General features: G+C 49.7%; 8 protein-coding genes and 3 long non-coding RNA genes across 26 annotated transcripts; 6 read left to right on the top strand and 5 right to left on the bottom strand.

Moving 5' to 3' along the window:
- Nucleotides 1-84862: 84862 nt before the first annotated feature.
- LOC135983048 (kinesin-like protein KIF21B) lies at nt 84863-135732 on the bottom strand. 7 transcript variants are annotated; one of them, XR_010600534.1, is made up of 6 exons: nt 120680-120804; nt 116987-120253; nt 91175-91290; nt 89939-90109; nt 88234-88423; nt 84863-86863 (listed from the first exon to the last, which is right to left on the bottom strand). XR_010600534.1 is itself a non-coding variant. In XM_065592366.1 (6 exons), the coding sequence occupies exons 4-5, from the start codon at nt 90107-90109 to the stop codon at nt 88340-88342; spliced, it is 255 nt and encodes an 84-aa protein (XP_065448438.1). In that variant the 5' UTR covers nt 91175-91290; nt 93368-93406; nt 116987-117174; the 3' UTR covers nt 84863-86863; nt 88234-88339. The 7 variants fall into 7 exon arrangements, 6 of the variants coding, with proteins under 6 accessions (XP_065448438.1, XP_065448439.1, XP_065448437.1 ...); XM_065592366.1 differs by lacking the exon at nt 120680-120804 and adding an exon at nt 93368-93406 and having other exon boundaries at nt 116987-117174; XM_065592367.1 differs by lacking the exons at nt 116987-120253; nt 120680-120804 and adding an exon at nt 134894-135732.
- Nucleotides 121015-124310, top strand: LOC135983049 (uncharacterized). The gene is made up of 2 exons (XR_010600535.1): nt 121015-121155; nt 121299-124310. It is a non-coding gene; the product is annotated as an uncharacterized LOC135983049 (long non-coding RNA).
- A 13269-nt stretch (nt 135733-149001) lies between the features above and the next one.
- Nucleotides 149002-151678, top strand: LOC135983047 (myb/SANT-like DNA-binding domain-containing protein 2). Its single transcript, XM_065592363.1, has 2 exons — nt 149002-149931; nt 151058-151678. The coding sequence occupies exons 1-2, from the start codon at nt 149382-149384 to the stop codon at nt 151570-151572; spliced, it is 1065 nt and encodes a 354-aa protein (XP_065448435.1). The 5' UTR covers nt 149002-149381; the 3' UTR covers nt 151573-151678.
- LOC135983046 (uncharacterized) lies at nt 149959-153493 on the bottom strand. Its single transcript, XM_065592362.1, has 2 exons — nt 150844-153493; nt 149959-150339 (listed from the first exon to the last, which is right to left on the bottom strand). Exon 1 carries the CDS (start codon nt 153179-153181, stop codon nt 151796-151798), a length of 1386 nt encoding a protein of 461 aa, XP_065448434.1. The 5' UTR covers nt 153182-153493; the 3' UTR covers nt 149959-150339; nt 150844-151795.
- A 12933-nt stretch (nt 153494-166426) lies between these two features.
- On the top strand, nt 166427-185706 carry LOC103307467 (adhesion G protein-coupled receptor E2-like). The gene is made up of 15 exons (XM_065592361.1): nt 166427-166623; nt 168670-168855; nt 169093-169169; nt 169705-169812; nt 170420-170597; nt 171128-171247; nt 173182-173378; nt 175459-175629; nt 179249-179446; nt 180188-180423; nt 181507-181573; nt 182504-182595; nt 183989-184157; nt 184627-184731; nt 185505-185706. Exons 1-15 carry the CDS (start codon nt 166554-166556, stop codon nt 185556-185558), a joined length of 2028 nt encoding a protein of 675 aa, XP_065448433.1. The 5' UTR covers nt 166427-166553; the 3' UTR covers nt 185559-185706.
- An 11263-nt stretch (nt 185707-196969) lies between these two features.
- On the bottom strand, nt 196970-214276 carry PROK1 (prokineticin 1). The gene is made up of 3 exons (XM_065595013.1): nt 213988-214276; nt 210655-210780; nt 196970-198658 (listed from the first exon to the last, which is right to left on the bottom strand). Exons 1-3 carry the CDS (start codon nt 214057-214059, stop codon nt 198539-198541), a joined length of 318 nt encoding a protein of 105 aa, XP_065451085.1. The 5' UTR covers nt 214060-214276; the 3' UTR covers nt 196970-198538.
- Nucleotides 199967-206178, top strand: LOC135983395 (uncharacterized). The gene is made up of 2 exons (XR_010600995.1): nt 199967-201406; nt 204310-206178. It is a non-coding gene; the product is annotated as an uncharacterized LOC135983395 (long non-coding RNA).
- On the bottom strand, nt 201283-204311 carry LOC135983396 (uncharacterized). Its single transcript, XR_010600996.1, has 2 exons — nt 201475-204311; nt 201283-201443 (listed from the first exon to the last, which is right to left on the bottom strand). It is a non-coding gene; the product is annotated as an uncharacterized LOC135983396 (long non-coding RNA).
- A 25979-nt stretch (nt 214277-240255) lies between the features above and the next one.
- On the top strand, nt 240256-244006 carry LAMTOR5 (late endosomal/lysosomal adaptor, MAPK and MTOR activator 5). Its single transcript, XM_005311563.5, has 4 exons — nt 240256-240394; nt 241146-241207; nt 242149-242266; nt 243638-244006. The coding sequence occupies exons 1-4, from the start codon at nt 240360-240362 to the stop codon at nt 243696-243698; spliced, it is 276 nt and encodes a 91-aa protein (XP_005311620.1). The 5' UTR covers nt 240256-240359; the 3' UTR covers nt 243699-244006.
- Nucleotides 244007-244151: 145 nt separating this feature from the next.
- On the top strand, nt 244152-261710 carry SLC16A4 (solute carrier family 16 member 4). 5 transcript variants are annotated; one of them, XM_005311565.5, is made up of 9 exons: nt 244152-246730; nt 247377-247495; nt 249394-249526; nt 250355-250498; nt 251219-251380; nt 252058-252645; nt 255910-256121; nt 256897-256990; nt 261198-261710. In XM_005311565.5, exons 1-9 carry the CDS (start codon nt 246715-246717, stop codon nt 261347-261349), a joined length of 1620 nt encoding a protein of 539 aa, XP_005311622.1. In that variant the 5' UTR covers nt 244152-246714; the 3' UTR covers nt 261350-261710. The 5 variants fall into 5 exon arrangements, with proteins under 5 accessions (XP_005311622.1, XP_042704879.1, XP_065448431.1 ...); XM_042848945.2 differs by lacking the exon at nt 249394-249526; XM_065592359.1 differs by lacking the exon at nt 244152-246730 and having other exon boundaries at nt 246737-247495.
- Nucleotides 249393-284259, bottom strand: RBM15 (RNA binding motif protein 15). 6 transcript variants are annotated; one of them, XM_065592355.1, is made up of 5 exons: nt 275214-284259; nt 273605-273653; nt 262637-268396; nt 259624-259743; nt 249393-259088 (listed from the first exon to the last, which is right to left on the bottom strand). In XM_065592355.1, the coding sequence occupies exon 1, from the start codon at nt 283873-283875 to the stop codon at nt 281014-281016; it is 2862 nt and encodes a 953-aa protein (XP_065448427.1). In that variant the 5' UTR covers nt 283876-284259; the 3' UTR covers nt 249393-259088; nt 259624-259743; nt 262637-268396; nt 273605-273653; nt 275214-281013. The 6 variants fall into 6 exon arrangements, with proteins under 6 accessions (XP_065448427.1, XP_065448428.1, XP_065448426.1 ...); XM_065592356.1 differs by having other exon boundaries at nt 268280-268396; XM_065592354.1 differs by having other exon boundaries at nt 259624-268396.
- Between the last annotated feature and the right edge of the window lie 336 nt (nt 284260-284595).

The raw sequence follows: 284595 nt of genomic DNA, 5'->3' as shown, positions 1-284595 counted from the left end.
TACACTTGGCCACCTCCGTCCCTCCCCAGACAGCTCCCTTCCTTAGCTCCTGCCACTTCCTAACACTCATTTTTCCGAGGGAGTTGCCAAAGCCATGCATCCCACAGAACATACCCCAGGAGGAGATGACAATATACAGCATGCTAGGCAGAGGACGTACACTGGGGCCAGCATGGGCTGGAGCAGAGCTCTGTTAATTTTCCCCATGAGCCTTCCTTTTTCCCACTCAAACAGAGCCTTTTTACGTCCCCTTGGCCACCCCCAGCTGCTCTTCCCTTCTTTCTTGTCCTGTTAACGCATCTGCTGATCCATGAAAAGCCCTGCAGCTCAGTGCTCCAGCAAGCATCTTACCACGTTTAGCATTTGCACCATGCGTTCTCTGTGCGTCCTATTTGTCATCCGCTACCCAATTCACACCCTTTTCAGGTACGGGCCTGCAGTGACTCGATCCGCAACCCACTGCCCTGCTGTTGTTAACCTTTGGCTGCCACGTGCATCACGCAACCAGTCCCCGCTATTCATTCTGCAGGGGGATTGCTCTAGCTTTAAATCTGGCCAGGCCCATGCAGAAGGACAAGAATGTGGGGAGGCCTCTTGGCTCTAGAGCGACGTTACTGTACTGCTGTTAAAGCCACCTTCACTGTTTGAGCCCCTCTCTCCATCTGAATCCTGCAATTGGAGTCACGCTGGCAGGCTCTTGTGCCAACCCCGCTGGCTTCAATACACAAAGGTCCATCTGCACGGCAGGATCGGAGCCCTAGCTGGCCACCGCAGGGGAGTGACTGGGCTCGGTTTATATCCATCCTAAAGAAGAGGAAGTATCATGATCAAAGCCACGTGCTATGAACTTTTTGAATCCAGATGCTTCCTCAAACCAATTAGCGTTTAAAATAATCTGTCCAAATTAGTCATAATCAAGAGAGTAATTCGTTAAATTTTTTCCCCTCAAGCAAAATACACTGACTCGGAGGTGGCCAAAAATGAGGAAATGCTGCAATAAGGCCAGATTTGACCCTTGGAAGTGAGATCTCGGGCCTAACGGGCCCTGGATTTCCATGCTCCTTGGGCAGCTGGGAAGCAAAATGGAAATACTTTCCATTTCTCAAAGTCCTTCCATTTGAATTTAATCCAAGCACTAAAAGATTGAGCCACATAGCCCCTTCCTGTGAGGATGGGAAGGGTCATGCTTATTTACAGATGGGGAAACTGAGTCATAGAGAGCTGGAGTGACTTGGCTGATGATATGCGTCCAATCTCTACCAAAGCTTGGAGTAAACCCCAGATCTCCAGCGTCCTAAGATGCTGCCTCGACCACAGGATCACCTTTCCCCACTGAGCAAGGGTCATAGAAAAGTTCCTTTCGCACAGATGAGCGAAGGCTCTTTCACTTTTTTTCCAGTGGCTTCAGCTCAGCTTGTGGGAGGAGTTGCCCTGGGTTTCCTCCTTTGAGCAGCAGGCAAGATCCTTTTTAGGGCCCCATTCTGGTTGGGAATAACCCAGACAGGAGAGAGTTTCAGTTTCTGGAGCTTCCTCCACTGGTGTGTGGACCTGTATATGGTGGTGATGGGAGGGGGTTGTCCCATTTCAGAAGAAGCCAAGGGCTGCATTCTCTTAACTTGTAGCTCTTGGGAGTTCCCAGTACTGTCAACCCCAGGTGTTCAAAAATCATGATGCGGGCCTGAAAAGATCATGAGATTGACTTAAACATCATGAGATTTCTTTCATTTTAAATGAATAAATTTGCCTACTAGTTTCAGTGCCTTTAGCTCACACTTGGGTCATGTTTCAAGCTTTTCTACACAACCATGAGAGCTAGAAACTTACTTTTTCTTATTAAATGAAAGCTGTGGGTCTCACATAATCATAAAATCATGAGAGTCAACAACGCTGGGATCCACAAGTGGCAAGGGTCACAATAAATTATTGTTTGCCATTTTATAGAAAGAGAAAAATTATTTTGCTTGTCCAGGAAAGGGGTCCATTAGCAAAAGAGTTCTCAGATACTATGCTGATGAGTACTGTATCAGTACTTTGCTGACTGATAGCATGCTTGGATCAAGGGATGTTGTAGATAGAACAAGAAAAGGAGAATGAAGAGAACAAAGGATGGGGAGAAAGTGTCACAGAAAGCTGCATAGGGCTAATCCCTGATATTTCTCACCATCCCATGGCAGCCCATATTACCCATACATAAGGGTTAGAAAGGTTAGATTTTTATCAGTAAATGTCTGTTTCACCATCCACATACAAACTGACAAAAAAAAAATCCCACCGATAATCATCTAAATTTACAGGCTGGCAAAGTTTAAAAAAAAAATGCTGCTCAAGAATGTATTAGTTTGATTTAAGGATATTTACTTTGTATATCCTGACGTGTGATGTTGACAGTTTGTGTCTTAATGGTTACAAAGGTTGAATCTCAATAATTATTTAACGTCAGTCGATGTTCTCTGACCCCCCCCCATAACTGCGTGCAACTGTGAAAACTGAAATCAGTAAAAATCTTTCAACGGCTTAAAAATCAGCATTGATATTATCTGTCAACATTTATAGATCATATATAGCAAAATCAAATTCGGCCCAGCCTACCCACCATGCAGTCCGGAGCTATGCTGTCATTCTCTGTTTCTGAACTTTCCTGTTCCAGGGCTAGAAATAGCTGGGTTATTAATAGTTAGAGGCTTGTTGCTAGTTTTCAGCCTACGGTCTCTTCCTCTTTATTGCCCAGGAAGTCTGCTGGTCTCCAAGGATGAACGGGGCTCCTAGAACAAGCCCACGACTACATTTGATTAATTCATGGGGCTGATTCCTTGACAAATGAGGGAGCAACAGTCTGGGTTTTTCACTTAAAGGCAGACCTGTGTGTCAGGAGGGAAAGTCGAGGGCCTGGCTGCCCAGACGATCACCTCATGACCAAACCAAAGCAGGAATTCCTCTAATTTCTTTCCCTTTTTCACATAAAACACATTTGTTTGTGGTCTGAAATGTGCTGACACCATCTGTTGAGGAAGCATGTGAAGAGCTGAAAGTATCTACGCTTTAAGACTCTCTCCCCACACGCATTTTCCGCGCACTTCCACCAAACCAATATTAATGGTGTCAGGGTATGTCTACACTGCACTCTAACCTTGGGTCGGCTGATCGGCGGGGCCCATCGGCGGGCGGGAAGCGCTGGGGAAAGGATGGGGGCTGATAGGGGGGCTGCCGGTGGGTGCTCATCCCCGGAGCACCCACAGAGTCGGCACCTATGCCCTCAGATTCAGTGACTTTCATGCTCAGGCCTGAATGAAGTGCACTCTGTGCAGGACCCAAACTGGGGAGGCAGTTGCTATCTTGGCATGCCCCTGATCCCTGGAGTTCCTGGGGACAGCTCTAAACTGCAGGGTAAGTTAGAGCAGCCTCAGGCCTGCTCTAACTTCCACCCATGTTAATAGGCTCATGGGGGGTTCTTAAAGTATCTGGAGGCCACCAGACTCCAGCCATCCTCTGGCCACATCTCTGCCTCCAAACACACCTCCGATACAGAGGGAGGGGAGGCCAGGCAGGGAGGGCATGACACCAGCTATATGCCACCTATGGATTTCCCCATGCCAAAGGCATAGTAAGATGTCCAGTTAGGGCCTCTTTACAGGCTCCAAAACAGTACCAAGAAGTTACAGGTTGCAAAGTGAAGTGCTTACAACTCTGGAAAGCCAAAGTTAAGGCTGCTCACATAACCTTGGCCCTGCCCTTTTGAGTCTGTGCATTACAATAGCTTTTATGGACACAAATGCACATTATTAGAACTGATTCCACCGAAATGCTTTTCCGTGGAAAAGTACATTCCATTGAAATCAAAATACCTTGTGAAAACACAAATCTGTTAGTCTTTAAGGTGCCACCAGACTCCTTGTTGTTTTTGTAGATACAGACTAACACGGCTACCCCCTGATACTTGAGTTTTCATCTGTCCTTAGTGTTTCCTTTGTTGCTGTTTTGTTAACAGTGCTTATACGACGGACACTGCACAAGACTGTACATAGATAGAGATCTACTGTAGATAGACAGATCCTGAATTTGGTTTCTATAATCCCAGTGTACAAAGAATGGCCCGTATGGACCACTGGACTGCTTTTCAGAGCTGCTGAGTGCAGGCAGTTTCTGTCAACCACAATACAAGTTGCAGGTGCTCAGCATTTCCTGAAAATCGGGCCACATGACTCCTCAATTGATCAGTACAGGGAAAAATACTTTATATAGCGCTTTTCATCCACAAGCCTCAAAGCATTTTACAAAGGGGCTTGAATAGGGATTGGGAGTGGCTGGCTCACTACAGAAGCAGCTTTTCCTCTCCTGGAATTGACACCTCCTCATCTATTATTGGGAGTGGACTACATCCACCCTGATTGAATTGGCCTTGTCAACACTGGTTCGCCACTTGTGAAGTAACTCCCTGCTCTCCATGTGTCTGTATATAATGCCTGCATCTGTAGCTTTCACTCTATGCATCCGAAGAAGTGAGGTTTTTACTCACGAAAGCTTATGCCCAAATAAATCTGTTAGTCTTTAAGGTGCCACCAGACTCTTTGTTGTTTTTACAAAGGGGAAGTTTCACTATTCCCATTTTACAGATGGGGAAACTGAGGCACCGAGCCTACAGACATTTTCAAAAAAGTGGCCTCTGAACTTGGGTTCTCAACCTCAGACCCTGTGACCGGATTTTCAGCATTATTGAGCATTCATAGCTCTAAATGAAGTCAGCGGGAGTTCTGGGTGCTCAGCTGCTTTGAAAATAAGTTGATTAAAATGTGGTTTTGGGTTACACTGATTTGTCCCCTTCATCAACTCCCTTTCTTCACCCCCATGCTCCCTCTTTATCATAGAATCATAGAACATCAGGGTTGGAAGGGACCTCAGGAGGTCATCTAGTCCAACCCCCTGCTCAAAGCAGGGCCAATCCCCAACTAAATTATGTACACCTGCCTCTCAGTCCAGCTACATATCTCCAATTGCTTCAGGCCAAAGCACTGCTACATTCAGGACCAGATTTTCACAAAACTCTCAGCCCCCCTCCTCCCCTCCGTAGCTCCCATTGTTCTCAGGGGAACTGCTGAATGCACTTTCAAAAAGGTGGCCATTCACTGAGGTTCCTAAATGGGGGGCTGAGCTCTGCTTAAAATCTGACCCAAATTGCTGGGGCCAGGGCAACCCAGTTAAACCTTGTCTTTATGAGATGTGCAGGCTAGGAGTGAGCTTTTGTCTTCTAAGCTTTTCCCAATGTGCCCTTGTTCACTCCCACATCACCTGTCATGAACGGCTGCTGCCATCTGCTGGTGAACATAACAGAGTCCTGCAGCCTCCCAAATAATCGGATACTCCTGGCAAGATGTACAAGTGTCAACTGTACTGTATTTCTGGTAGGCAATGGCTCAATGCAGCCGTTATCTGCCTAGGAGAGGGCTTCTCAAACAAGGGAATTGTATCCCTGTGCAGAGAGCCAGCACAATACCTGTGCACAACCTAAGTCCTCAATATAGGGCTACAGAGATGCACAGACCCTGTGTGAACCCTCTGCACAAGAGAAAAGTACATCCAGAGCAAACGGAAGGTTTAACCTTTGTGCCCATTTACTCTCCTCTGACCTCTGAAACAGTAGCAGCCATATTTAGTATTGGCCTAGAGGCCCCAACCCATATCAGAGCCCCACCATTCTGGGTGCTGTCCACACAAAGTAAAAACCAGTCTCTGTCCCAAAGAGCTTACGACCTAGACCAGGCCTACACAACTCGTAAAGCGGCGAGGGCCATATTACTCCAAAGAAAACAACTGAGGGCCGAACCCCCCCAAGCGCCGCCGAACCCCCCCAAGCGCCGCCAACCCCCCCCCCCCAGCGCCACCCAGCCCCCCCCCGAAACACAACACCCCCCCCCAGCACCGTCCACCCCACGGAAACAACCTCCCCAGCGCCGCCGAACCCCCTCCCCGCCCCGCGCGCCATCTGCTCCACGGAATTAAACCCTCTTCCCCAGCGCCGCCCCACCGAAACAGCAGTATTGAACCTCGGTAACATGTTATAGCGGCCCCTAAGGTAGTATAATTAAGGTAAAAGAAAAATGTCTTTTTGCTAGAAGTAGAATAAGATCTTCCCCCCCCACTTTGTAATCGATTGCCCTGTTGAATGAATGAGGTGTGAATGAGGAAGGCCTGGAAGGCAGGCACCTCTGGACAGCTGCAACGCTTGGAGAGGGCAGGGACAGCTCTAGGATTTTTGCCGCCCCAAGCAAAAAATTTTTTGGCCACCTCCCCTTTCTTTTTCGTGCCCCCGGCCCCACCCCAACTCCACCCCTTCCGAACGCCTTCCCCAAATCCCCAGCACCGCCTCCTCCCCTGGCGTGCCGCATTTCTCGCCCCCATTGCTTCCTACGGGCCCCCCGTGACGTCCCACCCTAGCTCACCTCCACTCCGCCTGCTCCCCCGGGCATGCCGCCGCTCCGCTTCTCCCCCGTCCCTCTCAGGCGAGGGAGGGCGGAGAAGCGGAGCAGCAGCGCGTTCAGGGGAGCAGGTGGAGCAGAGGTGAGCTAGGGTAGGGGGGCGCAGGAAGTAATGGGGGGGGTTAGAGGAACCGCTCCCCACTCCAGCTCACCTCCGCTCCACCACCACCGCCTCCCCCGAGCGCCCGCCGCTCAGCTTCTCCTCCCTCCCAGCCTTGCTGCGCGAAATAGCGGTTTCGCACGTGGCAAGCCTGGGAGGGAGGGGGGAAGAAGCGGAGCAGCGGCACATTTAGGGGAGTAGGCGGAGCGGAGGTGAGCTAAGGTGGGGGGGTGCAGGAAGTAACGGGGGGGTAGAGGAACCACTCCCTGCTCCAGCTCACCTCCGCCGCCTCCCCCGAGCGCCCCGCCGCTTGGCTTCTCCTCCCTCCCAGCCTTGCTGCGCAAAACAGCTGTTTCGCGCGCAGCAAGCCAGAGTCACACAGCAAGTCTTCAGCAGAACGGCAGTTGGAAAGCGGGTCTCCTGATGCCCAGGCCACTAGACCATGTAGCACCTCATTAATTTCATTTAGACACATTACAGCATTTTTATAACATTTACATTTAAATAATTGCCACAGCAGGGTAGGTGCATGAAGGCAACAGAGTCCCCCTGAGAAAGGAAAACACCTCCTGCATCATTATCCCTACCCCAAATGTCACCCACCCTAGCCTCCCATGACCCCACCGTTCAGCCTGGCCTGAAAGTCTTCAAACCCAGGCTTTTCTCACTTGAACAACTAAACTTTGGCCCCAGTTTATGGCTACACAATCCAGGTGGAAAGCACCTGAGGTTATGAAGATTCACAAGGAGGTGATGGTGGGAGAGAGGGTTTTTTTGCCAGAGCCTGAGGCAGGGAGATCACAGATAGGCTGGAGATGATCAAGGGTGTTATAGAAGTTGGGGGATCATGCTATAAAGGGGTTCCCGTAGGCAGATGGGGCTCACGCCTGTGTTACTTCCTAGAGAGTCCTGCAAAATCTCTGGCTACTTTCACTCCTAAGGGAAGAAAAGTAGAATGGGAAGCAGCCCCTAGAGCAGCAGTTTTCAAACTGGGCATCAAAACCCCCTTTTAATGGGGTCACCAGGGTTGGCATTAGAGTTGCTGGGGTCTGGGGCCGAAGCCCGAGCCCTGTCACCCAGGGCCAAAGCCTGAGGTCTTCAACCCTGGGCGGTGGGACTCAGGCTTCAGCTTCAGCCCTAGGCTCAGGTTACAGGCCCCCCACCCAGGGCTGAAGCCCTTGGCTTTGGCCCCCCTGCATGGAGTGGTGGAGCTCAGGCTTTGCCCCCCCCTGCCTGGGGCAGGGGGGTCGTGCGAGCTCAGGCTTAGGTCCCTCCCCCACGGTCATGTAGTAATTTTTGTTGTCAGAAGGGGGTCTCAGTGCCATGAAGTTTGAGAACCGTTGCCCTAGAGCAGGGGTAGGCAACCTGCGGCACGCAAGCTGATTTTCAGTGGCACTCACACTGCCGCTCACACTGCCCGGGTCCTGGCCACCAGTCTGGGGGGCTCTGCATTTTAATTTAATTTTAAATGAAACTTCTTAAACATTTTAAAAACCTTATTTACTTTACATACAACAATAGTTTAGTTATATATTATAGACTTATAGAAAGAGACCTAGAAATGTTAAAATGTATTACTGGCACGCGAAACCTTAAATTAGAGTGAATAAATGAAGACTCGGCACACCACTTCTGAAAGGTTGCTGACCCCTGCCTTAGAGCATGAGGGTTGGAGCTCTATCCACCTGATTTCCACCTCATACTCAGCCTGGCACCCTGAAGTGTTTAACCAGAGGGCTCTATCCTAAAGGAAAGACTTGCACAGCTCTTGAGGGGAAATTCATCAGAGAGATGTCAGAGGCTAAAGGTCCAGGAAAGGAGCTGCTGAGGTCTCTGGTACTACAGAATCAACACTCTGAATATCCAGAGACGATTTGAGCCAACAGCATACGTCTCACAGCAGAAATGAGATTGATACAGCCCTGTCTTCTAGCACTGATGTCTCTTTGAACAATAAAAATACCAGATACCGGCTCTCCCCTTGGTCCAGCAGGATGCAGATTTGTTAACTTTTAGGCCTGTGGCAAAACCCACCCATTTTCCTGAGGGTATGGGGAGCGAGCAGATTGATGGGACAAGGGCAAAGTTGTGTAGTTGTTATGGAGGTTAGTTTTCACATTGCTTACCCATACAGTACACAGGGAAGGCAGTACAGTTTTAATTTTTGTATGGAACAGTTTGTACTGAGTTTTATAAACTGCTCGGAGATCAGGATAGTGCTCAAACAATCACAATAAATATAGTTTGGAAGGAAAAGGGAAGAAAGCGCAGGCACCAACATAATTTAACAACATTGTTCCTCTCCAGTAAGCCATCAAGTGAACAATGGACAAATCTGTGCACCTTCCTTCCTCCCCCCACCCCTCTTCTGCAAAAGAAAAGAAAAAGGATTTACTTTGATTGCAGGCTCTTCAGGGCAAGAGTCATCTTTTTCACTCTGCTTGTACAACACCTGGTATCCTGGTTCATGACTGGGGCTCCCAGACACCACTACACTGTAAATAATAATTTAAAAATCTTTATCCTCCCATAGGTTTCCAACATGCTTATTGCTCTAGTTCTGTACCACTCCACATACAATTCATCCCACCTCCACTTTTCACAAGAACCAGAACCCAGGATTCTTCACTCGCCTAGAAATCTCCAATGGTAGGAACAGAACCCAAGTATCCTAACTCCCCTGAAGCCCCCGCCCCCTTTACCAGCTAGGAGGCCTAGTTCAGTCAGCCCCTGCTCTGATCACTAAACATTACTACCGCCCATGTGCCTGACTTACTTTGCAATCAGCCCTATGCCTCCCCTAGGATCACAACACCTTCTGGGGTGTGAACAACCACACGTGCTGCCAACCTACAGCTATTAATTTGCATGGTCCATCCAGACAGAAGGGCTCCTACCAGGCACTATTTAAAATAAATTACTATGAAGGCGCCTATAAATATAGCAGGCCCTACAATAAACAAATCCTCAAAGCGTCATGTTTCAGAGAAGCAGCTGTGTTAGTCTGTATCCGCAAAAAGAAGAACAGGAGTACTTGTGGAGTACTTGTGGCACCTTAGAGACCTAAGGTCTCTAAGGTGCCACAAGTACTCCTGTTCTTCTCAAAGCGTCATGTAACTCTACAGCTAAATTCCTAGGGATGCCCCCCTGGCTTTGCTCTAGTTGACTATTCCCTTCATCTGTCTACCTCCTCGTCTATTGGATGGTAGAGTCCAAGTAGGCCGTGGGCCGAGCCACTCTTTGGAGCATTCCATTTGGCTAGAGGGGGGATTATTTTATAAGAAAAATATAATTCCAACGGGAGCGTAGTGCTGGATTAATTATCGCGCCACAATACAAGGGTAATTCATACTTTATCTCTTAGCATGGAAGCTGGCTCCCCTAGGCGGCTTTTAAATGGAGGCGAGTTTGTGTGGTAGTCCCATCCCCATTTCTCTGGGGTTGGTTCAGTCCTGAAAAGAGTTTGTTATGGGTCAAGATGCGGAGCAGCCCATTTCTAACAGAGAAGCGGGGGTGGGCGGATTATAAAACCTCATTCAGAACAGGGCCCCAAAGACGTAAAACACGGTGGCTTAGGTCTCGTCGGCGCCACGAGAGGGAGGAATCTCCCTGGGAACCGTCTGTAGCCCCCCACGGGTGTAAAGCGGTCGAGCCTTTCACCCCTCCGACGCGCGGGCAGTTGGTTCGGTCCTGTTTGAAGCTGGGCGCGAACGCTCAGTGAACCAACAGCAGCAGTAGTTCCGTGAGGGGGCTCGAGAGCGGCCGGTGTATCACCACAAAGTGCTCTCGCGCCCGTTTCGCTACTTTGGGTGTACTGAGCATGCTCAGTCGAACTGAGCATGCCCAGTAACCTTCGTTGTAGCCACTGCCCTCTCTCTGCCCTTACTTCTGCTAACGATTTGCTGCCTCCTCTTTGGGGGTGTTTAAAAGGATTAAGGGGGGCAAATCGCAGCGGGGGGCTGTCAGGGTCTGAGCAGGGGGCAGAATTTTACTGGCCTGGGGGGTTCAAGCTACTGTAGCTAGCGGCAGAAGAGGGGCTGAAGGGCAAAAATCGGTGGTGGGGGGTGAGAGCCGGGGTTAAGCCGGGGGGGGGGGGGGAGACACTGCCAGACCCCGTGCGGGTACAAAACCCCCGTTTAGGGAGGGGGGGGAACAGTGACCCCGTGGCATGAGCCACACACTGTGCTTGCTAATCTACGGGTGTGGGGGGGCAGAGGCTGTTTTTGTTGTTCTCACAGGGACGCTGCATGTCAGCCTCGGAGCAGGGGGCGGGTTCCTGGGACTGGGGTCTTAAAGGCACAGGCCTCCAATTCCTAGCCTGTCAAAGCTTAATCAACGCAGCTCCTCTCTATCCTATACAAGTGTTGCAGGGCCAGGGCCGCCCAGACGGGGGGGCCAAGTGGGGCAATTTTCCGCAGGGGCCCCCACGAATATGTCGGAGGCTGCCCCCGCCTCCGTCTTCCCCCGGTGTCTCAGCGTGCCGCGTCCGGGAGCGGCCCTGGCGCACTGCAGCGCCGTGGCTCCAACGTTGTCCGGGGCCGCTCCTGGTCGCAGCACGCTGAGGCTCCAGGAGTGGGGGTAAGCGCCATGGTAAGGGGTGGGGCACCCCCCCGACCCCATCCTAACCATCACCATCACCCAGCAACAGCCCATTATGTCTGCACCCCCTCCTGTACCCCAATCCCATGCCCCAGGTCAGAGCCTGCACCCCTCACTCAAACTACCTATAGCCTGCAACCCTCCTGCACCCCAACTCCATCCCAGAGCCTGCACCCCAAAAAGGGATGGATTAACTTTTTGTGGGCCTGGTGCTAAACATATTTGTGGTCCCCCAGGGGGGAAATGGGGACATGGGGCATGGGGGGCAGAGTCCTCAGAGCGACGGGCTGGCCGGGGGCAATGGGAAATGGGTCATGGCACGGCAGGAACAATCCTGCTCCACCCAGCCCAGTACAATGGCACTGTTTACAAAGCAGGAGCTGCCAGACGCACACTGGCCAGCCCGGCCCTGTGCTCCCATCATGCTTCTTCCCCTTTGGGGCGGGCCCATGACCCCAAGGGTGATACCAGAGTGGCCCCTTTGGTCGATCTGCTTCCTCCTGGCTAATGTGACAAATTGATCTATTGTACGATTGAGGCGCGCTGTTTCACGTATTTGTGTGTGAGTCCGTGAAAAGGGAGGTAAGCTTTGGGGGTACGGAGCATGCCCCTGAGCCCAAGGTGAGACCAGAGTGGCCCCTTTCATCGATCTGCTTCCTCCTGGCTAGCATGCCCCTGAGCCGAAGGTCATACCAGAGTGACCCCTTTCATTTTTTCCACTGGCTTCCGCCTTCCTTATTTCCAATGACTTGTCTGCTCATGCACCTATCACTGGTCCATGGGGTTGCGAATCAGGAGAGATGGGGTTTGTGGTCAAAAACACTCACGGTCTGCTTCCTCCTGGCTAATGTGCCAAATTGATCTATTGGTCAATTGAGGCGCACTGTTTCACGTTTTTGTGTGTGAATACGTGAAAAGACCCCCACAAACCCCTATGCCCAGTGCCCTCCCACAGACCACTCTGAACCCCCCTCCAGATCCTCTCACTGCCCAGTGCCCCTAGCTGTAGACCCCCCACAGCCCTCCGACAACTGCACAGTGCCCTGCCCCTCCCCGCCCAGAGCCCCCCCACAGATTCCCTCACTGCCCAGTGCCCCCCACCGCCCCACTGCCACAACTGCACAGTGCCCCACCCAGACCCCTGCACACTTCCCAGTGCCCCAACACACACAGATCTCCCCACCCCCCACTGCACAGCACCCCCCCAGACCCACTAGAGACCTACTCTCCCACACCCTAACCCCCAGCCACAATACCCGGCCCTGATGGGAGGTGACTGTGTCTGCCAGGCTGAGCCGGCAGCGCAGCCAGAGCTTGTCCTGGGGCAGGATAACTCCGGCCCTTGGGGGTCCAATCAGCCAGGCTGGAGCAGGAGCAGGGCCTACCCGGGCCAGGCTCCCTCAGGACCCACATGCCTGGCAGGACCCAGCTGAGCCTCCCACACTGTCCCCCTCCCCCAGCCGTCCTCTGGGACTGGCTGAGACTGGCCCAGCCTCTGCACCAATCCCAGGTGGCTCTTTCCCTGGGGAGGCAGGTGGGACCCCACAGGTCCCAGGCAGTGGAGACAGCTCAGAGCTGGAGCAGTGCTGGGGAGTGGGGCATATCCCTGGGACATGACTCCTGAGATCCCACCCACAGCCATTGGCCCCGTGGCCAGCAGCCCTGCCGAGCCCACATGGTGGCCCCCAGCTGCTGGGTGATGAGCCCCCTACAGCAGCGGCATAGCCAGGTTCTAACATCAGGGATTTCTTGTATTATGTATAGTGAGTGTATTATATAAAAAACAGGTAGTAGGGTTTACAATGTTCTAATAAGAAATTATGCTATTATCATTATCCAGTCAACTTGCACACCACTATTTTGAATTAGTGATAATTCACAGAGAGAGAAAGAAGAAAGCTGAATTTAGAGAATAATTATTAAACAGATTCTTTGTTATTCACTCCAGTCCATAGCACACATCACCATAAACCCAGTAGAATCTGGCCAAGAGAATATTCACCTCAAATTGTCATCTGCTACACTACCCCCCCCCCCCCCGGCCCATTCCCAGTCATGACTATTCAGCAGGTCCGCCCAGAGGGGGGGGCAAGTGGGGCAATTTGCCCCAGGCCCAGAGTATGTCGGAGACTCCCCACACTTCCGTCTTCCCCCATCCCATCCCCCAGCGTCCTGGATGTGGCACGCTGAGGCTCCGGTAGAGGGGGTAAGCGGCATGGTAAGGGAGGGGCCGGACAACCCCCTGACCCCATCCCCCCACAGCCATCACCCCCAGCTCCAAGCCCAGCCCCTCTGAGCCGGACACCCCCCTGACCCCATCTCCCCACATCCCTGAGCCCAGCACCTGTGAGCCGGGCGCCCCCCAACCCAGAGCCCAGCTCCCCCCTGGAGCCCTGGGCAAGCAGCACCACCCCCAGGCAGCGACAGCCCATTTGCACCAACCATCACCATCACCCAGTGAGAGCCCATTATGTAACTGCAAATGTCTACATCCCATTAAAGCATTTAACGTTTTCAAATGTTGGATTTAGTGTATTTTCAAATTATTACAAATTATTTTTTGAATGTATTTCACTGGTTATTTTTTACATTTCCAAATACATGTTACTAGAGTATTGCAACTTTTTTTTATGGAAGGAGCCCCAAAAATTGCTTTGTATATGATGCAAATTGGAAGAGTAAAGTCAAAAAAATCCCTTTTCACGGATTCACAAAAAAAAAAGTGAAACAGCATGCCTCAATCATGCAATAGATCAATTTGGCACATTAGCCAGGAGGAAGCAGACCGGGAGTGTTTTCCACCACAACCCCATCCCTCCCGTTTCGCAACCATCCCCCCAGAGGAAGCAGACCGGGAGTGTTTTCCACCACAACCCCATCCCTCCCGTTTCGCAACCATCCCCCCAGAGGAAGCAGACCGGGAGTGTTTTCCACCACAACCCCATCCCTCCCATTTTGCAACCATCCCCCCAGAGGAAGCAGACCGGGAGTGTTTTCCACCACAACCCCATCCCTCCCGTTTTGCAACCATCCCTGGACCAGTGACAGGTGCATGAGCAGCCCAGTCATTGGAACTAAGCAAGGAGAAGCCAGTGGAAAAAATGAAAAGGGGCCACTGTGGTCTCAACTTGGGCTCAGGGGCACGCTCTATACCTACAAACCCTACCTCCCCTTTCACGAATTCAATGAAAGCGGCCACTCCGGTCAGGAAGCAGATCGGGATCGTTTTTGACCACATACCCCATCCCCTCCTGATTCGCAACCCCATGGACAGGCGGTAGCAAGTTAACAAACAGTTTACCAAACTGCTACGCTGCGTGGCAGAAACCGCTCCCAGTAGCAAAAGGGGAGGGCAGCACTTTGTGCTGATACACCTGGCAGCCCCCTGTCTCGTCACCACCGCCCGGCCCCGGCCGCTGTCCCTTCCCCACCGCCCGGTCCGGTCCGGCCCTGGCCGCTGCCCCTTCCCCACCGCCCGGTCTGGCCCCAGCCTCTAAACCACCGCCCGGACCCTCCGGGGAAGGTGAGGGGCCACTTCTCCACCCTTCACTGACTCCCGCTGACAGGGCCGGCTTTAGCAAGAGCGGGGCCGATTCCAGAACCCGAGCCGCGCCGCGGGGGGGGACGGGACGGGGGGACCCGACCCGAGCCGCGGGGACCGGGCCGGAGCCGCTGGGGCCTGCGGGAACGGGCCGCACCTCCCCAGAGCCCTTCTCCCACCCCCACCCCCGCCCCTGCTTCCTCTCAGACTTCAGCAAGAAGCAGGGGAGGGGGCGGGGCGTGCAGGGGAGGAGAGGAGGGGGAAGTGAGCTGGGGGCGGGGCGGACAGCTGCAGCGCGGGGCCCTCTTGGCGCGGGGCCCGATTCAGCCGAATCGGCTGAATCGGCCTAAAGCCGGCCCTGCCCGCTGCTGAGGCAAGGAGCCGTTGGACGGTCCCGTCCCCGCCTCGCCCTGGGGTCTTCCTCCGCCCCCCCCCCCTTGGTCTCTCCCCCACCTTGTCTCGTGCCCAGGCTCCCCCCAGGCCCGGCCTGACTCAGTTCACGGCCCCATCCCTTGATTAGAGAAGTGGCTGTCTTGGGCCCGTGGTGCCTGAGTTGATGCCTTTTCTGCGCCCGCCCTTTCTAACCCTCTGTCTCCCCTCGACCTGCAGGAGGAACAAGATGCCTAACCCCGGAGAGGAGACACCCCCCAGTGACTGCAGTGATCCAGAGAGTGTGCCCTGTAGGCCCAGGAAAGCGAGGCAGGCCCAGGAGAGCCATGATGGGGACGTGCCCAGCCTCTGCCCACCACAGCTGCCAACGTGTACGTCTGCCTCCGATTAAGCTAGAAAAGTCCAGTCTCTACCATCCTCACAGGGTTCAGTGCAAACAGTGGTTTAACCAGGGATGACAGGGCTTCGTGGAGAGATTTGACAGAGAGCCCTTGGGTTTGGAAAGGGACCGGTAGTGGGGTCATGCCATCCTGCTGCTTCCAGGCAGGGTTGATTTTTACTAAACTAGCGCTGAGAGATGTATAGCCTCCACATTTGAGGCAGAGACTGGACAAATGCTCTTGGCAGCTTGAACCATTGCTGACCAGTTTTTAGACTAAGTTCTGCAATGGCTCTTTTTCTACATTTAATAATGTTATGACTGGGCCTCGTGCATAGTGTGCTGAAGTGGCGCTATGGGGCAAAAAACATACAAATCTTTAACTAAAACGAACAGGAGTACTCGTGGCACCTTAGAGACTAACAAATTTATTAGAGCATAAGCTTTCGTGGACTACAGCCCACTTCTTCGGATGCATATAGAATGGAACATATATTGAGGAGATATATATACACACATACAGAGAGCATAAACAGGTGGGAGTTGTCTTACCAACTCTGAGAGGCCAATTAAAAAGAGAAAAAAAACTTTTGAAGTGATAATCAAGCTAGCCCAGTACAGACAGTTTGATAAGAAGTGTGAGAATACTTACAAGGGGAGATAGATTCAATGTTTGTAATGGCTCAGCCATTTCCGCAGGTCTGTCATCAGAGATCTACAACCTATCCTGAAAGATGATCCTTTACTCTCACAGATCTTGTGAGACAGACCTGTCCTCGCTTACAGACAACCCTCCAACCTAAAGCAAATACTCACCAGCAACCACACATCACTGAACAAAACCACTAACCCAGGAACCTATCCTTGTAACAAACCCCGATGCCAACTCTGTCCACATATCTATTCAAGTGACATCATCATAGGACCTAATCACATCAGCCATACCATCAGGGGCTCGTTCACCTGCACATCTACCAATGTGATATATGCCATCATGTGCCAGCAATGGTATTGCCATGTACATTGGCCAAACCGGACAGTCTCTACGCAAAAGAATTAATGGACACAAATCTGACATCAGGAATCAAAATACTCAAAAACCAGTGGCAGAACACTTTAACCTGTCTGGTCATTCAGTGACAGACCTGCAGGTGGCTATATTACAACAGAAAAACTTCAAAAACAGACTCCAACGAGAGACTGCTGAGCTGGAATTGATATGCAAACTAGACACAATCAACTCCGGTTTGAATAAGGACTGGGAATGGCTGAGCCATCACAAACATTGAATCTATCTCCCCTTGTAAGTATTCTCACACTTCTTATCAAACTGTCTGTACTGGGCTAGCTTGATTATCACTTCAAAAGTTTTTTTTCTCTTAATTAATTGGCCTCTCAGAGTTGGTAAGACAACTCCCACCTGTTTATGCTCTCTGTATGTGTGTATATATATCTTCTCAATATATGTTCCATTCTATATGCATCCGAAGAAGTGGGCTGTAGTCCACGAAAGCTTATCCTCTAATAAATTTGTTAGTCTCTAAGGTGCCACAAGTACTCCTGTTCTTCTTTTATTAAGAACAGTCCCACTTTGTCACAGTGAGGGAGTTGGAGAGTCTGTGGGAAGCCCCCTCTCTTGTGAAATCAACCACCTCCACACGATGTGGGCTGCTCCAGATCGGGGGAAGGGGCCAGCTGTGAATTTGGAGCCAGATCCTGGTTTGGATCTGAATCCACCGGCGCTGCGGAGCGTTCAGATGTGGGGAGCTAGCTCCCGCCCGTGCCAGATCACAAAGTGCCACTTCAGCCAGCCGCCTGCCAGGCTCTGGCAGCGCCCTGTGTGGAGCTGCAGCTGGGCCCTCCAGAGCCGAGCTGCTGCTCCTCCTCTCTGCTGGCCAGCCAGCCGCAGCTCCTCAGCACCTGCCCGCTCAGCCCCACCTCAGTGCTCCTGCCTCCCCAATCTCCTCCCTGGCGCTGCACCTCGCCCCCTGCACCTGGCATGTCAATACCCAGAGGGCCGGGAGCCAAGCGTCCCGGGAGCCATCTGTAAGGTGCTGATTCCCTCCTGTGCTGGGCTCCAGCTAATCCACAAGCCAGGAACTGGCCTTGTGTCTCCCAGAGCAGGTATATCAGTCTCACAGCAGCAGCTCAGTCTGCTCAACATCACTCCAGGGCCAGGAACTCGCTCCTGCCTGACATAGGCAACAGGCTGAGCCTGCTCCAGCCCTGTTCCTAGTCCTACTCCAGCGCTGGTCTCGCTCCGGCCTTGCTCCACCCATGCCCTGCCCCGCCCCCTGAGTCTAGCTCCAACCACTAGGCCTGACCACCTCCATCACCTTTGCTGACACCATCACTTCCATAGGAAATGGCACTGAGGTTGCCGTGGGAACAGGCATTCTCAGGGTGCCAGGAGCCATTGTTCTATTTACCAGGACAGTCCGATGCCAGGACAGTGCCCCTGAGCACTGGAGAGGACTAGGGCTGCATTAGGACACCGGAAGTGCAGCTGCTGGAGAGTCAGCAGAACCGCCCAGAGACAGCCACGCTTGCCTCCCAGCCCGGGAAGCCCAGAGACCCAGAGCGTAGATGTCTCTCAGAGCATCTCTGCCAGCAGGAGACATTGGGTGAGGAATAGAGCCGTCCCGCCTTCGGGCAGGAGCCATTCAGGAGACCCAGCGTGGGGGGAATCGGGCTGTGTGTGTACAATGTCTAGCACTGCAGGGCCGTGATCCGGGACTGAGCCCTCTGGGCACTGCCGAAATACAAAGGAGAACAGCAGGGCTGGAGGATTTACAGGCTCTGTGAGGAGGGCTGGTTGGGTTGAGCCAGCAGTGAGTCCCCAGTAACACAGAGCTGTGCTAGTGATGGAAGATCTATTTTGTCTTCCCTACTTAGCACAGTTCACAACTTAGCACTGACCAGCTGCAAGGATCCTGGCAGGCCCTGGTATGGTTGTAGCAGCAGACTCAATGTTCGGGAAAAGCGAGATACGTGCAATAGGCAATGTAGTTCCATCTGGGCACCAGCCAGCTCCTGTGCCCCAGAGAGCTCTCACAGCTCACACTGAACCAGGGACAAAGGGAGCAGGAGGTTGGAAGAGAAGGTGCCAGCCTGGGACCCAGGAGACCCATAGTCAATTCCCAGCTCTGCCACAGATGCTCTGCGTGGCCTCGGGCAAATCCCTTATTCCCTCTGTGCTGCAGTTCCCTGTCTGTTCAGTGGAGGTAGCAGCCAGGCCCTGCCCTGCAGGGGGCAGTTAGAATAAATGCAATCTAGGTTGGACAGTGCTCTGATGCCACGGGGATGAGGGCGAGGATGGTGCCTAAGACAGACCAAAAGCAAGGGGGAGCTACAGAACTGGTGGTGAGAGGGGTTTGGCCTTTGACTGTCTGCTCTGGGTGCCTGGGCTGTCAGACCCCAGCCAGCCACTGGCATTGCCAGACCTCCCTGATCTATGGTGCTGCTGCTCTCCCTGCTTCTAGGAGTCACTGCCTCCCCCTGGGCCGAGACTCCCGCAGCAATCATCTCCTGGGGCTGCCATGGCACTGAGCGGCTAGCAAGGCCTGAGACTCAGTTGGGCGGGGGGGGGGGGGTGCTATGAAAGCAGTTTCTGTGTTGTTGCTGCGGTGGGAGGGGAAGCAGAGATGGGGCCATTTTACATCCTACGGCCAAGGCGCCCAGCAGCTTGGGCAGGCGCAAAGACCCACCTGCGTGGGCTGGGAGCTGGGGGAGGGGAGCATTCGGGAACCCCTGTTCTGCGCTGTCACAAGGAGGAGGAACCGGGATGGAACTGATTCTCCCACTCGGGGATCTGGAGACCCCCCCCACCCCCGGCTCCAGCTGTATGGACGCGGGGAGGGGCTCTGGCCTGGGGTCTGCAGTAGCTGGGACTAGATGAGCCCAGCGGTCCCTTCCGGCCTAAAGTCTGTGACTGTGGGGAGCGGAAGGTCCCTCCCATGACCCCCGTGGGGAAGGAGAGGTTCTAAAGCCCCGGCGAGGCCAGAACTAGTCTGGGCTGGGGCAGCCCATGGCTGGGCAGTCACACATTGACTGGCTTGTGACTCGCCTGCCCATTGTGACATGCCCCCTGCTGGCTGGCACAGCCTCATCCCCTCACTGCCAGGCTTGGCTCTGGCAGAGCGAGAGCTGGCACGTGCCGCTGGGAAAGCTGAGCCAGCCATTTCAGCTCCGCCACCGGCAGCAGAAAGTGGGTGGCCCATATACACGCCAGCTTCTGCCCACTCCTGACTCCAGGCAGGAGAATCTTCTATTGCCCGCCTCTGCTTTTCCATTGCATCGCCAGCCACACCGAGGTTGGATGAGAAGATACCAGCCTCCCTGCCGCTCTCCTGCCTTCTGCTCCTGCCCCTTCACGGGTGTGTCTGAGCAACTCCTGCTGCTCACGAGCCCGCCCTACCTCCCCCACCCCGCTGGCCTCGCCCTGCGAACTGCCACGGCCCCAATATTCCTTGGGGAAGGGATCAGTGTCATTCCATGGGGCAGGAAGAATCCTGAGTGGTTGGATCCAGCCTGTCTGCTGTGCAGCTTGTGAACCAGGAGAAGGAGAGGTGGGAGTGACCCAGAGGAGGCCGTTTGGCCTGTGGGATGGGCTGCTGGCCTGGGAGTTCAGACACCTGGGTTCTAATCCTGGGTGACTTTGAGCACATCCCTTCCCTTGTTTCCCTGCTGGCTGCCTTGGCTAGTTAGAGTCTGAGCCCTCCAGCCCAGCGATTGTCTGCAGCACCTGGTGCAACAGGGCCCTGAGCTCAGCTGGCATCTGTAGGTGCTGGTGGGACAGAAATAACTGGGCTGGCCCTGATGCTGAACGGGGCAATCGCCTCTCGTCACTCACAAGCAATGCCTTGTCCTGGCTTCTTGTAGGATGGCTGAGGAGGGCCACCCAGAGCCCAGGCGCGCCTGGGAGGAGACAAAACCTCCCCCAGGGAAGAGTCGGCAGAAGAGGCTATGGCAGCAGCAGCAGTGTGTGCACCATCCCGGTGAGTGGGCGCCTTCTGGGTGGGTGGAGGGGGCTGCAAAAATGGCTGGGGCCTGGCCCTGCATTGGGGTGGGGGTGGGGGGCAAGACTAGGGTGTCATTGTGGGGAGAAGACTCCATAGACCTTGTACTGCTCTGGGTTGCCACGAGATGGAGAGACAGGAAAACCCAGGCAGGGGGGAATGGCCCCTCCTGCTGGCAGCAGCTGCAGCCACTAAAGCTGATCGGGGCATAGCGGCAGAAGCATCAGGTGGAGACTGACTGAATCGCCCACCCCGATCTGTCACACTGCAGGGTCGGAGGATGTTTTCCACCAGTCGAAGGGGATGCTTGGTGCACGATGGGTTGTTAAAGCCTAGGATTGCAGGGCACCGGCCAGAGCATAAGATGCTCCCTGATGTTGTAGCCCCATCTGCTGGCTCCTTTGTCGCATGTCGCAGCACAGGGCATTTGGGGGGAGTGTTGACAATGGGAGCCCAGTGCCTGCCCAGGTTACACCCAGTGGCTCTGGTTGGCTGTTGGTGGCAGGAGAGGCAGTCAGAACAAGCAGAACGGGCAGGCCCTGGGTCCCCATATCCCATGCAGACTGGGCAGCTGTTCCCTCTCCTGCTGCAAGAACCAGACCCATTCACTCCCAGTCCCTCTGCCCCCTCCAGCAATGGGCCGGAGAGTGGGGACACCCCTCATGGCCTGACATCGTCCCTCCTTCCAGGTGTGGCGCTCCCCAAATCCCCAGACTGAGCCTGCATGCTGGGCGGGGAAGTGGGGTGGCCGCTGGGAACCAGGGCTCTGACTGGGTCTTTGCTGGGCTGGGCAGCAAAGAGGTGGGGAAGCCAGGGATCGCTGTGCCAGACCCTGCCGTGCATCGGGGCTGCTCCCCTGCTGGGGCGGGAGTGGAGGCAAGGGTTTTCTCTAAGATCTCTGTCACCCAGACTGCAGCTTGGCAGACCCAGGTATTACCACTGCTCTGTCTTTGATCAGATTCACGATGGCCATGTAGCACCGCCTGCTTTAAGGGGCCAAACTGGAAGGAGAAAGAGGCCCTGGACTGCATAGACGCCTTTCTGAAGGGCAATGACCAGGTACCAAGAGCCCTCCTCTGACCTGTCAGCTAGTGCCCTGTCCACATGCACATCTGCCCTTCTCCAGATGATGCATGGATTCTAAGGCCAGACGGAACCACTGTGACCTCCTGTATAACACAGGCCAGGGACCTGCCCCCAAATAATTCCTGTTTAAACTACAGCATTTTAAAAAGTCCCGTCTTGAGTTACAAAAGGTCACCCACCATGCCCCTTGCTCAGTTGTTCCAATGGTCTATTACTTTCTCTGTTAAAAACGTACATTTCCAGTCTGAATTTGTCTAGCTTCAATTTCCGTGGACTTGTGCCCACTGGATTTGGTCAGTCCCTAGTGTGACGGGTTGCCCCCCTTTGAGGTGCCACCTGCTGTACCGGGCTACCACCAAGCCCACCTGTTCTGCCAGCCTGGGCCCCCTTTACCTCGTCTTGCTGGGCTAGGCTCACAAGCCTCTTCCAGCCATACACTCAGGCAGGGCCACGCCCAGCTAAAGAAAGACACAGACACTGAGATCAGCTCTGGGAAGACTCAGGTGAAAGGGCTTGTCCCAGTACTCTGGTGCCCACCTTCTTTGGAGTACAGACCCAAAGGTTTTATGAAATTCGCCCCCTCCCTCCATGTGGAGAGAGGTATGCACAACTCTTTGCCCCTCTCCCCTGTTACTAATTGCACAAACTGGGTTATGGTATAAACAAGCAATAAGATTATTAACTACAAGAGGTAGCTTGTAAGTGGTTATAAGAGATAGCAAACGGTACAAAGCAGATTGCATTAGTAAATAAACACAACACGCAAACTAAGCTTTCCACACTGGATAGATAGGCTCTACATGAGCAAATTCTCACCCTGAGTGATAAACAGGTGGGCAGATTCTTAAGGCACAAGCTGCCTTGGCTTTGCAGCTTGGATTTCCCAGGTTTTCTTACACAGGCTAGGAATCTCTCTCCAGCCTGGCACCATCACTTCTCATAGTTCAATCTTTGTCCCTCAGGTGTTTCCAGGTGTCTTATTGCAGGGAGCGTGAGGTCCCCCCTGATGTCATTGTTCCCCTTTTATCTCCTCTTCCCACCCGCTGGAAAACTCTTTTGCTGTGACCTGGGTCCAACAGTTCCCATTGTGTAGCGTTCTCTCGGAGAGGTTTCTATTGTGGACAGTTCCTGGGGTAACCCTGCTGCTTATGTGCATTTCCTCAATAAGCCATTGTTTGGCGTTTTTACTGTTGTACCTGAAAGGCTGTTTTGAACCTCACAACGTGTTTCAGGAACACAGACGTAGCTGAACTTCATAATTTCACATACAACGATAGCACATACAATCCAATGAGACATTGATGTCTAGCAGATAAAGACTTTTAGAATGATACCTTACAATATGTACTTTGTACAAAACATATCCTAATGACATGACAGTGGCGAATATTGGGGTGTCAGGGTGTCCCACCCAGCTGTTCCTCCCACTCTGTCAAGCCCCCAGTAACACTGTCTGGCTGCCTAGCCCTCATGTTGCAGTTCCTCTTTGGACACCTGCCCCGTGAGAGCTGCTCCCTCTCTGGTCCGGTTTCACACAGAGCTGCCCTGCCCTCCCCAGATAGTCACTCCTGTTACCAGATGAATGGCCTTCTGCCATTCGGCATATCAAAGCCTGAGCAGCACTGGGGGGAAGCTTTCTAACATCTCTCCCACTGGCAGCGCCTTTCCACGCTAACCTTCCTGTTTGTGTCTAATCTCTGCGGGGCATAGGACGAGGCCCAGAAAATGAATTTTTTGAATTCCATCCTCAACCTCGTCATAGACATCGTGGCATGGAGCCCAGAAATAAATATGGACCGCAAAGCCCTGCTAGTGGAGAAGATAAAGGTGAGTAAAACACACACTGGGGCTGTGTTACCTGGCGGGTTTAGTGATTGGCCTGGAGATCTCTGCAGATTTGTCTAACTTGAGCTGCCAATCATTGGATCGTGTTAGACGTTTGTCTGTTAGACTGAAGAGCCCATTATCAAATATTTGCTCCCCGTGTAGGTACTTACAGACTGTCATCAAGTCACCCTGTAACCTTCCCTTCATTCAGCTGAACTAATTGAGCTCCTTGAGTCTCTCACTGTCAGGCATGTTTCCCCAATCCTCCAATCACTCTTGTGGCTCTTCTCTGACCCCTCTCCAATTTATCAACATTCTCCTTGAATTGTGGGCACCGGACCTGGACACAGGATCCCAGCAGCGGTCGCACCAGTGCCAAATACAGAGGGAAAATAACCTCTCTAACAACTGGAGTTTGCCCTGTTTCTACATCCCAGGATGGCATTAGCCCTTTTGGCCCCAGCATCGCACTGGGCGCTCATGGGCAGCTGATTACCCTGACTGCCAAGTCTTTTCCAGAGTCACCGCTTCCCAGGTTAGAGCCCCCCATGCTGTGAGTGTGGCCTGCATTCTTTGTTCCTAAACATAGAACTGTATGGAAATGTAGATTGTTCCCTTGCACCCAGCTTCCCTAGTCACCGGGTCGCTCTGTATACGCCAGTCTCCCTGCCCAGAGCCCCAACACTCTGCAGTCAGTGCCCACTAGGGAACTAGCAATAAATCTGCTCCGTAGATTTGGCAAGTCTTTGCTCTCCAGCACTGCAGAAAGCTTTCCAGAGCTCACCTCCCTTCCCTGAACGTGGGACAGCGTGGGCTGGTGGGTGGTCCAGTGGGCTGGGGCTCAGCACACCTGGGTTCTACTCCCAGTTCTGCAGTAAGACTTTGGGCAAGTCACGTCCCCCTCTGTGCCTCAGTTTCCCTTCCATGCCTTGTCTCTTCTAGTTAGCTCGTGAGTTCTCTGGGGCAGGGACTGGCTCTCACTGTGTGTGTGCAGCACCGGGCACAAGGGGGCCTGATCTCAGGTGGTGTCCCTGGGTGCTAATGCTGATGGAGCCTTTCAGTGCACTGGCGCGTGACACTGGGACACTGACCAGAGGCCCTGCACTGTGCTCCCCGGCTGGAGCCCTGCACACCATCAAGTCCGCAGTAGGACGACCTGGCTGCCGAGCACACATGTTGCAGGCCCTGCGCTTTGCTCCCCAGTCGGAGCCTTGCAGGAGCTTGGAGCCCGGCTGGCATTTCCCCACATTGTCTCCCCAGGAGCTGCTTCAGCATGAGCCCGTCGACTCCCTGACCGACATGGTGCGTCAGCAAGCGATGCTCGCCATCATGGAGCTGAGGTACCCAGCCTGCCCGGCCCAGCCCCAGCCAGTGCTGTGTGCAGCCAGACACGCCAGCCTCTTGGCATGGCCAGTTCTCCAGGGCATTCCCCCCTCTGCTCCTCCCCCATCTTCTGATTCCGCCGGGCACGTGGCAGCAGGTGATGGTGATGGTGCATGTGGGCTGGCACCAGTGGGTAGATGGTGGAGGATTCTTCGGTGCCTGGCGACCTCTCCACGTGGCCTTATGAAGATGTTGGGGAGGGAGTGAGGGGGTTAGGACTGGGACCCCGCAGGAGATGGCTCTGGGGGGAGAGGGGCAGTTGGGTGCTGCTGGAGCGGAGCAACCAAAGTCACTGCCAGCTGTGCCAGCTGCGTCACACCGGCAGCTCAGCGACCCCCTGTGGCTGAGAAGTTGAGCAGGCTGAGCCCTGGCCTGTGGCACTGCCTGTGCCATGGGGGGCTCTCTCTCAGCGCCGCTGGTGCCCTGCTCTGAGCTTCCCAGAAGCCTGCCCATCAGGCATCCGGAGGTGGCAGATGCTGCGGGCTGGAGCTGGGCTCTCGCTGTTGGCTCAATAGGTTCCCCAGGAATGGGAGGGGGAGGCAGGGCAGGCGCTGGAGCGGCTCTCCCCACTGGGCACTGGCTTCCTGACAGCGGGGCAGGCGACGGCATTGGCCACGATCCCATCTCTGCTGGGGCGGAGGGGGGTGATTTGCGTCAGCAGTGGGCGTAGCTGTTCCTCACTGGCTGTTGCCTGCCACGAGGGGCGCGGCTCTGTCCTGCAGGGGGCAAGTAGTCACCTGGCACCTCATTGCATGTGCTGGGGCCATGCTCTGGCAGTGGGGGTGAAGGGGTTAATGCTGTCTGGGCTGTCTCCACCTTCCTCCCCCCCTGCACACAGCTGGGTGCCCTGTCCAGCAGGCTGAGAGCCCTGGGCAAGGGGCAGGGCTTGGATTCCTGCCTGGATTCTGCCCTGCTGCGGGCTGATGCAGCATCTCTCTGCTGGCCCGGACTGTGCAGCCGCAGTGCAGACGGCTGTGGTGGGAGGGTCTCTTTGCCCCCAGCGGGACAGGACTGGCAGGCTCCTTTGCACTGTGGCCACTTGGTTCAGAGGCACTTTGGTGCCAGCAGGCTCTAGGCTCCCGTCCGTGCCGTTTGCGGGATGTCATTTCTCGGCGAAGCGCAGCGCTCTCTGCCCCAGCTGGTGAGTCCTGGTGGGGTCACAGCAGACAGCTGCAGACTACACTAAGTCCCAGCCTGTTGGTATGAGAGAAGGCAGCACCAGCTCCCTCCACCGCCCCCTGACCTGTTCTCATCTGCCACCCCCCAGTTGGAGCCCCCTCAGGTGTTTCCATGTCCTGGGAGCCTGACGCCAACATTAGCGCATCAGTCCCGCCTCAGCCCTCCAATCCACACGTGTCTCTTCTCTTAGCAGAGTGAAGCCACCGCTGCAGAGCCTGGAATGATCCAGCCTGCTCGCAGCCTGCTTCTCCAGCGTCTTCTCCCTGCCTCCAGCAGAGACCATGCAGGGCAAGGAGGCTGCTCTCTACACCAAGGTAAGCCCCAAACCGGCCACGCAGAGCCACCCGAAACCAAGTGGGAATCCTGCCGGTCGCTCGTGTACCTGTCCCCTGGGTAACCTGGCACTGGCACATGAGTGTAATAATCACAGCTCCTCGGCAGGACTTCAGCTCAGGACCTGCAGCACCAAAGCACAGGCCCCACCACTGCAGATAAAGGAGTAACTCCCTCATAGGGTAGCAGTAGTAGGCATTTCTCCTTCACATGCACCGACAATTAGTGGGGAACAGACACTCCCTTCACAAGCACATTCATCCCCAGTGCGTGGCTGGGGGCACAGGCCTGCGATTGGCTGCTTCAGACGCACACAGGCCAGAGGATCCGAAGCTTGGCTGGAAATCTCCCCTCCAAATGTGCAGTCCTTTCTGACTCTTCCAGTGGGTTAGACTGCATGCAGTGGCCTTTCTGGGGACAGCAAAGGCAGGTGGTGTCCTGTTGCCAGGAGGAGTTTGCAGTAGGTCCCCTGTGGGTACAAGTGAGTGGGTGAGCTGGAATACCAGGGGCTGCCGTGGCCTGGGGGGTGTCACATGCCAGGGGATTGGTTCATCTCCTGGCTGGGTAACGCCACTTGCTCTGGTGTCTCCTCTGCTCTGCACACAGACTCTGAGAGCCATGGATCAGATGCTGAAGGCCTTGGTGTGTGAGGATCAGGAGCCCAAACTTCTGGTGGTGGAGAAGATCTTGGAGGCGTGGGGGCAGGAAGGGGACTAGTCCTGTAGCTGGGGTGGGGCTCAGGGACCAAGACTCCATTTAATCACAAGCATGGGACACTCCCTCCCCGCCCCCCCCCGGTGCCTTTGGCTCCTCAAAGTACGCTCTATACAAAGGTTCTTGGGCTGGAGGGCCAAGTGCCCCCACTATATCTGAAAAACGTCTGCACGGGGTGGGGGTGGAGGAGTGCAGGATCTGCCGTGTTCTCCACTGAGCCCCCATCTGACCCTGGCATTCATTTGTGTTCACCATGGGCCCCACCAACCTGGCCAGAGCCCAGAGCGAGATTCCCCCAACGTTCTAGTTCTGGGGCCACAGGAAGTAGATTCTGTGGGTGGTTTGTGCTCCAAAAAGAGGGAAATGTCCTTGACAGAGATTCGGTCTCCTCGATTCCAGAGCCTGGGAAGAGGGAACACAAGTGCAGGGCTGGAAGGGATCTCAAGAGGTCATCTACTCCACCCCCTGCACTGAGGCAGGGCCAAGCATTCCTAGACCGTCCCTGATGAGTGTTTGTCCAGCCTGTTTTTTAAAACCTCCGTGATGGGGAGTCCACCACTTCCCTAGGTCACCTGTTCCAGTGCTTAGCCACCCTTAGACTTTTTCCTAATATTTAACCTAAATCTCCCTTGCTGCAGATTAAGCCCATTACTACTTCTTGTCCTACCTTCAGGGGACATGGAGAACAATTTGTCACCATCCTCTGTATAACAGCCCTTAATGTATTTGAACACTGTTACCAGGTGCCCCCTCCATCATCTCAAGACGAAAATGCCCAGTTTGTTCAACCTTTCTTCACAGGTCAGGTTTTCTAAACCACTGAGCACTTTTGTCGCTGTCCTCTGGACTGGCCCCAGTTTGTTCACATCTTTCTTAAAGCGTGGTGCCCAGAACTGGACACAGTGCTACAAGCTAATACACCTCAGAATGACATTTCCCTTTTTCACAACAGCATCACACTGTTGATTCCTATTCAGTGTGAGACCCATGATAACCCCCAGATCCTTTTCTGCAGTACTGCCACCTAGCCGGTTATCCCTCACTTTGTTTTTATGCATTTGATTTTTCCTTCCTAAGTGCGTTACGTCACATTTGTTTTGACTGAATTTCATCTTGTTGACTTGAGACCAACTCTCCAATTTAGCAAGCTCATTTTGAATTCTAATCTGTCTTCCAAAGTGCTTGCAACCCTTCCCAGTTTGGTGTCATCCGCAAACTTTACAAGCATACTCTCCTCTCCGTTAACCAAGTTCTTAATGAAAATATTGACTAGTACTGGACCCAGGCACACCCCTGGGGGACCCCACTTGAGACACCCTCCCACTTTGCCAGCGAGTCAGTGATAACTCCTCTTTGAGTATGGTCTTTCCATCAGTTGTGCACCCACTTTATAGTAATCTCATCTGGATCATACTGGCTTAGTTGGCTTCTGAGAATGTCTTGTGGAACTGTGTCAAAAGCCTTACTAAACTTCATATACATCATCATATACTGCCTCCTTCCATCCACTAGGCAAGTAACCCTGTCAAAGAAGGAAATTAGATTTGTTTGGCATGGTTTGTTCTGGACAAATCCATGGTGCTCTTCCTTATCACCCTATTATCTCCTCTAGGTTCTTACAAACTGTTTAATAAGTTGTTCAGTATCTTTCTGGGTACCAAAGTTAGGCTGACAGGTCTATAATTCCTTGGGGCCTCCTCGTTCCCCTTTCTGAAGATAGGTTCTGTGTCTGCCCTTCTCCAGTCCTCTGGGACCTCAGCCCTCCTAACGGTTCAGAGATTGCTTTGCCTAGCTCCATCTAGGGTGAATATCATGTGGCTCTGCCAGCTTGAATTCATCTAACTGACCTAAATTGTCTTTTACCTGTTCTCTCCCGAGTCTGGTCTGTATTCCTTCCCCCTCGTTGTTAATATTGTGTTAAGCATCTAGTCGCCATTAACCTTTTTAGTGAAAACTGAAGCAAAAAAGGCATTAAACACCTTGGCTTTGTCTGTGTCATCCATTATTTGCTCTCCTTCCCTGCTGAGTAGTGGCCCCTCACTTTCCTTTGTCTTTCTCTTGCTCCGAATGCATTTATAGAGCTGCTTCTGATTGTCTTTTATGTCCCTTGCCAGTTAGAACTCATTTTTGCCTTAAGCTTTCTGATCTTCTCCCTATGTGCTTGTGCTATTTTTTGGTACTTCTCCTCAGCAATTTGTCCCAATTTGTTTCTCTCAGGCCCTGCTCCCCTGGACCGCATCCAAGGAGGTGCATGGGCGGCTGAGGGCAGTGGAAAGGATCACCTTCCTGATGAAATTCATGGCTTCTCAACCTAAATGCAAGGTGAGCAGCCTGTGACCCTGGCCGCCTCCTAACTGCACTGAGCAGCCTCGCGGTGCAGCGCTCCCTGGCAGGGAAAACCCGGGCCTAGAATAGTAACTCAGCAAAATCCTCGGTAGGAGTCCAATCTACCGAGCACTGATGTCGATGGGTCTGTCCTCTGACTCCAGTGGGCTTTGGGTCGAGCCCCATAATTCTGTCTCCAAGGACTCTCCCCGCTGTTCCCCTAGCACCAAAGTCTGCTCCGCAGGGTCAGTGCATTTACACAGGATGGCCCTGAGAGCAGCCTCTGAACCCAGGTGTCTGTTCACCCGCTTTGTCAGTTGCCCGTGGGATGCTTTGGCATCAGCTCCTGCCAGGCTGCCAGAAGAACGCCCCCTGCTCTGGGTGCTCAGGGCCATTTAGCTGCTCCAGCTGCTCCATCCCCCCTGTGTCAGGGCCTCCCCTCCGGCAGCTGGAGGGGGGCGTTTGGATGATGTGCCCCCAGAGGCTGGGGCAGCAGAACAGAAGGAGGGAGGTGGGAGGGGACACCGAAAGGGATGGGAGGGGCCAAAGGAGCCAGAGCACTGGGGAGTGGGTGTGGGGAGGCTGTGCAGACCCCTGGAGAGGAGGGCAAGGGGTTTGGTGCGAGGTGGGGAAGAGCAGGGAGCCAGCGCAGGTGCTGCAGGAGGGGCAAGGGAAGGTCTGGCAGGAGGGGGAGATGAGAGGACAAGGCTGCAGGAGAGAGCCGGCGGGAGAGAGCCGGCAGGCTGGGGATGGCGCAGGAAGGGAGGGCTCTGGGGAGCTCCAGGATGGAGTGAGAGAGGCAGGATGCAGAGCAGAGGAGTCCAAGGTGACCCCAAGCTCCTGGGCCTGAGGTCAATGGAGGGCGGGGGATGGGAGAAGGGGCTGGGATTAGGCGCTTGCCCTTGAGATGGAGACTGGACGTTAGTTCATTTGTTACCCGGGTCCCCACTCGGGAGCAAGGTTTGCTGACTTTGCTGACCAGATTTCCCCGTCCCTGCTGAGCTTTCCTCAGCCCCTGGTGATGGGCCCCATGGCTCCTCCTGCTCTCATTGTCCCCAGTCTCTCTGCACTGGGCTCTACCTCCCCCAGTTCTAACCCATTGCTAGGGCAATGCCAGGGGGACACGCTGCACTAGGCCTGCAGGGGCGAGTGACTCCCTTTGCGCCCTCTCTCCATCAGGAAGCGGAGGAGTTCAGAGTCCTGGGCCAGCTGGTGGCGTGTGTCACTCTGTGCCATCCGAAGCAGGAGATCTGCCGATCGTCTATGGAGGCATTTTACCACCTCTACTCCTTCATGCTGCAGCTAAAATGTAAGAGCCCTGGAGACCCTTGTCCTTCCTAAATACACTGACATGGGATTTCCAAACACGGAAAACATATTTCTTGAACACTTTTGCCTTTTCTGCAACCTTTTAAACAGTCTCCATCTAGTAATGAGCCTACACCACTGCTAAGATTTCTTTTGTTCCTAAATCACTTTTTTAAAAAAACCTAATTATCCTTAGTCCTGCAAGCCATGGAGTTTCCCCTGATGTCTTTAGCTTCCCCTATCTATATTCTACTCTTCATAACTCACATAAGAATGGACATACTGGTTCATCTAGCCCAGTATTGTGTCTTCTGATAGTGGCCAGTACCTCATGCTTCAGAGGGAATGAACTGAACAGGGAAATGTTGAGTGAGCCATCCCCTGACATCTAGTCCCAGCTTCTGGTAGTCAGAGGTTTAGGAACATGCAGAGTATGGGTTTGCATGCTCTGATTATCTTGAACCCAATTATACTTTTAGCCTTCACAACATCCCACGGCAACAATTTCCACAGGTTGCCTGTGCATTGTGTGCAGAGATACCTTCTTTTGTTTGTTTTTAACTTGCTGCCTATTCATTTCATAAAGTGACCTGTAGTTCTCGTGTTATGTGCAGGGGTAAATAACACTTTCCTATTCACTTTCTTCACACCAGTCATGATTTTATAGACCTCTATCATATTCCCCGTTAGTCATCTCTTATCTAAACTAAATGGTCCCAGGTCTATACTACAGACCTATATTGTTATAACGACATTGCTCAGGGGTGTGAAAAATCCACACCCCTGTCGCAGGAGCACCTCTCCCACTGACCTAGCTAGCTCCTCTCCGGGAGGTGGATTAAGAGCTTGTTGGCATAGGAGCATCTTCACTTAAATGCTACAGCACCAGTGCAGCTACGGCGTATGCTGTACCCAACCAAAAGAGTGAGAACTCTGTTATTCTCCGACAGGCGATACAGTGTTTGAAGTGTAGACTTGCCCCCAGTCTTTTTCATCCTTCCTGATATGGAAGCTGTTCCATCCCCCTAATCATTTTTGTCGCCCTTCTCTGCACCTTTTACAGTTCTGGTATATCTGTTTTGAGATGGGGCGACCAGAACTGCACGCAGTATTCAAGGTGTGGGCGCACCATGGATTTATATAGAGACATTATGATATTTTTCTGTTTTATTATCTATCCCTTTCCTAATGGTTCCCAACATTCTGTTTGCTTTTTTAACTGCCACTGCACGTTGAGTGGATGTTTTCAGAGAACTATTTACGATGACTCCAAAATCTCTTTCTTGAGTGGTAATTTAAACCCCATAATTTTGTATATATAGTTGGGATTATTTCCAATGATTTCCAATGTGCATTACTTTGCATTTATCAACATTGAATTTCATCTGCCATTTTGTTGCCCAGTCCCCCAGTTTTGTGACATCCCTTTGTAGCTCTTCGCAGTCTGCTTTGGATTTAACTATTTTGAGTCATTTTGTATCATCTGCAAATTTTGCCACCACACTGGTTACCCCTTTTTCTGGATCATTTATGATTATGTTGAACTACACTGGTCTCAACACAGATCCTTGGGGGGGACCCTGCTATTTACCTCTCTCCACTGCGAAAACTGACCATTTATTCCTGTCCTTTGCTTCCTATCTTTTAACCACTGACCCGTGAGAGAACCTTCCCTCTTATCCCATGACAGCTTCCTTTGGTTAAGAGCCTTTGGTGAGGGACCCTGTCAAAGGAGTCCAAGAACACTATATCCACTGGATCACCCTTCTCCACATTCTTATTGACCCCTTCAAAGAATTCTAGTAGATTGGTGAAGCATGATTTCCTTTTACAAAAGCCATGTTGACTCTGCCCCAACAAATTGTGTTCACCGACGTGTCTGATAATTCTGTTCTTTCCTATAGTTTCAACAATTTGCCTGGTACTGAAGTCAGGCTTACCAGGGATCACATCTGGAGACTTTTTTAAAATTCACTGTCACATTAGCTATCTCATACAGAGGCCGATTTAAACGCTAGGTTACATACCACAGGGCACATAAGTCTGTCTGGATGTCTCGTGAGAGCTGCAACCTTTGCACCAGGCAGGCAATTTACCATGTGGTTCTCCCAGCCATCACAAACCAAACTGCTTATATGTCTATTGATTGAATCCCCCATTATTATTACCAGGCTTTTCTTTGTAACTGGGGTTCCTACCTCAATTTGAGAGGACATCATGACTTCATCTGGAAGGTGGGTCCCAATTATGGGATCGTCTCCCTCTGCTCTAGCTCGATGTTCTCCTTCCCTGAAACTTTCACCCTCCTCAGCAGCACAGAGGCTGTCAGACTGGGGGTGGGACTATTCTACTGTGTCCCTAAAAGTCTCCTCTATGTACCTCGCTGTCTCCCTTGGCTCCACCAGTTCAGCCCCTCTGGTCTCCGAGGGCCAGTAGCTCCTTGGGCCAAATGCCCACATATGCTACCTGCCCATAGGGCTGGTAATCATACATGCTGCATTCAGTGCAATCAACTGGCGAGCCCCATGCTGCTGCTGCCCTTCTGCCTGGTTTATTTTTACTCTTCCAGGGGGGTTAGTTTGTTTAGTTTTGGTTCTGGGGCGGGGGTTATTGGCCTGAGTTTACAGTATGGTTGTTAGATGTACTTGTCTCTCACACACCCTCTCTAAACTTTCTTGCAAAACTCCCGTTTGCTAACCGAACATCTGATTTATATTGCCTGCTGTCTGTTTCCCCTCCCTGGTTCAGCCTCAATGATGGTGGCTGTCAAGGCTGCTTCCCCACTCTGAACTTTAGGGTACAAATGTGGGGGCCTGCAGGAAAACTTCTAAGCTTAACTACCAGCTTAGGTCTGGTCCGCTGCCACCATCTTCCCTGGATAGCCTTGAGAGACCTTCACCAATTCCCTGGTGAATACAGATCCAAACCCCTTGGATCTTAAAACAAGGAGAAATTAACCATTCCCCTCCTTCCTCCCACCAACTCCTGGTGGATCAAGATCCAAACCCCTTGGATCTTAAAACAAGGAAAAATCAATCAGGTTCTTAAAAAGAAGGCTTTTAATTAAATAAAAAAGGTAAAAATCATCTCTGTAAAATCAGTATGGAAAATAACTTTACAGGGTAATCAAACTTAAAGAGCTCAGAGGACCTCCCTCTAGCCTCAGGTTCAAAGCATAGCAACAAAGATAAACACTCTAGTAAAAGGTACATTTACAAGTTGAGAAAACAAAGTAAAACTAAGACGCCTTGCCTGGCTTTTTACTTACAAGTTTGAAATATGAGAGACTTGTTTAGAAAGATGGGGAGAACCTGGATTGATGTCTGGTCCCTCTCAGTCCCAAGAGCGAACGAACTCCCAAACAAAGAGCACAAACAAAAGCCTTCCCCCCGCCAAGATTTGAAAGTATCTTGTCCCCTTATTGGTCCTTTGGGTCAGATGCCAGCCAGGTTACCTGAGCTTCTTAACCCTTTACAGGGAAAAGGATTTTGGAGGCTCTGGCCAGGAGGGATTTTATAGTACTGTACACAGGACAGCTGTTACACCCTTCCCTTTATAGCTATGACACTGGCGAACAGTGAAGAGTATGGGCAGCTCCTTGAGGACAGGCAAACCCTGTACGGCTCCTGGGACACCTTGTTCACCAACACCAGCGATATCACATGGGTAAGTACAGTCAGTGCTTCACGGGATTGTTGTGCGCAGAGTTATCAGGAGTCAGAAATTAACACCCTAGGAGTCGGGGGAAGGGATAGACCCAGGCGTGTGACTGAGCCCATTCATCTGGGCCAGAGCCCTGCCTATGGCCCACTCCACCTCATAGAATCGTAGACCTCAGGAGATCATCTAATCCAACGCCCTGCTCAAAGCAGGACCAACCCCAACTAAATCATCACAGCCAGGTCTTTGTCAAGAAGAACGCCCCCTTAACGCCCCGGGCCTTAAAAACCTCTAAGGATGGAGATTCCACCACCTCCCCAGATAACCCATTCCAGTGCTTCACCCCCCTCCTAGTGAAATCGTTTTTCCTAATATCCAACCTAGACCTTCCCCACTGCAACTTGAGACCATTGCTCCTTGTTCTCTCATCTGCCACCACTGAGAACAGCCTAGCTCCATCCTTTTTGGAACCCCCCACCCCCTGCAGGTAGTTGAAGGCTGCTGTCAAATCCCCCCTCACTCTTCTCTTCTGCAGACTAAATAAGCCCAGTTCCCTCAGTCTCTCCTCATAAGTCATGTGCCCCAGGCCCCTAATCATTTTCGTTGCCCTCTGCTGGACTCTCTCCGATTTGTCCACATCCTTTCTCTTGTGGGGGGCCCAAAACTGGATGCAATACTCCGGATGTGAACTCACCAGTGCCGAATAGAGGGGAATAATCACTTCCCTCAATCTGCTGGCAATGCTTCTACTAATGCAGCCCAATATGCCTCCCTACATGCCACATCCCAAGATGCACTGGGGCTCATCCAAACCTGATCCCAGCTCCTTGTCAGGCGTGGTGGGAGCTTCCCCAGAGATTAATGCATCTGTGCACCAGCGCCAACCCCTGCTGAGAACTAGAGAGTGTATCCGTGCTGTGCAGTATTGTGCCCCCGTGCACTGCCCGGCTGGCCTCTGCCATGCACGGCAGTTCCTGATTGCTGACTGGATACTGTGCTGCCCAGGTGCAGTAACCCAGCCCTGTACCGGCAGAGTGGGGTTTGCCTGCACTCCTGGCTGGGCCAGGATATCGACCATGGGGTCTTCCTGTTCTACGGTCTCCTCCGCTTGCAGGCCCAGGTTGAGGGCTACCCTGCGAAGCAGGTCTTGGTGTGCCCGATGGTCAATCGGGGGAGGGCCGGACACCATCGTGCCCGCTACTGCCTCGTCTGGCGAGGAGGAAGAGGTCGGGGCCTTTTGCCCATCCTCATTGTCCTGCAACCCGGCATCTACCAGTTGCTCCTCTGGGGCCTGACCCGCCGTGTGGGACTGGGACGGTACCGTACTCGGTGCCGAGTCCACTCCTTCCCGCTCCGGTGGTCTAGAGATTGTTGCCTCCTTATGCGATGGCGGGCGGTGCCGCGGGGAGCGGGATCGGTACCCCGATGGCCCGGATCTTGAGGCCCTCGATGGGGGCCCTTGCTGGTGGTAGGCCCAGGGCGTCCAGAATGGCCACTGGCTCGGCTGGCCCCACTGAGAATGGCCATAGTCCCTGCTGGCCTGCGACCTATGGGCATACCCGCCGTACCGGTCAGAGTCAGTCCCCGAGACCACGGACGGTGACCTGGAAGGCCACGGCGGAGCCGTAGGATGGTGCCGGTCCGGGTTTGGGGAGTAGCGCCTCCTCGACCAGGACCTGGAATAGCGTCTCGCTGACCTGGACCTGGAACGGTACCGGCGATCATGGGACCGGGAACGGCTATGGCTGGTCGGCCTCGGGTAACGTACCGCCGACACTTCGCGGTGCCGACTCGTGCTGGATTGCTGAGTCGGTGCCGACCGCTTGTTGAAGCCCGACTGCTGCGGTGCTTCCTGCGCCGAGGGTAACCGGGAGTCCGCCAAGGCGGAGCTCGACCGGGACCGGTTCCCGGAACGGTGCCGAGACGGCGACCGTGATGGGCGCACCATCCCCGGCTTGCCTCTGTGTGGCAGCTTCGGCGGAGCGACCTCAGCGCGTGTAGGGGCCTCGACAGACAATGCAATGAGGTCCTTAGCTGCCTCAAACGTGTCCGGAGTGGAGGGCTGTTCCAAGAGCTCCTCCAGCCCTTCATCCTCACTCGACGCGCCCATCCCGGGGCTCGACGGGCCTTTCGGCGCCGGAGCCACTACCGGGGTCTGTGCTGGGGCCGTACAGGCCTTAGGGGCACTCGAGGTTTTTGCTGGTGCCGCCCTTTTGTGCGGGGAGCGTCCTCGGGCCTTAGGTTGGCCCTTCACTTTCGCCGGTGAAGACGACCGGCGTCGTATATGTCCCCGTTGGGTCGGTGCCGTGGGCTTCGGGTGACCCGCCGGCGCCGGTTCCCGCACCGATGCCGGGGCGCTTCGCACGGAGGCAGACGGTGCCGTCAAAGTGGAGGGCTGTAATGCCGTCTCCATGAGCAGCTGCTTAAGACAAAAGTCTCTTTCTTTCTTAGTTCTAGGCTTGAAGGCCTTGCAGATCTTGCAGCGCTCTTTCTGGTGAGCCTCCCCCAGGCAGCGGAGACACGAGGCGTGTGGGTCGCTTAATGGCATAGGCTTGCGGCACGTGGCACAAGCCTTGAAGCCTTGGGCGTGCGGCATGCCCCGCCGCCCAGGCCGGTGCCGGGATTGAACAAACAACCACGGCAGGGACTTTAAGTACCCTAATGAGCTGTTAACTACTGGCTCAATACTACTACAAACTAACTGATAACTGCTAATAACACTAATGACTATTGCTAAGGGACACTCTCTGACGAGAGACAGAGTTGTTCCAACGCCGCCACGGACGGTAAGAAGGAACTGGAGGGGTCGGGTCGGCAGGGATATATATACCCTGGAGCGGGGCGCCGCTCTGGCGGGAAGGAGGGGGCTCTGCCGGCCCAACGGGAGCCGCTAAGGGAAAAAGTTTCCGACGTCCGTGCACGCGGCGCGCGTACACCTCATGTGTAATGGACGTGAACAACACATCTCGAAGAACAACAGTTACAGAAGGTAAGTAACCGTTCTTTTTTGTAGTGACCCATTATTCTTAGATAAAGTGAAAAGGAGGTAGGGCAGCTGTGCAACCGATTTGGTCTACCAGTGACAGGAATAGTCAATGCCTAGCGTGGCTTTCTTGACTATACTGGTCAGAAGTGCCAGCTCAGCTGAAACCTCTGTTCAGCTCCACGCGTGTGATTTCATGCAGCACGGCTGAGTGTGAGCGTGGATTTAGCCACATGACTATGATTGTGAATGGCAAATGTAGCAAGCGGCTTATTCCGCATATGTCATTGCTCATGTTTAGCAAGCTACGTGGCCCTTCATTTTCCATGTGGCATCCTCTCAGCTGTGCCAGAACTTGGCTCAGACATCCTTGTTCTCCCTCTGATTCACAGACACATAAATTACAAGATGGAGAAAGACACTTTGTGGAAATACTTGTAGAAATTAGATAAATGCATTACAGCAGGCCTTTGCTACTACAGCCCCTGTTATGCCTTGATGTATTTTGTGTTACTTGTGTAACCTACTAGCTAGTTTCAATTTAAAATAAACTTTTATTATTTCCGCCTGATAGAGTAATGTCTATAGTGCAGCAGCATGATTTATTTTGTATTTTCATTAGCCTATAGGCTAAAGTAAAAAGAAAACGTGCTACGCATTCATTGGGTTTTTCTCACTGTACTGTCTAGATTTATATCTTTTACATAGTGTGCTGTGTACACATTAATGGCATTTCAGCACAATGATTTCAACAGTTAAAATGAATTGAATAGCTACTATAGGTGTGTGTGTGTGTGCGCGCGTGTATACCAGGGGTCGGCAACGTTTGGCACGCGGCTCGCCAGGGTAAGCACCCTGGCGGGCCGGGCCAGTTTATTTACCTGCTGACGCGGCGCGGGCGAGGGATGTGCTGGCCACGTTTTCTCGCCGCCTCCAGTGGCCCGGGACGGCGAACCGCAGCGAGTGGGGGCCGCAATCGGCTGAACCTGCTGCGTCAGCAGGTAAATAAACTTGCCTGGCCTGCCAGGGTGCATACCCTGGCGAGCCGCGTGCCAAATGTTGCCGACCCCTGGTGTATACAATTAAAAAAAAGAAAATCCAATACCTTGTTATTTTGGACAGCCAGCCTGTCTCCAGCCATGCCTGGTTTAGCCAAGTATTACTGTACCAGAAATTCAGTAGACAAATAAAATGTGAATTTGTATAATTCATGTTTATGAAAATCAATATTTTAGTGGCATTCCAGTACCTTCAGATTTTGGACTATACCACTGTCTCTAGCCGAGTGGTTAGGGCACCCAACTGGGAGACCCGGGGTCTAAACTCTGCTCCAATGACTATTTAAGTGTTCCCAAGTAGAGATAGATACCGAATTCCCTTTGGGGGTGGGGCTTAGGCCACACCCCTCTCCTCAGCATTTCCTATTGGCTGGTTTAGGCAGCTCCCCACTCTTAGCTTCATAGATTTCAAGGCCAGAAGGGACCTCTGTGATCATCTAGTCAGATCCCCTGCATGACACAGGCCAGAGAACTGCCCCCAGATCATTCCTAGAGCAGGTCTTTGAAGAAAAACATCCCATCGTGATTCAAAAATGGTCAGTGATGGAGAATCTATCACCACCCTGGGTAAATTGTTCCAATGATTAATTACTCTCACTGTGACGTATATGCCTTATTTCCAATCTGAATGTCTACCTTCAACTTCCAGCCACTGGATCATGTTAGACCTTTCTCTGCTAGACTGAAAAGCCAATTACTAAATATTTGTTCCCCAGGGAAATACCTATAGACAGTAATCAAGTCATCCCTCAACCTTCTCTTTGTTAAGCTGAATAGATCGAGCTTCTTGAGTCTCTCACTGTGTAGGATGACCAGATTTTATAGGGACAGTCCTGATTTTAGGGTCTTTTTCTTATATAGGCTCCTATTACCCCCCCAACCCCCGTCCTGATTTTTCACACTTGCTGTCTGGTCACCCTATCACTAAAGCCCTGGCTGGGATGATTTAGCTGGGAATTGGTCCTGCTTTGAGCAGGGGGTTGGACTAGATGACCTCTTGAGGTTCCTTCCAACTCTGATATTCTATGATTCTATGATTCTATGATTCTAAGACATGGTTTCTAATCCTTTAATCATTCTCACGACTCTTCTCTGAACCCTCTGCAATTTATCAACATTCTTCTTGCATTGTGGGCACTGGAACAGGACCCAGGATCCCAGCAGTGGGTCACACCAGTGCCAAATACTCCCACTCGAGATTCTTCTGTTTATTTATCCCAGGATCACATGAGCTCTTTTGGCCACAGCGCCACACTGGGAGCTCCTGTTCAGCTGATTATCCACCAGGACTCCCAGGTCCTTTTCAGAGTCTCTGCTTCCCAGGAGAGAATTCCCCGTCCTGTTCCTAGATGTATTCATTTACAATGAGCCATAGTAAAACACATACTGTTTGATTGCCCCCCAGTTTACCAAGCGATTCAGATCGCTCTGTATCAGTGACTTGTCCTCTTCATTATTTACCACTCACCCAATTCTTGTGTCATCTGCAAATTTTATCAGTGATGATTTTATGTTTTCTTCCAGGTCATTGATAAAAATGTTAAATCGCGTAGGGCCAAGACCCGATCCCTGCGGGGACCACACTGGAAACACACCAGTGCAATGCTGATTCCCAGTTTACAATTACATTTTGAGACCTGTCAGCCAGTTTATAACCAATTCATGTGTGCCACGTTACTTTTGTATCCTTCTAGGATTCCGATCAAACTGGAGTGCGACGCCAACTCAAGCGCCTTACAGAAGTCTACATACATTATGCCAATGCTATTTCCTTTCTCTACCAAACTTGTAATCTCATCGAAAAACAGATCGCAATTATCTTGGCGGGAAATATTTTCCATACACCCATGTTGATTTGCATTAATTAAATTATCTTCTTTAATTCTTTATTAATTTAATCTTGTACCAGCCGCTCCATTATCTTGCCTGGGATCGAATTACCCAGGCCATCCCGTTTACCCTCTTTAACAATTGGCCCAACTGACTCTCCCTCTGGAGCGTATATGGAGCCTGGGCACTTAACTCAGGGCTGTGAGTCCACTGGGCAGCAGGGCACATGAAGCTAGGCATGGCAACGCTGAGCCGAAGTCCCTTCTGTAGTTCTAGCCAAGGCCACACAGGCTAGGAATTGAACCCAGCATCCCAGGCCTTAGCCCCCAGCCCACCCCTCCTCTCTAGGTGCCTCGGGGGAGCGTGGGAAGGACGAAGGCCCTGCAGTGACATCTGTCTCCTGTTCTTGGCTGCAGGCCACCAGAGCCCTGTACGAGATCTTCAAGGAGCAGGCCTCTGCAGGCAGCAGGTGAAGGAGCTCTTCCCTCAGCTCTCCATCGCCCTGCTATTCCATATCACATACACGGTGGAGCTGTCCATGCATAACAAGAGGGTGCATAACCAGGAGGACACGCCCGCACCCCTCAGCCCTGTCAGGTACCACCAGCCCGACATCCCGCCTCGGTTCTGAACTGTCGCCCGCAGCCACGCGGCAGAGCCTGGCCTGGGCTCGCTCAGTAACAAGAGGCTCGCTCTGCATGCAGATGTGTGGTGAATGCCATGCAAGCCTTGCTCCAATGTGCTGGCTACAGGGACCAGACCACGTTCATCCACAAGCAGGGTGGCTGGGGCATGCTCATGAACGCCGACATGCACCACAAAGGCGTCTTGCTGCTTGCCCGGTGAGTGTCTTGTCCCTGGGGCTGCTGCCCAGAACTGACCGCAGCAGCATCTCCCCTCCCTGGGCCCAGGACACGGCCACATCGCCTTCCCCGCTGGGTGAGACGCGGCTCCCAATCGCCTGCGTGGAAGAGGCCACAGCCTCTGTGCCGTTGGCCGAGGGGTCAGTCGGCTACTTCTCCACCCTGCGCTGCCTGGCATAAACCGCTTCCTGCGTAGCTCTGGCAGGCGTGGCTGGGCAAAGACAGCCTCCGTCATGTCTGTCTGCAGCGTTGGTGTAGCCCTGTCAGGCCCAGCACATGAGAGAGACAAGGTGGGGGAGGGAATGTCTTTGGCTGGCCCAGCATCTGTGTGTGAGAGAGAGAAGCTAACACAGAAAGCTCTAACACTTGTCTTAGACCAATCTAAGATATTCCCTAACCCACCTTCTGTCTCTCATCACCCAATATCTGGGCACATGAGAAAGGCCACCGAGCCCACCGACACCCTTCTTTGTCTGCAGTTCTCTTGCAGCCTATCACGGAGTCCCCGGGCAATGCTCTGGAACTGCTCCCCACAAAGCCAGTCAGGACTTTGGGGAGCCTCCTCTCCCTCGGAGCAGACTGTCTTCAGGGCAAGAAGCTCACACGGCTTCACCTTCCTGGGTCTCTCCTTGGAGCATTCAGCATATGCCCCTCCGTGCGCTTCCCACAGCGAGTCCCCCCAGGTGGGGTCCTGAGGAAGCCAGAGGATCCTGCACGCACCCCCACTTCGCAGTCAGACGTGACTCTTAGCCAGCCAGTAAAACAGAGGTTTATTAGATGACAGGAACACAGTCTAAAACAGAGCTTGTAGGTACAGCAAACGGGACCCCTCAGCCGGGTCCGTTCTGGGGCCCAGCGAGGCAGACAACTCCGTCCGCACTCACTTCCCGTCCCCAGCCAGCTCCCAACTGAAACCCCCCTCCAGCCCCTCCTTTCTGGCCTTTGTCTCTTTCCTGGGCCAGGAGGTCACCTGATCTTTGTTCACCTTTAGCTATCCCCTTGCAAGGGGGGGAAGGGCCCTGGCCATTTGTTGCTAGGAGACAGATTGTCAGCCATTTATGCACACTGGAGACTTAAGAAATGCATAGGGGAAACTGAGGCAGCCACACAGTATTCAGAGGAAACATTAAGAACGGTCCCACTTGGTCACACAGCCCAGCGCTGCGTGCTCGGAGCTGGCCTCGTGGAAGGGCTCCCTGTAGAGTGATTAAGGGCAGGACCGGCTTTAGGAAGTGCGGGGCCCAATTCGAACATTTTCGGCGGGGCCCCGACAGGGATTACTTAAAAAAAAAAAAATGTAAAAAACACCTTTCATTTCTTCCATGTATTATTTACTTTCCATAACTATATAAATAATAAAATTATATATTACATACATTGCGTAATGTATGTGGATGCATGCTAAGCCTACCTAAAGTTATTGACACACACCCCGGTACCCCTGCCCCATCCACCCCCCTTCCCTGTCCCCTACTGTCCCCTGCCACCCCATCCAACCCTTCCTCTCATTCCTGATGGCCCACTGGGACCCCTGCCCCATCCAACCACCCCTTCTCTCTGTCCCCGACTGCCCCTGGAACCCCTGCCCCTGACTGCCCCCCACCACCCAACCCAACCCCTGCTCCTTCCTGACTGCCCCCCCAGGACCCTTGCCCCCATTCAATCCCCCTGTTCCCTGCCCTCTGACCGCCCCAACCCCATCCACCCCCCCCCACAACCCTCCGAACTCCCCTGTCCTCTTCCAACACCTGCTCCCTGCCCCCTAACCGCGCTGCCTGGAGCCGCTCGGCCAGGTCCGGGTCTGGGCCGGGTCTGCTCGGTCCGGGCTGGGTCCAGGGCCGGGTCCGGGCCGGGTCCGCTCGGCCCGGGCCTGGGTCCGGGCCTGGGCCGGGTCCACTCGGTCTGGGCCTGGGCCGGAGCCGCTGGGCCAGGGCCAGGCCGGAGCCTCTCGGTCCACGCTAGCGCCGGTGCCGCAGGGCCCGAGCTGAGCCGGGCCAGAGCCACTCGGCCAGGTCCACGTCCGGGCCGGGGCCGGGCCGGCGCCATTCAGGACTGACCCACATGAGCCCCACTAACACAAGTGGGAGTGGCACAGCCACACCCTGCAGCAGGGGATGCTGCGCAGAGTCGGGGGAGCTCCAGCCTCCCCTGATTATGTTGAGGGGGGGCTGACTGCCACAGGGCCCTGGGGCTGAAGGCGTCTCTGGGAGGGGCAGGGTGGGGCCCTCCCTAGTGCCATGGGGCTCCTTGCAGAGGAGGGGGAACTTTAAGCCTTCTCTCTCCACTGCATCCCCCTAGCAGCAGGGGGAATTATCCTTTCTCCTTCTTTCCCTGGTGCAGAGCCCCCCAGTGCCCAGCTGGGGGGGTGGAGGAGGAGGAGGATGTGCCCCCAGAACAAGCCACCATCAGGGTCATCCAGCAGCACCTCCAGGGCAGAGATGAGGTACAAAAATCCCCCAGCTGCGCTGCCACCGAGTCTGTCCTGCCCATTGTTCCATCGCCACCCATGCAGGGGGGACTTGTCCCAGAGAATCCATCACCCCTAATGAGGGGCACTTCTCCTCTGTTATCTGGCACCCCAAAGTGGGGGTGTTTGTCCCACACAGGCCAAAGTGTCCTCTCCCCACAGACACTGTCCCAGTTACAACCTGTGTCTGTGCAGGGCGACACTCTGGTTTCAGGAAGTGGGGGGAGGCTTTCCCTGCCCAGCCCCATGAAGGTCCTGAGCCCTGGAGCTGTTTGGGTGGGGCAGGGAGGTCCCTACCTAACAGGCTCTCTCTTTCTCTTCCCCAACCCCCCTCCTAGTGGGTGGAGGACAGGGCCAAACAGCTCTGCTTCCTCCATGCTGTCCCGAGTCTGTGCTTCTCGGCACAGCAGCAGGGGCGGGACACCCTGGAGCCCCACTTCTCCAAAGCAGCCCTCGTGGAGATCATTGCGGTGAGTGGGACCATTTATGCCACTGGAGACTTAAGAAATGCATAGGGGAAACTGAGGCAGCCACACAGTATTCAGAGGAAACATTAAGAACGGTCCCACTTGGTCACACAGCCCAGCGCTGCGTGCTCGGAGCTGGCCTCGTGGAAGGGCTCCCTGTAGAGTGATTAAGGGTCTGGGTCTCTAGCAGTTAGGCTGCTGGGCATTTTAAGCCAGCAGGAACTAGTCCATGCCAGCTGCACGTGACTAGTCACCCGGGATCCCCTGTCCTGTGGCACTGGTCTGGTTAGATTTGTAAATGGAGAACCAGTCCTTGCCCACCTCAATGATGTGGTGTTTGTGTTTCCCATGCCAGGGCCATGGTTTCGGTCAGTTTCCAGGAGCGTTGCTGGATTTTCCAGGAGCTGATGGCCATCCTCAACTGCAGGGATGATAGGCGGTACATCCCGGCCATGGCGTTCTTCATTCAGGTGAGCCTCACCGGCGGGTGAGGGTCGTGAGAACAGCCCTAGCCCAGCGGTGACTGTGGCATGGGACTGACCTATGGCCAGGGGCGGCAGGTTTGTAGAAATTTTGGTGGTGACCAGCAGAGCCCGCCCCTCCAAACTCTGCCTCCCACCTGTCTAAGTCTCTGGGAGGGAGTTTGGGTGGGGGGAGGAGGTCTGGGGTACAGGCACTGGGCTGGGGTAGGGGATTGGGGTGCAGGAGGGGTGAGAGGTTGGGCCCTGGGAGGGAGTTTGGGTGGGGGAAGGGGCCTGCGGTGCAGGCTCTGGGATGGAGTTTGGGTGCTGGGTGCAGGCTCCAGGCTGGGGCAGAAGGTGGGGGTGCAGGAGGGGGTGAGGGGTGCAGGCTCTGGGAGGAGTTTGGGGGCCGGAGTGGGGTGTGGGAAAGGGGTGGGGGTGCAGGCTCTGGGAGGAGTTGGGAGGGTGCGGCGCTTACCTGGGGCTCCTAGGCAGGGCGGGCCTGGGGGCCTCCATGTGCTGCTACCCCCAGGTACTGCCCGCGCAGCTTCCTACTGGCTGCAGGGGTGCTTGGGGTGGGTGTGACGCAGTAGGGAGCGGGGTGGATTGACCTGGGTATGTCGGTTAGTTTTACTGGACTGTCTGCATGGGGGATGGGAGAGCAGGGGATGACTTTAGGTGAGGGACAGTACCTGAGCTTGTAACCTGAGTCAGGAAGGGGGGTGGGGCAAGTCGACATCTTTGCCCTGGAAACTGGACAAAGGGAGAGGGGGAGAGGAGGAGGAGGAGAGAGCCTGCGGGAGGGGTTTTGGTTTCAGTTTTGAGCAGGGTGGGAAGAGGCAGGGAACCCCAAGTCTGGGGTCTAAGATCCTTGCCCCCCAGAGGGACCTGGCTGAAGGGGTCCTGGTTGTACTTGCAAGCCCTGCTTGGGACTGTGTTCCTGTCATCTAATAAACCTTCTGTTTTACTGGCTGGTGAGAGTTACGGTGAATCACAGGAAGTGGGGGGTGCGGGGCCCTGACTCCCCCACACTCCGTGACAGTGGGACACAGACCCACCCCACTCAGGGGCCGCAGGGAGGGGCCGGCAGCCATGTGGAGCAAGCAGGCAGGAAGCCGCTCAGCTCTGCTGCACTGCGGGTGGTGAGTGGGGGCCCCGGGCTCTTTTAAATGGCCCGGGAGACGTGGGGGCGGAAGGCGGGGCCGAGGCCCATGGTGCCCAGGCACCGGGGGCCCATAGAACTCGCCGCCCATGCCTATGGCCAGGAGAGGGGTAGGTGGCTCTGGGGGTGGTGGGTGATCAGGGGCAGGGAAATCTCCTAAAGCCCTAGGGGTGGAGTCACTGACTCTGGACATTGTTACCGGCACCAGCTGGTGTTGCGGGGCTGGAGCAAAGCCCAGGGTCGGGTGTCTCTTGTTCCCCAAGGCTCAGCTCCATAGAATGGTCCCTTGTGTGACCTCGGCCCTCAAGCCCCCTCTGACGTCCGTATGCCATGCGCAGGCCGGGCCCATCCATGGCCAATTCACCTGCCCCCCGCAGACCGGGCGGCCCTTTGGAACACAAGGCTGCAGCCCCCTCCCTCCCTGCTCCGCATGCAGCTGAGCCTTAGTGAGGGAGCAGGGTAGGCCTTAGGGTGACCAGATGTCCCAATTTTATAGGGACAGTTCCGATTTTGGGGTCTTTTTCTTATATAGGCTCCTATTACCCCCCCACCCCGTCCCGATTTTTCACATTTGCTGTCTGGTCACCCTAGTAGGCCTTGATCTCGGCTGGAGCCTCGAGGGGCCGTTGCGCTAGCAGCGTTTCAGTGGGGCACACACGGTGACCAATTGTGGTGCCCGGCGTACAGCGCATGCTGTGCCCGTGGCAGGTGGAGCTAAGGGCCCCTTGGCAGAGATGAGTCGTGAGGGTCCAGCCCCGTTCTCTAGCTTGTTTCGCTGTTGATGTGTTAGCTCCTCCAGTGCCCTGACCTTGGCAATAAGCAGGAAGACGCCATCCTGGATCAGTTGAGTGGGCAGCTGAGAGACCCCAACACTGTGGTGCGCTGGCTGGCGCTCAAAGGCCTCCTGAACCTGTCCCTGTGCCCAGAGAAGGTGAGAGGGGAGGAGGGCTGGGGGATAAACCCAGAACCGCAGGGAGCTGCTGCAGGGCTGGGGTCATTGAAACCTTCCATGGGGACATGGCCCTGGCCTCGAGTCAGGAGCCCTGGCTTCTATTCCTGGCTCTGTCACTGACCTGCTTGGTGACCTTGGTCAAGTTTCCAAGCCTGGCTCCTGCGGGATGTGTCTCTGGGTGTGTGCAGTACCTGGCACTGCCGGGCCTGATTGTGTCTGGGGTCTCTGTGATCCAAAGAACCCTAGCACTAGATTAGCAGCAGAGCTGTGGACTCTAGACCCCAGGGAATGCTGGCGACACCCGTGATCAGGGACGCCCGGACAGAGCCATTTCGCTTCAATTAGGAACCATTTTTTTCCTACAAATCCCATTTAAAGCCTCATAGGTTTTAACTGTTGACGTCACAGCTCTGTCCCGCAGCACTTGCTCCTCTGAAGAGCTCTACAGGGGCCTTTTGCTGTGGAATCTCCATCTCTTGAGATATTTAAGAGTAGGTTAGATAAATGTCTATCAGGGATGGTCTAGATGGTATTTGGTCCTGCCATGCGGGCAGGGGACTGGACTCGATGACCTCTCGAGGTCCCTTCCAGTCCTAGAATCTATGAATCTATGAAAAAAAAGATCTCATAACAAGTTTGATACACACAATATAGTGAAGGCAGAGAAAACCCTTGGGGCTTAAATACACAGATCTGGCAGCCTGGTAAAGAGACAATCTGAAGGCAACTCTCACTAATGATAATTTACTTACCCTGAGAATAGCGGGTCAGTCCGGTTTATTAAACCCGGACTACGATTCTATCAGACATGGAGAGGGCGTGACTGTAATTCTTTGTCATACACCCTTCCCACCGTTCCATGCGCCTCAGCCTGGTTTTCACTTGCTTGTGGTTCATTTTTTCTTCTGGAACCGGTTAGCCTGTATTTGACACATTTTTTCCCTGATGCCGGCTGAGATTTTCATAGATTCATAGATTCTAGGACTGGAAGGAACCTCGAGAGGTCATCGAGTCCAGTTCCCTGCCCTCATGGCAGGACCAAATATTGTCTAGACCACCCCTACTCTTAAATACCTCCAGAGATGGAGATTCCACAACCTCCCTAGGCAATTTATTCCAGTGTTTAACCACCCTGACAGTTAGGAATTTTTTCCTAATGTCCAACCTAAACCTCCCTTGCTGCAGTTTAAGCCCATTGCTTCTTGTTCTATCCTTAGAGACTAAGGTGAACAAGTTTTCTCCCTCCTCCTTATGACACCCTTTTAGATACCTGAAAACTGCTATCATGTCCCCTCTCAGTCTTCTCTTTTTCAAACTAAACAAACACAGTTCTTTCAGCCTTCCTTCATAGGTCATGTTCTTCTTCGAGTGCTTGCTCATATCGATTCCAATTAGGGGTGTGCGCGCGCCGCGTGCACGATCGTCGGAGAATTTTCTACCCTAGCAACACCGGCGGGTCGGCTGTGGAGCCCCCTAGAGTGGCGCCTTCATGGCGCTGGATATATACCCCAGCCGACCCGGCGCCCCCTCAGTTCCTTCTTACCGCCCCTGACGGTCGTTGGAACTGTGGAGCACGGCATAGCTGTTCTCCACTCTCCCTAGCATCTTCCGTTGAAGATAGTTGTAGTTATAGTTGTAGTTGTATATAGTTAGATAGTTGTTTAGTTCACTAGTAATAGTTGTTATATAGTTAAAGGGGATTAAGGGGGTTGTTCTTCCCCCTTTTTCCCCCAGCGTGTAGCCGGGCTCATGCCCAAGGCTCCCGGCTTTAAGCAGTGCGCGTCCTGTGCTAAGCCTATGCCCACAAGCGACCCGCACGACTCGTGTCTGAGGTGCCTGGGAGAGTCCCATCAAACAGATAAGTGCAAGATCTGTAAGGCCTTCAGACCGAGAACCAAAAAGGAGCGGGACTTTAGGCTTTGTCAACTCCTCATGGAGGCGGCACTTAGCCCAGACGCTCCATCGGCGCGTCAAGCCCCAGCGCCAAGCGCCTCGGTGCGCAGCGCCCCTGCGGCACCGACTGCTCCGGCACCGCGAGTGGCGTCGGACAAGCCTCCACGGCACCGGACCCCTTCGGCACCGCACCCACCGCAAGTGCCTCGGCGCCGTTCGTTATCGCCGGGACATAAAAAATCCCGTAAGGCGCAGGAGACTGTCGTCCTGAAGACGCTGGCCCCCCCGGCGCTGGGGGTAGAGCCGCGTCCACTGGCGGAGCACCAGAAGCAGGTGCCTCCGGCACCGTCGACTCCGGCTCCGAGGCCGTTGAGTCCGGTGCAGACGGGATCACCACCACGACCAGCGGTGGTACCGTTGCTCCCGTCGACCCCAGAGACCTTTGCGATGGCGAGAGACTTGATTGCTCTCACGGAGCCGGCACCGCCTCAACCACCGGCACCGTTGGCACCGTTGGGCCCTCGTCCAGTGCAATCCAGGGGGAAACCTGCCTTGATGCGCCCACCATCCCAAGGGCTGGAACCACGGCACCGATCCAGGTCCCGAAGCAGGTCCCCACGCCGCTCGCAGTCCCGGCGCCGAATATCACCTCGGCACCGGTCGTACTCGCGGCTAAGATCATCGTCGCGGCACCGTTCTACGTCCCGGCACCGCTATGATCGTCGGTACCGTTCGACCTCGAGACGCAGTTCCCGGCACCGATACGAGCGACGTCGAGAGGCCGATCTCGGCACCGTTCGCCGGCACCGCATAGGGACCGTTCATCTCCAGACCGGCACCGTACGGCACCGTACCTTCCGGAGCTCGTCTCGGCGCGGTCGGCACCGCCATGGCCATCTAGATCAGTGTCCCGCTCCTGCGATGGGGCATCGAGATCGGCATACCCCCCTCAGGGGCAGGCCGATGATACAGACATGGGCCACTGGCAGGAGGTAGCGGAGGATCCCGCTCAGGGACCTTCGCACTGGTTGTTCTGGACCCCGTGGGCGTACCACCAAGCTCAAGGGGCTCCACCATCAGCCTCTCACTCGGTGCACTCTGAGCGAAGGGCCCCAGAGTCCACCATCTCTCGCCCTCCTCCAGGGGGCATGGAGGCTTCCGTGCCCGCACCACCTGACGTCCTGGACCCAGGGGCAGGTGATGCTCCACTCCAGGGCTCATTGGACCAGGACCCGCCCTTGGATCCCTTGCCACCTGAGGCATCTTCCTCATCTTCCCCAGATGAGGCAGTGGCGGGAACAACGAACACAGGTCCACCCCCGATAGATCTCCGGGCACACCAGGACCTATTATGTAGGGTGGCACGTAATATGGACCTTCAGGCAGAGGAGATAGTGGAGGTGCAAGACCCCATTGTGAACATCCTCTCTGCGGATGCCCCATCCAGAGTGGCGTTGCCCCTGATCCGCACGATCCAGGCTAACGCCACTACGATATGGCAAACTCCTGCCTCTATCCCACCCACAGCCAGAGGGGTGGAAAGAAAGTACTTTGTCCCTTCAAAGGACTATGAGTACCTGTATACTCATCCCCAGCCGTGTTCACTGGTGGTGTCATCAGTGAATGCAAGGGAGCGCCACGGTCAACAGGCCGCAGCGCCCAAATCGAAGGAAGCTAAGCGCCTCGATTTGTTTGGGCGTAAGGTTTATTCAGCCGGAGGGTTACAACTCAGAGCGGCTAACCAGCAGGCGCTCCTGAGCCGCTATAACTTTAATTCCTGGAACTCTATGGGGAAGTTCAAGGAATTGGTTCCCCAAGACTCCAGGGAAGAGTTCGGGGCCTTGGTAGAGGAGGGTAAGAAGGTGGCTCGGACCTCCTTGCAGGCCTCCTTGGACATAGCAGACTCGGCTGCGAGAACCCTGGCCTCAGGTATCGCTATGCGGAGGATCTCCTGGCTCCAGGTTTCGGGTTTGCCTCCGGAACTGCAGCAAACCCTGCAGGATCTGCCCTTTGAGGGACACGGATTGTTCTCGGACAAGACGGACTCTCGTCTGCAGAGCCTCAAGGACTCGAGAACAATCATGCGCTCCCTGGGGATGCATGTTGCGGGTCCCCAGCGCAGACCATTTAGGCCCCAGCCTCAACGTTTCTACCCCCCTCCACCTCGTCAGAGACAGGACTCTGCCAGAAGGCGGGGGCGAGGTGGTAGGAGAAGGTGGACCGGCCCTCAACCCGGTCATAACCAGGGGCCACCAAGGCCACCTTCAGGCCCCAGGCAGAACTTTTGAAGGTGCGGTCGAGGACGGCACCCAAGTCATCCCCCAGGATCCAGCCCCCTCCTTTCGGGATCGCCTTTCCCATTTCCACCGTGCTTGGTCCCTTATAACCTCGGACCGTTGGGTCCTTCGCACGGTGGAGAGAGGATACATTATCCAGTTTTCTTCATTCCCCCCCTCCCACCCCCCCTCCCCGTCCCTCTTCAGGGACCCTTCTCACGAGCAACTTCTTATACAGGAGGTTTCTACGCTCCTATCGATGGGGGCCATAGAGGAGGTTCCATTAGAATTAAGGGGCAGGGGATTTTATTCCCGCTACTTCCTGATCCCCAAGTCCAAAGGGGGTCTGCGACCCATCTTGGACTTGCGCGGACTCAACAAATTCGTAGTAAAGTTGAAGTTCCGCCTGGTCTCTTTGGGGGCCATTATCCCTTCCCTCGATCCTGGAGACTGGTTCGCCGCCCTCGACATGAAAGACGCATACTTTCATATTGCAATTTACCCGCCTCACAGACGCTTCCTGCCATTCGTGGTAAGCAAGGTGCACTATCAATTTGCAGTCCTTCCCTTCGGCCTATCCTCGGCCCCAAGAGTGTTTACGAAATGTATGGCTGTCGTGGCAGCATACCTTCGTCGACAAGGGATACAGGTGTTCCCGTACCTAGACGACTGGTTGGTACGCGGTCGCACCAAAGAGCAAGTTCGAGCTCACGTCCACATAATAGTGCACACATTCAACGAGTTGGGCATCCTACTCAACAAGGAGAAATCCACTCTAGAGCCTACCCAGAGGATAGAATTTATCGGCGCAGTCCTGGACTCCGGACGTGCACAAGCTATCCTACCAGACAATCGCTTTCATACCATCACGAGCCTCATTCAAGGGCTCAGGGCCTTCCCAACTACCACGGTGAGATCATGCCTTACCCTGCTGGGTCACATGGCTTCTTGCACGTACGTAACCAGGCATGCCAGACTTCGGCTTCGCCCACTCCAGACCTGGGTGTCATCGGTATACCGCCCATATCGGGACAGCCTGAACATGGTGGTCACGGTCCCGAACTCGGTCCTGACCTCCCTCACCTGGTGGCTAGATCACAGTGTGGTTTGCGAGGGGATGCCATTTCACGCCCCACTACCCTCTCTGCACCTGGTCACAGACGCATCATCGCTGGGTTGGGGTGCCCATCTCAACGAACACCATACCCAGGGCCTGTGGACTGCACCCCAGCTATCCCTGCACATCAATGTTCGGGAACTGATGGCGGTGCGTTTGGCGTGCCAAGCATTTCTCAATCTCCTACGTGGCCGCTGTGTGTTAGTTCTCATCGACAACACCACGGCCATGTTTTACATCAACAGGCAAGGAGGAGCACGTTCGTCGACTCTATGCCAAGAGGCGATTCGCCTATGGGACTTCTGCATCGCCCACTCAATCCATCTCACGGCATCGTTCCTCCCTGGAGTCCAGAACACTTTAGCGGACCTACTCAGCAGGTCCTTTCAGACGCACGAGTGGTCTATCCGTCCGGACATCATCTATTCCGTTTTCCAGAGGTGGGGGTTTCCCCAGGTAGACCTGTTTGCATCTCGAGCCAACAGGAAGTGCCACGTGTTCTGCTCCCTACAAGGGCGAGCTCCGGGCTCTCTCTCCTCCCCTGGAAAGACCACCTGTTTTATGCCTTCCCTCCATTTCCTCTGGTCCACAAGGTGCTGCTCAAATTACTCAGAGACCAGGCACAAGTAATTCTGGTCGCTCCAGCGTGGCCGAGACAACACTGGTACACCACACTGTTAGAGCTCTCGGTTCAGACACCGATCCCGCTCCCATTGTGTCCAGATCTCATCTCTCAGGACCACGGCCGACTGCGTCACCCCGACCTGCAATCGCTCCACCTCACGGCATGGTTGCTCCATGGTTCACCCAGGCAGAGCAACAATGCTCGCACTCTGTCCAACAGATTCTGCTGAGCAGTAGGAAGCCTTCTACACGGACCACGTACTTGGCCAAGTGGAAGCGGTTCTCCTGTTGGTGCGAACAACGAGCCACGTCCCCGTTACAGGCACCCAGTCCTCTCATATTGGAATATCTCCTCTCCCTAAAACAGCAGGGTTTGGCGATATCTTCAATTAGAGTTCACCTGGCCGCCATATCGGCTTTTCATCCAGGGGAATGCGCGTCCTCGGTATTCTCTAACCCGATGGTCGTTAGGTTCCTCAAGGGCTTGGACCGGATGTACCCACAACAGCGTCAACCCGTTCCGACGTGGGATCTCAACCTGGTTCTTTCCAAGCTCACAGGTCCTCCATTCGAGCCACTGGCCACCTGTTCACTTCTGTACCTATCCTGGAAGACAGCCTTCCTCGTAGCCATCACCTCAGCAAGGCGCGTTTCTGAACTCAGGGCGCTTACATCCGAGCCCCCTTACACAGTTTTCCATAAGGATAAAGTGCAGCTTCGTCCACATCCTGCCTTTCTTCCTAAGGTGGTCTCTCCGTTTCACATCAATCAGGATATATTTCTCCCAGTCTTCCATCCTAAACCACATGCTACTCGCCATGACCAGCGTTTGCATTCTCTGGACGTACGCAGGGCCCTAGCTTTCTATATTGACCGCACAAGACACTTTAGAAAGACGACGCAACTCTTTGTTGCAGTGGCCGACCGAATGAAAGGCTTACCGGTCTCCTCACAACGCCTATCCTCCTGGATCACGTCTTGCATCCGGACTTGCTATGACCTGGCAGGTGTCTCAACACCGCACCTCACCGCTCACTCCATGAGGGCCCAAGCTTCCTCGACTGCTTTCCTGGCTCAAGTTCCAATCCAGGACATTTGTAGAGCTGCAGTTTGGTCATCAGTCCACACATTTACAGCTCACTATGCACTAGTGCAGCAGTCCAGGGACGATGCTGCATTCGGATCAGCGGTTTTGCACACAGCAATGTCTCACTCCGACCCCACCACCTAAGTTGGGCTTGGGAGTCACCTAATTGGAATCGATATGAGCAAGCACTCGAAGAAGAAAAGACGGTTACTCACCGTTGTAACTGTTGTTCTTCGAGATGTGTTGCTCATATCCATTCCAAACCCGCCCCCCTTCCCCACTGTCGGAGTAGCCGGCAAGAAGGAACTGAGGGGGCGCCGGGTCGGCTGGGGTATATATCCAGCGCCATGAAGGCGCCACTCTAGGAGGCTCCACAGCCGACCCGCAGGTGTTGCTAGGATAGAAAATTCTCCGACGATCGTGCACGCGGCGTGCGCACACCCCTAATTGGAATGGATATGAGCAACACATCTCGAAGAACAACAGTTACAACGGTGAGTAACCGTCTTTTCTCAAGCTCTTCTCTGGACCCTCTCCAAAAATGTTTTTTGGAGCTGTCTTTGAAAGGTTCAAAAACCAAATACAGAAATGATTGAATCTGGCTTTTAGTAACAGACCAACCCTAGAACTCGTGTGCAAAATTGGCTCCCTCCTCTAGGCTGGGCTGTAAGGACAGGGACTCGGGAGAACCCAGGTTTGGTTCCTGGCTCTGCCAGACTCTCTGGGTGACCATGGGCGAGTCACGTAGCCTCTCTGTGCCTGAGTTCCATGTCTGTACAATGGGGATAGAAATCCTTCCTTTGTGTGCCTAGCCTGTAAGCTCTAGGGCAGGGGACGTCTCTTACTGTGCCTGGAAATCCCCCAGCACAAGCCCTGATTGCAGATAGGCCCTCGAGGTGCTATTTGAACCCCTATAACAATAATAGACTTGATTTATTTGGGGTCAACGTGTTGTGCAGAGAACTTTCCACAGATGATACCCGCTAATAAATACCATCCCCTGAGATCTGGGGTACAAGGAAGCAGCTGCTTATGTTGCAGGTAGCCGGCCCTGCTGCCCGTGATCCTAGCTGGCTGTGCAAAGGCTTTGAGGCTCTAACATGTCACCTGGAGGCAGGGGTGCTGGAAGACTTTTTATAGTGGAGGTGCTGCACCCCCCCTTACCCCTGCCCACACCCCCTGCCATCCCCTAGAGCTGGGCTCAGGAGCAGGGCCATGTCTCCAGGAGCCGGGGGGGAGGTGGATGGAGCAAGGGGACCGAGGCTGGGGCCACAGATGGGGGTTGGCGCAGGGCTGGCAGCTGGGACCCTGTGAGCGGGGCCAGGAGCAGAGCCCCGTGTAAAACCTGGGAGTGCTGCAGCACCCCCTTAGTTCCCGTGCCTCTGTCTGCAGGGGAGGTGGACGTTGTTTTGGAAATGGCTTGTGGGTCACTGGAGGGTGTTTTGTAAAGCAGCTCCTCATTTCACGCAGGTGAGGAAACTCCAGCGTCTGCTGCCAGAGGTCCTGGAGCAACTACAGGAGGTAGACAGGGACATCATCACCGAGGCCATCACCGTGCTGAATAACATCCTTGCCAGCATGGACAGGCAGAGCGCCAGCCGCGCGGCTGTGCAAGTGGCTGAGAAACTCCTGCCTTTCATTGATGATGTAAGGCCTGGTGGCCCATGGGAGACCGTTCAAACTGCGGACGTGTGAATGGGGGCTGGCGGGTGGTCTAGCAGGGCCTGTGTATGGTCCTAGCCAGAAAAAGGATTGTTGTAAATGACGTGAGCCCATTCTCACCTTCCTCTGCTACCTCACTCTCCATCAGAGCGTATGGCAGAAAGGATGGGAACCCTTGTGTCCTGCAGGCCTGCTGACAAGGATCAGGGCAGCCTGGGGACAAGGCTCCCCTTGTGGAAGGACATGCATTCCTGAGTCTGCATGCAGCGAGGGGGCCTCTGCAGCACAGGGTGCTGCAATGCTCTTGCTGGCTTCCACGGTGACAAGTGATGGTACCCTGGTGAAAATCCTGCCCCTCCTCTCCCTGGCCAGGAATCCCACAGCTGGCCTGGGAGCTCCATAAGGAAACGGCTCCGTTTGTAGGTTCTGCAGCTACCACCCTTTCCTCTCCCCTTCATTCTCATGGCAGCGCAGCATCAAAGGAGGGCCTAGTTCTCCCCAGGCCTTTCATAACCACAAACTAGCCCCCGCCGGCACGTTCACCAGACTGATGTCCAGTCCCCCACTGGATGGTGAGATCCAGCAAGCGGGCAGGAGAAAGGGGCCCATCCACTACTGCCTTCTAGGGGTAACCCCCCAGTGGGGGCTCCTGGAGTGTCCACCCACCTCCCCAGCTTTCACAACACTAAATACTACCCTCAGCCCTGCCGAACTCTGCTGGGACCCTGCCGCTCTTTATTTAGTAGTGGCACAGGCCCGGCTCAAGCTGTTCCCAGGGTCTCCTGGACCCCAGCTGCAGGATCTCACCCTGGGGTGAGCCCTTTAAACCAAACCCCTCTCGGGCCCGGGGGGAACAGAACAGGTTCTTTATGGGGGGGGTGTTAAATCCAAATAGCGTTAATGACCACAACGCCCATCACCAGGGAAAGGCAAACAGGCCTCAACAACTGGAGGGAAGACCAGCGAGGTGCCAATTCAACATCTGCCTATGCCCACTGCAGTGCAGCTCTGATGCCCCCAGACCGCTCCCATAAGTTTTGTGCAGAGCCTGCCCGGCTGCTCTGAGCTGACACCGGGGGCAGGAGCAGCTGGCTAGTAAGATTAACATGGGATGGAGTCTAGCAAACAAGCCAGGCTACCTGTGTAATGACATGTTACCCTATATGATACAGTTCGACTACTAGGTGACGCTCTGTAAAATACCTTATTTAAATGAACCTCAGCTGTATCCAGCAGAGCATTAACAATTCTTATGATGAACCCATCTGCAGTGCTCAACTTGTGCCAGGGCTTGCCAGGGCTTAGCCCTGGCACCTCTGGGCTTGCTGCATCAGTTATGATTGTAAAAAAATTGCTTGAGCCCCAGCACCTCTTTCATTACAAATTAAGCACTGTCCATCTGGTGTGTGTAAACAAGCTCTGTAGGCAGTACATATCTGGTACAGAACGTGATATGGTGTCAGGAGTAAACTAAGAACAGAAACCAAAGGAAAACAGCAACACAGGTTGCAGACGGAAGGAACAGCAACAAAGTTTGCAGGACCTCATCAACATGCCCCACTCTGATTCCCCAGAGAACGTCACCTTTCATAACCCTTCACAATGGACAGACTGGAAACAATGTTTGGCACGATTTTGCATTGCAAACAAGCTGCACAAAGGAACTGGGGATATACAGGTATTGACTTTAATTTAGGCTATGGAGAAGCACGCAGAGCATATCTTTACCTCCTTTGACTTTACTGAAGACCATCACAAAGACAACTATGCAAGGGTTGTGGTTAGGATTGATGCACACTTTATAACCGAGGGAAATGTGGTTTATTAAAGAGCATGTTTTCAGCAAAGAATTCAAGAACCAGGGGAAAATGTTGAAAGTTTTAGAAGACCTCTGCATCCCCTGGCTGAAAACTGTGATTTGGGGAATGTAAAACATGAAAATTTCAGAAACAGGCTGGTTATTGGGTTAAAAGATAAAAACCTTTCATAGAGACAAGCCAGGTGAGGTCTAAATGATATTCCCTCACCTACCTCTAATATCCTGGGACTGTCACAGCTACAACAACACTGCTAAAAACCTTTCACAGTAGCTACCGCCGAAGAGAGATTTAACTCTACCCACAGCTATACAGCTAGCAAGTGTCAGAATTAGTCAAACAACAGGCAAAAGCAAATTGAAAAACCTGCAACTAGCTTAAAAGCTACAAACAGACACTTACGTGTTAAAAGTCTTTCTCATAAAATCCCTGAGGTAAGGAGAGAGAATTCGCAGGCTAAGAGGGACAAATGCCAGTCTACATGCACAAGGTGTGGAAAAGTCATATCCCAAGGGATGATACATGTCCAGCCAGAGGCGCATGCTGTAATAAATGCCTGAAATATGGACATTTTGCAGCTGTTCGTTGCACTGAAGCAGTCAGGGAGTTGACTCATATTGCAGACAATCAAGACCCGTTGATTCTGGGATCTATCACTTGTGATGACATGGCGCCCGCCTGGAGAGTGACATTGAATATTCAAAGCAAGACTATTGACTTTAAAGTTGACTCGAGAGCTGATGTCACACAGCTCTGACCCTCCCTGAAGGGATTTTGAACTGCATGGGCCAGTTCATCACCGAACCAATTTACAAAGACAAAAGCTTTGCGTTCAGTTTGTATGAGATCAAAGACCAACAACCTTCTCAGCTGCAGTGTAGCAGCCATGATGGGCCTAGTGAGAAAGATGGAAGAACTTGAGGATCTGATGCTATTGGGCTTTTGAAAGGTGATCTAGTCCAAATCAACTTAAGAGGCAATGCTGAACCAGTGAACAACCACCTCTACAAGAGAGAGAACTGGGAAAGACTAGCTGCAGATTTTTGTGAATTCAGAGGACATCATTGCCAGGTCATTGTGGACTATTTTTCCAGCTATATAGAAATAATGTACTTGAAAGACATAACATGTTGCAGTGTTATTGAGAAACTGAAGTGTACGTTTGCTCATTTCTGTATCCAGAACAACTAGTGATGGAAAATGTCCCACAATTCACTGCAGCAGAATTTAAGTCAGTCTGAATGAAATATGATTTTGCTCATATCACTGGCAGCCCACATTACTCACAAGCGAATGGAGAGGCTGAGAGAGCTGCGCAGACAGCCAAAAACATCTGACAGCAGGAAGATCCATTCCTTGCTCCTCTGAATTACAGATCAACACCAACAGCAGCTTCTGCATCTAGTCCAGCACAACTCCTCATGGAAAGACAACTCAGAACTGCTGTTCCAAGAACCTACTACGAAGTGGCCAGACAGGAAGAGCGCAGCCAAATCAGATAAACAGGCTAAAAGAATCATAGAATCATAGAATATCAGGGTTGGAAGGGACCTCAGGAGGTCATCTAGTCCAACCCCCTGCTCAAAGCAGGACCAATTCCCAACTAAATCATCCCAGCCAGGGCTTTGTCAACCCGGGCCTTAAAAACCTCCAAGGAAGGAGATTCCACCACCTCCCTAGGTAAAGCATTCCAGTGCTTCACCACCCTCCTAGTGAAATAGTGTTTCCTAATATCCAACCTAGACCTCCCCCACTGCAACTTGAGACCATTGCTCCTTGTTCTGTCAACTGCCACCACTGAGAACAGCCGAGCTCCATCCTCTTTGGAACCCCCCTTCAGGTAGTTGAAAGCAGCTATCAAATCCCCCCCCCCCCCCATTCTTCTCTTCTGGAGAATAAACAATCCCAGTTTCCTCAGACTCTCCTCATAAGTCATGTGCTCCAGACCCCTAATCATTTTTTTTGCCCTCCGCTGGACTCTTTCCAATATTTCCACATCCTTCTTGTAGTGTGGGGCCCAAAACTGGACACAGTACTCCAGATGAGGCCTCACCAATGTCGCATAAAGGGGAACGATCACATCCCTCAATCTGCTGGCAATGCCCCTACTTATACAACCAAAATGCCATTAGCCTTCTTGGCAACAAGAGCACACTGTTGACTCATATCCAGCTTCTCGTCCACTGTGACCCCTAGGTCCTTTTCTGCAGAACTGCTACCTAGCCATTCGGTCCCTAGTCTGTAGCAGTGCATAGGATTCTTCCATCCTAAGTGCAGGACTCTGCACTTGTCCTTGTTGAACCTCATCAGGTTTCTTTTGGCCCAATCCTCCAATTTGTCTAGGTCCCTCTGTATCTGATCCCTACCCTCCAGCGTATCTACCACGCCTCCCAGTTTAGTGTCATCTGCAAACTTGCTGAGAGTGCAGTCCACACCATCCTCCAGATCATTAATAAAGATATTAAACAAAACTGGCCCCAGGACCGACCCTTAGGGCACTCCGCTTGAAACCGGCTGCCAACTAGACATGGAGCCATTGATCACTATCCCTTGAGCCCGACGATCTAGCCAGCTTTCTATCCACCTTACAGTCCATTCATCCAACCCATACTTCTTTAACTTGCCGGCAAGAATACTGTGGGAGACCGTATCAAAAGCTTTGCTAAAGTCAAGGAATAACACATCCACTGCTTTCCCCTCATCCACAGAGCCAGTTATCTCCTCATAGAAGGCAATTAGGTTAGTCAGGCACGACTTCCCCTTGGTGAATGCATGCTGACTGTTCCTGATCACTTTCCTCTCCTCTAAGTGTTTCATAATTGATTCCTTGAGGACCTGCTCCATGATTTTTCCAGGGACTGAGGTGAGGTGAACTTATGAACACTTTTACAACAGACGTCACACAGAGAACTGCCTGGTCTAGAACCTGGTGCCCGGAGGTGACATGTAACTGCTGATTGGGGGTCACCGTTTAAAGGTTCAGCCACTCCCAGAACAGCTCAAGTCACCCCGTCCCCAGGCTGCCCCCTCAGCCTCACCTCCCAGAAAGCAGTGGCCCCTCCCTACAGCATCCAGCTATTGCTCCTGGTTCTCCCTGCTTGGCACAGCTCGCCCAGCCTCCCTGGTCACTGGACTGGTTCAGCTCTGCCAGCAGCCATGCAGGGAGGGGGCCCAGCAGCACCATGTGACCAAGCGGGGCCGGCTCTGAGTTAACAAGAAACCCATGCACAGGAGTGGGGCAACCCTCAGCCCACCCCGAGCCCCTGGAGGCTGGGTGGCTTCCAGTCATGGCTTCCAAGGCCCCCTATCTGGGAACTCCTGCACATTTACCACCCCTTGGCCCTGGGTTAAATCCACCCCAGGTCCCTGTGCGTGGCTTGAACAAACACCAGTGTACGAATTTGCCCCCCCGCCTGGCCCCCTTGGCCTGGCTAGAGGGCCGCTGTGGGTCAACAGCAGTGTGAGCTGGGCCCGCAAAGCGGGAGGACAAACTACACCCCCCCCTTCGCTCTTTGAATCTTTCCTCATCACTCCCTCTCTGCCGCCCCTGTCCTGGCGCTGCTCTGCCCTGAGCATTCCCCCTTGGCTGACACAGGTGTGTACTGATGTCAGTGTGCCCAGAGCTGGCTGTGACAGCCCAGGGGCAGTCTCACCCCACCTTACTGCTCTCCCTGGCCAAGAAGTTACCAGGCCAGCCCCTCAACTGGTGGAAATCTGCATCTCGATTGCCTTCAATGGCGCTATGCCCATGAGACTCTGGCCCCAGCTGTGGCTGTATGGCTGGGGGTGAGTTACCAATACCCCCTGCAGGGCAGACATCTGCTCGCCCCGCTGGGTGAGAATGACTGTCACAGTGTCTCCTCCCCACGTCGTCTCTTGCAGGTGTCCAGCAGTCTCTCCGGGTGCTCTCCATCACCCTCTTTAAACACCTGCTGGAGCTTGTAAGGGGGCTCAACAGGAGGCGGATGAAGGAGCATGTGCTCCAGAGCCTGGTCCCACTGCTCCTCCTCGTGCATGATGAGTGTCCCAACGTGTCCCAGGTGAGGCCATGAGCTGGAGCCTGCAGCGGATACCGTTACAGAGTGACCAGTAATTTGTTTTGAGGGGGCAGCATGTGACACCCCCTTTTTAAAGGGTCTCGCTGACAGAGGGCAGGTGCTCAGTGCTGTGACAGTCAGGCGCTCAAAATCACTCCGAACTCCCCTGTCCTCTTCCAACACCTGCTCCCTGCCCCCTAACTGCGCTGCCTGGAGCCGCTCGGCCAGGTCTGGGCCTAGGCCGGGTCCGCTCGGTCTGGGCCTGGGCCGGAGCCGCTGGGCCAGGGCCAGACCGGAGCCTCTCGGTCCACGCTGGCGCCGGCGCCGCAGGGCCCGAGCTGAGCCGGGCCAGAGCCACTCGGCCAGGTCCGGGTCTGGGCCGGGTCCGCTCGGCCCGGGCCTGGGTCCGGGCCTGGGCCTGGGCCGGGTCCGCTCGGCCCGGGCCTGGGTCCGGGCCTGGGCCTGGGCCGGGTCCGCTCGGTCTGGGCCTAGGCCGGGTCCGCTCGGTCTGGGCCTGGGCCGGAGCCGCTGGGCCAGGGCCAGACCGGAGCCTCTCGGTCCACGCTGGCGCCGGCGCCGCAGGGCCCGAGCTGAGCCGGGCCAGAGCCACTCGGCCAGGTCCACGTCCGGGCCGGGGCCGGGCGCGGGGCCGGGCCGGAGCCTCTCGGGCCGGGCTGGCGCCACTCAGGACTGACCCACATGAGCCCCACTAACACAAGTGGGAGTGGCACAGCCATACCCTGCAGCAGGGGATGCTGCGCAGAGTCGGGGGAGCTCCAGCCTCCCCTGATTATGTTGCGGGGGGGCTGACTGCCACAGGGCCCTGGGGCTGAAGGCGTCTCTGGGAGGGGCAGGGTGGGGCCCTCCCTAGTGCCATGGGGCTCCTTGCAGAGGAGGGGGAACTTTAAGCCTTCTCTCTCCACTGCATCCCCCTAGCAGCAGGGGGAATTATCCTTTCTCCTTCTTTCCCTGGTGCAGAGCCCCCCAGTGCCCAGCTGGGGGGGTGGAGGAGGAGGAGGATGTGCCCCCAGAACAAGCCACCATCAGGGTCATCCAGCAGCACCTCCAGGGCAGAGATGAGGTACAAAAATCCCCCAGCTGCGCTGCCACCGAGTCTGTCCTGCCCATTGTTCCATCGCCACCCATGCAGGGGGTGTCGGAGAGAAGGCTTTGGATTCTTCGACCATGGGATGGTGTTCCAAGAAGAAGGAGTGCTAGGCAGAGACGGGCTCCACCTAACGAAGAGAGGGAAGAGCATCTTCGCCAGCAGGCTGGCTAACCTAGTGAGGAGGGCTTTAAACTAGGTTCACCGGGGGAAGGAGACCAAAGCCCTGAGGTAAGTGGGGAAATGGGATCCTGGGAGGAAGCACAAGCAGGAGAGCGCAAGAGGGGAGGACTCCTGTCTCATGCTGAGAAAGAGGGACGATCATTGAGTTATCTTAAGTGCCTATACACAAATGCAAGAAGCCTGGGAAACAAGCAGGGAGAACTGGAAGTCCGGGCACAGTCAGGGAACTATGATGTGATTGGAATAACAGAGACTTGGTGGGATAACTCACATGACTGGAGTACTGTCATGGATGGATATAAACTGTTCAGGAAGGACAGGCAGGGCAGAAAAGGTGGGGGAGTTGCATTGTATGTAAGAGAGGAGTATGACTGCTCAGAGCTCCGGTATGATACTGCAGAAAAACCTGAGAGTCTCTGGATAAAGTTGAGAAGTGGGAGCAACAAGGGTGATGTCGTGGTTGGAGTCTGCTATAGACCACCAGACCAGGGGGATGAGGTGGACGAGGCTTTCTTCTGGCAACTAGCAGAAGTTGCTAGATCGCAGGCCCTGGTTCTCATGGGAGACTTTAATCACCCTGATATCTGCTGGGAGAGCAATACAGCGGTGCACAGGCAATCCAGGAAATTTTTGGAAAGCGTAGGGGACAATTTCCTGGTGCAAGTGCTGGAGGAACCAACTAGGGGCAAAGCTTTTCTTGACCTGCTGCTCACAAACAGGGAAGAACTAGTAGGGGAAGCAAAAGTGGATGGGAACCTGGGAGGCAGTGACCATGAGATGGTCGAGTTCAGGATCCTGACACAAGGAAGAAAGGAGAGCAGCAGAATATGGACCCTGGACTTCAGAAAAGCAGACTTTGACTCCCTCAGGGAACAGATGGGCAGGATCCCCTGGGAGAATAACATGAAGGGCAAAGGGGTCCAGGAGAGCTGGCTGTATTTTAAAGAATCCTTATTGAGGTTGCAGGAACAAACCATCCCGATGTGTAGAAAGAATAGTAAATATGGCAGGCGACCAGCTTGGCTAAACAGTGAAATCCTTGCTGATCTTAAACGCAAAAAAGAGGCTTATAAGAAGTGGAAGATTGGACAAATGACCAGGGAGGAGTATAAAAATATTGCTCAGGCGTGCAGGAGTGAAATCAGGAAGGCCAAATCACACTTGGAGTTGCAGTTAGCAAGAGATGTTAAGAGTAACAAGAAGGGTTTCTTCAGGTATGTTAGCAACAAGAAGAAAATCAAGGAAAGTGTGGGCCCCTTACTGAATGAGGGAGGCAACCTAGTGACCGAGGATGTGGAAAAAGCTAATGTACTCAATGATTTTTTTGCCTCTGTCTTCACGCACAAGGTCAGCTCCCAGATTGCTGCACTGGGCAGTACAGCATGGGGAGAAGGTGACCAGCCCTCTGTGGAGAAAGAAGTGGTTCGGGACTATTTAGAAAAACTGGACGTGCACAAGTCCATGGGGCCGGATGCGCTGCATCCGAGGGTGCTAAAGGAGTTGGTGGGTGAGATTGCAGAGCCATTAGCCATTATTTTTGAAAACTCATGGCGATCGGGGGAGGTCCCAGATGACTGGAAAAAGGCTAATGTAGTGCCCATCTTTAAAAAAGGGAAGAAGGAGGATCCGGGGAACTACAGGCCAGTCAGCCTCACCTCAGTCCCTGGAAAAATTATGGAGCAGGTCCTCAAGGAATCAATTATGAAACATTTAGAGGAAAGGAAAGTGATCAGGAACAGTCAGCATGGATTCACGAAGGGGAAGTCGTGCCTGACTAACCTAATTGCCTTCTATGATGAGATAACTGGCTCTGTGGATGAGGGGAAAGCAGTGGATGTGTTATTTCTTGACTTTAGCAAAGCTTTTGATACTGTCTCCCACAGTATTCTTGCCACCAAGTTAAAGAAGTATGGGCTGGATGAATGGACTGTAAGGTGGATAGAAAGCTGGCTAGATCGTCGGGCTCAACGGGTAGTGATCAATGGCTCCATGTCTAGTTGGCAGCCGGTTTCAAGTGGAGTGCCCCAAGGGTCGGTCCTGGGGCCGGTTTTGTTTAATATCTTTATTAATGATCTGGAGGATGGTGTGGACTGCACTCTCAGCAAGTTTGCAGATGACACTAAACTAGGAGGTGTGGTAGATACACTAGAGGGTAGGGATCGGATACAGAGGGACCTAGACAAATTAGAGGATTGGGCAGAAAAAAACCTGATGAGGTTCAACAAGGACAAGTGCAGAGTCCTGCACTTAGGACGGAAGAATCCCATGCACTGCTACAGACTAGGGACCGAATGGCTAGGTAGCAGTTCTGCTGAAAAGGACCTAGGGGTCACAGTGGACGAGAAGCTGGATATGAGTCAACAGTGTGCTCTTGTTGCCAAGAAGGCTAACGGCATTTTGGGCTGTATAAGTAGGGGCATTGCCAGCAGATCGAGGAACGTGACCGTTCCCCTTTATTCGACATTGGTGAGGCCTCATCTGGAATACTGTGTCCAGTTTTGGGCCCCACACTACAAGAAGGATGTGGAAAAATTGGAAAGAGTCCAGCGGAGGGCAACAAAAATGATTAGGGGTCTGGAGCATATGACTTATGAGGAGAGGCTGAGAGAACTGGGATTGTTTAGTCTCCAGAAGAGAAGAATGAGGGGGGATTTGATAGCAGCCTTCAACTACCTGAAGGGGGGTTCCAAAGAGGATGGAGCTCGGCTGTTCTCAGTGGTGGCAGATGACAGAACAAGGAGCAATGGTCTCAAGTTGCGGTGGGGGAAGTCCAGGTTGGATATCAGGAAAAACTATTTCACCAGGAGGGTGGTGAAACACTGGAATGCGTTACCTAGGGAGGTGGTGGAGTCTCCTTCCTTGGAGGTTTTTAAGGCCCGGCTTGACAAAGCCCTGGCTGGGATGATTTAGCTGGGAATTGGTCCTGCTTTGAGCAGGGGGTTGGACTAGATGACCTCTTGAGGTCCCTTCCAACTCTGATATTCTATGATTCTATGATTCTATGACTTGTCCCAGAGAATCCATCACCCCTAATGAGGGGCACTTCTCTGTTATCTGGCACCCCAAAGTGGGGGTGTTTGTCCCACACAGGCCAAAGTGTCCTCTCCCCACAGACACTGTCCCAGTTACAACCTGTGTCTGTGCAGGGCGACACTCTGGTTTCAGGAAGTGGGGGGAGGCTTTCCCTGCCCAGCCCCATGAAGGTCCTGAGCCCTGGAGCTGTTTGGGTGGGGCAGGGAGGTCCCTACCTAACAGGCTCTCTCTTTCTCTTCCCCAACCCCCCTCCTAGTGGGTGGAGGACAGGGCCAAACAGCTCTGCTTCCTCCATGCTGTCCCGAGTCTGTGCTTCTCGGCACAGCAGCAGGGGCGGGACACCCTGGAGCCCCACTTCTCCAAAGCAGCCCTCGTGGAGATCATTGCGGTGAGTGGGACCATTTATGCCACTGGAGACTTAAGAAATGCATAGGGGAAACTGAGGCAGCCACACAGTATTCAGAGGAAACATTAAGAACGGTCCCACTTGGTCACACAGCCCAGCGCTGCGTGCTCGGAGCTGGCCTCGTGGAAGGGCTCCCTGTAGAGTGATTAAGGGTCTGGGTCTCTAGCAGTTAGGCTGCTGGGCATTTTAAGCCAGCAGGAACTAGTCCATGCCAGCTGCACGTGACTAGTCACCCGGGATCCCCTGTCCTGTGGCACTGGTCTGGTTAGATTTGTAAATGGAGAACCAGTCCTTGCCCACCTCAATGATATGGTGTTTGTGTTTCCCATGCCAGGGCCATGGTTACGGTCAGTTTCCAGGAGCGTTGCTGGATTTTCCAGGAGCTGATGGCCATCCTCAGCTGCAGGGATGATAGGCGGTACATCCCGGCCATGGCGTTCTTCATTCAGGTGAGCCTCACCGGCGGGTGAGGGTCGTGAGAACAGCCCTAGCCCAGCGGTGACTGTGGCATGGGACTGACCTATGGCCAGGGGCGGCAGGTTTGTAGAAATTTTGGTGGTGACCAGCAGAGCCCGCCCCTCCAAACTCTGCCTCCCACCTGTCTAAGTCTCTGGGAGGGAGTTTGGGTGGGGGGAGGAGGTCTGGGGTACAGGCACTGGGCTGGGGTAGGGGATTGGGGTGCAGGAGGGGTGAGAGGTTGGGCCCTGGGAGGGAGTTTGGGTGGGGGAAGGGGCCTGCGGTGCAGGCTCTGGGATGGAGTTTGGGTGCTGGGTGCAGGCTCCAGGCTGGGGCAGAAGGTGGGGGTGCAGGAGGGGGTGAGGGGTGCAGGCTCTGGGAGGAGTTTGGGGGCAGGAGGGGGTGTGGAGGGAGGGGGTACAGGCTCTGGGAGGGAGTTTGGGGGCCGGAGTGGGGTGTGGGAAAGGGGTGGGGGTGCAGGCTCTGGGAGGAGTTGGGAGGGTGCGGCGCTTACCTGGGGCTCCTAGGCAGGGCGGGCCTGGGGGCCTCCATGTGCTGCTACCCCCAGGCACTGCCCGCGCAGCTTCCTACTGGCTGCAGGGGCGCTTGGGGTGGGTGTGACGCAGTAGGGAGCGGGGTGGATTGACCTGGGTATGTCGGTTAGTTTTACTGGACTGTCTGCATGGGGGATGGGAGAGCAGGGGATGACTTTAGGTGAGGGACAGTACCTGAGCCTGTAACCTGAGCCAGGAAGGGGGGTGGGGCAAGTCGACATCTTTGCCCTGGAAACTGGACAAAGGGAGAGGGGGAGAGGAGGAGGAGGAGAGAGCCTGCGGGAGGGGTTTTGGTTTCAGTTTTGAGCAGGGTGGGAAGAGGCAGGGAACCCCAAGTCTGGGGTCTAAGATCCTTGCCCCCCAGAGGGACCTGGCTGAAGGGGTCCTGGTTGTACTTGCAAGCCCTGCTTGGGACTGTGTTCCTGTCATCTAATAAACCTTCTGTTTTACTGGCTGGTGAGAGTCACGGTGAATCACAGGAAGTGGGGGGTGCGGGGCCCTGACTCCCCCACACTCCGTGACAGTGGGACACAGACCCACCCCACTCAGGGGCCACAGGGAGGGGCCGGTAGCCATGTGGAGCAAGCAGGCAGGAAGCCGCTCAGCTCTGCTGCACTGCGGGTGGTGAGTGGGGGCCCCGGGCTCTTTTAAATGGCCCGGGAGACGTGGGGGCGGAAGGCGGGGCCGAGGCCCATGGTGCCCAGGCACCGGGGGCCCATAGAACTCGCCGCCCATGCCTATGGCCAGGAGAGGGGTAGGTGGCTCTGGGGGTGGTGGGTGATCAGGGGCAGGGAAAACTCCTAAAGCCCTAGGGGTGGAGTCACTGACTCTGGACATTGTTACCGGCCCCAGCTGGTGTTGCGGGGCTGGAGCAAAGCCCAGGGTCGGGTGTCTCTTGTTCCCCAAGGCTCAGCTCCATAGAATGGTCCCTTATGTGACCTCGGCCCTCAAGCCCCCTCTGACGTCCGTATGCCATGCGCAGGCCGGGCCCATCCATGGCCAATTCACCTGCCCCCCGCAGACCGGGCGGCCCTTTGGAACACAAGGCTGCAGCCCCCTCCCTCCCTGCTCCGCATGCAGCTGAGCCTTAGTGAGAGAGCAGGGTAGGCCTTAGGGTGACCAGATGTCCCAATTTTATAGGGACAGTTCCGATTTTGGGGTCTTTTTCTTATATAGGCTCCTATTACCCCCCCACCCCGTCCCGATTTTTCACATTTGCTGTCTGGTCACCCTAGTAGGCCTTGATCTCGGCTGGAGCCTCGAGGGGCCGTTGCGCTAGCAGCATTTCAGTGGGGCACACACGGTGACCAATTGTGGTGCCCGGCGTACAGCGCATGCTGTGCCCGTGGCAGGTGGAGCTAAGGGCCCCTTGGCAGAGATGAGTTGTGAGGGTCCAGCCCCGTTCTCTAGCTTGTTTCGCTGTTGGTGTGTTAGCTCCTCCAGTGCCCTGCCCTTGGCAATAAGCAGGAAGACGCCATCCTGGACCAGTTGAGTGGGCAGCTGAGAGACCCCAACACTGTGGTGCGCTGGCTGGCGCTCAAAGGCCTCCTGAACCTGTCCCTGTGCCCAGAGAAGGTGAGAGGGGAGGAGGGCTGGGGGATAAACCCAGAACCGCAGGGAGCTGCTGCAGGGCTGGGGTCATTGAAACCTTCCATGGGGACATGGCCCTGGCCTCGAGTCAGGAGCCCTGGCTTCTATTCCTGGCTCTGTCACTGACCTGCTTGGTGACCTTGGTCAAGTTTCCAAGCCTGGCTCCTGCGGGATGTGTCTCTGGGTGTGTGCAGTACCTGGCACTGCCGGGCCTGATTGTGTCTGGGGTCTCTGTGATCCAAAGAACCCTAGCACTAGATTAGCAGCAGAGCTGTGGACTCTAGACCCCAGGGAATGCTGGCGACACCCGTGATCAGGGACGCCCGGACAGAGCCATTTCGCTTCAATTAGGAACCATTTTTTTCCTACAAATCCCATTTAAAGCCTCATAGGTTTTAACTGTTGACGTCACAGCTCTGTCCCGCAGCACTTGCTCCTCTGAAGAGCTCTACAGGGGCCTTTTGCTGTGGAATCTCCATCTCTTGAGATATGTGGAAGCAGAGAATTTTTCTCCGACAGATATTTAAGAGTAGGTTAGATAAATGTCTATCAGGAATGGTCTAGATGGTATTTGGTCCTGCCATGCGGGCAGGGGACTGGACTCGATGACCTCTCGAGGTCCCTTCCAGTCCTAGAATCTATGAATCTATGAAAAAAAAGATCTCATAACAAGTTTGATACACACAATATAGTGAAGGCAGAGAAAACCCTTGGGGCTTAAATACACAGATCTGGCAGCCTGGTAAAGAGACAATCTGAAGGCAACTCTCACTAATGATAATTTACTTACCCTGAGAATAGCGGGTCAGTCCGGTTTATTAAACCCGGACTACGATTCTATCAGACATGGAGAGGGCGTGACTGTAATTCTTTGTCATACACCATTCCCATCGTTCCATGCGCCTCAGCCTGGTTTTCACTTGCTTGTGGTTCATTTTTTCTTCTGGAACCGGTTAGCAGGCGCTCAAAATCACTTGAACGTTGAGTGCAGTAGCGCCATGACCATGGCGCCCCACCCAACTGCTGAGAGTCTTCTCTGCATCCTCTGAGCCCAACACTCCCCCCCTGCAGCCAGGCTGAGAGATTGGGTGGGGGGAGGGGTCGCCTCACCACTCCTACAGCCACTGGCCTCCGCACATTCCCTGGCTGTGCTGGTGGGAAGAGCACAACCCTGGCCATGGCCCCTACCAGGAGCAGGGCTACCCAGTCTCCAGATGGTGCGCAGGACCCAGTGTGCCCTTGGCCAAGCGGCCCGTACAGCCCGTACTAGACATGAGATGCCCAAGCCGCCCCCCCTCCCCCGCCCCAGGTGTCTCTGCACATGCTAGCGCTCATGGCCACCATCACTTGGGAGCCAAATGCCACCAGCACTAATGAATTCACCCTCCTACCCACCATGAGGTGGGGAACTGAGGCACAGCATGAGGCCTAGCGCCTCAAAAGTATTGATCACCCATAGGCATTAGGCACCTAAATCCCTTTGCAGCCCTGGGCCTAAGCAACTTGCCTGAGTTCCTGCAGGGAGAGCTGGGAATTGAGTCAGGTCTCCAGCTATTGCCTTAGCCACACCGCCGCCCTTCCGCAAGCAACCTGGGGCCGGGAAGCGTTCAGCAGGCACGGCCTCCCCGCCTCCAGGTAACGAGGCTAGTGGCTTCCAGCTCCCGTAACCGTGGCCGGCTCGCCCTGGCCCCGCTTGTTTTGCAGGTGTGTTGGGACACCCTCAGCAGTGCGGCAGAATTCCTGAAGTGGCACCAGCTTGGTGGCTTCATCCAGCGCAAGGATACCTGGCAAAGCTGTGACTGCCTGGTGAGGGAGCCCTCAGGTCATTCACTGCGCAGCCCTCGTGGTAGGAGCGGGGGAATCGGTGGATAGGGCACCCCCCATTGCCCGGCTCTGTGCCCACACTGAGCCCCAGCCCCGGGACCACTCCTGGCCCTGGGTGTAGTCCCTCTGCGTGATCCCCCTGGCACAGGAAAGAGGGGTGAAAACAGGACGTGCGCTCCACACACCTGGAACCCGGCCTGCGGGACGGAAAGGCCTTTAATAACCTTGTGCTCCCTTGTTCTGGTCCTAGCTGATGCGCTACAAGGGGAGAGCCAACAACTTTCTGTGCCAGACCATGGCCTTTCTGGAGAACCCACAGACTCCACTTAGACAAGCGGCCATCAGGTTCATAGGTAACCACAGAGCAGGGGTCCCTTTAACAGGGGGGCTGGATCCGGTCCCAGGCTCTCCTCAGTCCCTGCCAGCAGCGATAAGTAACCCTTGGGCTCCTGATTGTCTAATGCAGGATCAAGGGTGTCAGAAGTCCGCAGGAGCAAGCTCACCCCAAACTGCCCTGATCGGCTGATGGGCCCCCTCTAACCCCACTGCTGCCCATGCAGTCCCCATTCCCCCCCCCCCCATACCCCACCATGGGCTCTTGGTAGTGAACCCTCGAGGTGCTGTGCTCTCCTTTGGCAACCAGCCCTGTAACCATCCCTGGGGACTCACCCTTTCCCCTGGGGACTCGGGAGCGCATCCTGGCCAGCGAGGGGCGGGGGAAGCTAGGGGTTGCTTGGAGGGTGACATTTGACACCCTCGCTGGGGATGCGGGGATGTGATGAGCTGTTTGTATGTGTAGGGCTCGCTGCCCAGCAGCTGGACCAGAGGAGCCAGGACAAGCTGGATGCCATCTGCAACGGTGGGTGGTACCTGCTTTGAGCACTGAGCGCTAGGGGGATGAACGGCCCAGGGCCGTGGGCTGGGTTCAATCTCCGACGCCAGCAACATGATCTCGGGCGAGAGCCACAAAGGGATGCAAAATGTAGATCCCCAAACCCCTGATCAGCTGCCCCCTCACCCTGTCGTGTCTGCTGGTTGGCATGTGCAAGGCACTTAGCCCTGACCTCAGAGCTGCGGCCTGGCAGAACCCCAAACTGGGCCTGAGCTGGCTGGCCTTCAGAGACGATTGCCCCCCCACCAAACACAGCCGAGGTGGGGTGCTGCCTCCCCCCTTGCACTCACTAGCCCAGTGTTTGGAGCAGTCACCTCCACGTGGGGTGCCTGGGGTGAAGCCACTGCTCCAAATGAGGCAGAGGTGACGTCCGGTCACCTACCTCCTTGCTGCGTGCCCGGACCCCTGGGCAGCGCAGAGCAGAGCAGCATCTCCACATTTGTTGGCGAATGGCGGAGGGGGGAGTGATATAGCTCAGGCTTCTCACTCCCAGAGCAGGTTCACAGCTGGGCCTCCCAACCAGAGCTAGAGAATGGCTGAGCTCCCTCCTCGGCATTTCCTGGATGGCAGCAGGGCACCTAAAGTTAGGCATAGCCTAACAATGTCCAAGCCCCCTTTATGACTCTCCCCCTCTCTGGACCTAAGTGCCCATCTGTGCATTGGGGGGAAGGCGGAGGGTAAATACAGCCAGGGATGAGGTGCTCAGATACTGCAGGGATGGGGCAGTCCTAGAAATAGTGAGTGAATGGGGTTCATTGGGACTTCTTGCCTGTGTCTGGAGACTCCCTCATTTGTGGAGGGCAGCAGGGATGTTTAGTGAAGGTTGCTGGTTGTTCCTGCTAGTCCCCTGCCTCCCGTCTCCCAGCCTGCTGCCTCCTTGTCACAGGCCGAGAGGTACAGCGCTGGCTTGGTTTGCTGGGGCTCTCCAGAGCGCTGTGTCTCTGACCTCCATTTCCTTCCTTTCAATCTTAGACCTCAAAGGCTTGCAGCAGGACAGCAACTCCTCGGTCCAAAGCCTGGCTTCTCAGACCATCTTCATCCTGGAGGCGTTCAAGAACCACACGCCAGCCCACAGCAGCCTATGGACATGCTTTCATAGGATAAGAACAATGTGCACTAAGGAGAGCCCGGTCATTGAAGCTGCCCAGCTGCCCTAGCTCTGGGAAAAGCCAGCCTCCCTTCCCTGGGAGCTTCGTGCCAGACCATGGCTTCTTCCCCATTGGCCGCCTGCTCTGCGTAGGCATGTGAGTAGTTAACTGCTCGATAGCTTTCATCACCATGTACTTTGATAGGTTTCCATGCACTGTGTAGCATTTACGTCCCACCCTCCATCCCCATTTCCAGTCGTGTATGTTTTTGAATGCGGAAGAAGCAGAACCCCGCGTGCCCCTAGGGCTTACCATGGCTGGCTGAAGCTAAATTCTGTTGCCCGGCCATGTGTGATGTGCTGTGTACTATGAATTGCCCGTTTCACTGAGAAACAGTGTGTCCTTTGTTCTCTGAAATGTATCTTTTAAAATACTACCCTCCCTTTTTCTCCTCCCACAGGTGCAGATGTTTCAACGTGATCCCTATCTACTCCATCCAAGAGGCTGGTCCAGATTAGAAGGTGGAAAAAACGAACTCAGGACAACATGTTCTCCGAGCTCATGCAGTCCTCCAGCATTGATAGGGCCCAGCTGAATGCGTGGTGGCAAACAATTGCGGAGTCCCATAAAGCATTACAGGAACATGAAGAGAGGAGGGACGCATGCGATGAGAGCAGGCAGGACGCTGTGGTCAAGCTCATGGGGGAGCAAACTGACATGCTGCACTGTATGGTGGATCTAATGCAGGAAAGGCAGCAAGACCACAGACTGCCACTGCAGCCCCTGTTTAACCACCCTCCCTCCTCCCCAAGTTCCATAGCCTCCTCATCCAGACGCCCAAGAACACGAGGTGGGAGGCTATGGGGACCCACACACTCAACCCCAGAAGATCGCCCAAGTAGCAGAAAGCTGGCATATGCGAACTTTTGATTTGGTTTCTGGACTTGTCCTTCCCTCCTCCTCCCCCCCCCATCTACCTTCTTATTTCTCTCAATGTGTTGTGCGACAAATAATAAACAAACAATGGTTTTTAAACAATTGTGACTTTATTTCCTTTCATATATATATAGGGGGCGGGTAACTTCAAGATAAACAAACACAACTGTCACACCTTACCCTGGCCAGTCATGAAACTGTCTTTCAAAGCTTCTCAGATGCGCAGCGCGCCCTGCTGTGCTCTTCTAATTGCCCTGTTGTCTGGCTGTGCGAAATTGGCCGCCAGACCAGTTGCTTCAATCTCCCACCCTGCCATAAACGTCTCCCCCTTACTCTCACAGATATTGTGGAGCACACAACAAGCAGCAATTACAACTGGAATATTGGTTGTGCTGAGATGTAATCGAGTCAGTAAACTGTGCCAGCGCGCTTTCAAACGTCCAAAAGCACATTCTACCACCAACCTGCACTTGCTCAGCCTATAGTTGAACTGCTCCTTACTACTGTCCAGGCTGCCTGTGTACGGCTTCATGAGCCATGGCATTAAGGGGTAGGCTGGGTCCCCGAGGATAAAGAACGGTTACTTACCTTCTGTAACTGTTGTTCTTCGAGATGTGTTGTTCACGTCCATTACACATTAAGTGTACGCGCGCCGCGTGCACGGACGTCGGAAACTTTTTCCCTTAGCGGCTCCCGTCGGGCCGGCGGGGCCCCTCCTTCCCGCCAGAGCGGCGCCCCGCTCCAGGGTATATATATCCCTGCCGACCCGACCACTCCGGTTCCTTCTTGCCGGAGACTCCGACAGAGGGGAAGGAGGGTGGGAAGTGTAATGGACGTGAACAACACATCTCGAAGAACAACAGTTACAGAAGGTAAGTAACCGTTCTTTCTTCTTCGAGTGATTGTTCACGTCCATTACACATTAGGTGATTCCCAAGCTTACCATTGGAGGTGGGTAGGAGTCAAGATACAACTGACTGTAGCACGGCCCGACGGTTTCTGGTCTGATGATGGATCGCATAGTGGGCTGTGAATGTATGCACCGACGACCAGGTGGCTGCCTTACAGATCTCCTGGATAGGGACCTGTGCCAAGAAGGCCGTCGAGGACGCTTGGGCTCTAGTCGAGTGGGCCCGGATCTCCGGGGCCAGAACATTGGCGAGCTCGTAACAAGTGCGTATACAATGCACAATCCATGCCGACAAGCGCTGTGACGAGATAGGCAAGCCTTTCATATGTTCCGCAATAGCAACGAACAGCTGGGGCAATCTGCGGAACGGCCTGGTCCGTTCCAGGTAAAAGGCCAACGCCCTGCGGACATCCAGGGTATGTAGGCTGCGGTGGTGAGGGTCCGTATGGGGTTTGGGAAAAAAACCCCGGTAGGCAAATGTCCTGTCCCATGTGAAACTGTGTTACCACCTTTGGGAGGAATTTGGGGTGCAGCCTCAGTTGCACCTTATCCTTATGGAACACTGTATAGGGTGGTTCTGAAGAGAGGGCTCTCAACTCCGATACCCTTCTGGCCGAAGTAATGGCCACGAGAAACGCCACCTTCCACGAGAGGTGCGTAAGGGAGCAAGTGGCTAGGGGCTCAAAGGGGGAACCCATGAGTCTTGTCAAGACTAGGTTCAGACTCCACGTCGGGACCGGCGGGCGCGAGTAGGGAAACACCCTTTCCAGCCCCTTGAGAAATCGGGTCACTGTGGGGTTGGAGAACACTGACACACCCAACTCTCCCGGATGGAAGGCCGAGATTGCAGCTAAGTGAACCCTAATAGAGGCGGGCGCAAGCCCTTGATTTTTTAGGTGCAGAAGGTAGTCCAGGATCGACGGGACCGAGGCTTGCAAGGGCTGTATGCGTTGAGGCTCACACCAGTGGGAGAACCTTTTCCACTTTGCCAGGTAGGTCGCTCTTGTCAAGGGCTTCCGACTATTAAGGAGGATCTGCTGGACCTGGTGAGAGCACCTGTGCTCTGCATCATTCAGCCAGAGAGATGCCATGCCGTGAGATGTAGCGAAGACAGGTTCGGGTGGAGTAGGCGACCTTTGTCTTGCGTGACTAGGTCGCGATGTAGAGGGAGGGTGATTGGATCGGCTATTTACAGCTCCAGCAGGGACGTGAACCAATGCTGGCGTGGCCAGGCCGGGGCGACAAGTATGATCGTCGCCCTGTCCCTGCGGATCTTGAGGAGAACCTTGTGTATGAGTGGGAATGGAGGGAAGGCATATCCCAGGCTCCCTCCCCATGGAATCATGAAAGCGTCTGCTAATGATCCCCGGCTGAGGTTCTGGAACAAGCAGAACTGAGGGCATTGGCTGTTGTCCCTGGTGGCGAATAGATCCACCCGGGGAAAGCCCCACCTCCGGAAGATCGAATGCAGGACGTCTCGCCTCAACGTCCATTCGTGCATTCGGTAGGACCGGCTGAGGCGGTCTGCTAAACCGTTTTGAATCCCCGGAAGATACGTCGCGATGAGGTGTATCGCATGGGCTATACAGAAGTTCCATAATTGGAGAGCCTCGCGACAGAGGGGAGAAGACCGGGACCCGCCCTGCTTGTTTATATAGAACATGGCGGTAGTGTTGTCCGTCAGGACTGCCACGCTGTGACCTTTTAAGGTGGCGCGGAAGGTCTGACAGGCGAGGCGAACCGCTCTTAGCTCCTTCAGATTGATGTGAAGCAGCTTGTCCTCTCTGGACCACAGCCCTTGGGTCCGCAGTTCTCCCAGGTGCGCCCCCCAACCCAAGTCCGATGCGTCTGTTACCAACGTCAGAGTGGGCTGTGGGGCATCGAAGGGGATCCCTTCGCATACCTGTTGGCGATCTAGCCACCAGCGTAGCGAGCCGAGCACCTGGTTTGGGATCGTGACTACCTGATCCAATGGGTCTTTGTTGGGGCGGTGCGTATGGGCGAACCACAACTGTAGGGGCCGAAGCCTCAGGCGGGCATGTCTGACCACGTGTGTGCAAGCTGCCATATGCCCCAGAATCTGCATGCAACACCTTGCCGTTGTCGTAGGGAACATTAGGACCGTGCTTACGGCTCTGTGGATTGACCTGAACCGTGACTCTGGTAGGCTCGCTTGTGCGGTTACCGAGTCCAGGGTTGCACCTATGAAGTCCAGCCTCTGTGTGGGGACTAACGTGGACTTGGGCACATTGACCCGGAGGCAGAGCTTGTCGAACGTCTGCAGGGCCAGAGTCACGTGAGACCGGACCTCGGCCTCCGACCTGCCCACGAGTAGCCAATCGTCCAGGTACGGAAACACACGCATCCTTCTCTTTCGAAGGAAGGCTGCTACCACGGACATGCATTTTGTGAACACTCGTGGTGCTGACGCCAGGCCGAAGGGCAGGACCGTAAACTGGAAGTGGCGCTGGTCGACGACGAAGCGCAGAAAACGTCTGTGGGCCGGATTGATTGAGATGTGAAAGTAGGCATCTTTCATATCGAGGGCAGCATACCAATCCCCCAGATCCAGGGATGGGATAATAGTTCCCAGGGAGACCATACGGAAGCGAGCTTTGATCAGAAACTTGTTGAGATCGCGCAGGTCCAAAATAGGACGGAGGCCTCCTTTTGCCTTGGGGATCAGGAAGTATCTGGAGTAGAATCCTTTTCCCCTTAGGTCTATTGGAACCTCTTCTACTGCTCCAGCAGCGAGAAGGGTCTGAACCTCCTGCTTGAGAAGTTGCTCGTGAGAAGGGTCCCTGAAGAGGGACGGGGAAGGGGGATGGCAGGGAGGGGGCGAGGAAAATTGGAGGGTATAGCTCGCCTTCACTGTGCGCAGGACCCATTGTTCCGATGTTATGCGCGACCATGCCCGGTAGAAATGGGACAGGTGGTCTTTGAAAGACAGAGGAGGATCCGGAATGGAATATGGTACGCTGTCCTCGGGCGTAACTTCAAAAGCCTGGCTTATTTCCTGGCTGCGGCTTGCCCTGGCCGTGACTCTGGCCCTGGTTAGGCGTATTGTTACGCCTCCGCCTGTTATCTCTGCCTCGACGGCGGTACGGCTCGTGTCGGGGTCGAGGGTGGTATTGTCTTTGCAGCGGCTGGGGCTTAAAGGGCTTACGCTGCGTTACCGGGGTGTGCATACCCAACGACTTAAGGGTCGCTCGGGAGTCCTTAAGGCTATGTAGCCTGGCATCCATCTGGTCGGAGAACAAGCCCGAACCTTCAAACGGGAGGTCCTGCAGCGTAGTCTGCACCTCCGGCGGGAGACCTGAAGCCTGCAACCACGCCGAACGTCTCATCACGACTCCCGACGCGATTGTTCTAGCCGCAGCGTCTGCTGAGTCTAGCGCGGCCTGTAAAGAGGTCTTGGCCACTGCCATTCCCTCATCCACCAGGGCGGTGAACTCCTGATGCGCGTCAGATGGGAGGGAGTCCTTAACTTGGTGACTGATGCCCAAGCGTTAAAATTGTGTCTGTTTAGAATCGCCTGCTGATTGGCGATCCTCAGTTGAAGGCCCCCCGAAGAATAGACTTTTCTCCCGAATAAGTCCAATCTCTTGGCTTCCTTGCCCTTGGGGGCAGGAGCTTGCTGGCCATGCCGCTCCTTTTCATTGACCGCCGAGACCACCAAAGAACAGGGGGACGGATGCAGGAAGAGGAAGTCAAACCCTCTAGACGGGGCAAAGTATTTCCTCTCCACTCCCTTTGCAGTTGGTGCACTGGAGGCCGGTGTTTGCCATACCGTCTTATAGTTGGACTGTACTGTCCGTATAATGGGGAGAGCGACTCTGGAGGGGCCCTCTGGCCTCAGGATATCGACCATGGGGTCATCCTGCTCTACAGTCTCCTCCGCTTGCAAGCCCAGATTGAGGGCTACCCGGCGAAGCAGGTCTTGATGTGCCCGGTGGTCAATCGGGGGAGGGCCGGACACCAGTGTGCCCGCTACCGCCTCATCTGGCGAGGAGGAAGAGGTCGGGACCTTCTGCCCATCCTCATTGTCCTGTAAACCTGCGTCAGCCAATTGTTCCTCTGCGGCCTGACCCGCAGCGTGTGATTGGGACGGTACCGTACTCGGTGCCGAGTCCACTCCTTCCCGCTCCGGTGGTCTAGAGACCGTTGCCTCCCTATACAATTGCGGACGGTGCTGCGGGGAGCGGGATCGGTACCGGGATGGCCCGGATCTCGAGGCTCTCGATGGGGGCCCTTGTTGGTGGTAGGCCCAGGGTGTCCAGAATGGCCATTGGCTCGGCTGGCCCCATTGGGACTGACCGTAGTCCCTGCTGTCCTGTGACCTATGGGCATACCCGCCGTATCGGTCTGAGTCAGCCCCCGAGACCACTGACGGTGATCTGGAAGGCCACGGTGGCGCCGTCGGATGGTGCCGGTCTGGTCTTGGGGAGTATCGCCTCCGCGACCAGGATCTGGAACGGTGCCTTGCCGACCTGGACCTGGAACAGTACCGGTGATCTCGGGACCGGGAACGGCTACGGCTGGTCGGCCTCGGGTAACGAACCGCCGATGCTTCGCGGTGCCGACTCGTGCTTGGTTGCTGAGTCGGTGCCGACCGTTTGCTGAAGCCCGACTGCTGCGGTGCTTCCTGCGCCGAGGGCAACCGGGAGTCCACCGAGGCGGAGCTCGACCGGGACCGGTCTCTGGAACAGTGCCGAGACGGCGACCGTGATGGGCGCACCATCGCCGGCTTGCCTCTGCGCGGCAGCATAGGCGGGGCGCCTTCAGCGCGTGCCGGGGCCTCGACGGACAAGGCAATGAGGTCCTTAGCTGCCTCAAACGTGTCCGGAGTGGAGGGCTGTTCCACGAGTTCCTCCAGCCCTTCCTCCTCGCTCGACGCGCCCGTCCCGGGGCTCGACGGGCCCTTCGGCGCCGGAGCCACTACCGGGGTCCGTGTTGGGGCCGTATCGGCCTTAGGGGCACTCGAGGTCTTTACCGGTGCCGCCCTCTTGTGCGGGGAGCGACCTCGGGCCTTAGGTTGGCCCTTCACTTTCGCCGGCGAAGACGAGCGGCGTCGTGTATTTCCCCGCTGTGTCGGTGCCGCGGTCTTCGGATGACCCACCGGCGCCGGGCCTCGCACCGAGGCAGGGGCACTCCGCACGGAGGCAGGCGGTGCCGTCGAAGTGGAGGGCTGTAACGCCGTCTCCATGAGCAGCTGCTTAAGGCGGAAGTCCCTCTCTTTTTTAGTTCTGGGCTTAAAAGCCTTACAGATCTTGCAGCGCTCTTTCTGGTGAGCCTCCCCCAGGCAACGAAGACACGAAGTGTGGGGGTCGCTCAATGGCATGGGCCTACGGCACGTGGCACAAGCCTTGAAGCCTTGGGCGTGTGGCGTACCCCACCGCCCGGGGCCGGTGCCGGGGCTGAACAAACAACCCCGGCAGGAACTTTAAGTGCTCTAATGAGCTGTTAACTACTGACTAAACACTACAACAACTAACTGATAACTGTTAGAACTCTAATTGACTATTGCTAAGGGACACTCTCAGACGAGAGACAGAGTTGTTCCAACGCCGCCACGGACGGTAAGAGGGAACTGGAGTGGTCGGGTCGGCAGGGATATATATACCCTGGAGCGGGGCGCCGCTCTGGCGGGAAGGAGGGGCCCCGCCGGCCCGATGGGAGCCGCTAAGGGAAAAAGTTTCCGACGTCCGTGCACGCGGCGCGCGTACACCTAATATGTAATGGACGTGAACAATCACTCGAAGAAGAACTATAGGCATTTCAACATCCCCAACAGTAATTTTCTGGTCTGGGAAGTAAGTCCCTTCCTGCAGCTGTTCAAACAGACCAGAGTTCCTGAAGATGCGAGCGTCATGCACTTTTCTCGGCCATCCCACGTTGATATCGGTGAAATGTCCCTTGCGATCCACCAGTGCTTGCAGCACCATGGAAAAGTACCCCTTACGGTTTACGTACTGGCCGCTCTGGTGTGCCGGGGCCAAGATAGGGATATGCGTTCCGTCTATCGCCATGCCGCAGTTAGAGAAACCGAGAGCATTAAAGCCATCCACAATGGTCTGCACATTTTCCAAAGTCACTACCCTTGATAGCAGCTGGTCAATGATTGCGTTGGCTACTTGCAGCACAGTAGCCCCCACAGTAGATTTGCCCACTCCACACCGATTCCTGACTGACCGGTAGCTGTCGGGCGTTGCAAACTTCCATAGTACTATGGCCTCTCGCTTCTCAACTGTGAGTGCTGCTCTCATTTTGGTGTCTTTCCACTTCAGGGCAGGGGACAGCAAGTCACAAAGTTCCATGAAAGTGGCCCTATGCATACGAAAGTTTTGCAGTCACTGGGAATCATCCCAGACCTGCAACACTATGCGATCCCACCAGTCTGTGCTTGTTTCCCGGGCCCACAATCGGCGTTTCATGGCATGAACCTGGCCCAACGCCACCATGATCTCCCAATCGCCACATGCCGTGCTTCTAGGAACATAGGTGTCCATGTCCTCATCAGTATAGTAATCGTGCTGTCGTTGCTTCCTCGCCCATTTTTGCAGATACTGCACATACTGCTGGATAATGTGCGAGGTATTTACAATGGTCAAGACTGCACTGGAGATCTGAGTGGGCTCCATGCTTGCCGTGCTACGGCGCCTGCTCGGGTAATCCTGAAAAAATGGCGCAAAACGTAGGAGAGCTGTTCGGTTCAAGATGGCTGATAAAAGGCGGGAAATGGTTGCCTTCTGTAGCTTCCACATGAGCCCAGCACTGACAACATGTAGAAATTTGCTAGCGATGCAAGAATGGGGGAGCAGAGTTTGTGGCGGAAGCTGTGCTGCTCGGTTCACGATGGCTGAACAACGGCGGGAATTGTAAGGATCTTTCTCTCTTTTGCACAGTTCTGTTTTCTGCTTACTAACAAAAAAGGATCGTTCTCTTTCTTGCTGTTTTCTGTACTTTACACAGCCCTGTGTCCCTGACGCAGGATCTCTTGCTAATTTTTCTGCCATTTGATTTCTTTTGCCCAACCTTCTCAACCTTCCTTTATATTTCCCTTTTATTTAATTAGCCTTTACTTTTTAAAATTTATTTTAACTTTTTTACTCTTATTATTTTTTAGTCCCAACAAAAATAACCTTTTACCACATTCTTACTAATCTATAAAACAAACTCCTCTCTCTTGTTGCTTTCTCTAGTTTCCCCTCTTTCTTCTATTTAAAATAACCTTTCTTTCCTTTTTTTCCTCTAAGCCTAACCAATCTTTCTTTTTTTAAAACTCCTTTCCTTTAAGGCCTCTGTAGTGAGGGGGCGTGGCCTCCTGCCCTGACAGACAGGGAGGGATCCATGAACGCCCCCTGTTGGGCAGAACCGGGACTTCCGCAGCCACCCCACCGGAAGCAGAAGGGCGGGACAGGAAGCGGAACTATAAAAGGCTGGTCCTCCAGCTCAGTCGGGAGAGAGCTGCCGGAGGAGCAGGACGTCTCTTCCCCGCTGCGTGACCCCAGACCTAACGGAGACAGCTATCCTGACAGAGACCCAGAGGGGCTGACAGAGCTGCAAGACGCCGGGGTCTCCGACGAGCTGGTGGGGCTGCCACTAGCCGTCTACCCCAGCGAAGCAAACAACAACCCTGGAACCCATGTACACATGGAATCAAATGTAGGAAGTAGCCCAGGGAAGCCAAATCAGATTCAGCTGTGTTATTGACTACAAGCCGGCCAGCATATTGCAGTTGGACTTTTGCCACTGACCCAGTGTCGGACAACTCCACTGCAGTTAGGGCCCTGGACTGGGACGCAGTGGAGCGGGAGGGCCTGGGTTCCTCTACCCCCACCACCCCAACATCAGGAGTGGTAGCCTCCCAACCTGGTTGTCAGGAGGCCTGCATTGGTCTGGCACCCGCCTGAATCCGGATGCCAGACAGTTGTGCTGACTCTCGCACCAGAGAGCTAACCTCCCCTAGACTGCCACAGCTCTGCTGGACTGTAGGCCAGAGCCCCCCTACTTGCTTGCTGCCCCATCCTGATCAGTGGCCAGGCAAATGGACCTTCTGTTGCTCTGCCTGCCTGCCTGTAGGCCACAGCCCCTTCTCGATTGCCGCCCCGCCCTGATTGAGGGCTCTGGGCAAAACCCCAGGCTGCAGGCCTAGATAAAGGCCTACTGTAGCAGGGTGGCTACCGTGCTCCTGCCTGAGCAGTTTAAAACAGCCCTGGAAGAGGGCTGGGGCAAAGGGAAAAGCTACTGGGCTGATTGGGCAAGTAGCCACAGCTGGGCCATGCCCCAATCAGGCCCCAGCTGGCCTGTATAAGAAGGCTGGGAGCCAGGAGCTCAAGAGTCTCTCTCTGAGTGCAGAGAGAGAAGGGCCTGGCTGCAGGGAGCTAGACAGGATACCTGAGTGGAGCAGGGCTGGGGAAAGGCTGAGGAGCTGGGGAGCTCCAGCCTGGATAGCCCCAGGCTGTGGCCTGGTAATAGGCCAAGGGGTGCTGGGGGTTGCAGAGGGCAGCCCAGGGCTAGGCCAAGGCAGCAGGTCCGAACCCAACCTTGCCGATGATGAGTGGCCTATACTGCAGTCTGCCCCAGAGAGTGGGGGCTAGCTGGTGACTGGCAGTGGCCTTATCCTGAGGTGAGGTGGGGTTAGTGGGTAGGGGTTCCCCTGGGAGGGGAGACCTAGCATGTGTGCAGAGCAAGGGGCACCGGGGTCCTGGGAAGGACACGGGAGCCTGAGTGCAGAGGACAGGCGGATCACTGGCCTGCAGAGGGCGCTCCAGAGGCTGGAGAGCTAATTCCCTGGACCACCAGCAGGAGGCGCCGCAGGGGTGAGTCCGGATACTCTTACACCTACAAAAGGTACTCGGACTGCAGAGTGGCAGCCCAGAGATAGGCAGAGGCAGCTGGTCCAACCCCCCTTGCCGATGATGCGTGGTTTATATACTGCAGTCCGCCCCAGTGAGCGGGGACTAGACAGTGACTGGCAGTAGCCACTGAGGCAAGGTGTGGTTAGAGGGTTGGGGGTTCCCCTGGGCCCATAGACACCCAGATAGTGGGTTACTGCTGGGGGCAGGACCCTGACGTAGAGGGGCACCGGGGTCTGGGAGGTACACCGGGACCAGCAGCAGGCGAGACACCAGCCTGTAGAGGGCACTTAGAGGCCGGAAGAGATCATCCCTCACCGTTGCCCTGCGACACAGACTCTCTATCTTTGCTCGGTCTGACTGCAGGCCTGAACCATTAATACTGAGCTAATTTTCCCCTGAACCAAGGTATCCCAGAAGTATCAGAGCGAGGGACGTTGTCTCCCGCCCAGACGGATGGGGAGGGAGCTGCAAACCCCTTACAGCCTCTCTTTCTAGTCTTTCATACTTTTTCTCTAAATATGTCAAAACACAAGCACGCAACCTTCCCCTGGCCAAACACAGAAAAATGAGGACGGCGCCGGCAATGGGGACGGGGTGTGGAAACCTGTCAAAAACTATATGGTGATGAAAGCTATCGAGTGGTTACCTACTCACATGGGGTTGTCAGGGAGGGGTAGTACCTCTGATGGGGGAGCAGTCGTACTCCTAGGAGTAGCTCATCCACTTTGGTCCCCACTTGACAACACCCAGCTCTCACCTGTGGCTCCAAGTAGCTGTCAGCATGCGACAGCGGCCACACCCCGGAGACCGTCTCGACTGGCGGGCTAAACCAGGTGAGGGTAGCCGATGAGTATGAGACTCTCTGTGAGTTAAGGCCTGTCTACCCATTGCATGCGAAGGCTGGATCCGGCTGACTGAGGCAACCTGGTTCAATGGTCAGGAAGGCGATGACAGCAAGCATTGTGGAACGCTTAAGAGCATGACAAGACACGTAGGCGTCCTGGTCATCCACTGCGCCCTGCCCTATCTCCAGCCGTCTCGACTTCTGTCCTGCCACTGGATACAGATAGGAACTGGGAAGAGAGAGTGAGGCTGATGTCGCACAACTCTCCCTCACTTTAATCCAATTCACACGCAAGTCTCGACATAATATCATATCATATTACATCATATCAAGTCCTGTGGCGATGGGCGAGCGACGAAGCAGCAGGTGTGGATACACTGGGAGCTGTAGCTGCGGACCTGGCATAGGCGGCTCAGGCATAATGGTCGTTCCTCACTGACCGAAGCAGCAGTGGAGCTCGGCATCTTCTTGAGCGACTGAGCAGCCCTATTCAGGATTGCACTGCTCACCTCCGTAGAACGAGGAGGGGTCTAGAAAAGGTGCCTTAAACATTGCCTGCTTCACCTTACCCTGGCCAGCATACCGCGGCTGGCGGGGATCCCACAAAAGCGGTCGTATAAAAACAAAACTTAGAGTGACACCGATCACTATTGGCACATGGAATGTGCACACGTTACTGGACAACATCACAACAGATAGACCGGAGAGAAGAACAGCACTTGTCGCTAGAGAGCTCACACGCTACAACATTGACATTGCAGCCCTTAGCGAAACTCGCCTGGCTAATGAAGGACAGCTGTCCGAGTCAGGCTGTGGCTATACATTCATTCACACAGGCAGTAATACCTCTGAGGCGAGGCGTATTGCTGAGGCTGAAAAAAAGCGTGAGCTGCGCAAGTCCAGAGCTGCTTGTACATCATCGACAGTGCCATTACATGTCTGCCCGACATGTGACAGGACGTTCCAGGCCCGAATCGGACTGATCAGTCATCTTCAGACGTACAGAGCCCGGTCATCGAAAGAATGAGTGGTTGAGGTCTTCATCGATAACGATGGACGAACATCACTCACATGCAATTCCCCCACCCTGTACATAGCAACCCTCTGTTTCATTTTGATGTTTTTTGATGTACTTTAATGCTTTTATTCATTTTATTGATTAAATAATTGTAATTACAGTAATACATCGAGGTATAAAAGATCTACAATCTTCTCCTGTACACAGAACACAGACCGCTCCAATGGATCCCACAACCCATACAGCGAGAAAGCCGTAGGAAGCGTTAACATCTCCAAAACCATATCCGGGCAGGAAAATGCACCTGCTGTTTGCAACACTTCTATAGTATAGACACAGGGTGAGGGCTAGACAAAGTGACCACGGTTAGTCCTGCTCCATCTCTACTGTCTGGGTTTCCATCTACAGCTGTTCACACTGGAAATGCAGGACAGAGGTAAGGTTAGCCCATCACCAAAAGAACCTTAATGTAAAGCAGTGCTCCTGCCAGTGCCTGGTGGGGATCATGCAGACAGACTACACCCCAGGCTGCGCATTGTCCCAGCGTAAAGCAGGGCTGTAGTGGAAGGTGGAGGAGCCCCTGGACGAACAGGGTGAGGCATGGGACAATTCAGCTAAGAGTTGCAGGACTGGGCACCAGAAGAATCGCCAGGTGGAACTTTGGGGTATGGCAGGGAGGAGTGGAACGAGCCCCGCTCTGGGTCAGTCCCAGTGCCAATAGCCCACTGCCTTTGAAGAGGCCACCAATGAAGGCCATTTGTCCTACTCCCCTGGGTCCCACAACCCAGCTCTGGCCAGAGAGAAACTTTGCCTTGGAATCTTAAAGCAAGTGACTTTGTTTCTAGGCCTGAAGGGGGTGGTGGGATGGGAGACGCTGTCAGCTCAGAGAAAAAACTGACCCTTGTGCTCTTTGGGGGATCGTACCTGAAATGGGGGTCAGCGGGAGGTGGAAGGGCTGAGTGTAAAGGACCAGGAAGGAAACAGGGTCCTGGGAGAGAGTCAGTGCTGGGACACCCCGTTGCTCATGAGACTCCACCTTCTGAGTAGTGCGGCCCCCGGTCTGTAACCCTTATGCTGGGGAGCGCTGCCAAGCAAAGTCTCCCGCTGCAGGCCCACGGCCCTGCCCAACATAAGGGCTGCAGAACAGGGCCCTCAGAAGAGGGGTTACTACTGTGTCCTGAGGAGCATAAGGGATGGGACCTGTCGGAACCACAGGCTTCCCCCAAGGCTTTGGGGGCTAAAGGAGTCGGCTTCTGAAGTGGACACTGTGCCCTGTCACCAGTGATTAGTGGGAACCGGGCTAGCACTCTGGCTCTACGGTGCTAACAGCTAATTGGGGGCCTGAAAGGGGTGAGCCGTGGGGTGCTAGACCTTAGTCAGCCCTGCCCCTGCAGCACACATGGTAGCAGATGGGACAGAGTGAGTCCCAGCTCCAGGAGGGTACCGCAGCCAGTGCTGCGAACGGGGCTCCATGCACCCTGCTGGTGCTAGGCTGGGGTCGGCAGCACACAAGCCCTCTCCGTATTTCGGTACCAGCCGGCAGATCCCAGCTCTGCTGAACCACAAAGTGTGGAGAGGGGCCTGCAGCCGCTTGCAGAAGGAATGAGACCCCAGGCACCCAGGAGGTGCAGAGGCCAGCAGCAGGATGCAGGTGGCAGGATCCCTCTCGCACATCCAGGATCTGGGGCTGCTGAACGGGCTGCGGGACAGACTGGAATGATCCCGTTGAGTCTCTCAGCTTGGGGTCCTCCCCGTGGCTGGCAAGGCCATGTCCCGAAGCACTGCCTGGCCACGCCCTGGTCAGCAGAAAGCCCTGTGCATCATGGAAACCCAGCGTGGGGCTGGACGGGAACGACACCCCCTAGCCATGGAAGCGGGCAGTTCACAAAGCCCCAGCTGAGACGCCGTCACCCCAGAGTCCTGGAAACTGGAGCACACACAGGCCAGGCCGCTCCCAGTTCTTCACAGCCAGGGAGAGGGGCTGGGGCCTGGGCCCGCCAGGGAGCCTGACCGTCGCCTTGGCTCCGGCCTTTCCAGTGCCTAGGTCGGGCCGTTCAGCAATCTTCTCTGGCTCCAGAGCTTCACTGTCAGGTCGCTGGGAAGGAAGAGAGAGAGGAAGTGAGGCCGGGGGCTGCCCCCGCCCTAGCTGGGAGAAGCAGCACAGCGAGTACAATCAGCTACGGGCCACGCCCTGCCCCCAACTCCCCCGCCCCCAAATGCATCACGCTGCAGCCCAGGAGAGCAAGGCCGCTGTGCCCCAGGCGGGCGGGCACCAGCGCAAGGAGGGAGCAGATGCGCCCAGCTGCCCGCCAGCGGGATAATCCCCCAGAGCACCAGTAACAGGGCACTCTGCCAGAGCGCAGGCTCAGCCAGTGGCACCTCACTGGCAGTGGCCAGTGATGCAATGGGGGGTGGGGATGGGGCGGGGATCCCCCCAGGAGTGGCCCAGGAGGAGCAGTAGTTAGATGGGCAAACCCCATGCAGCCCCGAGCTGGCCGCTGGATCCAATCACCTGGGGGAGTGGGAGGTGGGGGGCAAGAGGACAGTCTCCTCTTGCAAAGAGCTCTACATGGGGGGAAAATCCAAAACAATCTCATACTGTTAAGAAGCAGCTGAGACCAGAGCGGAGAGAGAAGAGACAGAGAAAGAAAAGGAGAGAGAGCCGGAGCGGGGGTGAGAGCCAGAGAGAGCAGGAGGAGGGTCAAGGCAGGCTAGTGCCACGCCCCTTTATGGCAAGGACGCGGTGAGGAAGGCAGGGGGTGAGCCCAGGCGCGTAAGTCCATAGCTTTACCCGGCAGTCACTGCGGCACAGAGAGAAACAGGGGGGGGGGGGGGGGGAAGAGAAAGGAAAGGAGAAAAGGGACATGGTCGGAAAAGAGGAGATCAGAGACGGTGCCAGAGACATTGTGAGCCCGGGGACCCCCTCTGGGGGCCAGGGCTGTGCACAGGGGCCGGGGAGCGGAAGGAGGGGGCGGTGGTGCTCTCACTGGAGATGCACAAGGGGCCCTTGAGGAGGAGCTGGTGCCCGGTTGGCAGGAAGTCCTTTCTCTGTGCTGAGGGTGGCAGGGCCAGCAGCACCAGGTCTGGCTAGTCCCGGCACCTCGAAGGAGCTGGCAAGAGCATCCCACAAGCATGGCGGGGCAGGGCAGGACCAGCGCTTGGCATAACTGGATGGGGCAGAAGAGCCTCACTGTGGGGCGACCTAACAATGGCTGAGAGATGGAGGAGACGAGAGGCTAGATGGGGAGGGGTTGGGGGCCCTGCAGCCGACTGCTGCCCCACACCTGCAGCCCGGCTCCGGCGCTGTTCCCATCCCTCGCTCCCAGTGCCATTCCAGGCCCTGCCACATGGGGGGAGCAACAGTGGGTTTGGAGAGCTCCTGCAGCTCTGCTGCACTGGGGTGAGTTGGGGGTCAGACCTCCCTCCACCATGCCGCAGGGGCCTAGCCCAGCCCACCACCCTCACCTGGAAGCAGTGAATATGTGCTTGGAATTGGTGCAGATGGCATTGATGGGGCTGTCGTGGCCCTTGATCTCCCCAACGGGCGAGAAGTTCTCCATGTTCCAGACCTTCACCACGCCCCCGCGGCAGGCGCTCGGCAGCCGGGGACGAAGGCCAGGGCGCAGACCCAGTCCTTGTGCGCCTTTGGGATTTCCTGGCAGGCACAGAGACAGGGCAGAGCCAGTGAGCGCCCACGATCCACGCTGCCAGCCGGGGCCATCAAGACCCAAACTGCCCCCTGAGCTCCAGGGCAGGGTCAGGCCAGCAGCCAGAGCCAGATGCTGGGTTTGCAGCTGGCTGCTGGCTCTGTAATGGGCTGAGACAAACCCCCCACATCTGTACCGTGGCTGAGAGCTGGAATTTTTAAGCTCCGCTCGATTTCTCATCAAGCAGCAGCCGAGGATTTGAATTCAAGACAAGGGGACTCTGGTGAGCTACAGAAGCAGCTCAGCAGAAGAGAAGAGGGCTCCGCCCCAGGAGACAATTGCTCATTGGGATTGACCAGGGGATCTCCAAGCTCCGATCAATCCAAGCCGTTCTGGCAACCTGGATACGAGACGCACAAGATGGGGGAGAGAATCTCTTTGATTGGACCAATTTCTGTGTGTGGGGGGGGGAAGGGACAAGTCTGCAAACTCAGCTCTTCTTCCAGGGTGGGGCTTGAAAGCTTGTCCCTTCCACCTACAGGAGTTGGTCCAATAAAAGAGATTCCCCCTCACCCCCCATCTCTCTAATTATTTGTCTGCCATCAATCCTCAGCGCTCCAGTGGGAAGAAAAATGAGCATTAGCCTCATTTCACAGGGGAGAGACTGTGGGAGAGGGTCACACAGCCACAAATGGTGACTAGCTCTGGGCAGGTCCATTTTGGGGGACACCCCGACCACCCCATTTTCAGAGGGGCGGAGCCCCCACCGCTCCCCTTGACTCCCACAGTGCCCAGCTCCTCTGAACAACCCAGCCCCGGGCGGGCACATGGTAGGTTCTCCAAAACAGACACCCCCCCCACCAAAAAAAAAAAAAAAAAAAATCAATGGAGGCCTCTGAAATGTTAGCCAAGTCTCATGGCAGAGCCAGACCTCCTGCCTCCCAGCACCGGCCTGCACGCCCCCTTCGGCTGCTGCTCTATCCCAGACCCACCGGAGGCCGTCCCCGCACTGCTGCGCGCCACCACTGACCTGGAGAGCCAGGCACCGCGGCCTGTGGGGCCCGGAGACCAGACAGCCACACTCACCGGGGTCAGAAATAGGGACAACGCCGAGCGCTATCTACCCCCAGACCAACCTGTCCCCCTTCCCCATAGGCCACTGAGCCCTTTAACCGCAGCAGGTGGGGCCCAGCCCTATAGAACTGGCTACCGTGCATTGCCCACGGCTGCAAACTGCCTTCGGGACCCACCCTGCCAGCCACTGTCGTTTGCAACCCCCGGGGCTCTTCCATTGCCTGGAGGCCCCATGTGCAACGTAGGGATGGGGTCCCTGTGTCTGCTCTCTGATCCTCTGCCCCCAGCATGGCGGGAGCACGCTCCAGACTGGACAGTGACTCTCCAGCAGGTTCTAAGTCCTCGCTCCAGACCCTGGCACTGGCCCTCGAAACGGCACGCTGCGGGTCTAGCCCATCTCTCTGCCCCCCGCCCAGCAGTAGGGCCTTCCTGCTCGTCCCCCTCCGTACCTGGAGGAGCTCCTGCTGCTGCAGGTCCCACTTCTTGATCCCGTTGTCCCCGGAGCCGCTGAAGAGCACGTCGCCCTGGATGGCCAGATACTCGATGCCGTCGTAGTGCGGGGGCTCGAAGTTATGGGTGGGGCCGACGTTCCCCACCACGCTGTCCGCAATCTCAAACATCTGCAAGGCAACAGCCCGGAGGGCAGCTGCTGTGAACCCCGGTGGCAAAGGAGACCAGTCGCTCTCAGGTCATTAGGCCAGCAACAGCCCTTTCAGCAAGGCAGGGGGATGGTGAGAGCGTCCGACCACACAGCTACCACTGGGATGCTGAGCCACGGCCCAGTGAAATGAGACAGGGATGGATTGGCAGCGGCAGGGTTCTGCCTGCTTACGCCACGCTGGGATCCTTGGGCAGAGGCCATGTGGGGACACGATGGCTCAGCACTAGGGCTGAGATAGAGGTCGCGGGTTCGAACCTCGCCCGGCTCAGCTGGGACTGGAAATCTCCACCTCCTCCAATGGTTTAGTGGCCAACATGCGGACGCAGCTCAGCGTCCGGCTGGCAGGGGGCCACGTTGCAAAGACAAAATAGCCTCCTTGGCAGCAGGTTCAGCAGAGGCCACAGAGGGCAGGAGGAGGTGGGTTCCACCTTCCACACGTGAGGCGTCAGGAGCAAGCGGGGGGTGCGAGGGAAGGCCTGGGCCGGGCACCTGGAATTCTGGTCTCCACGGCTGCCGAGCTGCCCAGCACTTTGAGACATGGCAGCTCCTCCAGCATTTCCCGGATCTGGGTTCCAGGACGCTCTTAGGGGCAGTGCACAGACCCTGCTCCACGTGACCCACAGACACACCTGGCAGGTGTGGGGACAGGAACGCTGGCCAGCTGCAGAGCCACCAGGTCCTTCAGGCCACGAGCGCTGGGGGGCTCATGGCATTTCTCAGACCCTGGTGGCATTTGCAAATGTGCTCAGTACTGGCCTCCCTCTGCGCCCGTTGAGATCAACAGAACGGCTCCTTCCCGCCCCCCATGGGAGCAGAGTTAGGCCGACGCTGGGCGCTCTGGACAACCCCACCCAGCATGTCCCCTCCTCGCCAGACCTTTGGTGGGCAGCGAGCCCCTGTAGCTGGCACCTACGGGAGAGCGGCTATGCATGGGGGTGGGGAGGGCTGGCACAAGCAGCGGTTCCTGGGCTCAAAGGCCCCTTGTGCTGCCTGTGAGCGGGAGGGAGGGAGGGTCCCAGGGTACCTTGACGTAGTGATCCTTGGAGCCGGTGACGACCAGGTCATGGTTGCTCGCAGTCTGGTTCAGTGAGACACATCACAGGCCCGATGTGGCCGGTCAGCTTCCCGATAGGCTGCAACCTACAAGCAGGAGCCCGGGGCGTCAGGGTCTGGGGTGCGCTCAGCAGGAGGCGCTCGTTCCTGCAGGCCCTTCGCTGGCCCAGTCTCCAAGGCTCCCAGCAGGGACCCTCCCAGCCCCAGGCCCCTCTCCACCATCCCAAGCAGAAGTGGGGACCTCGGGCTCTGGGGGCAGGTCACACCCCGTTGGTGCTAAGGGCTCAGAGACTCGTGCAGACCCTGCCTTGGCTTGGGGCAGGGGCTTGGAAAGGAAACGGGCTTCACCCCCTGGCCATCTCGCTGCTGGCACAGATGAGCTACCCCCCTCCCCCCATGAGAGCTGTGGGTGGCCCCTGTGCCCCATCCAGGCAAGATCCCGAAGCCAACAGAGTCCAGGCTGCTGCATGGCACACGCTGCCCCATCCCCTGTGGGGTCAGAGACTAGCAGGGACAGGCTGGCTCCAGACCGAACCCCCAGAACCTCCAGGCTTGAACAAACTGGGGCCCTGCTCCAGCCGTGCTGTGTGGGGCATAAGGGCACCACCCCGTGGCCAGCCGGGGGGAAGCGCCCTCTCTCCATCTGACCCACTCCGGTTTTGCAATGAGCTTCACCCTGCTTTGGCAGATGGGGAAGGGATTTTTAACAGGTCACAATCGAATCAATGGCAGAGCTGGGAACGGAGCCCAGGAGTTCTCAATCCCCCAAGAACAGGGAGAGAACCCAGGAATCCTGGCTCCCTGGCCAGGAGACAATCCTGTCTCAAACCAGTTCTAGGCTTTGCCCCAGCAACAGTCAATGGGGCTGTGAGCAGAGTTCAGAGGGAGGTTCTAGAGCGCTGAGCACATGAGAATCGACACCCCTGAGGAAAGAGCCCAGGTGGAAGAGCCCATCATGGAGAGGGTTGATAGCCCCAAAGCAGCTTCCCAGCCAGGATCTCTAAGCACCTCCCCTCCTCCCAGCAGGGTTGGATTACAGGTGGGGACACTGAGGCAAAGGGAGGGGAAAGGGCTAGCCCAAGGTCACACGGCACATTTGTGGCATGGTTGGAATGGATTTTTTGAGGGGCGCTGAGCACCCACTACTCCAGCTGATGGTGCTCAGGGTGTCAGAGTCAGGCCCACGGTGTCTCAAATAGGCACCCAAAGGCCAGTGGGGAGATGCTCCTCTGCCAACCTGGCCCTTTTGATGTGCAGGGAATGGGGGAAGGAGAGTTGTCCTGGCACAGACACTGCCTTGGGCTAGTGTAATTGGTTCTACGTGGCTCGTGTTGCAAACCCAGGCATGCTGGGGGCAGAGCCAGGGCCTTAGCTCACCCCATTAGGGGAACTCTGGGTTGTGGCATAGCTGGCAAGCAGCCCTTTGGGAGGTTGCAGTGAGTTAGAGCAACCCCAAGGCTGCTCTAATATATCTGGGAGGCTGCACAGGCCCCAGCAGCAGCCACAGGATCCTCGGTGCCAAGAGGCTGCACCCCAGGTGTTTACTCTTTGCAGATGGGGAAACTGAGGCACAAGACAGGGATAACAATCCCGACCAGCCTCGCCATGGGTGCTGGGAGGCTGAAGCCACGTTTGTCAAGTGCTTGGAGATGTCTGAACTGAAGGTGCGAGAGAAGACCAAAAAAAAAAAAAAAAAAAAAAAAGCATCATAGCCTGGACCCTCCAAGCAACCACCGGCTCCAACAGCTGGCCTGCCCTGCCTCTTGCAGCTAGGCCAGACACAGCGCGAGATATCATCACTACCCGCCCTGCCCTCGAGGCACAATAGAGCATGCAGCTGCCCCCATTCAGTGAAAGCACCGTACGCTATCCGCTTAAACCCCCAGCACTGCATTTCAAGACGATGGCTCAGACCTTAAGGCACTGGAGACCAGAGGCAGAAAGGGACTTCCACAGCCGGACACGGCATGCCAGGGCCATGCAGGGAAGCAGAGAGAAGGAAAGAGGGACACACAGCGAGCAAGAGCAGCACCAGGACAGAGTCCCAATAGATTTAGCAAAGAAGCAAGGCCCAGAGTTTGGCCAGCACGGATTCAGCATGCAGGGCAGGGGGAGGGAAATGTGAGAAGCAGGAGAGTTCTAATCAATAGAAAGTTGTATGTACCTCAGCACCTCCGAGACAGAGGAATCACTGTCGTCAGACCTAGGGACAGAAAATTAGCAGGATTACGGGAGAAAAAATCCCGGATGAGAGAGGCAGCAGCGGAGTCAGAGAGTGGAGTGTTGTTATTGCATCCAAGCTAGCGGGGTAGAGAGGGAGGAGCGGACACAGAAAACCAGAGAGGAAAGGGGCAGAGGAGCAGGAAGGGACACGTGGCTCGGACACAAGATCTTTCAGGCTGGACTGGAGTCATTCAGCCAGAAGGGACTGTTCTTCTTCGAGTGCTTGCTCATATCGATTCCAATTAGGTGTGCGCGCGCCGCGTGCACGATCGTCGGAGAATTTTCTACCCTAGCAACATCGGCGGGTCGGCTGTGGAGCCCCCTAGAGTGGCGCCTTCATGGCGCTGGATATATACCCCAGCCGACCCGGCGCCCCCTCAGTTCCTTCTTACCGCCCCTGACGGTCGTTGGAACTGTGGAGCGCGGCATAGCTGTTCTCCACTCTCCCTAGCTTATTCCGTTTGTAGATAGTTGTAGCTATAGTTGTAGTTGTTATATAGTTAGATAGTTGTTCAGTTTACTATTAATAGTTGTTATATAGTTAAAGGGGATTAAGGGGGTTGTTCTTTCCCCCTTTTTCCCCCGGCGCGTAGCCGGGCTCATGCCCAAGGCTCCCGGCTTTAAGCAGTGCGCGTCCTGCGCTAAGCCTATGCCCACAAGTGACCCGCACGACTCGTGTCTGAGGTGCCTGGGAGAGTCCCATCAAACAGATAAGTGCAAGATCTGTAAGGCCTTCAGACCGAGAACCAAAAAGGAGCGGGACTTTCGGCTTCGACAACTCCTCATGGAGGCGGCACTTAGCCCAGACGCTCCATCGGCGCGTCAAGCCCCAGCGCCAAGCGCCTCGGTGCGCAGTGCCCTGGCGGCACAGACTGCCCCGGCACCGCGAGTGGCGTCGGACAAGCCTCCGCGGCACCGGACCCCTTCGGCACCGCACCCGCCGCAAGTGCCTCAGCGCCGTTCGTTATCGCTGGGACATAAGAAATCCCGTAAGGCGCAGGAGACTGCCGTCCTGAAGACGCCGCCCCCCCCCCCCGGTGCCGGGGGTAGAGCCGCGTCCACCGGCGGAGCACCAAAAGCAGGTGCCTCCGGCACCGTCGACTCCGGCTCCGAGGCCGTTGAGTCCGGTGCAGACGGGATCACCACCACGACCAGCGGTGGTACCGTGCCTCCCGTCGACCCCAGAGACCTTTGCGACGGCGAGAGACTTGATTGCCCTCACGGACCCGGCACCGCCCCAACCACCGGCACCGTTGGCACCGTTGGCCCCTCATCCGGTGCAATCCAGGGGGAAACCTGCCTTGATGCGCCCACCATCTCAAGGGCTGGAACCACGGCACCGATCCAGGTCCCGAAGCAGGTCCCCACGCCGCTCGCAGTCCCGGCGCCGAATATCACCTCGGCACCGGTCGTACTCGCGGCTAAGATCGTCGCCGCACCGTTCTACGTCCCGGCACCGTTATGATCGTCGGTACCGTTCGACATCAAGACGTAGTTCCCGGCACCGTTACGAGCGACGCTCGACGTCGAGGGGCCGCTCTCGGCACCGGGCCTATTCGAGATCGCCATCCAGGTCCAGGTCGGACTCTCGGCACCGACGCGGTCATCGGCACCGATCCCGATCTCGGCACCGCTCACCGGCACCGCATAGAGGCAGAACGTCTCCAGATCGGCACCGTATCTCCCAGAGCTCATCTCGGCGCGGTCGGCACCGCCATGGCCTTCGAGATCGGTGTCTCGCTCCTCCGATGGGGCATCGAGATCGGCATACCCCCCTCAGGGGCAGGCCGAGGAACCGGACATGGGCCACTGGCAGGAGATAGCGGAGGATCCCGCTCAAGGTCCTTCGCACTGGTCCTTCTGGATCCCGTGGGCGTACCACCAGGCACAAGGGGCTCCACCACCATCAGCCTCTCGCTCGGTGCACTCTGAGAGAAGGGCCCCAGAGTCCACCATCTCTCACCCTCCTCCAGGGGGCATGGAGGCTTCCGTGCCCGCACCACCTGACGTCCTGGACCCAGGGGCAGGTGATGCTCCACTCCAGGGCTCATTGGACCAGGACCCGCCCTTGGATCCCTTACCACCTGAGGCATCTGTGACAATGCGATTCTGGCGGAACCCAACTGAGAGTGCCAACTCAGGACAAATTGCTCAAATAGGGCAGTTACAGCCCAAGGCTGGGGTTTTTTCCACCTCTAAGGCAAACCAAACCAGCCAGACTAAGAGGACTTCGGTCTCACCCCACTGGCTAACCGCAAGTCTCACAAGCAATCTCCTTAGACACTCCAGTTTCCCAGTATTACCACCAGTGCCACTCGTTATGGGACAAATGGTTATGAAAACCAATACCCCAGTAAAAGAAAAAGGTTCTCCTGATCCCAAAGGACCAAGCCCCAGACCCAGGTCAATATACAAATCAGATCTTACCCACAAATCACGCTGTTGCCAATCCTTCAGAATCTAAAATCTAAAGGTTTATTCATAAAAGGAAAAAGATAGAGATGAGAGTTAGAATTGGTTAAATGGAATCAATTACATACAGTAATGGCAAAGTTCTTGGTTCAGGCTTGCAGCAGCGATGGAATAAACTGCAGGTTCAAATCAAGTCTCTGGAATACATCCCCCGCTGGGATGGGTCCTCAGTCCTTTGTTCCGAGCTTCAGCTTGTAGCAAAGTTCCTCCAGAGGTATGAAGCAGGATTGAAGACCAGATGGAGATGAGGCATCAGCCTTATATAGTCTTTTCCAGGTGTAAGAACACCTCTTTGTTCTTACTGTGGAAAATTACAGCAAAATGGAGTCTGGAGTCACATGGGCAAGTTCCTGCATACTTTGCTGAGTTACAAGGCTTATCTGCCTTCTCTCAGTGGGTCCATTGTATAGCTGATGGTCCTTAATGGGCCATCAAGCAGGCTCAGCAGAGCTAACACCAGTTTGTCTGGGATGTCACCCAGCAGCATAGCATAAATTTGAAATACAGACAGTATAGAGCCAATATTCATAACTTCAACTACAAAAGTAATACACACATATAGACAGCATAATCATAACCAGTAAACCATAATCTTGTCTTAGACACCCCATTTGACCCCCTTTATACAAGATTTGCGTGCCACTACAGGACCTCGGTTGCAACAATGATCTATATGGTCCCAGATTATATCAATAACGTCACAGCATCTTCCTCATCTACCCCAGATGAGGCAGTGGCGGGCACGTCGAGCACAGGTCCACCCCCGATAGATCTCCGGGCACACCAGGACCTATTACGTAGGGTGGCGCGTAATATGGACCTACAAGCAGAGGAGATAGTGGAGGTGCAGGACCCCATTGTAAACATCCTCTCTGCAGATGCCCCATCCAGAGTGGCGTTGCCCCTGATCCGTACGATCCAGGCTAACGCCAATATGATATGGCAAACTCCTGCCTCTATTCCACCCACTGCCAGAGGGGTGGAAAGAAAATACTTTGTCCCCTCAAAGGATTATGAGTACTTGTATACTCATCCCCAGCCGTGTTCACTGGTGGTGTCATCAGTGAATGCAAGGGAGCGCCACGGTCAACAGGCCGCAGCGCCCAAATCGAAGGAAGCTAAGCGCCTCGATTTGTTTGGGCGTAAGGTTTACTCAGCCGGAGGGTTACAACTCAGAGCGGCTAACCAGCAGGCGCTCCTGAGCCACTATAACTTTAATTCCTGGAACTCTATGGGGAAGTTCAAGGAATTGGTCCCCCAAGACTCCAGGGAAGAGTTTGGGGCCTTGGTGGAGGAGGGTAAGAAGGTGGCACGGACCTCCTTACAGGCCTCCTTGGACATAGCAGACTCGGCTGCGAGAACCCTGGCCTCAGGTATCGCTATGCGGAGGATCTCCTGGCTCCAGGTTTCGGGTTTGCCTCCGGAACTGCAGCAAACCCTGCAGGATTTGCCCTTTGAGGGACACGGATTGTTTTCAGATAAGACGGACTCTCGTCTGCAGAGCCTCAAGGACTCCAGAACAATCATGCGCTCCCTGGGGATGCATGTTGCGGGTCCCCAGCGCAGGCCATTTAGGCCCCAGCCTCAGCGATTCTCCCCCCCCCCACCTCGTCAGAGACAGGACTCTGCCAGAAGGCGGGGGCGAGGTGGTAGGAGAAGGTGGACCGGCCCTCAACCCGGTCAGAACCAGGGGCCACCAAGGCCACCTTCAGGCCCCAGGCAGAACTTTTGAAGGTGCGGTCGAGGACGGCACCCCAGTCATCCCCCAGGATCCAGCCCCCTCCTTTCGGGATCGCCTCTCCCATTTCCACCGTGCTTGGTCCCTTATAACCTCGGACCGTTGGGTCCTTCGCACGGTGGAGAGGGGATACGCTCTCCAGTTTTCTTCTTCCCCCACCTCTCATCCCCCCTCCCCGTCCCTCTTCAGGGACCCTTCTCACGAGCAACTTCTTATACAGGAGGTTTCTACGCTCCTATCTATGGGGGCCATAGAGGAGGTTCCATTAGAGTTAAGGGGCAGGGGATTTTATTCCCGCTACTTCCTGATCCCCAAGTCCAAAGGGGGTCTGCGACCCATCTTAGACTTGCGCGGACTCAACAAATTCGCAGTAAAGTTGAAGTTCCGCATGGTCTCTTTGGGGGCCATTATCCCTTCCCTCGATCCTGGAGACTGGTTCGCCGCCCTCGACATGAAGGACGCATACTTCCATATAGCAATCTACCCGCCTCACAGGCGCTTCCTACGCTTTGTGGTAAACAAGGTGCATTACCAATTTGCAGTCCTTCCCTTCGGCCTATCCTCGGCCCCAAGGGTGTTCACAAAATGTATGGCCGTCGTGGCGGCATACCTTCGTCGGCAAGGGATACAGGTGTTCCCGTACCTAGACGACTGGCTGGTACGCGGTCGCACCAAAGAGCAAGTTCGAGCTCACGTCCACATAATAGTGCACACATTCAACGAGTTGGGCATCCTACTCAACGAGGAGAAATCCACTCTAGAGCCTACCCAGAGAATAGAATTTATCGGCGCAGTCCTAGACTCCGGACGTGCACAAGCTATCCTACCAGACAATCGCATCATACCATCATGAGCCTCATTCAAGGGCTCAGGGCCTTCCCAACTACCACGGTGAGGTCGTGCCTTACCCTGTTGGGTCACATGGCTTCTTGCACGTACGTAACCAGGCATGCCAGACTTCGGCTTCGCCCACTCCAGACCTGGGTGTCATCGGTATACCGCCCATATCGGGACAGCCTGAACATGGTGATCACGGTCCCAAACTCGGTCCTGACCTCCCTCACCTGGTGACTAGATCACAGTGTGGTTTGCGAGGGGATGCCGTTCCACGCCCCACAACCCTCTCTGCACCTAGTCACAGACGCTTCATCTCTGGGTTGGGGTGCCCATCTCAACGAACACCATACCCAGGGCCTGTGGACTGCACCCCAGCTATCCCTGCACATCAATGTTCGGGAACTGATGGCGGTGCGTTTGGCGTGCCAAGCATTTCTCAATCTCCTACGTGGCCGCTGTGTGTTAGTTCTCATCGACAACACCACGGCCATGTTTTACATCAACAGGCAAGGAGGAGCACGTTCGTCGACTCTATGCCAAGAGGCGATTCGCCTATGGGACTTCTGCATCGCCCACTCAATCCATCTCACGGCATCGTTCCTCCTTGGAGTCCAGAACACTTTAGCGGACCCACTCAGCAGGTCCTTTCAGACGCACGAGTGGTCTATCCGTCCGGATATCATCTATTCCGTTTTCCAGAGGTGGGGGTTTCCCCAGGTAGACCTGTTTGCATCTCGAACCAACAGGAAGTGCCACGTGTTCTGCTCCCTACAAGGGCGAGCTCCGGGCTCTCTCTCGGATGCGTTTCTCCTCCCCTGGAAAGACCACCTGTTTTACGCCTTCCCTCCATTTCCTCTGGTCCACAAGGTGCTGCTCAAATTATGCAGAGACCAGGCACAAGTAATTCTAGTCGCTCCAGCGTGGCCGAGACAACACTGGTACACCACACTGTTAGAGCTCTCGGTTCAGACACCGATCCCGCTCCCATTGTGTCCAGATCTCATCTCTCAGGACCACGGCCGACTACGTCACCCCGACCTACAATCCCTCCACCTCACGGCGTGGTTGCTCCATGGTTCACCCAGGCAGAGCAGCAATGCTCGCACTCTGTCCAGCAGATTCTGCTGAGCAGTAGGAAGCCTTCAACACGGACCACATACTTGGCCAAGTGGAAGCGGTTCTCCTGTTGGTGCGAACAACGAGCCACGTCCCCGTTACAGGCACCTATTCCTCTCATATTGGAATATCTCCTCTCCCTAAAACAGCAGGGTTTGGCGATATCTTCAATTAGAGTTCACCTGGCCGCTATATCGGCCTTTCACCCAGGGGAACTCGCGTCCTCGGTATTCTCTAACCCGATGGTCGTTAGATTCCTCAAGGGCTTAGACCGGATGTACCCACAACAGCGTCAGCCCGTTCCGACGTGGGATCTCAACCTGGTTCTCTCCAAGCTCACAGGTCCTCCATTCGAGCCACTGGCCACCTGTTCACTTCTGTACCTATCCTGGAAGACAGCCTTCCTCGTAGCCATCACCTCAGCAAGGCGCGTTTCTGAACTCAGGGCGCTTACATCCGAGCCCCCTTACATAGCTTTCCATAAGGATAAAGTGCAGCTTCGTCCACATCCTGCCTTTCTTCCTAAGGTGGTCTCTCCATTTCACATGAATCAGGATATATTTCTCCCAGTCTTCCATCCTAAACCACATGCTACTCGCCATGACCAGCGTTTGCATTCTTTGGACGTACGCAGGGCCCTGGCTTTCTATATTGACCGCACAAGGCACTTTAGAAAGACGACGCAACTCTTTGTTGCAGTGGCCGACCGAATGAAAGGCTTACCGGTCTCCTCACAACGCCTATCCTCCTGGATCACGTCTTGCATCCGGACTTGCTATGACCTGGCAGGTGTCTCAACACCGCACCTCACCGCTCACTCCACGAGGGCCCAAGCTTCCTCGACTGCTTTCCTGGCTCAAGTTCCGATCCAGGACATTTGTAGAGCTGCAGTTTGGTCATCAGTCCACACATTTACAGCTCACTACGCACTAGTACAGCAGTCCAGGGACGATGCTGCATTCGGATCAGCGGTTTTGCACACAGCAATGTCTCACTCCGACCCCACCACCTAGGTAAGGCTTGGGAGTCACCTAATTGGAATCGATATGAGCAAGCACTCGAAGAAGAAAAGACGGTTACTCACCGTTGTAACTGTTGTTCTTCGAGATGTGTTGCTCATATCCATTCCAAACCCGCCCCCCTTCCCCACTGTCGGAGTAGCCGGCAAGAAGGAACTGAGGGGGCGCCGGGTCGGCTGGGGTATATATCCAGCGCCATGAAGGCGCCACTCTAGGGGGCTCCACAGCCGACCCGCCGATGTTGCTAGGGTAGAAAATTCTCCGACGATCGTGCACGCGGCGCGCGCACACCTAATTGGAATGGATATGAGCAACACATCTCGAAGAACAACAGTTACAACGGTGAGTAACCGTCTTTTACAATCACCCAGTCTGACCAGTACAGTGCACGCCTGAGGCCTCGCCCAGGGATTCCTGCATCCAGTCTTCATTTAATCTTCCCATGGTCCCCCCTGTCATCACTGCCACCAGCCATCCAACCTAGCCCCTCAGGTTCCGCACTCCTGGTTTTGGGGTACGGCTGGGGCGTTCTGACACGGTCCGGCTCTGCGCTATCGTGCGGTCTGATAGCAGGCGGGATGGGGACCAGGGGCTGGTCCTGAACTGCAGGCAGCACCATGGGCTCCCCCAGGTTAGAACATCGCCGCCAAACTGGGATTCTGCAGGGAGGCAGATGGGAGGTGGTTGCTACCAGCTCCCATAGGGCCAAGTCCTCGGGAGCTGTAAATCAAAGCTGCTCTGCTGCCCCCACGGCAGCTAGGCCAATTTGCACCCGTGCAGGGGCTGGCCCGTCACGGTCAAAGGCAGTCCTAAGGTGGGCTCGTTCCTCCGTAGAAACCAAAGGCTGCCACTGGAGAGCACCCCCACCCCACCTCCGAAGGGTCACAGCCCCTGGCACCAGGAGCAATCGGAGCACCTACAGGCCCCTGGCAGAAAGCTCGCCCCACCCAGAGCAGCCATGTCACCTCCTGAGGGGCACCGGGACCTGTGAGCAGCCGGCATCTCCCCACAGAGCACAGTGGGAGAGGGAGCAGGGCCCAGAAGGGGCAGGTGCGATGGCACAGCCAGTGCCACACAGAACCGGGATAGGGCTGACTGGGAAATGGCTTCCCCACTGCCTGGGGACCCCTGCCAAGCCCAGCGCCGACGAGCCCCACGCTTCGCTGGGGACGGGATGGTGGCTTAGTGTCCTCAGCTAGCAGCCCCCTGGACCCACCTCATCCGCTTTATAACTGCAGCCAAACCCACCCAGCAGCGTCCCTGCGGGTGAAATTCTCCTCTGCCAGCAGCCAGTGTGACAGCCGCCATCTTGGCCAACACACTGGGGCCTGAACCAGGGCCCTCCAGAGCTACCAGCAGGAGCTAAAGAGCCCAGGGCCGCTAGTGGGGCCTGTGACAGCCCCAGCCCCCCAGGGGATCCCCACGGGCCCAGCGGGGGACCGGGCACTGCCACGTGTGCGCACACAACGCTAAAGGCCAGAGCACCGCTTCATGCCTGTTCTGAGGGCTCTAGCAGTGCAATGTTACGACGAGCCTCCAGCTGGATCATCTACAGGGAGGGCATCTGCCACCCCAGGCTCTCAACAGCAGCTGCTTCTGCCTGAGCTAAAGGCCCAGGCTTGGCAGCTCAGGGGCAGCCCCGAGACAAGGTCCAGCCAGTAGAGGGGGACCAAAGACCCCCCCCTCCATATCAATGGGGTTATAGACAGGTCTGGCATAGGGCCCCTGCCCAGGGAGATGCTGCCCCATGTGAAGTTCTACTGCACCGGTATCGCAGCTCTCTGCCTTCGCCCTGGTCGCTTCACGAGCCCGGCAGGAGCCTGGGGCTGACTCCAGCTAGGACTTCCGGGCCCGAGGCAGAGCGGGGACGGTACCTGGGGACAGCCATGGGAGTCACCGTCTGCCATTCACTGCTCTTGGGGATGGGCTCCCTGGAGCTTCACCCCCCTACCCGCTCCTTGCCCCGCGAGGCTCTTACTTGTCCAGCGCGGAGCCCTGGCTCTGGTTGCTGGTGAGGCGGGAGAAGACGTTGCGGTCATTGCGTGGCCTGGTGGGAGGGGACGAGGGAGGCCTGAAGCCAACGTCCAAAGTCCTGAGCCGGGGTGTTCAGAAAGAGACCCATGATCACAAGCCTGGTCCGGGGATCTACCCCCTGCCCCGCACCTCCACTCAGCACAGGGAGGCCTGCAGTGCCAGCCCATGGTGAAGTGATTATTCCCCTCTATTCGGCACTGGGGAGTCACATCTGGAGTACTGCATCCAGTTTTGGGCCTCCCGCTACAGAAAGAATGTGGACATATTGGAGAGAGTCCAGCAGAGGGCAACAAAAATGATTAGGGAGTTGGGGTACATGACTTATGAGGAGAGGCTAAGGGAACTGGGCTTGTTTAGTCTGCAGAAGAGAAGAGTATGGGGGGATTTGATAGCAGCCTTCAACTACCTGAAGAGGTGTTCCAAAGAGGATGGAGCTTGGCAAATGACAGAATGAGGAGTAATGGTCTCAAGTTGCAGTGAGGGAGGTCTAGGTTGGATATTAGGAAAAACGATTTCACTAGGAGGGTGGTGAAGCACTGGAATGGGTTCCCTAGGGAGGTGGTGGAATCTCCTTCCTTAGGGGTTTTTAAGGTCCGGCTTGACAAAGCCCTGGCTGGGATGCTTTAGTTGGGGATTGGTGCTGCTTTGAGCAGGGGGTTGGACTAGATGACCTCCTGAGTCCTTTCCAACCCTGATATTCTATGATTCTATGGCACAGCTGGATCCAGCCCCCAGTGTCGTGCCTGGGCACAGCTGAGTGCACAGGCCGGTCCCCGATGGGGAGCTAGGCCCATGTGCTCTCCAGCCTCTCCCCACTCACCTGGCAGGCTGCCCCCGGTCATAGGATTTCCTCCGGGTCAGAGGCGAGGTGTCCAAGCCACGGGACTGCCTAGGGCTAGTCCAAACCTTCCACATTCCTGGGATTTCCCACCCCCATATTCCTATGAAACTGTGTAGTTCCAACAGGGCAGCTGCCGCCGCAGACCCTCCAACAACAGGTGAAGATGAAAGGGCTTCCACAGAGCCAAAGACAACGCTGTAGCTTAGAACTAGCATCTGCTCCACTGCAGGGAACCCCTCGGACACAGGGGTCTTAGACACAGATGGAAGGGAAGAAGGGTCAGATTCTTTTTCCACTCACGCTGGTGTAACTCCAGGGCAATTCCACTGATTTAAATGTCATTACTCCTGATTTACATGAACATAGCTGAGTTCGGGATTTGGCCCAAAGTTCCTTACAGTTCTACGGGAGAAAGGGGGAAGGTCATTTCCTCCCAAGCAGAGCCAGGCATTTTATTGTGGAAATACACCCCCCTCACCCTGCCCCCAAGGGCGCATGCACCCAAGACACGGGCACCACTTTTAAAATTAAAAACGTCTGCAAATAAAAACAAGATGGAAAAACCTGCAAAACCCCACAAAAGTGTCAAGTTCATCCTTCCCCGAGTCATATTTCCCAGCTCCCGGGAACAGAGCCGAGACTTCCACACAGGATCACACAGAGAACTCCACGACCACATTTCCTAAAGGAGACTAGGGGCTCAGAGAGCTCGCCACGGAACGGGAGCGGTTCCAACCCCTCAGGTATACAGAGCCAGGAACCCGTGGCTCAGGCTGCGGTGAAGGGATCCCAAGTTAAAGGCTAATGGTCGCTGCAGGACACGCAGAGTCCCCCTAACCTTTTCCTTCCGCTTCAACGCTCTTGCTGCTGCCCACACCGATCCGCAGACCTGACATGCTGCCCCTGGGGAGACACAGGACGCCGGAGTCTTATGCAAAGGCCAGAGATGCCCCTTAGTACAGACAAGGGCGTCTTGTGCCCCAGCAAACCGCCACTGGCACGGGTTGCAAACACTCTCTCAGCCGGTACCACAGAGTTGGGGACCTGCGTCGTGCCTGCTACGAGGGAGAAGGGGAGGATTCACAAGGCTGCAGCTAAAACACTTTTCACTCAAAGAGCCATTCAGTGCAGGAGGAAGCACTGGAATTACCATAACTCACCATTTGGCATCGTGTCCAGCTGCAATTAGACTTTCAAAGGAATATTCAACTCCATGTAACCTTTTTCATCGCATTGAAAGGGATGCTAAGAATAGCAAGACTCAGCACTTAGGCACGGCTGCCATCTTCACAGCAGTTTTCAGACACTAACCGATTGTGCCTTGCAGAAGTAGGGAAGCATCAGTTTACAGATGAGGAAACTGAGGCACGGACACAAAGGTCTGGCTTTTCAGAAGTGCTGAGCACTTGGGGTTCCATTGGCCTTCAGCGGCCCCGGTGGGTGCTTGAAAGTGCTGGAAACGACTGGCTCAAAAAGTGCACAGGGCGTTCACGGCACAGTCACCCAGATCTCTTTACTCCAAGTCTGATGCTTCAAAGCACAAGATCACCTTGCTCTCCTCCTTCTGAGCACTAGTCACGGACCAGGAGCCCGTGGGCACTATACAGAGAACAAAAGACCTTTGGCCAAAATTTACAAACCCAGGAGGCTAAACTGAGGCTCCCCGATCCACATTTAAACACCTAAGTAAAAGCAGCCTGATTTTCAGAGGCGCTGAGCAACACCAGTTGTTGAGAAGTTACTGTATGGGGAAAACAAAAAACAAACAAACATCGCACTCAAATTCCTCTATACAATTCATTCACTGGCAAAGGAAACCTCCGCTCCCCCTAAAAATCCCATATTTCAGAACATCAAAATCCTGGAAAATTGTTGTTTTTTGAAAACCAAAATGAAACACCAGTTTCAATTTGAAACAAACATTTTTAGTTAACTTCCTTTCAAAAACTGCTCACAAAAAAACAACAATGCAACCCTGTTTTTCTGCAGGAAAAAAATGTCAGTTGAAAAATTTTGACAAGCTCTAGGCACGACATTGCTGTTTGCGTTTCCAGCACTTTGGAAGGCAGGAGGGTTTCGATTATTAGACCATGTGAGCAGAATGTTTTCAACATCCCATTGATGTTTCTGTTCATATTTGCTTTTGTAAAATCCTCTCTCTCTCTCTCTCAAACGTAGGACACAACCTATGTGATGCTTCCCCTTGATGAAAGAAAGTCCTTTTAGTCTCAGCTCTCAAATCCAGGCTCAGACTTAGGTTTTTTCTAGCATTCTGGGTGAAGGAAGTTCCTGTGTGAAATATCCTTTCCTGACACAGCGAGCACTTGACATTTGACATCTGTTCTGTGTATACAGCACAATGGGGTCCTGACCATGAGTTGGGCTCATAATTAGGAGCATGAGGAAGGATCATAGAATCATAGAATCATAGAATCTCAGGGTTGGAAGGGACCTCAGGAGGTCATCTAGTCCAACCCCCTGCTCAAAGCAGGACCAATTCCCAACTAAATCATCCCAGCCAGGGCTTTGTCAAGCCGGGCCTTAAAAACCTCCAACGAAGGAGAGAACATTTTGGGGTTGAAATGGCTGGAGTCATTTGTTCTTGTGTAAAGTCACTGCTACCTACTTCAACCTAAATGATTAGAAGTAGGTGCTAATTATGGGAACCCAGCTGGATCCTATGGGTTTGCAATGGGGATGAGCCGCTAGACCTCCAGATGAATTCAAAAATCCATCCAAAAAATGGAGGCACCAAGAACTAGTGAATACACATGAGGAGAGAGAGACTATACAGCTCCGTTCCCAGAGGAGCTCTGCCTAGCAGCCCCACACTCTTCTGCGCAGCTCCATCGCCAGGCAAAGCCAGACTTATCAGCCTCATCAGGATGAATTCAGGTGCTGGGTAAACCAGCTGACACAAACTTTCACTATGTGACCGTTCCCAGCCGCGTCTAGACAATTAGAACACAGCAACTCATCTGGACGCCGGCTCAGCCCAGGCTGCAAGACAATTCACTTAGGCCACGTCTACACTATGGGTGCTGTAGCTGTGCCGCTGTAGACACTTTGTCTAGCGACAGAAAGGGTTCTTCCTTTGCCATAGGTAATCCACCTCTCCAAGCAGTGGTGATTAGGTGCACGAGACACATTTACACCGGGGGTTAGATCGGCACAGCCACAACACACAGGGAGTGCCAGAGTGATGTTGACCTAACTTTTAAGCATAGACCAGGCCTTATTTTGATTGCAAGGAAAACAGGGGCACCACCTATACCAGGCTCTGGGCAAAGAAGTTAAAAATCCAATGCAAAAAAAATCACACCAGCACATTCTCCTCCCATCCACTGTCACTGGAACGTCTCAGAGACCAGATCAAAACCTCCAGCCACCCTGTAAATTCCTGAGAGACAGACCCCCACCCACAGCCCTCCTCAAACGCCTGCTGAACACGGGCAGACTTTGCAGCTTACCAGCAGGTTGAGACACACGGGCTATTTTGGACCAACATGTGAAGAGTGAATCCTATGGGCCCTCATGGAGAATATCCTGCCAGCAGCTCCCTCTGGGTAGCGCTAGTGCCTACACTGATCCTGACCAAGGACTAAATTATTAACACTTATCACTACCAGGCCCACAGTGGGATGGGTCCAAGACTGGTGCCACACTAAGGGGGTGGGGGGAAAGAAGCATTTGTGTACCTGAAGGTGAGGATACAATTTCTTCTTCACTGTCTCTCTCTCCCCTTTCACGTGGCCAGGTGCTAGTGGACACCCAGCAGCAGCAAAGGGTTCTGGGAAGTGGCAACCATAGCACATGCCTAGGACACGGCCTGCCCCAAATGGAATTTTGTGTGTCACTCAGGAGGAGAATGGGGCAGTGGAGAAGCAGAAGGAAAAGCTGAGGGGAAGTTATTTGGGTTGCTCCCTAGCCAGGGGGACAGCCCGCACTTTTGAGCACCCTTGGGGCCTCTGCACCCACCAAAGGAGCAGAGACATGGCCCCAGAGGGGTGGCCGCCGGTCAGAAACAAAAACAAAACACCAAGGACAGAGGTTCCTGGAGCAAACAGCCTCAAAGCACTAAGGCAAAAATAAATACAGTAAGAAACTTGGGGTGGGGGTGGGGAAGGCCCCCTGTGCTCACACACCTCTTGAGCCACAGCCCACCCCTTCTCCCTCCCAGCTCCTATTCATGCTGACAGCCCAAACTCTGTCGGCTGGTAGCTCCCTGCTGCTGCTCCACTCTGAGTACAGAGAGCAAGGGGAGTCTACAGAGTGAGCTCATGACTAGGGGTTGCTGTCTGGACCCACCCCCCTCTGCACTGCCGACCGAGAAATGATAATCTAGTCACTAGTGATTTGGGTGCTAACCTGGGACTTGGGAGATCTGGGCTCAATTCCCTGCTCCATCACAGATTTTGGTCATGTCACTTAGGGCCAAATTTCTAGAGGTCTTTAGGCACCCAAAGGTACAGATAGCTAGGTGCCAAGTGGGCTTTCCAAAGGGAGTTAGGCACCTAGGCATTTATCTTCACCTTTAGGCACCTAAATACATTTTAAAATCTAGCCTTACGTCTCTGTGCCTCAATTCCTTATCTGCACAGTGAGGACAATAGCTTCTAGGCCTGTCACAAGGAAAACTACATTAGAAATTGCCTGGCACTCAGATACTGCATTAATGGGGGCCCTGTAAATACCTACGCTACCTAGCAAGCTAAAGTGTCTGCTGGCTGTTCATACAGGAGCAGGAAGGTAAGACAGGATGTTGTGCCCTAGGACCATGCTGGCAGATCCAAGGATGTGTGGCATTCCTAAGAAACGGGAGCGCAAGGATCAGTGACCTGGTTAGCAAAGGAAATGCAGACTACTGTAGGCAAAATCAAAACCAGCATTGCCCTCTCTTACGACTGCAAAGATATGAAAAGCGTAAACACCAAGGCCAGAATTTTCAGAAGGGCTCAGCGTCCCCACTTAGTGCTGGATTTTCAAGAGAGCCCAGCTTCCATCTGGGCACCTAAATAACTGGCGATGGGGGAGGGTCCCAGAGCTCAGGCTGCAGCCCAAGCCCAAACGTCTACACAGCAATTTTTAGCCCCGCAGCCCAAGCCCCATGAGACTGAGTCAGCTAATCCAGGCTCACCATGGGACTTTTAGCCCTGTGTAGACGGACCCTAAGTGACTTGTCCAAGGGGACGCAGAAAGTCTGTGGCAGAGCAAGGACTGAATCCAGATCTCCAGCGCCCCTGGCTAATACCCTAACCAGTGGTCCCTCGCTTCCGCCCTATTTGTACTGCAGTGGTGCTAGACGTTCCAAGGTTCCACTGTACATACACATCATAATACCTAGCTCTTATGCAGCCACTTTTCATCATCAGATCTCAAAGCGCTTTTCAAAAGAGGTCACTATTATTATCCCTATTTTACAGATGGGAAAACTGAGGCACAAAGAGATGTTACTTGCCCAAGGTCACCCAGCAGGCTAGTAGCAGAGCCAAGAACAGAACACAGATCTCCTGAATCCCAGTCCAGTGCTTCATCCACTAGGCCACATTATCCATGCTACCAGCTTTATTTATTTATTTATTTTTTAAAAAGCCTGGCTAGGGTCCTTTCTCCTCCTTCTTTTTTGTGTTAAGACAAAAAAAAAAAAAAAAAAAAAAGCGCCAATACGTTTTTAATCTCTAGGCTAAAAGCCCAAATCAATTTGCAAAGCCGGGGTGGTGGCAAAAACAACTCCAATACAAACAAAAATGCTGTAATTTTCATCTCTCTCTAAGAGCTTCAGATTTTTCTTTTAAATTAAATATATATACTATATAAAAATAAAGTTAACAGCCTTTCCGTGTGTGCGTGTGCGCACACACTTGTGTGTGTAGTTGTTGGCAGCCTCATTAAGTTTCCACTCAGCCTTAATGCCAAATTTAAGCTTTATAACTTCAGGAGCCCTTTTCACCAGGGTATTAAGAACCACCTCAGACACTGCGGTGCAGTTTATTAATCATTTGTTTGGCGCACAGCACAGCCAGGGAGCAGAAGGACTCGGGAGGGCAATTTGTATTGCACTTAAAAGGTCTGGTCACAGGACAACGCGCTGCTTCATCTGAAAGACGATGAAACGGCCTGAACACATGGCCCCTTCCTCCAGAAACAGACCTCACGAGCTCAGAATGTACTCTGGAGGCATCTCTAAAGAAGCTGGCAGGCTGAGTCTCTTTGTAGTAGAACGGTTTATCAGGAGGCCTCAGAGCTCAGTGCTTCCCCAGACAACTCTCTACAGAGCCTTGTTTTTTGGGAGAGGGCAACAGGGTTGTCATCCCTCCAGGATTGTCCTAGAGTCTTCAGGAATCAAAGATTATATCACATGATGAAACCTCCAGGAATACGTGCAAACAAAACTGGCAACCTTAGAGGCCACGGTGGGTTACAAAGCTAAGAGAGAAGGGGGAGAGACACCCACAGGCAATGGACATGTGCAGTCAAAGACTCAGAGTTCAAATCTCAAACACTACCCCCAGGGCTTTCCAGCGTTAGCTAGGCCCTGCATTTGGTGACTCAAGTAGACGCGTGAAGCCAGATTGTCACGTGACCAGCACCCAACATTCTGAGCTCTTCTGAAAATCTGGCGGATGGAGCAGGCATTTATGTGCACTTCCAACAGATGACAACAAGCCAGTGGCCTTCGCGATGGCCTTCCTTGCCTGTGGCTCAAAGCACTACTCAGGCTTTCATGCCCTCTCTCCCTTCCCGCCCTGATGGGGTATTATTCCCATTTCACAGATAGGGGAACTTGAAGCATGGGGAGGCAAAGAGTGATTTGCCTACAGCTGAACAGCAAGTCAGGGCAGGTGTCCTGACTCCTAGTCCTGTGCTCTACCCACAAGACTGTCCTGCCACACCAATCAGAAGGGACCGCACTGCTTTGAAAGTACCCTTGTTGCTAGGCTGAGATTTCCAAAGCCATCCAGTTTGGACACCCAGTTCCCATTAAAATTAAAGGGTCATGAAAATCTCAGACACAATCTCTAAGGGTAAAATCCTATGTTGTGCTACTGGGGGAAGGGAGTGAGAGTGCAGAGATGCTCTGGGCCCGACCGCCCTTTCTCTTTCCCTTGCATAAATCAGGAGTCACTCCATAGGGTATGTCTACACAGCAGCTGGCCGAGTGCTTCCTAGTGTGGGCAGACAGACACGCTAGCTCTGCACAAGCTAGTGCATTAAAAAGAGCAGAGCAGACATGGCAGCATGGGCTAGCCACCCGGGGAGGGACCCTGGGGATTGGGTGGGCCTGCCCACCCATGCCACTGCAACCATATTGCTTGTCTTTCTACCCACACTGGGACACACCCGCCAAGCTGCTGTGTAGACGTACCCACTGAAGCCACCAGCAGAGAACAGGAGTAACAGGCTTGTTGTGAGCACTATTTTATGCAGCAGGAGGGCAGAATTCCTAACACCTGCACTAGGAATGGTAACTGCTTATTGGGCAAAACCAGGCCTTTTGCTGGCTAGCACGTATGCTGCCATGTGCTCCTCTCCTCCCTTGCCGCTCTCCATCACCGCCTGGCCCCTGCCACAGAAGGAAGGATGAATTCACCGTGGTCAGCCCATCTCAGGGCAGCAGCAGCTTTCTCATCACACCTAAGGCACCGAAGGAGTCATCCCACAGCATGGGACTCTCATCCCCACATCTTAGCACCTTACAATCAATAAGGGATTGTCTTTTCACGGAGCCCCAAGAGGGGTTATCCCCCATTTTACAGTCAGCAAAGGGAGATGAAGTGACTTGCTCAAGGATTTGAACCCAGGTTTCCTGCAGCCTAGTCCAGGGTCCTATCCACTAGCCATGTTTCCTCCTCAATAACACCCTCCCTTATGTAAAGAAGAGAGACTATTCAACGATGACGTTGGGGCAGCAACGCTCCTGTGTGCCATGTTTATGGTACATTGCTACTTCTTTTGTGTGCAGGTTCCTATGAGGGGAACTGTGACAATGAATGGGCAAATTCTGCTCTCAGTCACGGAGTGGCTTTGACAGCATTACGGCTTGATAACTCCATGTAACAGAGCTGAATTTGGCCACAAAGCAACAATTTTACAGTCCGATCTCAAGTGGCCCATCAGCTGACCCCCGTAATACCCAGGGCTCCCTTACTCAATGGTCGGGGTAGGAGGCAGTGCTGAGCCTTTCATCAGGTTTTTCCACCATTACTCCTTGCTCTTCTGTTTTATTGCTGACGAGCGCTCATGGCTTTTTATAATCAGCCTGTGGCTCCGTGGCTCCCCGCGCCGTCCCGGCCCCACAGTTTGTGCTGTGCAATCTCCAACGCCTCACTACAAGCTGGTCTTTCTTTTGTAAATTTCTTTGTGGTTTTCGTGCTTGTCTCCCCCCAAGGTTTGTTTCTTTAACATGTTACAACACCCCCAAGCTATTTTTTTAAATAATTCGCTCTGCTCTGGAGAGGATGGCAAATGTTAATCATTGTTTGGGTCCTCTCCTTCATACCAATTTCACACCAGCACGCAGGAGATCAGACTCAGGGTACGTCTATACCCAGCCGCTAGTTCGGCGGCTGGCAATCGAACTTCTGGGTTCGACTTATCGCGTCTTGTCTGGACGCGATAAGTCGAACCCGGAAGTGCTCGCCGTCGACTGCGGTACTCCAGCTGGACGAGAGGAGTACCGCGGAGTCGACGGGGGAGCCTGCCTGCCGCGTGTGGACCGAGGTAAGATCAAACTAAGGTACTTCGAACTTCAGCTACGTTATTCACGTAGCTGAAGTTGCGTACCTTAGTTCGATTTGGGGGGTTAGTGTAGACCAAGCCTCAGTCCCTGTGAGCTGATCTGCATTGGAAAAGCTGTGCCGATTTAAACCCACTTCTACTTCCAATCCAGTCTACACCAGGAGGGTTTTGCACCAGTTTAACAGACCATTTTAAATCCATTTAGATGCAACTATTCTAAAATGCACCAGCCCTTAATTCTTTAAGAAAATAGGAGTGTTTGTTACGATGGGATTTTTGTTTTGGTTTTGTCCCCCCAAGTTTGGATAGTGGATTTTTTAAACTAATCAAACTTTCCTTTTAAAAATTTTTATGTTTAGAAACTGATGGTCACATGATCTCCAGAAGGGAAAAGGGCCTTAACTAAAGGTCAGTCTGGATGGCGCACTGGGGCTAGTTTCACATTGTGAGACAGAGCAAACCTTCTTTACCATCACAAGCTTTTCCGAACGCCTCTCTAGAGACTTATAATTTTGAAAGTGAAGGGTAAAGTTATTCATGCATATTTTTTCCCAGATAGATTACTCCAGTGTGACTTTCTGCTCAGAACAATAAATAAATAAAAATCCTCTACCGTTCGGAGACAGCAATGCACCTCAGCACAGGATGATTCAAGGTGTCTGGATATTTATACTCCAGTTGTCAGTTACAAAAAAAAAAGTCGTTTTCCCTCCCCATTACCCCCCTTTTTATTAAATCTAAGTACAGGCATGTTAGATGCCCTCAATCAAAGATTTCCTTTGAACTGCTGCATGTTGAAATGTTTACAGTTTTATATTTCATATTTTAGCGTGGCGGCAGGGGGAGCGTGATTATAATACTCTGACTTTTCCAGGGCATAAGCAGGGGGTGGAGGAAAGAGGAGGAGTGGGGGGAAAAGGTTACACCGAGATGGGAGGGGAGTGTCTTTTCTCTGCAATCATATAAATTATATTCTTGAAAATTCCCCATGCTCTGAGCCCTGCAGGTGCACTCCCATTAAAAGAGAACCCAACCCATTACTCCAGAAACCCATCTGCAATCAGCATCTTCGTAATAATACTGGAGATTAATGCCTCTGGGTAGATAAGGAAGATTCTTGATGGGAGGCTGAAAGATCTTTTCCTTCTAGTGCAAACTGGAGCCAGGAAAGTATTATGTCTTTATAGATATTTAAGAAAGGAGGCTAATTAATGCTTTTACTTGTAGATTAACAATTATTTAGGCTATGCATTCTGTCTCTATTTAACACACATGTGCATGCATGCGTCCGCGTACGCACACACACAAGATTTTGCTTTACTGCATTTGTACAGGGTCTGTATTAGACTTTGCACTAGCTAGTGTTTGCAACCCTGGTATTAAGAACGAAGTAGCAGAATCCTTTGATAGATGCTCTATTCACCCCCTCCCCCACCTTATTTTCTTTCTGAATTTTGCCTATCAAAGGGCAAATGCAATTTTGCATTGCTTCTGAAAATGTGGAGGCTGCAGCTCAATGACTTAAGGGAGAATCTAAAGGAGAAGCATGATTACCTAGGACCATAGGAACTGCCAGACTGGATCAGACAATGGGTCCACATCTGGCTCAGAATTCCATCTCAGAGAGGCTGGCACCAGCTGCTTCAGAGGAAGGTGCAAGACACCCTGCAGGAGGCAGTGATGGGATGACCTGTTCCGGAGGAAAGATTTCCTGGGAGAAAGAAGCTGGGAATGGGCGACACTTGATGATTCCCTGTTCTGTTCATTCCCTCTGGGGCACCTGGCACTGGCCACTGTCAGAAGACAGGATACTGGGCTAGATGGACCTTTGGTCTAACCCAGTAAGGCCATTCTTATGTTCTCCTGACCCCCAGTCGTTAGAGGTTGGCTTGCACTTGTGGCTTATTTACAAGAGTGAAGCCCCGCAGTAGAGCAGGTGACTTCCATGTCACGCTCTTATGGATCGTAAAATGGTTTAACAGGTAGACAACGGAATAAACAAGAATGGGTGAATTTATCAGCTCTTGAGTACAAAAGGAGACTTGACATATAGCTCTGGCTTCCAAAGTATCCTGAAATATACTCTTTGACCAGTTTATCCATGGGTTTATGGGAGGAACGCAGACCTTAGTAGCAACTTGGTACATATAATTCTCGGCTTGCCAGCATCTTCTTTTGTCTATCTGTTAATTAAACCCAGATTATTTGGTTTTCTATTAATTCCCCTGCCTTTCCCTGCCTAAACAGACCTGACAAGTTCCCCAGAGGTCCAAAGCTCTTCCAGACACTGGCTCCACTTAAGTGAGGCCTGGAGGATGATTGTACTAAATTTGTTCCTTTCTTTCAGACTAAACTTCCAACGGATAATTCACAGTTATGAATAAGTCAGCAAGCCCTACAAATGCTGAGATTGTTTATTAAAATGAAGGCAAACCCATAATGTGGAGATGAACTGCCTCCAGCTTTTAAGACAGTTGCCTGGATGGTAGCATTAGAAGGATAAAAGCTTCAAAGTTAATAGATTTTTAAAGAGCCCTTAAAAAAAAAGGAAATATTTTATACAATGCCATATCCTCAGCTGGTGTAAAACAGCATAGCTTCATAGATTTACACCAGCCACGGATCTGGCCCATTGTTTTTCAAAACCTCCCAGTAAAACACGCCTTAACCACACTAATTTTTACATGTCAGTTTCCCAGAGACCTACAGTGACTTGTTCATTCTGAAAGCCAGTGGATACTGGATTCCCAATGAGGATAGATTTTTCTCTGTGATATGCAATTTATACTCCATGCTTTCCAAGTACAACTTTTTTCCTGTCTCTCCCTCTCTCCATGCCATTTAGTTCAAGACCTCGGGTCTTTCCAGCGATATAGAAGGATCTAATCCTCAAGTTCAAACTTTTTCACAGCTACTCTTCACTCACAATTCACTGGAAACATCCTCAATGAGAACAGCTACTATTGTATGCTACAGAATTAATTGATTATAACAGATTAGTTACCCGCTAATCTACAGTTACAAGAATAATTAAATTTATCAGCTCATTGGATCAGAAAGGTTCTTTTAATTAAAATGGGGAGAGGGCAGATCATCAACTGGGGTAAATCTCTGGATTTACCCCAGTTGAGAATCTAGCCCAATGTTTTGTCTCTCCCCACCCCTCCTCCGTCTTCCCCTGAAGGGATCTGTCAAGTCTCTGCAGGATGGAATTTTACTTTGCTATTTTAATGCAATTCTGGGCCAGGCTTAAATGGAACTGGAAACCAAAAGGCCTTAATAAATAAATATTATGATAAGAAATGAAAGCAATGTATACACCAAAAATAATTTGAGGCGGGATAAAAAACGAAACATTCCTTTCTGAGCCTAAATCATAAAGCTTTACATTACGCTGGACTTTCTCTTTCCAAACCCTGAAAAATATCCGCTTGTGTTTGCCCAGACAGTCCTCCCATAAAGTCTTCTATTGTTTTAAAAACACTTTAAAAGAGATAAGACAATAGCCTTGAAATTCCTTCCAACTTTGCAGGGGATGGGGACGAGGGGGAGAATACCCATGGCTGAAATATGATTATCATTAATGCTCTTTAGAAACGTCCCCTACTGACCCCCGTATTTCTCCTACACACCATTTAATCTCAGCATGTCCATAGGTGCTTAGATACTAGTATTAAAAAAAAGCCATGACAGATTTATATAGATGATCTATACATACAGAGAGAGAAAAGTGTGTGTGTGTGTGTGAGTATATAGAAAAAACAAGAGATTGATACCGATAGTGGTGCTATAGAAAAAATGAAGATATAGCTAGCCAGACCACCCATATCTGTGTGTGTGTGCGCGCGCACACGCGTGTGTGAAAATCTAAGCAAAATATAGAGATGCTATAAAAAAAAAGCCCTTAAAATACAGATAGACCACACATAAAGTTAAGTGCGTGTATATAGAAAAAGTCAAGGTAAATATAGAAGTGGTGATATAGAAAAACTTGAAGCAGATAAAGACAGGGTGTGTTTACACACACACACACACAGTGCTTTGGCTATACACACACAAACACACACACACACACACTTTGGCTTTGGAATTAAAAACCTAAAGAAAAGGTACAAGTCGCCTGCATATATATATATATACACACACACACACACACATATAGCCAAAGCACTATACGTCATCTATCTTAAGTTTGTCTCTAGCATCCATCACCAAGGGAGAAGCTAAATGTTTACAGGGTTAAATAAACTTGAATATACACAAAAATAAATATTAATATGCACTTTACACCTTCCATCATTACTAACATCAACTCTTTTTTGACTCTCTCAGCACCACTTGTTAACTCTAAAACCATTAGCTAATTAGTCTTCCCAACCCACATGGGAGTAGGTATTCTTCTTCCCATTTTACAGATAGAGACACTGAAGAAAACTGCTCCCTTCCTCTTTCTGATTCTAGGGCTAAAAAACAAAACAAAGCCACAAAACAACAACAAAAACTTTCCCCACCCAATATTCCCCCTTTCTCCTCTCAAAGAAAGTCTAAACCAACCCCTAAGACATGAACACCGCATTCATTAAAGGGCTAAAAACTAAAGGGAGAGCAGGATAATTTTGTGATCAACCTTGCAAACAACTCCACAATTTATTGTTAATCCTGAATTCTCAGACGGCAGACGGAATTAAAAACCCAGAGGAAAGGTACAAGTCGCCTGCATGCAGACAGAACAGTAAACCTTCGAGCAGGGAAGATTCTTCTTACCTTGGCTGGCTTTATTTGCCAACGTGTTTCCAGAGTGGAGGAGAAAGAAGAGAATGCAAAATCCAGCAATCTGCAAAGCCCCCATTGCAGTCTGTGTGTGTGTGTGTGTGTGGAGGATAGGGGATGGTTGCTGGGGGGGAATTTTCTGATGCTTTTCAACAACAGCCTAAACATGCAAGAAAGTGTTAGGCCCAAAAACCGAAAAACATGCTTATCTCAGTTCTCACTGTCGTTTCCCATGCATGAAGCTGCACGTATACAGGATGTATAGAAGATATATGGAAAAGGGGAGGGGGTTGGACGGACCCTGGGAAAGGAATGTGAAGGATGGGAAGCTAAACAGATGTATCCTGATTACTACTAGAACTGAATTTAAACAATGCATAGGTTAGCAGAATTTAGACACGCTAAGTTGTTTGTCTCTCTGTATAAAAGAAGCCCAGTTGTGCTTGTAAGGTGTGTTCCTCCCTCTGGCATGAGTCGAGGGGGACACCCGCTCAGCTGACTGATCAATAAAGAACTTGAAGCCGTCTTCTAGACTCCCGTGCCTCCTTGGGGTAATTGGGCAGCTCCAGGGGGAAACGAGCCCATTTGGCTAGCAAATGGCGACTCCGCCGGGACTTCTCTCCCTGTAGAGGGCACTGACCGACGGCCGAGGGCGATTCCGAGGAGTGGCCACCTCGAGCTGTTGCTTTGCTCGGGCCTCGGATCGTCACAATCGGCCGGGGCGGCTGCGTCCTCTCTGAAGAGAACTCTGAAGGACATGGAAGCAAGACGGCTTCAGAAGGAGGGGAAGTCTGACTGCCGGACGCGGCCACTTCGGGCGGTAAGTGCGTTTACCTCCTGGGTTTGAGGAATAACGCCCCCGAGGTGTGGGTTGGACAGTGGAAATCCCCTAGGCAGCCTGTATACGGGAAGGTATGTTAACAGTATTGTAGCTTTGTAAATGTCTTGTTGTTGTGTTTTTGGTTAAAGGGTAAGCAAATAACGGCCAATGAGTAACGTAACTAACTCCACAAGTTCACCTTAGCCTCTAAGGATAGAACCAGAAACAATGGGTTTAAACTGCAGCAAGGGAGGTCTAGGTTGGACATTAGGAAAAAGTTCCTAACTGTCAGGGTGGTTAAACACTGGAATAAATTGCCTAGGGAGGTTGTGGAATCTCCGTCTCTGGAGATATTTAAGAGTAGGTTAGACAAATGTCTATCAGGGATGGTCTAGACAGTATTTGGTCCTGCCATGCGGGCAGGGGACTGGACTCGATGACCTCTCGAGGTCCCTTCCAGTCCTATAATCTATGATTCTATGATTCTATGAGCCGTTTTTAACAATTATTGGGACTTGGAGCAACCTCAGGGATTACTCTTGTTTCTGGGAGGGGTAATCTTGTTTCTCCTCTTAATGGTGTGTTGGAAACCGAGATTGTAACTGATTAAAGGATCTGTGTGAAAGATGAATGAGTGCTGCTGACAGGTCTGAGGCTTAAGCTGACTTCAGCCGCCCCAAGACTCCTGCAAGGGGAAACCCGATGACCAGGATATCTTGATTGCAAGGGGGGTCAGCCGAACCTCGTGACCCAGCGGATATCTGAGTTAGAACTAGATCTATACCTCTCCCCCCTCTTGATATCTCTGTCTCGGAAAACTCTGGGTAAAGCATAATGGGGTCCGGACAAAGCACCTTCTCCTGGACACCCCTGGGATGTATGCTGGATAACTGGAAGGCGTTTAGACGCCAGGCTAATTATGAAATTGTATTATGTAAAGACAAGCTTGTAAAATTCTGTACTCTTGAATGGATGACATTCGGGGTGGAATGGCCCGAGGGAGGGACGCTCAAACCAGGGGTTGTACAAGCAGTACATAGCATTGTGACCTGGGATGGGCATTGGGACCAATATCCCTATATAGATATTTGGCAGGACCTTGTGGCCAATCATCCCCCATGGTTGCAAAAATGTAGATCACAAACTATTAAAACCTTAATGGCCCGTGCCCCTGTTAGGAAACCCTGTTTCCCTGTTAAGAAATTTTGTCTGTGGGCTGTGATTCCCTCTGCCCCTGAGGGTAATCTCACTATGGTATATGTTCCCTTTACCACTAGTGATCTATATAATTGGAAGCAACAGAATCCCCCGTTCTCGGAAGAAAGGGGCCCACGTTTTAGCCATGGCCCAAAGGAAAGGATATGAAGAAAGGGGGGACAAAGTTAAGGGACAGCCAGGGCCACCGGGGAAGGGGCGGGGCCCCTGCCTGGGTCGAAATCAGTGCGCTATCTGTAGGAAAGAGGGCCACTGGAAGAATGAATGCCCCCGGTGACAGGCCATGGGAAAGGAACGTAAAGATAAAACCCCGTCCCTTCCTATCCTCTACAACAGTACAGGACGTTCAGGGGAGGAGTCTTCCCCATAGGGGGGTTGGGGAACCCAGCGGCCCCTCCTGACAGCACAAGCTGCCAGCCTGGATCCCACAGTAAAAATTAAAGTGGAGGGCCGCCCAATTGAAGCCCTTATTGATACTGGGGCCACTCTTAGTTTGCTCCCCCTTAATAAGGCTCCCCGAGATAGAGCTCGGGGATGTGCCATAGTCCAGGGGATAGAGGGACAAACTACAGCTTTGGAAAAAAAACTTTGCCTCTCCTAGTTAAAAATAGGGGACCGTCAAATTTCCCCTCAGTTTGTTTGCAGTCCCTCCTGCCCCATAGCGCTGCTCGGAGGAGATATCCTCACTAAATTGCAGGCGGAGATCTCATTCGATAATGGGACAATGGAAGTCAGAATCCCTAAGCAACAAGCCTCTAATTATCAGATGGCTCTCATAAATGCTAGAGATCACTCCCTGGAATGCAAGGGAAGTGATGGAAGCCAGCCCCAGCTGGCTGGGGTGTGTGTGTGTGTGTGTAAATCCCAAGGTCTGGGCGGAGGAAGGAGGCGTGGCCCGAGACAGGAATGCTACACCAGTGCATATTTCCCTTAAGGAGGGAAGCAGCCCAGTCCGAATTCGACAATACCCCCTTAAGTTAACCACTCGGATCGGGTTAAAACCCCTGATTCAAAAGTTCATACAGTGCGGGTGGTTAAAGGAAGACACATCCCCATACAATACTCCAATAATGGGAGTGTCTAAGCCTAATGGGCAGTATCGGTTGGTCCAGGACCTAAGACAAATTAACAAGTTAATAGCAGAGACTGTTTGCCTTTGAGTGGGAGGACCCAGATACCCACTACAAAGCTCAATAACTTTGGACCGTTGTCCCACAAGGACTTACCTGTTGTGACGGAGCAGGGAGCAGGGCAGATTTGACCTGGGAATGTTGCAGGGGGATTGCAGTGAGGAGGGGGGACTTCCCTTGAAGGAAGCTACCTGAGCTGTAACCTGAGCCAGGAACGGGGGTGGGGAGAATTAACACCTTCTGCCCGGGAGACTGAACAAAGGAGAGGAGCAGCGGGAGGAGTTGGAAGTTTGGTTTCGGTTTGGGCTGGGTGGTGCAACGCAGGGAACCCCAAGCTGGGGTCTAAGCTCCCTGAACCTCCCAGAGGGACCTAATTGAGGGGGTCTGGTCGTACCTACACGCTCTGCTTGAGACTGTGTTCCTGTCCTTAAATAAATTTTCTGCTTTACTGGCTGGTTGAGAGTCGCAGTGAATCTCGGGAAGAGGGGTGCAGGGCCCTGACTCCCCCACACTCCGCAACACCTGTGCACCCGAGATTTTTGGCAGCCAGTTAAAAAGGGACCTGGCCCCATTCCTGGCTAACCATCCTGCATGTAACATAGTTTAGTACTGCGATGATCTGCTCTTAAGTACTGAAACAGAGACAGTCTGCAAGGAGCAAACTGTAGATCTCCTCAATCACCTTGAGGTACAGGGATATAAAGTATCAAAGGAAAAAGCTCAGTTGGTTAAGCAGCAGGTTACCTTCCTTGGATACCACCTCTGCCAAGGGAGTCGCAGTTTGGGCAAAGAAAGAATCCAGGTTATACTTGATAGCCCTCAGCCCCGGAACCCCCGAAAACTAAGGGCTTTTCTGGGACTGACTGGCTTCTGTCGACTCTGGATCCCTGACTATGGGGGAAAAGCCAGACCACTATATGAGTCTTTGACTAAAGAAGGTCTGCTCCACTGGAAATGGACCAGGGAAATGAAAAAGGCATTTCGAGAGCTTAAAGAAGGCTTGGTTCAGCCTCCCTCTCTAGCCCTCCCAGATTCCCGGAAGCCATTCACCCTATACGTTCATGAAAGAGGAGGGGTGGCAGCTGGAGTCCTGTGCCAAAGGTCAGGGCCAACCTGGCGACCCATTGGATACTATTTGAAGGTCTTGGACCCTGTCGCCAAGGGGTGGCCTGCCTGCTTATGGGCCATTGCAGCAACCGCTCTCCTTGTACAGGAGGCTGAAAAGTTTACTCTGGGGGGGGACACTGAGGTTGTGGTTCCCCACGGGATGCCTCAAATACTGGGGACAGGCGCTGGGGAAAAGCATCTAAATCCCAGTCGACATACCAGATATGAGGTAGGGCCCTTGCTAGCCCCTAACTTAACCCTTAGAACAGTTAGTTCCCTCAACCTAGCTACCCTATTGCCTGACCCTTGGGTTTCCTATGAGACCAGCCCCACTCATGACTGTATTGAAGTCTTGCAACAGGTGTCCCAGGCACTCGGTATACAAAGGAAGTTGCATACACCCTGGAGGCCGCAAAGCACGGGACAGGTGGAAAGAATGAATAGGACTCTCAAGGATACCCTCACTAAACTATGCACAGAGTCTAGTTTAAAGTGGCTTGATGCGTTACCACTCGCCCTTACCCGCATTCGAAGGGCCCCACGTAAGGGTCTTAAGCTTTCACCATTATCCCGGAGTTCCGGGAGGATGTAAACTGGGAAATGGGGAAGGACTCCTTATGGAAACAGGTCTCTGGGTTGCAATCTGTTTTGTTACAGCTGCATCGACGCGGTGCCTTTTTAGGCCCTTTCCTTGGACCAGCCCGTGTACCCATTCCAGATCGGTGATCAGGTCCTCATCAAGAAGTGGAAGCGTGACCCCCTTACACCACGGTGGGACAGCCCGCACACTGTCTCGCTCATCAGCCAAGCTGCAGTCAAAGTTCTTGGGAGTGACAAATGGACACACTATACGCGGGTAAGGCGGTTTCTGAACCCTAACCCGGAGACTGAACTAGCGGAAGAGGACACCAGCCCTCTGCCCGCCCCGGCTCCGGACGCCCGGGGTGGCACAGGTGAAGACTCCACCTGGGAGTATCAGTACTTGGACGGACTAAAGGGACTGTTTAGAAAAAGATAATGAAATTATTGTTAATATTTTTGTTTATGTGCTTCCACCACTATTATGGTTGGGAAAATAGGTTTTTACAGCTGGGGGGAGACAATAGCAAAATCCATTAACCTCAGTAACTGTTGAGTATGCGGAGGCCCAGAGGAATTAAATGAATGGCCTTGGGTAGCCCAGCCGGTACAGCCCAAATGGTGGCTCAGCAATTTGAGTATAGTCCACGATGGAACGGGGGTTTGGACTGAGGATAGTAGCCCCTGGCGACTGTATTCTTCTGGAATGGGTATTCTCTGCCTTAATCGGACAAGGCGGGAGGGAGTGTACTTGGGAGAAAGCAAGTGTGATTGGACTCTATCCCCAGGGTTTGATTGCTGGGACCCTTATTGTCATCTGTATGACTGCTCTAAATATCAGGGGCAATGGAACAAGACCCATGTGAGGCTCACCAATAATAGTTGGGTGAAATGCTCCAAACAATACTACCCTACGGCCGAAGGTTGCAGGGCGGTAGGACAGGATGGGTTCTTTGATGCCCTATTCACGAGTTGCCAGGTAGACAATACCACTAGCAAGGACCACGTGGTACAGTGGTTTCAAATGGGCATGGCAGAATAAGAATGGAACTCGAGTATGGGGTTTTAAACAATTCTGGTCTAGCACCAATCAGCCAAAATGAGGCTGCGATTGTGTCTGGAAAGCAGGAGCTGGGGCGTGGAGATGTGATTATTGCAGTTCAGCTAATGGAATGGTAGGGGGACCTTTAGGGCCAGGTAATCCTTTATATTTTGACCATCTAAGGGACGATGAGAATGAGAAAACCTGGAATGGCCCCTTTGCTAATGGAACCTGGGCTCTAAAGGGCCATTATTGGATCTGCGGGTCCTATGCCTACTGAAGATTGCCTCCAAATTGGTCTGGGATATGTTATGTTGGATATATAAGACCCTTGTTCTTTTTATTGCCCCAGATGCAGGGAAATAAATTGGGAATTAAGGTGTATGATGATTTAATTAAAAAAAGGCGGTTCATGGATTCCACCCTGACCGCCGGAAGCTCCCAAACATGGGGGGCTCAGGAGTGGCCCCCTGAGAAAATTATAAAACATTATGGTCCAGCTACATGGAATCCTAATGAGTGGATCTCAGGGGCAAGGGAGCCCATTTACAACTTGAATCGGATAATTAGGCTGCAAGCCATTTTAGAAATAATAACTAATCAGACGGCTGCAGCTCTTGATCTTTTGGCTGATCAGTCCACTCAGATGAGGAATGTGCTCTACCAGCACCATCTAGTTCTTGATTATTTGCTGGCAGAAGAAGGGGGAATCTGTGCAAAATTAAACTAATCTAATTGCTGTTTACAAATAGATGATAATGGAAAGGTGGTAAAACAGCTAACAAAAGAAATGAGGAAGTTAGCCCATGTCCCGGTCCAAACATGGGGTGGGTGGAATATGGATTGGTTCACGTCCTGGTTACCGCAACTGGGATGGCTCCGAGAAGGCCTTCTTCTCTTTGTACTTTTTATTACAACCCTATTAACCCTAGCTTGCTTTGCTCCCTGTGTAGTTGCATTAGTCCGACGAATGGCTAATCAAATTATACACCAACAAATGATGGCCCTATACCAGCCGGTGAAGGCTGAGGATTGGGGGCCATAAGGCTCTCAAAATGCTTTTTAGGGGGGAATCTTGTTAGGCCCAAAAACCGAAAAACATGCTTATCTCAGTTCTCACTGTCGTTTCCCATGCATGAAGCTGCACGTATACAGGATGTATAGAAGATATATGGAAAAGGGGAGGGGGTTGGACGGACCCTGGGAAAGGAATGTGAAGGATGGGAAGCTAAACAGATGTATCCTGATTACTACTAGAACTGAATTTAAACAATGCATAGGTTAGCAGAATTTAGACACGCTAAGTTGTTTGTCTCTCTGTATAAAAGAAGCCCAGTTGTGCTTGTAAGGTGTGTTCCTCCCTCTGGCATGAGTCGAGGGGGACACCCGCTCAGCTGACTGATCAATAAAGAACTTGAAGCCGTCTTCTAGACTCCCGTGCCTCCTTGGGGTAATTGGGCAGCTCCAGGGGGAAACGAGCCCATTTGGCTAGCAAAAGGAGAAAAAAAGGGGTGGGGGTAAGGAGCTCTCTTCTGGCTGTGAGAGAGACTGGGGGAGGGAAGGGAACTGAACTGATGGAAAACGCTGCTCTGGATTCAGTTAGAGGCTCTTGATTCTAAAGAGAAGCGAGTGAGAGAAGGAGACCCAGGGCAGTTTGAAGAAAGTGGACTTGATCGCTCTCCCGGCTGCTGCCTCTGATTTTTTTTTTTTAAATAATCCCAGCCAATTCCAGTTTTGCAAGAGTGCAGCAGCAGCAGCAATGAAAGGGGGAAACAAGGAGCCTTGGTCTAGAGGGATAGCTCAGTGGTTTGAGCATTGGTTGGTCTAGAGCTGGGGACCTGAGAAAGGGGAGTGGAAAGGAGAGATCCATCCAAGCAACGCCCTTTCTTCCTTTCTTTCTATTTGGCTTTGGCTACTCCTTCTTTGATTCCACACACACCCCCTCCCCATCCCCAGGCTCTGCTCTGCTCTGCCTGCAGGAATTTACAGTCTGCCACTGGGGGAGCAGGGCCAGTAGCCATGGAGACAGCTTCCCTGGGAGCAAGGAGGTCAGGCAAGAGACCATGTGCAATCAATGGATCAATGCAAGACTCCCATGCAACCTCCAGACCCAACAAGCACTACGCAATCTCCCCCCCCCCCCCATCCCTTTTTGCCATGTTCAGAAGGAAGGGGGGGGATTGGGCAGGTGTATGGGGCGGGGGGGGATAGAGAGTGTTCAGAAAAGGGAATTAAAGAAACCAGTTTACAGATCCCATGATCCGCAGCACACCTCTTTGGTGCCTGGTCTCAAGACAAGAGAGCATGTTATGCACCCTCACTCTGTGGATCAATGGAAACTCCCAATCAAAGAATATGCTCTCCTTTTTGCTGTGTGGGTGTAGGGGAGGGGCAGGCAGGGAGAGGGAGAATTGGAAATAGCAAAAGGAATCGGTCTGCAAATGATCTAGAATCTTTGCTGCATTTCAGCAGCTTCCCCCTTCTCAGTTCCAGACCCCGCCACTTCGTGTACGAATATACGATGGGTGGCGGGGGCTTTGCCTTACCCTGGTGAGATCCATCCCCTTCGCTGGATAATGCGTGAACCATCTTAGCCTCAGGGTCTCTTTCTCCCTGAATCATTCAGGATACTGCAGAAGAGCCAATTTTCTGGGAGGAAGTGTGGGCTAACGATTAGTACCAGGGAGTAGGAGCCAAGACTAGTCCCAACTCCAGGAAAGCATGGTTAGAGCAAGAAAAACCCTGGGTTCCGTTCCCCGTTTTGGGAGGCAGTGCTACCTAGTGCTTAGAGCAGGGAGGCAGGAATCCAGGGTCCTAGTCCCTATCTCTGTCAGGCACAGACTCCACTGCGTGAATGTGGGCAAATCAGCTCAACCGCTCTGTGCCTCAGTTTCTCCATCAGTAAAATAGGGATCGTCGTAAATCCCGCACAAAGATGGTGGGGAAGGGGTCGTGGAATGATAATTAGTTCCTGTTTGTAACTCCCCAGATGAAAGGTGCTTTAGAAGCTCTGTGCACTGACATTCTTCACCCAAGGCAATGTGTTTTCAATGACATTCAGCGGGGAGGACTTTCCTTTAAGGGCTTTATCACCACGCACATCCCTGCAAATCACTCATCTCAAGCACTCCCACTGCCGCCCATTAGTAATGGCTGTTTGCATGACAGTCATTTCTATAGACTCCATATGAGACCAGGGCCCCAGTGACTTGGGCACTGTACACACATGGTAAGAGACGGTCCCTACTCCAAAGTATAAATAGACACGACACACAAAGGGTGGGAGGGGGGGAAAAGAGGCACACTGAGAGGAAGAAACTTCCCCAGCGTTGCTCAGCAAGTCGGTAGCAGAGCAAGGGATAGAACCCCAGTGCTGCCAACTCTTGCAGTTCTAGTCCAGCTCGGCTCGGGCCCCGGGGCACCAGCCGAGTGGCTCCGGCCCGGCCCCGGCCCTGGGCGAGCGGCGCCGGCCCGGCCCGGGCGCCGGTTCCGGCTGAGCACCCCCAGCCCCGGTCCCAGCGGCTCCGGCCTGGCCCCAGCCCCGGCCCTGGCCGAGCGGCGCCAGCCGAGCACCGCCAGCCCCAGCGGCTCCAGCCCGGATCCAAGCCCTACGACCCCTTCCTATTTTCCCGGACATGTCCGGCTTTTTGGAATTTCCTCCTGGACTGGGATTTGAGGACCAAAAAGCCAGACATGTCCGGGAAAATCCGGACGTATGGTAACCCTAGACAGTATCAGTTTGGGGACAGCTCGGTCAGTGTGTGAGGGTGGAGAAGCTTTGTGGCACGTTTTATGAGCAAAACACTTTTGAAATTAGATCAGTTGTCCAAAACAGTGCTGGCTAGCTAAACAAATATCCCAGCATTCCAGACCAATAAAAGGAAAGACATCTTTCACACAAGCACGATTAGCCTCAAGATATCACCGCGGCCAAAAGATTAGTAATAATAGCTAGTTCTTAGTGCTTTTAATCTGGAGATCTCAAAACACTTTACAAAGGAGCTCAGTATCATCATCCACATTTTACAGCTGATGAGGCGCAGAGAGAGGAAGTGACTTGCCCAAGATCACTCAGCAAACCCGTGGAAGATCCATGAATCTATCTAGTCCCCTATCCATTCGGAATCAAAGCTGAATGTTAGCCATCTCGGTGGATAACAAAGCTAACCAAAATAAAAACAATAAATTCTAAAAATAAAGAAAGGGGTTTGGAAGGGATCTAAGCCCTCATGCTTCAGGGCATAAGCTAACCTCTATCTATTGAGGGTCAGGAAGAAATTTACCCCGAGAGCAGGTTATCCTATCACTGCCTCCTTTAGGGTTTCTTACTCCTTCCTTGGAAGCAGCTGGTGGTGGTCACTGTTGGAACCAGGATCCTGACTAGATGGACTCCTTGAGTGATCCAATCTGGCAATTCTCTGTTCCCAGGCACTGGAGATCAGGGATTTAACCTAGGGCAGGGAGTGACAGAGGAACTACTATACCCTATATGGGGATACTGCAAGGTAGGTACAGAACAACCTCAACACCCATGCAAGAGCAGGGGTCCTTGCTGCCAAATCAGGGCACTAATGATCAGAGTGTTTGTAGCAGCAAGGTTGTCTTGGATATTGTGGATGGGGCAAGACGGCAGCATGTGTATAAATTGCTAGCGATATCCTTGACTGCACAATGGATCTTTGAAAAGCCACCTGCCACTGAGACCCCCTCCTTTTCCCTCCCTAACCACAATCAAGACCCTCTCTGGAGAATCACTGTGCTCATGAGTAACCGTAACCTCTCCTCTCTAACCCCAGATTCTCGACACCACTGGCATGCAAACAGGGACATACGCATGAGAAGTGGAGATGTCCCTTCAATAAACCCAGAAATCAACCCCTTCCAAAGAGAGAGGGGGGCAAGAGCTGAAAGACACTCACAGGAACAAGAAAGAAAAAGAAAACGAGGGAAGATGGATGAATAAAGCTCCTTTCCATTAGCAGCACCGACATCCTGGTTGCTACACTCACCCTTCCCAGCTTAATGCAAACATTTAAGTTCAGCTGTGCTCAACACACAACTCAAAGGTACAAGTTCTCACTGGCTCGATGGCTGCACATGAACCCAAGACAGTTGCCTTTCCAGTACCCCCTCTGTCATCCCTTACTGGTCAGAGTACACCGGTGGGGCAGCCAACAGCCTTTGTATTTAGAGTAAGGACTTGTATAAATAGGGCAGTTTGCACTAATGCAAACCACTAATATAGACAGAGTGCAAAACAGGAGTTGCACCCATGTGATTTACCCTGGTAATTTACGGGACTGTGTTGCACTGGCACAGTGCTTCTGCACCGGGGCTTTGTTCAAGGGTAGCTACCCTAATGCAGAAACAACACAAAAATGGCTCTAGGCAAGGCAGAAGAAGGGTCGAGTTGCATCATTCCCAATCCACACTAGCAGAAGCCATGTTTACAACAGCTGTAACAAATCTGTGGTTACCGAGCAACTTCACAGTTGTCACTGTGCCGCCCACCATGGCCACTTGGAATTTCACAGCAACAGCGGGGACAGAACTCTGATCCAAAAACCTAGGCCCCCACACCACAGTATGAGCTGAAAGCAAATCACCTTGAATACTTATCAGTATCGGACCCATGACACACAGAGGAGCAGTGCACATACACACTACTGAGTATTATAGATCTGGATAAGAACGACTTTGCTTGGAACATCCTCTGGCTTTTTAGTCAGCCTCTTCCGAAGCCTTTAAGAGTTACTCTTCTCGGTATCATTTTTAACTAGTTGCTTTTGTTCTAATTTTATTTTTCTGCTAACGCTTCTTGAGTGTTTAACAAGATCCAACACCTGTCTTGTGTGTTTAGACTGTAAGTTCTTGGGACTGGGGCTGTCTTTGAGCAGGGACTAGCGCAATGGGACCCCAATCTCCTTTCGGGTTACTGCACTGCATGTACAAATACTCTGCCCAGTACACTCCTAAACCTGCATTCAGCTACTGACATCACACCTCCTGCAAGGATGCAATGGCATCAACTTTCCCTCCAGACGTGGGTCTGTCATGTAAACATCAGACTTTCTTACAAGTTGCTGTCCCCACACTCCTGAGTCAAAATGGAAATTCTTCTCACTCATACCAGTGCTTCTTCACCGACATCAGCAAGCCCCAGCTGACGCTGTAACTCAGAGCAGAACCTGTCCTTCTCCAACCAGATGATCTTTTTATCGCCATAACTAGAGGAAAACTAAACACTATTTAAAAAAAAACAAAACCTGTCGTCTAAATCTGGAGACAGACTTCAAGGCACTAGAGACAAGACCTTTAACTATGTTGATTTATACACTGAGGTTATAAATTACAGGTTTATGCACTAGTGTAAACACCCATAAACCATCCTTAAATACACAGCATCACATGTAATCAAAATGCCAAAACACCATAGGGCCTCGTGCACAACACTGGATGAAAAGCTAAGTATTAGCAACATGCTCAGGACTGAATTTAGGTTTGACAGTGCTACTGGCATGGCCAGCTGCTGGGCCAAGCTCATAGTTTTCTAGATTCCAAAGCCACAAAGGACCACCAGGATCATCTCCTTTGACCTCCTGCATAAAAGACAGGCCAGAAAACTGCCCCCAAATAATTCCTCATTCCCAGTGAAGCCGATGGAATTCCACTGGAGATGAATTTGACCCTCTGATCCAGATCTTCAGCTGACGTAGATTGTTGGAGCTTCGCTGATTTCCCCCAGCGGAGGGGTCTGTGTCTCAGGCCAGGGTTCTCAGTGGGAATGGGACGGATGAGTCATACACAATTCCCAAAGGAGCCTCTATGGAGGTGCAAAACCGAACACTGTGTTTGGAGGCCTGTGTGAAATGAGCTGGTCTCAGTCCAGTTCTTGACTGGTGGGTGGCCCACACCATAAAATTCACACCACAATTAGCCACGCCCCTTTTTGGTGTGCTCAGCACAGACGACACCTACCCAATGGGCCACGGAGACTGAACTCTTCTTGCCTCAGGGATGAGCCTTGGCCAGGCACCGCTGGGAGGAGGAATGGGGAAAGCTCGCACGGCTGCAGCCAGTGCCATCCCTGACCTGTGCTCCCATGATGCTGACGGCACCATTTTCAACAAGGATGAGTTTGTTTTCCTTGCACTCCCAGAACAAGCCTTGTGCGCACAAGCTGCCCGAAGTGCGCGTAAGGATCGGCCTTTGTGGGTGACCGAGAACACGGCCGTCCAAAAGTGCATGGCCAAAAACCAGGGAGCTGGGAGCATTACTTTGGGGATATATAATGAGGGGCTGAGTGGAGGCTACTTTGCAAACTTGACTCGATGCGGGTGGTCCAATTGTCCATTGCTGCTTATGACTGCCCCATAGTCAGTCTCATAGCACGAGTCTCTCTGAAGCCTCTTTTCACTCAAAAGCTATCGAGTAGAATGCCTGGGTAGTGGGCCTGGCTTCCCTCCCTGCACGTACGTATGGCCTGAAAAGGCAGCAAACCTATCACTATGGGTGCTCACGTGTCATCCCGGCAAATCACCGCAGTATTGGAGCATCTCACAGAGAAGGTGACACAGGGTGTCCGTGGCGGAGCCAAGAACTGAACATATATCTCCTGAGTAGCAATCTACTGCCTCGCCACAAGACCATCCTTTCCACCCAGTGCGGTTCAACTGGACCAGGAAACAGCGGCAAGTGGCAGTGATCCCAGATAGGGCCTATCCTCTGTAGGAGCTCCATCCACAGTACCATATAAGGAGACTTCTTGATGGTGGATCAAAGACATTGCAGAGGGTAGGAAAACTCCCACCAGCCTGAGTAGGAGATCACAATATTTGCAGTCTGAGGAGCATTCAGTCTCCCCAGCCGCCATGGCACACTTCATTCACTCCAGCTTCACACAGGGGCAGAAGATTTGGTCCATTGTGCTCCAACGAAGAAGAGCCAGTAACAAATTGTCAGCCATGCTGAAATAGTTACATGGGGAATAATGGAAGTTTAGGGCACCCTGCCAGAGTCAGTCACCAGGAAAAACAGGCAAAGATAACAATAGGCGTTTTTTGTTTAATTTGAAGCACAATTTAAAAAAAAAAAAAAAAGGAAGAATCTGCACTTAAAAAACAACAGCCACATCCACAGATCAAGCATCCACTTCTGTCTCATTCTGGGTTTTAAGAGGTTTCTGCAGCTACAGGGTGTTTACACAGGGATAGCGATACATGCATTGTGCTGCCCCAGTGCTGTCTCCCCCTCCATCATCTCCTTCATCTGGCTGAACATTCCCTGGGAGATGACGTGAGGTCTCTTTTTTTTTTTTTTTTTTTTAAGACCTTGTGTTGTTTTCCTCATGCAACAATCTCTCAGAGGAAGAGACAATTCGTTTCCCATTAGCAAACACACATTTTCACTTGGAACCTTCCCATGCAGATTTTAACTGGAGAACTTGGAGCACAAAGGGTGACGGGGGGATAAGGACCAGCAATAGCCAGGTGGTTATGGAGCTCCTGAAAAGATGCCCAACTCTGGGGGCTCAGACAAGGGCCATCGGCTCCAGCAAAGCCAAGGGGAAGGTGCATGGGGTTGGGAGTCAGGAAACCACAAACTGTAGACTGGCATCTTCAGGTGACAATAATTTTGTGCCCTCCACAATTTATATAAGGCGGACTGACTAGCTGTAGGAATTGTTAAGGGGCTATATATTTCACTGGATCAAACCCCACTCAGATCAGCAGTGACTAGGACTGCATGGACAGTGCCAAAAAATTAAGGCAGTTGAATACTACTGTGATGCGCATAGCATAAACAGGATACAACACATTCTCTATTTGCCTCTGCACCAGCAGGCTGGTCCATCAACTCCGCAGGCAGAGTTTGCTTCCAATCATGAGTTCTCAGACAGTTGGGCATTTTGGACAAGATATGAATTCTGGATCCATATATGTTCCATAAGAAAGGCCATATTGGGTCAGATCAATGGTCCATTGAGACCAGTATCCTGTCTCTAACTGTGGGCAGTGCCAGATAATTCAAAGGGAATGAAGAGAACAGAACAGTTTCAAGTGGTCCATGCCCTGTTGTCCAGTCCTAGCTTCTGGCAGACGGAGGTTGAGGGACACCCGGAGCATAGGTGGCAAAAAGTTTTGTTAGATCCCTTTGTAACTTTTTGCCACCAGCTCTGGTCTTAACTATCTTGAATAACTTTGTATAGTCTGCAAATTTTGCCACCCTACTGTTCACCCCCCTTTTCCAGGTGAACAGGACTCCAATACGCTAGATGCTGTACAAACACATCCCTATATAATGGTCTGTGAAATAAAGGCATTTAAATAATGGCTCTCTGGACCTACCCATGAGATCTGAGAGAGATAGAGGAAGGGTGATCTAGTAGTTAAACTACAACACTGGGAGTCAGGACACCTGGGTTCTATTCTGGGCTCCCATTACGACTTGCTGGGTGACTTTGAACAAGCCATTGCACCTCTCCACACCTCGTTTGCTCCATCTGTAGAATGAGGATAATAAGATTTCCCGGCCTCCCTGAGGGTTGAGAGTCTCAATTTATTAATATTTGTAAAGTGCTTTGAGCCCCTGAACTGAAAGGTATTCATTTAAGAAAAGAGCAGAGAAGAGTTTCCTAGATACCACAGTGCTGGATGTGGTATAAAACCAGAACAGAGTTCAGTGTTTAAAACTTATACAAAAGGCAGACAAGGTGGGTGAGGTAAAATCTTTTATAGCTAATACCCTGGGACCAACACGGCTACAACAACACTGCAAACTATAAAAGAAAGCTCTGTATTCACAGTAACACGCAAATGGCACAGGCTTGAACAACTCAGACACACCCGATTGGGAATTCTCTAGTAGATCTTGAATTTGCCAAAACCTTTAATTTTTTTTTTTTTGACACTTTTGGGAAGGAGGAGAAAATAAAGCCACATTATATAATTTGCCCTTCTAGGACACCTTTGGTCTCAAAGCACTTTACCAATGTTCACGAAGCCTCCCAGCTAACCACCTGGGAGGGAGGTCAGTGTGGTTATTCCCATTTTACAGATGGGGAAGTGACACAGCGAAACCATTGCCCATAGTACACAGCGAGCTGATGGCAGAGCCAGAATAAAACCCAGGCATCCTGATTACCAGCTAATCATGCTCTTATCCTGGAATGTGAGTCCCTTTCTCCTGGTTAGCTCATACCACTTTCAAAACGACATAAACTATGCCGGAAAGAGGCCATTTTTATTTTGGAGGACGAGTGCTCACATGCAAGCCCCAAACCACAAAAACCTCTGGATCACAATGTAACAAGTCCTGGAGCCCTTTATCTCCTGTGCTCAGCAGGTACCTATACGTTCTATTTATGGAGCAGAATGATATGGGGGGAAAGAAGGTGCTTTGGATATTATGGAAACAAACAGAAAGCAATGTTAAAAGGTGTCTCTAACAAGCCATTTGAATACTGAAGTCAAAGAGTGTCTTTCCATTGACTTCATAGATCCAAGGCCAAAAGGGATCACTGTGGTCATCTGATCTGACCTGCTGTATAACACAGGCCAGTGTGTGCTTAGCTGAAATCTATCCCTGTGCAGCACAACATTTAGGCTGGTGTTTAACTTTAAGCATGTGCTTAAATCCCACTAAAGTCATATTATGCATACGCTTAAGTGCTTTTCTGAGATCAGGCCTAAAAGCATGTTCTGACTTAAGTTTTCAGTCAATATCATAAATTATGCCCTTCAAAAATAAATTATAAACTAACAATATTTACTTCTGGCCCATAAATCTAAATATGGACCAAAAACAATCACTATTTGCTCAATGTTTATACTGAAGACAGAACTATTCCTGTCTGCTAAATGCTCAGCTTAGAATTACTTTTAAGCAGCTCGGATACACAAACCTCGGGAAAGCCAGGGGTTAACATGGGCACCGATGACACAGCTTTAACTCTAGAATCCAGATGTGTGGGTTTAAAAGTAGCACTTCTTTGCTTTAAATAGTTTATGAATTCTAGCTGGGTTTGTATCCCACACCCCCAAGCCAAAGGAGATCTATTAATTCCAGAGTTTTTTCATGCAGTAGTAAAGCCATGATTTTATTTGCACAAGTTGCGTAAGATGTTAGGCATTTTCCCCCTTGCATTTCCACCCATCAACTCCATACACATTTTAACAAGGCATTGGTTTATTTCCAGAAGCCCTGACCAGAACCAACGCCAACTGCATAAATATTTTGTCACTTTCACAAATGTCACCACTAGAGTCAACATTTAGGATGGAGTTTTTTGGGGTTGGGTTTTTTAAACATGGTTTCTCCAGGATAATGTATGGATAGCTCTTAAAATAATAACAGGAATACGGCCTTTTTAACTAGGCTCACCTCAGTGCAGAGGCATTGCTTTAAAGGGCGAAGAACCCTACTCAAGGACATTTAATAACATGTGCTCATTTATTCTTCCAAGGGACTTGTGACGGGTTGGATCACAGAAACCACCTTGGGAGCTGCCACCCGATGTGCAAAGACTACCCCTGCTCCTGTTTTCCCTGCCAGCTCGGGACTCCAGCACCCTGTCTTGCTGAGCCAGACACTCCTGTTTGGCTCCACACACAGATCCAGGGTCTGAATCTCCTGTCCCAAAGCTGCAAGTTTACCTGAAAACAGCTCGCAGTAGAGTGCTTGTCTTTAGCACTCAGATGCCCAACTCCCAATGGGGTCTAAACCCAAATAAATCCGTTTTACCCTGCATAAAGCTTATGCAGGGCAAACTCATAAATTGTTCGCCCTCTATAACACTGATAGAGAGATATGCACAGTTGTTTGCTCCCTCAGGTATTAATACATACTCCGAGTAAATTACTAAATAGAAAGTGATTTTATTAAATACAGACAGTAGGATTTAAGTGGTTCAAAGTAGTAACAGACAGAACAAAGTAAGTCACCAAACAAAATAAAATAAAATGCGCAGATCTATGCCTAATCAAACTGAATACAGATAATTTCCTCACCAGTTCCAGAGTGCTCCCTTTTACAGGCTAATCTCCTTTTAGCCTGGGTCCAGCTAGTGTGTGTGTGTGTGTGTGTGTGTGTGTGTGTGTGTGTGTGTGTGTGTGTGTGTGTGTGTGTGTGTGTGTGTGTGTGTGTGTGTGTGTGTGTGTGTGTGTGTGTGTGTGTGTGTGTGTGTGTGTGTGTGTGTGTGTGTGTGTGTGTGTGTGTGTGTGTGTGGAGAGGCTCCTTCTTTAGCCAGCTGAAGACAAAATGGAGGGGTCTCCCACAGGTTTAAGTAGACTCTCTCTTCTGGGTGGAGACCTCCCTCCTATGCAAAGCCCAGCTCCAAGATGGAGTTTTGGAGTCACCTGGGCAAGTCACATGCCCCTGCATGACTCAGTCTTTGCATTGTCCACATGGCATCTTGCATGTCTCCAGGAAGACTTCTCATGTGGATTGGAGCATTCCAAGATGCATTGTTCCCTAAGTGTCTCCTGATCAGGTACTTAACCTGGCAAATTCCTTCCTAAAGAAGCTGACCAAATGCCTCACAAAGCTTACTTAGAAATCAGGCAAGCATACAGCCCATATTCTTAAGCTCGAGTAGAAAATGATATATACGTACAAATAGGATGAATAGATATAGTAGATCACAACCCTTACGGAGATATGTTACATGGCACAGGCAGCACAAAACATATTCCAGTTATGTCATACATACATTTATAAGCACCCCCTCCCCATAAAGCTTTATGGGGTACACTGTCACACCCTCCCCCTGAACTTACTGCCAGAGACTTGGACACTGTCCATGGCGGAGGCAGTACCTGTAAAATTTCTGTTTGTTTCTGGTCGCACTTCCTTTCAGTACCTTGAAAGCATATGATGTCACTCCTGGGGGTTCTAGCCCGTTTTGGGGTCCCTGGTCCCCAGATGCTTGCAAACAGGTAGGGATGTAGTATTGCTAACAGAATGCAGGCAGCAATACTCATTAACGTGGAGGTATCTTGGCATTTAGCCACCAATGCCATGAGGCGGTGTGCCTCAGTTTCCCCTTCTACACAGCAGCATAGGCCTGTTATGCTTTTGCTGCTTTTTACAGGTATGGGCTGTAAAGTAACATGCTGGTGGGGCAGCCCTGTCACCATCCCCAGCATGTATAACAGCTTATTCCACAAATCAAATATGTTCCACATCTTTAAAGGGTTTACCACTAGTGTGAATTCTTTTGTTTTATCCCATAGGTGAATTAGCAAAAGACACAAGGTTAACAGCAAATCTACAGTGGACAGGCTTCGTTCACTCAATTTGACTTGTTTAGCATCCATTGCATTTTCCCAGTTCTCTGTGCCCTCTGGTAGACCCTCTGATGCAGATTCCTCTGCCTCTTTGGGGAAGACTTCTAGTTCGGGCATGTGCTTGGGTCTTTGGCCAGGAAAGGGTGTACTACAACCATACTTGTCCTCTGCCCCTCCCTCTGGAGTTTCTCTGGGCTGGGCCCCCCTCCCTTGTGAAGTCCCTCCTATGAAGAGATTTCCCTCCCCCTGTCTTGGAGAGAGAGTTGTATCTCTTGCAAGTGTAGCAAGAACTGCAGCTTTCCCTGGGGTGTTCTGGACCCCTTTGGGCACCCCACTTTCTGTTTCCAATGGGTCAGCTGGATAGGCCCCCTCATCCTGGAGACCTGACCCCCAGGTTTCCCTTAAAACCTGATCCACAGGAGAGGGGGCTGGCATTTCGAATGCAGACTTTTCACCCTCCTCCTGGGAAAGCCCCTCCCCACAAAAGGTGGGTGGACTCTCTGGCCCCCCCTGACCTTCCATTTGGGCTTCCCTCTTTGGGCTCCCCGCTGGGTCCGACACTCTTGTGTCCCCTGAAAGGGAAGGTGATCCTGCCCCAGCTGTGGACTCACAGCTACCAGCTACAACAGACCTCTCACTGGCCCGCAAAATCCCTCCCCTTCCACTCGGGTTGGGCTGGCACTCAGCTATAGAGTCCTTGGGGCCTGTTCCCACCACAGTGGTCCCCAGGACCCCAACTTCCACCTTTGGGACACACACCTCTGTGCACCCCAGGGCAGGCCCGGCCCCCTGCTGACCTGCAACTTCCTGGCAGTCAGCAGCTGTGGTGGCCTCCTTGCTACAAGGTGGTACATCCCCCTCCCCCGGGGAGATGATTAGGGGACAGGAGCTGGCTTCATCCAGCTCCTCCCTCTGGAACTTCCCTTGAGCCCCAGAGCTACAGGAACCGGCTACAACCAGCCCTGCCCCCGAAGCTGCATCCTTTACTGCTGCAGAGGAATCTAAGAGACACCCTCCTATTCCCCCAGCAGTCTGTGTGATTTCGCCCCCCCCCCCGGGGCTTTTGGCACAAGATTCCTTCTCACTGCTAACCAACCCTGGGACAGATTCTGCCACACTAAAGAAATCATTCCCCAGTAGAAACGGTGCAAAATTGTGTGCCACCGTTGCAACAGTCAGCTCAGCCTGCAAATCCCAAGTTTGCATGTGTACTTTAGCTAAAGGTGCAAGGACTTTGTAACCCCCGACCAGCTCTAATTCTGCCATTTTACCTGGCAACAAATCCTTTTCTTAGATCAGGTCCCTCCTGACCACAGAAATCTCAGCACCCGTGTCCCTTAATCCAAGAAGCATTTGACCATTCAATTTAACAGCATGCATATGCTCATTGCTTGGTTGTGTGGAAGCAAGCTTTACAAATCCTGTGTGGAAAGAGGCCACAGCCTGGCTCTGAGAAGCCGCAGCTTCACTCAGTAAGGGACACTTATTCCTCAGGTGCTCAGTGGACTTACAATGATAGCACCTCTTGGGCTCCTCTGCTTGCACAGGAAATTTGGGTCGAGTACCAGGGGAATGGGGAGATGACCGCCCAGCCTCTTTTTTCCCAGACCCAGGGGTAAAACGGTGATTCTGCTTTCCCCCAACCTTACGCCACTGTGACAATGCGGCTCTGGCGGAACCCAACTGAGAGTGCCATCTCAGGACAAATTGCTCAAATAGGGCAGTTACAGCCCAAGGCTGGGGTTTTTTCCACCTCTAAGGCAAACCAAACCAGCCAGACTAGGAGGACTTCGGTCTCACCCCACTGGCTCACCGCAAGTCTCGCAAGCAATCTCCTTAGACACTCCAGTTTCCCAGTACTCCCACCAGTACCACTCGTTAGGGGGACAAATGGTTATGAAAACCAATACCCCAGTAAAAGAAAAAGGTTCTCCTGATCCCAAAGGACCAGGCCCCAGACCCAGGTCAATATACAAATCAGGTCTTACCCACAAATCACGCTGCTGCCAATCCTTTAGAATTTAAAATCTTAAGGTTTATTCATAAAAGGAAAAAGATAGAGATGAGAGTTGGAATTGGTTAAATGGAATCAATTACATACAGTAATGGCAAAGTTCTTGGTTCAGGCTTGCAGCAGCGATGGAATAAGCTGCAGGTTCAAATCAAGTCTCTGGAATACATCCCCCGCTGGGATGGGTCCTCAGTCCTTTGTTCAAAGCTTCAGCTCGTAGCAAAGTTCCTCCAGAGGTATGAAGCAGGATTGAAGAACAGATGGAGATGAGGCATCAGCCTTATATAGTCTTTTCCACGTGTAAGAACACCTCTTTGTTCTTACTGTGGAAAATTACAGCAAGATGGAGTCTGGAGTCACATGGGCCAGTCCCTGCATACTTTGCTGAGTTACAAGGCTTATCTGCCTTCTCTCAATGGGTCCATTGTATAGCTGATGGTCCTTAATGGGCCATCAAGCAGGCTAGGCAGAGCTAATCTCAGCTTGTCTGGGATGTCACCCAGAAGCATAGCATAAATTTGCCATACAGACAGTATAGAGCCAATATTCGCCATACAGACAGTATAGAGCCAATATTCATAACTTCAACTACAAAACTGATACACACATATAGACAGCATAATCATAACCAGTAAACCATAACCTTGTCCTAGACACCCCATTTGACCCCCTTTATACAAGATTTGGGTGCCACTACAGGACCTTGGTTGCAACAATGATCTATACGGTCCCAGTTTATGTCAATAACGTCACACCCCCAACGCAAAATTGATGCAGGAAGGGATGACACAAACATCACTGACTGCATCCCAAGAGCTCCCCATCCTGGGTTCTGTCTCACTGCAGCTAGTATTGGGTTAGACGCCATACCAGTGTATAACAGAAATGGTTTATCAAAATCACGTTCAACCACATGATTGAACCTCTTTACAACCTCAAGGTAAAACTTAGTTAGAACAATAGTGGATTGGATCTGCTCTGGCAGCATGGTTCCTGTATGTGTCATGTGATCTTGCCAAGAGCTAAAGAAAACAGCTACTTTATCCATACCAGCTCGGGCAAACGTTTGGAACCCCATTAACATCGAATAAATGCAGATATTAATGTTCTTCATAGTACAGGAATCTTGGCATTTAGCCATGAAAGCAATATGGTAGTGTGCCTCAGTCTTCCTTTTTATACAGCACATTAGGTCTGGAATGTCTTTTCCCCTGTGAAAAGTTCCCATATTGTTTATAGGCATTACCTGTGAAACCCCAGTGTAACAAGGCCTTTTAACATAACGTGTGTTCTCATGTATTCCTTTTAACATGTTCAAGGGATTCTCCAAAAGATTAGACACATTGTACATTTTTACAGTTTGTGGCAATAGCAACACATTCATTACAAAATTAAGCAATAACAACAAGTTCATTGCAAGTGTCCATCTACAATCATGGTTGTCATGCCACCCCTTTGGTTCAATACCATTGGAGTTTGGGCATTTTAGGGTAAACCTGTGGCTTCCCTTTGCAAAATTCAGTTTTCTCTTTCCTCCTTGTCCTGCAGAATCAAACCCTGATTTCTCTTGCTTAACAGAATTCACTGGCTGATGGGGTGGGCCCTCTGTGCTAACAGTTATTAGCAAGTCCTCCCTTTCCCAGCCCGGCAAGTAATTTGCACTACCCCAGACCAGAGCCAGTCCACCAGTTTTCATATCCTTAACTGCTATAATTTCCAAGGCTGGACTCTGCCTTAAAGAGATACCACACAAATCCAAAGAGTCTGCGGGTGAGAGTTTGCTTGCTCTCCCCCGCATCCTCAAGCATTCAGCCATAAAACTGCTCTGCTCTGACACATCAGTAACCACATCTGTCCTCAAACCCTGAAGCACAAACTGCTCGTTTAAAGAATCAGAAAGGAGACATTCCTGTTCCAACACCATTGTCTCCCCAACAAGTTGGCCCCACACAGCCACTTGGTTATAGGGCTGCCTCAATTCCTTAACAACTTTTACTTCCTCTGAGACCTTCTCAAAGCTACCCACACTGGATCTTTTAAAAGGAAAGTCAGTGGATCCATTCACAACAGACAATTTCTGGCTGCTAGGAACTGAAACTTCCTTGATTAAGTTTCAGAGTAGCAGCCGTGTTAGTCTGTATCCGCAAAAAGAAGAACAGGAGGACTTGTGGCACCTTAGAGACTAACAAATTTATTAGAGCATAAGCTTTCGTGGACTACAGCCCACTTCTTCTATATGCATCCGAAGAAGTGGGCTGTAGTCCACGAAAGCTTATGCTCTAATAAATTTGTTAGTCTCTAAGGTGCCACAAGTCCTCCTGTTCTTCTTTTTCCTTGATTAAATCACTCTCACACCCTTCAGTTGCAGGGAACTGCTTGCACTGAGTACCATGAGGATTCCTTTCTCCAGGAGCTTTTCTAAGCAGCAAATCACCCCTCACAGAAACTCTGCCCTTACCCTCTTCACCTAGGGCTTGCTCTAAAGGAACACTTTCCTGAGCAACAACAGACTCTGTCTGGGTTTTACTTGCATTCAGGATCACCTTTGGCCCATCAGGCAGATCTCTACACAATCCCCTTTCAGGCAAACCCATAGACTTCCTAGATAAAAGGTTAGAAATACTTCCCTTCTCTTTGCCACACAGAAGCTTAGGAATTTTTTCCTTTTTGCTACAGGTTGTTAAACTGTCCGTAGGTACCACAACCAAATTTCTGCTCTCCTTGTGCCCTGGCTAGGGTATCACTCTGATCAGACAGAGTTGTTACACCCTTCTCCAACCACACGTGAGCAACAGGCAAAATACAAGCACCAGAATTTTCTGGTCTCTGGGATTTTACTAAGACACTAACTGGATGCAACCTAGTTACGGTGCCATTCTCAATAATAACAGGAATACGGCCTTTTTAACTAGGCTCACCTCAGTGCAGAGGCATTGCTTTAAAGGGCGAAGAACCCTACTCAAGGACATTTAATAACATGTGCTCATTTATTCTTCCAAGGGACTTAACTGGCAAAGAGGGAGAAAAGCGCTTGCTGGGGGAAGTCAACACAGATTTGGCACCTACTCCAAAGCCCACTGAAGGTCATGGTGACTTCAATGGGCTTTACATCAGGGTCTTAGTCCACTTCTCCTATAGACTTCAGTGGGGTTTGAAACTTATCTCCACCATTCTCAGGTGCTCGCCACTCAAGAGTCAATAGAAAGGGACGACCTGATTCAAATCTGGCTTCCCACTGTCTTATGGACAGGGAATGTGTTTGTTCAGCCTGAGGAGACCATGTTTTGTTTTGAAAGTGGCATTCAGTCCCCAAGGGCTGATGCTGCCATCCTCCTAACCCTGCAGCGGAGGTTCTGTAAGGTCTCCATGCCTCCACCTATGCCAGGGCCCACTCAAACTCCAAAGTCTCCCTGCCTCCCACCCTGAGCTTTCTACGATGCCTCCCATCCTCCCAGAGGCCGACTTTCTTCCCTGCATGGTCGCCTCCAATGCTAAGATGTCATGGGCTTGTCCTGACCAGTTGGCCATCCAGACCTTTCATGGTAGGCCTCAAAGTCTGTGCATGAGAGGTACAGTCCTTGGACCTCGCTCCTTTTCTTGGGGGCTTCTCAACTGCAGATGCTCCCAGCGGTTTTCTGAGCTGCCATGCAATCAGCATTATGAGCTCAGTTCCTTTTGTTCAGCTAAAACCGCCCTCAACCCAGCTCCTTCCCTCACCTCCCACCCCCAACCTTAGCTGGTTTCTTGTCTGCCTGCAGGTGCTATCCCTAAGCACAGCACCTGCTCTGGACCACACAAACCCCAAACGGGCTGCCGAGACATTTTCAAACATCTCCTAAGCGCCATCTCCCATATATCGACACTGATGTAACCCAACACCTCCTCAGTCATACGCGTCCAGCCTCCCTGCCTGGTGGGCCTCCTTCCATACACAGGACAGGAAAGCTCGTGAGAGATCTGACAAAAGTCCTGAGTGGGGTTCTCCGCCCTCCCTAACTTAAGCAGCACAATGAGAATCAGGAACAACTTCCACAGGTGAACCCAAACTTCCCAGTAAATTCTCCAGCAGACCAGTTTTTCATTAGAACAGAGCAGCTTTAGCTCAGCAGAAGCATGTCAACAAGTCCTAAACATCTGAGAGCAGATGGGAGTGAGATACCATTAATTATGATGAAATGTAATCCTTAACCTACAGGAAAGCAAAAGTTCTTATAGGATTGCCAAGAAAACCACGCTAGGACTTTCCAAATGGGTATGACTGACTGTTTATAACTGGAGAACTCGTAGGGCAGGGGAAAAAATGGCTTGCTCTCAGCAGGTTTTCCTTTCTATATTTACCCTCACATGAAACGAACACTATTGCACACTGCAACGTTTATTCCTTATGACTGGGGAAGCAGGAGAAGAAAATAACAGACCACACCACATCAAATAAATTGTTAATTTGATGCTTGTGTTGGGGTGGGCAGGTGAAGAGGGAGTCCCAAGCTTCTGGGCAAAACACAGGTCCTGTATCATCCAAAGCCAAGTCTCTGTTACTGTGGTGAGTTATAACTTCCATTCAATCACAGCAGTGGACTTCGGTTTTATTGATCCCAGTTTACACTCATTGTTAAGACACTGCGTTCCCATAGCCACCTTCTGTGGGTGCTGATTGATGTATCAGGTAGCCAGGATGGGCAGGGATGGATTTTTTCTGTTTGCCAGAAGCTGGGGAACAGGGATCACATGATGATTTACCCGTTCTGTTCATTCCCTCTGGGGCACCTGGCATTGGCCACTGTCAGAAGACAGGATACTGGGCTGGATGGACCTTTGGTCTGACCCAGTATGGCCATTCTTATGTTCTGGCCCCTATCACTGAGTGCCTCATGATTGTTAAAGGATTTATCTTCCCAGCATTCCTGTGAAGTAGTGATGTGCTATTATGATGGGAAACTGAGGTAGGTAGAGGCTAAAGGTATGTCTACACTGCAGTGTATGCCCGGGCTCAGACTTGGGTTTGAACCCAACCCCCCTTCCATCTATACACAAATGTGTCTCACTCAAGCCAGTAAGCCCTAAGGACGGGGGCCACAGAACTCGGCAGGAGGGGAGGGTCGGAGCTCAACTCCCACTGGGACTCGAGTCCCAACTCGATCATTTTGCAGTGTGGATGCAGCGCTGGCCCAGTTCCCAGACTTGTGCCCTGAGAGTCCACCGTTATCCCACAATCCCTTGGGCCAGTGTCCTTTGGCTTTTCTATCCCAAGACTAGCCAATCGACTCCCAGGAAACAGAAGCAACCCCCCCCCCCCACCCCACCCCCAGGTTTGAGTACAGCTGCTCAGCGCTTAACTCTTCCATTTTGTTCTGACTGCTGTCCTGCAAAAAGAGCGAACTGCTTCCTGCATTCGCAAAGGCCACCGACAAGAAGTTTTTTGCTAAGTATGCTGCTACCAGGTCACGGGACCACAGCCAGATTCAGTAAATCCCCCTCCCCCCAACCACCCCACAAGCCTACACCCCTCCCCATGCTTCAAAGCCTGAACATCTACACAGCGCGAGCACAAGTCTGTCGACCTAGGCTCTGAAACTCACTGCCACGGGTTCTGAAACACAGTGTAGATGTAGCTTTGGAGTGCCGTTTACAGCTGGCTGACTTGGCTCCGTATTGAAACGCCTATCGCCAACTCACTCTGTTCTTGCTGGATGAAGATTTGGTTTCTATGCACATGCCTGATTTGAGAAGTTCACTAAGGATTTGAATGGGCATAATAATCATTGGGCCAGATCCTCAACTGGTATAAACCAAGACAGCTCCATTGACTTCAAAATGCTCTGAACAGACCCAGGAGGTACTTAGCATCCCAAGGGGACTGACTTGGTTTACATGTCACTATCTAAATCTTAACACAAGGCTGGCCTCTCAGCTGTGAAATCTCCTCCCCATAATCCCAGTAGACTCAAGAAACAAGAGGAAGGGGATATCACATGACCCTCCCATGCTTTTTTCACATCACATGGCCCAGTCAGTCATATCTGCTCAGCTCACCAAATTCAAATCTGAGCTTGACCTCAGCTTTACCTTGACGTTTACCAGCTAGTAATGCAAAGAGCTTGGTAACAGACACATGCAGAAAGGGGTTCACATAGGGTTACCATATTTCAGCAAGCAAAAAAGAGGACGGGAGGAGCCCCGCCCTAGCCCCTCCCACTTCCCGCCCCCCCAGAACCCCCAACCCTCCCTCTGTTCCTTGTCCCCTGACTGCCCCCTCCTGGGACCCCTGCCCCTAACTGCCCCCCAGGACTCCACTCCCTATCTAAGCCTCCCTGCCTCTTGTCCCCTGACTGCCCCAACCCTTATCCACACCCCCACCCCCAGACAGACCCCTGGGACTCCCATGCCCCATCCAACCACTCCCCACCCCCTGACAGCCCCCCCCCAGAACTCCCAACCCATCTAAACCCCTCTGCTCCCTGTCCCCTGACTGCTCCGATCCCTCTCCCCACTCCTGCCCCCTGACAGCTCCCCCCCAGAACTCCCAGCCCCCCACCCCCCCGCTCCTTGTCCCCTGACTGCCCCCTCCTGGGACCCCTGATCCTAACTGCCCTCCAGAACCCCACCCCCTACCTAAGACTCCCTGTTCCTTGTCCCCTAACTGCCCCCTCCTAAGACCCCCCCCAACTGCCCCCCAGGACCCTACCCCCTACCTGTACCCTGACTGCCCAAAACTTTCTCCACTCCCCCCAAAAAGCCCCCCCCGTTTCTTGACTGCCCCCTCCAGAACCTCCCTGCCCCTTCTCCTGCCCCCTGGCCCCCTTACCCTGCTGCTCAGAACAGGGTGTTGGGCTCTGTGCGAGCCGAGCTGGACACGTGGCTGCGCTCCCCAGCACAACAAAACCCGGTCCCTGGCCCTGCACAGTGCTGCTGGACCGGGCTGCAGGGGAGAGCTGCCGGCTCAGAATGCAGGGCGGATCCGGCTCCTCTACAGCTGCTCCGGAGTCCAGCCCGGGACTTTCCTGCAGCCCTCCCAGCTGCTCGCTCTGCTCTGCCGGGGGAGGGGGGAAATCCCGGACATTTTGAGTGCTTTACAAATTCCCCCCGGACGCTATTTTTAGAACAAAAAGGAGGACATGTCCAGGTAAATCCGGACGAATGGTAACCCTAGTTCACAGAAAGACAGAGTGGAAGAGTTTGGGCCCAAGCAAATTCACTCCTCAGCTTTAGAAGAGCCCATCCCCCTCATAATCTAATAAATCTTTCCCCCCATGCAGAGAGCATTTGCAGCTTTTCAGGTTAAAAAAAGGCAGCCTCTCCTGCTTCCTCCTGCAGTGCCCCAACGCCTTCTTGACATAGCATCATTTCAATCAGCCGACCACTTAGAACAGGGAGCGATCACAATCCGCCATGGGATCCCAAGAAAGAGAGCTACGTGGCCCTCTTCACAAACAGGGTCATGCACATAAGACCCACACTCCAGAAGCAGTAAAGCAAAGACTTTGACACTGGTAATGACCACAGCCAGCCAGTTAACGATTTCTTAAGCCTCTGGGTCCATCACGTTATTGCCCGCCTGCTGGAAAATGGCAAATCCCGGTATTAATGGGCTAAGTCCTCTAATGTTTTAGTTTCTCAAACATCTCCTCATAGACTTATTTTACACTATTATTTCCAAAGTCTGAACAGTGGGCAAGGCGCTGGTCAGACACATTGGAAGACAAGGTCTCTGCCCCAGGGAAGTTCCAATCTAGCATTATCCCACAGTAGGTTCTAGTTTCCGGCCGGACATACACCCCATTGATTTTCACAGGGCTGTGCATAGTTCAAATCAGGCCAGGATTGGCCCCTCCAGAAGTGTCACCTTTTTCTCTCCTGGACCTTTGCTCCTCCTTGAATCTCCTCTGGGAATAATACTCTGCAACAGCAGAGTTCACTGAATGAAGTCCACTCTTTTTGCCCAGCTACCCATGGGAACGCTAGCGTTTTGGATTCCACCCATGCATGACCACGGGTGACCGATCTACTTCGGGCACCGTCTGCAATGTCTTGTCATGATGCTCCTGGAGCTGCTGTCGTGTTGGGGGATAGCCTGGAGTTCTCTGGCGCTCCTTCAGCGTTCTGGTGGAGCTTCTCTTAATTCCCACCCCACAGCATGATGTCCCCTGACACTAAGCCTTTCACAAACACAGGGTGATCCAGTTCAGCACCAGATTGTCCTCTCACTTACACCAGCAAAAGACAGGAGTAACTCCAGAGAAGTCCATGGTATTAAAGAGGGAGGAGGGGGGAACCAGGCTCATAGAGTATTAACAGGCCACATTTGGTGCAGGCATAAGGGGGCATAACTCCAGTGAATTCTGGAGAAGTTAGCCCGTTATTATTTATATTGTGATAGCGCTAGGAGACTCCGTCAGAGACCAGAACCCTGCTGTGCTAGGTGCTGTACAAACACAGAAGAAAGAGGCTGTCTTGGTCCCAAAGAGCATACAGTCTAAGTAATAGGGATTGGAGTCTTGAAAGGCAAATCCATTCCTTTCTGCATTCCTTGACTCCTTGTCTATTCTTCCATCATTCTGCTGATCTCACGCTCAACACCAGCTCTTTCTCACAGATTTTTTTAAAGCTGCGGGAAGGATTCTAGGATTCTAGCCTGGGCCTCCGGAAACCCGGTTGCAAGTCCCTGCTCTGCCACAGACTTCCAGTATGACCTTGGGCAAGTCATGTAGCCTCTGCGCCCAATCTGTAAAAACAGGGATAATAGCATTACCCTACCGCACAGGGGGGCTGTGAAGATAAATACATTTAAAAAGACGGCTGCGCTACTTCAGTAAGGGGAGAGGGCTATAGACAGGTGAAAATAATTCAGTACATTATAATAAACAAACAATCATATGAAAGGAGACGCAGCAACCCTGACTCAGCCAGTGCAGAGACTCAGCATCTTCCCTAATGCTCACAGAGCTCACTGGGGAGGTGCGTAGGGGCCCACGCAATCTAAAGGGCAGTGGGGAGTGGTGCTGGAGCGGTCTGGAGTGATGCTCTGGCATCTGAAATCCGTTCTGGCACTTGGCACACCAAGTTACAACGCCAATCAAATTTAGCCCCGCCACCACTCTAAATTTCAGTGGTGTTGCAACCCCGTGCACCAGGTCACAACACCAGTCAAATCTGGCCTGCCTGCCAACATTCCCTTTCTGCCATGCACACACACGGCTTGCACAGCAGTAACTACTTCACGCGTTCGGAAGCGGGCTGGCACCCGCATCCCACTCCACCAGCTAGGCCCTCTGCCGGATTGCCCTGGCCTCTCTCTGCGCTGCAGGAAGCCTGGAGTCGAGGGGTAAGGAATGGAGCCGGGCTGGGGATGGGGGAGGCAGTGCAGCTGGGTCTTGCTCCGCCTGCTGGAACCTGTGGCAGCTGCTCTTGGTGCTGGAGACAGGCAGGACACCTTGAGCCAGCAGGGAGGGTAAGGAGCAGGATGGGGGAGGTAGGGGTCAGGGCAAAATTTAGGTAGGGTGGGAGTGGGACAGGGCAGCTGTTTATGGTCCCATCCCAGGATGCATGGAGCTGGCTGCAGAGAGGCTGGTCCCTGCCACTGGTAACAGCATCCAGGGGCTGGCAGTGCTTGAAGCAAACTCCTGCTGCCTGGCCCAGCAGGGAGCTGCAGCAGGAGGAGGGATGCGGGGAAAAGGGGCCTGTGCCACGGTTGGAGCCAGGGTACCCAGTCCATGTGCTCAGGGCTGAGCTGGCAACTCCACCCCAGGGACCCCGGAGTGGGGGAGGAAGCAGGATTAGATGAGGGGGACAGAGAGGGGTTGGATTTTGGAGAGTCTCTCGTGCATGACAGAGCAGTTGAATTGGCATGTTTGATGGGAATAAGAGTTGCACTCATTAAAATTTGAGGGAGGGGGGCCCCCACAATAAAAACCAGCACGGGCCCATCTTTCAGTTCCACCACCGCTCCAGCCATTGAAATTGCACTTCAAAGCTTCGGTCACACTTCACTTGGATTACACTTCACTCCACTGCACCCCAAAGGCTCTGCAAGGGCTTATTTCACAGACAACTGCCCATGTGGCATCAAATTGGAACAACACACCTAATTTGTCAGCTCCATGGCCCTGTATGTCTTCTGCCCTAAGAACGCTGGAAGGCACAAGAAAGAAAAGAGGGAGAGCTCCTATAGGTCAGCCATTCTTACTTCCATCACATGGCCATCTTCTGAATTTGAACACAAGCTAACCGTGATTTCCCAGGTGGCAGGGAACAGATGCAGAATAGTCCAGAAAGGAATGGAAAGAAACTGTTTTAAGACAGGTATATTAAAGAAGTTCTGCAAATAGATCCAGTAATAGTTGAGGCCGTTACGCCATAAACTCCCCTCAACACCAAAAAGTGTTTTGCTTGAGTCAGGACCAACTAGAATCTGAATCCTAAGGATTTGGCCCTGAGAATCCATAGGCAAAATGATGCCACTGCAACTCTTCAAAACATCTTTTAAAGTAATGCGTGTTTGTCTTCTGAGATCAGTGTACGGAAAGCTCCGTCTAAGCAATGCCATGGGACAACTCTGCCAATCCAACTTGAAAATCCTCAACTAGCAGAAGATGGCATTCGTACATTGATGACAGAAGCCAGGCGGAACAACTGGGCTGGAAGAGAAGCCATTTTTCTCACAGGGCAATTTCCCTCTATGCAAAAGTTCCTTCTACATGGGAGTAACATTGCAGGATGTAATGCATTGAAAGAAAAAGAATTGTGACTCGAAGACTCTTGCACTATGCCCAGGACAACACTGTTCCTCTTGCTCAGTGCACTCGGACAGGCAGAGATTTAGGCCTGGTCTACACTACGACTTTAATTCGGATTTATCAGCTTTAATTCGAATTAACCCTGTAACCGTCCACACAACGACGCTAGTTAATTCGATGTAAAGGGCCCTTTAAATCGATTTCTGTACTCCACCCCAACGAGCGGAGTAGTGCCAAAATCGATTTTTACAATTCGAATTAGGGTTAGTGTGGCCGCAATTCGATGGTATTGGCCTCCGGGAGCTATCCCACAGTGCATCATTGTGACCGCTCTGGACAGCAATCTGAACTCGGATGCACTGGCCAGGTAGACAGGAAAAGCCCCGCGAACATTTGAATTTCATTTCCTGTTTGCACAGCGTGGAGAGCACAGGTGACCACAGATACCTCATCAGCACAGGTAACCATGCAGGCTGATAATCGAAAAAGAGCACCAGCATGGACCGTGAGGGAGGTACTGGATCTGATCGCTGTATGGGGAGAGGATTCAGTGCTTGCAGAACTTCGTTCTAAAAGACGAAATGCAAAAATTTTTGAAAAAATCTCCAAGGGCATGATGGAGAGAGGCCACAATAGGGACTCAGATCAGTGCCGCGTGAAAGTCAAGGAACTCAGACAAGCCTATCAGAAAACAAAGGAGGCAAACGGTCGCTCCGGGTCAGAGCCGCGGACATGCCGCTACTACGCCGAGCTGCATGCAATTCTAGGGGGGGCTGCCACCACTAACCCACCTGTGTTCGTGGATTCTGGGTCGGGGATAGTCTCGACGCCTGAGGATTCTGCCGATGGGGTAGAGGAGGAGGAGGAGGAGGAGGATGAGCTTGCAGAGAGCACACAGCACTCCATTCTCCCCAACAGCCAGGATCTTTTTATCACCCTGACTGAAGTACCCTCCCAAGCCTCCCAAGCCTCCCAAGCCAGTACCCAAGACTCTGACCCCATGGAAGGCACCTCAGGTGAGTTTACCTTTTAAAATATAAAACTTGTTTTAAAAGCAAACGGTTTTTAATGATTACTTTGCCTGACTTTGCATTCGCGGTCAGTTCAGCTACTGGAAAAGTCTGTAGCTATTGGAAAAGTCTGTTAACGTGTCTGGGGATGGAGCGGAAATCCTCCAGGGACATCTCAATGAAGCTCTCCTGGAGGTACTCCGAAAGCCTTGCCAGAAGGTTTCTGGGCAGTGCATCTTTATTCCCTCCTCCATGGTAGGACACTTGACCACGCCATGCTTGCAGCAAGTAATCTGGTATCATTGCCTGACAAAGCCTGGCAGCGTATGGTCCCGGTGTTTGCTGGCATTCAAGCAACATCCGTTCTTTATCTTCTTGTGTAATCCTCAGGAGAGTGATATCACTCCTGGTAACCTGGTTGAAATACGGGAACTTAATTAAGGGGACAGAGGTGGCCGTTCCTACTGGGCTGTTTGCCTGTGGCGGAAAATAAATCCTTCCCTGCAGTTAGCCAAGCGCAGATGGGAAATTGGCCCTGAGTTTTTCGCGTTTGGCTAGCAGGGATCTTCCCTGTTACCAGCCACGCGGTGGGGGGAGGGGTACTGTGATCATCCCAGAGAATTCATGGCGAGGGGGGGGGGGCGGCGGTGGGGGGGGGATTAGTTTGGTGCCTGTAGGGATCTTCCCTGATACCAGCCACGCGGTGGGGGGGAGGGGTACCGTGGTTAGTTTGTTTTCTGGTGCTGCTGAATGTTAACAGAAAAACCGCAGCACTCTACTTGCCCAGACAAGCCCCACCACACTCCCCCCCCCCCCCCCCCCCAACTGGCTGAGATTGGCCAGGCTTCTGCAGCACTCTACAAGCTATGCTTGGTATGTGGGAAAGTAGGGCGCAGAAGCTGTAAGAGAATGGCTTACCATGGCCGCATGCAAGCAGAATTCTGTTGCCCAGACCTGTGATCTCTAGCAGCAAAGCCACAGGCACTCAGCATTAAGAGGCAAAATGCGACCTTGCACAGAAATCACATGTGCTATGTAATGTGAACAGTGTTGGTCACCGTGAAAGAGTATAAGCATTGTTCTGCAAAATGTAGCTTTTAAAACAATTCTCTCTTTTTTCCCCTCCCTACAGCAGCTGCAAATTCCTCAAGCCTCCCTCCTCCATCCCGAAGGTTATCACAGATAAGGCGTCGTAAGAAGAAGACGCGAGAAGAGATGTTTTCTGAAATTATGCAATCCAGCAGGAGTGACAGAGCTCATCTGAATGAGTGGAAGGAAACAGTTTCAAAGTATAGGAAAGAAGTCAGTGAACGTGAGGAGAGGAGGGACCAACGTGAGGACATGAGGGACCAACGTGAGGAGAGGAGAGACCAACGTGAGGAGAGGAGAGACGCTCGAGATGAGAGGTGGCGTCAGGAAGACCAGAGGATGAAGGAAGCAACGCTGGGGCTGCTCCAGCGTCTGGTGGAGGTTCAGGAACGGCTGCTGGAAAACAGACTGCCGCTTCAGCCCCTGTTCCACCCTCCCCCCTCCCCATGTTCCGTATCCTCCTCACCCAGACGTGTAAGAACGCGGGGGGGGAGGCTCCGTACACCTTCCCATTCCACCCCAGTAGACAGCCCAAGCAAAAGGCTGTCATTTTTTTAACCTTTTCTTTGTGGCTTTTTCCTTCCCAGTAATCCTCCTCCCAAATACCACCCGGGTTCCCTCCCTCTTTTTCTAATCTATTAATAAAGAATAAATGATTTTTAAATGATAGTGACTTTATTTGGTTTGAAAGAAAGCTGGGGGAAGGGGGAGGGTGGGTTCCTTACAGAAAATCAGTCAATAAAGGGGGCGGGTTTTCATGAAGGAGAAACAAACAGATATTTCACACTGTAGCCTGGCCAGCCATGAAACTGGTTTTTAAAGCTTCTCTGATGCACACCGCTTCATGGTGTGCTCTTCTAATCGCCCTGGTGTCTGGCTGCGCGTAATCAGCAGCCAGGCGATTTGCCTCAGCCTCCCACCCTGCCATAAAGGTCTCCCCCTTACTTTCACAGAGATTGTGGAGCACACAGCAAGCAGAAATAACAATGGGGAGATTTCTTTGGCTGAGGTCAGAGCGAGTCAATAATGATCTCCAGCGGCCTTTTAAACGGCCAAATGCACATTCTACCACCATTCTGCACTTGCTTAGCCTGTAGTTAAACAGCTCCTGACTCCTGTCCAGGCTGCCTGTGTATGGCTTCATGAGCCATGGCATTAAGGGGTAGGCTGGGTCCCCAAGAATAACTATGGGCATTTCAACATCCCCAACGGTTATTTTCTGGTCCGGAAAGTAAGTCCCTTGCTGCAGCCCTTTAAACAGAGTTGTGTTCCTGAAGACGCGAGCGTCATGAACCCTTCCCGCCCAGCCCGCATTGATGTTGGTGAAACGTCCCTTGTGATCCACAAGTGCTTGCAGCACCATTGAAAAGTACCCCTTGCGGTTTATGTACTCGGTGGCTTGGTGCTCCGGTGCCAAGATAGGGATATGGGTTCCGTCTATCGCCCCACCACAGTTAGGGAATCCCATTGCAGCAAAGCCATCCACTATGGCCTGCACATTTCCCAGAGTCACAAACTTTCGTAGCAGCACCTGAGTGATTGCTTTGGCTACTTGCATCACAGCAGCCCCCACAGTAGATTTTCCCACTCCAAATTGATTCCCGACTGACCGGTAGCTGTCTGGCGTTGCAAGCTTCCACAGGGCTATCGCCACGCGCTTCTCAACTGTGAGGGCTGCTCTCATCTTGGTATTCTGGCGTTTCAAGGCAGGGGACAGCAAGTCACAAAGTTCCATGAAAGTGCCCTTACGCATGCGAAAGTTCCGCAGCCACTGGGAATCGTCCCAGACCTGCAACACTATGCGGTCCCACCAGTCTGTGCTTGTTTCCCTTGCCCAGAATCGGCGTTCCATGTTTAGAATCTGCCCCATTAACAACATGATCTCCAAAGCACCGGGGCCTGTGGTTTCACTGAATTCTGTATCCGTGTCCGTGTCCATGTCCTCATCATGCTTGTCGCTGCGCTGCCGCTGCCGCTGCCTCCTCTCCTCGTTTTTCTGGTCCTGGCTCAGCATAAACTCCACGAGAACGCGCGAGGTGTTTACAATATTCATGAGTGCTGTCTTGACCTCAGCGGGCTCCATGCTTGCCGTGGTATGGAGTCTGCAGTGTTCACCCACCCAGGAAAAAAGGCGCGAAAATGGTTGTCTGCCGTCCGTTGCTTTCATGCAGGGAGGGAGGGAGGGAGGGAGGAAGTGAGGCTGTACCCAGAACCACCTGCGACGATGTTTTTTGTCCCATCAGGCACTGGGATCTTAACCCACAATCCCAATGGGCGCGGGAGACTGCGGGAACTATGGGATAGCTATGGAATTGCTACCCACAGTGCAACGGTGCAGAAATCGACGCTAGCCCCAGTACTTGGACGCACACCACCGAATTAATGTGCTAGTGTGGCCGCATTCATTTCGACTTTATACAACCTGTTTCTCAAATCCGAATTATCTAAATTCGGATTAATCCCGTAGTGTAGACATACCCTTATTGTCGTTTCCAGGTAAATAAAGCTCTAGTATATAGTTCTGCTTGCTAGACATCATTGAGCTCATCCCTGCATCTGAGGAGACAGCTGAATTAGAATGGAGTCTACTCATGGAGAGCTCAGATATATTGAAACTATAGCAGAGATAGGACCAAACAATGCAAATTTCAGATGAGGATTCCAATCCAGATTTCCCCAAAGTTCAAAGTGTCTTGGTTTAACCCATTCTAGAAACAGGACTGGATCCAGATCAAAACATCCCCAAACTTCAGAGATGCTCAGCACTGTCCTGGGCATAGTGCAAGAGTCTTCGGGTCACAATCCTGGGTTCCATTCCAGAACCTACTAGTGCAGGGGTGGGTAAATTACGGCCCATGGGCTGGATCCAGCCCGCCAACCATTTTAATCCGGCCCTCGAACTCCTGCTGGGGATGGGGTCTGGGGCTTGCCCCACTCCGGTGCTCCAGCCAGGGAGCAGGGTTGGGAGCCACTCCACACAGCTCCTGGAAGCAGCAGCATGGCCCCCCTCCAGCTCCTACATATAGGGGCAGCCAGGGGGCTCTGCTCCGCACACTGCCCCTGCCCCAAGCGCCAGCCCTGCAGCTCCCATTGGCCAGGAACCACGGCCAATGGGACCTGCAGGGGCGGCACCTGCGGACGGGGCAGCAGAGCCACCTGGCCACGCAGCCGCATAGGAGCTGTAGGGGGGACAAGCCGCTGCTTCTGGGAGCCGCTTGAGGTAAGCGCTGCCTGGAGCCTGCACCCCTGAGCCAACTCCCTTGCTCCAACCCTCTGCCCCAGCCCTGATCCCCCTCCCGCTCTCCAAACCCCTTGGTCCCAGCCTGGAGCACTCTCCTGCACCCCGAACTCCACATCCCCAGCCCCACCCCAGAGCCTGCACCCCCAGCCGGAGTCCTCCCCTTCGCCCCCCCATACCCCAACCCCCTGCCCCAGCCCGGAGCCCCCTCCCGCATCCTGAACTCCTCATTTCTGGCCCCACCTTGGAGCTCGCACCCCCAGAGCCCGCACCCCAACCCCAATTTCGTGAGCATTCATGGCCCGCCATACAATTTCTATACCCAGATGTGGCCCTCGGGCCAAAAAGTTTGCCCACCCCTGTATTGGTGAGTCACTGCAAGACTATAAGCCAAACTCAGCTAATTTTTCAGAAGTGTTCACTACTTTTGTCTGCTTCAGTTCTTGAATGCCCAACTTGAGACATCTTGGTCCCAGTTTTGCTCTTCGTAACGCATGCAAATCAGTCAAGGGAATTGCACTTGTGTTCAACTAGTGTGAGAGGAGAACCAGGCTTCTCGTGCTCTAAAGGGGAGATTTCGAGAAGCAGTCAGGCGCCTAAGTGTGCCTTTGAAAAAAATCAACCTCAAGGTCAATGGGAGCTTTGGTGCACTGTACCTCTGAAAAACAGGAATAAAGCATCTCAAGAGAAAGGGAGGCGTCCAAAATCAGTGAATACTTCTGAAAATTGTCCTAATCTCTCCAAGCCTCACTTTACCAAGCTGTAAAATGGGCACCAATCCTGTTTACCCACCTCCCAGGTACGCTGCTTGTAAAGGCAATCTGTAAAATTCATTAAGATCAGATACCGAACACTGTGGTTAGGTCTGGCAGAATTCGTTTCGTTTGTTTGAATAATTTCCACTGATAATATCAATGTTTATTTGTAAGCAGTTTTTCTTTTATTATTTATTTAAATTTGTATAGTGGTGGGTCACACAATTATTTAATGCCAGTAGACTCCATCAATCAAACTCCAATAAGTTCAAGCACCATTTTTCTTACTTGATCTGTAAATTTCGATGATCATCAATGGCAATATTTTTTGTCATTTTGCACATATAGAGTGGAATCAATCTTTAATGATAAAAATCGAATCCTTCCAAGCTTAAGTGTGGTATAGCGGTACCAAGTATTACACTGCTGAATGACAAGACACCAGGTCCCACGGTTTGGGCTGCAGAAAACAGAGAAGAATGTACACAGGTGCCCCTTTACTGTACAGCAGTTCCATTCAACTAGGAACAGACCCCCAGGCTCCTGGGATTGGTGTCCACAAGAAAAGCCACAGACAATAGGAAATGGGGAAGAAACACAAGCTAGGCAGGATGAAAAAGGAAGAAAGCAGGCAGAACCTTTAAGAAAAAAAAACAAGCTTCTCAAATGATGGGAATCATTTGCTGATCATCAACAGGATGCACAGTGCAAAGCATAAAGGAGATATGGACACAGCCCTCAAGGGACTTTCATCCAAGCAGCACAGACGGTGCGATCTCGCCTTGGAGCTAACCCGTGCTACCACGACTTCACTGCTATTGTGAGTGGAGCTAGCTGGATCAAAGCTAGCTTAGGTGTATCTACATGTGCAGCAGTCCCCCTCTGACTGCAGAGTCTGCTTCATTAATGCAGTGAGATGTACGCACTGCCAAACAAAGCCTATAACAACCTGCACTGCTATAGCCCATTCCGTCCAAGGATCTGCAGGAATTTACAACTATGAATGAATTAACCCTCAGAGCACCCTGGAAGGTTATCTTCCATTTTCTCCACCCCAAAGAAGTCAACCATGTGCTAGCTTAGGCCCCTGGCAGGGTTGAAACATAGCAAGCTGCTATGGTTATTGACCAAGTATTAAGCATGATTGGGGGCGGAGGGGGAGCATACAAGCCTTGTTTAGAGCCAACCAAGGCAGGCCATTAAAAGAGTAGATGAACCCACCAATTAACAACAGAGCTGGTGGGGGATTTTTTGACAAACTGCGTTTTCCTCACCCAAAACTGCCAATTAGCCAAAACCAAAACTGTTTGTGAAACAGGGACAATTTCAACAAATCTCCCAACTCAAAACATTATTGGGGGGTGGAGGGGAACTCTGAAATGGTAAAAAAAACAAAAACAAAAAAACCCACCACATTTTGACATTTTCTAAATGAAAAGTTTCAGCATTTGTTTTTAGTGGAAACAACTTTTTGTTTTGTAATTTTAGTCAATTTAGACTAAACAAAAGGTTAAAAAAGGTTAAATCAAAATGAAACGTTTCAAAATCATCGAAAAAAGTTTTTGATTGACCCGAATCAATTTTGGGGGGATTTTTGGTTTGTGAAAATTCTCAATTTCAACTTTTTGCCCTATTTTGAGATGGGAAAAGTTTTTACTATCTCAAAGATTTTCATGGGTGCAGTTTCCCATCATCCAACTTTCAGGTCCTCTTCATCTGTTGCACGTTAAAATCACTGAATCTAGCTGGATTGCCATATTAGGCACTTGGTTCCCCTCTGTAAAATGGGGATAATCATACTGCATTTGTCCTACCGTGTCTATTTAAACCGTAAGCTCTTTAGGGCAGGGGCTGCAAATATGTGTTTGTACAATGCCTAGCACAATGAGTCTTGGTTAGAACCTCTAGCTGCTCCTATAATTTGACAGATGGGGAATCTGAAGCTTAGGAACATAGAGTCACTTGACCAAGGACAGACAGCAAGTCAACAGCAGACCTGGGCACAAAACCCGTATCTCCCAGCTCTCAGTTCCATGCACCAGCCCTCAGATAAAACCTTCCGAAGATTTTTCTCTCTGAGAGAGAGGACTTTAGTCCTCAGAAGAGAAGGAATGGAATTTCTAATTCAGCTGCAGCAGCAGCAGTGCAGATTTTGAATCCACTCTTTTCTGCGAGCGGGGGCCGACGATGTGATGCCAATTAAGCTTTAACATTCCCTGTTCGGATAGGTTTGCTTTTTTGTAAACAGAGACACGGAATTTTTCTTGGCCGTTGCTGCCGCTCACAGCTCTGTGGACTGTATCCTCTAAGCATTTGCTCCCAGGTGATTTGGATCAGGATATACCATGAAGTTTGCTTTTCGCTGCCTCAGTCAATGAGTGGGTGCGTAAACACTGACCAATTTCACTGCAGGTTCGACGCCTTTAAATGGGGACTTTCACGTTAGTCAGACTTTAAAAACCACATCGTATTTAAACAAAAAATCCATTTCCCTTTCCATCAGCGGCAGCAGCCACCGAAGATATTTTTGTTTGAACAAGTGGGTCCCTCCCACCCATTACCTCCTCCCATGCAATAGGCTGGCTGGTGAAGTCATAAGGCTGGATTTGCAACAGAGACAAGGATTTGTCAGGACAAAGGCACTGTAGATCCCACATGAAGGAGGATGCCGACAGCATACAATTTTCTCTGCACATAAAACATTGGGTGGGGGGAATGACTCTCCCCTGCACGGCGGCAGCTTTGTGTCACTACACTGGTGCAAAGCTAGTTTAGCTGGCCGCTGGAGGGATCTTCTAACATAGGGGAATCCTAGTCACAAAAGCAGTTCCTATGCCACCCGCTGCAGCATGAGGGATGTGACCTAGGGAAGGAGGTGCGTGCCAGTTGTCCCTGCCCGCTGGTGATCCCCAGCTGTTGTAATGGTCGCTGGTGGCCACTGGCAGGAACTGGCTAGGTCAGATGCCTAGTTGCAAGGGGGACCTTTGTCATCACCACTACTCTGCTATGCTGAATGCTCCTCACCGACAGCTTAGGATCAGGTCCTTTATAGCTGGGATTTCTGAAGGAACCTAAGAGAGTTGGGTACTCAAATCCCATTGAAAAAAAGATAGGGCGTGGGTACTTAGCGCCTTTGAAATTCCCAGCCTATGTTTCTACGGGCCAGATTTTCAACAAAACTCAGAGCGTTGGGTGCTGAGCTCATTTGACAGCCAAGACCCAATGGCGGTCAAAGGCGAGCACTTAATCTGTTCCCAAGGGCAAACCCTGCTCTTCTCAAATGTAATTCACCCTTATGGAGAGTGCTTGTGCCGCACTCACGCACCATATCTGTGCCTCAAACTAGGGCCTCTGGCGGCGCCTGCATTTTGTGCTAGCAGTGAATTCCACCTAGTCAGAGTGCCACGAGCTCTTAGCGCTAGCGTAGCCCAGACAGGAAGTCAGAATTTAGAGTCAGGAACCAAGGTGAAGATCCGGGGGTTACAAAATTCTGGGTAGATAAAAGCTTTCGTCAAACAGCAAACTGCATGGAACTTAAGTGATCTCCCTCGAATGACTGAAGAGCTGATTCACTCTGCTGGGATCTCAGCCTGATGGATTAGGTAAAATAAATGAATCTAAACCAGTTGGACGGACTGAGTTCATTGAAACGGTAAAGAAAACCCCCGCATTAACAGCACTCCTAGGTCCTCTTCCTTTACTGCAAATTAAACCCATCTCAGCCCACATAGGAATTACATTCCCTTACAGTGACCTGCAGGAAATACCTTAAAAATACATTCTGCCAGTTACAAATCTTCATGTCAGCAGCCACAGGGGAGAGAATTAATGCAGGGCAAATACACCCCCCCCCCCCACACACACACACACACCATCGCCTCCTCTGGGGCAAGGGCACGGAGGATTTATAGGCTGAGAGATCTGGGAGTCTGGAAGTAGCAGGACCTGAGCTCTGTCATGAAACTGAAAGAGACGACAACAGGGTGAGATTTATTCAAAGTGCTGTTTTCAATTTATTTTAAAACATAAATGTTGTCTCTCCCTCTCCCCAGCCCTCCAACAAAAAGCTATAAAGCCACAGATCCAAAGGGGCTCTGGAATCACATAAAATAGGTCTGGATTCACTGAGGGAGGGCACCAGCCAAAAGGGCTCTGGGGACAAATTCGCCCCATTACAAGCTTTTCTTGAAAACAGAGCCAAACTGCTTTCATACCTCATAGGCCAGATTTTCAAACATTGATGTCTTGGCAGCATCCAAAAAACAATGAGCCTGTAAAGAGGGGATTCTTTCATTGCCCTCCCCAAATTGGCTTCATGTCTCTCCTTATGTCTGGAACAAAACTCTTCCTTCTTGCTCAGCCACATCCTTCCACATCCTTATGGCTCCAGGATCCTTGACAAGTAAGAGACATCAACCTAGGCCACCTTGCACATTGAAAGGTGGGTGTAAGCAGCTTTATGATTACACGTGCCCAAATTCAGAGGTGATGGGTTTTGTTTGTGAAATGCCATGTGTGCTTATGACATGGCATCTGTTATTATTATCAGTAATGAGAGGGATAGGGAGAGCTCTCCCCAAATCTACCTATAGTACCCCCCCATCACCATGGTATTGGAGCACTTCACAAACATTAATCAATTTATCCTCAACACAATGAAGAGAGAGAGATTAAGGGACTTGCCCTAGGTCACGCAGGAAGTCTGTAGCAGAGCCAGGAATCAAACCCAGGCCTTCCGAATCCCTGAACCACAGGACAATTCTTCCTCATCACACATTATAATATCTAGCTCTTAGACAGCATTTTCCATCAGTAGATCTGATATAGATACTGCAGAGGTCAGCTATTCAAGGTCTCATGCCCCATTGTAGGCACTCCTGCATGTTCCACGTACAGTCCTTCCCCCAGGCATGCGTGGTCCTTGCACTTTTTGCTGGGAGGATCGGCTTTTCTTCATTCCCCTGACGTCCTGTTGGCGTCAGATTCTCAGTCCTGGAAACACTGAGAACTGCTCCAGTTACGTCTCCAAGGCATTGCCTGTTATATTTTTGGAAAGTTTAGCAGAATAATTATCAGATTATGCATCACTAGCAGGGAGCCTTGTCTGTAAATCAATTCCGCTTGAGGTTAGTCTGCTGCCGTTTAGGAACAGTTCTATGAATTGAGTTCACCCTTGGAAAATTAATAAAACTCAACCCTGCTGACCAAAATGACACGTTTGCCTGAATATTAAGCATATGAAGATCATTGCTAACACCTCTACCTTTAGACCATACCACTCCCAATTCATATGACGATTAATACCTTGTGATACAGAGGTCGTCGGACAGCTCCGAGACCTTATGGCAAATCCAGGAAAATTACCTTTCCAATGATACCTGGTAAGACCTTCAACTCCTAATACCTCAGGTCAGTGGCTCTTGATTCCATGAGCTTTATTGGTGTGACAAGCTATACAAACACTGCCAGATACCCGCCTATGATAGAACTAAGCATTTTTTGGGTGTTGATCCCACGTCCATTTTCCAGCAGGGGCTGTTCCTGAGCTAGTGGCACGTTGCTATGTGGTGAGATGGCCATGTCTGCCTTCTCCCTCCGTCTCCCAAGGCCAGGCACCGGTTTCCCTTATCGCCTTTTGAGGAGCCATCTTTTATCATTCCCTGCTAATCTGAGGAGATCTCTCACACGTCCTTGTATTTCAGACAGTGGAGCAGAAAGTGACCCCTTCCGCTCTTTGTTATTACGTGGTTAGGAAGCCATGTCCTTAGTGCCAATATTTTGTTTGTAACACTGCACACTTCTGGAGTGCCTTTGGCATAAGACTCTCAAAGCATTTGATCAGCATCAAGGGATTAATCTTCCCATCTCCTCTGTCGCGTTATCACCATTTTACAGATGGGGAAACTGAGGCATGCTAATGGGCTAGCGTCTCAGAGAGGCACATGCTTGGGGTGATTAGCTCCTCCCGTCGCCACAGCTACACTCTATTTTTAGCACGCTAGCTCAATCTGAGCTAGCACAGATATCTCTGCTCAAGCTGGGAATCACCCCCCTCCCCCCAGGTCTAAGTGTAGCTGTACCCTTAGGGCGCCCACATAGAGCAGCTGCACTCCCAACTACAATGCGTGTCTGGTTGGTGCAACAATGTGTGGGCGCGTGTAGGTGCACCCATGGGCAGGCATGCACATGCATGCATTTCTCCTTGAGGCAAATTAGGCCCATGCGTGCCCTTTCTGCAGCAGTGTGCATAGGATACCCGCACTGGGTGCAGAGTGCATGCACATGTGTGTCACTGGGACAGCAGAGTGTAGGTCTATGCATGCAGACATGTGTGTAGGACACAGGGGCTGGCAAAGATAAGCAACCTGTGTTTTATCACCATTCTCACCACCCGCCACCCCCCCCCCCCCCCCCCCCGAGTGCCCCACTCTGCTTTGTAGCCTCCTGGCTCCTCCTGACAGCTGAAGCTGCTAAACCATTGGCTGATCACACTCAATTAGCAGGCTGAGCATCAGCGAATGCAGGTTACTGGGAGGTTATCAAATAAACTTGGAAGGGGTGAGGGGGATATTTCACAGGAGCAAGAAGATCCCCCAGAGCTCACCAGTGATTTCAATGGGAGCATAAACGCCTATCAGATGAGCAAGATTAAAGCAAAATCCACATGGTGAAATCCCAGACGCGTTGAAGTCAATGGGAGTTTTGCCCTTGGCTTTAATAGGGCCAGGATGTCAAGGCGAGTGTTTTGGACCCATAGGGAGCAAACGGATAAAATAAATGGGGAGCTGCACACGTGGGGACTCTACAACTGTTGTAGACACCATATCCCGCAGCTGCTGGTGGTACCTCCTACCACACTCCACAGCCGCACCGGCAGCGTAGGATTTTTATTAGCTCTGACAGTTCTAAGGTTAATACTCCTGCAGCTGACAGGCACTAAGCCGGAGACTTGCATAGGCTTTAGATATGAAAACAATCAGCCCGCTGCTGATGCCATTATTGCCCCAGACTATAAAGCACGGAGAAATTCCTGCCATTCCACAGAGGGCAAAGGGACCCGGACGGGGTGACCTCCTTTTGTTCATCTCCACCCTCACTCGGCCAGGGAAAACCTTCCCAATTATTTGTGACTTCCATCGATGAAACACATTGTAAAGGGGGGCAAAGGGAGATTGGGAGGGTCAATAAAATGTGGAGGAATGTCTTTGTTAAGGAACATTATATACCATATCTAGAGGAGAGAGAGACATTAGAGAAATGAAACTGAGTTTTCATCTACAACAAGGAGTCTGGTGGCACCTTAAAGACTAACAGATTCTGTTAAATCTGTTAGTCTTTAAGGTGCCACCAGACTCCTTGTTGTTCTTGTGAAAACAGTTCAGTTGCAATGATTCCGCCCCCCACCCCCAGTGAAAACATTCAAAATTAAAGTAAATTGTTCCTTTCCTTTTGTGCTGCAATTTTCAGTTTGCTTCGGCTTTCGAACATTCAAAGATTTCCTTTAAACTCGGTCACTAAACAACAGAGAGTTTTTGAAAAGCTTAAAAAGCTGGAGCCTACTGGTGGACACGAGAGAAGAAACTCTATTATCTTCTGCAGTGGCTCTCAACCTTTCCAGACGACTGTACCCCTTTCAGGAGGCTGATTTGTCTTGCGTACCCCCCCAAGTTTCATTTAATTTAAAAACTACTTGCTTACAAAATCACACACCAAAATACAAAAGAGTCACAGCACGTTATTACTGAAAAATTGCTGACTTTCTCATTTTTACCATATCATTATAAAATAAATCCACTATTGTACTTACATTTCAGAATATACTATATGGAGCGGTATAAACAAGTCATTGTCTGCATGAAATTTTACTGACTTCAGACTGTACTGACTTCGCTAGTGTTTTTTATGTAGCCTGTTGTAAAACTAGGCAAAAATCTAGATGAGTTGATGTACCCCCTGGATGACCTCTGTGCACCCCCATGGGTACATGTACCCCTGGTTGAGACCCACTGATCTACTGTACAATGAGATAGAGTGCTAGCTACTGTACAGACAGATTAGCAGTCAGACTCCATATAATGAATGTTTCTATAAGAAGGCCCCAGATTTGCGGAAGTAAACGAAGCAATTTCTACCCTATATAAGCCAGTGCCAGCAGTTTGAAGTTCCTTCATGCTTTGGAACCGATGACATATTAACACATCCCAGCAACACCATGAGGAACAGACCTAGGTGCTTTTTCTGGGGTGAGTACGACACCCAGGGCCAGAGGCCTGGGGGAGGGGAAAACATTTTCACTGATCTGTGGGACAATATTTAAAGGTCATTTTCTCCAGGAATTTTATTGTGTGAAAATTGTTTTTTAAATCACACTCAATTATTTGATTTTAGGATTATTATAAAATTAGTCTGTTTCTGGGGCCAAAATCTTCTTTTGACCAAAATCTATTTGTCTGTCATCATATGGGACATCTATCTATCTTTCTATCTACATATCCGTCTATAATGACTTAGTCTATTTGTCCATCTGCCTATCTGTCTACCTAGCATCATCATATGAGACACAGTCTTTTATCCCTCTATCAATCCATCTGTCAAGTGGTTATAAATGAATTCAAGAGATTCTAAGATGGGCTCATTTATAATATGTATTTTATTTCAGTTTTTCTAGTCTATAAGGTGATTATAATGTGTTCATCTCCAGAGTATCTGACCACCTTTCAGTAGTTCATTAAGCAATGCAACTAACATCTGTTTCATAGTAGCATTGTCTTCCAGCCCCCTCAGCTTGTCAATTACACCAGTTTACATTGTCTTCCAGCCCCCTCAGCTTGTCAATTACACCAGTTTATACTAGACCCAATTACATCCTTGTAACAGCTTGTGTAACTTACACCTCCTGTTGTGTTAGTGAATATCAGGCCAATTTAACTGACGTCCTGCTCAGGCATGGTTCGGATTCCAATACAATACCAGCTCCTTCCCCCGCATTCCCTTCTTTCTAGAACTAAAGCTAAGAGAGCAGTTCCAGAGTGCCTCTGGAATCGCAGCTAGAGACAGCAGCCCAGCAGAGCTTTTCTGGGACCAAAGTTCATTTCAACACACAACGTTGCTTTTGTGCAGCTGTTTTCCTACACACCGTTTGTGGGATAACAAACTTATACAGGATCGTTTTAGGGGTCAAGACAAAGATGCCACATTTATTATGATAACAATTTGATTTATGACCAGTAACTAATATCTTAATCCTAATACACACACATTATACCTAATACCTATAAACACACACACACACATTCACACACACACACATCCATCAGATGTTCTGCAGCTGCTGCATAGTTACCAGTCCTGCTTGAGTCTGTGGCTTGAGTTTGCAACTTGGGTTCGTAGCTTGTGGCGGTTAACTGGCCAGGAAAGCCGGGCACAAGGACGAGCTGGGTCTCTGTTGGGCATGCACCGATGCCCTTCCATGTTGGCAGCAGAATGTTACCCTCCTCCAAAGTTTTCTATCTCACCCATCCTTTTTGTAGGCTTTAGTTTGAATCCAGAGTCTGTAGGTCTTGCTGTGTCACGCTGCCTCCAGGTTTGGTGATTGATCACCTGTCAATTGCAGACATGACTTTCAGCCTGGGACCCGGCTTTGATCTTCCTTCTATTGTACCTTTTCTTTTTAGGGTGGATTCTTCTTACTTTGTTAGGGCTTTTGTCTGCATCTTCAGCCCTTGGTGTTTGAACTCTATTTAATCAGGACAGGCTGGGGCTGGAGGTTGATTCCATCATCCATACATACCTCATTCACACATCTAAACTAAACTAATAAGATTACAGCAGGGTTTGCAAAAATGAAGGTTGCAGCAATCCCTTACAAAATGGAGTAAGCGTTTTAAAATGGGGTTTGAATTACAATATGGCAAACAGTGAACAGAAGTTACAATATAGACAAATATAATGGATGGAAAACAGTGTAACTTCTGTTCACTGTAGGCAAGTGTAATAAATGGTGAACAGAAATTACAATACTGAAACAGTGCAAGTCTTAGTGATTTAAGTAGGAATTGGATTGATAGTGAAACTTACAAAGGCAGCTGACTGAACAGCTATGGCTCTTAACGAGCATCTTAACTGTTAATTAGCCAGTTATTGGGGTAACCGGTTTTATGAATGAATATTGTTTCATTCATAAAACTTTACTTATGAAGTTACATTAATAAAGTGAACAATTAAAAACAATTTCATTCATCAGTTCTACACGTTTACTTAAATGCTGCACAGAATAAAAAGGCGTGATGTAATAAATAACAGCAGAGATGGGGAGACACTAAAGGGGACGGTATATGCCAGGGAGAAAAGGTGCATTTTCAGGTGCGGTTTGAATACAAATGGAGAACTCATGAGGCAGAAGGAGGCAGGGAGGCAGTTCCAGGCCTCAGAGGTTGCAGAGGAGAAGACTCCTTCACCAGTTGATTGTTCAAAGGGAGTGCAGGGAGGCTGGCAGTAGAGGAGGAGAAGGAACAAAGCAGAGAAGGGAGTAAAGAGAAAGACATGAAAATTGAATGGTGCAAGTGGGTTTGAAAAGCAAGGTCAGATTTGAAATGAACGGGGAATAGTGTACAGGACAGAGACTGTGGATAGAATAAAAAGCCCAGTGGCCCTGGAGCTGTCTACAGCAGAGTCCCTTGCCTGCTAAAGTTGGAAGATAGTGAGACTTCCAGTCATTTCAAATGAAACATTACCTTTCTTTAAAGAACAAAAGGTCTTGTTGATTAGTACCTAATGGCCCAGCCCCATCAATTGCTCTGGGCCAGGTTAACAAGGGGGAAGCCCTCACAATCTCTGCCCTCATTAACATCTGATTATTATTTAACTGCAGGTCTCGGATTTCTTCTTTTCTGCTGCAAATCAGGTGGGATTATTTTTAACTTTCTGACTTGGGTACATCACCTGAGTTAATTTGCCCATCTATGGGGGAGCTGATCTGGATTTAGCCTGTGCCTATTGGTCTGCACTTGTGGTGAGAAGCAATTATTTTAGCAATCTCTGCTGTGTGCCCAGATACCACCACAATGGGCACAGCATAAATAAAAACCACTCCAGGGCCCGATCTAACCAACATTTATTCACTTCAGAACCAGCTGAAGTTAACAGCACTCCATGTAGGACTAACATGTGGGCTCAGTTCCAAACCCATGGAAGTTTTTCCATTGGCCTCAGTGAGCTTTCCATCAGGCCGTATACAGTACATAGGGCAGCAGCTGTAGGCAGATTTGGGTCCTTAGTTTTGTAAAGCCCTTTTTACTAAGGGCCAGATCCTCAGCTGGTGTTCATCAGTTTAAAGTCAATGGATGGAGCCCAACCCAGCTTGCATTGCAATCAACGAGAAAGGGCCCCATTGAGTCCAAGGGGAGTTGAATCAATTGTCCCTTTCATGTCCTTCCCCTGGATGGTTACATATACTCGCAACATGCGCATGTTGCACATTTTATATATGGAGCATCTTAACGTGTACTGGGATTTTTCTTAGCAGCTCTTCCAGGGCATTTACCTTAATGCACTCTGAGATTATTTGCATCCTTTTTCTTTCAACAGCCTTCAGTGGTGATTATTTGACTTTCGACCGTGAGTATGAATTTTAATTCCCTTCAGTTCCTTATTACATTTTAATAAGAGGGGAAAGGGGCCCAGGCAAACAGCTGGTGGTATTACAAAGGGTCCAACACAAGGTAAAGAGGCAGTTCTTAGCACTGAAGTGATACTGGGGATTTGGTAGGCAGTCCCTGTGTGTAGGGCCCAAGAATTCCAGTTGGCAAAGGCTTTTGAGACTTCCAACTCTGGCTAGTGCCAAATCAGAACAAAAACTGATCATTCTGAAATTCTCCACATAGCAAATTCCAGAAAAAACAACAACATTTTGGGTCCATCAAAAATGTTTTGTTTGCATTTTGACTTTTTAAAATTGTGTATTGTATTAGAAGCTAATGCATATATCACCTTCTCCTGTTTCCAATGCCAAGCTTCGGTAGGACTGACTTCTGATGGTTTCTTTGGTACCCAGACTGCCAGCCACCTCAACTCTAGTCTCATACAAATGAGGAACTGAGGCAGAGAGAGGCTAAGTGAGTTGCCAAAGGTCACATGGGAAATTCAGTGGCAGAGCAGAGATTTGAACCCTGGTCTCAGGTCATGCCCGAAACCATATATAATAATATATAACACGTTTTTAAAAATTGACATGAAAAGTAATTTTCAAAATGAAAAATCAAAATGTTTTGACATTGCCAGGATCTTTTTTTTTTTTTTCTAGTTTTCTTCCAAAACAAAATTCTGGAATAAATTGACCCAATTTCACAAAGCGTTTTGATGTTGATGGATGTCCATATTCTGAGGAGAAAGGAGCCACGGAATGATTGAAGGATTAGAAAACATGCCTTGTAGTGAAAATTACAGATACAGACATAAATAGATATTGGCACATGAAGAGAAGGGAGTTACCTTACAAGTGAAGAACCAGTGTTAACAAGGCCAATTTAGTCACGGTGGATGTGGTCCACTCCCAATAACTCTGACCCAGTGTCAGCAGGCAAATAAAAATAGCCCATTTATTACTTTGAAAAATCTCATCGTTTTTCAGTCAATCTCATGATTTTGGGGTGTTTGCTTGCAGTTGGTGATCCCACCCCCACTTACCTACATCGTCCTCTGATGGCTTGGTAGCCTGACCGAGATCAGGTACCTCCTCCCCAGGGCTTTTAAGGGGGTGGTGATAGGCTGCTTCCCCCACATCTTTCCCCCTAATCATAAGTATCTTCCACCACTCATGTCCCAGCTATCGTCCTTAACTCTGGACTCTCCTACCCCCACATCATCTGTGTGTGCACATGTCCTGCCCCCTCTGCTCCGCCCATCTTGAGTCCAGCTCTGCTGCAACCTTTAGCCGGGCCTTCACACCCCTTCCTCTGCAACTTCCTCCTCTGTTCCATGCCCAGCTCCTGGTGTGAGCAGAACACGCTGCAGCACAGTGAACTGCGACCACGTTGCCGTTATCCTCGCTCGTCCCTACTGGCTCTCCGTTCCTTTCAGGATCCAGCTCAAAATTGCCCTCTGCCCACCCAAGCTCTGCAAGGAATCTTGCTCCAGTGGGGCAAAGGACAGCAGAACGCTGCCTATGTCCTCTCCCTTCCCCCTGCACTGCAGGTGAAAGGGCAGCTGGTCTCGGAGCTCCTCTGCACCAGGGGAATTCCACAGCTGGAGTTCAGCTCCTTGTGTCTTAGACCTTCTCTGGAGTTCCCCCAACCTGCCCCACAGATCTCGTCTTCCTTCAGCCCCTCCTCATTCCTGTTCATCTCCTGCTGGCCTCCTCTTTGGCTTGCTCCAGAACCAGGCTACTAACACTGCAAGAACTTTCTTCCCCTCAGCTCCCGCCAGTTGAAAGCCCCCCGGAATCTCCCAGCTGAATGCACACCTTTCCCTCCTGGCCTGCCTCTTTTAATCAAGTCTCCTCTACCTCTGTTTAACTCTGTGAGGGCCTGATTCAAAGTCCATTGGAAAGAGTCTCTAATTGTCCTAGGTAGTGCTACATAGCCAGTTGGGATGCACATATCATGAGAGACAGGGCCAGCAGAACCTGACACTTGTACTGAAATGGGCGGCTTTTTATTGTTCCAGGTTTTTCTTTGGATGATTTTGATGATGATTTTGAAGATGTATATAGCGGGAGTGGCAGCAACTCCGACGTAGACTGTGGCCCCAATGCGGTTCCCAGTAACATCTCTCACTGCATCTGTGAAGACGGGTTCAGGTCCATCTCTGGAAAAGAGCCTTTCCTTGGTACCAGTGAGTCCAGTTGTGAGGGTAAGTGTCACACCAGTACTATGTCTTTCTGTAGCGTCTTTCATCCAAGGGTCTCCATTCAGGGTGGAATTCACTTCCGTGCAGAGGACCAGCACAGGTCCATGTATCGTTTAAGGCCACAGGACCCTAAATTTGGCTCCAGGGTGTTAGCAGTGAACAAAATCAAAAATCAAGCTGCATTTGTGCTGCACATCGTAACGAGGACAAATGGTCTCACCCTGTTCTTCCCCTGCACAGAAATCCCCCTTCACTGCCATTCAGATTTCATGAGAGAAAATGACTATGTGAAGATGTGTTTGAATGGATCACAGCAGGTAAGTTAGCAATGTCAGGGAGTTAGCATTGTTTTGTGGATGTGAAAATAGCACTGGAGGACACTCGCATGGATAAGACGCCAGTGTGGGATTCACAAGAGCTGAGGTCTGTTTCTGGCTCTGACACTGGCCTACTGGCTGACCTTGGACAAGTCACTGCGTCTCCCCGTGCCTCAGTTTCCCCCTCTACAAAATAAGTGAATGATGCTGACCTCCTTTGAGATCTATTGATAAAAAGTGCTGTATAAGAGCTAGGAATTGTTATCCCCTATTCTAAGTGTCAATGAAGAGCACTGATGATAATTACCAGGGGTTTCCTGCCCTGACGAGATGAGATAGAAGGGATGGTATAGAATGTATGAGCAATGCAGTTCTTATATTAAAGGTATTTTGTGCCTTCTGCTGATGTAAATCAGTGTAGCTCCACTGGTTTTCATGCAGTTGTATTGATTTACACTAGATTATGTGCACGACTGGCCTTTGCTCCCTGGATGAACCCTAATGACAACGTGTTTTATCTCTTGTGGTTTCCTAGATTGACTTGGAGAATAGGAAAAACAGCTCATTCTGTTCGCTGGTCAATTCCACCCTCAGCCTCCTGACACCTGCCTGTGAGAACATCAGCTTGACCACTTCCCTAGAGGTCAGAAATGTTCAATTGTTAGAGAGACCCACCTTTAACACTGGGACACCCAGGTCTCTGCTAAGACTGGTGTAGTTCCCTGACTGACACAGGCTGAGCCTGTATAGACTCCTCTTGTAGCACACCACTTTAGGAACAATGGCCCAGAGCCTCAAAGGTATTGAATGCCTAACTCCCATTGACATCAAATTTATCCCTGTGCAGAGGGCCAGCAAAAGGTGTATGTGTCACTTACATCCTGTAGGATTTATAGGAGACTTAAACAAGCCTTGTTCTAGTCTTCTGCACAGGGGTGGCTATCACTCAACAGGACAGTCCCTGGCAGTCTGCCTATCCATCTGAATGGATTTTCCCCACAGATTTTTGGACTATTCTTCACTGATTTGGTAGCTCCATAAGTACTTGAATCATCTCCTAGGACCTGATCCCAAAGGCCACAGAAATCAGTGGGCTGCAACCCACCACACAGCCACTGCTTCCCACCAGGAGTTCCACGCTTAAGTGCGTGGAGCTGGATAGAGGGAACGTAGCCCCCATTGAAATGCAGGGGAAAGCCAGAGACTTTCCAAACAGTCATGATGCAGGCTCTGATCCCCGAACCCTCTAGGAGACAGCGACATCCTTCAAACACGTCCTTGCTGACAGCTCCCTCTGGAGCGTCGAAAGCAAGGAGGAAGTCGCTTCTGCTGCGACGCTGTTTCTGCAGAGTTTGGGGTCGGCCGCAGTGACAGCTGCCCTCGCCTCTCCGGAGAACCAAACCCAGACTGTGACCACCAAGCTAATGGGTAAGAAGTAAAGACTGGGCCCGAGCCATGAAATTCACATAGGTGTTGGGGGCCAGGTTTTTAACCACTTACCCCCAGCTTTTTGGGGTGTTCAGTACAGGGTTATGATTAAAGATCAGTCTGGGGATTGGTCCTGCTTTGAGCAGGGGGTTGGACTAGATGACCTCCTGAGGTCCCTTCCAAACCTGATCTTCCATGATTCTATGATTCTATAGAGGCTCTACATTCAGCCCTGGATCCCGGTATGGATTTAGAGGCTGGAGTTGTCCAGAGAAGACAGGAACTAGCTTTTTGACAGGATCCCTTGGGGGCTGGTCCATGAACAGAGATATTGCCGTTGAAGTTACTTTGATTGTAAGAGCACTGGGGCAGGGACTGTCTCCTCCTACATGTCTGTCAGTGTTCAACACCCAGCAGAGTGGGGCCCTGATCCCTAACTGGGGGGCCTCTGGGTGCTACTGTAATACAACTAATAAATGTGCATGAGAAATACTGAGTTACCCAAGCCCCTTTCTCTTGGCACCTTTCAGCGATTCAGACGAAGCTCACCGATGAGAACTGTAGTCTGCAGAGTGAGGTACTTGGGTTCCGTGCTCACGAAGACAGAATGGATATTCACTGCACTGCCGTCACTGACGCTGACATGGAAGGTACCATGGAGACATCCCTGCAACCCACCGATCATAACTACGTTCTTCTCCGGTGCCTTGTAGTTCAGGGCGCATGAATATAAAACTGGCACCCTCATGGAGTAGTAACTTGCCCATGGCAAGTTGGCCCTTACTCTGTGAATGGCGCCATGAGGTCGACAGGACTCCTTGGGGAGCAATTTACTATCCGTTGTCTTCAATGGGTTGACAACAGTGAGTTTGATCCCATATGAGTAAAGGGGCAGAATCCAGCCTGTAGTGCGGGGACCAGCCATGCTGTGCGAGTCCCCTAGTAATGAAATCACAGAAGCAGAGAGAGAAATGTAGGGCTGGAAGCGACCTCAAGAGGTCACCTAGTCCATCCCTCCATATGGAGGCAGGGTGAAATATACCTAGACCAGCCCTGACAGGTTGTTTGTCCAACCTGTTCTTAAGCCCCCCCAATGATGGGGATTCCACAACCTCCCTAGGTCACCTGTTCCAGTGCTGAGCCATCCTTAGAGTTAAACAGATTTTCCTAATTTCTGACCTGAAGCTCCCTGGCTGCAAAAGCTGAATCCTTCCTGTCCTGCCCTCAGTGGACTTGGAGAATAATTGATCACCATCCTCTGTATAGCAATCTTGTATGTATTGAAAGACTGTTATCAGGTCCCATCTCTGCCTTCTCTCTGAACTAAATATTCACAATTCTTTCTCATAGGACAGTTTTCTAAATGGGCGTCTCAGTGATTTCTTGGCTCCCGCTGCCCCCGGTGTTAATGCACCGACAACGGGCCCTGATCCTGCTCAGCACCCTCAACTCTCACTGATTCCTCAGGGTCAGGCCCAGGTCTTGCATTCCTTAAAAGGCCCTTCTTTCCTGTTCTTATAGGATCAAACCCTAAAGTTCCCCACTGCGTTTTTAACTCAGCTCTTCCTCAGGCACTGAGGTCAAGGCAAGTTTGCCCAAGTAAGGACTCAGTGGGCACTTTCAAAGTTCGCTGTGCGGGCAAGAATGTCATATGGGCCTGATCAAAAGCCAGTCCCAGACAGTGGAGAGGCTTTTAAACCATTAAACCTAGCAGAGAAAGGCCTGGCAAGAACAAACAGCTGGGAGTTAAAGCTGGACACATTCAAATTAGAAATAAAGCACAGATTTTTAACAGAGGACAATTAGCCATTGGCACAAACTACCAAGGGAAGTGGTGGATTTCTCATCTCTTGATAGAAGACCTTTCTGGAAGAGATGTTTTACCCAAACCCAAGTGATTGGGCTCAGTACAGGAATAACAGGGTGAAATTCTCTGGCCAAGTCAGACTAGAAGATCTAATGGTCCTTTCTGGTCTTACGGTCTGTGAATATTGTCCAATCGGATTCTATTTGACCCCAGTCTTCTTAAAATAAGAATGGCCGTGCTGCGTCAGACCAGTGTTCCATCTAGCCCAGTATCCTGTCTCTGACAGTGGCCAATGCCAGAGCTTCACAGGGAGTGTAACAAACAGGGCAATTTGGAGAAATCAACCCCTGTCTTCCCCTCCTGTCTTCTGTAACTCAGAGGTTTAGGATACCCACAAGCTGAGTGTCCCCCTGAAGTTAGTGAAATTTGTGGGCACCTTGCAGAGCTGGGCTCTGTGCTATCTACCTTAAGCAACATGTCCAGGAAATCATTTTTACCTGTTGGTTCAGCCATTTTCTGGAAGCTGTTGGAAACATTTTTTTTCCCTGCAGAAAATGGCTTTTTTGATAAAATGGTATCTTGAGCAAAAAATGTCAGTTGTTGTTGGAAAATTTTTCCTTTTTTGATAAAAACACAAAAAATTGAAGGAAACTGGGGGGGAAAGGGTCATTTTCATCACAATTTTTTTGCAGGAAGAAAAAAAAACTCCCCACCCAGCCCTACCATCTGCCCCTAAGCTGTTCCACCCGCCCCCCCCCCCCCCTTTGCTGCTTGCAGGTTCTGCTGCTGTCGCTTTTATCTCCTACATGGGGCTGGAGACCCTACTGGGAGGGATATTTTTGCAGGATGAAAATCCAGGGAGCGAGGCAAGACCAGAACAGGTTCACGTGAATTCCAGAGTGGTGAGCACCTCCACCAGCACCTGGAAGAAGAAGCTTTCCAGTCCCATCAACCTCACCTTCCAGCACCTCGAGGTGGGTCAATGATGTGCGTCCTCAATATGTAACAGCATGAGTTGGGGAAAAGAGAGTCCATTATCAATCCATTTTGTCTGTTATGGTCCCCTGCAGAGTATGTCAGGACATAAAGGCCCAAACAATGACCCTGGGTCTCTGAGAGCCCTCAGGGAGTTTTGGAGCTGGATTCACGTCTAGATCGGAACTCCATGACTTGGGCCCAGCTTTAGATGCTGCAGTAGTTCAGCCAGAGTGGTGGTAATGGGTTTGCCACCTCTCAGGTACGAAAAACCAGGACACGTGGGATGATGCTGTGCCCATACCACTGGTCAGCTGGCCGTGTGCACCAAGCACCCTTACAGATCTCCCAGGGCAGCCACCTCAAAAGAGGGGGGATCCTGAGGAAACCTGGACAGGTGGCAACCCCAGGTGATCGCTCAAGACAAGAATCTCTGTCTTTCTGGCCTCATGCCCTGTGGTGGTGAAAGGCTCAGAGAGGGGGGAGGATACTGGGGAAGTATCCTATGATGAAGCGTTCACCATGGCTCCCCCCGGAAATGGCAGGGATGGCCGGCCATGGGATCCCACTGGCGTGGCACTGCAGGTCATGGAATGTATTTGGCAGGGCAAGTCATAGGATCCCATTGGCAAGTCATGTCTTGGGATACCCTCTGCTTGGCATGGAAGCACCTGGGATCCCAACAGCGTGGCAGGAGCTGGGGGAAGGGCACCACCAGACTCACGGTTTATTTTAGCCTGTGGCTAGGCACAGAGCTCCGCCTGCCACTGGCCTTTGTGCAGTCACTGCTGCATCCCTGTATCCCATGGTGCTGCCCAGCTGCCCTAGGCTTCTGTGAGGTCACTGCCTCACCCCCTGGACTGTATCACAGGCCCACTGAGGCTGCTGCCTGGCCCCTCTGTTTCCTGGGGGGCTGCTGGCCTGACATGGACTGGGATATGATCAGCACACCCAGCCCTCTCTCCCTCTCCAGCCTCTCAGTCTCTCTCCCACTCCCTGGCCTCCCCATCCCCAGGAACCTATGAGCAGGTGGATGTTTTCATTCTCTTTGCAGTGGGTTTTCGGGGGGGGGGGGGGCTCCCATTGGGTTGGGTTAATTTAATTTTGCTTGGTCATGATCCATCATTGAACAATCCCAATTCTAGAGGAGGGGCCAGACCCAAAGCCTGGACCAAATACCCCCAAGTTTCGGGATCCATCCCCAAAAGCTGCGCCTTGGGCCCATTTCTTGCAATGACTATTTGTAACCACTCTGGGCTGAATATTAAGACTCAAATTCATCCTGGTGTAGCTCAGCTGATGCCATTGGATGAATTAACCCTGTCTTCCCATCACCTTTCCTCCCTCTGGTGTTTGTCCATAGCCCTCATTTGGTCTCTTCTTATGTGTTAAGCTCTTTGGGGCATGGATCCTGTATGTATCTACCAGGCAGTAGGGAATATAAAAAGCAAGATTTCAGACTGGCACTCCGGGGATGCGGATTCTACTCCAGGGTCTTCTGTGGATTTGCTGGGTGAACTTGGACAAATTACTTAACTGCTCTGTTCCTCAGTTTCCCCATCTGTAAAATCAGGTTAATTCAATTGACCTTCATTTAAGGTCCTTGGATAAAAATAATTATTGATGGTGCTATAAAAATATGTATTATTAATAATAACAATAACCCTGTGTTTGGCACCATTGCTGTAGTAGAGTGCCCAAGATGTGGGTCTTAAGGGTACTTTATGCCAGTCCATTATTTCTGCTGCCTGAAATTAGGCAAGGACTGGTCCCCTGGGCTCTCATCCCCTGAGATCTATGAAAGACCAAACACATCAGAGGATCCCAGGGACATGTGACTGGCTGTAGCAATTCAGCCCATGTGTCCGTCAAAGCAGCATCCTTCCTGATGAGTCTAGCTGTTTGTGCGATGCAGAGCATGGTGGAGAGAGAGAAACTCCTGCTTGACCCTAATCACCACCACCTGGAGTGAATCCATGAGCTCAGAACTCATCCCTGTGTTGATTTGCTGTTAAAGGCTCTGCTGTTGCTTAATATGGTCTGAACCCCCTTTCTATCCATGATTGCAAATCCTTGCAGGACAAGACTCTGCTGGATAGGGCCATCTGCGTCCACTGGAACTCTACAGGCCAGGATGGTGTCTGGTCCCCCCAGGGCTGCCAGCACCTTCACTCCAATGTCACTCACACACGGTGCAGCTGTCGCTACCTGGCCAGCTTTGCGGTGCTGATGGCGCCTGGTATTGTTCAGGTATTTGGGGCTTTGGGCTTGAAATCCGGTGTCTCTGGAAGTGTCAGTGCATGGGATGCTGGGCTCCCCACTGTGCATAATGATGTCCATGTGGCCCAAGCAGTTGGCCAATACTCAGGGCCTTGCAGGGTGGAGAAATTGATGCTACTGCTCAGGTCTGTACTTCAGGGTAATCTTGTTTATGTACAAAACATGTACACAAAGTCCTGTTTTCCTGAACACGGGACAAACAAAGAACAGGTAGTTTTCTGGCTCATAAATCTCCACGCCTGCCACTCCAGCAAGCTCTGTGCCCAAGAAGTTTTGTCTCTCTGCTGCCTCTCAGAGTCATGCTGACAACTGCTTCTCAGGGCTTTCTACCTCCAACATACATAGGCTGCAAAACCAAACTCCTAGACCCTGCATCTGCAGCCAGTGAAACTCCTCAGCCCACATGGCTCAGCTCTGACCTGCCACGTGCTTTGGGCAGTCCCTCCATTGTTCGTAGCTGTCTCTGCTACATAAACACGATCGGACTTTAATAGCAGCAGCAGCAACAGCAGCAACAGCTCCAGCCCATCTCAACTGACGTCTTCTCTTTTCCCCAGGGACAGCAGGATCAGGCCTCAGGGGCAGAAATCCAAACCTGCATTCATTCCTGTCAAACCCAATTTCCACTGCACCCAACACACCTAGCATTGCCATACAAACATCACTGCAGGTTTCCTGCTGTCTTGGAGATCTTGGACCCTTTCTGTAGAGTCTGAGAGTTTGGACTGACAGAATTCGATATTTACAACCCAGACTCCTCTGGACTCACCCACCCTAGTACCACTGACTCACAAAGCAGGGTTGTCCTCTAGCTCAGACAGAGGACTTGGGAGGAAGGATTGTCTCTTACTATGTGCCTGTACGTCCCCAGCACAATGGGCCCTGATCTTAGTGGGGGCTTCTGGGTGCTGTTGTAATAGAAATTTCTTTTTGCTGCTGCATCTTCCTCTTTGCTGACGAAAATAAGATTGTTTTACAGTTAACCGTACTGAGCCAGTGCGGCTAGATTTGCGTGTGACTCGTGCAGAATCAGCAGAACTGGTCACTAGATTCCAGTAGCAGAATCTTTGCTGTGAGTGATGCACGCCGCAGAAGGAACCCTGCTAGATGCTCTGACCCCAAGCTGAGTTTGCAGGACCGGGAGTTAGACAAATATTTCTTTTGACCCGTCCACTGAGCAGCATGGTTAATAGGGTCACAGAGATGATAAACATAGCGCCATTTCTGCGTAGACCCACACTTTAGTCGAGGTGATCAGCAAATAACAAGACCCATTCTGGGCACCTTTAATCCTATACACCTTGAAAATCTAAAAACACGAGCAATTTTCTTTGTATAAGGTATAGTTAAAAACAACTCCATGTTGCCATGAACCTGAAATTCTGTTTTTTAGTATTGGGGTTTGTGACAGGGCATTATTCCACTCCTGTCTCTTTTCTAGCCACAAACCGCTTGGAGACCATACACTCCATAGCTCACTCAGCCAAGGGCAGGGGCACAAAGAGATCTTTTCTGGCTCCGACTCTAAAAGCGTAGGATTTGGTGTCATGTCATATCATGTCGTGTCCCGTCCCCCACCATCACCTGCACTTTTCTATTTTCTGGGCTAATGGCTTGATTAGCCCTGTAGCTTTCTCCACCCTGTGCCCAATCTATCAATTAGGCACAACTTTGCTCCTTAGATTTAATTGGTGATCCAGTGATCAGACTGCTGGTTAAAGACCATAGCGATAACCAAGAGATCATCAACCTCTATTTTCCATTAGGGTTATAATTTTAAATACTGACAGCTAAACATATTGGAAGTATAGGCCAGCTTGTAGGATGTTGTGCGTCTTTCCACCAGGGGGCGATGTTGCTTTGGCGAATTCAAAGCAAGCAAATAAAGAGACAAGCAATTCTAGCGAAGAGAGAAACAATTCCCTTCCTTTGAAGGCAGTTAACATTAGGGTGACCAGATGTCCCAATTTTATAGGGACAGTCCTGATATTTGGAGCTTTTTCTTATATAGGTGCCTATTACCTCCCACCCCACCCCTATGCTCGTCACGATGGCAGAGAAAATACTGCATCTAATAATCCAGAAAAATCTCTTGCCATGTTCTCATTATATCTAAAATAAATAAATAAATAAATAAAAACAAAAAACAAACCAACCAACCTGTAGGCCAGATCCTCAGCTGGCGTAATCAACATTGACTTCACTGAGTTCAATGGAGCTGAGTTGTGCCCGTTTACACCCGCTGAGGATCCAGGCCTATAAATGAATTGCAATTAACTCACTGGATAAACTGAACTAATGACTTTCTCTCCAAAGGGGCCTTCGCAAACCACTGTAAAATGAGCCAGTCCAGTGTACAGTCTAGTTCTTGCTTCTCTAGTCCTGGGCCGTAATAAAATGTCATGCTAATCCACCCAAGACAGTCTGTGTTCCATGAGAAGCCACTGAATTTAGATCATGGCCATCATGCTAATATAGCAGCAATAGGGCTGGGGCAGTTTACAGCAATTCTCACGTGTCTTACGCAGCATGTGTAGAGGAATTGCTTCTCTCGCCTCTGAAATGCAGCTGCCTCTTGGGTGGAAGGCATCTCTGAAAATCAAGCCACTAGAACTTCAGCTCCAAAAGCCCAGGCCTCTGCCACTTTAGCTAAAGCAGAATGTCTGTGACCACCGTTATACCAGGCCCCTTACGCATGCTTTGGGCAGCCACTAGAAGAGTGGTTTTCAAACTTTTTTTCTGGTGACCCAGTTGAAGAAAATTGTTGACGCCCGCGACCCAACGGAGCGGGGTGTGGGTGGGGGCTCAGGGCTGGGGCAGGGGGTTGGGGTGCAGGATGGGGTTCAGGGTCTGGGCTGGGGGTGCAGAGGCTCTGGGGTGGGGCCAGGGATGAGGGCTTTGGGGTGCAGGAGGGGGCTCTGGGTTTCGGGGGGGGGGCTCAGGGCTGGGGTAGGGGATTGCGGTGCGGGGGTGACGTGTAGGCTTACCTGTGGCAGCTCCCGGTCAGCGGCACAGCAGGGGTGCTAAGGCAGGCTTCCTGCCTGTCCTGGCACCGCGGACCATGGTGCGCCCTGGAAATGGCCAGCAGCAGGTCTGGTTCCTAGGTGGAGGCATGCAAGCAGCTCCGCGCAGCTCTCGCCTGCAGGCACCGCCCCCCCTTAGCTCCCATTGGCCGTTTCCTGGCCAATGGGAGTGCAGAGCCAGTGCTTGGGGCTGAGGCAGTGCGTGGAGCCCCATAGCCCTCCCGCCTAGGAGCTGGACCTGCTGCTGGCTGCTTCCGGGATGCAGTGTGCTGTCAGAACAGGTAGGGACTAGCCTGCCTTAGCCAGGCAGCACCGCCAACGGGACTTTTAATGGCCCAGTTGGTGGTGCTGACCAGATTCAACGCAACCCAGTGCCTTCCATTCCGTGACCCAGTACTGCCCTGGAAGGGGAGATGGCTAAGTTGCTCGTGCACCTAAAACCAGCATGATGCAGTGGGAAGGGTATAGTTCCCAGACAGACTAGAAGCACCAAAGGCCTTGCTTAGCAGGGTGCAGGTGAGTGGGGAGCAACCCATGGCCCTGACTTCAGCTGTTCTGTGTCGCAGGTGGATTTTGCCCTGTTCGTTATCAGCCAAACCGGGCTCATCATCTCCCTGATCTGTCTAGTCCTGGCTATTGTCACCTTCCTCTTCTGCCACCCCATCTGTAACACCAGCAGCACCTTCCTCCACCTGCAGCTCAGCATATGCCTCTTCCTGGCCGATCTCCTCTTCATAGTGGGAATAGACAAGACTTACAACAAGGTACAGTAGGCGCAGAATTCTCCAGGCACTGTTCACAGCTCCAGTCGTGGTTTCTTCACCTACCCGCGTTGGGATCTCACATATGTTGGGCTGACTGCCAACTGGGCCCGGATCTGCTTCCATTTACGCTCCGCTATTTCAGTGGAGTTACTCCTGATTTACACCAGGGTGAGTGAGAGGAGAATCAGGTCAATGGACTGCAGTAGAGACTGCACCACCCAGGGATGATTTTAGACCCAACAAATCCTGCATCATGGTAGGGGGTTAGACTAGTTGACCCTTGCGGTCCCTTCTACTTCTATGGTTCTATGATTCTGTGACCCATTTTAACTGCGACCTTTGCTGGGTAAAACCTCAATAATCTAACCCGCACCCAGGTGCCCCAGGTTAGAGGCTTCCTTCCAACCCCACAACTGGGCTGAGTTCGGTGAATCTGGGCTGATATTTGGAGCAGGCTGGAACTGATTCCATCCCAATGCAAATCTCAGCAGGTATGAAACAAAGCCAAAGTCTGCTCTGACCCCGCTGAGACAAGATCCCCAGATTTCCACTGGCTGCACCTATAATGAAGCATTGAGTGGGGGCAGTGCTTCTCACGCCAGGTGTTCGACAGACTTAGGGTCCGTTTCAGTTTCCCACCCTAAGCGTTTGCCTGGCCATAATCTAGGTGCATCCTCCCAAGGCAGGAAGAGAGCTCCTCTCGTCAAATAACCCTGGACTGACTTTCCATTCCTCCTCCAGCTCATGTGTTCCATCACCGCCGGCTTGCTGCATTACCTCTTCCTGGCATGCTTTGCCTGGATGTTTCTGGAAGCGGTGAGTCTGTACCTCATCGTCAGGAATCTGAAGGTGAAAAATTATGCAGGCACGGGCGGATGCACAAGAAAATGCATGTACGCTTTTGGCTACGGACTCCCAGCAGTGATTGTGATCACGTCTGCAGCCAGCGCGCCCAGCAGCTATGGAACTCCTTATCAGTAAGTCCTGTGTGGCAAGGCGGAGCTTTGTCTCAGTATGGAGAATCTGTGCCAGAGCCCTGTGCCTAAGAGCACTTGTGCATCCTCCAGGCACTGGGGTGAATTCCATTCACACTGACTGTGTAAAGACCCCCACCTTAGATCAGCAGTGGCAACTCGCCTTAGTCCTTCAGGGCAAAAGCCCAGGCCTCTACCACTTGAGCTAAAGGATCAAGTCCATTAGGTGGGAGCAATAGTAGGCTCTTATCCTCTATGTGGACCAGCCACTGCATGGTGGTGGGGACACAACACATTTAGCTAGCATGTTACAATTGCTCTCAGCAGGTTTCCTGTTCTGCTTACTGTGTCCTAACCCCTCCTCCATGTGGGGGCCTGGATTAGATGACTTCTTGAGGCACCTTCCAGCCCTACGTTTCTATGAGTCTTGTTTATAGAGAGTGGGCTGACAGAGAGTGTAAACAGGAAGCAGACAATGCACTGCACATCTTACAGTCCGCATGGGTTGTAAATACCCTGGGTGGAGACATTCGATCCTGCACACCCCTAACACTACCCGAGCTCACCCCAAATCCCAGACCTCTACCCTCTTCCTTCCAAATCCCAGCCTGGGCCTATACCTACATCTTTCCCCACAACTCTCAGCCTCCCAGTCTCAATCCAGCCTTGGGGTTCTCTCCACATATGGAAGCCCCTGACTCTTCTCCCTGGGCAGACTTCCATCGTCTCTATAACAATACATTCCTTGGTTTCCGTTGGTTACTACCCATCTCTGTTGGGTGCTGCTTGAGGACCAGTAACTCCTGAAACCGATGTGCTCATTGCCCTGTTCCAAGTCCTGGTGACCAAATGGAACTGGATCTTCCCCTTTCAGTCTCAGCCTTTAAACTGTCCCATTTTTGAACCCTGTTATCCTGAAGTCTGACTGGATTCCACTTGTAGGTCTATTAGCAGAACTGGGGGATGGGGGCATACCTGGCAATGCCAGTGCCACCAGCTCACACGGCAGTGGTGCAGAGGTAGCAAATGCAGGCCGTACAGGTCTTGCCAGGGTTCTGCTAATGGCCTTTCTCTCTTTCTTCGTAGCTGCTGGCTCAATCCTGATAACGGTTTTAGATGGAATTTCCTTGGACCTGTCTGCGCCGTGGTTGTGGTGGGTACTGCAGGGTCTCGGGTTTCCCAGAGCAGCAGAACCAGAGGCTGTGGTAGAATCTCTCACAGATGGGAACACCGAAGAGATGGGGCCCAGACCAGAGTCGCTAGGAGGAGGCGGGTCTGAGGCGCCCGTGGTCTGGAGTCTGAAAGTGTACAACCCGACCTGACCAAGGAGATTTTGCAAAATGAATGAATGGCTACCCCATTTTGGGAATGGCAGCCCCGCGAGGAGCAGCTGGTGTAATTCCAGAGCCCTGGCCCCTACACGTCCTCAGTGAGGCTAGCAGTGACAGACACCCCAGAGAGACAAGCCTCCTAGGGAGAGCTATCGCCTCTGGTGTGGGGGAGTTGGGGGGATGGGCCATCTAGAACATAAAGAACAAGATTCTTCAGAGCCGTCTGAGCAACAGAGTGGGCCTGATTCTCCTCACACCCGTCTCCCTCCGTTGTCTTCAGTGGAGTTCCTCCCGATTTACACTGGCGTGAGGGAGAAGGGAAACAGGCCCAATGGAGTTACTCCTGGTTTACACCAGGCTGAGTGAAATGGGAATCAGGCACCACCGTGTATTTGTGACATTCATTGATGTTCAATATTCTCACGGTCCAGAACATTTCCTGGCCTGTTTAGGTTCCCCCCCGTATATCATCGATTGGCACAAAGCCTGGGGACTGGAGCAGCAAAGTGCTGGGGCTGCAGGTCAGCTGTAAGACATATCTCTGGGACACTAGGCCATCTCGAACCACCGGCCAAAACTAATTCCAACCCCAGGGTCCAATTTAATGTTCCATCCCACGGGCCAGATCCTCAACTGGTTGGTACTTGGTTACAGTCCGGTCAGGCGCTAGGCTGAGTTACACTAGGTGGGGCTCTGGAGCCTGAGGGTGAAATGAAATGTACGAGGGACTCCTTTGGTTTGTCTCTTTACAGGTAAATTTAGTATTTTTCTGCCTTACTCTGAAGCTTTTGCGAGAGCATCTTTCCTCCCTCAATGCAGAGCTGTCTACTCTGAAGAACACCAGGCAAGATTCCTAGGGGGGAAATGGATAATCTCTCTCTAGGTTCTTACGTGGGCCCTGTCACCATAGTGACTGAACACCTCACAGATGTACTAATAGTTTTAGCCTCTCAACACCTCTGGGCGGTGGGGGAAATACTACTCATCTAGTCCCAGATAGGGAAAGTGAGGCATGGACTAGGGTTGCCAACTTTCTACTCTCACAAAACTGAACACCCTTGCCCCACCCCTTAGCTGAGGCCCTGCCCCCTGCTCACTCCATCCCCCCTCCCTCTGTCGCTCACTCTCCCCACCCTTACACACTTTCTCATTTTCACCAGGCTGGCTCAGGGGGTTGGGGTGTGGGAAGGGGTGAGGGCTCCAGCTGAGGGTGCGGGCTTCCGGGGTGGGGCCAGGTCTGAGGGGTTCAGAGTGCAGGAGGGGGCTCTGGGCTGAGGATTGGGGCCCAGGAGGGGGTCAGCAGTACAGGCTTTGGGTGGCGCTTACCTCAAGCAGCTCCCAGAAGCAGCGGCATGTCCCCCATCTGACTCCCATGTGGAGGCGTGGCCAGGCGGCTCTGGTTCCTGGCCAATGTGAGTTGCGGGGGTGGCGCTTGGGACGGGGGCAGTGTGTGGAGCCCCCCTGGCTGCCCCTATGTGTAGGAGCCAGAGTGGGGACATGCCAGCTACATCCCAGGACCTGTATGGCACCGCCAACCGGACAGTCAACGGCCCGGTCAGCAGTGCTGACCGGAGCTGCCAGAATCCCTTTTCGACCAGGTGTTCCAGTCGAAAACTGGACACCTGGTCACCTTAGCATGGAGCAATCACATGATTTGCCCACAGGGAGTCTGTGGCTGAAACAGGACTTGAACCCAGATCACCTGAGTCCAAGTCCTGTGCCTTAGCCACAAGACCTACCTACCTTCCTCCCCTGCTGCCTATGACGTTTTAACCACCCTCCTGGCCCCTGGCGCAGGTTAGTCTATTGTCCCCATTGCCTCCTGTAATAATACTTCGCTCTTTTTTAGCACTTTCCATCTGTAGATCTCAAAGTGCTTCACAAAGGGGAGGTCAGGATCATTATCGCTAGCTTTACAGATGGGGAAACTGAGGCACAAAGAAGGGACGTGACTTGCCCAAGGTCATGCAGCAGGCCAGTGTCAGAGCCGGGAATAGAACCCAGTCCCAGTTGGGTGCTCTGTGCACTAGGCCGTGCTGCCTCCCATACACACTCCACTCCTGGGGCTGGTGGTAACCTCTTTCTTGCTCTTCACTGAGCGTGGGGGATACATTTTCAAGGGATCTGAAATGAAAACTAGGGGGCAGATTCTGCTCTCATGTCCCAGCCCCTCTGCTCTCCCTGCCATTGCCAATATCCCCGTGGCTGTCACACAGTTGTTTTTCTCCCCATTTCAGGTCACTGACTTTTAAAGCCCTGGCTCATCTCTTAGTCCTGGGCCTCACGTGGGGGCTGGGCACCTTCCAGTTCGGCCCGCTGGCCACGGTGATGGGGTACCTGTTCACCATCACCAACAGCATGCTGGGAACCTTCATCTTCGTGGTGCACTGCCTGCTCAACAGAAAGGTGATACCTGCATGCCCCCAGCCTACGGGCAGCAGGTGTGGGCTGGATCTGAGCTTTTACTGTGGGTTGCAAAGGGGTGGGGGAAAGAGAGAAATGAAGGGAGCGGAAAAGGGGAGGGGAAGGGAGAGCAGTAGGGTGCTGTGAGGCAGCAGTAGGGTGCTGAAATGCAGCCACCTCTGGGGCAAAGCATGGTAGCTGTTTAGCAGCATACAGCAACACAGCACAATTCTTTAGCGCCGGAACAGCTGGGCTGGATCCTCCGTGGGGGTATTTGGGATAACGCCTTTGGAGTCTAACATCAGCTGAGGACCTGGCCTGGGGAATGGAATTACCTGCACTGAGATTTGGCCAGCACGCTGGGATTGATTGGTGTGTGTTTGTGGGATTTAGCATGTCAAGATGTGGTCAGGGACTTGTGTTTACATCCCTGTTCAGACCCCGTGAGTGACGGGGGATTTTCAACCCTCAGGTGAGAGAGGAGTATTGGAAATTATTTACCAGGCTTCGACGGTCAAAGGAAGAACCTTCGTCTTCCAATATAACTATGTCTGCTCTCACCTCCAGCACAGCCACGGTAAGAGAGAATTGAGATGCATGGCTGCACAGCGTGAGCAGCAATGTACTAACCTCGACCCTCCCACCTCTGTCCCTCTCTCTCACTTTAATTAGCTCCATCGATAAGATATTGCAAGCAGTGCCAATGCTCACACGGTCCATACATCAAGTCTCCTTGTAGAGGGCAGAGTTCCACACTGGTAATGCTCAGCCCTGGGTTTTGCCCCCTTTGTGGTAAAACCGATTGGGTTAGGGCGGCCATCGGGAGCAAAATGCAGAACAACATTTTGCAAAGGTTTTAAAGAAAAATTGTCACCAACATTTTGAATTTTCGAAGTGTTGTGACCACCCAGGAAGTTATATTAAAAAAAACCCAACAGTCACAAATGTTGGCAAAGTGTTTTGACGCATTTTTGGTGCCAAATTTTTGCTACCTTTCCACCAAAACTAAATTGTGCCAAATTTTTGTCAAAAATATTACGCCACATTTTTGCAAAAGAAAAAAGTGCCAATTTTTTGCCAGAAAAAAATGTTGACAAATGTTTGCGCATTTAAAAATGTCCGACCATCTCTAGCCGGCAGATAATTTCAGTAATGGCTTTATTGGAGGACTGAATGTCACCAGTAGCTTTTTAATGGCAGCGGATACCTACAGAGCGTTATCATTTTATAGCCAGATTCGCCCGCCCTGATGTCCACATTGTGCTGCTGGTGTGTAAGGCTGGTCCTGCACTCAAGACATCTATCTCCAGTGCCTGATTCATGCTTTGCTTCCTTTTCTTTCTGTTCCAGGATCCTCCGCAAAACAGTGTCCCATCCTACCTGCAGAAGGCAGCGAGGGATTGATCTGTCGCCTGGCCTCTCTTTATGGGTTTTCCACTTTGTTCTCCTCCCCTGGTCCCAGATGCAGAGGAAAGGGGTTGGCACAGTCTCATTAAATGCTCCTGCTGTGTCACCAAAGAATGTCTCCATTCTCAAGCCCACGAGCAACAAAGCCATAAACTGGTGGATTCTGAGCCACCAGGCAAAACTATGATACTTCAGGAGACCAGAGCTACGAAATCCTGGTCTCCAAGCCCTTCTCCCTATGTTCAGTTCAGGTTTGGCTTAAGGAAGGCTCAGGTTGGAGCTTAATAATTTAATTGAACCAATTCACCCAGTGGCCCAGTGTGTGCCTTGTTTGAGCCTTATCCTGAAACTGATTCTAAACTAGGATCTAGAGGCTGGCCTTAAGGCCCCAAATTTGGATCCAGATCTGTTTTTTTCAACATCTTGGCCTTTGGAAGGGTGTGAGAGATCCAGGGGTTCATCTTAGCCCATCTTTTGTTCTTTGATTTACGTAATCCTGTATCATTCTCATTGCAATACAGATTCCTTTGTACTAGTCAGGCATGAATCTAGGACCCAGATACTATGGTGGTAGATACATAAGGTGGAATCCTGGCTCCATTGACGTTAATGGCAAAACCCCCATTGGCTTGAGTGGGGTGGGAATTCACCCACAGATTGTATTGTCAGTGGGTTTCTTTTTGTATTATAGCTGGAGATGGAGCCACGGATAAGGTTAAGGTTGCCCAAGTGTTTCCATTCCAAGCCCCTGTTTTCAAGTGTTCATTCATAATTTTAAACGTTTCCTTTTCTGAAACATTTACTTTTGGGGCTAACATTTTCCAGGCCTACTAAATGATTCTGGAAAGTTTGAGCAAAATATATGGTATAATACGCTATTTCTACTATTTGAGAAACAGTTTGTGATCACGTGATTAAAGATGGTCTTATACAGGTAATGTTTAGACAGAAGGTGTCAGAGTTAAGGTTGCATGTTCAAGCTTAACTTTGCCATTCCCTGACTTTGGAGTGATTAGCTGAGCAGCGTTAATGTTCTCTTGATGTAGTTTTTCTATATGGAATATAGGCCATTATGGGTCTGATTTGATGATGAATAGCAGCTAACATCATAGGCCACGGAACCTGGGAGGGCCAACCGGCCCACGGCCTGACCACCTTTTGGCAAGGCCAAACCTGAGCAGTGATGTGACCCTGCAGGCCAAGTTGCAACGCCACTCAGATTTGGAAGGGGGTAGCTGTAGGAGCTCCCAGGTTGGAGGGCGTCAGGGGAAGAGGAGAGTCAGGCACTGTGGGGTGGGGAACCAATTCCTCTACACACTTTAAATGACAGTCTGCAGGCCCTGCCTTACTTCAGCAGCCATCTTGCTAAGGAAGGGTGGTCCAGTGGTTAGGGCCCTGATGTATGACTTGGGGGAGCTGGGGTCAGGGCCTGGCTCTACACAGATTTTCTGTGTGACCTTGGGCAAGTCACTTAGGACCAGATTTTTAAAGGGAATTAATCCCCTAACTTAATTCTTAAATTGCTTTTGAAAATAAGTTAAGCGTTGCAATGCTGAACAGAACAATGCCTGAATACCTTGAACAATCTGGGCTCTAGCCCTTCTGCGCCTCAGTTCCCCATGTGCAAAAGGTGGATAATAGCACCTAAGATACAGCCAGATTCTCAGGTGATGAAAGGTGGCATCACTCCCTTGACTTCAATGAAGCATTGGTGTTTGACAATTGCTGAGGATCCAGCCCATGGACTTCAGTGCATCTGCTTGGAGACTAAGGTGCTACTCAGTGTGAGGGTATCAGCCTCTGGCTGTATAAACTGTTTGAGCTTTGGGCTGCTCTACTGCTTACTTTGCATATGTGTCTTTAACAAATTCCAAACTATCGATGCTTTATTTATTTTTTAATATAACTATGTTACCAACTACAGACCAGGCAGAGTGTCCTCAGAGACATCATCACAGGTTACTGCAACCTTATTAGTCGTTAAAATACAATCGTACCACCATTGATTGCATGAGGAATCGCAGCACTCACTGCTTGTTAATGTCACAGTGGTTCCCGTGTGTACAGTGCCCCTCTGCGCTCTTGCACTGCTTGGGGAAAGGTTCCCTCTCCTACCTGGTTTGCACAGGCCAAAGGAATCGGAGGAAACTGCATCCTGTTGATGACAAAGACAACATCAGGCACAGTGGGCAGGTAATGTCATAATAGAGGGGACAAGAAGAGAATCCTCTTATGAAAGAAACAACGAGCCCGCCGTGCTGAGCATAAAAGATGGAGATGGACAAGCTTCACAGGGTTTGGCTTTAGCCTGAAATCTTCATGATTTGTTTGAACAAAGCTTGAACAGGAACCCATCCCACGCGCTGATGGCATGTTACAAGAATAAACAATCCAGACAATCGTCAGCACCCCACCCTGATGGTTGGTAATCCATTGCTGACGGTGACGACAATATTGTCACAGTTCTCATCTATAGCTATGCATATGACTCTGAAGCCCAAACCCTGATACACGGAGGGATTGGGAAGTCCGTATCTGGGACGTTTGATGATGCAACTCTGCGGTGCCTTTCAGCCTGGAGATGATTTTGTCGATGCTGCTCGAACCTGTTACATGCTGATCTTGTCAGAGATGGCCAGTGAGTCCTGTTCTGAGCCATTTGCTCGGGTTCCTGGAGACTGAGCCCAGCCCACTGGAGCCTGCTCTTCAGGTTACCCGATCCTGATAATCATCCCATAAATAACTAAACAACCACAGATCTAATGGAGATAACAAAATATACCCAGACCTTCTGGTCCTCAGCCCATCCCCTCCCGCAAAATCCCAATATTGGACTCAGATCATGTAGTGTTTAAAATATGGTCTGGGGCCAAATTCCTCCCCTAATTCTAGTGGTGTAACCCCAGTGATGTCACTGGTGTTACGGAATGGGGGTGTTACTGTTTTCCCATGCACAGAGACTTATTTGCAAAGGGCTATAAAATACTTCAGAGGCAATTGCTGTTTAAGATGACAGAAAGGAACAAGAAGAGCCCAATGGGGGAGCACCGGGGGAGTAACAGACAGCAGGAGCTCTGAGAACAAACTGAACGCTGAACTCAGCACTTAGACTATCCCAGGCTGGCAGACTCTAAGGGCACGGTAATAAAAGCTCTACGGCACAGCTGCAGCTGGCCTGAGGCAGCTGACTTGGGCTTGAAGGGCTCGGGCTGCAGGGCTATAAAATTGCAGTATAGACGTTTGGACTCGAGTTCGAGCCTGGGCTCTGAGACCCTGCAGGAGAGGAGGGTCTCAAAGCCTGGGCTCCACCGGAGTATCTATACTGCCATTTTTAGCCCCACAGGCTGACCCCATGAGCCTGAGTCAGCTGCCCAGGCTCTAAGGCTTGGTGCAATGTTTTTTTTTTATTGCTGTGTAGACTTGTGTACCCTTGTGATGGACTGTTCACTCCACACTTCCCCTGAAGGGATTAAGGTAGCATGGAAGGGGCTCATTAACTTAGTAGGCTGCACCTGGGGGAGAATTAGGCTGGTTGGCCTAATGGCAGATGAAGTTCAGCTGAGCAGGCGTAGGCTGGGCTGGGATAAAGCTAGAAAGGGCTGTAGGAGAAGTAGCCTGGGAGTTTGAGTTGGGCCAGAACACCGAGAAGGGAAGGCGTGAGGAGGTCTGGGAGTAAGCAGACTCTGCTTGCTGGACAGAGAATCCTTGTGCTGGAGCCTGGGGAAACGGGCAGGCCTGTGTTCCCCTACCTGCCATGGGGAAAGTGGCACAGTCTTAGGTTAAAGGATGGCCTGGAGAGACTTTGCTACGCACAACAAGGGAAAGCATGTAGTGACCTGGCTGGAAGACTAAGCCATGAAGAAGGAGCAGCCAAGTCACGCAGAGGGAGCTTGCTGAGTCCTAGTGAGTGAGTGGGGCTGTGGTCAGAGCAAACAAAGGAAGGGGGCATCAGACCTGGATGGAGCCAATCCCCAGAGCAGCCAGGAGGAGGTTCCCTAGCGGTGAGTGAGCCCTGGTTTAGAAATGCTGGACTCTTCTGCTGAGTTGCTCAACTCAGGCACTAAAACCCTGTGTTTCAGTGCTGGGTAATTACTGCTGAGTCACACTGGCTGGAGGGCCCCATTCACTCCAGAGAGAGAATGAGGCCTTGTCTACATGGGAGAGTTCTACTGGTGGAATTACACTGGTATAGTTATATTGGCATAATCCCCAATCCGGACCACTCTCATTCTGGAATAAACTGAACCAACTGACAAACTAAAAAGACACATCCTGGAATAAACGTGTCTACACAGAAGGGTACACTGATATTACTTTATCACTTTACATTTGCATTTTAGCTTCTACTGGTATAACTTTACCATGCAGACCAGCCCTGAGATCCTTTCAATAGGCACGGACTATTAGAAAATGGGGTGTCACTCCACTGAAGTCAATGGGGGATGCTTAAGTAATGGGTCAGTCACTCCAGGTTTGAAAATCATTCTCTGAACAGAAAGCTAGGAGTAAATGGGCTAGAATGGAACTAGTGAATAGAGAATAGGCCAATAGACCATTTTGTGGGGCAGGTTCTGCCATGGGACATTCACACATGCAGTTATTTTAATAAGGCTACTAAAGGAAGCTCATCTGAGATGCACAGCGACTCGAAGCCCAGACAGTCTCCCATTTATCTGATGGCTGCCACCTTGGCCAACTCCCCTGGGATTGAACCTGGCACCTCCAGAGCTAAAGAAGCAAGATTCTGCAGCTAGGCCTGTAACAGATTCATTGCGACAGATATGGCAATTTCCTGCAATATCTTTGGGAGATGTTACTGAATTGAGTTTAAATAGTTTTGGAGTCCACTTTATTATAAATGCGAAGTTTATGTATTGTTCAGGGATTGAATGTAGCTTCTCTAGTGGGGAGATGTGGCCATTATGAACGTTGGGAAGGTTTACAAGCATCATAGGACTATTTAACACAGGGGAGTTTTACAGTCACACTTCTGACTGCAGTGTAGATACAACCTGAGGCTGAGGACCTGATCTTGTCAGCCTTCCACCAAAGTCAACCAGGTTTGGGCCCAGAATGAACTAAAGCAAGACCAGGTGGATTTCTCTTTTGCTAACTGACTTTTACTGTTACTGGGTTCACCAATTCTTGCAGTGAAGCAAATGCACTCACAATAAAATGCTGAGGCTAATTTGGATTTTTTTATATAGATATTACATGCACTGTTTTTGCATCAAATATTAATAACTAGAACATCAATTTATAATGATATGCAGAGCTTTCAGCTTCAATCCCAGGCATGCATTTGATGACTTTCAAAGAGGGAAAACTTTTCTGGTATATCAGAAGCAACCTGGGTTTGCAACGATGGGGCTTCACCTTGGAAAGAGAACATGTGCAGGAGAACTGAGCTTGGCATGTCAATAAACAATGCAATTAACCTCTAGTTAGCAGCCTTTGATACCCTTGATGATGAGGTTCTATTGATTTCCCTGCCAGGAGGACATGGGTTCTTGCTTCATTGTTTGTTCTTTTTTTCCATACAGAGGATAGATGTGCGTAATTGCTCATCCATCCCTCAGGTTTTCTCTTGGGATCATCAACAAGGTTCTACGTGTCCCCCTCATGTTGTGAAGATCGTGTGATTTCCCAGGTATCCCAGGGCCTGGGTGAGCTAGGTACACTGATAGAAATCTGGCTAAATCTAAACCTGAACAAAATGAAGGTGATGCTGATAGATCAGGGGAAACATCTAGAGAGTATGGTGGAGATGCGGACTTACCCCTACCCCTCTTCACCACAGGCTATAGATGCGTCTGGATCCCTGATTCCTCCTACAGTCTCAGGTAACATTGCTTGGGGGTGATAAAGTGCCTCTTTCCATCTGTGTATGGTTAGACATTTCTCTCTGATCCAGGCCTTGCCATAATTATTCACGCCTCTCCGAGCCCCAGACAGTGTTACTGCTTTGTGCCCTATGTGTCCTTTCCCTGTCAGAAGCTGCAGTGTTTGGGACCATCACAGTAGAATACAGAAGCACTTATTTATTAGGCTATTAATATTTATTTATAGCACTCTGAAGACCATCCAGAGGCTACAGCTACTGCAGAACGTGACTCTCCCCATTCAGTGGACCACTGTATGGGGAGCATATTACACTAATTCTCCCCCAGCTTTACATTCATTTCTGGGTGCATTTCATGGTGTTGATTTTTTATCTTCAAAACTCTCCAGGTTTGGGTCCTGACTCGAGCAGGGCGCATAACTGACTTTTAGATTCACTGGCAGTCCTGAAAAATTAGGGGGAGGGGGAATCTGTTTGGGTTGAACCAAAACCGTTTGGAATTTTCAGCGAATCAGAAACATTTATTTTTTTAAAAATGTAGGTCCAATGAAATGTTTGGGGTATTTTTTTTAATATAAGTAAAAGAAATGAAGGGCTGGATTCACAAAACAGCCAGAGGAAGCGTCCCCACTTAGGGAGTCCCTCAGGTTTGCAAATCTGAGATGGCCCCAGCATTTGGTACAGCTAGGTGTCTTGAAAAGAGATAAAAATGGATCATAAATGATTTACATGGGACATAATCATTATTAACCTGGGCCAGGTTCAGACAGTGAACTAGAGGGAGCAATGTCTTTATTCATGATGTATTTATACAGCCTTAGTACACTTGGCTCTTGTACTACTTTTCATCGTAAAGGCTCCCGTTGCTGAGCATTAGGCTGATGCGCTGGCCAGCTGCTTGCTTACCCACAAAACGGGCAAAGTCTGCAGATCATCTAAAGAGAGCAGGAGATAAAATTGTCTTGGTCCTGTTGCCAAAGATGGGGCAGGGGGCACTTCTCAAAAGAAAGAAGTAACCTCACATCCTGCCATGAGCCACAAATGCTTCTAGTCCTGGGAGGCTGTGCCTGAAATCGATTTATCTGAAACAAACTTAGAAAGCGCTATACAGACACACACCAATGATTTGCCTCTGGAAAGGAGAGTTCATCTGTCTTGAGTTTCTGATGGAGGGTGGAATCTCATGTGAAAAAGATTGTTTATTAAACACACGCTAGTTAAATAATTGAATTAACCAGTTACCTCTCCTAGGTTTTTTCCCCCACTGTTCTCTGGATCTGTGTTCCTTAGCTAAAGAACAGACTGGAGAATTAATATAAATGTATGAGTGTCCGTAGGGTTACCAGATAGCAACTGTGAAAAAAGATACAGGGGGTGTGGGGTAATAGGCACCTATATAAGAAAGTCCCCCAAAATGGGACTGTCCCTTTAAAAATGGCACATCTGGTCACCCTAAGTGTCTGTAGTCAAAATAGCTTTATCCTAGTTCTATTCTAATCTGGGCAAGTGATTTACAGTACCCACATGGAATTATGGATCCTAATTTACTTCCAGTCAGGCTTATCTGCCAGTGGAATTATGGGACTGCTTTTGTCTGTTCAACCAAAACAATCTAAAGTAGGAGTTAGACATGTAAACAAGTTACTAGAATGTCAGTTTGGTTCAAAATTACCTTGCCCAACTGATGCTATGAGCCAACATTTGCCACTTATGCAAGCAAGACTGTCACGTTAAACCCAAAACAAAATACGAAGGTAATAATTTTGACACTATTCTAAATTCTCTGGAATTTCATTTTTGCTGTAAGCTCTTATGCCGCTCTAATCAAAGATTCAATTAGTGGTAAAATTTTTAGTTTGAGCCAATTCAAAGCATCTTCCTCTTTTGTCTAAGAAGCTGTTGGTTCCCTTCACCACAATTCTCTTGTGTACATATAACTTGACCACGTTTCTATTTAAAATAGGGAGCATGTTCTAAGCTATCTGCAGTATTTTTGTGGTCACGTTGCCTTCCTAGATGACCAAAAAATCCTCAGATTGAGGGGGTTTCTTACAGAACACCTTTAGATAACTTTAATTTTCTGAAACAGTTTCTTAAATCTTGACATCTTTCAGATTTCTGTATCTAATAACATTTTACCTTATGATACAGTAGATCAAGCTATACTATCTGATACAGTATCTGTTACAAATTATAAGTTTAAAGCTTGTAAAATTGAAGACAAAGGTAAAAGAGGAAGTTACTTCACAACTTAGCAAGAGTATGTCGTTAAGTCTAACTAGTTAGCAGTTATAGTTACTCAACCTACATCTTCTGTGTGTGAAACACAGACAGCATCTGCTGTCTTACATGTTTTAAAGGCGTAGGACTAAATTATGCTAAGGATTCTGACCTATAGGTGGGTGTATATAACACTATTGTTAATAAGCTCCTTAGCTTCTGTATTGTCGTTACAATCGGTTTCTTTGAATACAGTTTTTAGTGGCACAGCTTTCTGAAAGATGGTGGAGCCAAAATTGCTAGAGACCTGTAAGTTTCTGCTTGATGGGTACCTATTGGAGATGGTCTTGAAAGTGCCATATTCTGAGTTCTTTCCAGTCCTAATGTAAATCTGTGACCAGTATGTTCATGTGTCTGTCTATTTAAGGGTTTATGTAATTCAGTCTCCTCTATGTTGGGTGTCTAAATGCTATAATGTTGCTACTCTATTCAGTTTTCATACATACAGGGATGCTCATAAAATGCCATCGATTCAGAGCTGCTGGAACAGTTTTTATAGTGGGGGTGCTGAGAGACATTTAACCAAACAATAAGCCCTGTATATGATGGAAACCACTTCAAGCCAGGAGGTGCAGCAGCACCCCTAATTCTAGTACCTATGCATAGATTAGCTTTCTGGATAATTCCAAGTTCTCCTAGGTCTTCGCTTCAAAACAGTTGAAGAATAAAGTGCTTCCTCCACTAGGTGGCAAAAGAAACAAGTGTGTGTTAGATAAAGGAAAATGTCTGGAGTAAGATAAGTGACTAAGGATGACTGGTATGTCTGCTATGCATGTAGAATAGAGCTAGTCAATGTTTTATGACTGAAAAATGGGGTTTTACAGGAAAATGTCACTTCTGGCTACATTTTTTTTTCAATGGGAAATGTTTAAATGCAACAATGTTTTTGGTTTGAGGTGCACTTTTCATCTTGGTTTTTTTTTTTCCAAAACGGAAATGAAACAACAATTTCTATTAGAATTGAAATGAAACAAATTTTCAGACTTCCTGTGAAAAGTGTGTGTGGGGATGGGGGAGAAACAAAATAAAAAAAACCTGAAATTTCTTGCAGGGAAAACCCCCCTCAGTTTTACAACCAGTCCTCATGTCTGGTGAAATTCATCCCCGTACAGAGGGATGGCATGAGACCTAGGTATGATCCTAGTCTCATTTAAGCCCTTAAAGTGACTTTAAAGACCATAATCCCTTATGGGGGTGTATGTCATTGTGAAACTGTATTGCTCTTTTTTTCTGCATAGTGCATTTTTTTTTAAAATGTCAAAGAACTCCACCTATGTGCAGAGCTAGTGGCCATTTTGTTTTTAGCATTACGGCAGCTTGTTTGAGGGGGGCTCACACACTGTGCTCTCTCTCACCTGCACCCCAAACTTTACTTCTGTTCATTCTTGTTGTTGTTTTCTTTAATTTTAAAACAGTCATTCTGACTGAATGCAAAATTCGACAGGGGTAAGTGGATAGCACTCCCTTGAATTCAATGGAGTTGCTTTCATTTACACCAGCATAGAATCTGGCCCTGAAAGTGTATCTTGGTGTGCAAAACAAAATAAGAAACTCAGAGCAGAACGTGATAACACATACCCTGCTAGTAACAGCTGGTACATCATAGGGTAACAACCTACTTCTGCTACAGTCTAATGGTCTTACTCGTTTAGCTCAAGCACAGCCCTTTAGCTCAAGCCCTACTAACCATGCATACAGGGAATCATTCTACTAACACTTATTTTATTTGGTTCCAACAATGAATTAGGATCCACATGGCATGTCCCCAAAAAAGTGCCAGATAAGGATCACATCAGCTCACTCGCCTAGTATAACACTAAAGATGATGTATCCCAGTCAATAAGACTCTGCCACCCAGTATCTCATCTGATGTTCCAGATAAAATTAAGTGGAAAGAGAAATAGATACAACCTTTCTCTCACTCTTTGCCTACCTTGTCTAGTTAGATTGTAAACTCTGAGTAAGGACTGTCTTTTATTTTATATTTGTACAGCACAATAGGGTCCCAATAGCAGTTGCAGTCCTGTAGGTGCCACCATAATACAAATGAATGATACAGTGCTGAACGAGACTGCATAAAAATTGAGACATCAAAACACAGTTTTACCATTAAGTATGTTTATCATAATAGAGTCAAATGCAGTTTTCCCACGTACATAATATTACAAGCAGAATGTTATTTTCCCGTGAACAGAGTTTTTGTATCAATTCCAAAAATAAGTTTTGCATTTTAGCATTGTTCGATCTTCTTGGAAACAAACCTCCATTTTGCAATAACTGCTAAAATGAGACCAGAAATGAAGATCAAATGACACAGAAGGATCTTAAACAGGCCTTTAGAAAGGGCAAGTGCATTCAGGCCTCTGAACTGATGGCCTTTCCGGAAGGTAACGTACCACATGTATTAGTGAACAATATTTAATTGTATTTAATATACTCTTGGAGTGAGATTGACAGACATAAATATGAAGACCAGCCTGTGATATCGTAATGATAGAATATCTGAAGCTTAGGCGGATGCGGAGTAGGGTGTGAATAACTAAGCCTTTCCTTATATAGTACGTACTTTCCCTAAGGACTGATTCAAAACTTACTGAAGTCCATGGAGATACTGCAACTGACCTGAATGGACTTTGGTTCAAGCTCCTCGTGAATAAATGCTAGACTTAACTGAATCATTACAATAAAGGCTTGTATCAGGGTGAGCACCTAAAGGGAAATCAAACTGTTCAATAATTAAAGGGACACAGTATAAAAAAACATGGGTTGGATTGGTTTAAACTAGTGTCAATGGTGGATTCTCTGTAACTTGGAGTCTTTAAACCATGATTTGAGGACTTGGGTAACTCAGCCAGAGGTTAGGGGTCTGTTACAGGAGTGGGTAGGTGAGGTTCTGTGGCCTGCAATGTGCAGGAGGTCAGACTAGATGATCATGATGGTCCCTTCTGGCCTTAAAGTCTGTCTCTCCACTCTTACCCATGTTGAGTAGTCGCTGATTCTGCAAACAATTCCATTAAGACCGAGTAGGACTGCTTGTGGAGTATGCTGCTCCACAACATGTGTATGGATGCTAGCATCTGGTCCTCTACTTAAAAAACCTAACTGTTAATAATTACTGCTTGGATTAACAGCTGTGCAGAGGATGGAAGTTCTGTTTTGTGTAGGATTTTGAGACTTCAACATTTAGCTTTGTTCTAAATCAGAGTAAAACCCCACCATTCTGAAATTCTCTGCGAATGACGCATTCATTTCAGGTTGGTTTAAACAATACATTATGACACAATTGTTTAATTTTGACTCTTGTCATTTCATTTTATTATATTTTAATATAATACAAGTCACCGCAAAACAAAAATCAAAATGTGTTATTCTGAAAATGTCAATCCCATTTTGATATTGTTGGAGCTTCCCCCCCCGCCCCCCCGATTCTCTTCTAAAAGGAAATTCCACTGCAAACAACCAAGTCTTGCAAAGCATTTTGATTTGATGGACCTGTATGTTCTCACAAAATATGGTTCTATCAAAGTTTCTCTGGCCAGCTGAGACTTTCAAAAATGAAATGGAAAAAAGAATTTACACTATTTAGTTTGCAATGTTGTTGTAGCTGTGTGGGTCCCAGGATATGAGACACACACACATACACAGGGGTGAGGTAATAGCTTTCATTGGACCAACTTCCGTTTGGTGACAGAGACCAGTTTTTGAGCTCCACAGCCTGTTCTTCAGTTTAGCATTTCACTGTGGTTGGTTAATGAAACTATGTTGGTTAATTTCACCTGCTGTTTATTTTCCATTTCAGTTCCTGTTCCCCTGTACTAGCCTGATTGTAAAGCCTGTACTCGCCCTGATCAGTACTTGCTCCCAGAGCAGATCCACTGGATACAACAGGACTGCATGGAGCAGCTATTGTTGGTGGGCAGGGATGTGGGGTTTGGCTGCGGAGGCCAAAGTTCATCCTCTATTTGCAAGGTGGAGCTCTGGTGTAGACAGCACAGAGCAGATCAGACAGTGGATGCCGTAAGCTGCAGTCTGCCTCTGCCTCCGGTCTTATATTATTTTTATTCAAGCATCCCATAACTGTTAAGTATGAGCTCTATCCTTAATAAGAATAACAGCACAGGGGTCAGAAGCAACAGAGGTCCTGTGGCACCTTTAAGACTAACAGAAGTATTGGAGCATAAGCTTTCATGGGTGAATGCCCACTTCGTCAGACGCAAGCACAGGGGTTATTTGTGTGAGAAAGCACTTAACCAGATGAGTGAGGGTTACACAATTTGCCCTAGCTTTTTAATCTTGAAAACCTTTCTTTCTAGTAAAACCCCTTTGTTCCACTATATAAAATAAATGTTGGGTCTGAAGTATTGTTGACAGCATCCCTTTTGTTACATGCAAAGTGACATTTTCAGAAGATGTTGGGTGAGATTTTCAAAGGGCAGTTAGGCACCCAACTCATTGAAAGTCAATGGGAGTTAGGCAAGTGTGCACAGGCTAGTGGACAAAGCACTGGACTTGGACTCAGGAGACCAAGGTGCTATTCCTGGCTCTGCCACTGCTCTGCTGAGTGACCATGGGTAAGTCACTTTGCCTACTTGTGCCTCAGTTTTCCCCATCTATAAAATGGGGATAATGATCCTAACCTCTTTAGTAATGCGCTTTGAGATCTACTGAGGGCAGTGCTCAATGTTATTTGTGCCTTTGAAAATCTCCCTCTGCCCAAATTTTGTCTTTACACTCACTGTGTAGAATACGTGGTGATGGCAAAGAGAAATAAAGAGTCATTGGGTGGTGCTCATTTCAGAGAGCAGTGCTGCCCGGTTCTCCAGCTGGGAAGGGCTCTGAAGTGACATCCTGTTTGCTAAAAGTCTATGTTCTTGAAGTCTACTGAACACCGGAATCGGCCATCCATGAACCTGGAGCATATAAAGTTTGGCAAACACGGGCAGGTGTGGTGTTGGCGTTTTCCAAAGAAAGGGACCTTGAGCAGAAAATGGAAGAGACAAAAGACACTGCAAAGAATGTCAGAACTTCAACCACCGAGCAATGCTAGGAAAATCCTTGGCTGGGTGAAACAGACTCCTCCCTGTCTTCCTGTAGGGGTTTCATGTCCAGTGACAATGGGCCAAATCCTGAAGTTCTTTACTCTGGCCCCAATCCAGCAAAGCACTTAAGCTAATGGATAATGTTGGCCATGTGAGTAATTCCCACTGGCTTCAATAGGACTGATCAGGTGCAGTATTGTCAGTGCCAAGTGTTCAAAACTCAGGAGTCAAGCCCCCAAAACTCGGAACTTGGCTGGACAAATCACAAGCCTTTTAAAAAAGGATTGGCTTATTTAATTAGCCTCCTAGTTTCTCAGTTTTTAGGGGGCACCCGGGTCTTGTTTAACCAGCTTTTCTCTACAACCATGGGGGTTAGCAACTGCCTCTTTTTAAAATGGAAGCTGAGGTTCTCACATAATGGCATGACTCCAAGAGCTGGGGCCTTGTGAAAAAACACCCACTGCTACCCGACTGGAAAATAAAATGGTCAGAGTTGGCAACCCTGCAAATCAAAGCCTAATCCCCCTCGCTGACCATGGGATTCCTGGCAAGAGTAAAGGGTTGCAGGATTGGGTGCTTGATCCTGACTTGGGTATCCTCATTAAGCTCATTTGGACCAAAGCCATCTGAGGCTCTCAACTCAAAACTCCTTAGTCATGAGTGAATTTAGCCTGGCAACTCTTGGGAGTAGGTTGACCAGGTGTCTGGTTTTGGACCGGAAAACCCAGTCAAAAAGGGATCCTGGTGGCTCCAGCCAGCACTGCTGACTTTGCTGTTAACTGTCCGGTTGGCGGTGCCACCCCGCCATGTAGCAGGGCTGGCAGGCTTCCTGTTAGCCGCCATGCAGCTCCCAGGGTGGGAAGCAGCCGCCATGTCCGGCTCCTAGCCTTAGGAGTGACCGGGGGGGGGGGGAGGAGGGAGTGCGCGTGCTGCCCCACCCACAGGCGCAACTCCCATTGGCTGGGTCAGGGCAGATGAGGAACTAGCGTGAGCACGACTCGCGAGTGCTCAGCAGGCGGCTGTTGAGGGGTCGCCTGCTGTCGGGTGTCCTGATTGTACAGGTGGAGAAATACAGTCCCCCTTCGGATCCTCCCTTAAAACATGCTAGTTTCACAGCCCTGCCTGCATGATCCCCTGCCCAGCCATTCCACACTGTCTGCCGCTTGGGCTGTCCTCTCATAGGGTGACCAGATGCCACAGATTAAATATCGGGACGCCGGGGGGGGGGGGGGGGGAAGGCCGCGGGGGAGGGGGGCAGAGAAGAAAAAAGCCGGCGGCGGAGAGGGAAAAAAAAAACAAAAACGGCCGGAGCACCCCCCAGCCGAGCCGCGCTCCGGGCCCTTCCTGCAGCTCCCTGCCCAGCCGTTCCCGGGCTCCGTCGCCCCGGCCCCGCAGCAGGGGCTGCTCCGCTCCACCCCGCCAGGGCTGGGACACTCGCCCCCGCAGCCCCGGACAGCCCCTCTCCAGCCGCGGGGAGCTCGGGGACCTGGGCAGGGGGCGAACCAGGTAGCCGGGCCCGGCCCCTCCCGGCAGGAGCGTGTCCGCCTCCGACCCACCGCACTGCCCCGCGGGCTGCAGGGCTGGAGCAGCCTCCGCACTGCACTCCCGGCCCCGGGCCCTGAAGGCGGCGGTGAAGCCAAGCGGCTTGCCCTGGTGACCCTAAGTGAGCCTAGGGGGCGAGAGTCCCTCCAGGACGTCAAAATTGCTTGTTTGTCCAGTGTCCCGACCGCACATCGGTCGGGACGCGGGACAAACAAGCCAATATCGGGACAGTCCCGATAAAATCGGGACATCTGGTCACCCTATCCTCTCACCTCTCACATGCATCGGTGTTAGGCTGTTGTTGACGTCACTAGGCATCACCCTAGGTAACGTGGGAGGGTGGAAGGCCACTAAGTGTCAATGAAGCCTTCCTGCACTAGGCCTAAGTGAACCAAACTCTATCCTTCCATGTTTAAACTCTAATCAACCTCAAAAGCCAGGTGCAATTGAAATATGTAAGCAACCAGTTATCTGTGTGCAACCCCCTGCTCAAACAGTAATAATGAGGCCTGCATGTTTCTGGCTGAAGGGAAAAAGGACAAGATAACGGTTTAAAGAAGTTACTAACAAGCTAGGCTTATAGCTGCCAAGAATGACTTAACTATTACCAGGGATGGGAGGGGTAGAGGGAGGAATGGGGGGGGGGGGAGAAAGGGAGGGCTAGAGGGGAAAGGGGAGGGTGAGGCTTAACTGCAAAATGTATAAAAGAAGAAAAACTGTTCCTGTTAATGTGCTTGATCTGAGACGTGCCTGTCTCCTAGCACCGCTTTGGGATCCCAAATAAACTTTGTTTGCTTCTCCCCCTGGTGTGTTTATTGGCGCGAAGCACACCGGGCAACGAACCCGCTGTTGCTTTGCCTCGGGCACTCTGTGCTGGCAACAGTTTTGGCGCCCAACGTGGGGCTCGAGGCTGAAATTTAGCCTTTCCCGGACCCCTCTCGGAGGTCGACGGATTACAGCGACGACCGACGCCCAGCGCGCACCGGTGACTTTACCGGGGGCCTCGGCGGAGACGTGGTTTGGTCGACCCCGGAGGGCACAACGGTGCAACGCGCTCGAGTAGTGGAGAAGCAGCTGCGGGCGACGGTGGGGAACCGGTCCCGTGGATAGGGCGACGGTGCAGAACCGGACCCTTGGATAAGGTAGGAACAGTCCAGTGGGGACTTTATCTGTCTTGACCTGGGGACGCCCAGTGTCTACCTGTTTTGACCTGGGGACGCCCACTGTCTCCCTAATATGGGGCAGGGACAGAGTATGGCAGGCAGGGCAAGGTGTACACCCTTGGAATGCATTCTGGTGAACTGGAAAGTGTTTGGATCGGATCCGTTGGTTAAAAGTAATCTGAAAAGGTTCTGTACAGTAGACTGGCCTCAATATCAGCTAGAGGACCAGGAAAGGTGGCCACCGGAAGGATCACTTAATTATAACACAATCCTTCAATTACTTCTGTTTTGTCAGCAAACGGGTAAATGGAATGAACTTATGTATGTACAGTTGTTTATGTTGCTAAGAGATAGGTTAGATATTTTGCAAAAGTGTAATTTGACTCCGACAGGTTCGGTAGTAGCTATTGTTAGTCCCCAGAACCCCCCCACAGCTGTAATGGCAGGTCCGGTGTCCCCTTCGGCTATCACACCCCCACCATATAAAGACAACGTGTCTCAGGTCCCAGAGATTGCCCCCTCGGTGGAATTTTATCCGTTGATCACTGAGACTGTGGTGTCCAGACATGGCTCAGATAGGAATCAGGCCACTACTATGCAGGTTTACACCCATGTGCCTTTTAACCCGGTGGACCTAGCAGCCTTTAAGGCACAGGCAGGGGAATTCTCTACGAACCCAAGCAAGTTTATCTCGGTCTTTGAAGGGTGCCTGGCTATCTGTAAGCCTGACTGGGATGATTGTAATGTCCTTATGCAGACCCTGCTGTCTGAGGTGGAGCATAATCAGGTTATGTCTAAAGAAAAGGAAAAGAGGCAAGCGAAAATGATGGTCGCAGCAGTACAGGCCGGTGGCAGGGGAAAATTCCAGGAAGGTGGAAGGGGCCGGGGAATGAGAGGACGTGGGCGCCCTGGCTCACAGGAAAGGCATCTGGGTCGCAACCAGTGTGCCAGATGCCGGAAGGGGGGACATTGGAAAAATGAGTGCCCCGAAAGGGAAGGTACCCCTATGATGGCAGCGGAGGATCAAGAATAGGGGTGTCAGGGAAGATGGACTATCCTGCCCCCGGAACCCCGAGTAAACATGAGGGTGGGAGACTTGGACATAAACTTTTTAAATAGACTCTGGAGCTGCACGAACCGCCGTAAACCAACCCCTGCAGCTGCCTGTGTCAGAGTCCCTCACTGTGGTGGGTGCCACAGGGAAAGGAACCAAATGCCCAGTATATGCCCCAGCGGAATGTGCTTTGGGAAACAGAACTCTATCTCACATACTGGTTTACCTCCCCGATTGTCCAACACTTCTACTAGGACGGGACCTGCTTTGTTGCTTAGGAGCCACCCTGCATTTCACCCAAGATGAAATAACCCTCACCTTACCTCCAGAGAATGTCTGGATAATGACCCTTGCAACTGAGCCCTCAGCCATGCAAGCCTCAGAGTGGAGCCAGTGGGAGGACAAAAGGAGGGTTAAAAAGCAGCTTTGCTGGACAATGTTCGTCCAGGGATTTAAAAATTCCCCCACTCTATTTGGCCAGGCCCTGGCCAGAGACTTGGAGGAGTGGGACAATGAGGACAGGGTCCTCCTCCTGCAATATGTGGATGATTTGTTGATTGCTGCTGTGGGTCTCACCCCTTGCCTTAAAGCCACTGTGAGCCTCCTGAACTTTGTTGGACTCCTCAAAAGTGGGTGTGCTCGTCCTGGTTTGTTGCTCCAAAGCTCTGTATAGAAGTTATTTTGCTGGATAATGGCAATGTGTATGTGTTCATTGTTGGGAAAAGGTGTATGAGTGAAGAGTGGAAGTTTCCTTTGTAAGTTAAAAGAAGCCAAGAAGGAGAGAAGGAAAAAGAACAGAATGAGTTAACTGAGGGAAAAAAATACAGCTAGCAAGCTCAGTCCAAAGATAAGATGCTGGCACCATCCAAGGACACTGCCCAGAGCTAAGACTTGGCCGACAGCCAAGAAAAGGGGGGGCCTGAATGTGCCCAAGCAACTATGAGATCTGCAAAACACTGTCAGGCATTAATGAAATGTGTTAGGTTTCTTTTCTCACAGATAAAAGAAGTGCTACCCAAAGACCCTAGCAGCCCTGCCATTCATTGAAATAAGGAGACTGAGTCTACGTAAGGTCCATCAACGAAAAACTGCTTTGGCTCCACACTGGAAAGGCCCTTTCCAAGTCCTGTTAACCACCAACACCGCTGTGAAGTGCCAAGGACTGCCCACCTGAACCCAGGCTTCTCACTGTAAAAAGACCCCTCCACCTCGGGAGGATTCTCCGACTGATGATAAGCCTATTTAAAGACAGGGTGATGTGCTAGTAACCTCTCCCCTGTATGATGCTGAACCACACTGTTTCAGGAAAAGAGAAGAAGGAACACTTGCTTCATTGAAACCACAAAGTCCAGGAATTCCTGACTACAAAAGACATTAAGAACGGACCCTGGTGAAGAAACAAAGAATTATACGCTGGCAGGGAGGCTCTTACACCCCTGGCCTCCCAGGTACAGGCTGAATGTCTGGTCTGCCAAAAGAACAACCCTCGACCAGGAGTGTCAGTGCCATCAGCCACTCTGGAACCTACCCCAGGCCCAGGACTGGTTTGGCAAATAGACTTTACTGAGATCCCCCGGACCCAAGGATACAAATACCTTTTCGTCTTGGTGGATCGATTCAGCGGATGGCCTGATGCCTTACCCCTTGTTTTGCTCCGCATGCGCGCTCTCCCAAAGTGCAGGTTAGGGCTCAGTCCCTTCGAGATTATGTTTGGAAGGGCATGGCCTATGAATGGTACACCGGTTCTGGCAGGGAAGTGGGAAATGGGGTGTGGCGTTTTATCTCAGTACATGTGCTCTCTGTCTGCTGTTCTCTGTTCTCTCCACAGGTATACCAGAGATTTGCAGCCTCTCCCGCTGGATGCCCCTGTCCACTCCTTGCAGCCAGGCGATTCCGTTCTCCTTCGGACCTGGAAGGATGAGCCTCTCCAAGAGAAGTGGAAGGGACCCCACACCGTCCTGCTGGTCTCCCACACAGCAGCAAAGGTCAAGGGACACAAGAACTGGATTCATCACTCCTGTCTGAAGGCAGTGCCCGCTCCTGAACGGTGGACTGTCCAGCCTATGGAAAAGGACTACCAGCGATGACCTGGGACTTAAACTGTTATTCAAAAAACAATAAGATCTGCTGGGAATGCCCTGTGGTCTCTCTCAACAGTCGCAGCGCACTCCCCGTGAAAACTCTAAGCGTTGGTTGTGTTTACTCTCACAGGGCCGGCCTAACCTGGTGGCCTGGTCCTTTTTGTTTTTAATCTGCCTACTATTGGTAATGGATATTTTGTGGGTATTTGGGGAATTGTAATTGTTAGGCCCTAGGGTCACCTGCCCAGCATGAGTTCAGGTCCAGGGTCTGCCACAGTGGTACTCTTTGCCATAGGGACACTCCTTTCTAATTAATTTATTTAATTTAATTAATGGAGATATCCTATCTCCTAGAACTGGAAGGGACCTTGAAAGGTCATTGAGTCCAGCCCCCTGCCTTCGTTACCTCCCGTTTCCCCCAGGCACATGTGGGATGGAAAGGGATCCCTACTAACTTGGAAACAAACACATATGAGTCCTTGAAAGTTTGCTTTGCCCAAGAGTTTAACCTCTCTAACTGCTGGGTATGCTCCCAAATCCCACACCACGCAGCAGGGTTACCCTGGAGGGTGGTTCCCCAAAATTGGTCAGATATCTGTTGGGGATGGTTCAGTAGGGGAAGAAATACCTCGGGTACCCCCTTGTCACAAAACTGTACCATTGAATCCCAGTATGCATTAAGGGACAACCCCTGGCTGCCCCAGGCAGCGTAAATCTTTGTATGCCACCTCAGAGCCCATTAAGGAAGAAGCTTATGTCCCAGAAAACTCACAGGACATTAACAAGCACGTCCTGTCGGCCGAACAGGCTTTCAAGCAGTGGAAGGCCCAGGAAAGGAAACCCACAGTTTTCAATTCCCTTTGAAGTTGGTTGCCCGACCTAGGGGGGTGGCCTTGTGCGTCTCCTCCTCACCGGTGTGGTATTGTGCCTGGTCACCCTCCTCCTAATTGCTTCTTTTAAAATGCTCCTCCGTAAGCTTTGTGCCCCCCGTTCCTCAAAAATCCCAGCATACCCTCTCATTGAAAACCCCAGCTTCATAGCACTTAATCATATCTTGTCCACAGAATATGAGAAAACTCAGCCAAAAGCTTGTTGAGTATTCTCAAAGGAGGGAGTTGTTGACGTCACTAGGCATCACCCTAGGTAACTTGGGAGGGTGGAAGGCCACTAAGTGTCAATGAAGCCTTCCTGCACTAGGCCTAAGTGAACCAAACCCTATCCTTCCATGTTTAAACTCTAATCAACCTCAAAAGCCAGGTGCAATTGGAATATGTAAGCAACCAGTTATCTGTGTGCAACCCCCTGCTCAAGCAGTAATAATGAGGCCTGCATGTTTCTGGCTGAAGGGAAAAAGGACAAGATAACGGTTTAAAGAAGTTACTAACAAGCTAGGCTTATAGCTGCCAAGAATGACTTAACTATTACCAGGGATGGGAGGGGTAGAGGGAGGAATGGGGGGGGGGGAGAAAGGGAGGGCTAGAGGGGAAAGGGGAGGGTGAGGCTTAACTGCAAAATGTATAAAAGAAGAAAAACTGTTCCTGTTAATGTGCTTGATCTGAGACGTGCCTGTCTCCTAGCACCGCTTTGGGATCCCAAATAAACTTTGTTTGCTTCTCCCCCTGGTGTGGTTTATTGGCGCAAAGCACACCGGGCAACGAACCCGCTGTTGCTTTGCCTCGGGCACTCTGTGCTGGCAACACTGTCATCCCTTAGGGATGGGGGTCTGGTCACTGTTAGGGTTACCATATTTCAGCAAGCAAAAAAGAGGACGGGAGGAGCCCCGCCCTAGCCCCGCCCCTGCCCCTCCCACTTCCCGCCCCCCCGGAACCCCCAACCCTCCCCCCGTTCCTTGTCCCCTGACTGCCCCCTCCTGGGACCCCTGCCCCTAACTGCCCCCCAGGACTCCACTCCCTATCTAAGCCTCCCTGCCTCTTGTCCCCTGACTGCCCCAACCCTTATCCACACCCCCACCCCCAGACAGACCCCTGGGACTCCCACGCCCCATCCAACCACTCCCCACCCCCTGACAGCCCCCCCCCGAACTCCCAACCCATCTAAACCCCTCTGCTCCCTGTCCCCTGACTGCTCCGATCCCTCTCCGCACTCCTGCCCCCTGACAGCCCCCCCCCCAGAACTCCCAGCTCCCCACCCCCCTGCTCCTTGTCCCCTGACTGCCCCTTCCTGGGACCCCTGCTCCTAACTGCCCTCCAGAACCCCACCCCTAAGCCTCCCTGTTCCTTGTCCCCTAACTGCCCCCTCCTAAGACCCCCCCCAACTGCCCCCCAGGACCCTACCCCCTACCTGTACCCTGACTGCCCAAAACTTTCTCCACCCCCCCCTAAAAGCCCCCCCCCCGTTTCTTGACTGCCACCTCCAGAACCTTCCTGCCCCCGGTCCCCCTTACCCTGCTGCTCAGAACAGGGTGTTGGGCTCTGTGCGAGCCGAGCCGAGCCGGACACGTGGCTGCGCTCCCCAGCACAACAAAACCCGGTCCCTGGCCCTGCACAACAAAACCCGGTCCCTGGCCCTGCACAGTGCTGCCGGACCGGGTTGCAGGAGAGGCCAACTCAGAATGCAGGGCGGCTCCGGCTCCTCTACAGCTGCTCAGGAGTCCAGCCCGGGATTTTTCTGCAGCCCTCCCAGCCGCTCGCTCTGCCGGGGGAGGGGGAAATCCCGGACATTGTGAGTGCTTTACAAATTCCCCCCGGACGCTATTTTTAGCGCGAAAAGGAGGACATGTCCGGGTAAATCCGGACGAATGGTAACCCTAGTCACTGTACGTGTTCTGAACAGAGCTCCCTGTGCTCTGTCGTCAAGTAGAGCCCCATTCAGTGCCTTGCAGTACATTGCACGGCGAGTCATGAGCTGAGCTGGGAACAGAACCCAAGGGCCCTGCGTCAGAGCCCACTGCTTTCACTAGTGGACAATGCTGCCTCTTTCCCTTGAATCTAGGAACCAGCATTTTCACACTGGGGTGCGTAAAGTTAGGCCTTTAAAGTGGGGGTGGAGGGGCTAAGGCACTCAATCCCCCTTGAAAGTCACTTTGGCTTCTTTGACAATCCCAGTGGGCAGTGACCTAAGAACAGCTTGACTTTCAGAGGTGCTGGGGCCTGCAGGAGGCCCCCTATCTGTTTGTCTCATTCTGTTCTAGTTCACTTTTCATAGATTTAGAGATTCCAAGGCCAGAAGGGACCACTGTGATCCTCTAGTCTGACCCGCTGTATCTCACAGGCTAGAGAACTGCCCCATAATAATTCCTAGAGCAGATATGGTAGGAAAACATCCATCGTGATTTAAAAATGGTCAGTGATGGAGAATCCACTGTGACCCTTGGTAAATTGTTTCAGTGGTTAATTACCTCCCCTGTTAAAAAATGTATGCCTTATTCCCAGCCTGAATTTGTCTAGCTTCAACTTGTTGTTACAGGGACCAGAGAGCCAGACCTTCCGCTGGTGTGAGCTGGTGTAGCTCCATTGAAGTCAGCCATGCTGCCTGCATTCGGACCCACCCGCAATGAGTACACATCATTCCCAAGAGAGTTCACTAAACTTTAACATCAGAATCTCATTTATATACTTGCCAAACTCCACCTTCAAATCACTTGGGTTGTTTGACTCCTCACTATTTTTACTGGGAGGCTGTTCCAGAACCTCTGTCCTCTGATGATTAGAAACCTGCTTCTAATTTCCAGCCTCAGTTTATTCCTGGCCAGTTTATCCTCAGTTGTTCTTGTACCAACGCTGTCCATTAGCTTCAACAGCTCTTCTCCCTCCCTGATATTTATCCCCTGATGTCTTTAGAGAGCCCTGGGAACCCCTTGACTGTCTGTAATATATAATCTCAGGCAAGCTCTCTGCTTTCCCGGCATGGGTCAAATTTGCTTCTAAACCTTCACCTGCCACTCGAACTGCTGAGTCATTGCTCCATCTCCTGGTGGATTTAGCACTCTCTGGAGAGTAGTGGCTGGGCCCCATGTAAGTTAACTGGGTTTTGCTGTTGATTTTTCGGGGGAGAGGGTCAGGATTTCACCCCTGGGTTCTATTCCTAACTCCACCAGTGGCTGCGTGACTCTAGGCTATGCAGTGTTGTAGCTGTGTCGGTCCTAGGACGTCAGAGAGACGAGATGGGTGAGCTAATATCTCTTATTGGTAAGAGAGACCTGCTTTTGAGCCACAGTTGCTCAATCTTGTCTCTCTTCTCTTCCCCCACCCCCCACCCCAGAAGTTGGTCCAATAAAAGATATCACCTTGCCCATCTCATCTCTCTGATCCTGGGCTACTCACTTAGGGCTAGATGTTCAAAAGAACATGGCATCTGTTTGGGCGGTAGAATAAACGAACAGATTTCTGCAACAGCTTGGCACGCTGGCCCCAGCTGTGCCCTTGGCAATGCTGGCCTGGAGCCTCTGATTATTCAGCCATTACAGAGTAGTCTCATTGAATAAAGGTTGCAGAGTCTAGCCCACTGTGCCTCAGTTTCCCCTAGCTTTAACATGCGGATAATGCCTCCCTCAGGGGGAGACTTATACAGCACATGGAGGGCCTCAATAATGAAAGGGGCTGAGCGGGGCAAATTATTGAGATAAACTATCCCTTGGCTATCAGCAGCAATCGTTTAGCTGTTTTTGCTGAAAATTAGGGGACACCATGAGATTCAACATTAGAACAGCCAGGGTGGAAAGGGCCTGGATTCCCCAATGTCTTCAACTTCCTCCTTCGCCTCTCCTCCATTTGTCCTTCTCATCCCCCTTCCTCTCTCCCTCCTTTCTGGTATTAAATGGAAAGGTGAGGAGCTGATAGATGTTTATCTCCTGTCTTTTCAAAACAATCCCTTATGAAATTTAAGCCTCGAGCATTTATCTTTATTTCCCCTTCGTGGTGATTTTAATAAAGTCTGATCCCTTTTGAATCTTCCCCATCTCCTGCAGGCTGATCCCGGGCAGAAAGCCCTGCATTGTTTACTGAGTCTCCCTCCCATGAGATCAATATCTGAGGAGTTATTAGCAGAGTCCCTCAAAGGCCTTAGCAACTGGTGCTAAGTACTCCCACTTTGGGGTAATCCTAAGGCTTTTGTGTTGCGTGCTGAACAAAGCCACTGAGTTTTGAAGGTTCACAGACGTTATCCTGGCTTCTGGTTTGCTTTGTTGAGTATTTAGAATTCAATCTCAAGTGACAAAAGCACCTTTCTTTAAATAAACTGAATGCACAGATTGAGCCCCCTGGAGCCACGTGCATTGCACTAGTTGAGCTGTTAAACAGGCTTGTACAGCTCTGGCCATAGGTCAGCTGTGACCCGTAGAAGCTGTGACAGGTTGATGTTAGTAGAGCGCTGTTTGAGGATCTAGCTGGAAGCGCGAGTGGAAGCCGGGTGTCAGGACTCCTGGATTCTCTTTTCAGCTTTGCACGTTTGGGTAAGCCTCTGTGTGCTGATGCAAATATGCGGAAACCGAGGCACAGATTAGGCACCACAGGCCATGCAGGGATTCTCTCAGAGTTTGAGAGCAGAGCCCAGGGTGCTTGGGTCCCAGACCAGTGCCTGCCCCACTGGCATATACATCCACAGATGGATGGCATTGTGCATCCTGATCCCTGAAAGTCCTTCAGACTACAGCGTGGTATATTAAACTGTAAAAATTACAAGCTGTCACTTTAAATCCTAAGGGGTTTCCTGGTCTTGCTAGTAGACTAGGGGGCTTTGTAGGGACATCTGCAATTGGAGTCCCACTGCAGAGAGCCAGTCTAGAGTAAGCTAGGATGAGTTGTGCCTCTGTTTTAGGGAGCAGCCTGTTTTCTCTCTCTCTCTTTTTGGGTTCTTCTATGTTTATCGAGAAATAAGGTTACGTTGCAACCTTCCTGCAAGAGAATTCTCTGTGTATGCCATGAACATACCTTATCGTATCTGGTTAGCAGGGTTATAGCACTGCCTAGACTAATGCGATGTGCTATTTTTTTTAAAAAAAAGCTAGCTGTGAACTCATCCCTCCCACAGAAGAGTAGATCTAGAAAATATAGATGCAGCAGTATTGAAAAAGATCAGCCCCTGGGCCATTGCTTAGACTAGGCTGTGAAAGGGTTAAGGCTGCTGGGCCATACCTTGTGACTGAATGGGTGGCATTCATCTCCTTCCTGTCCCAGCGGAGTGCACATCCTGAGCCCTCGAAGCCACAGGCTGATTGCACAGCATGTCCCAGCTCCACACTGCAGATCCCTCTCACACGCCTAATGGGGAGGCAAAACAAACCCCAATTAGCCAGAGGTGCATTCAGATAGGCTTTAGTGTGTGCCAGGGAAAATTCCTGTTCCAGGAGGATAGGTAAATAAGTCAAGCTGAGCTGGGCTGGCAAGCGCTTCAAAGACAGGCATCAATTCTTAATCGGAACAAGAGACACTTTAAAAGCCACACATCTCAGGTTAAGTTGATGAGGGCTTGTGATGAGAGCGAGAATCCGATTCTGTCTAGAATGGCTTTACATGAGCTCTTCTGACGCGTTCTGGACTCAGATGCCAACAGAGAGGAAAGGTCTTTGTGCTCCTGCGGCTGACAATTATGATCTACAAGGTGAGCTAGGGAAGCCAGCCATGCTGAGTTCAGGGCAGCCCAGCATTAAACCAATGGCTACATAATAAAATAGTCACTTATTTGTTTGCATTACAGTCAGGGATCAGGACCCTGGCGGAAATCAGTGTTGCTCCCATTGAAATTAACAGCCATGCTGATTTACACCGGCTGAGGATCTGGCCCCAAATCTTTCAATCTCCAGAATCTGGGAGCCAAAAACTAAAAGCTGGGAACAGGTAACATGTAACTGCAGATCATGGTTCTAGGCCCAAATATTCTAGGAAATGCTGAGAGCTAAAGGAAGTTATTTTCTTTTGACAATCTGTACAGATTTTAACTTTGGAAAGTAGGGATCCAATTATGTATTTGATTTGAAAAGTGTCCCTACCTGGCATTCTTATTTCCTGTATCCAAACTCACCAAGCTACTGTACGGTGCAGAGTGACAGAATGCTCCACTTACACTGGTTTGAGACATTTGGCTAATATCAAGCAAGCTGATACCAATTAGGGAGACCAGACAGCAAGTGTGAAAAATCAGGACTGGGGTGCGGGGGTAATAGGAGCCTATATAAGAAAAAGCCCCAAATATCAGAACTGTCCCTATAAAATCGGTACATCCGGTCACCCTAATACCAATCAATGGGATATTGGCCTGAGAAAGGGCCGCAGGTTTTAGCTTCTCAGCTGCTAAAATTACACGTATGGCTAGAATCTGATCCCCTCCCTCACACAGCCTGGGCCTTTATTTCACAAGTGATCCTACTGAAATCAGTGCAAGTTTTTTGCTGCTTTTGAGAATCTTTACAGTTTACTTGGTGGTGGAGTGTCATAATTCTAGGGCTAACTTTTTTTTTTTTTTTTTTAAGTGTACCATTTAGGAATGGATGAAATGAAGTGAAAAAGGCCTTTGTTCTGTGTGCTTTATCAGATTAAGAATAGCCAAAAATATTAGATTTTAAAAGGAAGAATATTGGAGTTCCCAACGGAAACCAGTGGGATAGGACTGCAATCTCTTCTGGAGTATTTACGTGTGTGTGTATTGAGAGAGACAGACAGAGGAACTATAAAAGTTTCAATTTTTAAAACAAACTAGATTTGATCAGTAAGATGTAAAAAATGTAAACTTTTTAGGAGAGCCTGATGCTGATCGTATTTAAGTCAATGGTAAAACTCCCAGCGGTGGGACCAGGGTAGGGCTCAACTTGCACAGAAAGGCAGGTGTGAATTTATTTTTTTGCGGGGGCGGGGGGAAACAAATTGTACATTCCTTTTTTGAAATGAAGTTGTCTTCTTTAAACAATTTCTTGGACATAAGAAGTCTCCACTACAAATTTATTTGCAGGGAGAAGAAAGGGATAGTCTAGGATTTGCTTTCTGTCACGAGAAAGTGAATCCGGTTTTTCGTATTTTAATCCTTTTCCGAATTCATGTCTCTGAAATGGAAAACAAGGGAAGCCAGGAGTTTAAAATGTAAAGAAACGTAAGGGGCTGTGGAGTGATGCTCAGGCATCTCACTATTCCTCTGTGCTTGGACTTCAGCCTGGCCCCTCCAACAGCTCAGAGTTCACTGTAACCCAAGAGCAGTTTAATAATATCATGCTCTCACATAAGCAGAATTTATACAATGCAAATGAATACTATTTAAATATATTAGGATACATTTTGCCTCTCTCCTTTTCTCTTTAAATTTGGATATTTTCTCTTGAGAGAATCTCTTAATTCTTTGGCTATAAATTAACGAGACTGACATTGATTAGAACACTAGGGCAGATAGGCTCCATTGAAGTCAATGTAGCCTAGGACAGCTTATGCCAGCTGAGGATCAGGGCCTCTTTCTGAAGGTGCTCTGTTCCTATCACATCTAGTGAAGTCAGTGATGGTTTGGGATGCTCAGTACCTCCTGAGATCAAAGCCCCCAAAATGCTCATGGGCCGGTGTCTATTAACACATCCTGACCTTTGTGTTGAGTTTGTTAGAACTTGATATTTTTCTCAGCTTGAAAACTTTTTAACATTTCTCCCCTCCCCTCTTTGACTCAAATACCAGTTTATGGCATGCTAGTGTTATGAACAAGAGCCAACAATTCCCCAGCCTGATTTTTATCTGCATACATTTCTCTCTCTAGATTCATAGCTGATAGAGTATAAAAGATTATCAGTGAGTAAGAATTTAGTGTTTAGTCTAACTCATAAAAAGTACTGGATTCTTGTCTCATTTTGGAAAGAATTTAATTAGATACGAGTGATCACAGCTCAAAAAATATCATGTATAATTAAAACCATTATTTGTGTTACTAATAAACCTCTACAGAAACCAAACAAATGTAAAAATCATAACACATTTTCCCATATTTATTCTATTTCTTTAATTTTTTTCTATAACTTTCTGCTCAAATGCAGGGGTGGGGAATCAAGTCTGTTTCACTTTTGTTTATAGTCAGTGTCATTTTCAGATTCACTGAGCAGCAAGTGCTGCTGGAGGAATGTTGATTTAGTTCAAACTAAGAGTTTCCATCAGAAATAGAAAATTAAAACCATGCAAGCATTTCTCTTGGGTTTAGGATTGCTTATTTTTTATCACTGATATGTTGGACCAAAATGTGAGCTAATACACACATAATGATATTTCATCATAATTAATATAAAGACATGCTTTTTGAAGATATAAGCACAGTATACATTTTTGCTGTTCGTATTCTTATTTGAGCTTTCAGGAGGAAATCAGAAAATAAATATTTTCACTGCTAGAAGATGTGATTGTCTTCTCCGATCTTAGGGAATCTTGTACCACCCACATCTCAGAAGGAATATAAGGTCTCAAACATGTTCAGATGTCACATTAGATAGGCAAGAAAGTCAGACTTACCCCAGTGATGACTGCACATTTGTAAAAAGTTATTAAAAGGAAGAAGCACAAGATTTGGATGACCGTTTTCATGGTGACTAGGAAAATAAGGAAACTCTTTTCTCTCTGGTGTGTCAGAGTAACAGTGCGGTGTTTGAAGTCCTTGTCCCCTTTCTCCTCGCTCTCCTCCTGATGAGATCTGAGAGCACCCTCCCTCGCCTGGCTCTGTATATAACATCTCAGCCCCTTCAATCTCCTTCACTGATGTGATGTTTTTTCTGATGATCTCAGAATAGGCAGATGAGACCCGACTCTGCTGATGTAAAAAAACAAAAAATTAATAAACTAGAATGAGGAGAAGACGATCATTCTACCCTTACAAATTCTGCAGTTTTTAAATGATTTAGAAATATCTGGATTTGTTTTAAAGTGTCCTCCTATAGTCACTATAAATTTGTGTTAGAATAAAATTAAGGGTTTGCACCTTTTTGCAAAAACAAAGACACAATTAGGCTGATTTCCCCCCTCCCTCCAAAATGCTAGTGCAGAACGTGCAAAGTGTTGATAAGTGTGTTTAGCGTGTCGTGTGTGTGTGTGTGGGGGGGAGAATTGTGAGATTAGATTACATCTGAATATAGTATGTAAATATCCTAATGTAGGTTTGAAAATATTCTGTGTCTGTTTATATATGAAATACCTTCCAAAACATTTTAAGTCCAGGAAACAATATAAACCACACACTTGTTTAAATAGATAAATGGATACATAGACAGATAAGAGAATTATAACCTGTGAAAAGTCATATTGGTATTTCACATGATGGTCCAATGGAGGGAGAACCCAGCTGGGTTTCAGGAAACTTCTATTCTATTCCCGACTCTGCCACTGACCTGCTTTGTGACCCAAGCCAAGTCTCTTCACCACGCTGTGCCTCAGTTTTCCTTCCCTCTAATGCTGGTCGAAATTCAGAATTTCTATTCCGTGGGAAATTTCAAAATTTGTTTTCATTCCAAACTGGAACAAAACCAAAAAGTTGCCCACAAAATGAAATTATTTCAAAGAATGATTTCAGGTCCATCAAAATGTTTTTATTTCTTACGAAACCAAAAAGTTTCGTTCTGATTTTGACTTTTCCATTTTGTTTAATATGTTAAAGAATATAATTTCAAAACTTAAAGTCATTTAAAAAAAAAATCAAAACATTCCATTCTGAGGCAGTTGAAACAGAATGTTTCATCCTTATCTAAACACTTTCGCTCTCCACCCCCAATGAAATGATGTTGAAATTAACGCATTGAAATGGAAAGCCTCACTTTCAACAACCGGGCATTTTCACTGGAGAGAATTTCTGACCGCTCTACCTCCCCTGCTTTGCCTGTCTTGTCTACTTAGACTGTAAGTTCTTTGGGCTGGGGCTCTGTCTCTCAGGCCTTGTCAACACTTGTGGCAGCGTGGAGGGAGTGTGTGGCAACACGCAGCAGTGAAAAGCAACCTGCGTCCATGCTGTGTTGTGTAGCAACATGCAGCCATGAAAGACTCCGGCAGCAGGAGCTACACTGCTTAAAAAAACAACAGTGTAGCCATGGGTGGCACTTCCTGAGTGTGTAGAGAGCCGTGTAGGGTAGATGCTCTAAGTGTTCAGGTGCGTCTGTACTCATCTAAGCAGTGCCTCCCTGTCTACACTGTTCTTTAGCCCCATGCTAAGGGTGCATACCATGTATGTTCCTTACATACCGCTGTATGTGTACATAGAGCCTTACTCTATGTATGTGCAACACCGGTACAAAAGGGACCTGATCTCAGATTTGGCCTGTAGGCACCACTGTGATGAAAACAATAATAAGAAGACAGGGATAATTACACTGCCCTTCCTTTGTTAAACGCTTTGAGATTGACAGATACAAAAGCTCTAGCTAAGAGGTAAGTATTACTGAGGCTGACGTTTGGGGGTTTTCCAAGGTGCCTGAATCCCATTGGGAGTTAGGCACCTAACTGCCATAGGTTCCCTTTTGAAAATTCCTGTCTGTAGGGGCTTTCCTGTCCTAATGAGAGGAACCTAGAAGCCAGATGCAGACCTGGGTTCCAATGTTCACTGGAGTCAGTGAGTCTTCCTAGTGACTTCAGTGGGCTTTGCAGCAGGAGCCTGGAGACGACCACATTGGTCTCGGGTCCTCTTGCCAGGTTGTATTCGTAAGTGGGCTTGGCAGAATTCTATTTCTGGTGGGGTTTTTATAATTTCAACAGATAATGACAATGTTCATTTTTAAGCATTCCCCCCCACCCAATTTTTATCAGTTTAGGTTTTCACAGTTGCAGGAAATGATGGGGGTGTCAGGCATTAAGGGGGGGTGAGACCATTATTTAATGACAGAAGACATTGTGATTTGAAAAGTTAAGGCTTTTTAACCCTTAACATACACGCTGTCATCATCACATGTCAAAATATACCAAGTAAACAGCCCTCAATGAAACTCGAGTAAGTTCTCAACCCTATTTTTCTTACTTTGCCTAGCTGTAAATTTCAATTCGCATTCATAGAAATATTTGTGCGTACGGTAAAATCGACACCTGACCCACATTTACCAATAAAAATTGAATCCTTCCAAGCGTCTTCATAAGCATATTAATAGCTGCGTTTTTATTCCTTAACCCTTATAAAACCCACATAGTGGCATGAGCAAGAACTGCTACCCATGAGCCTCGCTCTAGGGGCATGGCAAACCATTCCCTTCCCCTTTCATTTTCCCAGCTTCCCTTCTACCATTCTCCCCGTTCCCAGATGCTGCATGATGTCCCCTCCCCATCACCTCTCTCGTCCCACTTTTGTCCAAGTGTATTTTCTTTTTGTTGCATCATTTTCTCCAAGAAAAGGTTAAAGCATCCAATAAAAGGTTCCGACGGAACAGTCCAAAAACCTAGTGGATGGAGCAATTAACAAGCTGTGGCTCCAATCCTGCAAGGTGTTCTTCTGGGTGGGAAGATCCCTGCACCTACATGGAGCCCTATTAACCTTGATGAGCAGAATAACTTGTGGGAGAGGGGTCTCCTCTGAGAAGAGGGGAAATGTTCCGAAGTGTTGGTCAAGGCTCAGATGGGCACATTCGTCCCAGGGATATTAGAAGATTTCTATTGCTCATCTCATAGCCTGACGCATTAGCAGGGTCAGAGGCAGGCCAGCATCGCTGCAGGATGATTCGATCCTGTAAGGATATCAAGAATTATCTCCATTCGCGTTAGCAAAGGCGGCTTGGGTGACGTCTGTGCTAGCTAATTCTCTGCGCGACTCACTCCTGCAGCATTAAATTGTCTCCTAAAATGGATCACCACTTGTTAACGAGCCCTCAAGTGCCTTGTTTCTCTGTGCCTGCCAGCCACTGTCTGTTGTAGACAGAAGTCCTCCCATTTGAGATGGGGACATGTGTTGGCTTGCTCTAGGAAACACTGGGGCAGGCTTCAGCGGGTGACACTGTCTTCTCTGAGAGGAAGGATGGCTCTGTGGTTAAGGCACTGGCCTGAGCTGCAGGGGATCTGGGTTCAATTTCTGGTTTTGCTACTGACTTCCTGTGTGACCCTGGGCATATCATTTCACCTCTCTGTGCCTCAGTTATTCATCTCTAAAATGGGGATGACAATACTTTAGTCTGTATTGCCTATTTTTATTAATTGTTTTTATTACCATAGCACCCATGGAACCCATTGTGCAAGGTGCTGTACAAACAGAAGAGATGGTCCCCGATTGCAAGCTTTTGGGGGCCAGGCACTGTCTCTAAGTAGGTGCATGTAAAGTGCCTAGCACAGGGAGGCCCTCATGAGAGCCTCTTTGGAATTTTATGACAGTGTTTCTCGCTCACCACCCCCCCTCCCCCGACCCTGGAAATTGCTGATTCATCAAAAACAAAACTGTTCCCTGGATAGTGTCGGTTTGGACGACTCTCTCAATTTCAAAAAATTTTCTACATGAAGAGCTTCATTGTCCAGTCTGAAGTGACTGTTTATTTAAAAATTTTAGTTCTGACTTCCAAAAAAAAAAAGTTTGTAAAAACTTTTGATTTTGACTTTTAAAAAATAATTAAACATGTCTTTTGAAATTACTGAAACAGAACATTTCATATGATCCTAATGCAGTTTTGTTTCTGATTATCAGTTCACAAAATATTACAAGATTTGACATGGGTGGGAGTGGATTTTAAAATCTCCAGCTCTTGTAGGATTGGAAAACCTTCCCCATCCCCAAATCTAGCCCCGATCTCCATTGACGCCTCCCAGGGCTACTGCAATACAACTAATATTGTAGGGGTATCTAGGGGTCACCAAATGAAATTAATAGGCAGCAGGTTTAAAACAAATAAAAGGAAGCATTTCTTCACACAACACACAGTCAACCTGTGGAACTCCTTGCCAGAGGATGTTGTGAAGGCCAAGACCGTAACAGGGTTCAAAAAAGAACTAGTTAAATTCACTGAGGATAGGTCCATCACTGGGTATTAGCCAGGATAGGCAGGGATGGTGTCCCTAGCCGCTGTTTGCCAGAAGCTGGGAATGAGCGACAGGGGATGGATCACTTGATTATTCCCTGTTCTGTTCATTCCCTCTGGGGCACCTGACACTGGCCACTGTCAGAAGACAGGATACTGGGCTAGATGGACCTTTGGTCTGACCCAGTAGGGCCATTCTTAACTAATACCAACAGTACCGATAGACTTAGCCCCTGAACGTAGGCTTTTTAAAAAGCACTGTTCCCAGTTCCTATCCCATGCACATTCTGGGGTCCCTGAGCTACTTGGGACTACTCATCTCTCTGTGCTGTTCGTCTCACACTGGTGGAGTTCATCCCTTGCCCCTGCTCCCCCAGGCTCTGGTGAGCTGGGACAGAGAAGACTCACAAGGATTGTTTGGGGAACATGAGGGCAATGCTCTAGAAGGCAGGATGGAAACTCAAAGCTGCAGCCTTAATTAAATTGCTGCTCCACAGTATCTGTGGTAATATGTAAAAGTGGGGGGGGGGATGACACGAGACACTAATGGAATGAGAAGGAGTGATGGGCTTCAATTAGCAGCAGCACTATTCAGCTGGGGGGGGGAGGGCATGTGGGGACAATGTTAAGGGGAAGGACGCTCATCACAGAGCAGAACAATTTGCCTAAGGAGGGGAGTCTAGCCAATGGTTAGGGAAGAGGCCAATCCTGCTTGATGTAGAACCCTGGGGCAGGTGATCTTGAAAGGCTGCTTGTAATCCATGGGTCAAATTCTCTATTGGGGTAACACTGGGTTTATACTGAAGCAACAGCCAGTACGTCCACATGTGTAGCTCAGGTACGTCTACACATGCAGGCCTACCCGGAGAGCACAATCTGGCTCAGGGGGTTTACAGGGTTGTAACATGGTTTATAGCACTTAATTTGGTCCAGTCCAGGCAAAGCAGAACTAGGTTATCATGGTTAAGGCATTGACTATTGCATTACCATGGTATACCCTGACACAGTAAATATGAGTGAGTAATAGGGTGACCAGACAGCAAATGTGAAAAATCGGGACGGTGTGTGTGTGTGGGGGTAATAGGAGCCTATATAAGAAAAAGGCCCAAAAATCGGGACTGTCCCTATAATATCGGGACATCTGGTCACCCTAGTGAGTAAATTTGACCCTATGGATATAAAGCCCTAAGAGGATCAGTCCTCCTTGCTATATTTAAGGTACCTGATTCTGACCTGACTCACGTTGGTTTTGTACTGGGGCCGATCCAGTGCTTTTGTTACGAGAGTGCTAGGTCTGGAGACAGGTAAGCAGTTAGTTAATAGAAAACGTGCCGGTAGATGGTGCTAAGGAATACGTAGCATCGTCCAGGGGCTGAGTGAACCCACCATTTGCTAGCGTTGGGCCCTGCAAATTCCTTCCTTTTTGTTGCTCTTTACAGACCTCACTGGAATTACTTCTGCTTTGCACGGGCAGGAGTGAGCCAACCCAGCACGGATAGTCTCCCTAAGCCTTGCATTGATGCCACCTGCCTGTTAGAGAGCCCACAGTAGCATCTTAGGTTGGTGGATAATCATGATCATCACCACTGGTCCATTATTTCCTTCTCCTTCTCCTTTGTTCTGTGTCAGTGCCTCTCTTTGCTCTCTTAGCCCAGGGCTTTAGGAAGACAGTACCTTTGTTTCAACACCCTGAGCACCGGGGCAGGAAAAAGGGAGTGGATGTGCTTCACGAAGGCACCCAGAGCCAAATCCTCCTCTTACATTGCTCCAGCTTGCACCTGAGTGATGGAGAAGAGAATCTGGCCCTTGATATTATTAATTAGAGACGTTGAACCACAAAAATTCAGGCCCCAAATCAGATTTCAAATCCAACCCACCCAGAATTCAGGGACTGCCCTTATAAATCACAAGACTGGCCATCCCTCCCCGGCCACATGCGTTCTTCATTTGGAACCATCTCTGCTATGGATACTAATACAAACAAGCTTTGCACTAGTAAGTGGAAATACAGGAAGGACCTGCTTCAAAAAGCCCATCAAAGTGAGTTGGAGTCTTTGCATTGATTTCATCAGGCTTCTGGGCTCAGGTGTAGAGTGAAATGACTAGAAAGAAACAAATCCTGCATCTTGGCTGGGGCTTAGACTAGATGACCCTTGTGGTCCCTTCTAACCCTCTGATTCTGTGATTCTAAAGTGAAACTGACCAGCTTTAGTCTAAGTCACCATCTAAGATAAGTGAATTACAAATAAAATACATGAACAACAGAGAGAAAAAAGCGCATCCCTCCTGTTTGAATTAATCTAAGTGATGCAGAAAAGGGATTTTTAATATATAGGATGTTTATGTTGGCAGTGTCCCTTTCAAAAAGCAAATGGGGAAATCCAAAGAGCAAAATGACATAAACAAAGGGGGCTGTGGAGCACTGGAAATCTAGGGTGGAATTCATCCCTGGGCTGTGGACCAATGCCAGGCTTCAAAATTGGCATGAGGTGGGACTTAAGTGGTACCTAGGATGTGTGCTAGCCCTCAGAGTGAATCTCCCCCTAAGAGCTTTCAGAGGTCTGATGATATACACGGCGTCGATGCACGTTGGGAAAAGTCTGTTTATGCAGCGGATGTGTTCCTTTCCTCATGCAGAGAATGAGTGGGTCCGGCCCTGTTTGATTAGAACAGACAGGTACAAGAGATGTTTCAGAGTAGCAGCCGTGTTAGTCTGTATCCGCAAAAAGAACAGGAGTACTTGTGGCACCTTAGAGACTAACAAATTTATTAGAGCATAAGCTTTTCGCAGGCCTGTCATTGAATGGCCAGACAGGTTAAAGTGTTCTCCCACTGGTTTTTGAGTATTATGATTCCTGATGTCAGATTTGTGTCCATTAATTTTTTTGCGTAGAGACTGTCCGGTTTGGCCAATGTACATGGCAGAGGGGCATTGCTGGCACATGATGGCATATATCACATTGGTAGATGTGCAGGTGAACGAGCCCCTGATGGTATGGTTGATGTGATTAGGTCCTATGATGATGTCACTTGAATAGATATGTGGACAGAGTTGGCATCGGGCTTTGTTACAAGGATAGGTTCCTGGGTCAGTGTTTTTGTTCAGTGATGTGTGGTTGCTGGTGAGTATTTGCTTTAGGTTGGGGGGTTATCTGTAAGCAAGGACAGGTCTGTCTCCCAAGATCTGTGAGAGTAATGACAGACCTGCGGGTGGCTATCTTACAACAGAAAAACTTCAAAAACAGACTCCAACGAGAGACTGCTGAGCTGGAATTGATATGCAAACTAGATACAATCAACTCAGGATTGAATAAGGACTGGGTACAAGAGAGACTCTAGCCAGCTGGGCAGAGGGATCACTTACATCCAGCCCAGTTGCTACTGAACATGTGACAGAAGTCTGTTCTTGGCTTCCACTAGGCAAAATTACCCCCTGTGCAGAAGGCCAAAGCGCAAAGCCCAGGCACCAATTAAACCCCAGTTAAGCTTCCAAAATAGGATGTAAGTGATGCTGAGGCCTCTCTGGCCCCTCTGCATGATGAAGAATGTATCTCTTTGCACACTCAGGGCACAGGCTCGTCCCCCACCCGCACCACACACACACTGGTCCTTTCCTTTCAGATTTTAAGCACCCACTGTAGGCCCTGAGTCTGCTATTTTCAAAAGTGCCTAAGAGAATTAGATACCCAGTTCTCTCTGAAAAATCAGTGGGAGTTGGGTGCCTGGCTCTCATAGCGTGCTTTGAAAACCCCAGCCTCACCACTTATCGCACACTTACTGGTCTGCCCATATTAATCACAGCCCCATCACACTCAGCAGTCACATCAATAATCCACCAATGAACTGCCTAGCAAGTTAACTGCGGGGAGACCACGTTTCCAGTTTGCCAGAAAGAGCCGCTTGTGGCCATTGATGTATTAACCTCAGACAAGATGTGCGATAAACCCTACAGGCATCTGCATTGCTCCCCAGGGGCTTGTGGGGCCAGGGCTGGCCGTTAATCAGCTACCAGCCTGTCTCTATTCAGCTCCGTAGCGTTTGCTTTATGGTGACATTTACTCATCCATGAGCACGGCTGCCTCTCACCACTGGTGCAGTCAGCAAGCTTGTCCGGTCCCTGGGCAAGCCCAATATTATTATTATTAAGTATTTATAGGGAGCTGTAAATTTGCACGGCACTTTACAGCCAGCAAAACACTTCCATGCCTGCCCCCTGGGTAAAAATCCTGGCTCTGAGGCTGAGATCCTCAGTGGTGAATGTCAGTATCTCTCTATCGGCTTCAATGGAGTTATGCTGATTTATATTAGCTGCGGATCTGACTGCCAGGCTGCAGAATTCAGCGCATCCCCTGGAGACAAGCCTATACCCCTAGCCCCCTATTCTCTGCATTGCCCTGCAAGCCCTTGGACAGCACAGGGATAATGTCATCCAGGGGTTCCTCCAACCAACAGCTCTCCCAGGGATGCCTCTCAAGAGCGGGGCAAACCACAGCTGGGGTGGCAGCATAAGCTATCTGCCAAGCCCACTGGTGGGTGGGGGGGCTGATTTTTGGGCAGGGGAAGGGGAGAGAATTCGTCAGGATCCATCTCCTTGTCTGCTATCTCAGACAGGTTGTATGTGGGCGGCTAGCCCGTGCCTCTGTGGCTACACTAATTTTCCTGGGCTAACTCATGTCTGGCTACCCGTGCTGGGATTTACAGCTCCCTGCCTCAGTGTAGATGTACCCACAGAGAGTCTGATATGAAACAAACCGGACCCAGGTGTAACAATGCGGTTCTGGCGGGACCCAACTGAGAGTGCCAATTCAGGACAAATTGCTAAAACAGGGCAGTCACAGCCCAAGGCTGGGTTTTTTTCACCTCTAAGGCAAACCAAACCAGCCAGACAAAGAGGACTTTGGTCTCACCCCACTGGCTAACCACAAGTCTCACAAGCAATTCCCTTAGACACTCCAGTTTCCCAGTATCACCACCAGTGCCACTCGTTATGGGGACAAGTGGTTAGGAAAACCAGTGCCCCAGTAAAAGGAAAAAGGTTCTCTCGATCCCAAAGGACCAAGCCCCAGACCCAGGTCAATATACAAATCAGATCTTACCCACAAATCATGCTGTTGCCAATCCTTTAGAATCTAAAATCTAAAGGTTTATTCATAAAAGGAAAAAGATAGAGATGAGAGTTAGAATTGGTTAAATGGAATCAATTACATACAGTAATGGCAAAGTTCTTGGTTGAGGCTTGTAGCAGTGATAGGATAAACTGCAGGTTCAAATCAAGTCTCTGGAATACATCCACAGCTGGGATGGGTCATTTTTCCTTTGTGTAGAGCTTCCATTTGGAGCAAAGTCCCTCCAGAGGTAAGAAGCAGGATTGAAGACAAGATGGAAATGAGGCATCAGCCTTTTATAGTCTTTTCCAGGTGTAAGAACACCTCTTTGTCCTTACTGTGGAAAATTACAGCAAAATGGAGTCTGGAGTCACATGGGCAAGTTCCTGCATACTTTGCTGAGTTGCAAGGCGTATCTGCCCTCTCTCAATGGGTCAATTGTATAGCTGATGGTCCTTAATGGGCCATCAAGCAAGCTAGGCAGAGCTAACACCAACTTGTCTGGGATGTTTCCCAGAAGCATAGCATAAGTTTGAAATACAGACAGTATAGAGCCAATATTCACAATTTCAACTACAAAATTGATATACACATATAGACAGCGTAAACATAACCAGTAAACCATAACCTTGTCTTAGACACCTCATTTGACCCCCTTTTAACAAGATTTGGTGCCACTACAGGACTTTGGTTGCAACCATGTTCTATATGGTCCCAGATTATGTCAGTAACATCACACCAGGTCTCCCACAGCCCAGATCAGTGCTCTAGCCACAGGCCCATCCTCCCTTCCTAGCCACAAGATCGCCCGTCCACTCTGCTAATGGTTCCCTGTGGCTTTCTCCCCACATTCCATGTCGAGGGTTGATCTGTGGGTGGGGCTCTTACCTGTCCTGTTGGGAGAGAATCTCCCAAGGCTTTGGTGATGGGATAGTCTCCTCGCACCTAACTCCAGGCCTCCTAAACCATAAAGCACGTGAGATGCCGGCTCGCCACTCCGTGTTTCTCGTAACGTTCTTGTAACATTCTGGTGCGGGGATATATCACTGCAATTACTTCCCAGCCAAATGGGCTTCACTGGAGCCGCTCTCCATCTCAAGTTGATTGGCCCGTTCTTCCATCTCGCGCTCTGTTCCTCCAGAGCTACTCAGGAATTATTTTTGCTTTTGCTCTTGAGCGATAGCGGCTAAAACAGGCGAGCGCAGGAGGTATGTTAACACGCTCAGGGTCGTGTACCTGTAAAGAACAGCAGGAGGGTTTCTGTTAGGGTGACCAGATAGAGGTGTGAAAAATCGGGATAGGGGGTGGGGGGTAATAGGCCTCTATATAAGAAACAGCCCCAAATATCGGGACTGTCCCTATAAAATCGGGACATCTGGTCACCCTAGTTTCTGTCAAAGTTAGAAACTGCCAGAGCTCTAAGGCCCGGATCTAAAACTCACCGAAGTCCATGGGAGTCTTTCCATGAACTCCAATAGGCTTTGGATCAGGTCCTAAGTAGAGTGGGAGACCTCATGAAATGCAGAGAGAGCTCCTGACCTGGGAATCAGAGCAGAGGGGGGATGGGGAAAAGGGGGGTCAACAATGCAAAACAGGGGTTGATGGTAACACCCATCAATGTGAACTGTTTGCTGGACACCTCCTTCTCCATTGCTAAGTGGAATCACAACCTCAAGAGATTTTTAAAGCCCTCAATTATTATATATTTATATTGCGATAGGATCTAGAGGCCAACCTGGCTGGAACCGCTGGGTGCTGCACAAACATCTAGAAAATGACAATCCATGACTTGAACAGCCTGTGTCCATTTAGTGGATGTGGGATATATTGACCGTAGGCTGAACAGGCTCATATCTGAAAGCGAGCACCCATGTGCATAGAATCCCATTCACACAGGAACTCTGCATACCTTTAAAGCTTCCTCTTGCTCTGCTGCATTATTAGGCCTGGTGTTACCTAATTAACTCAATGATTAAGACAGAAGGGGCAAATTCATAAGAACGGCCATAGGGGGTCAGACCAATGGTCCATAGATTCATAGATTCATAGATTCATAGATTATAGGACTGGAAGGGACCTCGAGAGGTCATCGAGTCCAGTCCCCTGCCGAGGACCCACAATCCTTTGCAATCTCTGCTCCACTCCACTCTCTCCTCACTGTGCAAAGGCCTTTCTCCTTTAACCCCTTTAACCCCTTGCCTACACTCCTCACTTGGACCCCCCTCCCATTGTCATTAATAGTTATTGTTTGTATTGCACTAGGGCCTAGCTGCCCCCCGGCAGGTTTTAGGGTCCCATTGTACTAGGTGCTGTGCAAATATCCCCTGGAAAGACAGCCCTCTTGCCCCAAAAAGCTGACAGCCTGACACATCGGGGCTAATTCTTTTCTGTGAGAGAGATTAAAACGATGGGCCCAGATTCACCAGTATGCTCTGGCTGCAAAACTGCTGTAATCCCAGTTTAACTGGCCAGTTCAGCCGGGTTTATGGCTGCTTGGCCTGGCTGGAGTAGCACAAAGCAGGTGGAGTGGACCAGTGAATCTGAATTATTGAGCACAAGTCCTCCCCGGCCCCGGGGTAACTCAGTTGATACTGATGGAGGAACTTGGCCTAGGCTGTTGGGTGGTGTCTGTGAAATTGAGTCAGATGGATGGACAAAGTGAGTGAAAGAGAATGATACCTCTGCAGCTCACTCTGTATATTTCAGCTGGATTTTTCCACTGGGAGCAGAACTCCTTTCTGTGAGACTGTCATTGAGATGCTGAATTGTCTATATATTTAATTAGTCTGTGTCTAAAAATACCCTAGCAGTTTTCTGCACTGGAGTCCACTCCTTCCTTTGAAGCGGCAGCTGCTCTAATTCATCCTAGTGCTTCAATAAGGTCGAACCCACGTGGGCCCCAACTAATTACTTCCAACCACAAAGAAAACAAGGCAGTAAAGGCCTGGCCCAGGAAATGACCTGAAATCAATCGCTCCAATGATTTCTCCCCTCAAGGATTCCTGTGGGGCAGAGAAGACCTGGGCTCTGGACCGAATCATGCAACTGGGGTTTTTCAGTCCTTTTTGTTTGTCTTGTTTCCTTTGGCTATTTTCTGGTCCTAGATTCCAAGGCCAAAAAGGACCTTTGTGACTCTCTAGTCTGACCTCCTGTATAACACAGGCCATTGAACTTCCTCAAACTAAGTCCTAGAGCAGATCCCCTTCCTCTGGCTCAGGGCTTTCCAAGCCTTTTGCGGGTGTCTCTTGCCCTAGAGATGGCATCAGACAAAGTGAGTCAGTTCTGCGACATCTGCTGTTGGAAAGCAGTGTGAAAGCTGCACCAGCTCTGCTGACGGATGGCATTTCTCAAAACCATTAAAAAAAATTCCTTAACTTCCCCTATCAATAACATTTTAATTTTCTCCTCTGACAAGTCAAGATCTATTGAAAGGAGATGGGTGAAATGACTGCAGCAAGCACCTTATTTTGTATCTCTGAGGCTCTCCCTAGTACTCTCCATAAATCAGACTCTTACTTTCTTACAGTGGCTTTTTGAGAGGTTCCTGGGGGGGCAGAGGGGAGCCTGATTCCTCGTAGAGGTAAAACATTTCATGCTTACCAATTGTCAGAGTGTATATTTGTGATGGGCTAAAACCCTCAGAACTCAAAGCCACACGAAATAGCTGGATCTGAGACACTTAGGACTGACTTATAGTGTAGGCTCTTTGGGGCAAGGACTGTCTTTTTGTTATGTTCATACAGCGCCTTGATTAATGGGGCCCTGATCCATGGGTGGGACTGCCAGGTGCTACTGCAGTACAAATAATAAATACTATTACTAATAATGGTCACTCCAAATAAGACACCTCTTCCCTGCTTGCTGAGAACAATGGGCCTGATTTTCAGGTCCCCTGTTCGGCGCTGGGATGAAGATGGGGTAGTTGAGGTAGCTTGAAGACTCTTTTTTCATTCTAGAGCTGTTCAAGGGACTGCTCAAGTCCCTCAGCATAAGTCACGCAGCCTCGGGGCTGCTCTCCCTTACGCTCGGCTTCCCAGAAGACCTAAGGCTTCAGCCAGCACAGATGAGGATGGGGAGGAAAGAAGTTACCATTATCCCATGTGGGGTGAGTCCCCTCACTCCTGATCTTCCTGCAGCTGCTCCAAGGGAGGAATGAAGAGGCTGGTTTTACTACAAGCTATTTTACTAATGTGTCATCCCTCCCACCTGCCAGGCTCCACGCAACCTCCGGGATGAAGAGAGACCCGCAAGGAGTCTCCACTCCTGCCATTGAGCTGGGGGCAGAGCTTAATTTGTGCCAGGGCTTGCGAGGGCTAAGCCCCAGCGCCTCTAGGCTTGCCAGTCCATAGCCCTGCTGGGCTTGCTGCATAAACAAATGAGAAAGGTGGGCTCATTTAACAATGCAATAAACAAGGGGGCAGCGTCTCCGAGTTGGGTTCTTGCAGGGATAAGTCACCTGTGCAGTGGAACTCACAAATAAAATTAACGTACCACCAGTTAAATGTGAATGGGGCCAACAGGCCAATTTTCACAGCTACCGCTGCTCTAATGTTTTTCCATTAGAGATTATTAGCCTTTATTGGGCATGGTGGTTTCTTTTTCCTTTTCATCTGATGGCACAAACTCCCCTCTACTCCTTCCAGATGGTTGTCTGTAAGTTGTCACAGCATCGGGATGTGCAGATGGAAATAGAAAATGCTGTAAAACCAGCCATGGCCTGTCCTGGTCTCTCTACCCCATTGATATTCCTCCCCACAAGTATCCACTTTCTTAAAAAGCAACAGAGGGTCCTGTGGCACCTTTGAGACTAACAGAAGTATTGGAAGCATAAGCTTTCGTGGGTAAGAACCTCACTTCTTCAGATGCAAGTGAAGAAGTGAGGTTCTTACCCACGAAAGCTTATGCTCCCAATACTTCTGTTAGTCTCAAAGGTGCCACAGGACCCTCTGTTGCTTTTTACAGATTCAGACTAACACGGCTACCCCTCTGACACTTTCTTAAGGTTCTCTTATGGGGCCAGATCCTCTGCTGGTGTAAATTGGCACAGCTTCATTGACTTCTGTGGATCTCTGCCTGTTTACAGGATCTGGCCGATTATTACAATTTTATGATGCATATTATAGCTGCAACCAGAGACCCCATCTGAAATCCGGGCCCCATTGTGCTAGGCAGTGTATAGACACAATAAGAGATGACCCCCGACCTGGAGAGCATATAATTTAAATAGAGAAAATGGACAGTGTCTTGTGTGGTCCAACGTTTCACACGCTGGCCTGGGAGTCAGGGAGCCTGTGTTCTACTCCTAGCTCTGCCACCGACCTGTTGTATGACCTTGGGCAAGTCACTTACTCTTTCTGTGTCTCAGTTTTCCCAGCTGCAAAATAGGGATAATGAGACTTAGCTGCTATTATAAAATGCTTTCAGTTCTATAGCTAAAGAGTAATCTATACAAGCTTGATATTATTATAGGAAATTGCATTCACTGCATTTCACAAACGGGGAGCTGAAGCACAGAGAGATCAGTGACTTTCACAAGGTCACACAGGGAGTTTGTGGCAGAGCCAGCGATTGAACCCACATCTCCTGAACATCATGCTAGTATTTTAACCACAAGATTAACCTGCATTGCATGCCCAGGTGCTCCAGCTACCAGCGGCAGCTCCAGGCACCAGCGCTCTAAGCACATGCCTGGGGCGGCAAGCCTTGGGGGGCACCCTGCCAGTCCCTGCGAGGGCAGCAGTCAGGCAGCCTTCTGCGGCACGCCTATGGGAGGTCCGCCGGTCCCGTGGATTCAGCGGCAATTCGGTGGTGGGTTTGCGGAAGCCGCGGGAGCGGCGGACCTCCCGTAGGCATGCCGCCGAAGACAGCCTGCCTGCCGTGCTTGGGACGGCAAAAAAGCTAGAGCCACCACTGCCAGCTACTGACCTTTACCTGGATTACACATCACTGGTGGCTGAGAAACAAGAACGGAGGTTTGGGTCTCCAATTGTGACTTCTTAAATCAAGGAGAGACTGGTGCTGAGGGATGAACAATGCTAATTCAGAGCACATGTCAAGTGCTTCTCTTCCTTGTTCTCCAGCTGCTATTACCCTTCAGGCTCTTAAACAAAGGATATTCCGGCTCTAGGGCAAATGAAGGGACCTTCTCCAGGATGATTGACAGAAACCAGCTTCTTAATGGCAGAAATATAGTGTCATAGTTATGCACTGCTGCTCCTGTGGACCACAACAGGAGAAGTGTAGCAGAGTTACAGAGTTAACAGAGTTGCCGTTCAGAAGACAAGAAAGCAAAGCTTGACCCTCACCCACTGCAACTTTAAATGGAGCCTTTGAAATAAAGATGACCCCTGAACTGCCCTCAGGGAAATCTACAGCAACAGGAGGGTTGTAACCTTCACACAGCCAACCCCAGCAGTACTTGGCTGGAGAAATTATCCGGCCTTTGATGGAGCGTGCTGATAAATGTATGGAGCTTTTGTCCTGGCCATTGCAGTTCTCCTCCGTAAGATGCTTGTCTGACTGGCTTCATAAAGCTGTTCCCAGGATAAAAGAAAAGGTTTGTGTGTTATTTGTGTATATAGGGCTAAAGGCCACACCTGTGATTGGTGCCCATTGTGCCAGGCGCTGTACAAACACACAGTGAGAGACAAGGCCTAGCCCGCAAAGACTTTACAGTGGAAATAGACAAGTGAGACGAAGGATGGATGAAAGCAACATGACACAACAGTTTAGGACAGGAAGTGGAGAAAAATACTGTTTCCTATTGAAATTGCAAAGGGATTTTAGGACAGCAGGATATAACCATTTCAGTTATAATTTGGCGAGGATGTGGGATTGTTGGTGTTTAGAGTGCAGTCAGCCAAAAACACCAATCAGGACTGAGGTCCCATTGTGCTCTGTGCTGTACAAACATGGGGACTCCCACTTCCCCTCCTACTCTCACATAAAAGGCTCTGGGATCTTTAATGTCCCCCAACTGCTGTGCTAAGATTTTTGGGGCTCTACCAGCTGGAGTTGGTCCTGAATAGATAAGCCAGAAGAGAGAGCTGCAATTCCAATCACTGTCCCTTGAGCCATCTGGTCCCTCTGGCTTCTCTTATTGTGGAACGGAAGGTGATTGGTTTTGTGTTGTTTTGTTGTTTCTGATCAGTGCACTGCCAGGATTCTTTTCTGTCTGGTGCACCTCAGCTGCCCTGGGATCTAATCGAAAGGTATGTCTTTGTTACCTGTCTTCTTTGTTCTCCGCCAGAAATATTTAGTCATGAGGCTTAGCCACATAAAAACAAACAAAAATTTTCAGCTGAAATAAGATGATCTGGGGTTGATGCAACCTCCTCTTTGCCACCCCATCCTCAGGGGGAGCTATTTGCCGGAAGGGGACATTCAATCTCCTAATCGGACCTCCTGCATAACACAGGTCTTTCAATTTCCCTCCCCCCTCCCCGTTTCCCCAGTATTGAGCCCAATCACTTGTATTTGGCTAAAACATCTCTTCCGGAAAGACATCCAGTCTTGATCTGAAGCCTTCAAGAGATGGAGAATCCACCGCTTCCCTTGGTAGTTTGTGCCAATGGGTAAATCACCCTGACCGTTAAAAAATTGTACCGTACTTCCAGATGGATTTTGTCTGGCTTCAGCATCCAGCCACTAGTTCTTTCTCCCTGTGCTGAATTGGTGATAACCAGGTTGATGGGCTCCTCCAGTTCCGTGGAGGAGCCCATGGAACTGACAGCTAGGGAATCGGGGTACAAAGCAAAAAAACCTCCCTGATGCCTGGGCTGCGGGTGTGAGGGGAAGCTCATCCCAGACCCATCCTTAGGTGGTACTGACTGCAAATGGGGCATGTCCAACAACGTGCTGACCTGGAGCATCCCCTCAGCAGCCTTCATGGCATCTCTGGAGCCCAGAGTGCAACCTGCAACCCCGGGATAGGTGGCAGAAAGTGCTAACACCTCCTCACCCTCCCTTGGTGTGAATTCTCACCCTCACTGGGACACCGTGGAAAAGGCTGGTGATTAGGGTAGGAGGGGTAGAGGGTCACCATAGCAGCTGGCATAACCCCATAATGTAGATGCAGCCTACACCGATAGAACGGGGTTTTTCGGTCAGTGAAGGAACAACATTTCCCTTGGACAACAGTAGCTGCGCGGACGGAAGCATATAGCATAGACCAAGTCTGAATTAAAACATGTGAGCTAACACATTTTTTTTATAGAGCCCGCCTTTTAGCCCAGTGTAGACATGCCCTCAGGTCTGGTGTATACGAGGAAGGGTTTGCTGGTACAGCTATGCCGGAGTAACCATGCTCGTCTGCAGAGCAAGTAACAGGGCTGCACGCCAGGGCGTGACTACAGCTCACTAACTTGCCATGCCCTAACATCCTACGAGGACACTGCTACAGGGCACTGAAAGGACCGGAATGCAGCTTACATTACACCTACTTGAAAGTGTAGATTCACACCCTGATTGGCCACACAGGAGCTTGCTGGGTAGACAAGCTCTGTATCAGCAAACCTTCCTAGTGGAGATGCAACTTGTACACCAATTCCCTGAATGAAATAAACTAGACAGGCAAAAAGACTTTGTCCACCCTCGGGCTTTTGCTGGCATTGCTCTGGTGGTTAGGAGGGTGGTATTTTCCTCACTCCTAACCAATGTAGCTAGGCCAGCAAACTTTTAAGTGTAGATCAGGCTTTAGAGGGACATTTCTAAGGGTGGAAAACAACCTTCCCATTTAACATCTTTATCCTGGGACACAGCACATAGTCATCGCCGGCCTGTCTGAAATATTTCCAGAGAGAGGGAGGGAGGAATACGGATTGTTTACAAGCATGAACCTGATGAATTTGGCAGCAAACTGAATTGCCGAGGGACATGTTTGTTGTGTGACTTCAGAAGCAGCCACTTGCCCTGATTTCCCCTGGGGGAAGGGGGTAAATAAAAGTCTCCCCTTAATCCTGGCCTTGTGAACATTCTAATTCTGACATTTCCAAATCAATAGGCGCCGTCGCTGGGGTGACTCTTCGTCCTTTGGTTGACTCGTGGGCTTTGCATTGTTTAGGCTTGCTGCAGCCAGGGCCTCTTTTGTGCTGTGACGGATAATCTCTCTCTGGGGCTGTGTCCATGCCAGTGAAGTTTGCTCTGTTTTCCTTCTGTCTGGCATTGTGCCTTGGGTGAGCTGAAAACCAGAAGGGGAATGTTATAAAGCCAGTGGAGCTTGGGCACTGGAGCCCCAAACTACCACTGGTTCTCTGTTCCCCACAACTTCTCAGCATCTGGACTGGAGCTACCGCTAAGCCTGAGCCACGAGGCTTTCCAGAAAATGCTCCCCCCGCCCCACTTTTGCTCATCTCTGACTGGTACAGAATCAGGTGATCCATGCTGCAGAAGCCTTGATGAATTCTGAGCTCCTCAGCCAGGCAAAACTCGCATTTAAATCAAAAGGAGTTTGTGTGTGTGAAGGCTGGGTAGAACCGGAGCGCCCAGGTTTTTGTTTGATGTTGGTGTCACTCAGTTGACTTTAGGCCTGATTTACACTGGGATGAGCCAGAGGGGAATCAGGCCCCCCCGTTTCTTTCCAGCCCTGTACATACCTTCTCTATGGAGCTTTAGAAGTAACCGCTCTCTTTTCCTCTCCTCCTTGCTGTTTGTTTTGCTTTCACCCTCTCTTCTTCTTCTTTTTCCTTTATGCTGCTTTTTCCTGGTGGCAGCATTGAGAGTAGGGAGGACCAGACCTCCCTGTCCTCTGCAACAGGTTCCAGCTCCTCCTGGGGGGATTGCCCAGTGTTCCCAGGCCAGCCGGGAAATATAATCCCTCCAGTGTGTCCTGGGTCGCCCAGTGGGACGTGCTCAGTAGAGTTCCAAAGGAAGCCTCCCAGCGGGCATCCTTATCAGGTGCCCAAACCACCTCCTCTTGATCCAGAGGAGTAGTGGCTCTACTATGAGACCCTCCTGAATTGCCGACCTCCTCCCCCTGTCTCGGAGAGTAAGCCCAGCCACCCTGCGGAGAAATCTCCTTTCCTTCGTTTGTACCCACGATCTCGTCCTTTCGGTCATTACCCAAAGTTCATGATCATCAGTGAGGACGGGGACATAGATCGACCTGTAAACTGAGAGCTATTTCCACGAACTCAGCTCCCGCCTCACCACCACAGATCGGTACAGTGCCCGCATCACCGCCACTGCCGCACCAATCCGCCGGTCCATCTCCCGCTCCTGCTTGCCATTGTTCACGAACAAGACCCCTAGATACTTGAACTCTTCCATTAAGAGCAGCTGCTTCCCCCTCACCTGGAGCAAGCAGTCCCCTTTCTTCCGGGAGAGGACCGTGACCTCTGATGTGGAGGTGGTAACTCATCCCAGACGTTTCGCACTCGGCAGCAAAACATTCGAGTGCACGTGACGTCAGAGATCGCAGTCGGAAGAAGCAAGAAGGACAACATCTGCAAACAGCAGAGATGCCACCTCCATGTCCCTGTACTGGACGCACTCCACAGCTCAGCTGTGCCTTGATATCGCAGCCATGAAAATCACAAACAGGAGTGGAGACACGACACACTCTTGGCAAAATCCAATACCCACTTTGAATGAACTTGACTTAATGTCAAGAATACAAACACAACTCTCACTCCAAGAATAGAGGGACTGGATAGCATGCAAAAGCCCGATGCTCCGGTTCTATCCGGTCCTCTTACCAGCAAACTCTTTTTGATTTAAGTGTGAGTTTTGCCTGGCTGAGGAGCTTGGAATTTGTCCCCAGGAAGCCCAGCCTCTGGTGAGCTTAAAAGGCAGAGTCCCACTTGCTGTGAATGGTTGCCAATGAACCAGAAAATACAGGCATGCAAAATACCCCAAGAGAACAGCTACCAACCCCTGCTCTCACCGCCTCCAGCCGCCCAGCTCTGCGCCCTCCCCTCTGGGAGCTACCACGGGCCAGTCAATGACTCGGGACTTGTATCCCCAAAATAAAGAGCTGACGTCATTGGCCAACATGTGTATCTTCCTACGGATCCTGTTTTCAGGCATGGGAGCCATCCTCAGAGCTGGGATGGCTAGAATACTTGTGGGGTGTAATGACAGCTGGATAAGGGATATGAGTCCCAGTGAGTCTAGAGAGGTTTACAGGTGTAACGTACAATGAAAGGGGCTGGTCAGCTATACCTTTGGAGGGTCCCTCTTGACTGACCGCTGAATTTGATCTGGGATCAGCTCCTAGGGTGACCAGACAGCAAATGTGAAAAATCGGGACAGGGGGTGGGGGGTAATAGGAGCCTATATAAGAAAAAGACCCCAAAATTGGGACTGTCCTTATAAAATTGGGACATCTGGTCTCCCTATCAGCTTCATAAGATGTCATAAGGCATTTTCACACTTACAGTAAGTGAAAGTTCACCTCCTTATTAACAAAGCTCATGTCTCATGGGCTCCAGGGTATGTGTATTGGTCATTATAATACCTATAACGGCATCTTAGATTACAGAGTGCCTTCAGACTTCATACATACAGTCAGGAATCACTTTAAGCCCTGAAATGCAGCCACCTCTGGGGTGGAATTTGGCAGCTGCATACCAACACATAGCAACACGGTGCAAGAGTTGGCACACACACACACACACACACACACACACACACACACACACACACACACACACACACACACACACACACACACACCATTGAAACCACAGGAGGAAGAGGATGCAGCTCAGCTGGTACAAATGGACATAGCTCTGAAGTCGTTGAAGCTGTGCCATTGAGGCCAGCTGAGGAGTGACCCTGCTGCTTACAAACAGTACTGTGCGATCTCAAATAGTAGGCGGTTCACATGGACACCACTATTAGCAGCTGAGTAGCTCAAATGGCCACAAGTGGTCATGTCTCAGGTTTACCATCTCCTCGCTGCATTTGGCTTAGCAATGTCCATGTGCAAATAGTAAAGGGTATCGAAAAAGATGCTCACACAGATTGTGTGTTAGTCTGGGAGGATTTGCTTCTAGTTCATCGTGGTTACAGCCAGGAGTGCCCTACCACTTACCGGCCGTCTCAGAACAACCTCTCTGAGTTTTTGCTGCCCTTTGTGTAAACAATTGATCAATATGGCTGGGGGCCCCAGTTCAGTTCCAACCTGACTAATGCCCAGTTCTTCCCCCAGGAAGCATCAAGTGCAGAATTCTCCCCTCCCCCCACAAACACTCATCATTGCAAAATATCTTTCTGCCAATATCACCAACGTTGATCGAAGACATCAGCTGCAAATTACTGTGGAGAAGCTGTGTGCCCATTTGCAAAGATGTCGAGGGAGCATTAATTCAGAGCGTCATTAGCTTGCAGGGCAAGATATTGCTTCGGAAGGTCTTCTGATGGGTGTAAGCAGCCACTGATTAGATCTGGTCTTCGTGGCGTTCCTCACATCGAGGCTTTGGGATGCCAACCCAGGCACTATTTGCTTACACGAAAGAAAGTGCCTGACAGTGAACTGATGCCTCTGCAGTGTGAGCAGATGACTTTCCCTCCCTGCTCCAAATAAAGTCTACACACATGCACAAGGTCAGACTTACCCTCTTCCTGGATAACGCCAATAACAATGGACCGTAAGCTTTTGCCCCCAAATTTCCTGCAGGATCTCCTTCTCTGTCTCTACTTCCCTCTGACCAGACAATCACAACAACGGCTGTTATGGCAATAAGCACCAGAGTGCCGTTACACAGAGCTGTACATGTTCTTTTCCTTAGCATGCGAGCAGTGTTCGGTCCTGGAATACATGGTCTATTGTTTTTCAATATTGTGTTCAGGGAAGTTGTAGAACAGCTAGCGAGGTTCTTCTCTGCCTTAATCTCACCAACTAGCATCAATTCTTGGGGGAGAGTTGCTTGCTGCTAGCTGGGCATCGGCGGCTCGGCTGAGATTTCAGAAATAAGGGATTGCCTTTGTGCCATTTGTGCCCACCTCTGTTCCAGGTTTGCTTCGGCGTAAATAAACAAGTTACATTATGAATAAACCCAGACTTCCTATCACTGAGATGTCCGCCAATGGGAAGCTACCCTGCTGGGCCCCCCAACATCTGCTGCTGCTAGGCAGAGAGGTGACGCTATCCTGGTGGAATGAACACAATTGCACTGTGGGGCTGATTCAGATGCTTTCTTCAGGATTCCGAGTAGGCTGGTAGAGGAGCATGTGCCGCATTAGGTGTGTGTACGTGATGTGTATGAAGTATGAGTGCCTGTGGTGAGTTGCAGATGTACGGTGAGCGGCTGTTGCGTGGAGCAGTGCAGGATTTCAGAGGGTGAGGGAATTGCCCCAGGGTGGCTGGATGATGGAGGAGGTCTGGCTCTGTTTCATATCTCTGTGTCCACAGAGTGATAAATCTTTATCTCCCCCAAGTAATTGACACTGCCTGCCAGCGAGGGCCAGCGCCACTCTTACAGATGGGATATTTTGCTGCTGGCAATTGGAACTATCAAGGGAGGCATTATTCTCGCTGCCTCCGACTTTCTCATCAGGGAGAGAGTGCTGAAGTGCCAGAATTAATGTGCCATTTGATTTAATATGCAGCACCCGACACTCAATTCAGATCGTTACATAGGAAAGCTGGGCCCGACCAACTGGGGCTGTCCAGTAGTGGGGGAGGCTTGAATATCATTTCTATTCCAGTCTAAGGTGGGGGACTGTAGTGTACAGGAATTGGGTAGTATCCTTTTAAATAAAATAAATGGTCCAAATGAGAAGGTGCTGCCCCAGTGTGGGAAGATTTGACTTAGCCCTGGATCTGACCATCCCTTAATGGTCTAGTTTTTGACTTTGAGCTTCTGGCTTCTGAAGCACCTTGCCAGTTAATTGCATGCCACTTAAACCAGTGGTACCCAAAGGTGGGTCAAACGCAGTTCACTTTGCCTCTGATCTTGATCACTGTTCTGTGGGAGCAGACCCCTGAGCCTGCATAAAACTCCAATTTCATTCATCTGCCACAGTTTGCAGGATTGGACCCTTAGCTTAGATATGGACGTGGGACGTGCCCTGACCAATGATTCTAAACTGCAAGCCTCAGGCAGGTGCAGAATTTGCCTCCCCCCTGCCACGCAGGGCCCCATTGGCCTAGCAGGAGCTTCCCCCCCCCCCCACCAAATATAGAAGTAAAACTATGCCTATGGAGTAAGGCAATCACAATGGGGCCCTAACGGAGGTTCTTGGGTCTCATTTGCAACTTCCAGGAGCTGAAATCCTATAATAGATGAGAGGCTTCAGCACCAGCCGAATGGGCTTGAATAAATTTCCATCAGCCACCTATGTAATGAATTTTCCACTCATTTCCAGATGCTAATTCCATTTGCTGTGGGGACGGGACGACTAATGGCGATTTGATACGATCCGCACTCCCACCCAGCCAGAGTCACGCTGCCCCGAAACGCGTCACCCTGCAGCCAAGGAGGCATTGACGCCACTGTCTCTTATGCAAGGCATCTTCCTTTCCGTTCGTCATGTCCGCCTTGCGTCAATAGGACGATAAACGAGGGTGTCCGTTCACAGCGCCAGTAGCCAAGGCCACGGTCAGCTTCAGATTCCAGGCTTAATAGGGAGGACAAAAGCCCCGCTGTATAGATTCTGGGCCTGACTCACCATTGTCCTGCACCTTGGGTCATCACTTACACCAGTGGGCGGAAAACACGACCATTCTGATCTGGGAGCATTTGACACCTGTTTTCCAGCAGTATCAATGACAACACAAGGTGCAAAGTAATAGCGTCAGGCTTGGTGCAGGGTAGCTGTTTCCTCAGCACCTCCTGTTGGGACAAGCTGGAAGCGTAGTAGTTATGAGCTCCCCCGCCCTCCATTCCCAGCAGCTGGGGAGGCTTGGATTGGAGTAGCGGTGGTTTCACCAGTCAGCCCTCCTGTGCCGTTGCCTACAGTGAGTGCTGCAGGGACTGGAGTAGCTGTGAGCTCCCATGCTACCTGGAACACAGTCTCTACATAGCTATTAGCTCGAGTATCCATATCCTTGTGCCATTTGATGCTACGGTAGGTCAGGTATTTTGTTTGGAAAGGTCTCTGTAACCCGGATTTAGGTGTGCAGTTCCAGTCAGTGTGGTCTCCAGGTGGATGCAAGTCTAGTGCCCTCCAGTGGGGAACGAAGAGCTTCACACCTCTGTAAATGAACTCTATTCTGTCACTTACTGAAAACAAGTATGTTAACATATTAAACACCTGCCATGTATTGGTGATAAAGATCTTACGCATGAGACCAATGACCTAGAGGAGCAGGCAATGGAACAGGACAGTGACTAAATTGGGCATCTGCAGTGGGATTTTTCAAAGCAGACTACTCATCAAGCCCAGACTCTCGCAGTAACCAACAGCTGATACCTTAGAGAAGTGGCTCTCAACCAGGGGTATTTGGACCCCTGGGGGTACTCAGAGATCTTCCAGGGGGAACTCAACTCATCTAGATCAGTGTTTCTCAATTGAGGGGTTGCAGCCCCCAGGGGGGTCACGGGACAGGTCTAGGGGGGTTGTAAGTGCAGGGCTGGCAGTAGGGGGCAGCAAGTAGGGCAATTGCCTGGGGCCCCATGCTACAGGGGCCCTGCGACGCTACGTTACACGCTTCGGCCCTGGGTGGTGGGACTCGGGCTTCAGCCAAGGCAGACAAGTGAAAAACAGGCTCAAGTATCGCACTGAAATGTAAGTACAATATTTATATGCCTGTCGATTTATTTGATAATCGTATGGTAAAGATGAGAAATAAGTAATTTGTCCGTACTAGTGTGGCTGTGACACTTCTATATGTCAATGTCTGATTTTGTAAGCAAGTAGTTTCTAAGTGAGGTGGACCTTGGGTTATGCCAGACAAATCAGACTCCTGAAAGGGTGGAAAAGTTGGAAGCCCCAGTGCAAGAGTAACTAGCTGGGGGAGTAGCAGGGCCGGCTCCAGGCACCAGCTTAACAAGCAGGTGCTTGGGGCGACCCAGGGAGAGGGGCGGCACCTGCGGCAATTCGGGGGCGGCAGGTTCCTTGCTCCCTCTAGGAGCGAAGGACCTGCCGCTGAACTGCCACCAATTGCGGCTTTTTTATTTTTTTTTAATTTTTTTGCTTGGGGCGGCAGAAATGCTGGAGCCGGCCCTGGGGAGTAGAGCCTTTAGTTCAAGTCTCCCCCTGGGCCTGGTGAGAAAGGATCTGAAAGTGTCAGTGCCAAGGCTTTCATCTTGAAGAAATTCCACTTTAATTATCTGTGAACTGGGCCAAAGCGAGAGTCAAGTGTGGGACGCCCTCTATAGGACGGCGGATGAGGTATTTACTTGGGATGCTGAATCCCCTGTTTACTTAAATTGCCAAGCTGTGAAAGTTCAAAACTAGGGCGTCAGACCCCAAATCATCATGGGACTGGCCCCAGTGAATTCCAAACTGGTTTTGGTCTCAGTGCGGGGGGAGGCGTTGCTGTGCGCTGTTCCACCCGCCCTGTGTGTCTCCCTAGAGGTGGCTACAATTAAGCGACGGGAGAAGCGGCTCCCGGCTCTGCAGACTGCCGGCCAGGCACAGGGTATGCAGCAGCAGGGGCCCTTGCACAATCCAGAGCAGAACAGGCTCACGCGGGGCTGTGACTCTACCAGCCGTGGGCCCCGCCCCCTGCGCTGCGAGCTCCGGTCACACGCCTGCAGAGCATTCGCGCACCTAAGAAATTTGACCCTCCTGAGCCGCGGTCCGGCAGCGCTATAGCGTCTGTCACGTGGGTGGGATTGCATAGGAGGAGCTGAGAGGGGCGGGCGGAAGAGAGAGAGACTGAGACCCCCCCCACACACACCTGACGGCAGCGCAGCCGAGCAGCATGGAGGGGACGCTGGAGCAGCACCTGGAGGACACGTACGTGCCGGGGACCCCAGCGCCGGGGGCATTGACCGGAGGGAGGGGGAACGCGGGGAGCACTGGGGACACCAGCGGGGGGCCGCATTGGCCTGGGGGGGGGGAGGAGGAACGCTGGGGGGGGGACTAGCTGGAGGGAGGGGGAACGCGGGGAGCACGGGGGGTTGTATTGGTGGGGTAGGAGAAACGCTGGGGGTCGGGGGGCATTGACCGGAGGGAGGGGAACGCGGGGAGCACTGGGGTCACCAGGAGGGGGGGGGAGGAGGAACGCGGGGGGGGCTCTGGCCGGAGGGAGGGGGAACGCGGGGAGCACTAGCAGCGGGGGGGGGGTGCACTGGCCGGGGGAGGAGGAGGAGGAACGCTTGGGGGGGGGCAGAGGGAGGGGGAACGCGGGGAGCACTGGGGACATTAGCAGCTTTTCTGCTCTCTTGCTCAGATGGAAGCAAACCCCCATTCTGAACAGGGGATTCTCAGTGAGGCTTACCCCACTGGCTGACTGAGATGTTATCAAGTTAACCAGCATTTCTAAATAATGAAATGCATTTTGCAGTTATGAAAGTTCCTGTTTTCCCTCCACCCTGAACTGTTTTGAAACCCTTTCGAAGGGAGCTGTCATCTTATTGGGCTGAAAAGATAGCACTTCCTAAATTGTTTCAGATTTATGTGAGGCTCTCGCTGCTGTCTTGATGTCTCATTTGTTTCTTTCCCATCTAATGCTTAAATTGCTGATCTCAGGTTTTCTCTTTATTAGAATGAAGAATCCCTCAATAGTTGGAGTCCTGTGCACAGATTCACAAGGCCTGAACCTTGGCTGTAAGTAACAAAGCAGCTTCTTTGCTTCAGAAAATGGGCCCCTTTCCACTTTCATGTTGTACCAGGAACATTTTAATGTTGAAATAGTGTACATGCTTTAAAATACACACTAGAAAAATAAATCTGCTGTCAGCTTTGGGCAGATCCCTGCAGTTTCTGTTAAAAACTCTCCATTTCCTACTCCTTTAAAATCCCGTTTTATTCTTGCTCTCTCCTGTCCCAATATTTTAAATATCAAAGTGTACATGGTCTGTCTGCCTGCCTGGACCAGTGGTTGCCAACTAACTCATTTTTTAAACATGCCCCCCCCCCCACTAATGTGTATAGGGGGAACAACTAGCCTTTGTTTTAATAGTGAAATTATTTGTATTGCTGTAGCTAGGGTGCCTTGGTGCTATGGACCAGGTTCCTGTTTGTCCTAGCACACAGAACAATCGAAGTATAAAGACACAGCTGTTGCTGATTTAGTAACAGGTGGTATCTGATCACTGGCCAGTTACTTAAAAGGTTGGGACAAAATGTGGAATGAGGAGCCCAAGAATGAACTGTAATTGTAAAGCTTGCCCTTGACATAGGTATCTTGATAGGCTTATAGGTAAACAGATTAGCCTCTTATTTCAGTCAAAATTAAAAGAATGGGTTTGCCTGAAATAAGGCAGCATTGGATACTGAACATCAGGGTATGCTGCAAATATGACTATATAAATCCACCAAAATCACAGTTGTGATGACCATATTTATCTGGGAAGGGTACAGATAATGTGGTAGTAAGCACTGGCAGGGAAAACTCCTTAGAATGCTTTAGCAATTATTGGGATAATCTGAAAAATGGGTTCAATTAGTGCACACAGTTCAACTAAATTCTTGGGCTGGCTGGCTATGTAGTTACTGCCATGTAATGAGAAGTTTTACACTTACATAAGGATGTGTGTATTTTATAGGTCGTGGAACTCTTTCAGATGAACATGCAGGTGTGATATCAGTTCTAGCCCAGCAGGCAGCCAAACTAACTTCAGATCCTACTGATGTTCCTGTTGTGTGTCTGGAGTCAGATAATGGGTGAGCATCTGGAGCTGTATGCCTATCATTAGGCTCTGGGAATATTAGATCTTTAGAACAGCCTCCTTCACTTCTATGTGGTTCTGCTCATGTGCCCCTGGTTATGACAGATAGAAGGCTAGAAAGCTTCACCCCCAGTGGCACATATGGCAGCAACTCTAGGAAAGTCATTCTTGCCTTTCTCTGGAGCTTGAATGTGGATTGCTTATTAAAATTGGGGACCTAAGGCATGGATGAATGTAACCTTGTTTCTATACATACTGCATGCTTCAAAAAGCAGAGAGGCTGCTGCCAGATATAAGGAAACAATACTAGCTATTAGTCATTCCTGCAGCATGTTTGTAATGGCTACTTAGACCTTATGATCCTGTTTTAATCCTCCTGAAAACTTTTCACAAAAGAAGGGAGACCTGATTCCCAGGAATCTCCCATACTTCAAGCTTTTGAAATACCTGGAGGTGTTGGAGTTAGGTGGGAAGATTAGAGCCCAAATGTTTTCAGAGTAGGCAGAGGTGGAAAATGGAGTCCTTTGTGTACAGGATCTAATCCAGGGGTGTTCAACAATTTTTTTGGTGGCCTCACTGTGGCCACCATGACAACTTTTCCTAAAATTCCTAATTAACTTTAGAAAAAAAATAAATATCCACATATATATGTCTAAATCATAGTAACTTATATATGTAGGGGTTTTTCCACAGACAATAATAATGTACAGTTGTCTCTATTTACTGGACCTAAACAGAAAAACACAATGTGCTTTGCATGTTCTGGTTTTGTTTTGCTTTTTTGGCTGCGTTTTCTTTTTAGACTTGCTAGCTAGTAAGTCTGTATTTGTGAAAAGTAGTATTTGTACGTGTAATCACTTTTCACAGTAGCAGACTTGTTAGTTAGCTAGGAGGTAGTGAAAAGTGATATTAACAAACATACAAATATCACTTAACTACAGATTTACTCAGCCCTGGTAAGGAGTGGGGTGGGGTAGAGGGCAGGACAGAGAAATTAAGCTGTGGATAGGGAGGCAGCAAGGGATGATGGAGCCTGTCAACATGCAGCTGCAGTCTGCCACCCCACAGCAGAAGCCTGAGCCCCACTGCCCCTGGGAAGGTGGGGAACTCTCACTGGCTGGCTCCAGATGGGGGCAGGGCCAAAGCTCTGGGGGAGGGGCTACTGCTTTCCCCCCTCACTGCCCAGGAGGCTGTGGCTGCAAGAAAAGCCCCTGCTGGCTGCATTTGAGAAACACTGCTTCCTCTCTGACAGCATGCACCAGATACTAAACTTGTGTTAGTGACCTGCAGATTAGCTGCAGTGTGAGAACTCTTCTGAACTGTAGTAGCTATAGCTATCTTCAATAATGGTTTCTGTTTATTTCAGGAACATCATGATCCAGAAGCATGACAGCATCACTGTGGCAGTGCACAAAATGGCATCTTGACCCTTCATACATCTGCTTGGTTCTTTTCCACCCTTGGACCAACTCTTTGTTGTTGGACTGATCTATTTCCTCTGCTGATCTCATACAGAAAGTGCTTGCAGAACTAATTCTGGGCCAATCTTAAATATGTGGTAGCTTCCCTCCTTATTTAAACTGGTACTGTACTTCAGTCAGGGTCTAACTTCCAGCACAGCCCAGAACTTACTGTCAAGCATGGAATGTGGTTTAACTTACCTTGCTTCTGTAATGATCAAATACCCTAACCTGTGGCCTTACTTGTTGAATTCAATAAATTATCTGAGATGAAATACGCAGCTGGCTATGTAAGCTTCAGTTGAATGCTGGTTTGTCTGAACCTCAGTGACTAATACTATAGAGTCAGTCTTTTACAGATACATCATCCTCCCCCCTCCAACTAAGGTGGTCATCTTACAATAAAGATCCCTTGCACTTCTCACTGGTCCTCTCTCAAAAACAACAGGCAAGCTGATTTTTTTTCTAAGGTAAACAAGCAGAAAGCTTAACTCACGCAGGTTGCCTTTATACATCAAAGAAAGAGCCAAACCTCAGTAAGATTCTTTGTAGGACACCTTTAATCCCATCTGGCTAAAAATACATACATTTATAAACAGTTTCCTTGTCTATTACAAATGTCTTGGCTTAAAATTGAAGTTTTAAGTTCAATGGCACTACTTACAGTGTTTTGCTTCTCCTGTTATTGTTTTGATACTGGAAATGGCAGCTTGACAAATCCAATTTCACATCATGATTCTCACACTTTAACCCCTAATGATACTGTTAAAATTACAAACACTGCAGGGGAAACATTGTTTAAAAACTCCCTCCCTTGGTGTTCAAATATATAGGGAAACATTTGTTTTACGTATGGTAAAAGCTTACTTACAAAACCTAGATATGGGGCCAAATTCGACCTGACAATGTCCCAATTACTAAACCCATGGAGGTACAAATATCTTTACTGCATGGTTTTAAATCAGTATGAGAAAGGTGACTTTAGTTCCTCTTCAGTATTGATAGATAGGTAGTGGTGGACTCAGAGTGGATAATGTCAACATCAATATACAATACTAGACCCAGTGATTTTTAGCATTCCATTAGCAGGAAAATGGTGTAACTATTAGTCCTAAATCTCAGAGCAATACAATCCCTGATAGGGATATGGCCAAATGGATCCTTACTTTTCAAACTTCCTGTGTGATTGTTAAAAGCTGTTCCTCTTGCATTTGGTACCCTCCAACCTCCTGTAGTGCCAATGGGGACTAGGAAGTATTCTTACAGCTCTGTTGATTATGGTCTCTCGCCATTATAGCTTTGACCAATACCCCATTTCAAATCTCTTGTAAGGAAGTGAAATGTCAAGTTTAATTTCCCTGGTGATCAATCATAGTCACCAAACAATGCATTAAAGTAAAGAGTATATTCTTAAATTGTCCAGGATGCCTTAAGATCCTCTTAGTTTCACCACATATACTGAGAAAATCTGTCAACTCTCTGCTAGTAAGGTAAGTTGTCAAATTTTTCTTTAAATTCATTTTCAAGTTTATAGGCTCGTTGCTCTTAGCTGAGGGAGTGCTGTGGTATTTTGGAGGGGGGTTTAAACACATTAATGATAGTGAAACAGTTGAGGCTGCTGTGCCAAATCTAAGATGAGACAGGATCTGTGCTGGATTTTTAAAAGGGGATCAGAGGTTTTTGGTGTTCCAATTAAAATACAATGGGGCACAGAATCTCCACCCAGCAGAGTGGATAACGGAATAAGGGAGGCTGCGCAACACATGAATACTACAGTCTGGGGGGGGTGGTAAGCTTGCTCCCATTGTGCTTCTGTTCTCATGGAGCAGATTTCCTAAGCCACTTCCAAGGGGAGCCTCTACAGCCAGAAGAACCTCCACATTGCTGCATTGAAGCGTATGCCACTTTTTCCTGAAATGAATTGAGCTGCTGCAGGAGAGCCTAGGATTGCAGATGAGAGCTGCAGGTCTCACCTGTGGCCACTGCTAATTAATAATTTCACTCACTCACTGGGAGCTCTCCTCCTCTGTTTGCAGCACAAATCTGTGTGTATGATATGTCCACTGCAAAAAAGATGTTTTCCTTTGTTTAACAGTGTGATCATACACGTTAGCTAGCCTACATTAAAATCCTACAAAGCACTACAGGATAACCATGTGACGTCAACATTATACCTCTATCAGTGGTTGACCTCATCGGAAAACTACAGTGCTTTGCCTCCACTAAGGTTTTACAGCAGGCTAGCTAATGCATATTAGTTTCGCTGCAGTAAAAACACCATTTTTGGCAGTGAAGACATTGCTTTAGCCTGGAAGTGTTGGGGCAGCTGCCAAGCACCATGCCTCAGGAAGGTCTCCAGGCAGTCCTTGTGTCAGGACTATACAAACATTCAACAGTGAATTAAGGAATATGATCTTGCTTATGGTACCTGCTATACGGCAGGGAGGGAATCCCTCTGTCTCTGGTTCCCCATCTCTACCTGCTAAGATGGGGACACAAAAGTTCAGATGTGGCTCCTGTACTGGAAGCTGGTTTTGTACACTGATGCCACCTACTGGCCCGCGTGGTGACTAACTAGCAAAACCTCATGGCTGCCCTCAAACCTTCCCTTGCAGTTTTTGGGCAGCACTTTAAGGACTCAAATTTCCTCGAAGCAGGATACTTTTAGCAGAGAGCTTCATTTCCCCACCCTTGGTCTTGGGTAAGGGGTGGGGCTGAAATGCCTTGAATATGCTAATTACTTTGAGGGGAGGGATAAAGTCCAAAGGGCCCTGCACTTAGGGGGCTGCTTTTTTTTTTTTTTTTGCGCTAGGTCTGCCTCCTTTGCTTCGTGGCTTCTTTTAGAAGAATGAGCCCTGTGTTCCCTAGTGCAGAGAGGAATTAAGGAACAGACTTAAACGAACTAACTCAGGAGGCTGTAGCTAGTCGCAACAACAAATGAAGACAGATTTTCCTTAATCTTATTTTTGCAGCATCTTATGCTATGCATCATCCTGACGGTAAGAGAAAAGCTTTGGGTTACAATCCTGCTAACCCCCTTGCAGGTCTCAGCTGCACTATGAGGCAAAACTCCTAGAGCAAACTCAGTAAGAGACAGAAACCTCACAGATAAATGGTGAAGGAATAAAATGGCATAGCTGCAATGGGGTTGGGAAGAGGTTCAGAGAGGCGCTGAGTGGGGTATTGTCACAGACAGATGATGAAGCAGGCTCCCCTAGTTCTGGCACAGACTGAATTATGTATAAATACACCCAAGGAAACATACCTGAACATGCATGAGTCATCCTTACTTGCGGACAGCTGTAGTCTAGAAATGAGTAAAAAGGTGGGAGTTAGAAGACCTGAGTTCCATCTCCAGCTCTGCCACAGTGTGACTGTGTAAACCTAAGTGCCTCTTCCCCAAAGGTATAACAATGCCTAACCAGCTTTAAAAAGCAACTTGTGATCGCTGACTAAATGCAAAATATTATCTCCCATGTTAGCAGCAGCAGAGGCTGGTAAACAGGAGGAAGGATAGATGGAAGCAAGTGTCAGCTTGTTTTTAAAGTAGGCCAATACTGCAAAGTGAATTTTGAGTCTTGTTTACCTAAAAGAGCCTGATCAGTATGGTGAAGTGTGACTATTCCCTGAAATTCTCATTTGAAGGAGAAAGGAAGGGGGCAGACGCAGAGAATCAGCCAACAGCAACGAAGGAGGAGGAACAGCAACCCATATCAGCCCCTGATGGAGGATGGGGATGGATGATAGTGCTTCACTTCTTTCTGGTAAGTAGAGAACTCCCAAGGGTCCCACAAGGTTAAGTCCTGGAGGAAAGATGCTTTCACCGGTTGTGTTCTCACACAGATTGCTTTTTAGACAACAAAACCAGCATATGATGCACACAGGGTTGATTCTAACATGCTCATGGTAGAGATTAACATTACCAAGGAGGGCAGGAGTCTTACTTTAATGAGTCTAGCAAGGATTGATCTCTGTCCTTCATTAAAAAGCAGTTGGACTTGGTACTCTTTGCTTGTGAGAGCTTCCCCCCCCCCACCCAAGTCTCCCGAGATAAGCATTGTCGCTGTAGAGATCATACAGCTTTCCTATTACTTCTGGTTAGCTTGATAACCATAGAGGAACCCAACTCTGGTCTCCTTCATGAGGCTCTGTGGGGGAAAAAGGCTGCAGATTCTCAGCTAGTGTAAATGCAGTTGCACCAATTTACAGCAGCTGAGAATCTGGCAGGGATGGCATTTACCAGAGCTGTGTTTTAACCAAGTAAAATCATGGTTTTCACCAACTAGTTGGTCCCAGTTCAAAGTATTTTCTATTTTAAAAAACTGTTTCATTAATGTACACCACATTGCTTAACCTTAGTTACATATTCAAAGTGTGGTTCCATAAGGCAGAAGATTCAGTGATTAGTTTAGGTTGTTGTACAAATACAAATTAAAACTGCAGTATACATAATACTAAACATCAGAATATCTGTATACATTTTGCTCTGGTATTTTCTCAAGGAACTTAGATGTCATGACTCTTATTTTCATATTATGTAACCAATATATTTAGCAATTTGATACTTTTTTTGCAATCTATATATTTCAGTAATTTTCATTAGTAGTCTAATAACTTCATTTTTCCCAGTTTAAACTGGTATTTACCAGTGCTCTGTCCTAAACTAGTTTTTCCCAGGAAATTGCCAACCCTGGAATCTGGCCCACAGTCTGTATACAAGAATTACTTGTTAAGCCGCTGCAAAATGGTAAACGCATTTACCTGCAATTTGTACGTTAACATCAAATAGTACATATAGTTGTTATTGCTATAAGCACATTTTGACCATGGATGTCAAAGCACTTCACAAGCTTGTTTAGCTAAGCCTCCAAGGTAGGGAGCCTTATATTACCCAGATTTCAGAATGTCACAGCTCAAGACAGCAACGCTATGAATAGGAGCCAGGCATCCTGACTCAAGTGTGTTCAGTATATTATACTACCTGCTTATTTACCAGTCGGCTATTGGAAAAAGAAAATTAGGCAGCCTGGCAGCTTCTGACTGGGAAATCTTTCCAATGCTCATGCCAAAAAGCCAATCAGTTCTCATCTGTCCATGACTATTGAGATTTCCAAGAATTCCAACACTCCAGTACTACTTGTTAAATCACGGACAATAAGTGTTTAGTTATTTCAAGATTTTTTTCAGTCTAGTTTTTATAAGAACTAGTTACAGAAATATGCCACACACAGTTCAAAGGAATCTGAATTTTTAAACACATCTCAAGTGCAATGCCATTCTGGTCTGTTGGAAAAATGCCCATACTGTGTAGGCTTTGCTCCAGTTAGAATGTGGGCACCACTGAGACCTAGTCACTGAATGTGTCTCTCACAATCCTACCAGACAAATGTCCCCATTTCTGCCACTAAGCAATGCTACTAGATGGCTTAGAAAGCAGTAACACACTGTCCCATCCCAATATCACATCTACTTGCAATAATGGGTGGAGTATGTGTATATATGTGGAGGAAAGGGGATTTTTTCCTGACTCTAGCTTGTCATCAGCTTTTCTCCCAATACATGAAGATTCATCACAGCCCTGAGGAACAGGGAGAGGATATAGTGGCCAGAAATCTATTTCCAACTATATGCAGCATTTCACTTCCATCTTCTTTGGATTTAGGTAAATGTGCTTGTGATGGGAATGCTGAAAACCTTTGGAATTTTCTTTGTGGTCTTTCAAGAAGAGGTGGGAGGCTCTTCAGAACAAATCAGTTGGATCGGCTCCATCATGTCCTCTCTCCGCTTCTCAGCAGGTCAGTAGGGATACATAAGGTTCAGAAAGTAGCAGAGTCAGGTCTACAGTCTTTGAATTTTAAGTCCATTTGATTGCATTAAATAGCTTACATGAAATGACCTGCCAAACTCCTATTGTCTACATGACAAACTAGTGAAATTGGCACATTTTTTGGCACTCCTAGAGTCCAAAAATTATTTGGGCCTGGACGCTGAACAACCCTCCAGGGCTAGAGGGTAATCACTCCATAGCAGGATTCAACAGCACTAAAAAAAAAAGCTATTACTGGTACTATCATACCTGTTCTTTGAAGACTTCCGTCCAAAGGGCTGTGACCCTTGGCTGACTAATGGGGAAGCTTTCTTGTCTACAGCAGCACTCTAGGGGAGCTGAACTGGTGGTGGTAGCACAGGGAAATCTTTAAAGAAGAGGGTTTACATAAACCTTTGACAAGTCACTGTGCTTCTCTGTACAGGATTGGCTATGCCATATCAAGTAAAGCAGTCTCTCCCACCACTAAATAATCCACCAATTTAACTGAGCAATGCTGTCTAAAGGGAGCAGGTTAAGGAACTCCTTCCTGACCATCTCCAAACAGGAGATTTGATTACCTCTCTCTCCACTATCCTACTTCATAGAGCATAACGCAAGTGCTCCTTGTAGCTCTGATGGAATTCTCAGAGCAGGGTAAGAGAATATCAAGAATGCTATTCTAGATGCTATTGTACCTTGAGCTCTGTGTGTGGGTGTGTGTAATTTATATATATATATATATATATATATTGTGTGTGTGTGTGTGTGTTCCTCAATCTTCAACTGCTTACCTCGCTACTGACTTATCTTCCAGGTCCACTGGTCACTATAGCCTGTGGGAAGCTGGGGGACCAGCTGACTTCCATCATTGGGGCAGGCCTAGTTAGCAGTGGTTGTCTGATCAGCACACAGGCCACTAGTATCTCCTTCCTGTGTGTGTCTATGGGACTTCTATTGGGTGAGTGTAACCTACTACAGCTCACAGGTTTCGCTCTGGCTGCCTTTTTGCCACTTTCCTGAGTGTTTGATCAAAGTGTTTACAACAGTGCACCAGCAGATCCAGATAACCATTAAGCCATGTGGCTGCTTCATTATCCTATTTATATTAATGTATCACCCAAAGGCTGCAAAAAGAAGACAGTTTCTTCCCTGCAGGTTTTACATTCAGGAAGGCCTAATGAAAGTTTTGACTTACTAGAGCCACTGTGTGAATTTCAATTTTTTGTAAACTCACTATGCGTAGTAAAACCTGGCTTTTTAAATCCCTCATTGACAAGGAACAATATGCAGCTGTAAAGAAGCCAGTTTCTAAATACCATGGGTAAAATCCTGATCCCATGGACTTCACTAGGGCCAGTATTTTACCCCATGCACCTTGGGGAGCCATGCCATTGCACTTTACCAGGCTTCCCAGAAAGCACCATTACCAGCTGCCAATCCCTGCTACTCTGCATTGTTTCTAAACATGCACAGCTTGGGCATTTCCTTGTGTGCATCACATGCACTCTCCTGCCACATCTAGCAAGGGCTCTGTCTTCACAATACAGCTGTTAGTTAAGGTGACTCATTGAGGGTAGGTCCTGAACTAGAAGCTCTGCTCCTCACTTGCATGAGATGGAAATTTTACTCCCCACAAGTCACTGCTTGGGCACTGACAATCTTTCTTCTTCTATTTCAGGGCTGGGCTTTGCTTGCTTGTATCAAGCAGCTGCTGTGATGACTGCCAGGTACTTTAAAAAGCGACTAGCTCTATCCAATGCACTTGCTCGCTCAGGAATGGGACTGACATTTATACTAGCACCTTTCACTCAACTTCTGATAGATTGTTATGGTTGGCAAGGTAAAGTGGTTTTACTTTTTCCACATTTCACCATCAGCACCTAGAAGGGATTGTTATTTTAAAGATTGAAGTTGTGGGGTTGGTTTTTGGCACCTTTTTCTGATAGAGGGGCTAAGCTACTTTGTTTATCTTTGACATATCAGGAATGGCAACTCTGGTCATCCCTGGGATTCTTCCAAAATGTAATCAGTCACTGAAGTTATATTGATGTTAACCAGTGACTATAAAATTCCTCTCTCTCATTTGCTAAACTTTCACACTTTCTTGCAATGTTGTATTTTCACCACTCATCATGGAGTCTGCCAACTGAAACAGGAACTGAATTTTTAAGAATACAAGTAAAGGAGGAAAAAACCTTGAAACATATTTAGTTCTCTTTCCTTCCCCTCGTTTTAATTTATTAGGCAGGGCAATGAGACAGAGAGTAGCTATGTTTCTTATGAGTTTATCTGCTTCCCAGCTAGTGTCTCTGTTTGACATTTCACAAGCAGGAAGGTGACTTCACCTCGGGAAGAAGCCAAACAGAAGGATTGATGCAAGACATACTTTTTTCTTGCAGCAGATTATTCCGTGTGTTCAGTATGAAAAAAGAGCCAATTCTAAACAATGTTTGTGTACTGATCAAAGCATTATGGTGGGAAAAAACACTTATCTTCCTTCCCTCTCTCTTCTCTCAGGTACCCTACTGATCTTTGGAGGGATCATGTTAAACCTTGTGCCTTCTAGTATGTTACTGCGACCTCTTAACATCAAGAATCTCCAAGCCTTTTCTGGTAGAAATGTAGACAGTGGATCATTAACACAAAGTAAACATCCAGCAACTCTTACAAGCCACCTAGATGAAATCAGTACCACAGAAACACAGTTTAATACTAGACTGGATTCTCCTATGCAAGATTCCACTGTCACAAACAGGCTCCAGGCAGCTGGAACATTAGGATCACTAGTTCCAGTGAACTCTGCTGGTTTGGAAGGGTCTGAGAGAGAAACCTCCAACCGCTACGCTCCTGGTGGAGACCGTGACAGGGACTGCAGCTATAACAACCTTCCACTGCAAAAGGAATGGAATTCCCACTCACGGCCAGTTCCCTGCAGGCAGCCTCTTCTTGATTTCTCACTGCTGAAAGATCCCTTTTTCTGTATTTTTGCCTGGTCATTTTTGTTCAGCCAACTGGCCTACTTCATTCCCACCTTTCACCTGGCAGCAAGAGCCAAAACCTTGGGCATAGACAGCATGGATGCCTCTTACCTCATTTCAGTGGCTGGTAGGCAAGAGTCTTCTAACCTTATTTTAAAAATGTATTTATATTTACACAGTGATACAAGTAGGAAAGAAATGTAATAACCCCTGAAATCAAAAAACAGTGTAGTGGTCAGCCAATCCTAAAAGGGAATTGTTGCTCAGTGCTCAAGAGAAAGGCAAACATATGTCCTGGGAGTAAATTCCTTTCTGCCCCTACAGCTGGATTATACCCATAACTGCAGAGAGTTAATTGCTAATTTTTAATACTCAAATAGTGGCAGCAGTCTTTTGACCCCAAGTAAGATGCCTTCAGGCAGAGAAGGAGAATGTCAAGAGTCAATTACCCTCTAGTTGTTTAGCCCAAACCTGACTCTTTCATTTTAAGTTAAGCTACCAACACTCCTTTTTCAAGTCTTTATAGAACCCCTTTTAGGTACTTACACACTCCATGAATAATTGCCTGTTGAGGAGCTTGGGGGCAGTGGTGGCTAATGGGGAAAAGGATATATCACATCTGAGGGTAGAAGCCAAACTCAAGCAGCTTAATGGGACCAAACTGAGGAACATGGTTAATCTCCAGCTAAGCATATTAGAGGAACTGGCACATGAAATTGCAACCCCAATAAGGATTTTTAATGAATCTGTAAATGTGAGGGGGTCATACCCTATGACTGCAGAATTGCAAATATAGGCTCATTAGTTTGGCGTCAACTGTATGTAAGGTCTTAGAACAAATATTTTGAAAGAGGGTAGTTAAGGCCAAAGGTAAACGGTAACTGAGATAAGGTACACCTGATTTTACAAAAAGTTAAGCATGCGAGACCAAGCTGTTCTTTCTTTAGATCTACTGTATTTCCTTTGTCTAGCAAAGTTGGTATCTTAATCTACTTGGATTTCAGTAAGGCATTTGTTGCAGTTCCACTTGGGAAATTAGTTAAATTAGAGAAGAGGAGGCTTAATATGAGAATCAAAAGGTGGGTAAGGAACAGCTCAAAGGGGAGACTACAACAGGTCATGGTGGAGGGAGGTTACTAGTGGAGTTCCTCAAGGATTGGTCTTGGCACACCACTTATTTAACATTTTCATTTGTGACCTTGGCAAAAAAGTAGGTGCGCACTAATAAAATTTGCAGATAAAGTTGGAAATATTGCTGAGGTGGAGGACCCCCAGAATATTCTACCTTGAAAACTGGAGTAATAGAAATGGGATGACATTTAATAGCACAGAATGCAAGGTCATGCATCTATGGACTAAGAATTTTTGATGCAAGCTGGGGACATAGCAGTTCGAAACAGAGGAGAGAGACCTGCATGTACTAGTCAGGATGATTATGAACCACCAATGTGATAGGATTTTTTTTTTTTTTTAACCACTAATACAATACTAGGCTATATAAGGTGAGAACACTTCCCTGTTTCTACTGCAATTATTATAGAAGGCACTAGTGAGACCATCTAGAGTACAATTCTGGTCTCCCTTGTTTAAAAAGATGAATTCTAACAGGTACAGAGAAGGGCTACTAGGATGAGACTTTAGACTAACAAAACAATCTCCTTAACAAGCCAAAGAACGAAGGGACAAATGATTGCTCTCTATAAATAGAGGGATAAACAGCAGGAAGGAAGAGGAGTTAAAGACCTATGTTGGTACAAAAACAAATGGACAAACTGTGACCATCATTAAGTTTAGGCTTAAAATTGACAAAGGTTTAACCATCAGAGAAGTGAGGATCTCAAACAGCCTTCCAAGGGGAATAGTGGAGGAAAAAACCTAACTATTTGTAAGACTTGTTTGATAAGTTTATGGAGTGGATGGTATGATAAGACTGCCTACAATGGGACATCCATGACTGCTATTAGCAAATGTCTCCAACTACATGGGAAACTATAAACAGGGAAGGCTCTGAATTACTATGAAGAATTTTCCCAAATGTGGCAGGTAGGTCTTGCCCAGATGCTCACGGTCTGGTTGTCATATTTGGGGTCAGGAAGGTATTTTTCCCCAAGGTTGGACTGGCAGAGAGCCTAAGGGGTTTTTAACCTTCCTCTGCCTTGTGGGGCATGGGTCACTTGCTGGTTTGAATTAGAGTAAATGGTGGATTCTCTGTAACTTGAAGTCTTTAAATCAAGATTTGAGGACTTCAGTAACTCAGCCACAGGCTATGGGCCAGGTTCTGTGGCTTGCAATGTGCAGGAGATCAGACTAGCAGGTCATGATGGTCCATTCTGGCCTTAAAATCTGAGCCTAAATCAAGTTAAGAGCACAACTCTTCTCTTCTCCCCCTCCCCCCCCCCCCCTTTTTTTTTTTGCAGTGAAGACAATACCTTAGGGGTGCTACCTTTATCTTCTCTCCTAACCCTCCCAGCCACTTTGTGCACAATGGCTTCTGTTGTGAAACACTTTGCATTTATGTAACAGTTGGAGAGGTCATAATGGCACACTACAAACAATGAATTTTACAGGCCAGCCTACTTTAAGTACAGCTGTTGTGCATGAAGCCTGTCCACCTCAAAAAACAAACCTTTCTAGTTTCAAAACATGCAAGTAACGTTACATTAAGAAAGTAGCTCCACTCTATCATTAAAGAGCCCTTTATTGTACAAAGAAAGTTTACCTAAAGTGAAATCAACATCCTTGGAATGTTATTTAGGGGATATTTGGGCTAAAGAGGCAACTGATCTAGATTAAGAACACAATGGTTAATTTACAGATGACATTGGCAGGAATAGAGGTAATAAGTTGTTTGTACTCAAACCACTTTCTAGCCAATAGGATAGTCAGTGGTAATCAGCACTTTCCTGAACTTGAGACTAGTTCATATAACATACCCATAAGGTAATGTATATTTTATTAAAAGTGGCCCTGCACTTTTAAAAATGTTCAATTTGTGCCCTTTTTTGCTTCTTCATGATGGATTAAGGTGGGGTTTGGTTTGTTTGGTCTTCTCTGATTTTGCTGGATGTCTTTGTGCATGTGTCATTTACTGTAACTGTCTCACCCCTTAATTTAATTTTTAAAAGAGCATCCTCTCAACTCCAGATGCCTACTGGATGCTTACCAAGCACTAAACGGAAAAAAACACATTTTAGAACAATCTAAGAATCCCATCCTCATCTCTTGTGATGTCATATCCTAAATGTAAAATACAAGCAGAATTTTCTTGACAAACATTTCAGGCAAATGTTTTTGTACATTATGAAGAATCAAGAAGAGCACAAAACCGCTACTACACAATTTCTAAAAGATTTGGCTAGAGCCTTCATAATAATTTTCCATTTCTCTCTAGGGATTATAGAGACAGTCAGTCAATTGCTTTCTGGCTGGATCGCTGATCAGAACTGGATCAAGAAGTATCATTACCATAAGACTTACCTTATTCTGTGTGGCATCACTAACCTGCTGGGTCCTCTTGCCACATCCTTCCCATTACTTATGGTCTACACCGTAAGCTTTGCCATTTTCTGTGGAGGATACCTGGCTCTGCTGCTCCCTGTGCTGGTGAGTAAAGGATCTCATCAAGAGGTAATACAGTAATGCTTTGCATTTCCAATTGAATATCTCAAACACCTGAAATCCTGTGGCCTGATTTTCAAGAGTATTGAGCATCCACAGCTGTCAGATTTCAGCCTGAGGGTCCTGTACTCAGAACTCTCAATATCAAACCACTGGGAACCTTGTTAGTTTACTGGTTTTAGGATTACAGTGTCATTTGCAGGCCAGACACAGCAGAGGTACAGTATTGGGAGTGCCCTCACAACCTATTTCTAGTGACCTAACTCAACCACTTTGCTTCCCAAGTCCTGTGTCTCAGTGCCATTGTTCCAGCTTAGGTATTAGTCTCTATTGGATAGAGTGTATGATGAGAACACTAAATTTCATTCATTTGTAACCTAAATCAGTATTGGTAAGGTGAAGGGCTCTGAATGCTTATGACAAGTTAAGGGAAACTGCAGTATAACATTGCACAAGCAAGATTTGTAGAGATATATATAGCTACATGAAAATGCAGCAGCATCTCCAAAGAGAGAGAGTTTAAAATATCTTCAAAGATGTAAAGATTACTAATTTCAAATGTTTGTACAGCCCAGGGCTAGAAATGCATCAAGCATCCTAGCGATGACAGTACTGATCATACTGATCTCAATCTTGGGTTTAATTCTGCATGGACAAACTCTTTTCAAATTATAACCGAAAGACTATCCAGAGAAACATTTTTCATTCTAATGTGTCTGTACATTATATAAAGTAATAATAATTCTGGTTCCATGAACAGGTAGATTTTGTAGGTGTTCCCAGACTCCACAATTCTTTAGGATTTGCCTCATTCTTTGCTGGGATAGCAGCCATCGCTGGACCTCCTATAGCAGGTAACATATGCAATATTTTCCCTCTATCCTCTTGATAGAAAATTCTTAGTTCTTCTCTAGCATCAAAGTACTTACTAGGAAACATTTGAAAGTCAAGATGAAAGATAGTTGACTTTTTTCTTCAAAAGAAAACTAATTTCTAACAAAAACTAACATGCAAGTGAATGAGTTAATGGTGGTAAACCACAGAGCATTGAAGGAAGAGGAAAGAATTGTGTGCATCTAAAGAAGAGTCAAAAAAATTATGACTTTACCAGACTCAAGTTATTTCAGTTCAACTTGATGCGGAAGGGATCTGAAGAGGTGATACCCTGTTTCCCCGAAAATAAGACATCCTCCGAAAATAAGGCCTACTTACAGTTTTGCCTCTCGTTGTAATATAAGGCATCCCCCCGATAATAAGACCTCCCCGATAATAAGGCATCCACCGATAATAAGGCATTTTTCATTTCTGAAAAATAAGACATCCCCTGAAAATAAGACCTAGCGCATCTTTGGGAGCAAAAATTAATATAAGACACTGTCTTATTTTCGGGGAAACAGGGTAACATGGTCCCAGCAGCATGAGGGAGAGGTGCTATATTTGCAGTGCTTTGCATAGAGCAGTTGTCATCTCCTGACGTGACTAAGGATTCAAAATCTCCACTGCTAAACAGCTTACATAGGCTCAAATATAAGTGGGAGCCTTCTCCCTCCCCTCCCCAAAAATACCATCTTATTCTCTATATAGTGTGTGGCACATTTTGGGGGCTATATTAATATAAATATTCAGAGTCAGATATTTCTTTATCCACTTAGATTGAGAAGAAGTTTGCATGCTGTTTCATGCACCTCTGCCCAAGGCAAAGCCTGTCCTTCACTGAACCTTTCACCTTACCTTCATACCCGGACGTGTGGTCAGCATCTTCAGCTATTCCCAGGGTAGCATTTTACAGTGTATGAATAAAGCTGCCAGGTCAAATACCAGTGGGTGAATGGCATTCGGTCACTCATCTATCTTGTAAATAGACCAGGAGTGTAGAATAAAAAATGCCAAACTAAATTTTGCATTTACAGTTTCTTGTATGCATCCCCACCCAATGATCTGCTGCATCTCACCTGGTGACATACTTCGTTCCATGTCTGCCCCAAGTACCTTATTTAGTGAATTACTTCACTTTCTACCATTTCTTTTGTCTATGCATCATACATGCTAATGTGGCTATTGCACTTTCATCTGCTTGTAACATCTTCATTAACTGGTGATGTCTCCTTTATTTCTAACAACTGAATTATTTTTAATAAAACACTAATCATTAATAGTTTATTTGGGGGGTAAGGAGGGGTGCGTGAGGAGCGTGCAGGCTATACGTATTAGTCTGGCAACTCCTGGCAGTCCAAGTCCGCCAATACAGCTGAGATGGGAAAGGACAAGCAACAGGAGGGAGAGGCAACCAAATTTTTTCGGCCCTTCAATTGTGTGTGCCAGTTTGTCCCATGAAGGGGAAGGGAAGATGGGATCAAGCACATGATTGTATGTTCAGGCTGCAATCCTATGATCCAAGATGAACTCTGCAATTTTTCCCTCAAATCAAGCCACTTAAGTGTGAAAGCTGCATATGCTAGAAAATATTAACTATCCAAGATTGCAGAAGCATTTGTTCCTTGTACTTCACATTGAAAGTTAATTCTGGTGAAAATGAAAGAGGCTTGTTACTGCTATTAAAGATGGTTCTAGGGTTTCTCTTCCTTTGACTGTGATTAAATGAACTATTCTTAACTTATCTACAGTACTGAAGTCAAGGCTCATTTAAAAAATATTTCCATAAACTCAAACCATCTAGTACTCTTAGTATAATATACACTATACATAACACCAGTAAGAGGTGAAGGATGCATATTCGGCACAACAAAACAAAAAAATTATCAAAACATGCATACTAGAAAAAAAGCTACTTACCTGAAAGATTCGTTTCCCAATTCTTACTTCTAGGTCCAAAGTCAAAACAGTGGTTGAACACCCAGAGCTAAAAAGTTTGAAGCTTCACCAGCAAGTAGGAACCACTTACCTGCTCATCATACAAGGACACCTGTTTAAGCTGTGAATACTTCTTACATTCTAGAAACGAAATTAAAGATAACAGGAGAACAAATCAGGCTGATTCTTAGAGGCACAAAGAAGCATAGGAAGTGAACCATGTTAAACTTCATAGGAACAATACCAGGTGTTCTCAAATTGGGGGTCAGGACCCCTCAGGGTGTTGCGAGGTTATTACATGGGGAGGGTCACGAGCTGTCAGCCTCCACCCCAAACCCCGCTTTGCCTCCAGCATTTATAATGGTGTTAAATATATTAAAAAGTGTCTTTAATTTATAAGGGGGGTCACACTCAGAGGCTTGCTATGTGAAAGGGGTCACCAGTACAAAAGTTTGAGAACCACTGAACAATACAAACCAACTACCATGCTTTTAACAAAACAGTTACAATGCAAAGCAAAAAGGTAATCTGCAGGAAAAAAAGCACACCAGGCACCTCCAGCTCCATTAGTGGTGATAAAAGGAAGGATAGCTATACTTAAACATATAGCTTAGGCATATGCTGTGAGGGGTTAGAGTGTTTAGTTATGGAACAAGGATTTATCAGCACTACTTACATTTAGAGAAATGCTGCTTTTCTGGATTTCCACAGGAAACTTTGCATCCCCTTTAGTTTCTCTCCAATTCACTGACTAATCCTTCTGTAACACTGAGTGGTTAGCTGCAATCTGCTTTTTCTGGCCAGTAAGCAAAAAAGGAAACCATTAAGACATCTCTCTATGATTAAAGTCTCTCAGATGCATGTGCTTCAGAATGTACTGTAATGCCAGCTGATAATAGGTGGTAGGAAGACACCACGTACTGATGAATTTGAAAACAGCTGAGTTGAAGGGAAAACATGAATTTGTGTTCTCTTTCCTTTATGTTAAGTAGGTATTTTTCAGTTTTTCTGTAAGCTCTACACATAATGGGTTTAAAAACTGAAGCTCATGTCACTTCATTCTGGACATCTTAATCCTGTGATTACAGAGCTTATGTAACCCACCCATCTAAAACATAGCAAACTTTTGTACAATACGAAGTCACCACATCCTATGAAATAAAGCATGTACCTCATCCCTCTAGATTACCGATAACTTGTCATTTAAAACCTACAAGTTCAGGAAGGCCCAAACAATATCCCTGAGAAAATGAGACAAGACGTCACCGTAGTGAAGTGATATGATGCAGGGAATTGAAATATCCCAACTAGTTAACTTGAGTTCAGAGCAGCAGTTAGTGAGATGCAACTACTGGCTCATGAACTCCTATTAGCCTTCCTCCTCTTAACATGGCCATTAAAAACCTTAATTAAACTTACAAATAATGATTTTTTTTCCTCTTCACATTTTCCTATTTTTATTCACATCTAAATCTGAGAAATTACTTTTCTATTACTGTCAAGGCTCTCCCCACACAGACAGAACCCGATTAAAATAGCCATGTGGCTAAGGAAAAGGAGGGGCTGTTACATATTTCTTCCTGATTGGAGACTAGTTTTAGAACCTCTGATATACAGGGCCATATCTTGAACTGGGGTAACACCACTGTTTTCCATGGATCTGTGTACATTTACACTAGCGGAGAATCTGGCTCATTGAGTCTTCATCTTGTCTCGGTACTGTTGTCAACATGCCTTGTATAGCCAAGTGTCTGTCTACTCTGCAATCAGAGGTGTGACTGCAGCACATGCAGACGTACCCAAGCTAGCTTTCATTTAGATAGCTTGAACAGTGGCAACACAGGGATGTCATGGTATTTACCAGAGGTAGCTTTTACCAAGTAAAATCATGGTGTTTTTTTTTTTGTTTTTTTGTTTTTAAACCACCCATGGGGAAAAAAAACTAGTTAGTCCCAGTTTAAAGTAGTCTCTATTTTAAAAACTCTTCCATTAATACACACCGCATTCCGCTTAGTTTTAGTTACATATTCAAATTATGGTTCCGTAAGGCAGCAGATTCAGAGTAGGTATAATACTAATATATGTAATCTAATTCTGAACATTGGAACGTCTGTATATATTATGGTTCAGTATTTTCTCAGTGAAGTTATGAGTCATAACTCATATCAGTTTTCCGTATTATTAAACCCTGGAAGGTTACTATGTGGGAAAGTCCAGCAGCTTTAATAACCGAACCCTCATCCATTGCAGGTTGGCTGTATGACTACACTCAGACATATGCCTGCTCCTTTTTCTTTGCTGGAACCTGTTATCTCATCGCACCCATTTCCTTCTTCTTTGAGCCTTCGGCCCATAAATGGAAGCTACGGAAAGAAGAGGAGTTGAACAAAGTGACCACTTAGTGGAGAGGCTCTGCTGCAGTTGAAAGAAAAGAAGAAGCCTGACTTCAGTATATGATCAGAAGGTGATAATTAGGACAGACTTTTCACTAATTAATAAAAGATGGCAGAAAAATGAAAATTGACATTTGTCACAACAAAAGACTCAAATGAGCTTATTGTCCATAAATGTTACTTCATGAGCGAGTGGTGTTTAAGATCAAGATGAGCCCAGCAAGATATGCATTTTGGCTAACAAGACCCTTTGTTCCTAAAATATCCTCAGTTTGACATGAAGTCTAGTCATCTCTTAAAACAACTTCACTGCTTCTGTTCTTCCCCCAGTGTATATGATCTCATACATTTAACATGATTAATAAGAGCCTTTGTGTTAGGCAATTCATTTCTGCTTTTCTAACTTGCTTAGCCAGTGTCCTTAGCCCAGAGGTGGACAAACTATGGCCCGTGGGCCACATCCGGCCCACGGGACCAATCTCCTCGTCCCCTGAGCTCCTGGCACAGGAGGCTAGCCCCTGACCCCTCCCCTGCTGTTCCCAATCCCCCGCAGCCTCAGCTCATTGCACCACCGGCGCAATACTCTGGGCAGCGGCGCTGCGAGCTCCTGGGGCAGTGCAGCTGCAGAGTCCAGCCTGACCCGGTGCTCTGTGCTGCGCGGTGTGTGGCTGGCTCCAGCCGGGCGGCATGGCTGCCTGTCCTGGTGCAGCCGTGCTGCCAGGACAGGACAGTGCTCCAGCAGTGTGGTAAGGGGACAGGGAGGGGGGTTGGATAGAGGGCAGGGGAGTTCGGGGGGTAGTCAGAGGCCGGGGGTGTGGATAGGGGTCGGGGCAGGTGGGGGGGAACAGGGTGGTTGAATGGGGGCAGGGATTCCGGGGGGGGGGGAGGGGGGGAGGGGAAAGTCAGGAAGGAGAGGAGGGGTTGGATGGGGCGGCAGGAGGCAATCAGGGGCTGAGGTTCCGGGGGGGGGGGGAAGAGGAGATGGGGCAGGGGTCCCAGGGGGGCAGTCAGGAAGGAAAAGGGGTGTTGGATGGGGCGGTCAGGGGACAGAGAGTGGGGGAGTGGATGGGGCAGGAGTCCCAGGGGGCCCTCAGGGGCAAGCAGCAGGGGGAGGTCGGATAGGGGCTGAGCCACGCCTGCCTGTCTGGGGAGGCACAGCCTCCCCTAACCGGCCCTCCATACAATTTCTGAAACCCGATGCGGCCCTCAGGCCAAAAAGTTTGCTCGCCCCGCCTTAGCCTGAAGGGCAATCTAAACCCAGTCAACCCAAACATATGGAGTTAAAAACTGACTCACCTTTCAACATAAAGCAGATGAGGCCCTCAAAAGTGCTAAAACAGAGGATCTTGTTAAAAATATCTGGAATAATGATCCGGGGAAGAGAGTACTCTAAAGAGGATTAAATTTAAGCTTCAGAGAAACAAAGGGAGTCCACAAAAACCGGTTTTTCCTGCATCAAGGAAACATTGTGACTGCTAAAAGTTCTCCTGACCATTGGCATGGTGCATCTTTGTTATAACACACAGGATGCTGGAACCAAAAGTAATTTAATTAAAGAAGGCACTAAGATATGATAAAGTTAAATTCAATCCTCTGTTCATACAATATAACAAATTGTTATTTGATGTGCTGGGTATATTTTCATTAAAAATTTAGCAGCACAGCTGAAATTCCTGAGTTGGAAAAAAACCTTTAGAAAAGGAATGGACTAGAAAGGAGACCCTTCTGATACAGAGAATGGGGAAACCAGCAACTCTCACTTCTAGCCCCACAAGTTACCATACTCCCATATAATGCAAAAGGGAAGGTATATTGGGTCAGATGGTCTTTTCCTGTTATTTGTATAAAAGTGCCCTGAGGCCCAACCCAGACTGTACTAGACACTGGGCAAATGACTTTAGATAGTAAAATCTTTGGACCAGAAATTATCTTAACAGAGAAAAAAAAATGGGTGGAAGGTAGAGAGGTGAACACATTTGCGCAAGGTTACACAGAAGATAAGCAGCAAGCTACAAACAGAACCCAGGTCTCTGGGCTACCCATTCAGGTGCACTGTGTACCAGGCCACACTACCTAGTGTGTCATACAATAGCAGGTTTAAAAGGACTGTAAGGCAGATAACAGCTCCTCCAATCTCCTCCCCATCCTTCCAAGTGACTGGGGCATGCACACACTACATTCAGCTGTCAGAGCCAAGGCAAAAAACTTTAGTTTAACCTTATCTGGTTGGGCCTACGTATTAAATGAGTCCCCAGACAGTCGGAAAGGATCAAGAGGTGTGCGCACATTGCAGGGAATATACAATATATTCCTACTTTCTCCTAAAAGTGGAACCTCTGAATATTCCCTAGAAAGCAAAAAACTCTAGAGATCTGTGCATGTGCTCTAAGGGGGGAAGTGAGGTGGGGGGATTTCTCCCTAACTCATGGCAATCAGTGCAGTTCTTTCCACACGATCAAGAGTCACTATAGTTAAACATCTAATTCCTTTTATGCCCCCAAATGTCATTAGTATCCAATATGCCCCTTAAATATTTGGGCATATTGTATTACTGTTCTCACTTAGCTTCCGTTCTGTGTGTTTATCTAGACACTTCACACCAGTTTGAAGGTAGCAGCACGAGAATGTTTAAAGCGATCTCTGAAGGGCAAGATCGAACACAGCAGCTTTAGCTTTCTTCACACTACAGTGACATCAGGCTTTGCAATATCTATCACCAGCTATTTGAAAACTTAATTGATCTGGAATCTGCAGTGTTTTTAAATGAAAACTATTTTGGTTAATGGCACAATCCACTTTCTACCATTAGAAGAATTTTTCATTACAGAAACATTTCTTTAACATGTAATTTCAAGCATGAAAGCAAGTGGTGTATATTTAACAAAAAACTACCAAACATCATTACAAGTTTATTAAGAATTTGAGACATTGCTGAAGGCAAGAAGATTCACTTAAGGATAATGGGCCAAATTCAGCCCTCATCTAACTCCACTGATTTCAAAAAAATCTGTGCCTGCTTATACCAGGGAAAAATTTGGCTTTAATCTGCAATATTTGTCAAGTATAAATGATATTAAGGTGCCTGGTTTTTCGAAGATTCAAAGCACTCACAGCTTCGAATAATTTCAATGGAAACTGCAGGCAATGAATCCCTCTGGTAGTCAGTCCATTAATTTCTAACCGTAGCATCAAATGTTACCCTATGATTTGGTTGTGTGAATTAACTCTTAAATCCATGACACAAGAAAGATGTACTGGACAGGGATTTCTAGGGGTCCTCTTTCAACTCAATATGGTTCTATAACATGTTCAAGGCAAGGAAATTCTCTTCAAGATAGTGGGTCAAATTCAGCTCTCAACTAACTCCACTGATTTCAAAGAAACTGTGCATGCTGGAAGAGAAAACCCCAATGACTTAAATATGCTTCAAAATCTTTTTTAAAAGACAAGAGCAGGTATTTTGTGGGTTACTCTTAGGTTATATGTCTACACTAGCAGCACTTTGATGGTATAACTATACTGGCAGATTATACCAGCAAAGCTCTCCTAGCGAGGATGCAGTTTATAACAGCAGAACTGCCCTTTTGCTAGTATAGCTTATTCCAGCCCCCTTGAGGAAAATAATCTCTACCAGCAAGAATTCAGTTTGCCGGTATAATTGCGTTTACACCAGGGGCTTTTGCCAGCACAGCTATGCTGGTCACAAATCACTCCTCATCGAATCCCTGACCAGCACAGCTATGCCATCAATATTTTGTTGTGTAGACCTGACCTCAGATTAACATTTTGGGGCAGATGCTTTTGTCTCAATTATCAAAGTACCTGATATTCTGTAGGTCTAGAAAACTGCACGTTAGTCTAGTCAGAAATGAGTTAAAACAGAGCTAACTGTTTTGGACAGGGCTGAAGACTTTTTAAACACCTACTCATCTAAGGACCAAGCACTCTAGCCTGGATGAAGAACACCTAGACTGCAATATACCTTGATCTTCGCTATGGGAAGTGAGGTCCTCGCTAGATGCTCCCTTCTTAGACCTCACTCCTGCTGCCAGGCAAGACTAGTGTGGCAGCTGTGTAGCAGTATTCACTAATGCAGGATCGAGTTCCCAGGTTCTCTATCTTGCTTTTCACTTTTAAGTGGTCATTACGCTGCACCTGCACTGTGTATGATCAAACAAATATCAATAGGCCATTGAACACCTTTCAGGGAGTAATTGCTTCCATTAACAATGGTTGAATCAATGACAAAGGCTCTCTCTCCTCATTATCTTGAACCATGCAGTTCATTTCTTCCTCTGCCAAGCCTACCCTTTACACATTGTTAGGCTCCCCTTAGATACTTTCACAAGGAAGAGCGAAATACAATTCGTATAAGCAATGAGACTTAAAGGAGTTGATTCATATTGTTGTTCCTATACTTGAGGATCTGTCTAAGAGCAGCTTTTGGGAGATGGTGAAGTGAAAGACCAAAAGGATAAATACAACATCGTAAGGTACGACCAGACTCAGAATGGCAACAAGACTCACTGGGGTTATAAATCATTCCTTCAGCCTGGATATTCAAAGGTGCCTAAAGGAAGTAAGCACTTAACACAATTAATTTCAATGAAAGTAACATTCCCTGAATTCCCTTAGCCTTCATTGAAAAGCCTTGTTCTATTAGATACAAACTCCTTCTCAAAAAAACGGTCCAAAGGGGAAGGTCTTTAGTTGGTATTTTTCATCAGCACAAGATTTAGAAAGAGAATGATCAAAGTGTGAACTCAGGATTTGTCCAATGAAATAGTCACAGTATTATTGTCCTGAATAAGAATTACTGCTGGGTTTTGGGCTACTCAAAGGTGTCATAAATCATTAAAATAGATCCCAGGCAATTTAACCATTGTATGATATAACCCATTTTGCAAGTTACAGTAAAAAAAAAACCAGGAGTACTTGTGGCACCTTAGAGACTAACAAATTTATTTCAGCATAAGCTTTTGTGGGCTACAGCTCACTTCTTCAGATGCATAGCGTGGAACACACAGACAGAAGATATTTATACATACAGAGAACATGAAAAGGTGGAAGTACGCATACCAATTGTAAGAGGCCAATCAATTTAGATGAACTATTAGTAGCAGCAGAAGAAAAAACTTTGAAGTGATAATCGAGATGACCCATAGAAGGTCACCGCAGAGCTGTATCATGTTCACCTGCACATCTACCAACGTGATATATGCCATATGCCAGCAATGCCTCTCTGCCACGTACATTGGCCAAACTGGACAGTCTCTACGCAAAAGAATAAATGGACACAAATCTGACATCAGGAATCATAACATTCAAAACCAGTGGGAGAACACTTCAACCTCTCTAATCACTCAGTGACAGACTTGAAGGTGTCAGTTTTGCAACAAAAAAAACTTCAAAAACAGACTCCAAAGAGAGACTGCTGAACTCTAATTAATATGCAAATTAGACAATTAACTTCGGCCTAAACAGAGACTGGAAATGGTTGGGTCATTACACTAATTGAACTTTCCCCCCCACATGTTAAGTTCTCCTCACACCTTCTATGGGTCATCTCGATTATCACTTCAAAGTTTTTTCTTCTGCTGCTACTGATAGCTCATCTCAATTGATTGGCCTCTTACAATTGATATGCGTTCTTCCACCTTTTCATGTTCTTTGTATGTATAAATATCTTCTGTCTGTGTGTTCCACGCTATGCATCTGAAGAAGTGAGCTGTAGCCCACAAAAGCTTATGCTGAAATAAATTTGTTAGTCTCTAAGGTGCCACAAGTACTCCTAGTTTTTTTGCGGATACAGACTAACACGGCTGCTACTTTGTAACCAGTAAAAAAAAAAAAAAGTGTCCTTGTCATTAAGTCTGATGGGCCATTTTAGTGTGAAAGAAAATGTTGTGCTCAGGAAGAATTCCTGTTAGACACCTCTAGATGCTATTGACCTCTCTATCCAGTGATCAGGCCAAGATACTGTGAGTTCCCTTACACCTTCTTGGCTGCTTGCACCTCACTCCTGACCCAAAGGGGCCATCTCTAAGCGTAAAAGGAGAGCTCATTAATCTTTTCCCTTGCTGCTGCTGAAACTGCCAGTGAGGGCCAGTTAGGGCTATTTAGTGCCAAATGTGGTTGTAGTTTGTTATATGGACACCTGTCAAAGCTGGACTAAGACCCAATTTATTTCATAGGTCATGCTTACAGCTGCACATTTGTTAGAGGGGTGAGAATGTAATGGATACCGTGACTTCTCTGTTTGTCAATGATTTCAATGTGGGAAGGCTCTAGGTGGGTCACACCCCATTGGTCCAGAGGGGAGGTAGTGTCAGAGAGTAAATCAGCCCCACACTCGCCGCACAACAGGGCGGATGGCCAGAAATTTGAGTGAGTGGTACTATGGCCTGACACATGGAGTTGCAGCAACACTCACTGCTGCCCACGCCGGGGTGAGTGCGGGTCGGGCTCACATTCAACTCCCAGACCCATGGGACAAGAGCTGCTGCTGTCTGGGGTGAGTGTAGTCGGGCCCACTCACTCTCCCCTGCCACTCGGGCCATCCCCCTTCACCAGGCCAGGGTTAGTATTATAGTGCCGGGGCAGAGGGTGCTAATGTGGGTGGTCAGGGCAAGGAGGAAGCAGCAGAGAAGGATGCTAGCCTATATTTTAGCAAGGTATAGTTGAATTTCATTTGTCACAGCATTTTTTTTAATCAATCAGCACAATATCCTTGACTTTTACTAAAAATGTACTGTGACTGCTCTGATTTTTGATAATGCAGTAACAAATCTAAAACCTTATGGCTGTTCACCATGACTGATAAAAAACAAACAAACCACTTATCTTGGTGGCTTTTTCAATTGTTTCTGGAGAAAAAGAGGTCAAATTTGCAAAAATAAAAGTTAAAATACTTTATAAACTCTTATTTTAAAGACTTACCTTATATATCTGAAGACCCAGTACCTGTTTCCACAAAAGCAGAAATCATTGTAAATTTGTTAGTACTCTGGCTCTCAGTTGCGGGTTTTCAGTTCCTGCTTCCATATCTGTGGAAACCTACATTGGATCATCAAAAGTCATGGTAAAGGTCTAAAGCTATATTTTAAACAACTCCAAGCTACACAAAACAAGTTTCAGAGTAGCAGCCGTGTTAGTCTGTATCCGCAAAAAGAACAGGAGTACTTGTGGCACCTTAGAGACTAACAAATTTATTAGAGCATAAGCTTTCGTGGACTACAGCCCACTTCTTCGGATGCATAAGAAGTGGGCTGTAGTCCACGAAAGCTTATGCTCTAATAAATTTGTTAGTCTCTAAGGTGCCACAAGTACTCCTGTTCTTTTTACAAAACAAGTCTTATCCCTGCCTGATAGTTTGCATAGTAACCTTTTCAACCAAAACAGCCAAACATAAGACCTTATGTTGTCAATGTCAGCTGCTGACTGCTTGCTAAGGTAAGGCCTTGTCTACGCAGGGAAATTGACTGGAATATTTATTGTAGAATAAGCACAGTGATTATTCCAGCATTAAGTGACTTATTCTAGAAGAAAGTATCCACATGGGGAGCTATTCCGGAACGGCTTATTCCAGTCAATCCCCCTGTGTAGACAAGGCTTAAGTGACAATTTCCAAAGCCAACCGAAGAATTAAAACTCGCTTAACATTTAAAAAGCTGAAGGCAGCATGGCCAAGCAGTTTGAGCACAGGGACGAAGTCAAGGACTCCTTAATTCAATCGTAGCTCTGCCATTGGCTAGCTGTGACCTTAGGCAAGTTACATCACCACTGTGCCTCCATTTCCCTATGTACAAAATGGGGCTAATGCTATTCACCGCCTATAGGGATACTGTGAGAATAAATGTTTGCACAGTTGTTTCAAAATGTAAAGCGTTTATAGTGAGCATTAGTTATGGGAAATAAAAAGCGTATTTAAAGTTTTACAACTTTTTAATAAGAACTCATGATTTTTAGTGGCTATGTTGGACACCCACACTTTTTTTTTGGCTGATTTAAGGTACACACCAATACACCCAAGGTTGAGTACTTGACAGAACTACACCCCTTCAGTTGCCGCTTACTTGTGTCCTAATTGAGAATAACATGATGTGAAAAATAATAAAAAGAAACACTCAGGAAAAGATGCGACAATATGGCTTCCCATCACCCAGGAACTGGGAAGCAGGATGGTTCTCCCCTCCTCAGTCTGGCAAACGCTTTGTATGGTTGCGTCTTGATTTGTCCCCATACACAAGCACTGATAACAGGAATGCTCAAAGCTCTAGGAACAACATTCCCTAATAACATGAATGTGCATCTGTGTTCATCTTTGGTTTAGATTAAGAAAAAAAGTTTCCCAACAAAGTTCTCCAGAGCAAAAATGGAAAAGTTTTTCTTTTAAAAAAAACCAAAACTCCGTAGTTTACTGCATACTTGAAAACCCGAAAAAACAGAGGTAAGCTTTTCAAGAGTACTCGGTGTTGGCTTAACTCTGTTTCCACGGAAGTCAACGGGAGTTATACCACTCACCTCAGTGGGAACAGAATTAGGCCAACAGAGTACTTTTGAAAGTTCCGCCCAGAAGTTTTCACTTAGGTTAAATTCTAGGTTTTAAAAGATTGACATTTGTCCTTTAAAATTATTCTGAACTAGTTGGTGAACTATTGGTGTAACACATGGAAGACAAAAAAATTCTGTCTAATCTATGGGTAAAGTTTTCGAAATCATCTAAGTGACTCAGGAGCCAAAGTCCCTATGTAATGTGGATTGAGGCTGCCTCCCGAGTCACTTGGGCACTTTTGAAAATTGTACCCTACATCAGTGATACTCAGATTGAGGATTGCGAGCCACCAGTGGCTCTTTAATATGACTCCTGCAGCTCTTTGCAGCACAGGATATTAAAAAGCTGTGATTTAATTAACAACCAATCAGGATGCTTTTACTATTTATTAACCAACTGTAGTTGATAATACTTGGTCAGTCATTTGGCTGTGAGAATGAGCATGCATACATACATACACACACACACACACACACACACACACACACACACACACACACACACACACACAATATTTCCTGACATACTGTTTAAATATGAATATATAGTACCATAGTAAATGAAACAATGGATTCACACTACTATGGCTCTTTCGGGTAAAGCTGATCACTAACTTGGCTCCTGAACCACTGAGGAGTGAATCATAGACTATCAGGGTTGGAAGGGACCTCAGGAGGTCATCTAGTCCAACCCCCTGCTCAAAGCAGGACCAATTCCCAACTAAATCATCCCAGCCAGGGCTTTGTCAAGCCTGACCTTAAAAACCTCTAAGGAAGGAGATTCCACCACCTCCCTAGGTAACCCATTCCAGTGCTTCACCACCCTCCTAGTGAAAAAGTTTTTCCTAATATCCAACCTAAACCTCCCCAACTGCAACTTGAGACCATTACTCCTTGTTCTGTCATCAGATACCACTGAGAACAGTCTAGAGACATCCTCTTTGGAACCCCTTTTCAGGTAGTTGAAAGCAGCTATCAAATCCCCCCTCATTCTTCTCTTCTGCAGACTAAACAATCCCAGTTCCCTCAGCCTCTCCTCATAAGTCATGTGCTCCAGCCCCCTACTCATTTTTGTTGATCAATGAGTATCACTGCCTTAGACTATTTTTTTCATCTGGGCCAGCAGGGACTAGGATCACAGCCTGGGCTAAGAGAGACAAAGAAGAGTGTCTGTGTTGCTCAACAGCAACTCCTTCTCAGTCTCACAGAGTGGTGTCCCCACCCAAAAAAAAAAAGGGGGGGGGAGAAGAGAACCATCCCGTCCAAGTACTCTTGAGGCAATGAGATGAAGCTGTAGGCAAAGAACAACTGCAGCTGGGAAAATCCCCATGGACATAGAGGATCTAGTTTTAGATGCTAGAGTTCAGTAAACATGATGTGAACATTCTAGAGCCAACTGCTTTCGTGTGTGTAGAGATCTAGATCTATAAAGGCCATATATATGTGGAATCAGCACTGGGCAGTCAGGACAGATTTCACACTTCCTGGTCATGCCAGGTCCTTCTAGTCCAGTTCAGTTTGAAATGAGAAAGCCTAAAGGCATTTATTAAGAAATATTTGACAGCTAGGAAGCATGCTGATACATCCATCCTCATTTAAAATGAATGTGTGTGTTGATGAATAGATATGGGATTGATAGACACGGAGAATGAAGTCTTTCATTCATCCATGCAATAGTGGCAGTACAGGAAAACGTTTGCTTCCTTACATTGCCCCACCAACGTGCCTCAACTCTGACAGGTCTTTATACCTGCTCCTGTATTTTTCACTCCATGCATCTGATGAAGTGGGTTCTAGCCCACGAAAGCTTGAATCTATTTCCCCATGTTAAGTTATCCTCACACCTTCTATCGGTCATCTCGATTATCACTTCAAAAAAAATTTTTTTTCCTCCTGCTGATAATACCTCATCTCAATTGATTGGCCTCTTACAGTTGGCATGGCTACTTCCACTTTTTCATGTTCTCTGTATGTATAAATATCTTCTGTGTGTTCCATTCTATGCATCCGATAAAGTAGGCTGTAGCCCACGAAAGCTTATGCTCAAATAAATTTGTTAGTCTCTAAGGTGCCACAAGTACTCCTGTTCTTTTTGCGGATACAGACTAACACGGCTGCTACTCTGAAACCAAATAAATTTGCTAGTCTCTAAGGTGCCACAAGGACTCCTCATTGTTTTTCCTGATAGAGTGGTGGATTCTTTTAGGGCCAAAAGGAAAGTTCATTTTCAATTCCTTCTCCACTGAGACTGACCAGGAGTTCATAGCTCTGAATGGAGACTCATTTCACATATGCTGACCTGGGCTAAGTCTGAATAATTGACTAAGAGCAATTCCTTGGCCACAATGAGCTAGAGAGTCCTGAAGCACTAGCAAATACAGATCTTCACAATAGCTTTTGGAAGCAGTAGCCCATGGAAGGAGAGGTATTTCACACACCAAATGTCCACTTGGCACCCTAAATCTAGTCAAGAAATAGAACAATTTAGGGTAGTCATGTCTAGATTTGATGCTATTCAAATGTGGTACTTGGAGATTAGAAAGAAGGTGCAGCCTAAACATGAAATACCTAAAAGCTCATTTGTTGCACATTGCAGAACCCACAAGGAAATAACCAATGCAAGGTTGCTTCCAAGACTAGACATCATTGTCACGTGCTGCAGAGATACTGCCCTGAACAGGACAGCACACGTATCTCTTAGTATTAATTTAGATAATGCTGCCAACATGCTAGATACTTTAGTCATTATAATTAAATAGTCAAAGAATTACACTGAGAATGCAGCAACTCTGAACAAAAGTTAAAATCTGAAGCCAGACTGATCTTCAGTTCAGGATGTAAAACTAATATGAATGTAACTGATTCTCCAGTCAAGTTTGTTTTTTGGATTTAAGTAACACATCACTTGAGTAAGCACTTCACTGGAGGCAATACAAGGACTAGCCACCAAAAGGAATCCAGACTGTTTCCCATATAATCAGTGCTCTGTTCCTGCTTGAGATGCCCCGACTTAATGAGAATTATGTCAATTAATATCCAAACATCTCAGGTCCCTCATACATGGCCCAAGCTCCCATTAAAAAAGTCAATGGAAAGAATCCTTTATGGTCAAAATGAAGTTAGATTAGGTCCTCCATTGGTTTATGGTTTACTGTAGTGAGAGCTGAGTAGTATCTTGTTATCAAGTGGGCAATAACACAGCTCAAGTGAATGGCTGGCAGACTCCTTCGTTACAAAATAGTCACATTCCCCACTCTTCTAAAAGTATTTGTCCAAACTACTCTCTCTGAAAACCACCACACATATTGTCTTTTTCAGTTCTCTGGGAGAGTGTCTCTCTATGATCTAATTTCTTGCCATTCTGCAATAAAATGTTAGCTGTATAGCGCTAAGTCTTACACAAACTTTACTGTGAATGTTAGCAGCTGTTCAAGTTTAAGAGCAGACTGATATTTTGTACTTATTTACAACACACCTGCAGCAGATAAAAAGCACAGTTCCAAAGAAACATGGGTGTGAATTCAAATAGCCAATTCCCCTCTTGTTTGGCTAGAATCAGTTTACACAGCAGTGCAGTTAAATGATTCATCTTATAAATCCATTTTCCCATTAAACTTGTTTACCTGAAGTCCCACTAGCCAAATTAATTCAATGCATATAAGCACTGTTAACCTTTACAATTATTAATTTTAAACAAAAGTGTGCAGTTACCTGGCACGTTAAGGCGTCCCTCTAACCAATCCAGAGGGGCTGAACAATCCTGTGAAGAAATAACTCACTATTACAGAACAGCCATTAGAGAATCACCCTGCACCACACGCCAACACTAATTAAAATCACTGGGGTATAAGTATCTATTAATACAGGGAGAATAGAAATAATCTCTTAATTAAAGGAGATTCATACTGAATGTTGAATACAGCTAGAGGGACCTCTTATGGATTAGCCTCCAGGGGCACCACATTGCATTTGCAGGAAGTTCCAGCTTCTCACATCAAAAGGACATGAAAATCAGATAGTAAATACCAGATCACTGATCCACCCATCCAGACTGCCTGTCTCCATTATCCGTCTTCTTGAAGATGTCCCAATTATTTGGATCATATGAATAAAACTCCATCGCCCTGGCTGGGATTGATAACCCAGCCAAGTCAATGCTGAAAGTGCTCAATCACACCTCTGATTCATAGTACTACTACAGGCCCAAAGTCTACATACCTTCTGTAAATGGAATTAAAATTGTACCAAATTTAAGATTTAGATGATATTCTGAGCAAGATGGGAGAAGAAACCCTGAGTAAAAATGTCTTATTCCTGACTACAATGAATACAAACTCGTGGTGAGAAACAAACTCCATATGAAGTTGGAGTTTTCTAGTTATCACATATCTAGAACAGCTCCAGGGCATTTGTGTTATGCAGCTTAATCCTACACTTATACCAGCATACCACAAACAGACGAGCAGCTTTGTTGAATCACTGGCCAGTCCTCAGTGTGCCCATATTCACAACACCCTCCCCCCCCATGCCAGTGTTAGCCCATTGGGAGCCTTAAGCAGGAATATTTCCCACCCCCTCACAACATATACTAATAATTAATAGGGGGCCCCTTGAGCTGCTTGGAGCCCTAAGCAACTGCTTAGTCTGCTTATGCCAGCTCTGCGCACATGCGCGCGCGCACACATTAAGTAGCATTCTGGGTTAAGTTAGGGTTTTCATTCAAGAATTAGGTGAAGGATAAGGGGTATGTCTATGCTGCAAAAAAAGACCCATAAATGCAAGTCTCAGAGCTTGGGTCTACAGACTTGGGTTCACACCACAGGGCTAAAAATAGTAGTGCATACATTACCCCTCAGACACAAACCCATCACCCCCACCAGGTTTCAGAGGCCACGCTCTAGGCCAAACAGGAACAGCCACACTGCTATTTTTAGCCCTATAGCAAAAGCCCGTCTGCAAACCTGGGCTCAGACTCGTTGCCACAGATTTTATTTTTGAAGTGTAGACATACACTAGGTTGCCAGAAAACCTGAGGTTTTATTCATGAGACCAGTGTCTTGCACCCCAGTTGCTAGAGGTGCTTTGCATCCTTTAATATGAACTTCCCAGGACCAAACTAAAAAGTAGCATTGAGTGGTACTGAAGAGTACAGTCCAGTCCCCAAAGATTGGTAGTCATGGCTCTTTGACCTGGAGTGAACACGTTAGTAAAAATTAGTAGGTATCCTCAGGGGTGGAGGATAAAGAACAAAAAACACTTAAATCAACATAACCTTCTCCCTATAAATCACAATTCAGTTTGACCTTTAAAACCCCCTTACCTGTTTATAAGAGATTTATACAGCTGTTTGCCACGGGAACGGACACCTTGCAGAACAAAATCGTGGCATCCTTTGTTGATAAGCACCTGTTGCCTAGCAATCATCCTGCATGGATGAAGGACAGGACTAGGGTTCTTTATCCACAGTAGATTACGATTTCAAGGTAACCAGAGCAAGCTCGCATCTCAAGGTGTCTTCATCTGCATGTCAGACAGCGACTAGTTAATTCTAACAAAGACTGGCAAACATAACACGAGAGGTTTCTGAAGCCAACGATGCAGCAGTGTTAGCTTCCTCTTGAGCTCTGGTGTTGTCAAATGCCCCGAAGTCTCCTGCAGCAAACATGGAGTTGTACTCCTGTACTGGAACAGCCTTCCAAAGCTCAGGAGCCCCCGTACAGGATAATGCAGGAACTACAGCATACATTTTTTTCAAAGGTGCCTCCATATTTTCCTCTCACAATCTGTACTACAAACTGAGGTGACCGCAAGCAAACGTGCGGTCGTACCTATGAAACGATCAGGGTGCATGCACATCCAAGGCGTGTGGAACATTTGCTTCAAAACCGGCCAAAATAAGGCACTGATACCAATGCAAACGTTTTAATTACAAACTCTAGCTCTGGAATTCTTCATCCATTCAGAACTAAACCCATCACTGCATAACTCTGGTGAAAAGCCCCTGGAGATGGAGGAGCTCCTCAAAGTGTGTCAGGAAAGGTTTTATTAACATCATTTAACACTTTTTAATGAGACTCATTTTTCTTTTCTTTTGGCAATTTGGTGCAAAGGTTTACGTGCATGATTCAAAGCAATTTCAAACTTTTTCTTCAAATTAAAAAAAAAATCAAAACTAAAGCCAAACAAGTTGGGTGAACAAAATAAATCAAACTTAAAATTCAGGAACTCCAGCTCTTCAAACCAGCGAAGCCCCAGACTTGCACACTGTTCTGAGGCTTTTATGGTGTTTTCCCTGCTTCTTGCATGCCCGCATCAGCACCGTTTCCTCGTAAAGATGAGGAGTTAGCAGCAAATGACCCCCTTCATTGCAATCAAAGGGAGGTGCCACAGCAACACAATGAACTAGATTCTTCAGATCTGATACAACAGGCTGGTCAATATGAAAGTGATGGTCTCCCTGCTTCTTGCTCAAGACCCACAACTATCAGATCAACAACTGAGCAGCAGCAGCAAGTACCCCTTAGCTGCAAACAAAGGGGTCAAAGGTTTGTTGTCAATTCACTTCCAGGCAGAAAAACATTTTCCTCAAAAGAAACAATTTATTTAGAATGAAACAAAATCAGCTCAACTGTGAGCGCATGTTTGAGTGACAGCTACTTTTAAGCTGTGTGAGCCATAAAAAGGGTATTCCTTTACTTTTCCAGAAATCTTGTGTACACAGCACAAAGCAAAGAGGTCATTTTTCCACTTTAAAACACGGGCATTGGCATCACAATAGCAGATACACAACTTTTTTTTTTTTTTTTTAAAGCTGCCATTTTAGTAAAATGCACAAATACTAAACAGATAAGCTTTCTTCCATCAAGAGGCCCATGTAAATTCCACATGAGCCACAACTTCTCTTCACAAAGGTCCATTAGAGCTTGGAATCCCATGTTATCTTCCGCAGTCCACCAGCATTGCTTGCAGGAGGAAAGAAAAGGTAAACATTTGTACTGAAACAACAACAGGTTTTCCCCTCCCCACACTATACAGATGAACATAAACGAACAACAAGGCCTTTCTAAGTATTCTACTTGGACTTCGAAAAGCACCAATACCACCCACCGGCACAAAACCTTGAAATGAAGTCACTTTCTATATATAAATGCATGACAAGTAGTGCAGGTTTTTTGGACTGCTGTTAAACTAGGTTTACAGGATTGAAGATATACAGGATTGAAGATATTCAACAGGTTTCTAACAGCTAACAGAACATGTCAAAAATCAGCCATGAGGAAAACCAACTGAATGGTTTATAATTCACTTGATTTTCCTCAAAGGACATTTCCTGAAGGCAACTTCTCAATAAAAACATGAAATGTAGTGTTACATGTTGATATCTTCTCATTTTGCTGTATAATTCCAACAGCAGGATGCAACTCCATTACTGTAGCAAAGAGGTCAAATCAAGGATGCACCTAATAAACAAAACTTAAGATGTTACTATTCAAGTAGTATTTCTAATCCATCATTTTCATACAATTAGAACTGCATGAAATTAAATTAATTTAACATTTTCAAAATAATATGGTTTGCTTTGCTTAAGTCTTATACAAAGACTACTTTTATGTCAAGTTTAATGATTCATTGGAGTAGCTGTCCTTGGTTTTTACTTGTAGAAAGTCATTAAGAACGGGAGGCAGGGGGAAAGAATCCCAAATCCTCTAGTTACACGGCAATGATTTCTTCAAGTCTGGTATCTTTTCATAGTAGGCTCTTAGCAGGCTCCCAATAAGCACTGCTGTCAACACTGAATTGGGAAAGGATATCCCCAGCAGCCTTCACGCAAAACCTCAGAAGTCTTTAGACTCTCACCCTACCATTTTGTTCTCCACTCCCCACTAATACTCAAGGCCCTACACACCACACCTAACATCAGCTAGATGGTTCCTTAAGCTACCCAAGGAACTTGTGTTCTCTCTTCTCTGCCCTCCATAGGAGGCTGCCTCCAAAATACCTTCAACCACTATTGGCAAGAAGAGACATCTAACTGAACTCATACTTCTTTAAAAAGGTTTAAGACCTATTTGTCTGTGTTGCCTATACCTCTCATCTCCCCTCTGCGATCCTTGCAAGGGTGATATCACTGTCTAAACCACAGGCGTCTATACCTTGCAATAGTTTGAGGTAGCCTTGAGATTCATGTCACAGTGCCAGCAAACAAACAGACTGTACACTAGATTCAAGCAAACAAAGCCATTGGCTAACAGCCAAGAGAGTTGTATAAAGTTTGCGATTTGTAAAAATCTAAAATATTAACAAAAGTATGAGTCACTTGAGGTTCTTTCCCCAAAGCATAAAGCACACTATGAAATGATGATTCAGGAAAGGGACATCCCTTTTCCATGCTAATTCAGTACATTGTAACTAATGAAATATAGGAACATCAGCTGCACACAGCATAAGAAGAGATACTGAGCTCTTACCAGAGCCACATAATGACAAATATAACCAGAAAATGTAACTCTGCTAAATCTGTTTTACTCTATACAGAAGTGGCATTAAATATGGACTTCTGCTAGCAGTCAGCTCTGGCAAGGGAGGTTTAAATGGACAGTTACTCCAATGCTGTGGGCTTCTATAGCATAAGGGAAAATACAACCAAAAGAGCTGTATTAGAATTGATGCAACCTGTGGCTAAGTGCTGTGTCAAAATGTTGCCTGTCACTTGTTTTGACTTTATGTACCCTTAAAGGGTGTTCAAATCCTTGTTTGCAAAACAGAACAGCAAATAAACCAGATTTAACAGAAGCAGATACCTCATTAAATAAGAAACCAAGAAACCTGGAGTTTGAAGTACAATCTTGTCCATTCCATGTTAATTTTCAGTATAGCACATCTCAAACTCATAGAAGCCAGAGATAATGAACATGACTGCTTAATTTTCAAGGAAAAATGAAAGTGCATCTAGAATGCTCTTTCCTAGAAAGACTTCCCTAAGTGTTAGTTGTCAGAGATTTGCTGATAAATGTACTTTGACCCCAAGTTTGGCTGGTTTCTTTTTAAAAAACAAAAAACACACCAACAGGTGTCTGTTGCATATGACAGTAACAAACACTGTTCTTGGCAAGTTTAAAAGTTGAATACAAACAAGCTTACTGCTAGTATTTTACATTTTTGAATTCCCTGTGGTAAAGTTGGATGGGTGGTCTTTAAAACACTAAGAGTAATTAGCCCAGTACTTTAAAGTGATTCTAACTTCCTCCTCCATCACAAATACGAGGAAACCCACTGTAAATGCAACAAATGCTTAAAAGACAATGAAATGGGCAACACAGCATCTGTGATGAATTACATAATATGCAACATAGACACCTGCTAAATAAAACAGACATTCTTTGTCACAAGTGGCGAATATGCTGTATTACCTACAACATATGGATCATCCCTTATGTAATTGGTGCCATTTCCAAAAATACCACAATTCTCACTGTTAATAGCAAGACAAACAGCTGCATTCTGCCTTCTATAAGCCTATTACATTCATACTGAAGGACAATCCACAAGTCCTGGATTTTACTTTCACTAACATTACGAGTATTAAATGAGGTTTGTAATTTTAGTTTAGAAAAATGTAAGGAGTAGCAAACACTAGTTTTAGTCAGTAGTGAACAATGAATACACTACAGGGTCTGAGTAAGGCAGTGTCACTTTTACACAGCCACATTTCAAAAACCATAGTTTAAACCTAGGCAAAAAGACAACCCAAGTGCAAGATCATGTTCTTGTTTCTACAAAGAGGTTTGTACAGTGTAAATAAGTATATTCATATTTACACTTTGTTTGGGGACTAGCTAAAGTGGGGGCTTTAAAATGATTTGATATCTTTTTTTCTAGGTTTTATCAAGATAATAAGGGAGAAAAGCATAGAGAAAAATTTAAATGAAAATGAACTAGGTTTGTTGAACAAGGTGAACTGCTTTTTCAACATTTTGGAGAACTTTTAATACTCTGCCAAGATGCTAAAAAACACTAGTCCAAATGACTATGAAACCTCACATAATGCCCACTCTACTGTACCTTAAAAAAAAAGGTCCTCAGAAGACAGACAGCAGTTTCTTTCTATTAACAAAGATAAAATGGTGATGAAAACTTTACATAGTTTAACTTTCACAGAATTAAAAGCCCTCTCTGAAGAGTACACTTGTTTGGAGTCTGCACTGTGGAATCCACTGTACCTGCAACTCTGAAAAAGGCAGTAAAAACAACAAAAAAACCCACCAAATGATTAGTTGTTCTTAAAGCACCTACTTCTTTCTTGCATACTAGAGTAAGCACAAGACATTCAAGGTTTGTAACAAAGTCCTCGCCTATTTACCAAAATGTTGTTACTGCTACAAACCCAAAGTGCATATATGGGATACAATGGAACTCAGAACAGGAGGAACACACCTGTTAAAAGCACACCTTTTGGGCATGCATTTCTGTGGACTGAGTGAAATCCTCAAATTAATACCTACAAAGGAATTCAATGTTCGAGCTACAGTGTACCACAAGATGAGGTGCTAGTCACCTAAAAGAAATCAACCTTGAGTCAGTCAACTCAAAGTGAAACCATTCAGGTTCCTGATAAAGGACTTATTTAACTTGGGGCTACTGGTCTAAGGCCTTCACAGAATTTCAAAGACTCAAAATGAGTCAATGCCAGTCCACTATCTGGTATGTGGTTTTCTGTTTAAACTACTTAGTGCTTTATATCTGGTCTTTTAAGTTTGTAATTCTAGAGAAGTTTTTAAACCTGCTTTTAAAAAATGATCAAATGAAAAAGAACAAAGTAAAAATTAATAAAAGTGGGAATTTCTCATTTTTAGTTGAAGCAGGCTTAACCTCCCTGCTACCCTCACTGATAAGGGATCCTCAAAATATCCTACTCAGGCTGAAGGCTAAACCTTCCTGGCTTCTAACTATAGAAAAATATAGTTACAGAAAAACAGGCGGGGAAAATTGGCTACAAATAACGATCTAATTAAAAATAATTGTGGGGTTGGCTAAGGCTGTATCCCATAGCACCTGGCACACACTGGAGGGGCTGTGTGGAGGAGAAATAGGCAGGGTTGGATACAGAAAACACAAGGGCTTTAAGATGCACCACGGACAATGATCATGACCAGATAGTCGTCCTCTGATTTGGCCAGGGCCTTGGCCGTGGAGTCCAGGAACTGCTGGGAGAAGTCGCAGGGTGGGAAGGCGTGCAGGACCCCGCTGTTCTCCTTGTCTTTGTTGCCCCCCACAGGGAGGCTGATCACTCCGGCAGCCTGCTTTTGCTTTAGATAGGACACGAGGTTCCTGAGCGGCCTCTGTGTGGAGGTGGTGGCAGCATCACTGGCCCCAGATGAGGAGCGGTTGTCCGAGGTGCCAGGCACAGCCAAGAGGATGGCATAACCATTGGGTCCCGCCACTTTAATACGGCGGGTTACCTCATCCAGCTTGGGCTGGTCCAGGCGGAGACGCTGGGTGATCTTGAGCTGGGCCACTTTGCCACCAGTTGCTCCCTCCACCAGGAGGCTGCTAGCTACACTGAGGTCCCCCTGAAGCAGGTGCATGTTGGACGGGAAGTTGCTATTCTTCAGCAGGAGCATCCCCTGCCAAGCCAGGCATAATTTGGGGGCCCCGCCAGCCTGTGACGTTCCATCTTGCTGCTGCTGCTTCTGGGGTGGAGGTTTGAGCCGGGACCCTCCACCACTGCCCCCTTCTGTGGTACGCTCGTCCTTTTTGGCTGGGCTCTTGCACTCCTGGGCAGCAGCTGCTGTGGAGGTGCGGTGCTTCCTCTCTCTTTCAGCAGAGTTTTTCCGGTCACGCTTTTCATTCGGACCTCGTTCAAGACTGCCCCTGCGTGGTTCCCGGACAGGTGATGGTCGCTCCAGCAGGAGCAAACGGGAGGATAAGCGTTCTGTGTCACTAGCGTAGCGCTCCCTGCTCCCACCAAGGTCAGGACTGCGATCTGGGGGAGAGACCGTGGCCAAACAATGTCGCTTACGGGACACAGCTGAACGCTCGCTATCTGGAGAGCGGTCTAAGTGCCGGCCACCATCCTCTGCCAGTCTTCGCTTCCTGGGTTGGTCCCTACTGCTGCTGGTGCCACCCAGCTCCCTCTCTCCTCGGTCCCGCTCCAGGGACCAGCCATCCCGCCGGCGCTCCAAACTTTCCAGTGGGTCGTAGGCAGCTGCTCGATTGCTCCTGTCCCGTACAGGAGGTGGTGGTGGCACCCAGTCTGCCTCAGGATAGAGATCTCTGTCGCGGTCTCTATAGAGCAGTGGTGGTGTCCTGTCCCGTGCCCCCCGAAGTGGATCTGGGGGAGCCCCACGGTGAGCCCCAAAGGCAGCTGCCTCTGCTACTAGCTCATAGTGGGCAGGCGGTGGTAGGGTCAGAGGTTGCAAGTAGGGTTGCTGGTAGCGATGCTCAGTGTCAGCAAAGTCCACTCGGAGGCGGCGGTCTGGGCCACCCAAAGGGAAGCCACGCATGTGGGCACAAGCGGCCTGAGCTGCATCCAGGCTCTCATACTGAATGTAAGCCCACGAGTCACCTTTACGATAGTCAATAGTGCGAATGGTGCCAAAACGGTCAAACTCCCTTGCCAGGGCAGCCAGTGGCACCCAAGGCCCAAGGCCACCCACCCAAAGCCTGGTAGTAGGAGTGGCTTTGCCATAACCAATTTTGATAGGGTTGCGCAGCAGCACCTTTCCAGACATGGCTAGCTTGGCCCGGTGTGCCATGTCCAGATTTTCAAATTTGAGGAAGCCATAGGTGCTGGTCTGGCCACGACCCGGACGCTTGATGTCCACTTCTGTGATGACCCCAAAGCGGTCAAAGGCCCGGCGCAGGTCCGACTCGCTCACTGTGATGTCCAGGTTGCCCAGGAACAAAGTGCGGTTGGCTCTCTGATCATCCTCAGGACTGATCTCCTCCTCACCAGCAACTCCAGCACCTCCTCCTCCTCGGAAGCCCCCAGCCGCTGCCACTCCAGCCACTCGCTCCAGCCCATAGGCTGGCCGCACACGGGTATCATAGAAAGCCCCGTAGTCCCGCTCCCTCTCTAGCTCCCTAGGCAGGGGAGGTGGCGGGGGCAGGCGGCCCAGAGCGAGTTGCTGTAGCCGGTAGTCTCTGTAGCCCAGGCCCCCTCCTCCACCCGCCGGCGACAGCGCCCTCTGGGTTGCTCCGGCCGGGGGGTGCCTGACAGCTGCGGCCGCTGCAGTCGCCACGCCCACGGCCGCGGCCCCGTAGGGAGAATGAGAATCCTTGTCCAACAGGGCCGGGGAGCGGCTGCTGCGGCGCCGGCTGCTCCCCCCGACATAGACCGCTTCGATCTTGAGCGGCCGGTCGTAGAGCACCAGGCGGCCACGGGCGTGTTTGGCGGCGCGGGCGTCCTCCGGCCGGCGGAAGTTGACGAAGGCCACCCGCTCGTCGCTGGCACCGGTGCCCGGCGGGAGGCGGCTGATCTTGACGCTGACGTCCCCGAAGCGCTTGAACTCGTGGAAAAGCCCGTCCTCCACCGCCTCGTCGCTCAGCGCCGAGCCCAGCTCGCTGATCTTCAGCGTCTTGTACTCGCCGCTCCCGCCACCTCCTCCCGCCCCGGCCGACTCCGACGAGGAGGAGGGGGCCGGCGGCGCCCGGGACTCACCCCCGCCGCCCCGGCTGCCGCTGCTCCGGGACGACTCCGCGTTCTTGCTGCTGCTGTAGCCATGGCGGCCGGAGCTGGCCGCCGCCCCCGACTCGTACTCGCGGCTCCCGCCCCGGCTGGCCTTGTCCAGATGCAGGCCCCGCCGGCTGCTGCTCTCACCGGAGCCGCCCGCCGCTTTTCCCCCGTTGCTGCCGCCCGCGCCGGAGCCGCCGGGCTTCTTGCTGCTCCGCTCAGCCCGGGCCGAAGAAGAGGAGGAGGCCGAGTCCTCGCCGCCGCCCCGGGACCGTTTGGCCTTGGCCGGGGAGCGCTCCTTGCCCTTCATGGCGGCAAGCACCTCCGGGACGGATTCCCTGACTAACCGCCGCGCTCACACACCCGCCGCCATCTTGGAACCTGCCGCGGAAATGAACCCCGCCCACCTGTCACCCATTGGACAGTTAAATCATCACCCGCTCCCCTCATTGGAGAGTGAGTCTGTCAGTAATAAGTGGCCCAGGCGTTCCCAAGGTTCGCCAGCGGAAGACCCACCCTACAGCATCACGCTAACGTTGTGATTGGCAGGGAGGTCTGTCTCTCGTTACAGATTCTCGCGCTCTCATGGCTCACTAGCGGATAACCCACCTTGAAGGCTCTTATTGGACAGCTATGGAATCGCAGCATTCTGATTAGACAGTCAGTCTATCAATCCTAACGGTTCTCGCGCTCTTGCCCCCCTACTCTTTAACGCTCCTTGGTCAGGTGGCATAGTCTCCTTTCTCTGATTGGTGGAGCTATCTGTCATTTCTAACGGTTCTACTTGTGGCCCCAACATCCCGCCCCGCCATTTCCCATTGGTCAGAGACGTTTCACCCCTTACATGTAATTAGATGAGGGTTCCCTCAATCTTAACGAGTCGTCGCGAGCTACAGTGATCCCTCCCCCCGCTCTCATTGGTCACCCAAAGCCTTGCCCTAGCGATATGGTAGGCTGAAGTCCACGTCTCTCCCGTCTAAGCGCGGGTCGTAGCCTGTCTTGCCCCAAAGTCATCATTGGTCGGTTGAAA

This window comes from Chrysemys picta, chromosome 4 (genome assembly GCF_011386835.1).
Source record: "Chrysemys picta bellii isolate R12L10 chromosome 4, ASM1138683v2, whole genome shotgun sequence".
NCBI lineage: Eukaryota > Metazoa > Chordata > Testudines > Emydidae > Chrysemys > Chrysemys picta.
The sequence above is the reverse complement of the archived record's forward strand: the minus strand, read 5'-3'. Positions and strand labels throughout refer to the sequence as shown.

What these genes read in the sequence shown, in the direction of transcription:
- LOC135983048 (XM_065592364.1), bottom strand. Translation starts at nt 117,160, where the DNA reads ATGTTTAGGCTGTTGTTGAAAAGCATCAGAAAATTCCCCCCCAGCAAC. An exon ending in GGCAAATAAAGCCAGCCAAG is followed by an intron (nt 90,110 to 116,986) that starts GTAAGAAGAATC and finishes GTTGCCTTGCAG; the next exon opens with ATGTTTGAGATTGCGGACAG. An exon ending in AGCAGCAGGAGCTCCTCCAG is followed by an intron (nt 88,424 to 89,938) that starts GTACGGAGGGGG and finishes TGTGCCTGCCAG; the next exon opens with GAAATCCCAAAGGCGCACAA.
- LOC135983047 (XM_065592363.1), top strand. Translation starts at nt 149,382, where the DNA reads ATGCAGGCTGATAATCGAAAAAGAGCACCAGCATGGACCGTGAGGGAG. An exon ending in CCCCATGGAAGGCACCTCAG is followed by an intron (nt 149,932 to 151,057) that starts GTGAGTTTACCT and finishes CCCTCCCTACAG; the next exon opens with CAGCTGCAAATTCCTCAAGC.
- LOC135983046 (XM_065592362.1), bottom strand. Translation starts at nt 153,181, where the DNA reads ATGAAAGCAACGGACGGCAGACAACCATTTTCGCGCCTTTTTTCCTGG.
- LOC103307467 (XM_065592361.1), top strand. Translation starts at nt 166,554, where the DNA reads ATGCACTCTGAGATTATTTGCATCCTTTTTCTTTCAACAGCCTTCAGT. An exon ending in GCTTGACCACTTCCCTAGAG is followed by an intron (nt 169,813 to 170,419) that starts GTCAGAAATGTT and finishes CGAACCCTCTAG; the next exon opens with GAGACAGCGACATCCTTCAA. An exon ending in TGGCGCCTGGTATTGTTCAG is followed by an intron (nt 175,630 to 179,248) that starts GTATTTGGGGCT and finishes TCTGTGTCGCAG; the next exon opens with GTGGATTTTGCCCTGTTCGT.
- PROK1 (XM_065595013.1), bottom strand. Translation starts at nt 214,059, where the DNA reads ATGAAAACGGTCATCCAAATCTTGTGCTTCTTCCTTTTAATAACTTTT. An exon ending in AATGTGCAGTCATCACTGGG is followed by an intron (nt 210,781 to 213,987) that starts GTAAGTCTGACT and finishes CCTCCCCATTAG; the next exon opens with GCGTGTGAGAGGGATCTGCA. An exon ending in GCCACCCATTCAGTCACAAG is followed by an intron (nt 198,659 to 210,654) that starts GTATGGCCCAGC and finishes TTTCTGCTCAAG; the next exon opens with GTCCCTTTCTTTGGAAAACG.
- LAMTOR5 (XM_005311563.5), top strand. Translation starts at nt 240,360, where the DNA reads ATGGAGGGGACGCTGGAGCAGCACCTGGAGGACAC. An exon ending in ACAAGGCCTGAACCTTGGCT is followed by an intron (nt 241,208 to 242,148) that starts GTAAGTAACAAA and finishes TGTATTTTATAG; the next exon opens with GTCGTGGAACTCTTTCAGAT. An exon ending in TGTCTGGAGTCAGATAATGG is followed by an intron (nt 242,267 to 243,637) that starts GTGAGCATCTGG and finishes TGTTTATTTCAG; the next exon opens with GAACATCATGATCCAGAAGC.
- SLC16A4 (XM_065592359.1), top strand. Translation starts at nt 247,337, where the DNA reads ATGGTGAAGTGTGACTATTCCCTGAAATTCTCATTTGAAGGAGAAAGG. An exon ending in CTCTCTCCGCTTCTCAGCAG is followed by an intron (nt 249,527 to 250,354) that starts GTCAGTAGGGAT and finishes CTTATCTTCCAG; the next exon opens with GTCCACTGGTCACTATAGCC. An exon ending in GTCTATGGGACTTCTATTGG is followed by an intron (nt 250,499 to 251,218) that starts GTGAGTGTAACC and finishes CTTCTATTTCAG; the next exon opens with GGCTGGGCTTTGCTTGCTTG.
- RBM15 (XM_065592357.1), bottom strand. Translation starts at nt 283,875, where the DNA reads ATGAAGGGCAAGGAGCGCTCCCCGGCCAAGGCCAAACGGTCCCGGGGC.